This window comes from Clarias gariepinus, chromosome 10 (genome assembly GCF_024256425.1).
Source record: "Clarias gariepinus isolate MV-2021 ecotype Netherlands chromosome 10, CGAR_prim_01v2, whole genome shotgun sequence".
NCBI lineage: Eukaryota > Metazoa > Chordata > Actinopteri > Siluriformes > Clariidae > Clarias > Clarias gariepinus.
In genome coordinates this window covers 27,108,629-27,346,514 of record NC_071109.1, presented here as the reverse complement: position 1 = coordinate 27,346,514, position 237,886 = coordinate 27,108,629, and the positions used below count along the sequence as shown (strand labels likewise).

General features: G+C 38.5%; 11 protein-coding genes, 1 long non-coding RNA gene and 4 other non-coding genes across 23 annotated transcripts; 7 read left to right on the top strand and 9 right to left on the bottom strand.

Annotated features, from left to right (window-relative positions):
- Positions 1 to 5,193: 5,193 nt before the first annotated feature.
- On the bottom strand, positions 5,194 to 7,986 carry LOC128532128 (uncharacterized). Its single transcript, XR_008361271.1, has 3 exons — positions 6,284 to 7,986; positions 6,129 to 6,193; positions 5,194 to 6,025 (listed from the first exon to the last, which is right to left on the bottom strand). It is a non-coding gene; the product is annotated as an uncharacterized LOC128532128 (long non-coding RNA).
- Positions 7,375 to 7,539, bottom strand: LOC128532382 (U1 spliceosomal RNA). The gene has a single exon (XR_008361291.1). It is a non-coding gene; the product is annotated as a U1 spliceosomal RNA (small nuclear RNA).
- Positions 7,987 to 8,270: 284 nt separating the features above from the next.
- On the bottom strand, positions 8,271 to 8,461 carry LOC128532392 (U2 spliceosomal RNA). The gene has a single exon (XR_008361299.1). It is a non-coding gene; the product is annotated as a U2 spliceosomal RNA (small nuclear RNA).
- A 7,808-nt stretch (positions 8,462 to 16,269) lies between these two features.
- LOC128532378 (U1 spliceosomal RNA) lies at positions 16,270 to 16,434 on the bottom strand. The gene has a single exon (XR_008361287.1). It is a non-coding gene; the product is annotated as a U1 spliceosomal RNA (small nuclear RNA).
- A 1,362-nt stretch (positions 16,435 to 17,796) lies between these two features.
- Positions 17,797 to 17,987, bottom strand: LOC128532391 (U2 spliceosomal RNA). The gene has a single exon (XR_008361298.1). It is a non-coding gene; the product is annotated as a U2 spliceosomal RNA (small nuclear RNA).
- A 3,386-nt stretch (positions 17,988 to 21,373) lies between these two features.
- LOC128531938 (plasma membrane calcium-transporting ATPase 1-like) lies at positions 21,374 to 33,254 on the bottom strand. 3 transcript variants are annotated; one of them, XM_053506130.1, is made up of 20 exons: positions 32,916 to 33,254; positions 30,756 to 30,953; positions 29,606 to 29,863; positions 29,259 to 29,384; positions 28,778 to 28,990; positions 27,740 to 27,775; positions 26,907 to 27,056; positions 26,596 to 26,810; positions 25,872 to 26,114; positions 25,397 to 25,638; positions 24,918 to 25,155; positions 24,595 to 24,774; positions 24,250 to 24,337; positions 24,057 to 24,163; positions 23,678 to 23,869; positions 23,359 to 23,572; positions 22,949 to 23,160; positions 22,704 to 22,811; positions 22,434 to 22,622; positions 21,374 to 22,238 (listed from the first exon to the last, which is right to left on the bottom strand). In XM_053506130.1, exons 1-20 carry the CDS (start codon positions 33,103 to 33,105, stop codon positions 21,912 to 21,914), a joined length of 3,726 nt encoding a protein of 1,241 aa, XP_053362105.1. In that variant the 5' UTR covers positions 33,106 to 33,254; the 3' UTR covers positions 21,374 to 21,911. The 3 variants fall into 3 exon arrangements, with proteins under 3 accessions (XP_053362105.1, XP_053362107.1, XP_053362106.1); XM_053506132.1 differs by having other exon boundaries at positions 25,872 to 25,991; XM_053506131.1 differs by having other exon boundaries at positions 27,740 to 27,772.
- A 10,834-nt stretch (positions 33,255 to 44,088) lies between these two features.
- On the top strand, positions 44,089 to 46,235 carry zgc:171459 (uncharacterized protein LOC562056 homolog). The gene is made up of 4 exons (XM_053506203.1): positions 44,089 to 44,220; positions 44,352 to 44,445; positions 44,538 to 44,625; positions 44,928 to 46,235. Exons 1-4 carry the CDS (start codon positions 44,193 to 44,195, stop codon positions 45,624 to 45,626), a joined length of 909 nt encoding a protein of 302 aa, XP_053362178.1. The 5' UTR covers positions 44,089 to 44,192; the 3' UTR covers positions 45,627 to 46,235.
- A 1,938-nt stretch (positions 46,236 to 48,173) lies between these two features.
- On the top strand, positions 48,174 to 55,222 carry LOC128531299 (E3 ubiquitin-protein ligase Hakai). Of its 3 annotated transcripts, none has more exons than XM_053505095.1 (6): positions 48,174 to 48,220; positions 50,062 to 50,229; positions 50,359 to 50,459; positions 50,583 to 50,666; positions 53,299 to 53,372; positions 53,955 to 55,222. In XM_053505095.1, exons 1-6 carry the CDS (start codon positions 48,208 to 48,210, stop codon positions 54,919 to 54,921), a joined length of 1,407 nt encoding a protein of 468 aa, XP_053361070.1. In that variant the 5' UTR covers positions 48,174 to 48,207; the 3' UTR covers positions 54,922 to 55,222. The 3 variants fall into 3 exon arrangements, with proteins under 3 accessions (XP_053361070.1, XP_053361069.1, XP_053361071.1); XM_053505094.1 differs by having other exon boundaries at positions 53,940 to 55,222; XM_053505096.1 differs by lacking the exon at positions 48,174 to 48,220 and having other exon boundaries at positions 50,052 to 50,229.
- A 1,077-nt stretch (positions 55,223 to 56,299) lies between these two features.
- celsr1b (cadherin EGF LAG seven-pass G-type receptor 1b) lies at positions 56,300 to 105,989 on the top strand. Its single transcript, XM_053505742.1, has 35 exons — positions 56,300 to 60,017; positions 67,995 to 68,633; positions 71,109 to 71,331; positions 72,752 to 72,867; positions 74,728 to 74,816; positions 81,140 to 81,297; positions 83,367 to 83,530; positions 83,633 to 83,761; positions 87,650 to 87,816; positions 88,947 to 89,132; positions 89,360 to 89,473; positions 89,710 to 89,884; positions 90,218 to 90,359; positions 90,870 to 90,990; positions 91,976 to 92,159; positions 92,703 to 92,804; positions 93,543 to 93,637; positions 93,909 to 94,118; positions 94,307 to 94,490; positions 94,648 to 94,791; positions 95,886 to 96,105; positions 96,993 to 97,160; positions 97,563 to 97,689; positions 97,779 to 97,979; positions 98,552 to 98,726; positions 99,923 to 100,035; positions 100,865 to 100,941; positions 101,291 to 101,417; positions 101,676 to 101,801; positions 102,237 to 102,373; positions 102,653 to 102,747; positions 102,978 to 103,121; positions 103,646 to 103,852; positions 104,973 to 105,240; positions 105,776 to 105,989. The coding sequence occupies exons 1-35, from the start codon at positions 56,414 to 56,416 to the stop codon at positions 105,798 to 105,800; spliced, it is 9,156 nt and encodes a 3,051-aa protein (XP_053361717.1). The 5' UTR covers positions 56,300 to 56,413; the 3' UTR covers positions 105,801 to 105,989.
- A 3,898-nt stretch (positions 105,990 to 109,887) lies between these two features.
- Positions 109,888 to 144,133, top strand: gramd4b (GRAM domain containing 4b). Of its 2 annotated transcripts, none has more exons than XM_053506479.1 (19): positions 109,888 to 110,124; positions 117,335 to 117,542; positions 122,073 to 122,193; positions 130,796 to 130,916; positions 131,001 to 131,059; positions 132,266 to 132,401; positions 132,853 to 132,878; positions 132,978 to 133,069; positions 134,640 to 134,731; positions 135,449 to 135,497; positions 135,634 to 135,705; positions 135,813 to 135,856; positions 136,001 to 136,110; positions 136,206 to 136,360; positions 138,359 to 138,506; positions 138,871 to 138,964; positions 140,446 to 140,536; positions 140,645 to 140,713; positions 140,818 to 144,133. In XM_053506479.1, exons 1-19 carry the CDS (start codon positions 110,096 to 110,098, stop codon positions 140,932 to 140,934), a joined length of 1,833 nt encoding a protein of 610 aa, XP_053362454.1. In that variant the 5' UTR covers positions 109,888 to 110,095; the 3' UTR covers positions 140,935 to 144,133. The 2 variants fall into 2 exon arrangements, with proteins under 2 accessions (XP_053362454.1, XP_053362453.1); XM_053506478.1 differs by having other exon boundaries at positions 138,356 to 138,506.
- Positions 144,134 to 152,787: 8,654 nt separating this feature from the next.
- kcna6a (potassium voltage-gated channel, shaker-related, subfamily, member 6 a) lies at positions 152,788 to 154,403 on the top strand. Its single transcript, XM_053505873.1, has one exon. It carries the CDS (start codon positions 152,907 to 152,909, stop codon positions 154,314 to 154,316), a length of 1,410 nt encoding a protein of 469 aa, XP_053361848.1. The 5' UTR covers positions 152,788 to 152,906; the 3' UTR covers positions 154,317 to 154,403.
- A 7,504-nt stretch (positions 154,404 to 161,907) lies between these two features.
- kcna1a (potassium voltage-gated channel, shaker-related subfamily, member 1a) lies at positions 161,908 to 164,427 on the top strand. Its single transcript, XM_053505841.1, has 2 exons — positions 161,908 to 162,175; positions 162,580 to 164,427. The coding sequence occupies exon 2, from the start codon at positions 162,824 to 162,826 to the stop codon at positions 164,300 to 164,302; it is 1,479 nt and encodes a 492-aa protein (XP_053361816.1). The 5' UTR covers positions 161,908 to 162,175; positions 162,580 to 162,823; the 3' UTR covers positions 164,303 to 164,427.
- Positions 164,428 to 180,584: 16,157 nt separating this feature from the next.
- tmem178ba (transmembrane protein 178Ba) lies at positions 180,585 to 183,893 on the top strand. 2 transcript variants are annotated; one of them, XM_053505730.1, is made up of 5 exons: positions 180,585 to 181,203; positions 181,294 to 181,827; positions 182,627 to 182,743; positions 183,307 to 183,444; positions 183,547 to 183,893. In XM_053505730.1, the coding sequence occupies exons 2-5, from the start codon at positions 181,455 to 181,457 to the stop codon at positions 183,804 to 183,806; spliced, it is 888 nt and encodes a 295-aa protein (XP_053361705.1). In that variant the 5' UTR covers positions 180,585 to 181,203; positions 181,294 to 181,454; the 3' UTR covers positions 183,807 to 183,893. The 2 variants fall into 2 exon arrangements, with proteins under 2 accessions (XP_053361705.1, XP_053361706.1); XM_053505731.1 differs by having other exon boundaries at positions 180,585 to 181,357; positions 181,440 to 181,827.
- A 364-nt stretch (positions 183,894 to 184,257) lies between these two features.
- Positions 184,258 to 201,403, bottom strand: cnot4a (CCR4-NOT transcription complex, subunit 4a). Its single transcript, XM_053505728.1, has 13 exons — positions 201,201 to 201,403; positions 197,861 to 198,081; positions 195,433 to 195,630; positions 192,784 to 192,870; positions 192,592 to 192,693; positions 192,041 to 192,166; positions 191,747 to 191,871; positions 191,445 to 191,654; positions 189,271 to 189,328; positions 188,922 to 189,177; positions 187,543 to 187,956; positions 187,058 to 187,297; positions 184,258 to 185,697 (listed from the first exon to the last, which is right to left on the bottom strand). The coding sequence occupies exons 2-13, from the start codon at positions 198,032 to 198,034 to the stop codon at positions 185,387 to 185,389; spliced, it is 2,301 nt and encodes a 766-aa protein (XP_053361703.1). The 5' UTR covers positions 198,035 to 198,081; positions 201,201 to 201,403; the 3' UTR covers positions 184,258 to 185,386.
- Positions 201,404 to 203,770: 2,367 nt separating this feature from the next.
- Positions 203,771 to 219,661, bottom strand: zgc:136858 (uncharacterized protein LOC678543 homolog). 2 transcript variants are annotated; one of them, XM_053506319.1, is made up of 19 exons: positions 219,512 to 219,661; positions 219,247 to 219,339; positions 218,512 to 218,626; positions 218,171 to 218,345; positions 217,964 to 218,075; positions 216,679 to 216,785; positions 216,448 to 216,574; positions 216,230 to 216,350; positions 215,432 to 215,517; positions 215,161 to 215,291; positions 214,997 to 215,056; positions 214,853 to 214,916; positions 214,633 to 214,727; positions 214,222 to 214,350; positions 212,834 to 212,948; positions 212,598 to 212,735; positions 212,040 to 212,206; positions 204,173 to 204,255; positions 203,771 to 204,093 (listed from the first exon to the last, which is right to left on the bottom strand). In XM_053506319.1, the coding sequence occupies exons 2-19, from the start codon at positions 219,332 to 219,334 to the stop codon at positions 203,895 to 203,897; spliced, it is 2,112 nt and encodes a 703-aa protein (XP_053362294.1). In that variant the 5' UTR covers positions 219,335 to 219,339; positions 219,512 to 219,661; the 3' UTR covers positions 203,771 to 203,894. The 2 variants fall into 2 exon arrangements, with proteins under 2 accessions (XP_053362294.1, XP_053362295.1); XM_053506320.1 differs by lacking the exons at positions 203,771 to 204,093; positions 204,173 to 204,255 and adding an exon at positions 204,266 to 204,374.
- A 1,984-nt stretch (positions 219,662 to 221,645) lies between these two features.
- LOC128531390 (interleukin-17 receptor A) lies at positions 221,646 to 226,266 on the bottom strand. Its single transcript, XM_053505204.1, has 11 exons — positions 226,159 to 226,266; positions 226,011 to 226,035; positions 225,204 to 225,359; positions 224,973 to 225,097; positions 224,746 to 224,866; positions 223,535 to 223,582; positions 223,274 to 223,434; positions 223,085 to 223,159; positions 222,918 to 222,987; positions 222,696 to 222,818; positions 221,646 to 222,550 (listed from the first exon to the last, which is right to left on the bottom strand). The coding sequence occupies exons 1-11, from the start codon at positions 226,249 to 226,251 to the stop codon at positions 221,646 to 221,648; spliced, it is 1,902 nt and encodes a 633-aa protein (XP_053361179.1). The 5' UTR covers positions 226,252 to 226,266.
- Positions 226,267 to 237,886: the final 11,620 nt, after the last annotated feature.

Sequence of the window (237,886 nt, the reverse complement as noted above, 5' to 3'; positions counted from 1 at the left end):
CGCTGTGGGAAGCAGCAGAAGATTGCAATTTTTCGATAAACGACTACATTTTGCTAGACATAGCGTGAATAAAGCATAAGTTTTACATGCTTTTTGGAGTTAACGAACCTGCACACATATTATCCTTGGAGCCCACTGAGAGGCAATGTGACCATTTATGTAATGTTTAATATCATCTTCTTTTTCTTTTTCTCTTTCCTCTCTCCCCCCGTCTCCCCCTTTCACTCTTTCTCTGTCGAGCTACACATGTTGTTTCTGAGCTGCCAGTGATCCAGACTCCTTGATCCTGACCCATCCTGGTGCCCTGCTTCTGATTGGAGATCTCATCACATGGATGCCCCGTGTGTCTCTTTGGGATGCGTCTGGTGTCTGGGGATGAGTCTCTCTACCTAGAAGATGGTTCTGGCCTCGACTGGTGTTGGCAACTCTTTCTCTGGGGACTTCGATAGTTCGATAGTTTAGGACTGGAACTTCCTACAAGTCTACCCGAGTCATCAATAACTACCTGGACTCCATATTAACATCAATTAACATCAGCTATTATAGCTGAACTGCCTGCCACCTAACACACTGTATAAATGCAGATCATTTACTGCTTTGTTTCACCCAAATAAGGATGGGTTCCCTGTTGAGTGTGTTTCTTCCTATTACCATCTCAGGGAGTTTTTCCTTGCCACTGTCGCCCTCGGTTTGTTTACCTGGGACAAACTGACCATTTTGATTCATACACATTCACATTTCATACAAACTTAAATAATTCTTTTGATTGTGTAAAGCTGCTAAATTTATGCTAAATATAACAATTGCTAAAAGCGCTATACAAATAAAATTTATTTGAAATTGAATTGAATCTTAAATCCCTTACATCTGAGTATTTCACAATCTAGTCAGTTACCGACACGGTTAATTAACCAGTGGTACAGTTTGTTAATGACGATGTCATGTACTTGAAAAACCTTTTCAAGTACATGGAGTAAGTTCAAATGGATAAGCCCCTAGTGGACATTGAGTCTATGAGCTATTACCAAATGTTGATGTACTGCTGTAGGTCTTAAAGTATGGGGCGGCCCCACTAGTGGGGAATACAGACATGACAGGTGGGGCGCAATGAACGGGAGGGAATTAGTGGAAAATAATAGGAAAGTACTTATTCTAATTCATGCTTTTCTTTATTGACAAAAAAAATCGGACACTCGAAACTAAACAATCACACGCCAAGAAATGGATCATTAATACAAGTAAATTAAAATAACATCAGAGAAAAAGTGGAACCATAGTGCAACAATAACAGTTTAACGTTGGCATGTTAATTGCAGATATATAAGGAAACATTTGGTATTACAGTACTGTATATATGTAATTTAATTTATTCCAATGTGTAGGCAGTACTAGTCTGGCATTTCTAGTTTCCAGTGTGGCAACAAAGTTGCTTTTTGATCCTTAAGGCGCTGAACAAAAGGGAAGATCAATATCGTTGATCCCTAAATCATTTGTTGCGCCGTAGAGAATAAGGGTGTTTATGCTTTTAAACATGTATAATTTAAGGCGGATGTAGCTTAAAGAAAATGTAGAGAGAAAAATATATGTGGGTATCTTATTTGCGGGTTTATTTACGCAGCTATTAAATTCGGAGATGCGAATATCAAACTAACTTTACCATGGACACAAACCAGGTCAGTAGCGTACTGTATGTAGTGGCATAATAACGTCAATGGATACATTTGTTACGTGGACCACAAAAAAGCAGCAATTCAGCACTATCAGCCTAATCAACCAAAAAGCCAGCCGAAAAGAAAATTTGATGAAGCCTACTGTATGTTGCGCTTGAATTCATGGTGGGGGCGGTGGGGGCAGAGGAGAGACCCGTGTGTTTTTTGTGTCTTAAACCGCTGGCAGCAGACAGTATGAGACCCAACAAAGTAGGAAGACACTTGGAGACAACACACCCCAGTCACGTTAATAAGCTACTCGACTTCTTTAAATGTAAGCTCTAGATAAGTGACGAAGTAAGCCTGTTATAACAATTGCACGTGTATTTTATCTGTTTTAAACTTGGTGTTATTTGATCTTATTGGTTTAGAAATTGACATTTTAATAAATAGTAAACCTGGCCGATTTCGTTATCATTTTGTTGACAAGTGGGGAATGACAGAAAATGTTTGAGAACCACTGATGTACTGTATCAAGAACATTTTGACTATTTGAACATTTATATACGTAAAAAATAAGTGTTTACTACTGCACAAGTGTAAATGTCTGGAAAAGATTACATAAACTCCAAACTAATAAAGTGATTGTACAGGTGCATTTCAATAAATTGGAATATCATCCTCCTCTTTTCAGATGAAAGTAAAATTTCCATTTCATTTGGAAATCAAGGTCCCTGTGTCTGGAGGTAGAGAGTAGAGCCACAGAATCCAAGTTGCTTGAAGTCCAGTGTAAAGTTTGCAATCAGTGGTGGTTTAGGTGGTGGACATTCCTGTCATCTGCTAGTGTTGGCCCTGTGTGTTTTATTAGGTCCAAAGTCAGCGCAGCCGTCTACCAGGAAGTTTGCTGATCAGCAAAGTTCTCTTTGCTAATCAACTTTATGGAGATGCTGATTTCGTTTTCCAGCAGGACTTAGTACCTGCCCATACTGCCAAAATTATTGATACCTTGTTTAAGTATCATGGTATCCCTTTGCTTGATGCACCAGCTGTCAAAGAGCTAAAGGCCGCTTCCAGAGCAACCTGGGCTCCCATAACATGTCAGCAGTGGCACAGACTGATGGCCTCCATGCCACGCCGAATTGTTGCAGTAATTCATGCAAAGTAACCCCCGACCAAATATTGAGAGCTGTACATGTTCATCTTTTTTTCGGTTTGAGTAATATTCTAATTTCTGAGATACCGTTTTTTGAGTTTTGGTTAGTTGTAAGCCATAATCATCAAAATTTAGGGTAACACTTGAAATAAATCAGTCTGTGTCTAATGAATCTGTATAATGAGTTTCACTTTTTGAATTAAATTACAGAAATAAATCAACTTTTTGATGATATTCTAATTTACTGAGATGCACCTGTTTATTTTATTGAAGTCATGCAGTGCTTCAGTGGATAGTTGCCTTAATTTTTGCAAACCACTAGATGTCGCTGTGCCTCTGGAGATAAACGCTTCGAATGATTTTGACACAAATTTTAAAAAAAGGCCCAGCAATTTCCAAGGCTTCATTCTCCCATCACTGGGTTATTTCAAACAGGAACATGGAAATCTTTTGGTTAACAAAGGAGTTAATAGAGTTGTTTCTGACTATCTGTCCCTTTAGTGGCACAATGACTTAGTGCTTAGCACTGTCACCTTGCACCTTCAGGGTTTTTATTAATTTCCCACCTCAGGGTCTGTGTGCACAGAGTTTTCATGTTCTCCATGCTTGATGGGTTTCCTTTCACAGTCAGACAAGCCGATTAGGCTAATTGGCGTTCCCAAATTGCGTGCATGTGAACATTGACCAGAGGTCATACCAGGTAGTAAAATAGGAATAAATACTATAGTAATCACCACTGAAATAGTATGCAAACCATAGTCTGTTTTGTTGTTGTTGTTTTTGTGCTGTGGCCACTAATTTTACTGTGGATGTCGATACTTTTGTACCTGTTTTCTCCAGTGTTTTCTGAAGGTTCTTTGCTGGTGTTCTGGGATTGATTTATTATTTTCTCAAAAGTACGCTCATCCCTAGGAGAACGAATATGTCTCTTTCCTGATGAAATTCCAAGTTTGGACTTTGGTGTAATTATTTCATTGCAAAAGGCTGCAATTGATTACAGGTAATATGCATAATTGAGAATTCACAGGTTGTCAATAATTTTAATATTTTTCTAGTTTTTAAGTAATAAAAGTGGATAAATAAATATTGATAATCTCTTAATGAGATTTGCGTCTTTATGCTTTCAGCACTAGGCTGTGATGGTCAGGTTCACAAACTCTTGGCCATGTAGGTTAAGAGTCAACCGCATGCTAAAAGTTTTTAGCAAACATTTTTTGTTAGAAAAAAGTCATGGCATTTTTATTGCAGTTTTTCTATCAGTTGTATTTATTGTTGGGTAACTTGCAGAACAAGTAGGTTTGGAGACATTTGTTCAATACTGCTGTATTTAATAATTAAAATGTAAAACCTTTGTCATCAAGCAAGAAGTTAGTTTCTAAAAACATACCTGATATAGATCACAGTTTAATCGTTGTCTGAGTGTCAGAGCAAAACATCCCAAGCCCCCCACAATGCTGCATTGAAGTAACAACGTAATCTTTAACATTATGTTTAATAAATCAAACAAATTTATTAATGTATCAGTACTTCAAAGGATGTGTGATGATCTATTAGCCAGTGTCCAAAGAAAATCTGCTTTATTTATCTGCAGTTGTTTTGTTCCTGCTTTAAATAAATGTTGTATGAAAATCTTGCTCAAAAGATCATATGTGGAATTGCTTATTATTATGTTTTTGCTCTTAAATCATAATTTTTAACGTGCAACAATTAATTTGCTCAAGCTTTCAGTGTTTTGACAGTAAAACAAAGCAAGTTATTGAAGAAATTCTTTTTTTTTGGTACATTTTACAGCTTGTAATGTGATTTAGTTCTAGTTCTGTCCAGCCCTAACAGTCTGCCACCCCTCCACAGCAGCACCCTAAACCCTCTGTGTGCCCAAGTACGTGGGTCGACCAGCCAGCCCACTGTATTCCTATTCACATGTCTGGACAGTGTAAGCACCTCATCTGTAAGTAATGGCATATTTTATGGAGTAAAAATAAATAAATAAAAGCAGAAAAGCATTTGAACATTGTTTAATAACTCTTATTGTTTTAAACTTTTATTATTCCCATATTCAAACACTGGAATGTCCTCATTCATGTAACTCATAAAAGTGCACAAGGAACAGTTCTGAGTAGCCATATTGAACAAACAATGCATGTATACATTATGTATAATAAACTCTTATTTATAGTGAATATTTTAATACTGATGGCAGTAATACATTTACATTTACATTTGGGCATTTGGCAGACGCTCTTATCCAGAGCGACTTACATTTTTATCTCATTACACAACAGTGGCAACTTGGTGGTTATGGGGTTTGAACCTGGGATCTTCCGAACCGTAGTCCAATGCCTTAACCACTGAGCTACCCCTGGCCCCTAATAGTAATATGAACAATGCCAGTTGAATGACTTTCATCTTTCAAGTATTTTGAAAACAACAATGAGAAACTATAAAATATAATATAAATAAATAACTTAAAGTACTTGAGGTACTTCTTTTGAATGGCAATAAAAATGTTCTAATTATGGAGATTTTTCTATAACACCACTTTGAAACAAGTCAAGTAGTTACAGCAATATGTGCAGTGGTATATACAATTGAAGATATCTGCTTATACAAAGTTACAGGGATTGAGGGTCCGGGCAATGTCTACTGCTTTTTTATAGTCCACATAAGTCTCACATTTCTGTCCAGCAAGGTCTTTGATTGTGGACAACTTCAAATGTTCACAGCAGGTATTTTTTCTGTTCTTTTTGTGGCCTTGAGTGGGTTGGCCACACAGTGCTCTGATGTAAACTTTAAATGTAGCCGGATGTCCAGTGCCACTGTGCTCTGCTTTTTCCACAGTAGAGTTGACTTCACTGGTGAAAGTGGAGGAACAGATACCTGCTGCTTCTGATAAACTCAGTAACGCACTAGGAGTTTATTTTCAGGATCGGAATACCAAGTTTGCTGAGTTCAGCATCATCCACCATCACTCTATGCTGCACATGCTGAAACATTTCCTCCACAATTAGGATGAAGCTGTTTAATGATGCCATACATCAGCCAGTTCTTTCAGGAGTCTATCGAGTGGGCAGCTAAGTAGCGTTTGCTGAACTTCAGCTTTTGCACCAACAATGACTCAGATGAATCTCTGTTTGTACGGCCAAACAGAGCATTACCCTAGAGCGCTGAGTAAATTCTGACAATCTCAACAAGGATCTTGCTAAGCTCCTCTATGTGTGTGTACCTAGGGAGATGATTTGGACCACATACTGATACAGATTATGCATTAATACTTAGTTTAGTAATGTTTTGAATTATTAAAATGTTACATATATTAACTGACATACCTTGTCTTTCTAAGGTGCTGTGAGCTATCAATAGCAGAGCATCACACAGGAGCTGAAGCAGGAGCCTTAAAAATAAATGTATTTATATTAAATATATATAGATATAAAGTTTCAGTAATCAAAATCGATTTTTACTATGGGCACTTTTAACCTACCTCTTTGTTGAATGTATGGAAGTGTTTCAGTGACTTGGTGGCGATGTCATCTTCCTTCATCACTTCAATTGCACAGGAGCAGTACGTCTCCTGTGCGATTTTCCTCTCCTGGTCAGGCCCAGCTTGCGGATCAGCCTGAAGTGTGGCCCAGTCTCCATTGGTGGCAGAAGGCCTGTGGAAACAGCTGCACATACCTCAGCAGGAGATCTTTCACCTCGCTTTACTGTCAGGATGGCTACTTTGTTTAATGTGACGGTCAAGCAGACTAAAATATAATAATTAATTTATTGAAAGAAAAATTATAAAAAATTAATTGTTTAGTGCAGCATACTTACTACTCGATGTAGCCAACGTCATTCTTCACCAGTCATTTAAAACTTTAGCCATTGTATTTGCCAAAGGTCAGATTAAGCAGGTACTGCATCCAAGGTACTGTATCTGTGATGGAGTTGAGGTAAATGGCTGACATTTTCTTTTAGCCAAGAAAGAAAAATTGTATAATACACATAATCTACGACTATATAACTAAGTTGCATCATATTGTAATTCAAAAGTGTTTGAGATGTCTGTAAAATAAAACGCTGCTCTGGCAATAGTTGCTAAGACTTCTGGGTCCCTTGACCCTTTCACACATTTAAAAATGTGCAGCATTAAAATACAGTGTATCTCAATTATATTGTCAATTATACTGCAAAAAGATACATTTTCTTACATAATAACCTCATTCTAGATTTAGAATGCCACAGGCTGATTACCTCCATGCCATGCCACATTGACGCAGTAATTCGTGCTAAAGGAGCGCTGACCAAGTACTGAGTGCATCCTTTTTTAATATACAGTAGAATAGAAAAGAAAATAAATTCATCATAATTTAACTGTATGACATTTTTAAATGAAATCATGTGTGTTTTCAGAGAAGAAATGCTTGTCATATTCATTATGATTGACCCATGCAAGTACATTACAGCAGATTCCTCACTTCTCTCTTAGGAAAAAGCAGTGTACTGCACCTATTACTACAGAAGGTATTAAAAAATAAAACATTATTTACCTGAAATAACTGAAAACTCTGACTTTAGTACACTGAATATCAGGGGAGAGCGCGAACGCAGTCCCCCACTACCAGAAATTATGCAGTCGAGATTCCCACATTTGGGGAATTCGCAGAGGTCAACACAACCGAGAGTGCAATGGTTGAGCCTCACCCTGGGTGAACCACCTTCTTGATCATGGTATCTCCCCTGCCAGGTAAGTATGAATTGTTACACCATCGCACAACGACTGCACCACCACACACACCGTTTACCATCATGGTGATTAAATCTACCACTAACCGTCACATAAACATCCTAGTGTAAAACACCCCAATATAAAAGGACCGCTAAAGCATTACTAATATTATTACCCGTAAAACCGTGCTGCCGTCTATATTCTTAACAACGAAACAGTTCCCATGATGCATTGCTTCTGGATCTACGAGAGCTACCAAGTCCAGGAAACTGCTTCAGAAATCGTAGTATGTCCTCGAACATCACAACAGACAAGCCAAGACAGTCAAAAGGGAAGACGCGTGTTGCTTCGCTGTAGCAATAAGAATCAGGAAAAATATTTCAACTAGAGTGTTTTATTAGAACCGTTTTAAAGCCTCGCAACAGTTAGCCCCGCCCCTCGGTGTGAAATACAGTTTCAGCCAAAATGAAACTTCTCTACATTTTACAGACCTCACTTTAATAACAAATAAATTAAATGTATACAATTAGTTATATAACCAGTTCACATAAACAAAATGAACAAGGAGTCGTTTAAAAATAACGCGATCGCGAAAATTTCTGTTTAGCCAAACTAATAATAAAATGCGCAAAGTTTGGTTAAAAGGGGTAGCGACTATACACTCACATCATCCCCAAATAAGCATCGCTATAACAGTTAGCTCTAATGCAGGACGCCACACAAATTCACTATAATAATCTTTTTTTGACAGAGAGAGAGGGGGTGCACCGTTCCCGGAAGTACTGCAATACCGGGTCGATGCGTGGAGTGGACGGAGCAAGCCCCTATTCCATCTCCCTGTTCCAAAAATCAATTTAATATATGGTCCCCGGGTAGGGGACGTATCAGATATTAAACTGATAAGAACAGATACTACACTTGATCTTAGCCAAAAGGCCGAGAAGCGATACCGAAAACAGCGAACAACGAACGGAGTCATTCTACAGATCGGTAATCCTGAGGAAGGCAGGTGCTCATTTCTCTCAATACTGTATAAAACATGCCGTATAAATTATGAAAAATACATAAGGTACACTAAAGGTACATAATTAGTGGGCGAAAAGGTCTATTTTAAGCGAAGAGAAGAGAAATTAATAATAAATGCGCAGACCAGCCAATCGGCGGCCAGAGTACAAAATCCCATCCAGTACAAAGTCAGATTGTTTTAAAACATACATTCTAAACCAAACATTTAAAAGTGGAGTAAAATAATTCGATCGATAACAACCAACACTGCAAACTAAATACGGGGAAATTAAAAAGATGTTAAACTTAAGCTGAATTATAGAACATTGCCCCTTAGTGGCCAAATGTGGTATTGCGTGAGAAAATCAGGAAAAAAATGTTAAAGGTTAATCGTTTACTGCTGCTCCATGTAAAAACCTTTTTACGAGGATTTCTTGTTGAAAATAAAAAAATATTTTAATTGTTTTAATTAATATGAATATATTTTAAGGTACATTTTTATTATATTTTAATATGTGAAAATTACTTGTCAACCATGACCTAATTATCAGTAATAAAAATGCTTCCTGGGCAGTGGTGGCTTAGTGGTAGGTTTTCTTCGCCCACCATGTGGAAGGCCCAGGTTTAATTCCCACACCCCATCCCCTGATTGCAGTGGCCCAGATGAAATGGGAGGGCATTTGATGAGTGGACTGAAGGGTCTACTGTAGCAACCCCTCAATCTAAAATAAATATTTTAATATAATAGATTATATAAGTGTTTAAGTCACTGAATTATTTATATTCCCTTATATTAACACATGCATTACAAAACATTTACGTCCCATTACGGGTCATGTTTTTAAATGCCCTTCAGTTGTTGAGGTCAAATTATGATTGACGGAGAGATGGTTTAGCAATAACCTTACATTATGTAAACAGGGGCAGGAAGAATTCCCATAAGACCATTACTTTTAATTAGATTTCGGTTAAAGCTAGAAAAAAATATTGTGATAAAGTAAATTTGCCTTCGTTATACATAATTCTCTCTTCTTCATTTCATTCCAATATTTATTAATTTATTTAATAAAAAGTCAGAATGGCCATCGAGCAAAGAAAACGAAATACGGTCAGAAAAAAAAGGAAATATATCAATGGGAAACTGTGAAGGTAGATAATTTAAACACAATTTATTGGTTGTATCAATAAAAATTGACAGTGGCTATCTTAGTTAAGCTTAATAGTGAAAATAAGAGCATTTCTAAACAGACTGTCAGATAAACTCTCAGGATTGGGAGTAAAACTTTGTGTGGCCATAAGAAAAGCATTTGTTAGTGAGGCTAATTGTAAAGAAACAAACACAAAAAACACTTTAATTTTCTAGGGAGCAATGGAAAAGGGTAATGTGGTCTGATAAGTTTTGACCGAGTGCCCACTGTACAAGCCTCTGGAGGCAGTGTTATGATCTGTGATTGCTTCAGTTGGTCAGGTCTAGACTCAGCAACGTTGTGGGGCAAATAAATAAACAAAATAAAAAAAAAATAGTCAGTTTAAGCTAAACAAGTTCCGTTTTCAGGTTGGGTAGGTTAAGCTTGGTGTGTGTGTATACTGTATATATACACACACACACACACACACACACACACACACATTATATATATATATATATATAAATATAAAAATTAGGACCGATCATAGAGTTAGAAAGTGACCCAAACTTTTAAACGGTAGTATATATATTATTAATATAAAATTAAAAGATGCCCTTTATTATTTTTGTACAACTGTCTCAACAGGGTAGATGGGGACCATAGTTTTGTAACATGACATTATTTCATCTTTTTTTCTTTTAAAATAAGCCTACAAAACAGAACCAGACATCAGTAATCAGTAGCTACGTTTACATCAGAAATATTTCTTCAATCCAAATAAAATCATTTCGATTCAAATTTCTAATTGAACTGTTTGTGTGTCTGCTGATCTGTAAAGGTGTTTTTACATGCTGAACATTTACTCAGAAAATAATTGTACTTTTTTTGGGGTCACAAACTGGCTTTACCTGCAGTGAAGTGTTAAAAACTGCTAGATTTCTCCCATATTATTATTTTTTTTAATGATAACTCCTGCCATCTTCGTTATGAATGATATTATACAGTCTTTTATTAGCAATTCTCTCTCTCTCACACACACACACACACATACACACACACACACGTGACCTCCAACCTAGCAAGGATAAAGTTCTGCACAAAACTCATAGTCTACTATTACATGTTTTTAAGTCTGACTGCAATAATTTGAGCATTTGCACAGTGTTAGCCTACAAATCCTCCAGATAGCTTACTATTCAGTGAAGATATAGGCAACTTAACATTTTCATTATTAATTCCATGGGATATCATCATTCTGCGTGTGTGTAGGCCTACGTGTGTCTACCTGGAAATCCGATGTCATTTATATAACTCTGTGGGTTTATTTGTTGTACTGCGTGAAGATTGACAACAATTTCGACCAATTGTGACAGACGTAAGACCACTCGTTAATTTGATGTGGATGGCACTGTAGCTGAGCCTAATTGGCAGACGGTTCATTTGCGAGTAGCAGCTAGGTAGGCTAGTGGTGCAGGTTGTCAACAAACACTCAAATGCACGAGTGACACACACACACACACACACACACACACACACACACACACACACACACACACACACACAACAAAAAAGCCCTCCGTCTTCCCTTCATAAATGTTCCTCCCTTCACTCTGCCAACATTTCGGCTACTTTTTACCGAACTCGTAGCTATTCTGAAGCCTTCCTCAATCTGTCCCTGCTGGGTCACGTCTCTCACCACCTCGTCCTCCTCCGAAACAATTTTAATAGCTACTCCTTCTTCATCTGTGTAACTAACATTGACATTAATCTGTTCTACACTCCCTTGTGCCGCGCCGGCAGCCTGAGCACTCTGGACTGCCTCTGCACTGTTGCTAGTTGTTGATGGCCCTACACCAGCAGATGCAATTGAACGTGTGGTGGTGGCAAACATTTTTGTGATTTTCGCACATTTTGCTGCTTCCACTTGTAGGCTTTTGCGTCTTTTCTCCCACAGCTTTTCTGCATCCCCTTGCTTTTTTCTCTCTTTTTCTTGTTTATCTATTGTTATAGACGGACTCATCTCAAACTCTGGTCAAACGCTAAATAGCAGATTTTGTCAAGGGGAGATGCGGGCTGGCCAGGAGGGAGGCAGGGCGTGGCCTGAGATTTCATTGGACTAGCTCAATGTCCTTTAAGACAGTCAACCAATAAGCCGCGATTCGTGTCTCAGATACTCTACCGTTGCGGTAATAAATAAATTGGCCTAATAAACTTTTTTTTAAATATTAAATTATGACTGACAGCCCCAGCCCAAAAATGTGCATCAGCCCGGCGGGCATTGCCCGGTCTGCCCTATGGTCAGTCCAGGCCTGTGGTGAGCCAATCAAGCCTCCTTCCTCAGCCCTTCCTTTATCCCCTCAGCGATAAAAGTCCACTTTTATAGAGACAGGTGTTGAGTTGTTCTCAGGTACAGAGGTTACCAATCAGCAATGTAAGCAAAGCTTTCCTTCCCAAAAACTCAACATTACTTAATTAAATATATATTTATTACAAGAGATTAACTGTTTACATGGCTAATATTAACCTACTGGATAGGTTATCAAATGGTTTACACCACCCCTCTCAAATTAATCCCGATCAGGCCGGATTGGCTCAGACTGTTATGACGGACTTGTTTACATGATGCAGCTTTATTACGATTGAGGCATTATTAGTGGAATATCAGGCTCCATGTAAACCCAGCTACTGTAAGCTAGCACTTAGCTGCAACAAAGTGATGCTGAATAGACATTTTTTCCCTAAAACAGAGACCTCCTGAGCCTGCAGCATGGCATGCAAAGATTTATAATCACTTCACAGTTGTGACTCTTCTTATCTGAGGCGTTTGCTGCACTGATAGAACGGTTTGTTAAAGTGAAGTCAAAAATCACAAATTAACAGCACCTCAGATTAGAGCTATTATGAAGGCTTTACAGAGCACAAGTACTGTAGCAGATACAACTGTTCAAGGGAGATTATTTAATATTGAGACCATCAGTATTGTTTTATAGCAATGGCCAAAAGTTTTGAAAATGACAAATAATAATTTACACAAGTCTGCTGTCTCAGTATTTTTAATTCTTTTTTTGTCAGATGTTACTACGGTATATGAAAGTATAATTACAAGCATTCTCTAAGTGTTGAAGGCTTTAATTGACAATTACAGTAGGTTTATGCAAATATTTAGTATTTGCAGTATTGACTCTTGTTTTTCAAGACCTCTGCAATTCCCCTTTTCTCAAAACTTCTGGCCACAGGTGTACAATGTAGAAAAAAATAAAAATCAGGAAAGTCCATGGAATTTGAAGGCATGTTCAAAACTTTGACTGGTAGTGTATGTATGGGTTTGTGTATTGTAATAAAAGTATTGTTGGAATTTCTTTAACACAATATAGGAATAAAATAATTAATAAAATTAAGTGATCTTCCAGTATCTACTTTATAATTAAGTGAGAGAATCTGCTGTTTATGCACAGAAAAAGTACTTTACAAGAGACACAAGCCAAACAAAATAAACCGTATCTAGATCCTTTACAGATACAATATCCTGCTCTTTATTCAGACTTACCCAAATACACTCATTTGTTTATTAATTAATTAATTCCTTCCTTTGCCTAATCATAGGGACAAGAAAAAGATTTTGAAAACTAATACTAAGAACGCAAAGGCATATTCATTAGTACTAAGCATTTCTTCCCTGCATTAGATCTGTAGATGAACAGCAACCTTACACGTGTAAAAAAAATAATATAATAATAATCACAGTGGACATTCAACTAATTACATAAATATTATAATTAGTGATGGGACATACTGTGCCGATGCTATGAGGCGTGTGTCCAGATATTCAGGAACTATTTAGTGAAGCGCGTTTCAAGGCTTGTATTGTTTACGGCAACCGAATCATGAATGACTTTGAAACCTCGCTGCAATTGGGAATTCAGGAAGTGGTTTGAATCTTGCCGCCATGTATTGACGGATATAAAGCCCAAGCACGTTATTTTTGTTTGTTTGTTTTTTTCCTAGGTCCTTGGAATGTAATTCCCAATGTATATTTTCTTTAGTATTGTAGCTCTTGGCGGAACGGTGTAGCGGTTAGCACTGTCGCCTTGCACCTCCAGGGTCCGGGTTCGATTCCCTGCCAGGCCCGATTCCTGTCTCTGTGTGCATGGAGTTTGCATGTTCTTCCCATACTCTGGTTTCCTTCCACAGTCCAAAGATATGCAGATTAGGCTAACTGGCGTTCCCTAATTGCCCGTAGTGTGTGTATGTGTCTGCGCCTGCAATGGAATGTCACCCTGGCCAGGATGTACCCTGCCTCGTGCCCTAAGTCTCCTGGGATAGGCTCCAGGGGCCTCATGTATCAACGCTGCTTACGCACAAAAACTTTGCTTACGCCAGTTTTCACGCTCACAGTCGGATTTACTAACAGTGAAATTAACGTAACAATGTGCATTCTTCCACGCCAACTTCATGTCTGGCGTACGTGTATTTCTTGTGTGCGTTTGTGTGCGTTGATATTAATATTTTTCTACCAATTATGTGATTTAGAACATATAAAAGCATTTGCAAATGTATACAACCCTTAGTCTATGGCAATGGCAGTGTTGGCCTTATTAGAGGACATTGTCAATGGCCGAATCCGAAGGGACGCGTTTTTAGGGATCACAGTAATTTTCTGGCCCACGATGATGACTGGCTTATTAGCTGTTTCAGATTTTCAAGAGCTATCCTCTTGGAGCTCTGTGCTGAGTTGGGTCCAAATTTGGAAAGAGAGACAGGAAGGAGCCCCGCATTACCCGTTCCCTTACAGGTGCTGACAACGATTGGTTTCCTGGCAACTGGTTCTTTCCAAAGGGAACTGGCAGACTGCTCGGGGTTAAACCAACCGTTTTTGAGCCATGCAATGCCAGCTGTATAGGACGGGATCATCCGCATGTCTAGCAGGTAGCTTATATAAGGTTTCCATACCATGCAGTTGACCAGCTAAACATTAAAGCGCAATTTGCAGCGATCGGCGGTTTTCCTAATTTAATCGGAGCGATCAACTGCACGCACACTGCTATAAAGGCGCCATCTGAAGAGAAATTTGCATACGTGAATCAGAAACATTTCCAATTAATAAATGTGCAAATAATATGTGATGCTCAAATGCGCCTAAAAAATATTGTGGCAAGGTGGCCTGGGACAACCCATGATTCATTCATCCTCACAAACAGCATGGTTGGGATGAGGCTCCAGGGTGGCAGGGTGCGCGATGGGTGGCTTCTTGGTGAGTGATGTATTTAAAGATATTATTCCAGCTAAGTTTTTTATTTTTTTATTTTGTTATTAATTCCGGAGGACAAACTTGCAAATAACACAGTTTTTCTCCGGTCTACCTCCGATAGGAGCACCTCCAATTCACATTCTGTGAAGTTTCTCTTCTTGTTTGGTTTTGCCAAAGTGAAGTCATTAACATATTTATACGGAGGAGGAGGCAGGAAGGAGTTTTGCGCTCATGCGCTCAATTTCACGTTAATTCAGATGTACAAAGAGAACATGCGTGGGATTCCGCGTACGCAGTGTTTTATACATCAGATTTTTTTACTGCGTACACACATTTACAGCTTTGTCCGTACGCAAGTCTTTGTACATGAAGCCCCAGGTCCCCGTGACCCTGAAGACAGGATAAAGCGTACAGATAATGAGTGAGTATACTGTAGGTCTTTTGCTGTGTTTTTTTGTGCTCCCTGTCTTGTTTTATAAATATCTGTGCCAAAACAAAAAATTATTTTATTTAAATTATTTTTTTTTGGGCTTATATATACACAGTATATATTAATATTAATATCATATATAAAGCCCAAGGAATCACATATTATATTTAAATATAAATGAATAGAGAGTATTGCCCGCCTCCCTATCCCATAACCACCAGTTGCCCTTCTCTTCTTTCCTTTTTTCAGTGTGAAAGTTATCACATCCTGCCAGACTCACAGCCAGTAAGCACCTATGCCTTATAATTATTATTTCATCTTCTTAGTAACATTGCCAGAAGTTATGTAATGTAAAGGAGGAGGGTCACTTTGATATGTGTGCTACTACCATGGAGCATTGATCAAAATGTAACAGGCACGAAAATCTAATACACACTATTTACAAACAAACACAAGCATGTTGATAGAAGGAGACAACAACAGATGGTTTAAATGGGCTTTTAACTTGTGCTCACAATAGAAAAATACATAGTTTAGTGAAAATCATATATAATTCCCATGCCCAACCTACAGTAGGTCAAGACAGTTGAGAGGATCACATTCCGTACTAGTAAAATAACTACTAACACATCTGCTCGTCTTACATTCTTTGGCCAGTAGAGGGGTTTGTGTGCAAATGAAGCCTCGAGAAATGAACCCTTTTCTGAAACAACCGGCTGGAGGGCTTCATCTCGTCATTACTAGTTATAATAATCTGTCAGCACAGCTATTTGCAAACATTATGCACTGCATAACATGCAGCTTATACATTGTACATCCACAAACCTTGCTAATAAACAACCACACAATAATATAAACTACTGTAATCTAACTGTAAGCACTGTTTTGCTTCTTCTACATTTGAAGATGGAATAATAAGCTCTAACTTTAGTACAATGAATATCAGGGGAGAGCGCGAACGCAGTCCCCCACTACCAGAAATTATGCAGTCGAGATTCCCACATTTGGGGAATTCGCAGGGGTCAGCACAACCGAGAGTGCAATGGTTGAGCCTCACCCTGGGTGAACCACCTTCTTGATCATGGTATCTCCCCTGCCAGGTAAGTATGAATTGCTGCACTATCGCTTAGCGACTGCACCACCACACACACTGTTTACCATCATGGTGTTAAATTTACCACAAACCGTTAAACAAACATTCTAGGGTAAAAAAACAACAATATAAGAGGACCGCTAAAGCATTACTAACTTAATTACACTAAAACCCGTGCTGTCGGCTATTTTCTTAAAAAAGTAAAACAGTTCCCATGATGCATTGCTTATGAATCTGCATCTGAAGTCCTCGAACATTACAACAGTCAGTCCAAAGGAAGCAGTGTATTGCTCCGCTGTAAGCAATAAAAGTCAGGATTTAACTACTCTATTATTGCTTCACTTCATTCGAAATATTTTAAATACTTTATTAGAATTGTTTTAAAGCCTCGCTACAATTAGCCCCGCCCTTTGGCGAGCAGTTCAGTGACAACCAAAATAAACCGACTTATCTACAAAACATTTTACAGACATTCACTTCATTAATAAAAATTTTTGAATGTAAATGTATATAATTATAAAGTTCTATAAACAATGTGTTGAAATAACAATAAATAAATAAAAACAAGCGCGGAAATTTCTGTCCGACTGGTTACAAGAGGCGGGTATATAGTTCCGGGAGTAATAGTTCCGCCAGCAATAAAATATGGTTGTTCTATTAATTTACTATCCTTCAGTCTTCGTAATCTTTATTATTATGTGCTAGTACGTTAAATTATTATTATACGTATAATTACTAAGCCACATCGTCACCGAAAAAGCAACGTTATAACCGTTAGTCCTGATGAGCTACGAAAACAGACATTAGAAGACTACAAAGGACGGTTCGGACTGCTGAAAGAATTATTGGCACTGCCCTGCCCACGCCACAAGAACTGTATACATCCAGAGTAAGGAAAAGGGCTCGAAATATCACTTTGGACCCCTCACATCCAGGCCACCTTTTATTTGAACTTTTGCCGTCGGGTCGACGCTATAGAGCACCTAACACTAGGACAGTCAGGCACAAAAACAGTTTTTTCCCCAGGCAATCTTCCTCATGAACAGTTAAACATCAACTGTCAATAAATATATGTGCAATATTGTGTACACTACCACAGTGCAATATACTGTATAATACCACAGATTTCAGATATTTATATAACTTTATATAAAAAAAAAGTATCTCACACCCTACTCCATTTGATGTCAAACTTTTTTTGTGTGTGTGTCGTGCTGTTTTGTCTTGTTATTTGTTTTCTGTCCTGGAAGCTTTGTCACTAAAACAAATTCCTTGTACGTGCAAGCGTACTTGGCAATAAAACTCTGTCTGATTCCTGATGAAGAACTCAACACACTCAGACAGATTCACTGTTGGGATCTTTCTTAACGAAGAGAGAGGGGGTGCACCGTTCCCGGAAGTACTGCAATACCGGGTCGATGCGTGGAGTGGACGGAGCAAGCCCCTATTCCATCTCCCTGTTCCAAAAATCAATTTAATATATGGTCCCCGGGTAGGGGACGTATCAGATATTAAACTGATAAGAACAGATACTACACTTGATCTTAGCCAAAAGGCCGAGAAGCGATGCCGACAGTAACGAACAACAAGTAGGGTAATTCTACAGATCGGTAATTCCGAGGAAGGAAAATGTTATTTTTTCTCAATACTGAATAATAAACCAGTATAAAATATATTTTAAAAAACGCTTATACTTAAAGAAAAAAAAATAGAAAAAAGAAAATAAACGTTGACAAATGTTAATTCACACAAAATGAAACGGTAATGAATGCATGAACTGACCAATCACAATCAATCCCTCACACTTTATATTTGATTAAAATCCTTCGATTGTAACAACTAACACGACAAAGCAAATGTATAAAATATAAAAAGAAGACATAAAAATGGAGGTATATTATATAACAATTTAACAGTGTAACAACTAACACACAACAAAGCGAATGTATAGAATATAAAAAGTAAACGTTAAAATTATATAACACTGCCTCTCAGTGGCCAACTGTGGTATTGCAGGAGAAATTAGTTTAACCCGTATGTGTTCGTTTTTGGCTCAATGTTCCCGCTTTCTTTTGACTGGTATCATTTTATTCCATTATAAATCCACAATAATACATATATAATCACCTAGTTTATTAACTTTAGCTTTTGTAAGCCTTACAAGTTTTGAACTTGTATTTCTTCTGTATGCTTTGCAGGCCTCATTTACCTAAGCTCATACCACTATTTTTTAAATAGACAATAACATTATATAAGTAATAATTTATAACAAACACTTAAACATATTGTACTACTACTTACAGAGTAATTCACTGAAATGTTTACCAATGTTATTTATCTTTTTTTAAGCTAGTTAAATTTCCTAAACTTTGGCACAAAATAACTTTTGTGTTCCCAGTCAAAACTGATCAGTAGAATTTATTTATTGAAATCAAAGGCTCAAATATACACATGGAAAACGTAATTCTTACAAGCTTTACTTAAAAATATATATAAACTCTAGTGTCATCCCAATATACCCAAGTTTTGTCCTCTCACGAGCATGTTGGGTATATACTAAGGTAATTGCATGTTCTTTGCAAATATATACATCACATTTGGCACACAAAGCTTGTTTTATTATGTTGATGCACAAAGTTGGCACCTCTTTCTTTTGCCACCTTCTTCTTTGTTTGTTGTGGCAGGGGGGCATTTTAAATCATAACACCGGAACACAACATGCCAGTTAACTAGAGAAACTTTCATTTGTTTTTTATATATAGTATTTCTGTTAAATTTGGACAAAAATACTATATTTAGCAAGTCGAATAATTTTTTTAAGTTCTTCTTCTTAAAATAAATATATATTTAAAAAAAAATCACATTTTACAAACTTGACATAGGCTAAAATAACTAAACAGAAGAGTTATCAAAAAAAAGTTTAGAAGTTTAGAATAATAAAAAAAAAATGTCAGAGCGAATTACACCTAAAACTGATTTTTAGTAATTAAGTAATTAAAGATAAATGTTTTTTGGCTGCACAAGGAGTGAACATTTGTAACAATAAAACAATGACCCTTACTACAAACAAGCCCCAAATTTACTAAAATGCAAAAGAAGTTTCTTTACAAATGCGTCACTTCTCCGCCATTTTCATTTTTCTACAGGCCAGCACTGCCTACACTTTTATTTCAGTTAATCTGAACGTGCAGTTATTTCACACTACAATATAGTACAACATAATAGTGTCTCCAAAACTAATCATTAAAACAGGCTTATTGTGTTACTTACACGTGAATCTAAATGGCAGTCTTGAACCAGCAATCCAAACTCGACTGAAGGTAAAAACAAATAAAACAAATGTTTCATGGCTTACAACTCTTACTAAACACAAATTTAAGCTATTTAAATCTAAAACTTATTTAAACATATACATAAATAAGATTTATTTATTCTATTGGTTAGTCGTAATATACTAAATTTATAAGGGGGGAAAAGGTCACTGCAAATAATCACCTGCTGCTACCAAATTCAGATCGGCTCCACAGCAGCGCCGCCTAGTGGTCTGTGATCGAGTATGTCCATGCCGTGATGACGGTGTTGAAGACGATAAGGATTTTTTTTTTATTATTATTATTATTACTGCACAATATAATACACAGGCTTATATCCCTGATCTAAAGTATTCCCTGTCCACAACGTTTTAATGTGTTTCCTGCCCTGAACAACACAAACTGCTCTTAATTAGTAATTTCTCAAATTTGTTGGATTGTCATCAGAGAAACCACTAAACCAGGGCCTGTATTCACAAAGCTTCTTAAGCCTAAAAGTTGTTCCTAGTGATGAAATTCTAAGAAATTTCTTAGAATTATGACATTCTCTTAAATTTTCACTTAAATTTAGGATTCAATCTTAGTTAAGATAAAAATGATTCACGAAACATCTTAGCCCTAAAAACAGCTCCTAAGGTAAAAATTGTTAAGAGTAGAGAGGGGGACTTTTAAGATGCTTAAGAGTTCCTATAGCAGAGGACAAAATGGTGGAAAGAAGAAATATTCTCCAAATACTGAACATAAAGATAAAAGAAAACACTGCTTTTCTGTCCAATTTGGTTTTCTTGTTGTTTTACTTCCTTACATCTCTCTTGGATTGAGACATAATCTCCTTAAAACATGCAATTACATAAATTGGTAAAAGGTCAGCCATTTTGCTCCCATCAATCTGAAATGGTATAATAAAAGTAATAATAAAATCAGTATGGTAAATAAATGTAAGAACTTTAATATAGTAACGACTGTGTGGAAATTGGTTGCTTCTAAAGTAGACATATTTTCAACATTTGGCTGTTTTAATTAACTTTAATATATTTAGTCTATACAAACAAAATATGTATTCTACTTTCACAAATAGTGTATTTCAAGACCTTTGCAGAGGTCAGAGGTTATTTTTTTATCAACCAATCACAGTTCTTGAATTGCTGCATCATCCTTAGCAACGGGGTCAACCACACCCCCTCACTAAGATAAAGGTTTTTGTACTTTCCTTACCCAAAGTTGCTCTAAGAAGTTTTCTAAATCACTTTTAGTCTAAGACTCCCAGCTAGGACATTTTAGGCTAAGATAGGAGCTCTATGAAAGAATTCTAAGAAGCTTTGTGAATACGGGCCCAAGTGTATTTTAGGGTCTCCTCTGGGAAGGTAAATGTAGTCCCAGGGTTTTTTGGATCTCTCTGTGCTCCTCTGGACAAGTCATTTATTGTTTATGTTTTATGATTTTCATAGATACCCTGGAAACAAAGTATTTAAAAACCAAACAAATTATAAAGTCCGGTCTCCGATGAAATACACAGACAGAAAATGCTCCATTTCACAAAAACGCCCAGTATCCTTTTCTGTGGACCCAGATTCGTTCAAATATGATGTTGACTTCTTGTTTTTTTTACATTTTCTTTTACAAAATCACATAAAACTCACACCCACATTTGATTTTTTTTAATCCACATGAAAATGACATCCAGACACATTGGTCAGTTTTCTGACAAGTAGATTAACAGGCCAACTCCTTACTAAATAAATATAATCAAATTGTTTAGATGGTTTTAAAAAATTGACAATATTCACCGAAACCCTAAATAAGCATTCAATAGTTTTGTTAAATATGGGTTAAACAAGCACTGCACTATTAATTTACTTAATAGACTACATATGCACCAGAACACTATATAATACAAGCATTGCAGCTTCAGGCTTCATTATGGGTTTCTGTACAATTTTATGAACTGGAATGCAGAGCTGCTATATATCTGGGGAAAATGTTCAACTGAGGAGTAAAAGGCACACCCCAATTACACCAGGCAGTGATTAGGTAAATGAAAGTTTCTAGGGATTTGAATCCTGGAATGTGTTACTTGAAGAAATCACTGTCACTTGACCTCCTGGTTGTGCTCAATGTCAACATGGCCATAGTATGTTTGGTATAGATGTGATCTTAGCAGGGTTTCTAGATGGAGCGAAATCACAGTGATGTCTCCAGACTGTGCATAGGACTACCAGGAGTTTGAGGAGTATAGTCCTTGTAGTGATGATTTGTTCTGGTGTTGGCAGAATGATTGTTCTGGTTAGGTGAAGATGCACCAGAAGGAATGCCTGAAGGTACAAAACTGCGTTTTGCTGATCTGTCTTCCTCAGACTCTGTTTCATCAATCAGGGGGATGGCCAGATCAGAGTCTTCAATGCGGAACTCTGGGTGGGTCATGAAGTTGTGGATGGAGCTTCGTGATTCTGGAGTCTCCAAGCCTTCATATGGGGACAAGGCTTCCCGGAAAGCATTCACCACACGGATCTGTTTTATTATCATCATTATTATTTTTAAATAATAAAAAAAGAAGAATGCAGATTTTAATAATCTATGTAACACATACTGCAGAAATAAACTGCTAAAAAATGAAGGGACACATACGAAGAAGTGCATTTTATCTTGATTAGAAAAGAAAAATAATTATCACTATGTTGTTTTGGTGGCACAGCTGTCACTTACTTGTGTCTGGATTCTGTTGAGACCCCTGCACCAGAGGACCTGCCCTCTTCTCAATTCCATCTCAGCATGGTCAATTTCATCCAAGGATTCCATGTCCTCCAGTTCCTCCTCTGGAATCTCCTCCTTCTGGGTACCATGTCCAGCAGTCTTCAGGAACTTAAGCCGACTTGTGGGAATGGTAGTTATCAGCTGTGTAGTGGTATCACAAAGAATGATAAAACCCTCCAAAAAACAACAACAAAGAAGCAAAGAAAGTGTCTTTAAGCTCACCTGCCCCCATATAAGGCATCCAAAGCCAAGAAAGACACACCAAAGCCACTGCTCAATACTAAGACCTACACAGCTGAAGGGCTTTCCACCAAATTGCACAATCACAATCTAAATAAACAAAAAAACATGAAATGTAGGATGAATAATGATTTATTGAAAAATATAGGAAAAAGTAACTATATTCCCTAGCCCAAGTGTGGTCACTCTAAATAAACTATATTTCTACAATATTACTCTTACTTTACCTGTATAACAAATGTGCCAAGAACAATAGAACAGAAGATCAGGTTATTAAAGATGCCATCAAACACATTCCTCTCGCCATGGATCTTGCGAGCGTTGAACTCATTGAACAGTTGCATCATGACAAAGGTGTTAAAGACAATTGTATAATGTTCTGAAGGAGGGGCGTGTAAAGGAGCATTCCTGCCGCTGTCAATGTCAAAGATCTTCTCACCTGTTAAATAAACAAGTTACTGATAAATTGTAACCCAAAATATCTACATTTGTATAAAAAAAAAATCCTTTTAGGCCTTCATTTTATTTCATGTTGCAGTTTTTACATTAAGAGGTTCAGTTCATTCTTGCTTATTAATATAGGCTTTTAACACTGTTAAAACAGCTACTACCAAACTAATACAAATGCACTTCTCACCAGCAAACAATAGAGTAAAGATGATAGTGAGCTGGTATACAGCATGACCCAAAATGTTTTTCATCATTGTTCTAGAGATAAGGGGCTTGTTGCGACCGTAGGGTTTCCTCAGCAGTAAAGCCTCAGTGGGCGGTTCGGTAGCCAGAGCTAGCGATGCAAATGTGTCCATGATCAGATTTACCCACAACATCTGGACTGCCTTTAGTGGAGAGTCCTGTGAGGTGGAGCAGAAACTTTAAACTCTGCCATCTTCATAAAAATGACATCTAAAAGAAGATATAGATATATTCTAATAGATCAGTTTTGAGGAAACACTGACCTGTGTGATACAGGCACCAGTGAATGCCACGATTACGGCCACTACATTGACTGTCAGTTGAAATTGCAGGAATTTTGAGATGCTGTCATAGACATTTCGCCCCCACATCACAGCTTTCACTATGCTGGTGAAGTTGTCGTCTGTCAAGATAATATCCGAGGCCTCTTTGGCCACATCTGTTCCAGCAATGCCCTAAAGAAATGTAACAAAACAACATGACAAATAACTCACATTAGTCCTGTCTCAACATCCATCACAGATTGTACAGCGTTCTGTTTATTTGTAATGATTAATTGTTATATTTATTTAAGTAATTTCTTTTTTTTTCTATCCCTTATTTAAATTTTTTATAGTTGTTTAACAGTTTTAAAACACAAACCATAGCAAAGCCAACATCAGCTTTCTTCAAGGCAGGGCCATCATTTGTTCCATCTCCCGTTACGGCTACTACTTGTCTTTGCTCTATAGCTGTGCTATCGATTATACCTGAGATGATAAATTACAGAGAAGAGTTACATCTATATGTATAAATGGGATAGAGCTTGCCGTATCAAACCCCACTGGTTTCTCACCTTTTACTAATGTATGCTTATCAGTTGGAGAGGATCTTGCCAGCACACGCAATTTAGGCCAAATCTTGTCAAGACGCTCTTGCTCAATCTGAATGAAGGACAGATAGTATAATATCACAACAGACGGACAACAAAACCATACTTTTTTTCGGAGCTGCTTATTTTATATACGTCACAGTTTATTGGGATAAATATGCAAATAACTTCTTAGATTTCTTAGGCATCTTAGCGTCAACTCATTTATACACATTGTTAAAGGTATACATTATAATAGAATTTAATGGATGCTAAAGTAATTTCAACCATTTGTTTTTCAAATATGTATGTACATTGTAAAGAACTTGCCTCTCCTAGTTCATTGCGTATTCGCCTGTTAAATTCTTTGCCTTCAAGGCACAGGAAATCATCTCCAGGATGAAGGATGCCACATTTATTGGCAATAGCACGAGCAGTGTTAATGTTGTCCCCAGTGACCATACGTACTGTGATTCCTGCCCGCTGACATTTCTTTATGGAATCAGGGACCTAAGGCAGTAAAAGCATTTAGGTTAATAACTAAAAACATATAATTATATACATACATAGTAACAAGAATTTAAAATTGGATCCATTTAAAATGGTAGAAATGTATCATTTTAAATGGTAAAGAGACTCAGGTAAGTGCTCACTTCTGGCCGTACAGGATCTTCAATGCCAACGACACAGATACAAGTGAGCCCTGTAAGGATGTCAGCCTCATTGTCCCAGTCTGGCTCCCCTTCTGAAGTAGGAAAGTCCCTGTAGGCCAGACAAATTGTCCTCAAACCCTCTAAAGCCATGGGCTCAATCACCTGTTTCAGCAGGTCGTCTCGATCTCTAGATTTAAAGATCTTGGAATCCCCTCTAGCCGTTAGAATTTTACAACATCTGCAAACAAGCAGCAAATCCTAGGTGAAGTGATCATATACATACAGTATTTATTTCCTTGTGCGCTGTATGTCATGTTTTTTTTACAGTATATAAAGTCACTGTTATGAGAGGAAATAATGATATACTAGCCCTCTAAGAAGTTGTTTAAGATGTAACAATAAATGTTTTGATTTACATTTGTATTCATCCATAGTACTGGCACCACATTTGTTTTCCAAAATGTTAAGTGAAAACCTACTTCTTCAGGAGAATTTCAGAGGCTCCTTTGCTGAACATTCGGTAACTTCCATCAAAATGTTTCAGCACTGTGCTCATGGATTTTCTCACAGAGTTGAAGGTGTATACTTTAAAAAGCCTTTCTTCTGGATATTCTTTGCGGATGATTTGGTAGTCTCTGCCCAGGTCAAGTGTAAACCCCAGCAAGGCACATTCAGTTTTGTTCCCCACCTGACGAGGTTGGCCACCTTCCTTCTCAGGTGGCTAAAATGTATACGAACAGAAGCAAAAATGTAAAGGAGGCCCAAGTTAACACATACTTGAAGCAGATTGCAGATTTCACAATATAATAGATTGTGAAGATTTAATTGAAGTTTATTTATTAGAATGGAAATTAAACAAATAAAACATCAAACTCACTGATCAACTTTTAGGTTAAACTTTAATACTTTTCAAGAGAACATTGTATGCAGTCTGTACAAGCCATGATTACTCACCATGATCTTAGTAGTATATGCACAGTTAACACTAATGCCAATGATCAGCAGATCCAAGATCTTGCTGTGAATAAGATCAGCTTCAGGTACCCTCCTGTAGTGTCTGTCTCCCACATAAACCTGCACCACAGTCATTCTGTTCATGGTTAATGTGCCCGTCTTATCTGAGCAGATGGCAGTGGCATTGCCCATAGTTTCACACGCATCCAAGTGTCTGACCAAGTTGTTATCATTCATCATTTTCTAAAAGACCAAATTAGACCAAACAGTTACAATAAGAAGACCGACCACAATAACCAAATAAATGGACAATCATAGTACAAGTTCATATTTGTGGCCTTTTACAAGTAAATGCATAATAATCATACACTATTTGGGTGAAATGCAATGGATACCTGACCATCACACCCATTTGTAGGAATTTTTAATCTGTTGCCAGAATGTTAGAATCACACAATTGTATAGGATGTAGATTTGTGCTGTAGCATTACAATTTCCCTTCTTTTAATGCCACTCAACAGCAGTGCTTCACCTCGTCAATGCTCATGGCAAATCTACAGAGCCATGCCTCAAAATCTAATTGAAAGCTTTCCCAGTGAAGTGGAAATTGTTACAAAGAAAGGGATACATGTGGAATGGGATGTTCAAAAATTGCTAAGTGTTATGGTCGGGTATCCATAAATCTTTGGTCATATCTATATTTGCTCTCTTTTCTGAATCCTACTTTGACAGAGTATGCTAATGCAATGGTGACAGCGAGAGGAAGTCCCTCTGGCACAGCAACAACCAACACAGTGACGCCAATGATGAAAAACTTGACAAAAAACTGGATATAGACGGGGGTGCAGTCTTTAATCCATGGCAGCCCTTGGATACAGAAAGTGTCCACCAAAAAGAGCACCACCAAGATGATTACTGTGATGGCGGACATGAAAAGCCCTGGTAAATAAAACAAGTGAACTTTTTAAAACACAAACGTACAATTCAAGTGTATAAAGTATAATTCAACTATCTACAGCACCAGGTATTTCTAACCTGCTTTTCCAATTTGCACAGCTAGTTTAGTGAGCTTTCCTTGAAGTACAGATTTTTCTTTCTTCGGCAGACTAGATTTCTTTTTGTTCTCAACCACTGTCCCATCCTCACTGCTGAGAAGCTGACCTTCAGCACCTACTCCATCTTTATCTGCACAGCCAAAAGAAGCAGCAGTGATGATATCGGTTAGTACCATCAAACACAGTTTCTGACAAGATGTGTGTTTTGTTTTTGGGTTTTTTTTTGGCCAATAGAGTTGCTTGAGGGGACACCATGTTTGCCTTGCTCCCACTTAGTTTAACATACTACAAATAACTGAAGCAAGTTCACATCTGCTTTATTTCACCATCAAGCTCATATTTGTAAAATGATTACTCAAACCTGGGCACAGTTTATGAAGAGAATTCAAACTATCATTTGAGTTTTAAGCACATATAACCACATCTTACCAGCTATGGGGTTTTTGCATTTGTAATTCAATAAGTCAAATCAATAATTCAGCATATACTGCATGTGCGTGTTTATACTGCTATACAATAAGTGGGGTTAAAACAACAACAAATAAATAATAATAAAAATGTGTTGTACCATAAATGGTCGCAGTAAGCTACTTGTTATGATCACTATAAAAAGGTAAGTTCCATGTGGCCCAAAGGTCACTGATGCATTATGTGTCTAGGGCAAGAAATAGACACAAACACTCAAATGGCACAGTACAGCATAGGTAACCATGCAGCCAAGGCAGCTTTTGCAACTGGCTTTTAGGTTTATGCATGCAGGTATAGGAGGATTTCCTTTATCATTAGATGTTTTTGTAAAAGTAAAGTACTTACCCTTGCATTTATCGGACGCATCTTGATGGTTGTCTGCTGGAGAAAAGCAAGAGATTTACAAGAGATTTTTTTAATGAAAGTCTAGATTTTGTTAAGTAACTTTTAATTGCTTTTCTGTATTGCATTGTATTATTGTTATTTATGATTACTTGTAAAATTCGGCTGCACATTGAACCATTAATTTTATACAATATCAAACCCTTAAAGACAGCAAGCAGATGTGTGGTGGGCATTTTGACACACTAGAAAGAGCTGTTACCCATGTTGGTAAAAATGAACATTATCTTGTGTGACTTCCGTTCACAGTTTGTAGACCTGGCAATTACATCCATATGTGAGCTTTCCACAAACTGCGGTCACAATGTTTAAAGAATACAATTGTATGGGATGTGTAGGCATGCTGTAGTACAGTCTTATAAATTCCCTTTCACTAAAACTGAAGGGACCAGCCCAAACCAGTTCCAGCATGACAATGCCCCTGTGCACAAAGTAAAGTCCATGAGAACATAGCTTGCCAAGGTTGGTGTACAAAAAAGAGTTTCCTGCACAGAATCCTGAGCTTAACCCCATACATCATACATCTTTGCCTGGCATCGCTAACGCTCTTGCAGCTAAATGGGCAAATTATCACACCCATGCTTTATTGGAATACATTTGCAAAAGAGTTATAACAGCAAACCATTAAAAGGAGAATGAATAAAGAATGGGATGTTCATTAAGTACTTATTTATGGTAAGGGGTCTACAGATTTTAGCAATATAGTATGTTTATCACTTGTTTATATATTATTTACAGTACTAACATCCCAGAGATAAATAGTGTTTGGAGATGTACACGCAAGTGTATAAAGTGCATACAATGTAAGCACAGGTAATGAACTAAATTAGATAGTGTACATGGGGCAATCTCTCTTCACACTAGATCATGCAATAAGTCATTCAGGGATTTGATAAGCAGACAAGCATTACATATCTTAGCAGCCTCCTTAATATAGTCATTGAAGAAAGTGAAAGTTTAAGCTTCTGTCTAAATTCATACTTTTTTTGCCCTTCTTTCCTCTCTTCTCCTTTTTTTGCCTTTCCTTTTCTTTCTTCTTTTCCTCCTTCTCCCTTTTCTTTCTCTCCTTTTCATCTTTTTCATCATGTCCTTCATCATCTCCTGTACCAAGGAGAGTGAAGATGATACCAGTCTGGGAATTCAAGCCAACTGCGGTGACCAACATCCTTCCAGAGCCTTCCATAACATGAGTACCTGAAGCAATAAGACAGCAGATGTAAGCCATTGAATACAACACTTATTTAATGGTTTGGAATACCCTCTTTTACATTATCAGATAATAATGTAATGCCACATAAAATATTAATATATTCTGATATTTATATGCATCTGTCCATCCATTCATTCAGGTATTTGTTCTTAACAAAGAGCTACTGTTTTCCGGTTGTACTACTGGGTCTCATGCAACGCTATTTTTTTCAAAGCAAATATTGAAAATGGCTACATTCCAAGCATTCAAAACCTGAGAGTAGCATGGGATCCTTGTCCAGAGCCTTTCTGACATGGTCCGATTCTCCTGTGAGAGAGCTCTCGTCAACTTTAAGATCATTTCCTTGGATTAGAACGCCGTCAGCAGGAAGGAGGTCACCTGAAAGCATACAGCACAGGCCAGATGGCCAGGCGTCAGACAAAACATACAAAAACATTACTTTATTAACCAAAATAAAATCTTTTAATCTGCCAAAATAGAACAAGGGGCATGAGAGGCAAGACAAACTGCCCAGGCTTTGATAAGGAAATAGCAAAAACATAATTTTTCACTTGCTGTCACTTTGAAAACATCATTGAGGTGCAGGTGAGGGATTTTACCATATTTTACTTGAATGATGTCTCCAACAACAATCTCGACCACAGGAATCTGAATAACTTGACCTCCTCGCACCACTGTGAACTTTTGCTCCTGTTCGATGCGATTCTGCAAGCCACGGAACTGCTTTTCTTTGCTCCAGTCATTAAAGGCTGTGACGACCACCACGCAGACGACTGATAAAAGGATGGCGGCACCCTCTATCCATCCTGTCTCTGCCTCACTTTCATCCTCTACTCCTCCTGCAATTCTTCCACATGCTACCACAGAAAACAAGATTGAAAGCATTGCTGCAGAGCATGCAAACTTCTGTTTAACAAGTATCATTACAGTGGACTTTTATGCCACCATATATGAAAATTCACGTTTTCATGAGTGTCTAAAAAATATACACTTGTTTCAGATATGGACTGGAAAAATTAATACACAATATATGGTCTGAAAAGGATACGATTTGCCCAAGGTTAATATAATACAAGGTTTGGATAATTTTTTCTACATTTTAGAACAATACTAGGGATTTAAAACTATGAAATAATTTGTATGGCATTAGGTAATTAAGTAACAACAACAATATTCAGTCATTATTTTAAGCCACAACAGTCAGCTGTTGCCCTGCGATGGATTGGCACCCTATACAGGGTGTACTCCGCCTCATGCCCTAAGCCTCCTGGGATAGGCTCCAGGTCCCCGCGACCCTGAATAAAGGATAAAGCGGTATAGAAGATGAGTGAGTAAGTGAGTCAGCTGTTCTGGAACAGTTCTGGCAAAAACAGAATTGTAAAGTGCTTTTGCAAAACCCATCAAGCACCATGATGAAACTGGCTCTTATGAAGACCATTCCAGGAGAGCAAAACCACTTGCTCCAAAATTCAAAAAGGAAGAAAAACGTACCATTGCTGCAGAGGGGAAGTTCATTTAGAGTTACCAGCCTCAGAAATAGCCAATTAACAAATAGCACTTAAGATTAGAGCTGTTATGAAGGTTTTTACAGAGCATGAGTAGCTTCTGTATTATTTTGGATGCATTCAGCATTGTTTTTGCAATGTAGAAATAAAAATAATAAATCTAGTAAAACCATGGGATTAGAAGGTGTGTCCAAACTTTTGACTGATTGTGTAGTTCTGATGTGCTTAAAATGCCTGTGCTCACTTTCTCTTTCAGCATCTGGAGGTCTGTAGAAGGAAAGGCCTAAGGATATCATGGCTGCAACTTCCAAAATAATTAGTGTCACATCTTGCAGTGCTTCCCACACTAACTGAAGAAATGTTTTGGGCTTTTTCGGAGGTATGAAATTTTTTCCAAAATTTTCTTTTCGTCTGGCAAGGTCATCAGCATTTATGCTCAGCCCTAAAAATGAAAAGAAGAAATGGCATTCAATCACAAATTTTCATAATCGATTCTTGAAATATAATTTTATATACACAAGAAACATTAGTTGATAACAGTCTGTGGAATCCCAAATTATAAGTGATGCATAACAACAGGCCAATCTGTTCTCTATATTAGACAAACTATTTCCTATTAAGTACAGTTTATTTCCTTCCATGATTAGTATAATCAAAGGAAGATATTTTCACTCATGTTCTGGCAAGAAATAACCGACATATTTTAACACAAATATTGAAAATGATTAGCAAGTAAAACTTGCTAAAAGCTAAAAAATTTTGAAAAGTTTAATATGACATGCAACTACACAATGCTCTTTGCAATTTCTTTAAATGCTCACACGACATTTAACTAATTAAAATGTTTGTATTTTTTTTTTTGCACGACACAGATCTGGTCACTCTCGCCATACGCCCCCCCTGAGATGCCTTAAAAACCTGGCAGGAGAATTTACAATTGACTGTCTGGCCCCTGGGGATGCAAAAGTCGAGCATGCATTTAGACGAGCTATTGACCTTCGTCTATACTGCTTAATCCTGTATACAGGGTCGCAGGGGGCTTGGAGCCAATAAGACTTGAGGCAGGGTACATCCTGAACAGGGTGCCAATCCATCGCAGGGCACATACATACTCATTTACATACTACAGGGAAAATTGGGAATGCCAATTAGCCTAATTTGCATGTCTTTGGATTATGGGAGGAAACCAGAGTACCTGGAGAAAACCCACCAAGCACGGGGAAAACATGCAAACTCCGTACATACTGTACAAAAGGCGGGAATTGAATCTGGCCAGAATCGAACCCAGACATTAGAGGTGCAAGCCTCCATGCCACCTTAAACCTAAATATTTTATTATAATTACTCTATTCTTAAAAATTTTAATGTTTGGAGTTATATTTGTTTTAATTAATACAAGTGAATGTAATTAAATTTATTTTAGTTTGCAAAATGAAAGAGTATTAATGTGAGCAATTTAAGCTTTGAAGTAGAGGGTTTTAAGAAAGGCCGTCATCCATGTTCTCTTTTGTGTACCCTGAGAAAACCATTAAAATGTAAACAGCATTTCCAGCATAGTGACAGTTCATTGTCGCATGAAGCTGAATTAGGAAACTGCTCCAGAATTCCCCTTTAAAGGCAAGAGTGCATAACTGAAACTAAACCAAATTTCCCAGGGTTTGTCTTGCATATTGTTTCTACAAGCCACTGTACAAGACTAAAATAGTTTTTTTTTTTTACATCTACTGTAGCAATGCTACCAGGACACAAATAACATTTTCAGGCTAAGCTTTTCTTCCATGTGACTACATAAACAGCAGTGATTGCTAACGCCACACATCACCAAGCAAGGATATAAACTGCTGAATTAAATTCGCATGAAATAGCAGCCTTGGGTAGTACATGGCAGAAATCAGTAGATCCTAGGGAGTATTTTAGGAGTTGCTACATTACAGACACCAAGTTAGTCAAATTTAAGAAAAATCTAAAAGCAAAAATCTAAATAACTTTATAAGTCGAATGCTTTTAAATTATGAAGTTATTTTATAAGAAAAATAACTTAAGGACTCATGTTGAGGAAACAGTTGTTATACTTAATGGCTTCCTAGTTTAATCAGTGATACAGAAAACCACAAGTAAGTTTTCGATATGATCTTAATTAAAAGTGGTAAGCCTGCTGCTTGTTTTTGTGTACCATCCAGAAACAGACTTTACAGAAATAGTGCAGTGCTACAAAGGACCTCCCCGTAGCTGCTCAAACATCAGATTCACCAAAAATCAGAGGGGAACATGTGACCTAAACCTCCCACTGCAATTAAATCCATGACGAACACTTTCCGGTGCATTGAAAAGTAGTGTAGCACCAATAGAAACCAATGCTTTAGCACGCCTGAAAAACTTGAATACAAAAGTAGCTCATAGTTACCATCTGTGGGTGACGATTTTAATTGGGAGCACAGTCCTTGGACATCGCCATAACTCTCCTGGATTCTTTGTAATCCTTCGGTCCCTCTGAGTTCCATGAGCGATCGAAGCTCTTGAAGTGTGCAACCAAAATCAGCATCGTGGTTGGCATCTGCCTTGTACTTGGAACCACGGCGAGTGTTTTGGGCCATTTCTTCTCTGAAGAAGTAGAGTATTCAGCAAAAACCCTCAAAATTACCCATAAACCACTAATAAATTAGGTGAGCAGCATAAAAACAGCTACTGTATGTCCTTTGGATGCAACTGTCTATGTTTTCTCATCTTGGATTAATAAGGTCGATTGAAGATACAGGTTGATTCAAGCCACTTTGAGCTACATCTGAAAAAGAGAATAAAAACTGTTATTGGCATGTTAGGGTTATGACTTCTGTATCAGAACTATATCAGAGATCAGGCCAAGATCTAAACTAACTCGGTGTCATTTTAAATTCTACTACACATCTGTTACAAATCAAATAATGATTTCTGACTGCTGGTAAACTTCCTTGAGCACTGTTAAAAGCCAGTGACAGGTCACAGTTCTGTCACAAATGCCAACAGAGATGACTCTATGATTACTCAAAGAGGGGAATCATACCAACTGTATGTCCCCTATCTTTATAGGCGACATGAACAAGTGTGTGAAGTGACAGTTGGCTTTTCCGGCAGTGCTTCAGAGATGAGATCTGCCAAGACCATTTAAGACTGAAGGGATAAATTCGGTTCTGTTATGTAAAACAAGACTTTGTCCTATAAATTATTGCCTATAGGCAATACATGCAAAACAGATCAAAAGGCAAAGTTCTATTTTAAAGTAAATACATGAACAAAACAGGCATCAATGTGTTGCAGTAATGTGTAGATAAATATGATATGAAGAGAAGCTAGTTTATAATAACGCTGAGGTTAAGAAGGGCACTATTCCTACAGAACAACATTACCTATTGCTCATCATAACATTCATACATTTGACTCCTAACATAAATTAAAAATCAAAAAACCCACATAATCCATACTCACCAAATAAACCGAACACTTGTCTCTAGAGACAAAAAGGATAATGTCCAGTGTACTTACATAGTAGCTTCACTTCCATTTCTGAAGCAACACTACGGAAAGATTACCGCTAAGCTGTGAGCAGCTTCGAACACCTACGTAGACAAGGCTTTTCCTCGAAAACTCATGACTGATCAGCTTTGCACATTTGAACAGTGAAACACCATTCATACACCCAATATATAGTCCATTGCCTTGATGAAAATCATTTGACCTTCATCATGCCAGCTTGAATAGCACAGCTCTCATCAAAGGAACAGGCTTGCTAAATGATTACCACAGGAAAGCCTCTTGGTTAATCTAATTAGGCAATCTGTGGCTGTAGTGAGTTGCGGAACTACAGTCAACACGGCAGGTGAGATGCAGAGTATAACAAGGAATTCATAATTTACACTCTTTTACTTGCATGCACACACTTGGACATAATGACTGTTCATTTGTTCATGGACGAGTTACACTGGAGTAGCCAGGCAACTGCTTACAGCACAAGAGTTTACAGTCCTTTTTTTTTTTTTTTTTTGCTTGATGCATTAAAGTGAAATGTAAATGGACATTTTGTATTATTTTAGGGGTTACTTATTATTCAATTCTACACTCTCTTTGTAATTAAAGAAATGTAAAAATACCTTAATTAATTAATTAAAAGTGTTGTAATTAGATAACAGTTATAAAATGTATATATAAACTAAAACTACAGTATTACTATATTATTTTTATTACTACTGTAAATAAGAATTGGCGTAAAAAGAGAGTTTTATACACTTTATAATAAAACCAGAAACATTTCCCCATACAAATGAAGACAATATTAACTTAGTGTTATATAATTTTTATTTTGATATTTTTAAAATATCAGACATATGACACAGAACTCTCCATAAATTTATTCCTGTAAACACGCGGTTTGTTCCCTTACTCTGAGCAGATAATTTAAATGTCAAAAGTGGCAAAATTTACAACAGAGTGACAGCTCTGGGTAAGCACGTCTCTTGGGACAGAATGGACAAACTGATTTCAATGAATGAACTCAGCTCAAAGGCAAGAGGGCATAAAATAGAGCTGAGATCAGTGATGGTGATTAGTAAGAGTCATGAAGTACTCACCATACTTACTGACCTCTATAGCTGTTGAAATTAGACACTGTATTACATTTTTCATTCATTCATTAACTCATTTTCTGTACTGCTTATTGCAGACAACAGGCAATTTGGGAAGGCCAATTAACATAACTCCTCACATTTTATTCCTTTGATAATTGTTCCATAACGTGGACTGAAATCATTTTAACACATTTAGGCACATTTCTAGATGAAACACTCTTTCACTCTTTGTCTATACCACTTTATCCCAAATACAGGGTCATGGGGGGCCTGGAGCCTATACCAGGAGACTAAGAACATGACACGGTACACCCTCGACAGGGCGAAATCCATTGCAGGGCACTCGCACATACACCCATTCACACACCATGTTAAATTTGAAAACGCCTAATTAGCTTTATCTGCACGTCTTTAGGCGGTGGGAGGAAACCCACCATGCAAGCACATACAAACTCCATGCACACAGACCCGAGTAATCAAACACACAGCCTGGAGGTGCAAGGCGACAGCGCTAACCACTAAGCCACCATGCCGCCCTAGATGAAATAAATACAATAAAAAAATCACAAAATTAGCAGGGTATTTTGTTACATTGAGCCAAATAATTTAGAAATATTTTGGCTTATTCGTTTCATTCATTCATTCACCCCTTCACCACAGTAAGAGGCATGCAATTCATATAGTTAGCTAAAGCAAAAACAAAAAAATATATATATTTTTTAAAACAAACATTCTGTATACTTATTGTATCCTGCACAATATATTTTATGCATGTACACTTTATGGCCAAAATGTTCCTCAACAAAGTTGAAAGCATAGTTTATCTCATCACGAATGTCTTTGTATGCTGTAGCATTAAAATGTCCTCCACTGAAATAATGCGGCCCAAACCTGTTCCAGCCTGGCAATAGCCCTGTACACAAAGCATGCTATATGAACACTTTATCTGAAGTAGAACAGTGTGGCCTGCATAAAGCCCTGACCTCAACCACACTGAACACCCTTAAGATGAACCAGGTCTCGTCAGTTGACTTCAATGCCAATCTTACCATTGGCTCTTGTGACTGACAAATCCCAAAATATTACAATATTTCCTGAGATAAGTCAGAAAACAATACAAAGAAATTTATAAACTATTCCCATTTATCCACTCAGGGCTCCTTTAGCATAAAAAACTGTGTCAATGCAGCATAGCATGGACGCAATCAGCCTGTGGCACTACTGAGGCGTTACTGAACATGAGTTAGCTCTAAAAGAGTTAAGTTTATCTGGATGAGGGTTGGTTGGGTGGAGTGGTCCTCATCTTCATCTTGACAATACCCCATGGATCATCTATGGAGTTCAGGTCGGGTGAGTTAAATAAACATCATGGTCAGCAAACCAGTTAGTGGTAGTTTGGGCACTCTGAGCAGATGCAAAGTGCTGCTGTAAAGAAAAATCTGCATCTCCATAAAGACTGTCAGTAGACGGAAACATCACTCACTGATCTTCTATATAGCTTTAGCCTGTATACAGGGTCGCAGGAAGCCTGTAAACTTACAGCACGAGGCAGGGTACACCCTGGTTCTTTTCCTCCTAACCCAGGTAAAACGAATCTGATTTTTTTTCTTTGGTTCAGGAGGAGGTTTAATACTAGGAAAGCAACAGTAGTAGCCCAATTCCTGAAGACATCTGTGCATGGTGGCTCTTGATGCACTGACACCAGCCTCACTCCAATCCGTGTGAAACTCTCCCAGGATTTTGAGTTAAATTTCCTTGATAATTTTCTTAGGGATGCAGTAATCCCTGTTGCTTGTACACCTTTCCACAGTTTTCCCTTCTAGACAACTTTCCATGCTCCAATATTTACCTTCATTCTGGACGGTATCGAAGATCAATTTCTGGACAACTGTCAAGTCAGCAGTCTTACCAATGCATGTACGGACGTAGATTGAGAACATTCAATTTATACTGTAAGAATTGTATTTTACTCAAATATAAATATAAAATTTAAAATTATATATTAAAACATTTTGAAGTATTTGATGATTGCTTTAAGCTTAAGCCCTAATCATTAAAATGAAAACAAAATAGGGTTAAAAGTTTTTACTTCACATTTAATGAATATTTTCATATATAGAACATATGGGTTTCACTTGAAATGGATTTATGAAAGAAAATTATATATTTATATATATTATATATATTTCCTAAAATATTTTTTGCGATGTACTCTGGTAATCTTACAGTTAAAACTAACTATAATCATGCTAATCTGTTTTCTTTCTATTCATGTCAAATCCTTGACATCAGTAGTTTCCTGATATAGTATCTCAGTTTTGAATCTAAATTTTCTACAGAAACCCTACTGACTAAAGTGAAAACACATGAAAGCCACCATTTTTTTGTTGTAGATAATCAGCATTTATGAAAAGTGACATTCATTTTTATCCTTACTTAGGGATAGTGCAGAGAAATAAATCAAAAAGTTTTTTTTTTCAAGTCTAAAAGACAATAGTAGGAATAGGGATTGGACTAAAAATAAGAGACAAAAACTGGCCAAAAACTTGCTCTTGTTATGTATGCATAGTGTGGTTTTCACAAATAAATGTTTCAATGCAAATATAAATACCCAACAGCATCAGTATTTGACAACCAAAGATTAATTGTGTATACATTTATGTGTGTGTGTTTCTATTTCACCTGTAGTGTCTAGTACAGTAGTATACACATACACACATTTTTACACACTCTCTCTCTTTCTTGCTCTCTTTCTCTCTTTTTTCAGTCCTAATTCTGTTAATACACAATTAAAATAAACATTATTAGGCAAAACAGTTATTTGTGTAATGAAATAAATAAATAAATAAATAAATATTATAGCTATGAATATAAAATATCTTTGTTTTTGGACTCCATGCAGTTAATAATGTACATTTCAAGAACAAATGATGGGGCTAATGATATAAATATCTCCCTGGAGCTTTAAGCTGAGGACAGGTGCGCCATCAAATCAGGATACCTGGTTAAAGCTGGTGTAAATCGCTTTCTCTGGTATCTTAACAACAGCTGCATCCAGCACCCCACTACACAATGCAACGGACGTTTTTTTTTTCTCTCCTGTATCTAGTACTAACATAATCCGAATTTATGAACCAGGCTAAATAAGGTAATGCAACAATAATTTTATTCTGCAAAGCACGCAGGTAAATAATTATTACTTTAAGGACAAACATGATGCCCACACCGTTTTTATAGTCGGACAAACATGTACCACTGCTTTTAGACGAAATGATGAAACAATGCCTGTCTATGTGTTTTTATTATTAATAATAATTATTCTCAAAAAGACATTTGTACTTACTTTCAGCAGTAAAGGGTCTGCCACATCTTGTCGAACTAAAGGCGCTACAACTCCATCTGGAAAGCCCCGCCCACCGCTCTCTGCTCCGCGGTGCTTGCGTCATGAGGAATTGAACTCGCATTCTGATTGGCTGACATGCTCTTTACAGGTACAGGTGTCTCCCACAGCTACAGCTAATTGCACCAACGATTGCACATAAAGCATGATAGATACCAAAGTTAATTTGTATAATTTTGCACGAGTTAACACTCGCTGTGTTTTTGACCTTGGCACAAGGGCTCTGTTTAGGTTTAATGTTTAGTTTTTACTTTTATACTTATTAGAATTTGTAATCATTATCAAAACCAAGAGGCTAATTATGGAATTTTAACAGCAAAAGCTCATACTTTTTCCATTTTTAGGGATCATTTTAAACAATAGGGATGGCAAGTGTGCGCGTGAGCATAAAAATAAGGCATCAGCTAAAATGACCCTTTCATTCTAAATTAGAAATCACTATAATATATTATGGAGGCACAGTGGCTTAGTGGTGAGTGCCGTCCCCTTGCACTCCAGGGTCCAGGTTCAAGTGTGTTGTTTGCATGTTCTCCCCATGCTTGGTGTGTTTCCTCTTGGTTCTCTGGTTTCCTCCTGTGGGAACTTTGGGAACACCAGTTAATCTAAACTGCATGTGTTAAGCCTGTGGTGTATGTTTGTTTGTGCCCTGTGATGGATTGGCACCCCATTCAGAGTGTACCATGCCTTGTCTTGTCCTGAGTCCTCTGGGATAGTTTCAAAGTCTCCTGTGACCCTGAATAGGATAAGTGGTATAAAGAATGAGGTAGACTTAGAGTGAGTAAATTAAAATGTCTAGATATTATATTATATATTTGAATATTCTTTTAAAATGTAGATTGATTAAAATGATTGAGAAAAGCAAATTAATCATCAAATGATTTTTTTTAAACAAAAACAAAAAGCAAATAGGTAAAATTGCCTTGGCATAATGTATGTTAAGTGCCAAATAAGGACAACTGTAATATTAGCTATTTAAAAAAAAAAAAATTTGCCTCGTCAACCGTTTGATTTACCAATCAATCCCACAATACAATACTGTCCTCCCACAGAGAAGTATTAATGATCATTTTCATGATTATTATACAGAGGAACTTTAGGGCTTTATAGAGCGCTATAAAAGGAAATGTGGTGAATCATGATCACAGGAGTGTTTGTTTAGGACTCTTGCTATCAAAGTTCATGTCTGGTCTAACGCAGCAGAGTAATCCCAAAATCTTCTTATGTGCACATCATACAATACCATTAAGCCTAGGGGGTTGCATGCATCAAGAATTTGAAGTAATTATGTGGGTTACTTATTTATTTTAATATATGTAAATAACATTATTTTCTAATATTAACCCCATATGGATAGACTGTATAATGTCTGAAATATGCAAAGCTTTTTTTATGTAAAATTCTTCCTTGTTTGTTTTACAGCATTTTTTTTTTTTTTACTGTATCCATTCTGGAGTCATATTATGTAATGTCTACTGGCATTTTCATATTTACAGTATCATATTCTTTGCTTTATAATATGTAATACAAACAAGATTTTAATTTTATGTTTATGTAGTATGTGCTTATAAAAGCCACAGTAGTGCGTCTTTGATACACTTTGTATCCACATGTGTTCACATGTTCATGATCAGGAGTGGAAGCTAAAGCTGATGTGGTGTTCCACCGCTGTCCCTTGTCACACCCTGGTATGCAACACGCTTAACTCTACTGCTCTTCCTTAGTGATGGTAGAGAGCATGACCTCGTCTAAACAGGATTAGCTATAAATAGTGCTGCCGATCTGCTTGGCAGCAGCGTGGCTGCAGCTCATCTGATGACTGTGATCCTGGCCCTGTGTGCTATGGGGCTAAACCTCACCTACACCTTCAGAGCCAAGAGCTCATCATTCCATCTATAAGATTCAAACATATTCTTCTCTCTGTCACCCTCCACTGTTGGAACAAATAAAAAAATAAAATCTAATCTACAATTAGATACATTTTCATTACAAACGATGAAGAGATCTACAGTTGGAAAACTGACCCTAAAACAGTGCACAATTTTACTAAAAGTTTACTAAGGTTTTTCCAGTCTATTTATTTTCACCTTAACTCCTTTTCTCAAAGGTAGAACATAAAGGAGTGACTTCTCAGATTCAGACATCACCCTCCCATAGCTGCTTACCATAGCGACAACAGGTGATGTCAAGCAGAGTGACACCCATGAGTACGTACTTTGCTTCCAGGGAAACCATATGGCGTCAAATGGTATTAATACATTCGTAAGTGCTCACGTTTACAGGATTAGTAAAAACGAAAACACGTAAAAACACAAATAATGATGACACAATATACAGGCATAATTAAACACAGTCAGGTGAAGATAGGCTGTAAGAATAAATACAAAAACTCCACACACTTGCACAGAAAAAGACTACTTTGTGGGCCAAAGATACTACATCACTGCAAGACTATCTGCTAGATGCACACGATACTGTATGTTGCTCTTACTTGTCTGTAATTATGTGAAAGACAATAAACCATAAGATTATAATAATGCATTTTAACCAAGCTATTACAATGTAGAATCTATTGCTGATTTTTTAATTACTGAATATTTAGCCAAGATCAATGAGTTGTAGTGACACTGTATAACAATAATTTGTTTTTCCCATTTGGTTTTCTTGGACATATTGAGTTTATGGTTTCTCTATAGGTAATAGCTTCAGTTCATGTTCCTTACAAAAAATATTATTCTCTGTAATTGTTACAATAAACTTATTTTGTCTTTTATAAAGCTTTTCTTGGCAAACACTCAATGTTTGTCAATATGACAAACATGGAGCAGTAAATCAGACACACATATAATATTCACATATTGACACAAAATACAGTCAAAAATCTTTTTATTGGATTACATCATTTGTGATGGTGTGATAATTCAAAGAAAATTGACTTATAATTTTAGATAATGTATACTTAAATGGTAAGCCACAGTTGGGATCACATGCAGAAGTGGGGATAGGAATCTTGCATCTGGTATGTGTAGCTTTTCTGTATTCAGAGACAAATGAGCAGATTATTATTGGTTTTAGATTACATATCATTTATACATACATATTATTTTTTCAGGCTGGTAACGGAATGAACGTCTCCACTGCAGCAGAGGTAAGTTTTGACCTTATTGTCTTAAAAGAACAACAACACTGACTGTTGTTGTTACTTAATGAATTTAATTCCATATGAGATATTTTGGTGTTTTAAAATCTGCAGTATTGTTATAGAATATAAAAAATTAATTAAAAAAGCATTGAATTAGAAGGTGTCTCAAAACCTTTGACTTGTAGTGTATATTCTTAAGTCCTGCAGTTTTGCAATATGCCCCTTCTCCAATACACTAATCACTCACTCACTCATCACCTATACTTGTTTATCCAGTATACAGGGTCGCAGGGGGCCTGGAGCCTATTCCATGAGACTTAGGCAAGATACACCCTAAAAGAGGTGCCAATTCATTGCATGGTACACCCAGAGGTGGGTAGTAACGAACAACATTTGCTCCGTTACATTTAATTGAGTAACTTTTTTAAAAAATATTTACTTTTATGAGTAGTTTTACTGCACCAAACTTTTTACTTCTACTTGAGTAGATTTGTGAAGAAGAAACACTACTCTTACTCAGCTACATTCAGCTACATTTGACTTGTTACTTTTTCTAACCATTTTTTCTACACATGCAGCTGATGGATCTACCGCATGACTGTTTCACCTATCAGATGCAGCAACAATAATCACATGACTCTATTTGACCAATCAGCCAATCAGAAAAAAATCTTCTACAATTTCATCCGTATAATTCATTATAAATATAATGTCACTTTACCACACTATGACTATATAAAGTATATTTCAGTTCAGAATTAATCGCCAACACACGTGTTGTACATTTTTATGCATCCTAAAAAATATGATGCACCCCTGGCATCATATACTGTACAAATCATGTTCCGCTTGCATAAGAACAGCTTCATACTGCGGTGTCTTCTCTATCTGGCAAAACAGGCAAACACTTTAGCATATACAGTATATATATAATGTAATATATATAATATAATGTTACTGTAATTTCTAAAGAAAATATATCAGACATTGCGATTAAAACAGTTACTCAGTACTTGAGTATCTTTTCACCGAATACTTTTTTACTCAAACTTGAGTAAAATTTTGGATGACTACTTTTTACTTCTACTTAAGTAATATTATTTTAAAGTACAGCTACTCTTACTTGAGTAAATCTTTTGGCTACACACACACGCACACACACACATAGGCTATGTGCCACACACATACACACACTTACACGATCATTTACACTCTAGGTGCAATTTGGGAACAATGCTTTGGACTTTGAGTGGAAACCGGAGGAAACCCACGAAGCATGAGGGGGGAACATGAAAACTCCATGCACACAGACCCCAAGGGGGTAATTGAACCTGGACCTGGGAGATGCAAGGCCACAGCTACCACGCTAACTACTAAGCCAACGTTCCGCATCTTCATGCACAACTTGCTATTCAATTAAACAAAAAACAAAAGAATACAAAACTGTTATTGAATACAAATACATTAATACAGTATATTACATAATACGGTACAGTAATATCCTTATTATTGTCACTATACCTCTCTGCAACAACCATGTAAAAGTTTTTGTAAAAACATGATGACTTGCCTCATACGCTATATAGACAAAATAATATAAAAAACATAATGACTTTACTTTACCTCGTACACTATATGGACAAAAGTACGGTATTTGGCCAAACCTGTATCCAAATACATACACTTCAATACGGAGTCGGTTGCTCTTTTTTAGCTATAACAGCTTCCACTTTTCCTGGAAGGCTGTTCACAGGATTTTGGAGTGTCTTTGTGGTAACCCGTGCGCATTCATTTGTGTAGAGCATTTATGAGGTCAGGCATCAACGTAGGATGGAAGCCTGGCTTGCAATCGCCGTCCCAGTTAATCCCAAAGGTGCTCGATGGGGTTGAAGTCGGAGCTCTGTGCGGGCCAGTCAAGTTCTTCCACACCGAACTCATTTAACCATGTCTTTATAATCATTGCTTTGTGCAGTGGGGCATAGTCACGTTGGAATAGAAAATGGCTTTCCTCAAACTGTTGCCACAAAGTTGTAAGCAAAACATTCTCCAAAATGTCTTGGTATGCTGAAGCATAAAAATTGCCCTTAAATGGGGATAAGGGGCGTGACTGAAACACCTGAATTCAATATTGGAAAGGTTTGGACAAATACTTTTGTCAATATATTGTTTTTCTATTTTAAATATTCTGGGTGCACAATAATGCCTTAGTGAATAAACCTGTCACTGCATGAGTGTGTGGCTTTGATTAACACCAGACTCAGTGTATGAGGGGAAAAAAGAAAAATAAACATCATTCGAAATATGGTCGACGCCTCAGACAAAAAAAAACAACCCACCTAATTTATGTGTGTGTCTGTGTTTGTTTCACACTTGACTTCGTACCGCTAAGGCGCGAATGAGCTAGGGCACTTGCTCTGCTGAAGGCGGAGTTAGGGCTGGCGCCATTTTGTTTTACGGAAGGAACAGCGCGCCGAAGGACACTTCATTTCTAGAGCCCTAGCTCTAGTCTTCTTATCTGTTGAATTAAATATTATAAAATAAGCAATGGCCAGCTCTGAATTTACATATAAACGTAAGTGGATAAAAATGTGTATAGTTGTTATGCATTCGTTTTATATATTTCTGTTTTGGCTTAATTACAACCGCAGCATTCGAGTGTGTGATCTAGCTAGCTAACTAGCCTATTTCTTTTGTCCTATGTAGTGACCGACGAGGACATAAAAAATCTGATACGCCTGCGGACCACAAACTCGTTGCTGTTTACCAGGAAAAGAAATGCAGCCAAGGCAGCTTGGAGGTAATTTCAACAACATTAATGAAAATTTGTTATTATTTTAGATAACCTTAATGTTAAAATAAAACTTGTTTTTTTGTGTGTATTCCCTTCAGTGCAATAATTAGGGAGTTGGGTTTGGACGACAAGGTGACAGTTGAGCAGATTGCCAAGAAATGGGAAAACCTAAAGCTAAAATACAAGGTTGGTGTACTGCAAATTTAACTGAGAGTTTTTAGACATTCCAAAGACATGCAAGGACAAGGCTGATTGGCCTTCCCAAATTGCCCATAGTGTGTGAATGATGGTGTGTGTCCTGTGATGGATTGGCATTCTGTCTAGTGTGTACCCTGCCATGTGCCCTAACTCTCCAGGGATAGGCCCCAGGCCCCCTTAAACCCTGTATACATGGCAAAGCAGTATAGACGATGAATGAGTGAGTATGTTTTTAAACATTTGCTTTGTCATGTGACAAAAAGACAAGATTATTCTTACTATTGTTTCAGGAAATAAAATATCCTCCCCCTGGAATGGAGGCAGTTGCGAGGTCCTCTCAGTGGAGATGGTTTAAACTCCTGGATGAAGCTTTAAAGGATGAATTCACTCCTGATGGCAGCTTTCACTCAATGACCTCATCAACAGGTGATGAAGACTGCGGTCCACAGGCCAGCAAGAGAATATGTCAGGTGAAAGTAGGAAGTGATGTGTTAGAACTTTTGGTGGATGATGAGAGTATAACACGAGTCGGAGACACGGGATCAACTGTGCTTAGCCAGGAGAGGCTGCTGGGAGAGGAGAACTCCACAATGCTATCAGGGCTAGACATCGAACGGGCTAGACTAGGCCAAGAACGCCAGATTCTCGAGAAGGAGCTTGAAGAGTTGGACAGAGAAAGACTGGTATTAGATAGAGAGAAGGATCTGGCTGATCGTGAGAAGCTGGCCCTCCAAAGAGACCGGGCACAGTTGGAGAAGGACAGATCTGCTGTGGACCGAGACCGAGCGTCTCTGGAACAAGACAGAGCCCGGCTGGAGAAGGACAGGGCAGCGTTGGAAAGGGACAAGGCAGCACTTGTGAGAGACAGAGAGACTCTAAAAGCTGAGAACCAAGGGAAAAACTCAGCAGAATGCAGTCTAGACACTCCACATGAGAAGAACAGAGAGAAATTAATTGTCTTGTTTGAAAGACTAATTGAAAAGTTTTGAGACTACAGTTCAAGTGTTATTAGACGTTACATTTGTTTGATTGTTTTTTCCAAGGTAGTTTCAATTATTTGTATTTTTGTAAAGTTTATTTTTCCCCATATAAACAGGAAAGAAAGTTTGGAGAAGAACAGAAAAAAAATATGGTTTGAAACTGATTAACAAGTTTCGAGGACATCTTTTAAATAAGCAGGAAAGAAACCTAAACTTTTTAGGTTTAAAATCTGTCATTTGTAAATATTCTAAACCTATTTTGGGTTAAGGTCCTAAGCAAAAATCAAGTCTAGTATTTTACTATGAAATAATATTCAAACAAAAAAGATTTACAACTTAATCCTCTTTGAGGACTGCTTCATTTGTAATATGTCCTACATGAATCACTGTCCTGTTTGCATTGTGTTGATTCTTCATTTCAGGGATACTGGCTTTGTCAGATTACATACATACATACATACATACATACATACATACATACATACATACATACATGAATATAACTATTTCTTGCTAGTTTGCTTTTTTTCCCCCCATACTTTGTTAAAGAAAAAATACCAAAAGCTTTATTGTAAATATAGAAGAAAATACAGTGTTTTGAATAAATCTGTTGTATGTTCTTAAATAATGAATCAGTGTGACTTCTGTTTTAATGACAAGAGCTGCATAATTATGAAAGAGGTTTAGTGCCAACAAGCAGAAGATGCAAACTGCGGATGGGATAAAATCTTTTCCTGGAAAATCAGTGGTATTTTGTAGCATACTGGTAAATCAAATAAGGAGTTTTCAAAGCCAGACCTGAAGAGCATGATAGTCAACACACATTATAGCTTTTACACACATTATTTAGATCATGATCAGGGAGTAAGGAATAGTTTTATAAACAGTAATCTTTACGGGACATCATTAAGCCACCATTTTTGTGACTGAGACTTCCAAATAGGGAACTTTTTTGTCCTGTGGCAGAAAGCACAGGGGATAGTTTCCAGTAAGATATACAACGATTACCCATAACATTAATACATTATATCTATGAGTGTTAAGGCTGCCCCTATGCATGAGACTGGAGGTGGGGTCGGCGACCTTGAGCTCTTTGCCTGCTGCTCTGTAGGGTATGATGCACAGGGTATTCTGGTGCCTTTCTATTGCAGCCAGCATGGACTTTTTTGTTGGGTGTGCTGTATTGGCTCTTCTGTGAGATTGGACCAGACGGGCTAGCCTTTTCTTCCCACAGACATAAATGAGCACAACTCTTACCAGTTTACCGATATAGCATGGATAATGTTAATGTGATATGTGGTGTTAATGGAATGGCTGACAGGTGTATATTTTTATTTGTTATACAGTGAAGTATCACGGTCGACATTATTAAAGTTATATTTGCTGTTGTGCTCTTGTAGTTAATAGATTATGACTGGTTTGACACTTGTTTATATAAGTCAGTTCTTTTCAGTAATAAATAAGACAACTAAGATAAATTAATTTATATAAATAACAGTAGAAATTAGTCAAAAAAAAAATATATATATATATATATATATATATACATATACAAAACTAAATACCAGTCTTTAATCAACAGTCCCTCTATCTTTGTTCTAAAATGTATGGACTTGACTGTATGTGGAAGATAAATATCAAGGATTAAAACTAGATTATTAATTGCAGAGTGTGTTACATTTTGTCTAGTGCCATTGCTCATCATCTATACCGCTTTATTCTGAATAAAGGAATACATATTCCGAATACAGCCTGAAGTCTATTCCAGGAGACATAAAGCGACATAAAGCACCCTCAAAAGCCAATCTATTGCAGGGCAAATACACATTCATTCTCACACTACAGGCACTTTGGGAAATCCAGTTAGCCTAATCTGTGTGTCTTTGGAAGGTAGATGAAAACCAGAATACCCAGAGAAAACCCAACAAGCACGAAAACATGCAAACTCCGCGCACACGGACCCAAGGCGGGAATAGAACCCTCAACCCAAGGAGCAAGGCGACAGTACTAACCATAAAGCCCACTTCCCCTCCCTTCTAGTGCCATTAGGATTGGATTAATTCCATTTTTTCAACCTTTGGGTCAAAAACTATTATTTCACTTACTCATCGTCCATACTACTTTATCCTGTATACAGAGTCACAGGAGGCCTGAAGCCTATCCCAGGAGACTTACAGAATACGACGTGGTAAAACTTTGAAGGGGTGAAAAATTATCACAGGGCACACACATACACATATACGCTCATACTGCGGGCAATTTGTGAATTACAGTTAGTATAATCTGCACATGTTTGGACTGTGGGAGGAAACCGGAGTACCCTGGAGAAAACTCATCAAACACTGGGAGAACATGCAAACCTTATGCACACAGGTGTTATATTATATTATATTATATAAGAGATGTAAAAGAAAAAAATTCTACTACTATTAATAATAATATGTTTTATAAAATTAATAATAATAATAATAAAAACTTACATTAAAATATTGCGCAATCTGTGCGCAATAATGATCTGATTCAAAGCCAGAGCGGAAGCCCCGCCCACTCGGAGCGACCAGAGGGCGTCCCAGAATGCAGAGCGCGAGACATGGACCAAAATGGTGAGCACCAAGCTGCCCAATTAAATCAAATGTTTTTAATCGGTTGTGTGTGAAATCTATTTCTGAATGCGCTTTTTATTTGTTGCTGTATTCACTTATAGAGACAGTCTGAAGATGACGGAGTTTGGTTTTGATTCGGTAGTTTAGTTGTGTACAGTTGTGTAGAGCTCGTTTAGCAGAGCGGCGCAGTTAGAGCTGCAGCTAACTGCTTAGCGAGCTAATGTAACTCAAATATCATACTGTTGTCGCAGAGTAAACTTACAGCCGTTCAGTTTCTTTTCAGACAGCTCAGGTTTACTGCTAATTGCTGAGCTGAATTGTGCTAAGCACGACTGGTGTGGTTGGTTGCAGCCAGGCTGGAAGGATCAGAGATCTGTTGGATAACTGGGCGAGCCCCTTATTGTGTTCATCGACTTGAACATTTCATTTGAATCACGAATAAAACATAATAAATAAATAAGACTGCATATTTATAAAGTTTATAAAACGAAAAAAGCACCCGGGTTTATTGAAGGAGATGTACGAGGTGGGTGTTCAAGTCAAACCGGGACTTTTGATTGTGCAGAATAAGAGAACAGTTATGAGAGTAAAATCTCTTTGGATACCATTAAGGTAGGGCATATTTTCAGTATGTCTGCTCTGCGTCTAAAAAACTGGCCTCCCAGGAACTCCATCTGAAAATCGCTTGGAGCAAGATCAGGAATGTACAGAGGATATGGAAATAACTCCCAGTCCAGTTCCTGTAATGTGTTTATGAATGACTGTATGTACAGTCTCCACAGACTGATGCGTCTCTTTCGCAATCTGGCGACAAGTTAACTGTCAGTTTTCAAGGATTAGGTGTTCCACTTGCTGAATGATCACGTAGGACGACATGGCCTGGATTGTTGTTCACAGAAGTCTTCTTTAAACTGTTTAATCAGTTTTATGTCTAAACCCCCCCCCCCCCCCCCCCCCGCCTTTTTGAATTTAACTTAAATTAACAACCTTTTAAATGAAAAAGATTCATATACACATTAGTTCAAAATATACAAACATACAGTGTAAAGCATTTTTAAAAGTATTAATTTGCATGTAAAGGTGATTTAAATTATTCTATATTCACTACATTTTTGGGTTTAAATGTCAGCAGTATGTATATTTACTTTCCTAGATGTATGTATTGGTTTTGTTGGTTCTCACTGTTATTACATTTACAGTTAAAATAGCAAAGAAGAGTAGCTTTATTTTCCACTTTAAAGCTTTTTAACATGGTTTTATAAAAGCCCTAATACTTTAAACTCATAACAGACACACACACACTGCTTCACTGGATTTTAAACAAACAGGCACAACATAGTTATCATGCAATGACCTTTCCTCTAACAATGCATTTAAGTTATTTTATAAATGACATTTTACTGGTATGTTATTTACACAGATATCAGGGGAATTAAGCATCAAGTATACTATGTATATCCAGTTTTAAAAATATGCACTTAAATTTAGGCCACTTTATGTTTCGATTGTCCGATTGTTAAAGGTTGTTTAGTTAAACTAACTGTATTGTTGCAGCAGATTGTTAAAAAGTGCATTGGCTAAATTTTCCAGTTTCCTATATCTATGGTCATTTCAACCTGTTGGAATCATAATGTTGTCCTGCTTTGCAAAAAACCAAGCTAAGCATCTACATTAGACTGAGTCTTTGGTCGTTTTAGTAGCTCTAGGCATAGCTACCGAGTGGGGCACAATTTTTACCCTAACTTGTAGAACAGAAATGGAGGGATATTAGCCCTGCTTGTCTAATTAAGTTGGCTTATTAAACTCATCTTTGTTTGCGAATATTTGCCTGATGTGTGTAGTAGACAATGACCTTCAAGGAACTGATGGTTCAGGGGCTTTGGGAGGGCCTGATGTTCGCAGACGGATACCCATCAAGTTACTGTCCAAACAGACTCTCAGAAGCAAGCCCCCTGCCCGGCCTCAGCGGCCCACCACGAGACTGCCCTCCAGTGGACAAAATGATGAAGGTGCGTGTTTATAAGAATGAATAAATATGGATTTATTTGTTGATAGTTAATGGTCAGTGAAAGGTTTTCTGTTTGAGGTTCCAATCGAAAATTGGTTTCAGTCTCAGAATCATATTCTTCTGTTTTTAGAAACATTTACCTGTAAGCAGGAGGAGAGGTTTGAGTGCAAATCTGGAGATGCTTATGGGAAACAGCGGAGATTCCCCCACCCATTTTTCTGGGACTTTAAGGTAACTAATCTGTCAGATGGAACGGTAATGTACAAGTTCTTTCTGCTTAATGCTTCTAGATCTTCTAGAATCTTCTAGAGAAGATCTGATGTTGGGTTTATGGAGCTGTTTTTTTTTCTTCAGCTGAACTTGGTCGGAGAGAAAGATGACACTCCAGTGCACTTCTGTGATAAATGTGGCCTGCCCATAAAGATATATGGACGAATGGTAAGAACGATCCTGGTGATTGATTGGGCAAACAATATTTATAAATATTCTTACTGTATGATAAAAAAAAAATCTCCTTTTTGCTGGATATGACACTGCATACAGTGGTGTGAAAAACTATTTGCCCCCTTCCTGATTTCTTATTCTTTTGCATGTTTGTCACACTTAAATGTTTCTGCTCATCAAAAACCGTTAACTATTAGTCAAAGATAACATAATTGAACACAAAATGCAGTTTTTAAATGAAGATTATGTTATTAAGGGAGAAAAAAAACTCCAAATCTACATGGCCCTGTGTGAAAAAGTAATTGCCCCCCCTTGTTAAAAAATAACTTAACTGTGGTTTATCACAGTTAAAAGTTCAATTTCTGTAGTCACCCCCAGGCCTGATTACTGCCACACCTGTTTCAATCAAAAAATCACTTAAATAGGAGCTACCTGACACAGAGAAGTAGACCAAAAGCACCTCAAAAGCTAGACATTATGCCAAGATCCAAAGAAATTCAGAAAAAAATTAGAACAAAAGTAATTGAGATCTATCAGGCTGGTAAAGGTTATAAAGCCATTTCCAAAGCCTTGGGACTCCAGCGAACCACAGTGAGAGCCATCATCCACAAATGGCAAAAACATGGAACAGTGGTGAACCTTCCCAGGAGTGGCCAGCCGACCAAAATTACCCCAAGAGCGCAGAGACAACTCATCCGAGAGGCCACAAAAGACCCCAGGACAACAACTAAAGAACTGCAGGCCTCACTTGCCTCAATTAAGGTCAGTGTTCACGACTCCACCAAAAGAAAGAGACTGGGCAAAAACGGCCTGCATGGCAGATTTCCAAGGCGCAAACCACTTAAGCAAAAAGAACATCAAGGCTCGTCTCAATTTTGCTAAAAAACATCTCAATGATTGCCAAGACTTTTGGGAAAATACCTTGTGTACCGACGAGACAAAAGTTTAACTTTTTGGAAGGTGCGTGTCCCTTTACATCTGGCGTAAAAGTAACACAGCATTTCAGAAAAAGAACACCATACCAACAGTAAAATATGGGGGTGGTAGTGTGATGGTCTGGGGTTGTTTTGCTGCTTCAGGATCTGGATGGCTTGCTGTGATAGATGGAACCATGAATTCTACTGTCTACCAAAAAATCCTGAAGGAGAATGTCCAGCCATCTGTTCGTCAACTCAAGCTGAAGCGATCTTGGGTGCTGCAGCAGGACATTGACCCAAAACACACCAGCAAATCCACCTCTGAATGGCTGAAGAAAAACAAAATGAAGACTTTGGAGTGGCCCAGTCAAAGTCCTGACCTGAATCCTATTGAGATGTTGTGGCAAGGCGGTTCATGCTAGAAAACTCTCAAATAAAGCTGAATTACAACAATTCTGCAAAGATGAGTGGGCCAAAATTCCTCCAGAGCTCTGTAAAAGACTCGTTGCAAGTTATCGCAAACGCTTGATTGCAGTTATTGCTGCTAAGGGTGGCCCAATCAGTTATTAGGTTCAGGGGGCAATTACTTTTTCACACAGGGCCATGTAAGTTTGGATTTTTTTTCACCCTAAATAATAAAAACCATCATTTAAAAACTGCATTTTGTGTTTACTTGTGTTATCTTTGACTAATAGTTAAATGTGTTTGATGATCAGAAACATTTAAGTGTGACAAACATGCAAAAGAATAAGAAATCAGGAAGGGGGCAAATAGTTTTTCACACCACTGTATGTTTACTTGCATTTCCTCTCACTGCTGCCTGTAATTGTAATTTCATATACAAATTAATATGTTTTTTTTTTTTTCTTTTGGAGAGTTTTTTTTAATTGACTTTATTAGGACCATTTTAGCATTTGTTCTTATAAATGTGCTAGTTTTGTTAAAATTCATTTAATATATGATTTTTATATACGAGGGGGAGTCAAAAATTATCTGCACCCAGGATAATTGATGCTTACAGTTTTTTGAAATTCTCAATGGCCAGTATTGGAAAAAGGTTCAACAATCAACAGTTTGTTACAGTGAGATGCTTATTGAAGAGCTGTAGTCTAATCTTCGGATTAAATGCAAAGGACTTCTATTTAAGAGTGTTGTGATCTTGCACATTTGCACACCAAATTAACACAGTTAACAATCGTTAACCGTTAACATCCACCCTATAGTCCTGATCTTGCTCCATCAGACTTTTACCTGTTGGTTTCCCTAAAAGCAGCACTACAAGGATGAAGATTCACTTCTAATGAAAAAGTAAAGACAGCAGTACATTCATAGCTCACAGCTCAGCATAAAACATTTTTAGTGAGGGAATATGAAAGCTTGTTGACAGATGGACAAATTTCATGGAAAAGCAAGCAGATTATGTTGAAAAATGATGCATTTGTTTTTTCAAAAGGTTACTTAAAATGAATTCTACTGCCAGAATGCAGATAATTTTTGACTCACCCACATACATTCTTGATCATATAACTGATCCAGATTACTTTGGCTAGAGAATTGTCCTAAACACATAATAATTGCCTTTTATTTTTAACAATGTTAATTTAGCTTAATCAGTGGCAGCACTTCCTTATGTGGTATAAACGCAAACTGAAATCATACTGGTGTCATCATTATGGTATTTAAGTGGTTTCTTTGTAATGTTTAAACAGATTCCCTGTAAGCACGTATTCTGCTATGACTGTGCGGTTCTCTACGAGAAGAAAAGTGATAAGACCTGTCCAGGGTAAGTTCATTTACAGATTTCAAACTTAATCTACAGATTATTTAGTTTTCTATGCTTGCTGCCACTAACAGTTTGTATGTTGGAGAAATCCTGTTGTTTAGGGCTGCATGGTGATCCGCAAAATAGGATTATCAGGATTATTTATGATTATTAATTCAGTTTAATATTTTATCATATGAACATTTACTTTTACAGTGTGCAATATCAGGCCTGTATTTTCTCAAACATATAAATTATAGTTAAATCATGGAAGTAAAAAAAAATTTACTCTAAAATTTACTGTAAGAATGCTACCAGCTCCCTACTCGTTAAGCTAATAGCTTCATTGTTGGTGCACCTCATTACAAAATGTTGCAAATATTATTTATTGACCTTAATGTCTTCGCCAAACATTGCTAATATGAGTGTATATTTTCTCCTGTTAAGTCTATGCTTTTGTTTCTGATATTGCTAATTAGTATATTTTTATGTTTAAATATTTCAAAATGTGAGTAATGTTAAGTTTAAACTTTATGAACTACATAACTGTGTGCTGTCTCCACTTCCTATACTAAATTATAAGTTTAGTTTGTCCCTATATAGCTGCACCGAGCCAGTCCAGCGCATCGAACAGTGCCAACGTGGATCCCTCTACATGTGCAGCATTGTGCAGGGTTGCAAGCGCACCTACCTCTCTCAGCGGGACCTGCAGGCCCACATCAACCACCGGCACATTAGAGCGGGCAAACCTGGAGCCTCGCGGGCCGAGCCAACTCACCCAACCCCAGCTCCGACTCCGACCTTAACCTCAGAACCACCTGACCGTTTCCGCCTGCCCCCACCCCCTCACCTGCCCAAGTCCCACCCCCTGATCCCACCGCCGCTGCAGGGTCATGACCCCTATGGGCAACCACCCCCCGCATCACCTTCTCCCTCTGACCTAGGTCCGTCATCCCGAGCCTTGCCACCGGAGACATTTCGCATAGCCACTGTGACCACACGCAAACACAGCAACCTCATCACCGTGCCCATCCAGGATGACTCGGGCACCTCCATTCCCTCTCCACGTGAACCCATCCCACAGACTCCCCCAGGTCTACCCCCTCATCACCACCCAGGACAGGTGGTGGCCCACCCTCACCACATCATGCCTCCACCTCAGCAGCAACATTACGGGCCTCCACCACCACCACCCCCACTTGGCCACCCCATGCAGGCCACAGGGGCTCCCCATATGGTCTACAACCAGGCACCTCCAATGTCCACTGCGCCACCTCCCATCACCCCTCCGCCTGGACATATTATAAACCAGATGCCCCCGTTTCTGAACCACCCGCTGTCTGCTGCTCTTCCTCAGCACGGTGCCCCTCCTGTTAATGCCCCTCCACCTCATCACTTTAACACTCTGCCCCAGGACCAGGGCACCTTGAGCCCGCCCTTTAACCAACCTGGCGCCCTGAGCCCAGGTTTGTGGCCCGCACCACGTGTCCCTCGCATTCAGGGGCCCCCTCAGGGCCAGATGCCTGGACACCACCCAGAACAGGCTCGATATAGACCATACTACCAATAGCACCTGGCCAGGAACAATTATATCAGACAGTTTGAAAATTAACAATATAATCAGAAGTTCAAGTAATTTTAAGTAAACTGTGCATACACTCTGTGATGACTTATGTGATGTTTTGTATTCTGGTATTTAATGGTTTAACTGATCTGGAATCAAGTAAACGTTATCTATTGTATGGTGGCTAAAAAAATAGAAACAGTGAAACCTGTTAGAAGACATTTTACGTATTTGAACACTTTTCATAACACGACAATACTTTAATCTTGTACCCACTGACTGCAATAAAATGCACAAACCGAAGAAATTCCTTCTTTTCTTTCTACATTTTATTGTTGTGTTTATTTAATACTTTTTCCAGTTGTGAAGCAATAAACAAGTTAAAAAAGTGAGTAAAAAAATACATTGCATTATAAATTTTACTCCTTTGTAGACACCAATATCTGGAAACTCGCATATGATTCATATAATGATAAATTTAATTTTTGACCTTTTGATTTGATTAACTAAATGTATTTTAGTAGGAAGAATGAAATGTAAGTGCTGTAATTCGCTTTGGAAAAGAGTGTCTGCCAAATGCCTAAATGTATTACTTTTGTTTATGCGATTGATCCACAAGGGGACACTGTTCACAACTTAATAGAGTGGCATGAGCAACGAACTGTACAGCCTGTGGTTAAACTGGGGGGTTCATGAATCACATGATCCGTGATGGAGAGCACTAATAATCACTATTAGAGTTCGTACATTATAATCATTAGCGCTAAACCTAATTAAAACTGGTCACTTAACTTGATCCGATCCTATTTTCAGTAATCACATATAATTTGTTTCATCACCTGCTGAGATGAATGATAAAAAAAATCCCTAGTGTCTATAGTGTCCTTAACATTTCTACCTGAATTTAACATGTTTTTCTTTAGGGGTTTTCTGAACTGATTGATTGGCAAAAAAAAAAAAAAAGATATTTAGAATATGTAGACTATATAACGATAAAGTGAAGTAGAAAGATATCAGAAAAAGTGCATTATAAGTAGACTACAGGCAGGAAGGTCTGAATCTATGATATGAATATATCTTCTAATGGACTTTACTATGAACCACTTTGCTGATTCTTTTGGTGCGTTTGATTCGACGTAATCACAACTGATTAACTGCAGTTATTCTAATTTCAAATGTGGCATATCTTACACACATGTACAAACATTCTGTTAATAGGGCATACTTGGTTTTGTTTATAATGTCATTTCCATTTATTCTAAAACAAAAAAAAATCGTGATGGTCAACCGATTCGGCTGATTCACTTCGTTTAGAGGAGTCGTTTAGGAAGAAAGCAATGATTCACTCACGGATCATCCATCAGTGAGCGGCAGCATGGTGCGATCCGCCGGCGACTTTTGGAGTACAGATAGCTATTTCTCTATAATGTTTAACAATTCGGGGATTAATCGCTTAACTTGTTTGAGTTAATCCTTCCTTGATGAGGAGTTATGAGTCATGGAAGAGTTAATGAAATGGATTTGGTTTGGGATACTTGTTCGCGTCCCGTTGTACGGATGCTTCGATCTTCACATTCCGGAGTCTCTTCACCCTGGATCGGTGCTGGTAAACGCCTCTCTCGGACCGGGCTGGGTTTACAAAATAGACAGGAGTTTAACGCAAAGATCCCTCGGAGCCTGTGTGAAGGTTGGGAGAAGGGATGGAGTCGTAACCCTGGCGTGTAAACTTCACTGCTCGCTCTTCGCGAGACGCGCGAGCCCGCTGTTCCTACGCGTCACTTCGGTAACGTCGGAAAACTTTGTCTTGATTCATTTCAACACGTTTGTTCACGGTCAGAACTGCTTTATTAAATACAGAAGGAAAGGTCCGAGGCGTAAACCTGACGTATGTATTTATTTCCATTCTGTAAACGGGCAGTGCTTGAACTCAGGTGCTTTGCCCGGAATCATACATGAACATGTGCCTAAGTTTACGCGAGACTCACAGATGCTTCGAGCTGCTTGTGAGGAGAAACTGAGCAAGGATACAAACACTGGAAGTACAAACTTGACCGCTGCGTTTTGTCCACCTCATGACGCCAGTTTTCTCTGCACAGTGCCCAGTTTACGTTGGGAAGTACATTTTCAGTTTGGCATACAGGGGCATCACACTATGGGAAGAGCGTACCCAGGATCGCTTGGTAGATCAAGACATGGCATGAAAATCCACAACGAACACATTTACACTGAGTACAGAACTTTTCAAAACTCAAATTTGAGTTTGTTCAAGAGTGTCGAGCCTTATTACCAGGACCCATGGGCTAGACGTAAAAAACGAAACACCAACTCAGCTCCGCAGTTTCAGCTGCCCAATTACCTGGTTTCCATACCTGAGAACGAGCCGCCTGGAACCCGAGTAATTACTCTCAAAGCCTTTGACTCTGATGACGGAGACGCAGGAGTACTTGAATATGACATGGAAGCTTTGTTTGACAGCAGATCTAATGATTACTTCCAAATACATCCAGAGACGGGTGGCATTACAACTCTACAATCTTTAGACAGGGAAGTTAAAGACACCCATGTGTTTAAAGTCGTGGCAAGCGACAAGGGGACCCCGAAGAGATCAGGAACCGCTTATCTCACAATCACAGTCAGTGACACAAATGACCACAAGCCAGTGTTCGAGCAGAATGAGTATAGGGTCAGCATCCGAGAAAATGTAGAGGTGGGTTTTGAGGTGATGACGATCCGAGCCACCGACGGAGATGCCCCATCCAATGCCAATATGATATACAAGATTTTAAATGACGCTAAGGTGAACGAGGTCTTTGAAATTGATCCAAGGAACGGTTTGGTAAAAACCAGGATTCGTCCTGACAGAGAGGTCCTCTCACACTATCAGCTTATAGTGGAAGCCAATGACCAAGGTAGAGATCCTGCGCCATGCAGTGCTACCGCCACTGTTCATATCACTGTGGAGGATGAGAATGATAACTTCCCTCAGTTCAGTGAGAAAAGATATGTTGTCCAAGTTCTCGAAAACGTGCCTGTCAATTCTGAAGTAGTTCAGGTTAAAGCCACAGACAGAGATGCTGGAAATAATGGTAAAGTGCATTACAGCATAATCAGTGGGAATGTAAAGGGACAGTTCTACATTCATTCACCCACTGGCATCATTGATGTCATTAATCCTCTTGATTATGAGAATATCAGGGAGTATAATTTGCGGATAAAAGCTCAAGATGGTGGTCGACCACCTCTCATTAACAGCACAGGTATGGTTGTGGTGCAGGTCGTGGATGTTAATGATAATGCTCCGATTTTTGTCAGCACACCGTTTCAAGCTTCAGTGCTGGAAAATGTTCCCATTGGTTACTCTGTGATGCACATTCAAGCTATCGATGCAGATTCAGGGAACAATTCTCATTTAGAGTACCAACTCACAGACACATCACCTAGCTTTCCCTTTATTATTAACAACAGCACAGGGTGGATTACAGTCAGTATAGAGCTGGACAGAGAGACCACTGAGTTTTATAAGTTTGGTGTGGAGGCAAGGGATCATGGAGTTCCTGTGATGTTATCCTCAGCCAGTGTAAGTGTAACAGTGTTGGATGTGAATGACAATGTTCCCACCTTCATACAGAAATTGTATAATCTAAAGATTAATGAGGATGCTCCAGTAGGGGCAAGTGTGCTCACTGTCATGGCCATCGACAGGGATGTAAACAGTGTGGTAACCTACCAGATATCTAGTGGGAACACGCGGAATCGGTTTGCCATCACCAGTCAGAGTGGTGGTGGGCTTATTACTTTAGCCTTGCCGCTGGACTACAAACAGGAACGGCAGTATATTCTCATTGTAACGGCTTCAGATGGAACACGCTCTGACACAGCACAGATTGTCATCAACGTTACTGATGCTAACACTCATCGGCCTGTATTTCAGAGTGCCAACTACCAAGTGTTACTGAGTGAGGATAGGCCCGTGGGTTCCACAGTTGTGGTTATTAGTGCAACAGATGAAGACACTGGTGAGAATGCACGCATTACTTATCTGATGGAGGACAATGTGCCTCAGTTTAAAATTAACCCTGACACTGGTGCCATTACAACTCAGATTGAGATTGACTATGAACATCAAGCCTCATACACTTTGGCCATCATCGCTCGAGACAATGGCATTCCCCAAAAGTCTGACACCACCTATGTAGAGATCATAGTGCTTGATGCCAATGACAATGCACCCCGGTTTCTGAGTGCTGTCTACCAAGGCACTGTGTTTGAGGATGCACCTGTGTACACAAGTGTACTTCAAGTCTTTGCATCTGACAGAGATTCAGGATCAAATGGCAGAGTGACCTTTACATTTCAAGGAGGGGATGATGGTGATGGTGATTTCTTTATTGAGACATACTCAGGGATAATTAGAACAGCCAGGAAGCTGGACAGGGAAAACGTAGCCACCTATAATCTCAAGGCTTTTGCAGTGGACAAAGGAGTCCCCCCGCTGAAAGGAGCAGTGGATATTCAGGTCTCAGTGCTGGATATCAACGACAATGCCCCTGTGTTTGAAAAGGATGAAATACATATTTATGTGGAAGAAAACAGCTCTGTGGGTTCCACCCTGGCACGTGTCATTGCCACAGATCCTGATGAGGGAACAAATGCTCAAATCCTTTATCAGATCATCGAGGGTAATGTTCCTGAAATTTTCCAGCTGGACATCTTTAATGGGGATCTAATTGCTCTCACTGATCTGGACTACGAGACGAAGATGGAGTACTTAATTGTAGTTCAGGCCACATCTGCACCACTGGTTAGCAGGGCCATTGTACACATTCACCTTGTGGATGTTAATGACAACTATCCCATTTTGCAGGATTTTAAGATAATTTTTAACAACTACATCACCAATAAATCCAACAGCTTTCCTGGAGGGGTGATTGGGAAGGTTCCTGCACATGACCCAGACGTGTCTGATAAGCTCCTCTTTAACTTTGTGGAGGGGAATGAACTCAATTTGCTTAATCTAAACCAAGACACAGGAGAGCTAAAGCTAAGCAAAGACTTGGACAACAACAGACCCTTGGAGGCCACTATGAGAGTAACAGTGTCAGGTAAGATACTTAAACCTTATGTGTTTATAATGCCTGTGATTGTAAACAGAAGGGGCACATTTATATCACTTTGTATCTCACATGATGTCAGTTAATTAAGAGGTCAGTTAGGTGATAAGAGCAATTAGGTTCTAATCAGCTGAGTTAAATATTCTATCTATTTGTTATAAACAACAGTTAAAAGTACTACAAATATACAATATATGTACTTAATATTTATAATATATACAACTGTCTGCGGCGGCACAGTGGTGTAGAGGTTAGCACTGTCGTCTTACACCTCCAGGGTCCAGGTTCGATTCCTGTCTCTGTTTGCATGGAATTTGCATGTTTTTCCCATGCTTGATGGTTTCCTCCCACAGTCCAAAGACATGCAGATTAGGCTAATTGCTGTTCCCAAATTGCCCGTAGTGTGTGTATGTGTGTGCCCTGCGATGGATTAGCACCCTGCCTTGTGCCCTAAGTCTCCTGGGATAGGCTCCAGGCCCCCCGCGACCCTGTATACAGGATAAAGCAATATAGACGACGAGTGAGTGAGTGAGTGAGTGATAACTGCTGTGTGATAAAAATTCTGTAAAAGGTTATGGAATGTTATTTGTATTAAAAATTTCTACTTTACACTGTGATAACTGGTCTCCTTAAAGAAAAAGTCCATCTTGAATTACCTATATATTAATATTTATATTTTACATGTTATCTTCAGAAGTGTCCAAGTTTTATTTTGTAATGAAAGTCAGAATTCTGTTTTGTATCTTTAAACTTAAATTGACCATTTTCACTTGGTTTCCTAAATTATCCACAAACAACTGTATATATACTTCTAATATAAGGATTTAACCTTATATATTGCCATCAGTCTATTACAAATCAGCACAACTGTGTTTGCAGTTATTATAACACTAAATGCAGTAATAAGATTGTAGGATACAAAATCTTGAAGAAACTTTCTTACTTACTTTCTTACGTTTGGCTGTCTGACTCTCTCAGAGCTGAACTTTTGTTTAATATTTGTATAATATGTTGATATGTACTCTGACCTCTATCAGTAATTTGCTGCAGCGCAGCTTAGTCTGTCAGCTGAGATTAGAAAAATATGCCTAAAATCTTCCAAGGAATAGCATGCCTTTTTGGGCCTTTACTTTTCCCCATGTCTGCTTTCGAGAGATTTGTAAGGAGTGCTCCCATGCAGACAAAGAGCACAAAGAGAAGAGTGGGAAGTGTTGATCAATAAGATGGTCTGGATGCAGATGAGTAGTTTCTCTGATCTCTCACCTGGTGTGTGCTTCACTTCCCACAGTCCGGTCTTTAATGCTGCTTTGTATTGCAGTGGCCTTCTCAAACTGAAAATCAATCAATTGGGTGAAAAAAAAAGGAACATTGGAATTCCAGTTACAAGAGTTTCCATAACACCAGGAATGTTAATTTAGTTTGTTCTTGTGGGCTTTTGCTTAGTTTTCTTTAGTTTTCCTTGCATTATAAAAAAATCATGCCTATTGGTGAAATGCTGACTGGCAATAGACTGGCCTTCTATCCAGGTATCATCCTTTTTTTAACTGGGACTCTGAAGCCACTGCAGGATAACACAGTTATTCGCTATCATTCTACTATGTTACTTCTATGTTCCTTCTCACAGGCCACATACCTGTGAGAAGGAACTTCATAAATCTTGGGTTTTGACCTTTTAGATATGGTTTAAATCTTAGCCTTTAAATCTTTGAATCTTAAGCCTTTTCATCCTTATCTGTAGGGGGTTTGATATATTTCAGTCATCTGCTCTTTCTCCAAAGTAAGGCAGATTTGCTAAACATGTTGCTGATGTAAAACATGTGCCCTCATGTATCTATTTTTATACCAATTTCCTTGCTAATGATGATCTCTTTGAATTGTTATCTTTTGTTGGCAGTTGTTTGGAAATTCTAAACAAATCATATGCGATTAATTTAGCTGAACAACTCAGAATTAAATGCTGTTAGCACCTGGCCGGTTTATATATTCCATTAACCTCTAATTGCTCCCAATCACGGTTCTTAGCTAAACAAGCTGATCTTCTGTCCGACTCCTAAAGAACCAGAGCATCCTTCATGGCCGTTCCACCATCTTCTGAGGAAGGTCATAGAAGGAGAGTCTGAGGAGTTTTGGCTCTCGTTTGTTGTTGGCATGGAGACCATGCGCTTTATAAGACTCTCAGGCATTCTGGGGGTCTTGAGCATGGGCCCCTTTTGTGAAAAAGGATGAGAAGGAGGGGGTTGTGATAGGAGCAAGAGGGGGTTTCTTACACAAGGAGGGGGGAGCCATTGTCCCCATGCAGATTTCTGTCTCTGAAGACAAAGCTGTTTGTGTGTTGAGAACTTGAAGAAAGGGAGTTTGTTGAATGAGGCGAGTGTTTCCATATCACTTGCTGTCTCAGAGATTAGACTATTATGAGGAGCTCATCCTCCCAATACCAGATAGCACTGAGCATCATGTGTGCACATTTGGTCTGGGTACACAGTAAAATCCTCAGTGTTGATTTAATACTTTCAAAGTTTATTTGAGGTGCTAGGTGTTAATTCAACATTCTAAATGTCAATTCAGTTGGGACATTTGCCCTGTTTGCATTCATATACAAGCAATGAAAATGACTTCTACTATTCTACTATTCCTCTATACTAACCTACTATCTAAAAACTATTTATTTTGTGTGCAACACCAAGCTAGAGTTGAGCCAAATGACAAAGTGTGGCCCTGAATGCAGTGGTGGATTGCCATTGTTCTCTCTGAGCTTCTCTTTAATGCAGCTTAGTTACACTCATGTTCAATGGCTATGCTTCATTTTCACATAAAAATCAAATGGTTGCCAGGGGATACCATGCAATATTTGACAGAGAGTCCAGAAAGGGACTTTGGAGGATTTCTCTCAAGGCCAAAGGGTTTTATAGTTTCTGTTATTCGGTTATAAGTCTAAACTCTACATTTACCCATAAGAAGAAACCGGTGTATCCTTGAAAAATACCGGTGTCTTTTGAAAAATGCACATTTGGCCTGGTGTGTGGGATTTGTTGACAAAGTAATGAAGTGTAATTCCTAGTTAAGTTTTTCTTTCTGTAGTTATTTTATGAGTGTGCTTAAGGGTATACAAAATGTGTTTAGTGTTGCAGAATAACTAACAATGGATGATTTAGAAGAGCGTCGCACTATTCAGGCTAAGGCAGGAATTTGTCTTTATGTACTGCAATGTTTTTTTTGGCTCATGATAATGATTTGGCTTCTGGGCTGTTTTCGGTTTCTGAGATGCATGCTCCAAGAATTGTGTTCTGTATTGCAACCAGGATCATTGGATCATTGAAAGACATCATTCAAGAATTCAACTCATAGGAAAGTTAGTTTAGGGTGAGGCCTCAAGCTTGTCCATGCTCTGACAGGCTTTTAGCACTTTGTACAATGACTAATTCCAATTCTTGCTTAAGTAAAACAGGAATATTCTTTTAAGAGGGAAGACCAGAATCATGTTTGTGTATTGAGCTGCATGTACTGTAGTAAAATATGCCTGGTTGGCCATTTTTCCCCAGTTTTATTTATAAGGCAGGAATCTAAACTTATAGACACCTATTCCTTAATGTCACTACTTATAAACACTTACAGTATGCATCTATACCTACCTATACCTACCACCTTTTAACTCCTGCTCATTAGCCCATCTTTGAACATCTGATTTGCAGCAGTTCCCATAAACTCAGAAATTCCCATAAACAGGGCTCCTTATCGCTGTAAAGGCAGAAATTTGTGGCATGCCGCTGCTCCTCTTGCATGCCGTGCCAGAATCAGGCGTGCCACTGCTGACGTTAACAAGATCCATAACAGATTCACAAGGGCGGTCTGGAGAAGTGCGGCCTCCGGTACAAAGCACTTAGAGTGTGCACTCGGTGGAAAGCACTTTTGTTCATTACGTTTTTCTGAGTGCACCTTTACTGCATTCCACAGAAGCCATGGGGTTTTAATATGTCTAAAAAATGTATAAAGCCTGTACATCTAAAAGACACATTAGAGAACTGAAAGGCTTTCAGTACATATTGAGACAAAGAAAATGTTTGCAATGGCACAATCTTGATGAGGTAAAAATATTTGGACTGGGTCAATGCTTTTTTGGGGGGTTGTATTTCAGTATTCAAAATCTAGACAGTTTTTATGTGGGATAATTGCAAGAATCTGCGGCACTAGGAATTTAAACAACTTTTAAGGAACCTTATCTGGCATTTTATCTTGGCCGCTTTTCCAACTTTCCTATCCATCCCAAGTTTTGATTGCTAGTTTTAAATTTGGCATTGTGTTTTTGACAGCTTTGCCCACCCACGCAGCATGCAGTCTTTGGCACCACTGTTAGCTGTGCTCATTGTATTATGAAGGGCAGCTGGCACAGCACCAAACATATTTAGGCCAGGCTTCAGTACGAATCATGCCCTGAAAGAAGGGTATTTGTTGGCATTAATCAACTTGTGTTTTTGAATGGGAGGCTTTTAAGTTAATTTCCCACCAGGATGTAAAATCTAAATTCTCTCCCTATATATTTGTCTAATTTAGGAATTTAATTTAACCCTTCAAACTGGCGAATTATGTTAGTCTGTGTGGGGGTTGGAGTTGGGGTTGAGACTGGGAGGAGGGGTTTGAGGGGTGCCATGGTCACTCCTACAAGAATAGATCTTCACAGTCCTTACAATGTCGACATTAATCATTTAAAATGCCAAAAAGGAAGCCTGTAATCATTTGTGTTTTTTGTTGTTTAAATTGTGTTAGGGTACATAAAAGGAAAAATTTCAGGATGCAGTTTTTGATTTTTTTTTTTTTCTTTTCACCTCATAGTTCTTAGGGATGTGGGTTGATTAATATTCATTGGATGCACAGGGTGTGTGGCACACTTGTCTTCTTCTTGTAGTGTGGGGATGTTTCAAAGTATAGAATGCGCTTTGGGGATGGTTTGTCTATACAGAAAAAAAAACTGTGATGTACTATTTCATTTTGTATTTTTGAGGAATTTAAAAGTAAATAGATTACAAATAGATTTTTGCAGTGTCTAAACACTTTGTTTATGCATTTCTATAGTATAAAATGTGCAAAATCTTAAACATCAACCTCTTCATATTCACCTAATCTCTGTATGTGTCAACTCATACATTTTTTGTGGTAAATTAAATAACAACGATTCCAATTAGCTGATTTGTTAATTTGATGCAGACAGTGCCACTCAAATCAGTCATGAGCCAGCTCCCAGTGGACGTTCGAGGAACTGCATGTTTTGGCACTGCCTTGTTAGCTTTATTTTTCAGAACCAGATGCTTGTTGCTGATGCCTGTAAATGTCATAAAGAGACAAAAAGGGTGCATTCTGCTAAAACCCCAAAGCTAAGACTTGTAAATAAGGTAAAGAGTGGCCTTTTACATAACATGACTCCATTGGACACTGGTTATGTATTGGGATTTCTCATTATATCTGGCGTGATGGTTTGCAAATTGTCTGACTTGCATCTTACAGAAGTAGGGCTATTTAAAGCTGTATGTTTGTAGTTGTTTTGACATTACCGGCTGACAAATTAACGATATTATCAGCATCAAACGGCTCCTTAATTGGAGAAGTGCCAGGACCACACTTGTTTTAAATGTGTGCATGGCCTTTGCCTAATTGGAAAGAATAAAAGTGGAATTTACAGAAATTTGCCTGCATAGTACTTATCCTGCAGCATTTCTATAAGCTTTGTCCTCTTAAAACTGTACAACCCTATACAGGAAGAAATAATTTATGTCTCAGCATCCTATCATCAAAATGTAATTATATATTTTGTGATCTTGTGTTTTGTATTGGATCATTTGTTCTTTTCTCTGTGCAATTAGCTGATATCTGACCCGAAGATAACTCTATTCATGGTAATAAAATCTGCTTGTGAAAACCATTCATTTTCATGTTATTGGCAAGTGGATGGAACAATGAAGGAGAGAGAGAGAAACACACTTTACTTAGTGCAGTAGAGAATGATTGAGGATTGGACTTTAATGCACATGCCATTAAAATCCAGCAAATTAGCACTTACTTTGGTGCTGTGTAACAGAGATACACTTCGCTGATGGTGCTATTGCAACTGCAGAGACCACAATGATTGTAATTTATGCCATTTTAAAGTGTTTTTCTAGTCACAAAAGCATTTTAGTTTATCAGTGCTGTAGAAAATGCTAGAATCTTCACACCTAGAGAAAATCTATTGCATCCACTTCACCTACAGGCTTGTTTTTGGGAGGTTGGAAGAAAAAAAACCCTGAACAGTAATCACCATGGACATTTGAAGACCATATAAACACTCCACAAAGACTGTAAACTAAGCTCAGGATTGAACCAGAGATACTATCTACCTGATGTGTCTCAGTGTATTGCTAATATTTCGTGAGGTTAGTGAGACTGACTAAACGTTGAGACACTTTTTTGTTATTGTGTATTCTGATAATATGGGTCATAATATATTTGTGTGTTTTCATGTGTCTATGTGTGTAAGCTAAAGTAAGTGAAAGTATGTGTTTTATCGCTGTGCAGCTGTCTGAGCTCACAATATATGAGAGGATGGCGTGATAAAATGGAAATGTCTCCTCATTGTCTCGCAATTATAACTCACTCTATTCGAACCAGTAGTGGAGCCCTTAACACAGGGACAAACTGGAGAGATGAAAGAAAACAAGAGATCTGAACAAAGCTTTAACAACAGGCACACAATACAGCACAAGTGTTGTGGTGCTGTTAGTAGATGTAACGCACGGCTCTTCCACTCTCACAGCCTAATGGACATGCTGAAGTGCTGCTTGAGGATTTACTGTTGCTGTTTACTGTTTCATTTTCGTTTAAGAGCATCAGATGGGTTTTTGTAGCAGTTTTAAAACCGAAGATTTGTTTAGTGTTTAGTTATATTTTTCTGCCATGATTTATCCTTTTTTTTATTTGTTTTGTTTTGATATTGGAAAAAGTACAGGGATTCCTTAGAGGTTACTTAAATGACTTGATTAGATTTTTTATGGTTAATTGGGCAAATGACCACATTTATTAATGCCTGTTTTAGTACCTCAAGGAAAAAAACTAATATTTGTAGAAAATAAATATTTTTAAAGTTTTATATTTTTCTATGTTTAAATTAATAAATATGCCTTTAAATTTATCTATATACACCTTATTAAAAAAAGGCAACTAAAGACGCATAACGGACTTTAGACTAATCTTTATTTGCAATTTTTTTTTAAAATAATATTTACAGACGTAAGAAGTCTTGTAAAGAAAAAAAAAATTAATAAGTTTTTTTTTATTTCTACTTACTGTATTTCAATAAGTGCTACTAAGGATTAGTCTTTAACCACAACATAAATATGTAATACTAGTTTTCCTTTCTTTGTAAATGGAATTTGCTAAGAGTTACACACATCATTAGGGACTTCAGTCCTCTTGAGCAAGTCATTTTTTTTTTTATAATTAGTACTCACACAATGAGTAGTTTCCTTAGTTAGAGATTAGGAGAAGGATTTAGGAAATATTCTTGTTTTAAAAGCTAGTTAGCTTTGTAGCTAAATAAAACAAAAACACAAATGATTTAGAGGGGGTTCAGAACAACTTAGCAGTTGTTAAGTAGACAAAGTGTTGTTTAAGTTGACATATCGTTATCAGATGTTTTTTGTGTTTTTGTTTTTGTTTTTTTGTGCCCAAAGTGCATCTGTGACAGATTTTGGCAGGTAGCTGCTCCCTCCTCAGTTCTGTAGACCAAACTTACTTACTTTCACTAATGCTGCGACTGACAATTATTGTAACACCTGTGATGCATACATACATACCTCTCATCCCATCAGATCACTTGGTTGGAACCAACTATTGTATAACAGTTTTTCGTAGTCATTATTTTGAATCATACATAATGTCATTTTATATTTCCTTTATTTTCCTATTAGTCTCAGAATTGTGCGATACTTTCTTTGTTCCCAGATGGCCTACACCATGTTTCTGCTATTTGCACTCTCCACGTTGCCATCATAACAGATGACATGTTGACGAACAGTATCACAGTGCGACTCGAGAACATGTCGCAGGAGCGCTTTCTCTCAACACTGCTCAGCCTATTCGCAGAGAGCGTAGCTGCCGTGCTGTCCACCAGTCGCGATGGCGTCTTCATCTTCAATGTACAGAACGACACTGATGTGGACACTCGTGTCCTCAATGTTACTTTCTCAGCCCTGCTCCCTGGTGGTACTCCTGGTCGCTTCTACCCCACTGAGGAGCTCCAGGAACAGCTGTACCTGAAACGCACGCTGCTGACACTTATTTCTTCACAACACGTCCTCCCTTTTGACGACAATATTTGCCTGCGTGAACCCTGTCAGAATTATATGAAGTGTGTGTCAGTGCTGAAGTTTGACAGCTCAGCTCCTTTTGTGGCCTCCGACACAGTCCTCTTCAGGCCCATCCATCCTTTAAACGGCCTGCGCTGCCGCTGTCCAGATGGTTTCACTGGAGATTACTGCGAGACAGAGATAGACCTGTGCTACTCTGCACCGTGTAAAAACAACGGGAGGTGCCACAGCCGTGAAGGGGGATACACCTGCGAGTGTCCTGAGGATTTTACAGGTGAGTGATCATTTTTTTTAACTCCTGATACGGACTTTCACGTTACAATGCTTTTTTTCCGGTTTTGTGTTTTCACTCACTATATTAATATTGCTTGAATAAACCAGCTCAACTTGTAGCAACAACGGATTAGAGGATTATTATTTGCTAACAGTAAGTGCAGCTGTTTTTTCAGCAAATCGTGAGTTCCTCTAATTGTCATTAAGTCTGCTAATGTAGAAACGTGACCCATCAGGACCCCTCCCATAGGATGAAATGTTTAAGGAGATTCTTCGGCATACCTTTAACATGAGTAGTGGAGATTCCTCTGGATCTTTCACCCACTTTGACAACTGTTTTCTGAATGGATTCGTATTTCTTGTTCATGCTAAAGAACAGTGAGGCCGTGTTCTTCTTATAGCCCGTGGTCTTATTCTGAGGTGTTGACAGTGGCTTCAGTAGTTCCTGCAGTCTGTTTTTCTCATTACCGTGTAATATATCCCTGTAATTCCTTTGAAATACGGGATTATCCAGCAGGCATTTGGGTCATTACATCCCTGAAGCCTTCCTTGTGCATCCTAACACATATTTGCTCAGGGCCCAAATCTTATCAGCGTAAGGTGGCAGGTGCACAATAGCCAGTGTTCAGAGACCTGTATCTGAAACACAGGCTCACAGGATGATTGCACTGTAATAGATCCGTCGGTTCCATTACATGTTGTCCTTGTACTTATTCGTGTGCTAACATACTGCTGAGGTTTAAGATAGATCTGCCTGCTAGATTACAGCTATGTAATGTGCAGACACTGAATTGTTAAAGCTTATTGATACACACACACATGTATATAACCAGTATTCACAGATAAAATGACTGGATAAAGTTTTCTATAACTTGGGAAAATCAAATAGTGATTTTTATTTCAGCCTCACTTTAGTTTCTATTTTTGTCCGATATATTTATGATGTGTTTTTCATTTATTAGGAGAAATAGTTAAGACAGGAGTCTTCCTGGAGACGTTAGGGAGGTAACCTCACCAAATTCTAAAAAGTGTTGTTAGTGGCTCATTTTTTTTTTGATTTACAGGGTTGAGTTGCAAGTTCGATGCCCAATTGTATCTGAGTGGTTGAAGGTGAAGGAACTTGCTCTGCATAAGCAGCTTGATGGGGATGAAATAACACTGAGTATTTACTTTAAACATGATCCGCAAAATTATCAAAAATGATCCGCACGCTGACTGTAGAATTTATTTTAGATTCTTTAACACCTCTAAATTAAGTGTTTGCATAGTGTTGACAGTGTGGGCAAAATTGTGCATATTGTCATGCAAGATTGGAACGTCCTTGGATAGCAGCCGAAGTTTAGGCTTCAGCTCTACAAAAAGCATCTCACTGTAACGAGCACTGTTGATTGTTGAACCTTTTTTCTGATAATGTTCCAATACTGGCCTCTTGAGAATCCCAGAAAACTGTAAGCGTTAAATTTTCCAGCTGATGGTTGACTTTTGAACTTTTTCCTCGGTCGACAGTTGAGGATGTTTCCGTTCCATACTCTGTTCTGTTCGCTCTCAGGCTTGTAGTGATTATTCCATGTCTCATCATCAGTAATGATTCTTTTTAAGAAACTTTCACCTCCCTTATATTATCGGTCCAAATTTTGTTTGCAGAAATCCAAACGTTCCTGTTTATGCTTTTCTGTGAGTTGTTTTGGCACCAGGTAGGTTAATATAACCGGAGTGTGGATAATTTTTGACCCTTATATTTATTAATGACAGTAAAATAAAAAGAATTTTGTTAGTGCATGGAATGTAAATCCATCTCTAGTGGAGCTCCATTAAACCATGAAAGATTTTTCTTCTTGCACCTGGATTTTCTTTGACATCTCATTACCAGTCCCGTACACAGCATTCATATAGCACATGACAAAACCTCAAAGAATGCCCAAAGAAACTCCTTCATTCATAAGAGAACAAAAAACTGCAAATGATGTCATCTTTGTCTATTAGCGAGCTGTCGTCACTTCTTCAGAGATTTCAGTTTCCAGAATGGTGGTGTTGTAGCCTGGCAGGTGTCTTCCAGACCACCAAGTTTCTCCTATTATCACTCTGCCTTTGGGCTGAAGGACGGTTGTGAGCAGAGATCAGCCTTGGTCACTAAATACCGTGTTGAGTGTTTAGACAGAGGCAGCGCAGAAAAACATGACGCAAGTTCAAGGCGGAACTCGAGTAAAGCCTGTACAATAGATTTTCCGATTTTATTTAGAGCTGTGTGACAGCGCTATTTGCTTTTAATTCTGTAATTTGTAGAGACCTGTATGAACAAACAGATGCTGATATAAAGATGTTTTTACAGGCTGATTTATTACATCTGTTGCAAGCGCTTGCCAAGATCATCACTATTAATGTGGAAATGTGATGCCTCACATAGTTGTGTCTTATTTTGGCTTCAACTCCAAAGTGAAGTTGTGTCATCTCACTTCATGCTGTATATCTATTCCAGGTGAGAACTGTGAAGTGAGCTCTCGATTGGGCCGCTGTGTATCGGGTGTGTGTAAGAATGGAGGTCGCTGCGTGGACCTGCTGGTTGGGGGGTTTATGTGCCAGTGTCCAGACGGAGACTTTGAGAAGCCCTACTGTCGGATGAGCACACGCAGCTTTCCTGGGAATGCATTCGTCACTTTCAGGGGCTTGAAGCAGAGGTTTCACTTCACACTGTCCTTCATGTGAGTAACTCCATGCCATTTTCTTTGCCAAATTATTTGTCATGTTGGTCCTGTTCAACGATGGCTGGATGTGATATCGAATAGGATTGTAGTAAAAATGTACTACTGGTCCATCGTGCTTCCTTACTACATTACCTTAAGCCTGATACACAACATATTTATTCTTTTTTTTTTTTTTCAAGGGCGTTCTGATTCATTTTCTTATTATGAAATAGTGTGACTTATCCATATAGCATGGGGAAACGTTATCATGCATTACCATCGGAAAACACATTCACTGAAAGAAACATTTGTGCTTCCTATTTATTTTAAGAGGGGTCTTTATTCATGCCAGTTTTTTTTTCAGTGGGGAATGAAGGTAGCTGAGCCAGTTTAAAAAAAAAAAATCATCAATATTAAAAAAGTAATTCACCACGTTTGTGTTCATTATATCTAGTTTTATATTTTACATGTGCCTTCTTAGTCACCACCAATGATGTGTGCTGTTGATGTCAGCAATGACACCTCATGGTATGATGCTGAATGATGAATCTACAGTCTGGGCTAGAAAGACAAATATTCAGTCTTACTAATTATAATGCTTTTCTTGGTTCCACAAAAGGGACAAGCCATCCATTCAAGCCATAAAAAAAAATTCAATTTAAGCCACTTTACTGCATGGGTGTATGCAGTAAAGTGAGTCTTAATGGGCTAATAAACTTTATATAAACATTTGCAATATACATAAAAAAAAAAAAAATATGATAATAAAATAAATCTTAAAATTTTCTGGCAGTCAATACATATATGCATACATAGCAATTAATGCTTCGTATTTCACCGGTGTGACGCTTATGAATCACATATACTATGGAGTGAATTAAAACCCATTAAGCACTTGCTGAATTGCCGCTGCAGCTAAACGAGCTTTCAATTGTCCCTCGGATATAAATTCGCATTAAAACTCTGTCCAATCAGATCTCCATGGCTAGCGTGCAAACAGGATGTAGTGTGTGGCGCAGATCCTAGTTCCTGCTTCCTGTGAGTGTGCCCTTGTGCCAGGTGCTCTCTGACACCTCTCTCCATCCACCTCCCATGTGACCTCTAAAACTGCCACAAATTTGCAAACACCTGCAGGTCAACTTTCCCCCCGGTGACTTCTCCGTCAGTAACGTCATCACCACTACAATTAGTGCACGCTTTGTTCACGCGTTTTATCTTTCTCTTACTTCCTTTTCTATCTTTCCTGTCTCGTTCCCTGTGCCCATTCTATTTTTTTTTAAATAATGCATGATCCTGTGTGGAGTGTTCATAAAACTGACCCTGGACTTTTATTGTATGAGTAAAAGTATATTAAGAGACTGTTATCCAGTCAATTTAGGATGCTTTGAATAAAACTTATTTTAATAAATGAATAGACATTTATAGTTTTGTTCCACAGGTTTGCCACTAGAGAGAGAAACGCACTGTTACTCTATAATGGAAGGTTTAACGAAAAGCATGACTTTATCGCTGTGGAGATTGTGGATGAGCAAATCCAACTCACTTTCTCTGCCGGTAAGTTTGTGCATGTGCGTACGTATATGTGTGTATATGTGTGTATATGGTTATGCATTAACCATAGTGCAGAGTAATGCAGGAACCGTTCAATAATGAGAGATGTATTATCTAGCAGTAGCTATTTATATATGTTAATGTACTATGAATTGACAGACAGATAAGCTACTCTTAAATTCACTTCACTTAAGGTGTTGCCTAAGGCCAGGTATATTCAATATAGGAAAGTGAAACAAATTGAACGCATACAAGGTGTTTCTCATATGAAGCAACTGAGTACAAAATTACATGTTTTATTCAAAATTTTAAAAAGTAAATAAAAAACTCCTATAATTGCCCCCTTCCTGATTTATTTTATTATTATTATTTATTTATTATTTTTTTACATATTTTGCAGTTATTGCAAACTCTTGATTGCACGTATTGCAAGAGTGGCACAACCAGCTATTAGGTTTAGATGGCAATTACTTTTTCACATAGGGCCAGATAAGTTTGCACAGCTTTTTTACCTAAATAAATTAAATCATCATTTGAATTTTTTTTTACTATTATCTTTGTGTATGATCTGAATCATTTAAGTGTGACAAATATGCAAAAAACTATACACAGTACTGTATGTTTATAATAGGGAACCATGGCAATTATGGTATGGATTATACAAGGGTTGTTCATGTCAAACTGGGACTTTTGATTGTGCAGAATAAGGGAAAACAGTTATAAGAGTAAAAAACTCCCATTATTTCTCTATATAATCCCCTTCTATACTATTGCACTTATCCCAGTGTTTTACTAGTGCTTGGATACCATCGAGATAAATAGTTTTCTGAGCTTTTATTCACATATATTGCATTAAGTAAGCTGATTTGCAATATGTACTTTTGGATTGGTTTATTTGATTAAATCCAAAAACTATTAGTGTAGTCAACTGTCCCTAAAAAAAAGAGAGAGTACTTTCTCTTTTTTTTTTTTTTTTTTTGCTCACATAAGAGTGTGTATGGAGGCTTTCTGCCAAAGGAAGCAGCTGGCCAAAGTGCATAGAAACACACATCCTCTATTTACCTGTGCCTTTGTTTTTCTATCTCATTCACTCCAGCCCTCCTGGGTGGCACATATTTAACATGCCCTAGAACCTTGTGCTGTCTCTTTAACATTTGGACTTGTTTCCAGAGCATAAGGTTTAGTGGAATGTGTTGTCCTACTGTCCATGAGTGTGCGAAGCTGAATTCCATTTATGTCAGAGAGTTAAAGGTTGGCTATGGACAGTAGTAAAGAGCAAAGGCTTTGAAAGGCATTTCCTCAAAAAACAACATCTCACAGTCTAAGAATGAAGGAATTTCAATAACAGTTTAATTTTGGTAAATGTTCAACCCAGCAGGGATCAAGGGTCAAGTCCCTTCTCTACCACAATTGCTCAAGATAATGAAAAAAAGGATAGTGTAATAAACAATTCCCAACAGACTTTACAGGGTTTTGATGGAAATTAGTTAAGTTGTTCTCAAGGTGGTCCGGGACTTTCATTATATCCTCTATAATGATTTACTCATTGCCTCCAATGAGCTGGAAGAGCTCCATCTATATCAGCATACTCCTTGTGAACTTGTGTTATTGTTGGCTAGAAATATCTTTAGCAACTTAACAAGATTTCCTGCAATAAATATACTGTATTTATAGAAACAGCTGTCATTAAAGCACTCTGTTTTATAATATTTCAGTGCACAATTCATTTATTTTTATTGGCGTTGGTTTTCGTTCAACCCATTTCATGTCTAAATGCACACAGTTTTACACACTTTTAAGTGTTCAGGATATGCACATTCTGCTTTTTATGAACTTTATTCTCTGTCCTGCGTCCTGTCTTAGGAGAAAGTAAGACCACAGTGGCGCCTTTTATACCTGCTGGAGTGAGCGATGGACAGTGGCACACAGTGTGGCTGCATTACTACAACAAGGTAAACCAATTATTTAAAAAAATATATTGGGGCCTCCGAGTGGCGCAGTGGTAAAGTGCTCGCCCTATCACCAGGGGACCGCTGGTTCGATCCCCGGGTGATGCTGTTTCCTCTCACAGCCGGAGGTCTAGAGAGAGCTAATTGGCCGAGCTCTCTCAGGGGAGAGGGATAAGAGGTACTTAGTGCTCCCACATTAATCACGGCTCTACAGCCAATCAGGGGCTCACGCACACGGAAGAGCGGCTAGCGCTTTCCTCCGAGTGTGTTACTCCGCCCCTTCCTGGCTAAATGGTAGTAGTAGCCTTAATGTGGGAGCCCCCTAGTGACCGGGAGGAATTGGCCAAATCGGGAAAAAATTCACAAATAATCACAATAATAAATATATACATATACAGACTTAGGGTATGAGGCAGGGTGTACCTTGGAAGAGGTGGCAATCTATTTCAGGGACAGAATACAACTAATTTGAAATCCAAACACTCCATCCTGCTAACAACAATCCCTGTAATTTAATGTGTGTGTGTTTTCTGCATGTGCATTTACATAGGTTTATTGTGCTACATGCCTGGTATTAAAAATAAATGAAAATAAATGTGAAAAAATGTATTTTAGCAAAAAGAACAAATTGCATCTGTTTAGTTAAAAATTATGTTACTCATGCAATATTATAATAATAGTAATAATAATATTACAGCCATGATGGCTTAGTGGTTAGCAATGTCACCTTGCCACCTCCAGGATCAAGTGTTTGATTCCCGCCTCGGGTCTGTGTTTATGGAGTAACCTTACACAGGATAAGTGTTATAGATGATGGTTGGATGGATTAATAATAATAATAATAATATGTCTATATATAATCAGATATAATCATCATCATAAATGATATAGGTAATTAAAATTTTGAGTTCAAACAATGCAAAAGTGCTTTAGGTACAGTAGATTTCATATACATTGTAGCAAGATTCCAAGACTAAATACATTCTTGGACAAGCCGAATAATGAAATGATTTATGACTGTAAAAGGAAATAGATATAAATAGGATAAATTCCTATTTGTAGGAAACCTACTTGTTAAACCTATTTGTTACACCACTGTGTAAAGGAAAAGAAATCAGAAAATGTGAATATGGCATGATAAACAATAAATTAAAAATTATTTAATAAAAACATTTTGTTTAAGTGTAGGCATGTTCCTAATGTTGCAATAAATAAATAAATAAATAAATAAACAATATACCCGAGCTGAGACCAACAGTATTGATGCCCCAGGTGAGCAAAGAGCTCTTAATGAGTTCTACTGTTTTAGGAGCTCAGCAAGAGAGTCTGTAACTGAACCACTTAGGACGTACAATTCCAACAAGCATGACTAATTTACCCAGATTCAATAGGACTGGGGTCGTATTCTCTCACTACTTTTTCTTCCTGATAAGGAAACAGACTGCTGGCCAGAGTTTACAAAAACAACAGGGAAGCCAGCCAACAATGCCATGCCATGTACAAATCTAGCGTTTATGAAAGTATGCATGTTTTTCCCCCAACTTCAACTATTAGCTATAATATCCATTTTGTAAATAATAAATAAATAAATAAAACTTTTCAGAATTAGCTTGTTTCATTTCCCGCTTCTTTTCTCTTAAGACCCTCTCATAACACACCCAGAAACATAATATCCTACTATACACATCAACACTTTGTGAAATACATAGAGGGTCATGTTTCATAGCTGTGAGCTATTAGAAGTTCTTTAGTTTCACCGCGGTCTTGTTTTGCCTTTTGTGATGTAAAGGCACATCTGTTAAACATGTGTCTGCTTTTCATCATTATTATGGCTCTCATTTACTGTGTGATTTAGAAGCATCTTTTAGTGTCTTGACAAGTGAAAATATTTTATTAAAGCAAATTATTAAAATATATTAAATTCAACTTTATTGTCACTTCACATGTATAGTACAAAGAAACGAAATACAGTAGCATCTGACCAGAAGTGCATTTGTTGCAGTGCAAAATCATTTTTTGTAATTTCAATTATGTAACATTTACCACAAAAATATAAAATAAATAAAATTATAAAAATTTTATTTATAAATAAAATTTTTATTATAATATAAATAATAATATAAATAATATATAATTAAAATAATATAAATAAAAAGTAAATTGTTTTGAGAAATTTCATTTTAGGCTTAAAAGTACATTTAAGCTTTTTATTAAGTAAGAACTAAAATACTTTTAGGAGCTCAGCAAGAGGGACTGTAACTAACCCACTATAGATTTATTTTAAAACTCTAACGGGAAGCCAAGCAATGCTACAGTATAACTCAGAGGCTCTGCGCTGTCTGGCAGTGTTTTATTTCTCTCAGTTATTGTGCGTTCCTGTAAATAAATATCATTCTTTTATTTTAATGCATTATTCATTAATATATCGGAGAGTTCTCATTAGTAACCATTAGCAACCTAGCTGAAAATGAGACAGAGTTTGGCTTATTTTCTTATCGTTAGTTAGATATTAAAAAAACATACACATGACCGTCGTCCAAAAGCCACTACTTACTTAGAGTATATTGCAAATAGACGACCATTATTTGCATGCTAAAGGCATGTCTTTTTGCTCTGTTGTGGCAGAATAAAATCATGACCTTTCTTTTAACCCTTTTTATTTACGTTCGGTTAAAATCCCTAACAAGTAGAGACAAAAGCGACTCCCTTATTCAGTTAATCTGAGCTGCAATGAGGTGCTTGGACTCTATGCCAAACTTCTTTTGTCCCACTCGGATATAAAGCAACGTACAGCTGTTATTCACACAATAGTTGTAAGATATGTTTTATGTTTGTGCTTATTTGCTGTGATATATACTTATGGTGTTAATGTATAATATAGTAACACTGAGATTTAGCAGTACTATATGTAAGAAAGGGGATTAATTACAGTCAGTAAATAACAGCACAGGATCATTTTTGAGACTGTCGTGTCTAGAAAGCTAGTTATAAATGTTTGGGCCTTAACTAATTGCAGATTCAGTTTGAGTACTTAAATAAATCCTTGCTTCAAGCACTAAGAACGTTAATCGTTTAAGCAGAAGAAAAGCTTTTTTGTTGTCTCATCTGTTTTCAGTTTCATAGTTACCAAACAGCCCTCCTATGTGAGCACGCACACACACACACACACACACACACACACACACACACACACACACACACACACACACACACACACACACACACACACAGACACACACACACAAATTACAGTGAAGGTTGTTAGAAGGATGGAGTGTCTGGATTTTGATTAGTTGGACTCTGTCCATGGTGCATGTATCAGACTGCAGGAATGCTCTCAATCACTGTGTTTCTTCGGACCGATGAGCCTGGGTTGCTTCTCCCCTCACTGTGCATTCTTTTTTTCTGGGTGGTGGGATTTCATTCATCAGAAGTGATACCAGGAGAAACACTTTAGCACAGGTTATTTAGGGACCGATAAAAGGCCTAGAATCGTCTTGTCTCGAGGTAGAAGACATTGGTGCAATATTTTAGAGACAACGTGTTTTATTCTTGAAGAAAAACAGGCGTATGAAAACGTCAGTGCCAAAATCTTTTAAATGTCCGTTTATGCTGGAATGAGAATAAAACTCTTTAAAAAAGAGCAGCAGTGGAAATCCTGCAAATCTCATGCAACTCCAACAGCAGAAACAGTTGTACAACATGAGAACTCACTCCATTACGATTACGGGGCAGTACATTTTGGAGAAAGTCGAAGTGATGGATTGACAGTTTGTCAAAACACAATCTCAAAAACGAGCCACTTGCTGTCACTAAGGAATGTCATTAGATTTTTTTACTTATCTGAAATGTCGGAACTGTTTCAGAGTCCTGTTTGGAATGAGAACATTTATCAGTCTCTATTTGGCACTTATGGACGATTTGACATTCACCAGGATTCCTCCATTGTGACAGTTAAGCCATCAGTTTCTCATTAGGATCTGATCTGATGTGGTGAAACACTTAGAGGGTTTAGCATGCCTGGTTGAGGGTTTAACGATCAAATTTCACTTTTAGTCATTAGCGAATAGAGATGTGAAACCACATCCCCAGGGCCATGCAATCAGTAGAAGGTTGACAGGCAGACAGACAGAAAGCAGAGGAATTGGTACACAGTGTCCATTATTTGGAGTGGTATATACCACAGTAACAAGGGTTGTCAAGAGCATTCCCTTATTTAATGCCTTATTCGGGCTCACTAACTCTCATATCTTTTATGTAAAATCGATATTGTATGTGTGTATGTATGTATGTATTTGTTGGGTCCTTGACCTTGCCATTCAAGCCTATATAGGAGCTCGGCAGCACCAGCACAAAAAGAGGACAATATGGTTTATATGTATAGAAAAGACCCTTTTGGTCTCTAAGACTTTTTCAATTGCTGTGTAAAGAGACGCTGTAAATACTGTTTGTTTTAACTAAACTTTATAACTTTAACTGATATTTATAATGATGGCAGCATAGCGGTGTAGTGATTAGCACTGTGGCTTTCCATCTTCAGGGTTTAGGGTTTGATTCTCGGTCTTTGCATGGAGTATGCATGTTCTCCCTGTGCTTGGTTGGGTTTCCTCTGGGTACTCCAGGTTCTTTCCCACCGTCCAAATACATGCAGATTATGTTAATTGGCGTTTCCAAATTGCCTGTAGTGTGTGTGTGCCCTGCGAAGTGTGATGGAAAGGGCACCACGGTTCAAGTTGATACTAAAAATTGCAAACCTCTGTCGAAATATTCTTCTGTCTCAGCAAAGGTTCAAAATCATCTGCTTATTTACGTGTAGCTGGACAGCAACAGCTTAACTTGTTAAAACAGAGTCTCTGCCCTCAGGTGGAGCTTTGTGTGTGAGGTTAGGCGCCTTTCAGCTTCTGCTATTAGTGCGTTGGCTTATCCTGAACTAAAAGCAACAATGCTGTACCGAATAGAGAATGAACTTTGTATGTTCCTTCTATCTTACAATCTTTACAGAAAGTGTCACTTTAGAAACATGCTATAGGAGTTAATCAGTTACATATGTCATTCACCCAGGTAACAGTTAAAGGACCTGCTGTCTGATTTTCTTGTTTTAGCTAGCTCACTTTGGCAGTGAAGATTTTGTACGTTTCATTGCAGAATCTTTGAGAAAACTTTTTAAAAAATTGTTAATGTTGTGTACAGTTCCGGCGGGACGGTGGCTTAGTGGTTAGCATTGTCGCCTTGCACCTCTAGGGTCAGTATTCGACTCCCGTCCAGGTTTGATCCAACCTCTGTCTGAATGGAGTTTGCATGTTCTCCCCATGCTTGGTGGGTTTCCCCCGGGTACTCTGGTTTCCTCCCTCAATCCAAAGACATGCACATTAGGCTAATTGGCATTCGCAAATTGCCCATAGTGTGTAAAGAAGTGTGTGAGTGTGTGTACAGTATGTGTGTGCGCCCTGCGATGGATTGGCACTCCCGTCCAAGGTGTACCCCCCCTTGTGCCCTAAGTCTCTGGCTTCAGGTATCCCACGATCCTGTGTGGAGAATAAAGTGGTATTGTTAGTGAGTGAGTGCAGTTTCTCTTAGAAATCCTGGCTTAGGGTTATCATAGAATATTATAAAAATAAATATGACTTCCCTTATTGGATTAGTTTACTTCAGCTGTTATTTCACAATCTTATGCAATTCCTTATGCATGTGTTCTGTAATACTCTTTAGTCCATTTTCACACTATGCATGGTATCTGACATATACAGTATTATACATCAGCTAACTTACTAAATAAATTAAGAAAATTAAATACTGCCGAAGCAAAAGAAGCAGAAAAGGCACAAACTGGCTTTTGTTACTGTATAATAATGCACTAATAAAGTCTGCAGAGGTTTATCAGACACTGAATGCCACTTTGACTTACATTTTGACTTGCATAGTATCTCATTTTCACCAGTGTTTTACTGGCTTAATCCAATTGAATGTTGAGCTCTTACGGGCACAGTTCCACAGGCTGGCGCACAGACACTTCACGCTATGTCTGACTGATTACAGCTACACAGTAGCTAGATCTTTTTTAAGACCAAGCTGTTATAAAATAGTGGCTCAATAGAACATTTTATTTGGAACAATTACCACAACACAAAGATATTTAAAACGTAAATGGTTTTGTTTTGTGATTCATTCAGTTCAGTTATCACAATAATAAAAGTATGTGGCATAAGCGGGCACTGAAAACTCATTTGTTCCTAGCATTTTAAAGTGTCTGTTTCTTGAAAAATCCCTAGAAGTAAAATACTTTCTAGGTTACCTAGCGGTTTGTTTTAATCATACATGTTTTTTAGCCTAACATTGGGCGTACCGGCCTCCCTCATGGCCCCTCTGAAGAGAAAGTAGCCGTGGTTGCTGTGGACGATTGCGATGTGTCCATGGCTGTACGTTTTGGTGATCAGATTGGGAACTACACATGTGCAGCCCAGGGCACGCAGAAAGGCCAGAAGAAGTGAGTATAAGCCAGTTTTCCTTTTTATAGTCGTGCTTGTTTTCTTTAAAGGTATTTATGATCATTTATTGTTTTATATATACAATAGGAGCAAAATATAACCTAGAATATTATATGGTTATACTGTATACAGTACATTATATGCAAACAGCCACCCTAACCTTGTACATTCACAGACAGGTGTAAAAACCTACTTAACAGGACATCAATGTAATAAGAGCTGAGTAAAGCATGTTAACCGCATACAAGTGTTGAATAGCTCATCATTATAGGAGATTAGAGCACATTCTCATACCTTGCTTTCACTCTATGCTTGACTCTCTTCAAATCTTGTTTTGTCCTCATGCCAAACCTGTCTTATAGGCTTTACAATTCAAACATACTTGTAGCTCATCTTGACATTGGCATTAACCACTCTTAAATAATCTAATCTCTGTTTAAGTTAGAGACCACAACCCTTTACACTCTACAGGTGAGGTAATAGCTTTAAAATGCAGCTATAAGTGGTGGGTCATAATGAGGAGACACCCAAATGTTTTTTAGCTTAGTAAAGGCTGTAATGCTGCATGTAGGACATGGGAAAATTCTCTGAACTTAGAAATCTGGTGTTAATTTGCAAGTGTCGGCTTATGTACTTATTTGTTGCACAAGTATTTGACATTAAGTCTGTCATTGCAAAGTTCAATGTGGTTTCTATTCAACTAGGATTGGAGTTTATTTATTCTTTTTCTTTTGAATAATAACCAAGAAAAAAAATCTGTTTTAAACTCTATATGATTTTATGGTGCGTCTTTTGCTCATAAAACATTCTCCTGGAATTTTCAAGGTCCCTTTTTAGTGTGCATTAAAAAAAAAGCTTGCTTACAACGAGTGGCCTTGGCTTTTTTGCAGTAAATAAATTAATAATTATGGTTAAAACATAGCATGAGAACTGGAAGATAGGATACTATAATAACATCCTAAAGTTCAATACCTCTCCGGTTGAGATTAAGTAAATATTCTTAACTGCATCATAATTAAAATGCATTATGGAGATATGCTGTTTTATTTTAAGGCTTGTAAATAGTATGGCACACGCTATACTGTATAGTGTATCTTAATACAGCTAAACACGGTCTGTTAAGCTATGGAATGTTTTGTCGAAAAGTTAAGCTGTTTACACTGAGATCTTCCTTTTTTTTCCCTTTTTTTTGAAATAGCCCTGGGGTCATGAGGTTCATAAAGAAGAACTGTAGTCATTCTGTAATTATACAAAGCCAAGCAAGCAGAGCGAAATAGGGTAGAAGGTCATAAACAGAAAAGCTTTTATCATTTTTAAAAAACAAATTCAATTGCTTCTTATGTTGTATTTGATTAAGCTTTCCTTTGATGCAAATCAGACCTTTGAAAGCCACCAAAGTGCCATTACTTTAAAGAGACATATTTTATCTTTTATGTCCTTTTGCTTGGATTAATATGCCCTGAAAAGTAACATAAAATTGTAAAAAACGAATTCTACAGTAGATTTAAAATTCAAGATTCAATATACAAAGAACTTTATTTATCCCAGAGGGAAATTGCTTTGTCTTGGTTACAGTTGCTTTCTAGGAAACGGTAGGAAGCATCTTGTGTGTTCTCTTGGTTTAAAGCTTGTTAGACTGATGGATGAAGAGAGCACTAGAATGGAGAAGCACTCTTTTTGTCTGACAAATTGTAGAAAATGAATTGACATACCTAAATACTTTGTATTAGCTCCATCCATTTCATATGCATTTCAAAAATTAGCAAAGTATATAATAAAGGTTCTTTTTTCTAAACAATTACTTGTACTTTGTTTTACATGACACAGAGTATGTCATAATAAAATATATTAAATTTTAAAATAAGAAGTATGTAAGAAATTTTACTTAAAGTCAGAGAATCATAAGATTAAACATAATGTCAAGGTCTTGATTTCTACAATTATATATAGTTTGTATTTTTTAAATATTATTTGTGAATATAATATGTAGAAGCTCGTCTTCTAGATGATCTCTAGCTGCAGGTCATTTGGAAGATTGTGACCTCACGTGTTTTGTTTGTATGTCCAGGTCCTTGGATCTCACAGGTCCTTTGCTCCTGGGTGGAGTTCCTGACCTCCCTGAGGATTTCCCAGTAAGAAACCGAGATTTTGTGGGCTGCTTAAGGAACCTCATGATCGACAACAAACCAGTTGACATGGCAAGCTTCATTGCTAACAACGGCACTGCTGCAGGTTAGACGTGGTGTACACAGATTAAATACTACATCCTCTATAGAATGTAGGAAAGACTTTCGATTTATTTAGCCTTTATGAACTTGATGCATGCTTTTTCAGGTTGTCTAGCTAAGAGTAATTTCTGCAGCAGCAGCAGCGTGTGCCACAATGGAGGGCTCTGTGTGAACAATTGGAACACATACTCCTGTAAATGTCCGCTGGGATATGGAGGAAAGAACTGTGAACACGGTAGGGGAAACCTCTGTTAAGCAGGCAAACACATACAGATTATGCAAAACAGCAAGTGAGTTTAATTTAATGTTGAATTTGTCGCTTTATGTTGTGTTCTGGATGATTAGAAAAAGTTTTCTAATAAGTGTATTTTGGAAATATCTGAAAAGTCTGAAGAGAATCAGTGGTATCCCATTACACTCAGCGTGATGTTAAACAAAAATGACCCGGCAGTTTCTTGTCCTCATAGTTGACAACTTTGTACTGTAAACATGTTCAACTACGAGAGTGAGTGAAAAATGATCCGCGCTCTTTATAATGCACTTTGTACATTTGCCAACAAGCTCTCGTATTCCCTTATTAAAAAAATGTTTTAGAGCCCCCCAGTGGTAAAGTGCTCGCCCTATCATCCAAAGAGCGCAAGTTCGATTCCCGTGTGATGCTGTAACCTCTCGCGGCCAGAGGTCTACTGTAGAGAGAGCTGATTGGCCGAGCTCTCTCACAGGGGAGGGATGAGAGGTACTTGGTGCTCCCACATTAATGACGGCTCTACAGCCAATGAGGGGTGTCTGTGAGCTCACGCAGGCGGAAGGAGCGGATAGCGCTGTCCTCCGAGTGTGTTACGCCACCCCTAATGGTGTGTGAGCAAGCAGTTCGAAAAGATGCAGTCGGTGACGTCATGTGGGTCGAAAAAAACACGTTAAAGTCTGCGACCCACCCGACTGAGTGGTAGTAGAAGCTTAATGTGGGAGCCCCCTAGTAACTGGGAGGAATTGGACACGATTAAAAATTGGGGAGAAAATCGGGGCCCCCCCCCCAAAAAAAATGTTTTAGGTTGAACTGCGAGCAACGAATGCATCGCTGTCAGAAGTGAATTTTTGTCCTCATAGGGCTGTTTTCAGGGAACTAAACAGGAGAAAGTCAGATGGAGCAAGATCAGGCCTATAGGGAGGATGTTTTAACATCTCAAAACAAAGTTTTTGCAAAGGGTCAACAGTGTGGGCAAAACTGTGCAGAAGTTTGTTCTCAGTGGATGTGGACGTGGAAGCTTGGACAAAGTGTATTATAAAGAGGGCGCATAATTTTTGACTCATCTTTATAGTTGAGCATATTTACCATTCCGCCAATCTTACACCACCTGATGCCTACTTGTGGGAATGTTAAAGTTCAACTGTGAAGATCTGCCAAGAGCTGTGCATGCATTACATGGGAAAATGGTCTCCTTTTGCAGGAGTCTGCAGTAACCTAAAAACGTATTAACAGAATAATAATTTTAAAAAAAGACTAGCCGAAATTAGCAAGATTACATCTGTCTAGCTATACATACTAGATCTGGCTGAGCCAGTTTCTGCTTTTTTGACTAAGAACCAAATACACAAACTGTGGGTGAAGAAGGTGTAAGGAAATAAGTAAACATTACTGCCACCACATGCCCCATTTTTTTTTCTCTTACGTTTGTTACTGCTATTTTCTGCCTGTCACGTTATGTCATTGTTTTTTAATAAATTCCAGACATTTTTATAAAGGAAACATTTCAATTTAGAAACATTTGACACATAAAAACCCAGTGATGATACAGGATTAGTCACATAAGCTAGCGACGTTTGTTAAACTAAAGCTGACATACTGTAAGCTACTTGAAAAAGCTTGAATTTCTGAATTCAGAAAATAGTCGTACAGGTTAAAACCTGTATCCATCAGCAACCTGGGGATCTAGAACTAAGGCCGTTGAAAGATCTTTAATGATCTTGGCAATTAAAGCAAACTCTTAAACAGGGGACAGGCAAAGGTCAAAATACTGCAGAATTGGTTTTAAATTATATACTACTAAATTGTAAAATTAGTGTTCATAGTATTTTTATTACACCACAGCGTTGACAGTAATTTGTTAATAATGCAAACTTTAATGTTTCTGTAGTAACAGCAAATTTACAGAGCCTGAGACGGTAGATGCAGAAGATAAAGATAAAAAGAAATAGAAGTGCTGTACTTAAACAAATAAAAAGAAAAAAATATTATTTGCTACGGCAAAGATTTCTATATAAAGACGTTTAAACTTTGTGTTAAAATATGGGAATGGTATTGCAAAATGTCAAACTTTTAAAATTTATATATTTATTATTGTTATTATTATTATTATTATTATTATTATTTAATAAAACAGCAATAAAACACATTATTATATGTGTTTGATATTTCTTTGTCTTTGGAATCTTTTTTCTTTTTTTTTCCACACTCATGTTTGTGTTGAAAGGCTTTGACTTTCTATGTTGTACAATCCTGAAAGCTGTATATACAGTATTCATTATAACACAGTAACACAAAAAAATGCTAAAAAAAAAAAAAAGCTCTGGCTTTTAAAGATTAAAATTTATGGGAATATATATTTCGAGAAAGTTTTCAGAACTTTATAAGTCATACCAGGAACGACTTGCTTCCACAGATATTCCTCAATATTAAGTATAACTGTAAACTGAAAAATACTTTTTTGTAACTAAAAAAAAGTGTTTAATTTGTTTCCAATTACAGAAAACTCGACTTTTATTATTATTATTATTTTATTATTTCGCACTGGGACACATCAGTATAAATATATATCCCTTTATCGCTAATCCTCACCCGTTTTATAGAAATTCCTACTTTATTTCAGCCACGCCAGAGATCGTTTTCGCGTCAGGTCAATCCATTTATTGCTGGCTGTGTGACATCTCTCAGCACCTCAACCGTTATGAATGCAAGCATGCCACGTGCAGTGTGACAGGCTGGATGTGATGAGTTGTGATCTGAGATTTAGAGCAAGAAATGTGATCATAAGTGGCTTAACATTTTCAGAGAGCTTAATGGCCTAATTCTTCCAGATCCTGCTGGTGGATTTGGCTTTCTTATGCCACTCATTATAAACCAAGGTTGTTTTAAAGTCTTAACACAGAGGAGACGTAGGAGGATAAAACGGCCTCCCTGCCTTTTTAAAGTTTCAAAATGGTATTGTGCGGAGAGAAAAAAAAAATTAAAAAAGGGTTCTTGTGGGTTTTTTTAATTGTTGTGTCTTTTAGTTTAGGGATTAATGTGTGACATTTTCTAACTAGAAAAACCCTCTGTTTTGGGGGTCCATCTAAAAGCAATATTGGCTATTTTTGTATGATTGATATTAGATTAAGTACTAAGAGCTATCCGTATAGCTAATAGCTTTATAGTTAAAGCGTAGAACTAAAGAACTACCATGTTTTGGCTGATGAGTTACATAAAAAAAAGTGTAAGCAGCAAATCGTGTGGATTTTTATAATGTTTTCTTCACATCAATAACTTGATTTAAAAAGAAAGACTTTTATTCTGACTGACTTACAGAAAATCTCTTTTTCTTTAGTATATATACATATGCATATATAAAAAGCAGTTTTTATGTTCGTAAAGAGGCAGTTGTATCATTATTAGTCACAGCATGTCAGCAGAGAGAAAGACTCCATAATCCCCAGAGTCACACATGTATCTAATATATAGCCTCTCTAAGTGCAAGGTCTCCCTGAAAGAAAGTGCGTCAGCACTGAGCTTTACTGATTTTAGACCAGCTCATCTGGCCCTGACATGAAGTAAAATATTTCACCTCAAGCAGTCAGCAAGTAATCATACAGCATGGTCCTCATTAGGAGGCTCCCTCTTGGTTGACTGGAAAATATTTGACCGCACACAAACATTTAGGACTTTTTTTTTTGGAAAAAAGTCAGTAACATCAAAAACCTTTTTTTGCTGCATCTATGCCTACTCTCCCACAGAGCAGCGATCAAAGGAGGCATGCTTCCTTAAGGGTAATAGGATAATTGAGTAGGATTATTGTTCTGTCTAAGTTAAGAGCGAGAAAACTATTTTCTCCTCTATTGCTGAATGCTGAACGCTTTTTTCTGTCTGCAGTGATGCTCTCACCGCTGCACTTTGATGGTTCTGCCCTGGCTTCATGGAGTGACCCTGACATCACTGTCACGATCCCGTGGTACATCGGCCTGATGTTTCGTACCCGTAAAAGTGCTGGCACTCTGCTCCAGGCCAGTGCTGGGGAGAAGTCTAAATTCAGCTTACTTGTGAGTACATGAAGGTTTTTTTCACGCAACACAATATTGTTCATGAGTACCCAATGAAGCATTTTACTCCTGATTGACGCAGACAAATAAACTTTTTAAGCACACACCAAAACACACCAAACTACTGAACTGTATAGGTTAAGTGATTTATTTGTAATATTACAGCAGTATTTTAAAAGGTTGCAGTTTATCAGGACATTTGGTTACAATCAATAAATTGTATTTAAGGAATAATCCACAAATGACTGTGTTATAATACAAGAATATTATCCATTCCAGGGAAGAGTGATGTGGCCCACACAATGTCGATGTGGATTATTTTCATATGACAGCCCAGAATGAAATTAACAGTTAATATTATTATTATTTACTTTTTGTCCCATTCACGTGCCTTCAGGCACAGGTACAGGTACTTTCTATCCATAAAACATATTCATAGTTTCTGTGGCAGTTTCTTAAGGGGCCAGGTGGGCATCTCGACGCCGATTGTCATTCGCACACTAAGGGCTACTTTGGAAATGCCAATTAGCCTAAGCTGCCTGTCTGTAGATTGTGTAAGGAAACTGGAGGACCCGGAGGAAACCTACCAAGCGTTGGGAGAACATTAAAACTCCATGCAATGCACACATACCCGAGGCGAGAATCAAAGCACAAGGCAACAGTGCTAAACAAAAACCACCTGTGCCACCTATATTATGGGTTATATTATAGTAAGGATAAAACAGTTGCCACCAGGGTCACCTGTTTAAACTACCCAACTTTTCTTGTTAAAGAGAAACCCCTTTGTCTTAATTACTCTGAGAGAAGACTTTTTTAAAGCAGAGACAGCTCTGACACTGGAGACTCCTTCCATTGGTATTATCAAAAAGCAGCATAAATGGGATATCAAGGCAAATGTAAAAGAGAATGAGGGCTTACTTGGGATCACTTTCTAACTCCATGGTCGTTTCTCTGATTTTTATTTCTTTCTACAATATAAGGCTGGAGGCGTCCAAAATATGCAATAATCTCCTCTGAACAGTTGATATTGATATGTGTCTGCTACTTATGCTTTGTAAAGCCTTTATAACGGCTCTGATCTGAGGTGCTCTGATCAAAAATAATCTTCTCTGTGCATTTTTGTCTTGCAGGTCAGTAACATGCACGTGCGGTTCCAGGTGTTTGTGGCCACACGGCGTGTGGCTCTGCTGGATTTTCCACAGGTACGGGTCAGTGATGGTGAATGGCATCACATCCTGGTGGAGCTGAAGAGTGGAAAAGATGGGAAGGACATTAAGTATATGGCCCTGGTCTCTCTGGACTACGGAATGTTCCAGGTGTGTACTGAGCAAATCAATGGGGCATGGAGGAGTGTGTCATGTGTCTCCACCTGAGAACATTGCATATTGCTTAGTAAACTTGGTAACACATATGTGAACACTTTTAAACTAATTTCATTTCTTGCTCATGTATATGAGCAGAGTATGCGACTATCATTACTTCTTGTATATGGTAGTATGAGTGATGTTTATTTGGGTTTCCCTGGTTTGTCCTGGATGTGTAGAGGACAGTGGAAATTGGAAATGAGTTACCAGGACTGAAGCTGAAAAGTCTATATGTTGGAGGCCTGATGAAAAATGATGGCTCTGTGCTAAATGGCTTTAATGGCTGCATGCAAGTGAGTAACATCTCGAGAACACACGCACACCCACACACACTCAATCTTAAAAAGCACGCTCATATGAAGAGTTATAAGGAATATACTAATATGCTGAATGTACAGAAATTAAAGCACACTTGTCATTTTGGATAGATATTCAGATATTTCTCCACATACACATACTGTATAATCACAAACACACACACACTGTTATTTTCTTATTACTATTGGTACCTCTGTTGGTATTTATGTAGGGCTTACGAATGGGAGAGACCTCCTCCAACACGGCGAACATTAACATGCACAAGGCTCTGAGGGTGCGAGTGAACGACGGATGTGAAGTACTTGATGCGTGTGTGTCCAGTGTGTGTCCCGCACACAGCCGCTGCACAGACAACTGGGCCTCACATTCCTGTGTGTGTGAGTCAGGTACGATTCATGTAAGGTCTTGAAATCATTACTGCACATTAAGTTTGAATGCAAGATCTGGAGAAGGCTTAGCGGGTGTGTTGTTCACGTGCATAGCAGCGCATAATAGGCGAAGACTGAAATTGGGGTAAATATGGCTTAAGAATTAGGAAGAATCAGATTATTGCTATTCACAGAAAGCTGTTAATGTATCATATTACATTCCAAACTGAGTATATGTGTGCATGTGCAATGCAAAGGAGTGAGCAAAATTGCCAACGTGGCCGGGTGTGTGTGTTTGTGCGTACTCATGTGTAAAATGTGTTAATTGTCTGCCTTGTGGCTGTGTGCCAGGTTACTTTGGGAGCGACTGCGTGGATGCGTGCTTGCTCAATCCGTGTGAACACACGTCCAGCTGTGTGCGCAAACCTCTCAGCAAACATGGTTACTCTTGTGAGTGTGGACACAACTACTACGGGCAGTACTGCCAGCACAGGTAGCTTTCATTTCCCCTGACCTTTTCCACACATTCTTTCATTTCTCATGTCATGGCTTAAACAAAATGAACAGAAACCTGAAATGTCTCAGGAGCATAGGGTGTATGGAAAAAAATAAAATAAAATACAGCAAGATCAACTTCAGGATAAACTTTTTAAAACTCCCCTAAAATATGAAAACAAAGAAATGCACATTATGAGCATATTAAAAGAGCGTTTGCACACCATATATGTAAAATCAAATGAAAAAAATGTTTGTTGTTGTCCAGCTTATTTTTTAATACTTAATAGCTGCTTATTTTTTATACCTCGTTTGTATACTCATACATATCTGTCACGCGGGAGACCCGGGTTTGATTCCCTGATGGAGAGGCTTTTACTGGCATGTGAAAGAAAATTCTTTAAACGTCTTACAGTAGGTCTCTGAAGGCAGTGTTGTTTGTTTGACTGATTTCAGCAGTTATTGTTTCCTGTGTTTCTGTCTCTGTCTCACACGCACATGCACACAGAGGAAACCAGCCGTGTCCTCGAGGGTGGTGGGGTTACCCAAGCTGTGGCCCGTGCAACTGTGATGTGAACAAAGGCTTCAAAAGAGACTGCAACAAGACAACGGGAGAGTGCAGCTGCAAGGTACAAACAGCACGCTCCAATGTAAACAAGCTTTCAGCATTTAAATCAAGCATATAAATTTGTGCATACCGGGGGAAAAAGGTCTTTTGGAATTTGAACAAATACATTTGCTCTTAAAAGCTATGGTAATAGAGACCTTGGGATTTTAAGACTGAATCGGCTTAGTGGAGATGCGTGCAGGTTAAAAGCTCGGTAGTTAAGAGAACTGTCTAATATGCCATGTAAAAGATTAGCCCAGGACAATGGGTCGAAGGTTTCAAACACTAACAGGTGACAGAATAATAGCAAATGTTAGCTTGAGATGGTCAGGCCTCTTTTTTTTTTTCTCCATGAAATGCCATGACGAGCATATTCACTATCAAAGCCCTAATACATCAACCAACATACTGTAATAACATTGTAATAAAATTCCCACAAACATCATAACACATGGACCGCAAACATATTGTAATAAAGAGCTACAGGTTTTAGTGTAATAACCACACAAATATAATACATTTCCCACAAATGTAATAGCAGCGGTGGGTAATTAGTTATGTTTGTGGGATTATTACATTAAAAGCTGCAGATTTGTATTACGTTTCTGATTTATTATGTTTGTTGGCTGTTGAAAGTTCATTCAAGGCAATTTAAATAAAATAATGAAATTAAACTAATACCACTAAGCTGCACCTAATAGCGTTGACAACAGACATAAAAATTTCTCTGCCTGCACACAGTGTTTATAGGTCATGTTAAGGCTTTGATATAATTGTAACTTAAAAAAAAATTGGCCTGGCTTAAATTCATTAGCTTATTAGTTTTTAGAATCTACACTCAGGCCTTTGCCATGTGCCGATGTTTGTGCTAACCTCTTAAACACAGGGGTCATTATTTGGTTTATTTAAGTCAGATGAATTTATTTTGATGCATTTATTTTGATATATTCAGTACCTACAATGCATTAAAAGGAGGATTGAGGTATATGATTACATTTTTTTCTCAGGATAATTACTACCGTCTAGAAGGAAGTGACACCTGTTCCCCCTGTGAGTGTTTCCACCTGGGATCAAACTCTCGTACGTGTGACCCTGTGACTGGACAGTGTCCGTGTAAAATCGGAGTGGTGGGGCGTCAGTGTAATCGCTGTGACAATCCCTTTGCTGAAGTGACCGCCAGCGGCTGTGTAGGTATGTAACCTGTAAGTCAGTAAAATCCTGAAGCTAACTGGAACGAGTGACATTTACATCAGTTACAGTATATACAGTATACAGATCTGTGCAAAGGTCTTAATCCATCCCTGTATTTCTTCATGATTTGCTTCCAAAGAGTCAAACTTAAATAATAATAATAATAATAATTATGTAGTCTTAAGGTATCATTCTCCGGGCTGCTTAAATAACTTTGTGTTTCCTGAAGAAAGACTATGGCTCTTATATTTGGCAAGTCTTTGTCTCTTATTATTTACAGTCCAGTCCCTATACCTGACCGGGTACAGAGGAAGGTTTTTTTGTTTGTTAAGTTAAAGCCTGCTGCAGTAAAACTTTAGACCTAACAGCCCGCGTAGGGTTAGTGGTGCTTTGAGCATGGCTGTGAGTTTTGTCACTTTTTTTAATGATTAATAAAATCTCAATGTCTCCAGAAGCCTCATTAGTAAAAATGAATGACAAAGGTTTCTTTCTCTCTCTCTCTTTCTCTCTCTCTCTCTCTCACTCCCTCACTCACTTTCTCAGTTGTTTATGACAGTTGCCCTAAAGCCTTTGATGCAGGCATCTGGTGGCCCAGGACAATGTTTGGGGGTCCTGCAGCAGCAAACTGTCCCAAAGGTTCTGGTGGTAAGTTAAACTAAAGTAAAAATATCTTATGTTATTTTATTCAAATAATAGTTTATGTCGGGGTAAATAATAGAACATATAGTTATATAATATATAGTATAATGAAACTATAGTTTATGAACATTTATTCAAACCTTATAGTTTTTATCATGGTGTAAAAAATTATAGGTATAATATATTAAATTAAAATAAAATATAATTAAATCTGGGTATTGCAGTGTTTATGTGCAGTATATCAATTAGGCTGCACTCTTTTACACTCTTTTTCATTCTTTTACTCTTTTTTTTATGGTGATATTTTTTTTAAGTCACATTTGAAAAAGGCATATCTAGCGTTTATGCTTTGGATCAGTCAGATGTAAAGCAGTTCTTTGTATTTTACTGTCACCGGACAGTCTTCGGCAGGACAGTGTGTTAGTGGTTAGTTAGGGTTAGTTACCCTAACACTGTCGCCTTGCACATCCAGGGTCCGGGTTCGATTCCCGGGCAGGTTTGATTCCCACCTCTGTGTGTATGGAGTTTGCATGCTTGGGGGTTTTGTCAGGGTACTCTGGTATCCTCTCACAGTCCAATTCGCCCATCGTGTGTAAATAAGTATGTGTGTGTGCCCTAAATTTCCTGGAATAGACTCCAGGCTCTTGTGATCCTGTATACATGATAAAGTGGTATAGACAATGGGATAGAGATGAGGATGACAGTCTTTTGAATTTTGCTCTGATTGCCTTATGATTCTTGCAGGAACAGCTGTTCGGCACTGCAGTGAAAAAGAGGGATGGCTTTCCCCAGAGCTCTTCAACTGTACCTCTTATACCTTCACCAAGCTCAGAAAAGAGGTCAGGGTTCCTTACAGTATAAGCGTTGGTATTCCACCCAGTGCTTGGTATTATGATTTTTAATTATCTACAGTTGAGGAACATAATGTTTTTTTTTTTCTGATCAAAGGTTCATGTTCTGATATTATGTATTATGTATCTGTTTTGTATTTATTTTGCCTCAGCACACAGTAAATGGCTGCTTATCCTTGTTGCGTTTTCGAATATTTAAATAAAGCGTATTATTAATTAAATGTAGCTCACTCTTGTGCGAACATGGCTGCTGTTTCAGAGCGAGGAGCTTCACACCAACTCCTCTAGACTGGATGTTGGGAGGACTAAAAGCCTGGCGGCCATGTTGCGCAGTGCCACAGAGAGCACAAAGCGACTGTATGGGAGTGACGTCAGGACAGTGTATCAGCTAATGAGCAGCATCCTGCAGCGTGAAAGTCTACAGCAGGGGTTCAACCTGTCTGCCACACATCATTCCACCTTTAATGAGGTATATATGTGTGTGTGTGTGAGGCCTGAGTAAAACCAACAAACTAAGCAGTACTTGGAAGAGACACCCAGTGTGGGTGCATGACTGAATTATAAACATGACTCAACATATCGCATTTTGCATGTTAGTACTGTAATAATATGGCATAAGATTATTATTGAGGTTACTGTATTTTGTAATTATTTTAGGACATGGTAAGAGCAGGCAGTGCTATCCTGGACCCGGATAATAAAGGTCACTGGGAGCAAATTCATCACTCAGATGGAGGTTGTGCTGACCTGCTGCATCATTTTGAGGATTACGGCATCACTTTGGTCCAGAACATGAGGAAGACTTACCTGAAACCCTTCACCATTGTCACACATAACATGAGTGAGTGCTGCAACAAGTCCCACCTTCAGGCAGTGTCACACACTGCTCTTGACATTTAAATGTGTTTAATTAGTCTTATATATAAAAAAATGATTTATAGCAATAAACAGATGCTGCATTTACAAAAGTATTCATACAATTTTCTTCTCTTGGTCAGTTTTTACGATGGACTTTATGGATGCTTCCTCTGTGAGCCAGGCTGAGCTCCCTCGTTTTCAGGAGATAAAAGAGGCTTATTCCAAAGAGCTGGAGGCCTCAGTGATTTTCCCAGACTTGGTTATGAGGACAGCAGGAAGCCGAGGTACTGTAGATGTTACACCCATTCACTTTACTTGGAAAAAAAATCTCATTCCATAAAAGCTACACTCCAGTCTTTTTAACTTGATATACTGCACTGCATCTGTAGTACAGACCAGACACAAAACTCACTTATAGTGCAGGTATTACGGCTGTTGTTGGGACACAAATGAAGTCTTTTCAGAGATGTGACTTTCAGTGGGGAAATGAGCTTTAGCTAAGTAATCAAAATTACATTATATTGTAGTGCTCCAGTGTTCTAACACTAAATAAATTACCCTAAGAACTTTCATTATATTATCTTTATCATGGCAGGGGGGGGCTTTAAGTCAACCCGGGACGGCAGCAGACTTCAAGAACAGCATATTTGAATGATGCAAACATTTGGTCTGATGGAATGATGCCGGAGGTCTAGAGATAGATGAGCTCTCTTAGAGGGGAGGAATGAGAAGTACTCAGTGCTCCCACATTAATCACGGCTCTACAGCCAATCAGGGGCATCGTGAGCTCATGCAAGCGAAAGGAGCAGATAGCGTTGTCCTCCGAGTGTGTTACCCCAACGAGTAAGCAGTTATAAAAGATGCGGTCGGCTGGGGTCACATGGTTCGGAGGGAACCATCACTTAGACACATGGACCTCAGCTGGGAGTTGCTGCCACATTCCCTGCACAGTCCTGACCTCGCCAAGACATTTCCACATATTTGGGCCAGTAGAGGACTTCCTGGGAGGCCAGCTTTTAAGATGTAAAGCAGGCAGTCCGATTATGGCTCCAGTGTACAAAACTTTTTACCTTAATTCTAGTGTAAGAGCGTTAATTTAGCAGGGCATAGAGAAATAAAGGCAGTTTTCCTCTTACAGCTGTATTTTCTTATTCTGCACACTCAAAAGTCCCGGTTTGACTTGAACACCCATTGTATATTATCTATAATTATATATTATATTATTTAATTATCTTTCTCATGTCCCACTGTAAGACACTTATTGTTTGAAGATTTGGTTCAAAAGATTGCTTTTATTGATAACATTATTATTTAAAGGTACTTTTTTAAAGGAATCTTTTGAAAAACATTTACATAAAATTTTTATTATGCAACACAGACAGTGTTACCACAGAACCTCCTGTACAGAGTGATCCATCCATTCCAAATGTTGGTCCTGAAGGAACAGAAACTCCGTCTCTGGTTACTCCTGGGCCATCAGCAAAAAAACAGCGACGTACTGAGATTGCTGAGTCTCCAAGTGTTGCATTGGTCATCGTCTACAGGTCTTTAGGTCAGCTTTTACCTAAAAACTACGACCTGGACCGCCGCACTGTCAGGTAAGGTATTCAGTTGAAATCTAATGCAAGGAACATAATAAACTATGAGGAGGTATGATGGATAACCGTTATTTTTATTATTTTTTAGTTAGTATATGGCACAAGGTTTTTATTCCTCTTATACCACAGAAGTTTTTTCCCCTGTAATTATCATTTTTATTTATTAAAAAAACAACATTAAACTACATGTCACATCTGTAATACCAGCTACTATATAAACAGTTCCTACCTCACAAGCATCTACTGTACTGTACTTTTCTCTCTTTTATAAAGCTAATAGTAATAAAAAATACAGTTAATCAAATTACTTAAAATCATTTCTCTCAAAATAACCATAAAGGAAATGCGGAGATCCATCAAGAGTTGAGTATTGCACAGCACATTTGCAGAATATTAGTCACTTTATTTGCTTGGGTGTTTAAAAGTAGACACAGAGTAGAATTAAAAACCATCCTTGAATAAATGAATAAAGACAAATTGTATTATCCTACTCTACACTCTAATATATATGGAAAAAAAGCTGAGCAGGCTTCACGGACCTCAGTTTTGGTTTAAGATGGCAAGAGAATAACAAGAGGTGACCTTCAAAGTGGGTTTATTATTATGATGGGCGGTTCGGTCAAAGGCTGTCCAATTACCAATTACCTGTTTTTTTTTTTTTTTTTTAACATTGATGGTTACCATACATCCATGCAAAAGTCATCAGGAAATAGGTTTTAAAATTGCTGTCAAATGCACATCCCTTGAAAAAGAAAGGAAAAAAAAACAAGCATGACAGTGACAGTACCTCCATACAATATATATTTTCTTTTAAATGTGTTGTATGTCTTTATGCTGTTTGTTTAAAAAGCCCCTTATATATTTGCCTGTGCATCCAAAATCTCCAGACTGCCCACTCGTCCAGTTATTAACAGTCCGGTAGTGAGTGTGATCACACACCAAGAGGGAGAGACTGCCTCTGCTCAACTCCACACACCCATCACACTGATGTTCCGTCTGCTGGAGACACAAGAGAGGACTAAACCTGTGTGTGTCTTCTGGAACCATTCTTTTCCGTGAGTGCATGCTCTTCTCTTAGCAGTTTTTGACTGATCTTCATACTGAGGGTTTATTAGTCTTTATTCATGATCTTTATTCAAATGAATATTTTAAAATGATGCATGATGACAATATGTGAAAATTAAACAAATCCACAAAATGTAATACAAGTTAACCATATCAGACTAATCATAATAAGTATGTTGAAGAATCATCAAAGGCGTTTGGTCAAAGCAGTGTAAACATGTGGTATGGATGCAACCACATGATGGGTGAAATTTTTTGTTCCCCTTGTTAAGCATCAAATAATATGATAAGTAATTGTAGCAATCTTAAAAGCGACCAACAGTAATACAGGGCAGACCCAGAGCGAGACAAAAATGCAAGCTTTTGTTAATTAAAGCTTATGTCCCATGCAGGGTCGGCCGCTCCGGCTCTTGGTCGTCTAAAGGCTGTGAACTGGTCTTCAGGAACACCACACACATCAGCTGCCAGTGTAACCATATGACCAGCTTCGCTGTCCTTATGGACATCTCCAAAAGAGAAGTAAATAAGAATATACAGTGAAAAACTGTTCCTGTTTCCATCTGTATGGAGCCAAATACATGTAACAATTCAACCCTTGTGTTTTTAAGCATGGGGATGTCCTGCCTCTGAAGGTGGTGACCTACACCACTGTTTCCTCCTCCCTGGTGGCCCTCCTCGTCACCTTCCTTTTATTGGCTATTCTGCGTAAACTGCGCTCCAACCTGCACAGCATTCACAAAAACCTGGTGGCAGCCATCTTCCTCTGTGAGCTCATCTTCCTTACCGGCATCAATCAGACTGACAACCCGGTAAGTGACCAATTACAGCCCTTGAAATAACAGATTATTTATTAGGCGGTTGAATAAAAGTTCTGGATGTTTGCAATGGGACATTTTTGGGATTAAAGTTCAAATTTCAAAGAAACCTTAATTACGTTTTTTTTATTATTATGACTGAAACCTTTTGGGTTGCGTGCTGAAAAATATATATTAACGTTTTAACCTATTCTAATTAAGGGCAGAATTTCCAATCAAGTAAACTATGTAACTTGAACACTAATAAATAATGGTAAATATTTGTAAGTTTATGTTAAACTAAAATGATTTTCTGTATATTTACAACATTAATTTATTGCATAAAATACACAATATACTGTACATACAGTCTATATAATAGTTAGAAAATAATTAAAAACACATTTTTGAGTGTGTATATATCTTGGTGGGCAGATGGGATTTTCTAAAGTTTTTGTTCTAATTATTGAGTAAATAATATTGTCGATAATTAAATATCAGGTATTTTGAATAATATCCAATATTTTAAATTGATTTATGTGATTTATGAAAACAATCGTGCTAATCCACTTGGCCTGCATGTGTAGTTTGTGTGCACAGTGGTGGCCATTTTGCTGCACTACTCCTATATGTGTACATTCGCCTGGATGTTCGTGGAAGGGCTGCATATTTACCGGATGCTGACAGAGATGCGCAATGTTAACCAGGGCCAAATGAGATTCTACTACGCCATTGGCTGGGGCATTCCTGCCATCATTACAGGTAAGGCTGATATCAGTGTGGACATGATACATACGTATTTCTCATTGTTTACTTGTTGACCATAATCAAGACCTTCTCAGATAAACAAAATAATATAAGCGATTATATATATATATATATATATATATATATATATATATATATATATATATATTTTACTTTAAGGTTAAGTGCAGGTTAATTTGTTTTATTTTTACTTTATATTTTGTGTTAATTTTTTTAATGTATCTATTTTTTGCTGCTGTGAAATGAATAATTTGATTTTCCATTATTTCTTATGGGGAAATTCAATTTGGTTTACGAGTGTTTTGAAATACACTTCTGGAACAACTTATGCTCATAATCCAAGGTTCCACCGTGTGTGTGTGTGTATATATCATTATTTATCTGTGTTCAAGTTTGACGTGCACATAACTACATGGCAGTAAGTCTTGGTTGTTATGTATGGTTCCTGCAAATGTACTGTTTTGTCAAGTGCATTTGCCAAACCCATCAAGCACCATGATAAATCTGGCTTTCATGTTCTCATGAACACCTTCCCAGGAAAGCAAGACCAAGACTTACCTCTCCTGCAGAGAAGAAGTTCATTTAGAGTTACCAGCTTCAGAAATCACCAATTAACCAACAGCACCTCAGATTAGAGCCGTTATGAAGGGTTTACAGAGCATAAGTAGCAGATACATCTCAATATTAACTGTTCAAAGGAGATTACTGATTTTTTTGGATTCCTTTAGCATTGTTTTATAATGTAGAAGGAAATAATAATTAGGAAAGACCATGCAATTAGAAGATGTGTTCAAACTTTTGACTGGTAGTCAAGAAATGGTTCCTGTTAACCGTATGGCTAGTTCCAGGAAAAGAAAAGAGTAAACTTTGGAATAAATACAGAGTGACTTTGAAGGATATCAAATATGTTTAGCTTGATGGGACTGCGAAAGCTTCATATGAGCTTCAGCTGAACTTTGGAATGCAAAGTTTGTCTGGGTGACAAATTTCTCGGTTAGTGTGCAGAGCAGGAAAATTCACAACAAGCAAGACCTATTGTACTTTGATGCATCCCTAATTTTGATTTAAAACAGATAAAAAAATCTGAACTATCCCATTAATCTCACTCTCCCTCACTCTCTCTCTCTCTCACTCTCGCTGTCTTTCTCTCTCACGCACACACACCATCTCTTTCTCTCTCTGTCCCTTAGGTCTGGCTGTGGGATTAGATCCTCAGGGTTATGGGAATCCAGACTTCTGCTGGCTTTCTGTTCATGACACTCTGATCTGGAGCATCACAGGACCCATTTCCTTTGTAGTGCTGGTTAGTGTCTCTGTCTGTGTGTTTGAGTAGGTCTGCATTTTTCCTTTCTCTCTTTCATTTACAGAAGAAATGTGGTATCCATAAATATGGGGTAGGAATAGTTTAGGGAAAGAAAAAAAATCTATTCTGATTTACCTCCTGAAAATCTTTTTTTAAAAATGGATTAATTACTCACACATTCATTGTCTATATTGCTTTATTATGTATTCATGTGAATACTCCCTGGAAAGGGTCAATTTGGGACGGCCAATTTTCCTAATCAGCATGTCTTTGGACTGGGGAAGAACCAAGCATGGGGAGAACATGCAAACTCTATGCACACAGACCCTGGAGGTGCAAGGCGACAGTGCTAACCACTATGCCACCATGATGCTGGGGATTCATTAATTATGGAAAAAATATATATTGTTTGGCTTTAAATCTTATAATTTACGTGAGCTGCTACAAATACTAGTGATACAATGGAAAAGCAACATTTGTGGACAGTTGTGACGGTGGACAGTTTGTGTTTCATATTAATGATCTACGGTAAGCAATCAAAAAAAAACAAAACTTGAATTTGGACAAAAGAAACCCTGCCATGTAACAGGAGGAAGAGTCAGAACTGCCTTTGGTGAATTGCTGTTAATCTGGCATTGTGTCTTTTTAGCTCTCTCTAAGCTTTTTGTCTTCAATAGATATTTATAGGCATAACTTAATGTAAGTCTGCTGTGCTGCGAACACACTTTGCACTTTATAGTTGATTGGGATTTTGTGCACCCTTACACACACGTTGACTAAAAGATTAATAAAATAGTCCCAATGATGTAATTTTTGTTTTACTTTTCAGATTAACATTGTAATATTTGTGCTGGCAGCGAAGGCTTCTTGTGGACAGAGAAGTCAGAGTGAGACATCAGGAGCAATGTAAGAGCTGAATTGTCATCCGTACTCCTCTTTCTATATCTCACTTACATCAATAAAATGCTTAAAGAACGTCCCAGTGGGCATGCAGACTAGTCTCTGGCAATCTGTACAAGGTGTTAAAAGAGGTCTTTAGGTCTTCTTTAAGACACCATCAGTATTATGAGTTTAAGAAATTAATCCTCTGCGATGCTAACATTTGTCGAGGTTTAATGGGTCCTAAAGACATCTTTAATAGGTTTTAGTTCTGCAGACATTCTGTAGTCCTACCTGTGTCCACTGGGTTATGCTTTTTCACTGTCCTCATTACCTAGATGTACTTTTTAAACCTACACAACTTTTATGCTGGTAGCTCTGCTCTGCGTATGGCAGTCCTGCTCCTGCTGCTCATCAGCGCCACCTGGCTGCTCGGTCTGATGGCTGTTAACAGTGACGTGCTCACCTTCCACTACCTGTTCGCCATCCTTAGCTGCCTGCAGGTAATATACAGTATACAACTTCTGAGGTCTGTTCCAGAAAAAGGATTTCACAATTATGTGGATTGTTCCAACTTTAGATACCCTAAACTGACTTGGCTTTATCTTGAGTAGTTGGTCTTATGTGGATTAGTTTCCCGCCATAATGTAAAAATTGTTTAGATGTTTAAATTGTTCTCCTGCATGTGAAAGAGTCTAAAATGATTTTATGATGTCGGACGTAGCCATTTTTTTTATTCTTTTTTTTTTTTTTTCTTGCAGGGTATTTGTATATTTTTCTTTCACTGTATCCTCAACAAAGATGTGAGGACGAACCTGAAGAGTGTTTTTGGTGGGAAGAAGGTACCATTGGATGAGACCACTACCACCCATGCCACTCAGCTCACTGTAAGTGTGGTTAACAGTCAGCACCACATGCATCTCTTGCAGCCTACAGTGGTAGCCAAAAGTGTTAAGACAACATACTGTATGTCATGATTTAGTTTTCTCTCTATCTGGCCAAAAAGTTGGCCCCCAAGCAGGCCCCCTGAGACCCTGTCCACAGGATAAAGCAGTATAGACAATGAGTGAGTGAGTGAGTAAGTGTGTGAGTAATGATATTAAATATTGATTGTAATTGTAATTTCTTTGCAAAAAAAATTATATTATTATTATTTTGCAATCAATTAAAAATTGTATGAATGGCACCACTGTATGCAGCCCCACTTATTATCTCCACTTATCCCTTATCCCTTTTGCATGGTGTTAACAGACAGATGTGGACCTAAGCTACATTTATAAAACCACACCTGGTTAAACTCTGATCATTTGATTTCTGTCCAGCGCACTTTTAACGGGAATGCATACACAGAGGATGGCTGCATCTACCGCACACCGATCGGAGAGTCTATAGTGTCCTTGGAGAACTCGGCCCGATCAGGCAAAAGCCATGGGAGCAGCTACATCTCCTATACACTCAGGTGCCTCTGAAGCAAGCATGACGGAAACATTATCACAAAATGCATTTTGTTCAGATTTTTTATTAAGTGATTGAAATTGTAATAGTGATAGAATGTCTGAATTATTGTATTTGTAGCAAATAACGTTAACTCATGCCAACATCACCCATCATTGCAGTGTTTGTGTCACTTCAACAAATCTGGCTTTCCAGTATACCAATATGAATTTTTTGGGAATGTTATGTAAAGCAAATTATTATGTATGTAAGCATGTTTCTTCATGATCTGTGTTCTCTTTAGGGGTGAGCAGAAGTGCAGTGTGACCCAGGGCAGCAGAAAATCACAGTGTGATGGTGAATCTTCTTTGATCTTCAAAAAGAGCAAGAGAAAAAAAGGTATGGATAAACTAATATATATATCCTAGGTGGTCTATTTGTGTTTTAAATTTATTGTCACTTACAATAATTCACTGTAGAATACTAGGGCTTTATTGCGATCTTTAATTGTAATTATGGTGATCAAACTCTAAAGTATTATACTGTTCATTCAAGTTAGGATATTTGTATTATTTCCATGAATCCTGATGCATTGTGTTGTGTTATGTGTATTTCCACCATTTGCTCAGACTCAGATTCAGACAGTGAAGTTTCAGTGGATGAGCACAGCAGCTCATATGCTTCATCCCACTCATCTGACAGTGAGGAAGAGAAGAAGAGATCCAAGCATAAGTGGAATAATGAGAGAAGTCCAGTTCACAGCACTCCTAAAGGTACCTAAAATCTATTTGCCATTTCAAAATAGCCCAGAGTGTATGATTGATTGCTGAGATGGATTGGCCATCTTGGGTGTGCCCCGAGTCCCCTAGGATTGGGTTCAGGCTTCCCTCCACCCTGTACACGGTAATCTGTATTATTACTTATTGTTGTTGGTTTTTCGGCTGCTCCTTCCAAGGAATAACCCTCTCATTTTATCTGGGCTTCAGACCGGCATTGCATCCAGTGGCCGTGGTTTGGGCATTGGGTGGGAATCGAACCTGGGCCTTCCACATGGCAGGCGAGAAACCTACCACTGAACCACCAATGCCCAACTGTTAACCTACTACCTACAACTCTACAGCCTTAATGCCTCTATAGCCAAATTAATTTCAATACATTTATTAATATACATTCTATTTTGTACAGTGCTTTTTCGGTAGCCATTGGAGTTAAGATCCACTACATGCAAAAGACAAGAAAAGAAAACAACATTTGTAATCAGTTGACTGTATTCTTTCTATGTTTTTTGTTCTTTTAGTTGATACTGTGGCAAATCATGTGAAGCCTTCCTGGTCAGTAGAGTACCCCAGTGAAAGAGAGGGGACTGGTGGTTCGGATACACTGCGGGTGCAGACCAAAGCCAGTGTGGAGCTCCAGCAGTTCAATAAGCTCAATCCGAATGGAGATCTTTCACCTAGCGAAGGCCCTCCTAGCCAACCAAGCAGCACTCAGCTGCCCAGGAAAGGTGAGACACGCGCACACACACACACACACACACACACACACATACACACACACACACACACACACACACACACACACACGAACACGCACACACTGTACACATGGTGGCATTAGGTACTTCTGCGAAATTACATTATTATTGATTTTGGATAGATTAGTTGGCTAAGGAGTTGGTAGCAAGAGTGCATGAAAGAAATTTGAGGAGACAAATTTTCTTGAGCTCCTGCCTCTCCTACTTTCATTAGCTGGATATTTTTTCCTTAATTTTGAAAAGAAACCATCCATCCACCCATTGTCTAAACCATTTATCCTGTGTAGGGTTCTTGTGGGACCCGGAGTCACAGGGCACTAGGCAGGGTACAGTACACTGAGGATGGGGTGCCAACCCATCACAGGGCACAAGCAGTCATCATTCCAATTAATCTGAAAAGTCAAGGCTCTGTCCAGGCCAGTTTGTGTTCTTCCACACTAACCTTGTTTTTATGGACCTAGCTTTGTGCATAGGTGCACTGTCATGCTGAAATAGGTTTAGGATCATTCCAGTGGCAGGAAACCATAAAGCTATAGTCTGTGCACTGTGTTATAACTTATCCACATAGGGCCAGGTTTTAATTCCGCTCAGGTTGAAGGTACATTTGATAACTGATTGAAGATCAAGATGAACAAGTGGAATGAGGTGTTTTATTGGAATGAAAACCAGCCAGTAAGGCTCTTAACTGTGAGCAAGATGTTTCTTGTTGTATGTGGAAACACTTTGGGGAAGGTAAGAAAATGATTGTCATTAGGTAGTAAGGCCACCTTACAGTTCCAGGATTCTTGGTCTTGATCGGGGGCTTGGTCTCAAACCTTTCTAACCTCCCAGAAACATAGGCAGACTGGCCACATGAAATGATCTCTAGGTGTGAAAGAATATACAATATATGATAAGAGTTTATATACTAATATCTCATTCATGGTTTATTTTGGTATTGCAGGTTTAGTTCAGGATTCCAGCCCAACATTTTATTAAAAACTCGAATTACCTTGAATTAATTTCAGCCATGCATGTACTGTATACAGTAACTATTTTCTCTCTTCTTTCCCCACTGTCCTTATTCCCATTTCCTTCTCCCCCACGTTAGGCATTTTAAAGAACAAAATCACGTACCCTCCTCCACTGACTGACAAGAACCTCAAGAACCGTTTTCGGGAGAAGCTGGGTGACTACAACTCCCCCACCATTTCATATAAAACTACATCATTAGGGTCAAATAATGGCCTGCGCCATGGCACTGAGACTGGCAGTATTATCATTGAAGCCCCAGCTCTTCCACTCACCAACACTCTGAACACGATCACAGTGGAGCCCAGAACGAGTCCTACGTTTGCGGAGGAAGACACAAACTCAGAGTCAGTAATGCCATGAACCCTCTATTTTATCATATTTTTTTATTTTAAGGTGTTTCAGTCAGAATGAACCTTTCTGCAGCAGCATGCCAGTATCATAACCCATAGTCTATTAGAGTATAAATGACCTTGCTGTCTGGGGGGAAAGGATGGCATTATCCTTATTCCTTTCCATCAGGTGTCTCTGAGCTTTTGCAGGTACAATAGCATCTCCTGCAAATCCATTAAGCTGCCCTGTGAGACTGCATGAGCAGAAGTAAGACTAGAGAGGTGGTGGCTGAATCTCATGCTAGCTGTATTTAAACCTTTTTGTTTGGAGCACAAGTTGTAATATAATTATATAATATAGTGCAGTGAAACAAAGTATGGTGGATTTTTGTCCACCATGTGACCCTCATTTTTGTATTTTATACCTGCTATGGGAAATAGTTATGTACATTTTTGTAAAAAAAAAAAAAAAGTTTGTGATGCAATTCTTCTTGTGTTAGCAATTCTTACCTGACACCCTCCCTTCCTTATGTTTTGTTATCTCTCTTAGTGCAAGCAATGAGACCTCGATCTGAAGATGGAATTTTCAGTTTAGAAAGTTTACCCAACTGTTCAGGAAGAGCACCCATTAGCACCGGATCACGATACTCCTATGGAGAACATTATTATTCCAGAACATTATTCTGTTTGCAAGAGAAAAGAAGGTCAAAAATGGATCGGGGAACTATACATCCCATCACCACACCCTACAGAGCCGAGCCCAATGTGTATTTATGTAAAGAAAAAAATAATAATGTTGGTAATGTTTGGGAGCCAGCATAGTACAACCCAGCATAGTATTGTCCATACTTGGCCTCGGTCTAAACTGCCATAAATACATAACCAGGTTGCAACTGTACCTGTAAAGACCTGCTTTCATTGACTTGGTCTACAATTGTAAGTGATATGTACAGTCTTTGTTTATAGGAATTTGTATATTTGGTTATAATTTCCCATTTGCCAATACTGAATGTGTACTTTTCTTTGCATGTACTTGTTTTTTTTTTTTTTTTTTTTTAATTGAACATTTGACCATCTATATGACTGTGGAGTGTTCCAGTGTTTACCTGAGTTTTAGTCCAATGAAGGAGTCCAACACTGGTTCAAACATACTGTGATTCTTTAAGGAACAGACATTTGTTATATCAGAGGCTGGTTTTCTACTATAACACTATTTTTTGATAATGCACACCACACAGTGTTTTGAATAAATTTGAATGTTTAGAGCAGGCCTTAATGTTCTAACATAAGACAGAAGATGGGATAAATGACCTCTCCTCCTTCATTTACTTCTTCAGGGAGTATTTTATGTTTTTTCATCTCTTACTTTGTTTTTGTGGTTATTGTGGATGTAATAGCCGAGACATAAATTCGAATTAGCTCCAGGCAAAGCGAATTGACAGAGATTAACTTTCTTTTTTGTAAATTATGGCCAAGCTTGTTAGTATACAGGAGAAGAAAAATGACCGAGAAACGGCATTTATCCTCTATGGCATAAAGGAGTAGTAACTGAAACAGAACTTCTTTTAAGCAGAAGTGATTAAGAGACTTACGAGAAGGACTGTTATCTGAATAAAAAATCAGTCGTATGTTTCCAAAAACAGTTTCATTTTGTTTGTTAAAAGAATTTGCTTATAGCCAGTCAGACACTGGATACAGATGTGAAAGTTGTAAGTTGATATGTTTGCACTGAAATCATAGTCTGTAAATAAACATCATGAACGTTTTTTATATACGTGCTTGGGATTTGTCTTTATTCGAGCAAAAGCCTGATCTTGCTTCAGTAGAAGGGTGGTCAGTTTTAAATACTACTTTTCCTCCATGCCATGTTGAGTATAACATTAATATTTATTATGTATTATGTAATTTTACATTGTATCCTCACTAATCAGAAATTGATCAGGGAAACCTAATGCACCGTACATTGCGTTTTTGTTTATGCAGCCATTAATCGTTAAATTTTTTTATTGTGTAAGTAAAGTTATAAGATAATATTAGGACCATTCTTAATGCTGTGCAGTAATGTATATGTGACGAATCAAGGATGAACTTAAGTTTATCAGTTGAAGTAGCAATAGTATGCAATAAATACTGAGTTTAATAAAAGAGTTGTTTTGAATTTAAAATGAAAATCTAAAAATACTGTTATTAGAGAAGAATTATACAACCTGGTTATCTTTGGAAAACGATTTTGACATAAAAATAATGAAATTAGCTAATTTTATTTTCTGAGGTTTAATTTTCTTTGCCGCTAGATGGCGCTCAACTGCAATTCCTTCTGAGATTAATGACCACAGACAAAAAATGTTTCTGCAGAGCATTAAATAATTATTTAATATTAAACTAGAGGTTTAATTCTGCCTGCGTACATCCACCTAATAATGATCCAGTAATCAGATGAAGATATTTTATTACCTCATGGTATGAAACAGGGTGAGGTAATAAATGACGCTGCCTCCTGTTACATTTGGTGAGGAATGTGATGTCAAAAACGTCTTTACCTAAATTAAATAGGATTACACCAATTCCCATTACGTGTATTTTGATTCTGAGGTAGTATCGCAGAAAGCGTGCGCGCTCAGATTGGTCAACAGTGTTTTTGTCTAGACGTATTTCCAAAAACTGGATGCTTTGAGGCAAGTATTGAGGTTCTGCTGGTGTTCATCATTGGGGAATAACAGGAAGAGTTTGATAAAACTTGCCTTCAAGGAACAATTACTCATCCAATTATTCTTTCAGCATCTCTGTGTTCATGCATTGTTTGGTGAGTCCCATTTTCTACCATACCCTGTCTTCACTCCTTTGAGCCTATCTTCACCTAAATAGTTCTTTTGTTGAAAATGGCTTTAACCCAATTAAAATGTTTTCCTGTAATTCCAATCTTGTGCATTTTGATTAGCAATCCTTCTTTACACTTAACTCATGACTCATCGTCTCACTCAGTCATCACGTATACCTCTATATACAGGGCCACAGGGGCCTGAAACCTGTTCCAGGAGACTTAGGGTATGATGTGGGGTACACACTGAATGGGGTGCCAATCCATCAAAGAGCACACCTATACTGTATACACTATGGGGAATTTGGAAATGCCAGTTAGCCTTATCTGCATGTCACAGGAGCGCCCAAAGGAAACCCACCAGGGACGGGGAGAACATGCTAATTTTATGCAGACAGAATAAAACCCAGATCCTGGAGGTGCCATGCTGCCCCAATAATGACCTGGTAATCAAATGCAGATATATTATTACTTCACAATATAAAATAAAATTTGATTTGATATAAGTCAGCCAACAAATGTATACACACTTCAGTTGGACTTCAGAACACTGTTGGACCCTTGAGCAAGGTCCTTTACCCCAAGTGCTCAGATACAATTGGGCACCAAGCTGGCAACACAAACCTGTAAATAACTGCCACAGAAATTACGAATATACTGTACACTACCATTCAAAACTTTGGTGTCAATTTCTAACTCCTTGATGGTTCCTGATTTTTATTTCTTTCTACATTGTAAAGGAATGCTGAAGGCATCCAAAAATGCATTAATCTCCTTTGAACAGTTGATATTAAGATGTTTCTGCTACTTATGCTCTGTAAAGACTTCATAACGCCTCTTCTGAGGTGCTGTTAATTGGTCATTTTTCAGGCTGATAACTCTAAATGAACTTCTGGTCTGCGGCAGAGGTAGGTTTTGGTCTCGCCCTCCTGGGATGGCCTTCATGAGAGCCAGTTTCATTATGGTGCTTGACGGATTTTGCAAATGCACTTGACAATACTGTTACATGTCAGGAACTATTACAGAAAGGCTGACCACTTCGTCTTAAATTAACAACTAACTGTTGTTTTTGTTGTTGTTATGTAATTACCTAATTCCATATGTGTTATTTTATAGTTTTGAAATCCCCAGTATTGTTGTTGAATGTAGAAAATAAATCACTAAACAAAAACAAAGACATTTGCAAGTGACCCCAAACTATTGAACGGTCGTTTATATAATGTAACTGTCACATTTTGTTGCTTTGATTGAGTTCACAAGTCATTTTAAGGATGGGGGCTGGCGGGGGGGTGATCCATTTCAAAAATCCATGGTTTTTTTTTTTTTACTATTTTCCTCTGACATGTTGGTGCTATATCTTTCACTTGGATGTTAAGGTTGCACTGAATAAATACAGCTGGATAAAATAAAAACCTGTCAGGCAGCAAAGCAACAAAATCTGATTCTTTTCTACCCACTGTAGATAGATGGATAGATAGATAGATAGATACTTTATTGATCCCAAAGGAAATTTAATCATTGATCCATTGCTTGTAACGATCCCTATCACGTGACTAAATACGGCTATGGGAAAGGTTCGTTAAAATGTTTTTGGGCGGAGGGTGTCATGTTATACAAATTGTTTTAACTAAATAAATATATATTTTAATAACAATCTAAAAATCACTACCACTGACTATAACGCTACCTCCCATGGTTTAATGTTTAATTACAGCAGGTGCTTCAGCAGCGTTGCCGTTACAACTTCATGAGAAACGCTGTGAGGTTACGAGAAAATCTATAAGCGCTTCCGCCTTAGTGACGACATTTCCGGTGACGTTATCACGCCAGAAATCAGCAACAGACTGACACCGATCATCGGCGGGCCTTTGCTCCGGGGAACGCCGTCTTTCCTCATGTATTACCGGAAGAGCCGAAGCCTGCAGTCTTTGGTTGGATTTTCCTTTTGAGATTAGGCGTTTGTCTCTAACATTAATCGTGCAGAAGGAGGATTTTTTTGGCAGGTTGTTGGACGGAAAGAGACAAAGCGCGGATATTCTGACGTTCCTGTTGATGCAACTTTGTTGCAGGTTCCGTGCAGGGTGAGTGTGGAGCACTGCCGCGCTTCTGGTCGTGTCTCTCAGCCCGGTGCTGATGTCTGGCTGACCGTAAAGCTTTGCATTAGTCTTGTCTGACCTCTACACTTGTGTATTCTGTGTTTTTCTGATCAGTGCATGATTTGGTGTAAGGCGTCCTGTTGCACTTGACTAATTAATAACCCCGTGCATATTGCTTCAGCTTCAAACGGAATAACTGTTGGGGGTAATGCATTAGTGTGTTAGAGTAGTTTTTACATAAATAAAAAAAAGTAAAAAATAGAAACAATAAATTAAATGATTGAGGTGGTTCTATAATAGGCTATCATTTGATCAACACTTTAGCCTGTTGATTATTTCAGGATTGTTTGCGTATATATGTGTCTATTTAAGTAATTTCTGGTGACATCGTGGTGCATCCAGATGCTGAGCGCAACGTTTCCGTGCAAGTTTTCACGGCTGCTTGTAACATCTGTATCCACCATGAGGAGAACAAAGAGATGTTGTTGCACACAGACTATAATGTATCCCGCTGCTGAAGGGCGATGATCAGACTTTCTCGCATTAAAAGGTCCGACATAATCGGGAATAAACTGCCGGCTTTTATTGGAAATGCAGTATTTACCCAGAGAGTGCATTAGACATGAATTCAGAAATGTGAGAAACTGAGTGAGCCCAGTGACCCCGCCCATATCCGGGCACCTGTACTGTAAAGGCAGAAGGGAGACTCCGAAAATAATAATAATCATCATCATCATCATCATCTATATTATTGTTTTTGTTGCTCTTTTTTTTTTAAGTCCAAGTAGATCCAATCTATTATAATTGAGTTTTTTATTATACAATTTTTTATCAGTATGATACTGATGGTGATTCATTTTTTCCGTAAACGGAATCGATTTCTTTGAACTCCCATCAAAGTTTCGACATCCTGGTTGCGCACATGCGGTCTATAAGGTGTCTATAAACTAACATTATGCCAAAAATGTCCCAATCTTATGTTATTCAATGACTTCTGCTGTGCCCCGTCCTTAAGATGATGCATCATTACATATGAGGTGTTGATTTTACGGTTTCATGTTCTGTCGGGACGTTTAAGAAGAACATCTATAATCTATACATAATCGTTAAGAATGTATACACATGATTCAACTTCTTTTTACTTGGACAGTCTGTTTATTAAAAAGAATTATTATTACATTACAGTATTACAATGCTACATAAGGTGGAGCAATGCTGCCACGTTATTAAGCTGAGAAGGTTTGTCACAAATGTCATACTTTACCCCAGACTGAGTGAATGATGGAATATGCTGTTGATCAGCTGAATGTCTTAGTTTTTCACATCTAAGTGCCAATGTCTTATGTTTTCCTGCCAACACTAAAGAAAATCAATAGTCTAATTATCTGTAGGTCGTTCCTCAAACAGTCTGGGATCAATACACAAACCATGAGTAAAAACAGGGGTCATAGTCCCAAATAACTAACCAATAAATGTCTTACACACCCACAAACACACTCATAAAGCACACACACCCACAAACACACGTTTTAAAATCTCTCCATCAAAAACTTAGTTAGATAGAAGTGAAATATTTGGGATAGTACCATTACTAATAAATGATATAAAGCATGTTAGGAAACAGTGTACAGTCAATACTGAATTGACTATAAATCTATGAGAATTAATACAAAAGCATAAAGTATGTTTAATATTTAATCATGTATTCATCAAAGAGTTTAGTAACACTTTACTAAATGTAAAAAACATGTGAAAATAAAAGATAAAGATATGAGGAATATAAAGATGCTGCTTATGCCTGGTTCTATTCTTAGTTAAAATCTGACATGCAAATAATGAGATTTTTCAGCTGGACCAGTGTGTGTCAAGTGTCTTTCATTCTCCTAATGCTCACGTAGCTACTTAAACAAGTACAAGTAAATATTTAGTGGTGTAACATTTAACCAATAAAGATGGATTAATCTGTTTGTGTGTGTGTGTGTATATGTATATATATATATATATATATATATATATATATATATATATATATATAATGTATATGTGTATGTACATGTGTGTGTGTGTGTGTGTGTGTGTGTGTATATATATATATATATATGTATATATATATATGTATATATATATATATATATATATATATATATATATATATATATATATATAATACTGTATGCAGGTGTTTTTTGTTGTCAAGCAGCCTAAAAGCTTTCAGTATGTAGGAAGCGTGATGATTACGAGATAACGCTGATAGTAGACATGGGTGCGTGTCTCATAAAGATTGGATTTTAGACCCAAACCTTTTTGGACTCCTCAGTGGTTGGGAGTGGAACTGATTTATAACGAGAGTATAAACGGGAAGCTTTTATTGCCATTTGATATATTAGTAGTAATTTGCTTTCAGTGAGCACATCAATAAATTACAGCTCTGCCTGTAAAACACAACATAATGTTCACACCTACCATCATTGTAATATAAAGGTTTACAGAACATACACATTTCCACTGCGGGTATGTGTGTGTATGTATGTATGTATGTGTATATATTATTATTATTGTTATTATTATTATTATTATTATTTTCATATGTATAGTAGACAATCACACCTGCATCTCAGAACATGGGAATAGTTTGTTAGTTCTGCTTTATATTGCAAAACATGTCCAGAGAATACTGTACATTGGTCGGCCAAAACAAGTAATAACACTAAGGTTTATTCAACTGTCAAACAGGATGTTGGCCAATTCATGTGCGAAAGTGATTTTTCATGGTCCCAGAACAACTCTTTCACAATACGAGTCCAAAAATGTTCCATCAGGCCATCCAAAATGTGCATAGATGAGATAACCTAGTGGTCATTCAGTACATTCAGGTCATCAGTTGACCTTATTTTATTGCCACATAACATTGTTGAGTCTAGACCTGACCAACCTGAAGCAACCCCAGATCATAACACTGTCTCCAGAGGCTTGTATAGCAGACACCATGCATGATGGGTGCATCACTTCATGCGCTTCCTTTCTTACCCTGATGCACCCTAACAGATCTGGAATGGGGTCTAGTCTGAACTCATCAGACCACACAACTATTTCTCATTGCTCCAACATCCAATCTTTATGATCCCTACCAAGCCTGAAGCCTTTTTTCTCATTGGTTCCACTAACATGTGGGTTTCTTATGGCCACACAGCTGTTTAGTCCCAATCATGTGAGCTCTTATCAAATTGTGTGTGTGGAAATCCTCTTACTTTCACTATTGAGTAAACCTGTGATTTTTTTTTTTTTTTTTTTTTTTTTTACCAAGCGTTTAGGTGATTTCCATTCATGAATCTTTTTGCACAACATTTCCTCCACAATGTATATTGGACCTCTCTAAACCCGAACTCAGTATTTTCAAATTTCCTTAGCTGTTTTTTTTACTCCATGCAGGACGATAATTTCACCCTTCTGAAACTGTGACTTATTTTTTTACCAGGCAGTGTATATGACTTTAAGATTTTCATAACCTATACGTTGATCTACTAATCTAACTATTTATAATTCTAGGTATAGAGTTTTAGACTCTTCAGGCTGTGGTTACATGGTTACAGGGCACGGCAGGTCAAAAGAGTGACATTCATCAATAATCCATGGGAATTCAACACTGTTTCCATCTGAGCAAACAGTACACAAAGTAAAGATTAAGCTGTTCTCATAAATTCTGTGTGAAAGAATATCCAACTTTATCTCAGTATTTGTACACACTGTTATTTGCAGAGTAATCGAACATGTTAAAGAGAGGAAAACTTTGCTCAGAAATCTCTAAAGCCAGGTCATGTGGAGTGCTTCATCCAAAGGCTGCTATTAGCGAGACCATCCTTTAAAAAAAAAAAAAAAATTATTTAACATTTGTTGCTTAACAAAATTCTTCTGTTTGGAGGCAATTTATTTGACTGTTTCTGCACTTCCGTATTGCCTCGTTAGACGGATGTGTATATAGATAGATGGAGAGAGGGAAGTAACGGGAGGATTTTATTGATCAATGAGGGATATTGTTTCGTCATAGGTGTACTGAGGCCACCAAGTCATGACTACATACAACAAATTACAATATACAGAAGGCACTTATTTAGTATATGAAATATTAAGTAATAAAATAATTAATAAGTACTGTAAGGAAAAACAAAATACTAAATGTTAATGTGTCATAGCATTGGTCATGTAATCAAATATTTTCAAGCGAAGACTAAGCCTGTTTATTAATATTGTATTATTACACGTGTGTTAAGTATATGTGACTGGTTTTGGTGGCGTAATACAAGCAGTGTTCAATTTAAACTGGGATTTTATTTTATTATTTTAGTAATTGCTACACTGATGCACTCATTCCAGCATTTCATATACACCATCAATGTAGAGAGTATGTCAGAGCCATGACCGGACTGCCTGCTTCTTGTCTAAAACTCTGGCCTCACTAGAACAATGTCAGGACTGTATGGTGGATGTGCCAGTAATGTACCAGCTGAGCTTCTGCAATGTGTTGATAAATGATTGTGTGTATAGTTTTGACAGACAGATGTGTCGCTTTTGTAAGTTGGTGGCAAGTTATCCATTGATTTTTAAGGATCACCAGTTTGACTCGCTGAATGCCCACTGCAGCAGGCTCTGAGGATCAGATGATACGGCCTTTGCACCATTCAGATTAGCACCATTACTGCGGCTAAGCTCAAGGGCTCAACTGTGGCGACCTGGCGGAGCTGGGGCTCGAGCCGCCGATCCGTAACTCAGAGCCAACTAAGAGTCTCATCACCGTACTATGCTTCAAGTCTTCTGTAAATGTCAATTGGGCTTCCACCTTCATTCATAAGAATTCTTACAAGTGCTGGTTTGACTTGAGCAGTGGAAATATATTGGAAAGAGTCTTTTCCCATCCAGGAAATTCCAAGATTGACTCCAAGATGAGTAGGCTGGTACGTTATCTTGTTTATCATGAGAATCACGTATTCCTGCTTGAGGTAGAAAAAAGGAGCAGGACTGGAGCTTTAGAAAGTTTCAGCTCAGGCCCACATGCTTTGTTCCCAGGCTGGGTGTTTTTTTGGCTCCGAGGTCAAACCACTGTGCTGAATACTGAGTTGGCACACCACACCGAGTTTTTTTGCTCAGTGTAGGCTCCTGGCTTCAAGATGAGTTTCAAGGTTTTTCTGTTCTTGTGCTGCCTCGGTCATCATTAGTCGTGGAAAAAAAAAAGTTTTTTTCCATATGGTGCAGCTCAGAGCAAAAAAATGTCAAGAAAGTGTTGAGAGGGAACCTGGATAATTCAACTCCTGCTATAGTACTGATATTGAATGAATACCGCTGCAGAGTCAGTAAAAAGTCTGAGTGTGAATAAATATACTATAAAACCCAGAATCATGTGGATAATAGTTGATAATGAGCCTCAATAAATAAGGACAATTAATTACAAACTGTAGCTTGGACGAGGAGTATTTATATGTTGCAGACCACACTTTGAGAGCCATGTGTAATATTTGGAGAAGCGGAAATCCTGTGTGCATAATTCATGTAGCTGCACTTATTATCCCAGCCGGGGGGGTTTACATGGTATTAAGCAAAAGTGTTTTCTCCCATACACACTGACTCATTCGGAAAGGATAAGCATGGTGTTTTATTTTTACATGGTGGTGGAATGAAGTGTGTGGGTGTTCGACGCCCAGCCCATGTCTCTTGTACAACTGTCTATTTCCCCTCCAGTTCAGAGATTTTCCTTTCCTTCTCCGCAGCTCTCATTATAATAATAAGGCTGTCTGTAAGCCCCGGATTCCTCTTCTGCTTCCTGCCAATGGAGAATGTCTTTGTCACATTTTGCTAATGAGCTCTTTTATTAACTTCTTTTTATTTTTTTTTCTCAGAGCTTGGTATTTTTAATCCTCTTTTCATGTGTTTGTCCTCGTCTAATTTATGAGATTTTAGAAAGGTTAAAAAAGGACAATTTTAGACTGAACACTATGCCTGGTAATTGACATTAACATAAAATGACTTAAATGGCAAATATTACAGTACATGACTGTATATCTTGTTGAGTGTTTGACATTTCACATTTACACTTGTGACTTGTCACGCTTGTGTATTTCTTGGCACTGTGCCTGGAATCACATTCCTTCCATTCCTCCCCGTGATTGTAGGATTAGATTTTTTTATTATTATAATGTAACAAAATATAAAAGTAATAGAAACGAGTTTGTACAAGTCGAACCAGGACGTGTAAGGAAATGTCTCGTACATGTGTAAAAACCGACACTTGCAGAAGACTTCATGCACAGTACAGTAAAAAGACTCTTAGCCGCATTAAATCATTTGAATGGTGCAAAAGTTTTAATGCAGGTTTTATGTCCATGAATGATGATTCCAGCCAAGGTGGTTCAAAGACCGCTGCAGTTCGGCAGGAGATGTCTCTAAACTGTGCACACAATCATTCACAAACACGATTTGCACATTACAGGAACTTAAATGGGAGTTACCTTATCACCTATGCATTCCTGACCTCGATTCAAGCAATTTCAACATGTTTGGGCCATAATAGGAGTTCCTGGGAGGCCAGCGTTTCAGATGTAAAGCAGGCAGTCTGATCATGGCTCCGGTGTACTAAGAAAACATTCTAGCTTAATGGTATCCAAATGTTAATGAAACACTGAGATAAGTGCATTAGTGTACTGTAGCTGGGTATTTATTTAGAGTTCTATTCATTTAGCGAATGCCTTTAATACATTTTAAGGACCTGAATAATGATTTAAATACAGTATTTAAAAAAAAAAAGACATAATTTCTTTAGTAAACAGGGTATATGCATGACTGTTAAAGCTCATTTGCGGGCCCTAAAATATAATAACTGCTAACAGATTTATATTGATGGCTTTTTTTTTTTTTTTTTTTATTATGCCTGTCCCTATATCTTCAAACCATGGCATTAATTTGACAAAATCTTGGTGATTTAGTCAACATTTTGATTCAATAAAGAACAGCTCAGTCTGATGTATATAAAATATATATTTAGTAGAAGGTTATTTATTACATTCACACCTTTTTTTTTTATTTCAAGGTTTTTACAGTATTATGCATGATGTCATTCAGTCCCACTTTTCATAAGTCACAGTCATACATTGTAGATGTAGGACCCTGCATCTATATCTCAGGCTTTTCTTGTTTTGTGTCCCTGCAGAGTTGCCATCCACCATGCTAAGATAAAGGCACAGAGCCGTGTTCTGAAGATGCTAAAGCGACTGGACAAGATAAGGTTCAGAGGACAGAAGCGTGATGAGTTCCTGGACATCGCAGAGTCGCCCAACGCCTCGGACAGTGAATGCAACGATGATCTCTTGACGAAACCTCCAGCCCCTGTCAAAGATGGAGAGGAGATGCGGGACCCTGTGAGTGCTATTTTAAAACATTGTGGCTCCTAATCAGAGTAATTAGCTTCTTCTCATCTCCCAGCGTAATAGTAATCCAGGAGACATTGTCCTGCTGTGCAGCGTGGTGTTTAATGTGCTCTTCCTGAATCGCTGACTGCTGTCGGGGTTAAGTCACTATCTCTTTATGGGGTTGACCACTGGGCTTTAAATACCTCCTGGCTTCATCAAAGTCTATTGCCTTAATAAAATTGAAGTGTCTGTGTACTTATTACTGTAGTTATATGGTAACCGGGGGATAATGTGATTTAATCCATTTTAATATTATATTATTTCTAAACAGATTAGACTTCTTAGCCCGGTTTCCTGTTGACACAGAACATACACGTGTGACGTACAATATATACGCTTCATGACCTCCTATTAACAGCAATTATAGCACAGTTCATTACGATTCTATCTAAGATTGTTCTAGTTTTAAAGACGTGAGTCACTACCTCAGCGTTAAGTGGACAGTAAAAGGATGGGAACAATTCATGGTTAGCCAACTCCCATGCCTGTCAATTGCAGTTGATTCATAAATATTGGCGAACATCCTCTTAATGAGGCGATTTGTCCAATTATTTAGTCATAGCCTAGATATGTTTGTTTGAATAGAAAAATGGTTAAATAGTGCAGTTTAAATTAAAATAATTGTAGTGTCATTCTTTTTTATCATATCGTTCAGCCCTCTATGTTTGATACACGCATAAGGTGGGATACACTCTGGACGTGGTGCCAATCAATCAATCAGGGCACATACACACATATACGCACTCATTCACGCACTACGGGCAATTTGGGGGACGGCAGTTAGCCTAACCTGTTGGACTGAGGGAGGAAACCGGAGCACCTGGAGGAAACCCACCAAGCACAAGGAAAACAGGAATCGAACCTGGCCAGGAATCGAACCCAGACCCTGGAGGTGCAAGGTGACAGTGCTAACCGCTAAGCCACCGTGTCTGTCATATTATTATCGGATTTAAAATTTTCTACATGACACAATGAAACATTTTTTTTTTTAAATTGCCACACCCTATCATGATACTCAGAAAGGTGTGTCTACGCAGTTAATGTTTATGCCCATTCACCATCCCATAATTAACTGGCAGTCGTGCCTATGCTATTCTAACTATTGAACATGCATTAATATGCAACATCTGTTGAAATCCAGTATTTAGCTTCAAACTGAAAGCAGGCTGTCTTGACTCCACCCAGAGTGGCTTTTCAGGTTGTGAACAGGCTTAACGGGGGGAAGGCAGGTTCCTTGGAGACTTTAGAACTTCTTGTTCACTCCTGTAGCTTTGCTTAGTCTCATTACATCGCAAAACATTGCAATGTACAAAGTGTCCTTTTGAGAGTGTTTTTGTGTATACTGCTTCTTCCTGTTGTTGGGATTACAGTTGTAGGGTAAGAGATTAATCTAATGTTTCTATAACATATTGCGTTTTGGATTTATACTAGACAAAGTTTCTTACTCTTCTTTCCATTTTGCATGAATGCTTTTTAACTCTAAATGCTTGCGAGCAACTTTCTTTCACTTATTTGTACCATTCAAGGTGTAAAATGAATAAATGTGCTTAGTGCAGAATTGTTTAAGCTGTGGTTGAAACCTGTTTTAGAAATGATATCAGCTGGCAGATATGTTGTGTCTCGACAAGCTCCTGAAAAACATCTGCGCTGGCTCCAGTTGGATTGTGTACGCCTCCCATGGGGGCCTTTGATTGTTGACTTCAGCCTCGTTCTGTGCCTAGCAATGGGATACTTCCAGGAAGATGCTGCATTAATGTCCTGTTCAGGCTAGAGTAATGGGAGCTGGAGAAGTTACAGCTGAGTCTGAGTCGTAAATTAGAATGACTCAATAATTTCTCAGTACCTGGGTAGAGATGATGTCACTATTAAAACTGGATTGTTTTATGTGAACATGTGCACTGTAGTATTATATTACAACCTTAATGACTGTATTTGTTTTTCTGTTAACTGTTTTAAGATGTGCTTTCCAATGAAGCTGCACGATTAAGTGGGGGAAAAAGAATATCACGGTTTCCTCTTTTTATGTATCTTTTTTTCATGTAAAAGCATAATAAATATGATCTGATCAGATCGGATCTTAGGCGGTATTACGACCTCAGACAACTACATATAACTTTTTTTCACCGTACCATTATTTATTTATTTAACGAAAGGAAGCCAAAAAGAAAAAAAACATGTGTGCAATATCAAGTTCCCCTTCCCACTTTTACAGCATTTAAGAAAGAAAGAGGATAAAGGCTAATCATCAGTGCAGCTACTCAATGCCAAGAGTGGACCACATAAGCAATGGTTCCAGAGAAGCAATTTTTTGCTGCACATCAATTTGGAAAGGGTTGTAAAATAAATTTCAAACAATTTGGATTTCAATATTCTACAGTAAAAAAAATCTTCTTAGGAAGGGACGTTCCAGCACATTCACCCCAATGTTAGACCGTGCAATGCTCTGAGAAGTACAAAACCCCAAGAGCTACATCTCAGACCCTACAGGGCTCACTGAGCATGTTAAATGTTAAAATCCATAAAAGCACAATTAGAAGAAGACTGAACATCATGGGTCGCCAGGAGAAACCTCTTCTTTCAAAAAAACAACATGGAAGCACGACTGAGGTTTACCTGCATCTGAACAAACCACAAGACTTCTGGAACAATGTCCTATGTTCAGATGACTCCAAAGTCGAAGTGTGTGGCCGTAATGCTCAGCGCTATGTTTTGCTGAAATGCTATTTGGTTTTTCGCTAAACATGATTTGGGCGTGTTTTGCAGCCACCGTACCTGGGCACCTTGCAGTCATTGAGACAACCAGGAACTCAGTAAACCAGAGTGGACAATGATCTAAAGCATTCCAGTAAATCTACATTAGAATGGCTGAAAAATAAATGAATCAAGGTTTTAGAATGGCCTGATCAAAAATATCAATGGACTGAAGCAATGTTGTAAAGAAAAGTCTGCCAGAATGATGTAAGAGAAAGTTACACAGGACACTATTGCTTAATTACTACTTAGTTACTGCTGCTAAAGTTGGATCTACAAGCTATTGAATCATGGGGAGTACTTAATATTGACCATATGATTTATTTTTTGTTTTTAGCTTCATTTTTTCGCCTAATACTAAGACCTGTTACAATCAGATGATTTTTACACCAGATTTTACACATGACTGTACACACAATATCATTTGTCACTTGCGTGTATTAACCTGCATTAGATCATGCTCAGATCATGTTCGCTTATTACCTTGACAACAACCTCAGATTGCTATATCAGTCTCACACACACACACACACAATTAATTAACCAATTAGGAACTAAGAGTCACTCATACAACTCAATCACTTCTCTCATCTCACATCCTTACTTATGGAATTCTCTAACGAGGAGGTAGACCTAAGCAAGCTTATCAGTGTGCTTTGCGGACTTGGAGTAGTATCGTGTTATTTTTGTGCCAGATACCTGAGCGTAACTGTTTAGTACTCAGATTTTATTTTTCGCTGACTCAATCTCTCATTCGCACCTTCTCAAATTATATTTCCATTCCCTCATCTGTGTGCGCTCAACATCACGACTATTTGCCCGCTTAATTCAAGCCAGTCAGAGGCTAAAGGATGGACAATATCGGCCAATCAGAATCTGAATGGGGCGTACATTCTAGACCTGTTTCTGATTGGCTCCTTCCCGAGACGCGCATTTAGCAGCTAGCATATACTATGATATTGTATACATTATTTTATATCGGTATTATTTTAATCAGATAGGTAAATCTCTCCCTTTCTCCCTCCCCCACACATAGAGACAAGCATGTACAATTGTAATCAGGATATATATTGTATTAGTTAATTCTACAAGAGTTAGTTCCAGCCAAGCAATCTGATGGGCTCTGAACATGTGATGGTCTTGGTCAATCATTCACCAAATACATGGTAACCTAATGTCTGTTAACAGTACTTCTGTACTTCCACTGTTATGATTGGCATCATGGTAGCCTTGTGTCTGCAAAAAATATCAGTAAGTTTAAATGCCTAAATTATTTGCACTCTGTTTGATTTTCACACATTTTACAGATCTCTATAAATTTGAAAAAGTATGAAAATACATGTAAAAATCCAAAATATTGTACAAAATAATACAAAAGCAAAAGTCTCAGTTTACTGTAAAGTTGCAATGCTTTGGGTCTAATGGAAAAGTGAGCTGCAGCCAGGGAGACAATTGATTTGGCTTCAGATTTTTACATCGAAAAGGTGAAAGGAGTGCACTACAGATGTTAAGTAGAGGAGTTTAACTGTATGATAGTACCGTTATCGACAGCTTTGAATAACCTCGCCCACCACCCAGGCCCACCACCCAGGCCCACCTGAGTGACCACTGTACCGTGGTGGTTTCCCCACTGTATGGTCCATTTTTAAATTCAGTTTTCATCGTGTTTCATTTCTCTGCCTATTCTCACTCTCTTCTGCTTTTTTTTATCTGTTCTTGTCTGTCCAGGCTGGTTCAGGGTCCATGGTTATGGCTGCTACTATCCAGGACTACCAGAGGACCGAGGCGGATAGGCTCAATGAGGTCAAGGGTCACCTTGAGATCGCCTTGTTGGAGAAACATTTCCTTCGTAAGTAAAGCTTGTGCATTACCGGAGATCCTGAAGTTGAGGAGTTGCTTCTAGTTGTGAATTGTCAGTACATTGAGACAGACTCTCCAGACATTTCCTGTTATTATCAGGTAATACTAACAAAGGCTTCAACGACCTCAAGAGCAAATGTCAATAGGAGTAATTGAGACAGGATGTCACCTCGGCCATTCCGCAGTTGTGCTCGTGAACATTGACCTGAGCAGTAAATCGGTGCTTGTTTCCTCTACCAGTCTAATCATGCTGAGCTGAACAGACGTCTTTCTCTGGTTCAGTGTGTTTCAGTGAGCTGTGTCCTGTACCACTGTCCAGTTAACAGGAAAACAGGGTGTGCTAATTAAAGTTAATCCGGATGCATAAAAATTCTATATATTTATGTAAAGTCTGATAAATCATAAAAGTGCCTTCTATAGCACATGACCAGTTAATTTGTCTGAAGCCTAGTCATACATCAGAGGGATCAAGAGGCACTCACTCTCTCACTCAAACCTGTATTCAGGGTCACGGGGGCCTGGAGCCTATCCCATGAGACTTGGGGCACGAGGCAGGGTACACCCTGTACAGGTCACCAATCCATCGCAGGGCTCACACATGCACACACTACGGGCAATTTAAGAATACCAATTAACCTAACCTACATGTCTTTGGACTGTGGGAGGAAAGCGGAGAACCCGGAGGTAACCCACCAAGCATGGGGAGAACATGCAAACTCCATGCACACAGAGACGGGAATCGAGCCTGGCCCGGGAATCGAACCCACACCCCGGAGGTGCAAGGCAACAGTGCTAACCATTACACCACTGTGTGAAGCCGCCACATATCAATAGGCAGATGGTTCTAATTTTAGACTGTGCGTGTGGCTCATGGGTGCTGTTGTACAGAAAAGCAACAAAGGCTAATCGAGGGCTTTCATGTTGCTGTCTGTAAATATAGGTATGATTTGTTAAAGGGCAGTTGCATAACACAAAAAAAGCCGGAGTCTTTAATTGTTTGACAAGTAACCTCAAAGCTACAGATAATATCAGTGATTTTCTTTTCTTTTTGTTCCTTTTTTTGGTGACGGTACAATGCGGTTGCTGTGCAGCTGACCTTTGTTTCAGACATGCAGTGCTGATAATGGGGTTGTGTAAATAAAAGGACTCTGGGTAAACCAGCAAGAGTAATAAACAGGCTTGTGGGACATGAGATGTAGCTTGTTGAAGCTGTCCATAATTTAGGTTATAGCTGTATGATTATGAGCTGAATTATTATTGATGCTGTCATTTGATTTATTAATAATGATATTTTGATAATATTTTTTGAAATGCTGACAATTTAGTATCTCTGGAGGGTTTTTTGCAGCTGTTTGTCTTATACACTCAAGCAGTTATTTTAGCACTTGAAGCACACACATGGAAAGAAGTAGAAGAAGAAGAAATGTATACATATACACTCACCTAAAGGATTATTAGGAACACCATACTAATACGGTGTTTGACCCCCTTTCGCCTTCAGAACTGCCTTAATTCTACGTGGCATTGATTCAACAAAGTGCTAAAAGCATTCTTTGGTGGCCCATATTGATAGGATAGCATCTTGCAGTTGATGGAGATTTGTGGGATGCACATCCAGGGCACGAAGCTCCCGTTCCACCACATCCCAAAGATGCTCTATTGAGTTGAGATCTGGTGACTGTGGGGGCCATTTTAGTACAGTGAACTCATTGTCATGTTCAAGAAACCAATTTGAAATGATTCGAGCTTTGTGACATGGTGCATTATCCTCCTGGAAGTAGCCATCAGAGGATGGGTACATGGTGGTCATAAAGGGATGGACATGGTCAGAAACAATGCTCAGGTAGCCCGTGGCATTTAAACGATGCCCAGTTGGCACTAAGGGGGCTAAAGTGTGCCAAGAAAACATCCCCCACACCATTACACCACCACCACCAGCCTGCACAGTGGTAACAAGGCATGATGGATCTATGTTCTCATTCTGTTCACGCCAAATTCTGACTCTACCATTTGAATGTCTCAACAGAAATCGAGACTCATCAGACCAGGCAACATTTTTCCAGTCTTCAACTGTCCAATTTTGGTGAGCTCGTGCAAATTGTAGCCTCTTTTTCCTATTTGTAGTGGAGATGAGTGGTACCCGGTCGGGTCTTCTGCTGTTGTAGCTCATCCGCCTTAAGTTTGTGCGTGTTGTGGCTTCACAAATGCTTTGCTGCATACCTCGGTTGTAACGAGTGGTTATTTCAGTCAAAGTTGCTCTTCTATCAGCTTGAATCAGTCGGCCCATTTTTCTCTGACCTCTAGCATCAACCAAGGCATTTTCGCCTACAGGACTGCCGCATACTGGATGTTTTTCCCTTTTCACACCATTCTTTGTAAACCCTAGAAATAGTTGTGCGTGAAAATTCCAGTAACTGAGCAGATTGTGAAACAGTCAGACCGGCCCGTCTGGCACCAACAACCATACCACGCTCAAAATTGCTTAAATCACCTTTCTTTCCCATTCTGACATTCAGTTTGGAGTTCAGGAGATTGTCTTGACCAGGACCACACCCCTAAATGCATTGAAGCAACTGCCATGTGATTGGTTGATTAGATAATTGCATTAATGAGAAATTGAACAGGTGTTCCTAATAATCCTTTAGGTGAGTGTATATTACAACACTATGATCCATGATCATGTATGATCCATGAGCTTTGAACCTTGAGCCAGCACTGCCCTTATGGGTAAGAATTTAAAGGAAAAAACATTGACTTAGTTGCACTACACCTTTGCTGCTATGATTTAGGTCCAGTTTTTACCTTGAAGGAAAGTACTCCAGATCAATGCAACTTCCCTCTGACTAATCTTTACACTGCGATGAAACATTTGTAATCTGGAGTTCCAGGATATCAATGAACTCATGGATGCTTAGGGATGTCTTAGATTGCATGCCTTACCACCACCATCATCTAAACACCAATGACATATACAGTTTAAGAGAAGGAGCATTGAAGTCATGCTTGCTGTGAAATATTACTTTGTTTTTTATTTTGTCTTATGATTCTAATGTATATTTGACCTGTTTGAGAGTAGGGCTGGATAGACAGTATTGCTTTTTTCGCGGAAGGGTGTTCTCCTCTCCTGTCAATTTCCAGAGACTTATGGAATCTGTGAAGTTGTATTGCTTGTTTTGGACCGGCATTTTATTAACACTTTTTTTTTTTTTTCCACTTTTATTTGTAATTCATCAGCAGTAGTTATCTTTTGTGTTCTTTGGGGGTAGGACTGGAGAGTCAGGATCTGTAATGGATGGGCATTGGTAGGTTGCTCTAGACCTGGGTTTAATTCCCAGGCAATGTGCAAACCCAGCCACTGGACGGCAAAGAGCCCAGACCCCAGCCACTGGACGGCAAAGAGCCCAGACCCCAGCCACTGGACGGCAAAGAGCCCAGACCCCAGCCACTGGACGGCAAAGAGCCCAGACCCCAGGCACTGGGCGGCAAAGAGCCCAGACCCCAGCCACTGGGCGGCAAAGAGCCCAGACCCCAGCCACTGGGCGGCAAAGAGCCCAGACCCCAGCCACTGGGCGGCAAAGAGCCCAGACCCCAGCCACTGGGCGGCAAAGAGCCCAGACCCCAGCCACTGGGCGGCAAAGAGCCCAGACCCCAGCCACTGGGCGGCAAAGAGCCCAGACCCCAGCCACTGGGCGGCAAAGAGCCCAGACCCCAGCCACTGGGCGGCAAAGAGCCCAGACCCCAGCCACTGGGCGGCAAAGAGCCCAGACCCCAGCCACTGGGCGGCAAAGAGCCCAGACCCCAGCCACTGGGCGGCAAAGAGCCCAGACCCCAGCCACTGGGCGGCAAAGAGCCCAGACCCCAGCCACTGGGCGGCAAAGAGCCCAGACCCCAGCCACTGGGCGGCAAAGAGCATAAAAAATGTTGTGCCAGCAAGGGCATCCTTTGCAGTTGTGCGCGGTTCAGTTCGTTTGCCGACCCCTTGGCAGAAGCAGTATAACAATGTGTTTTGTAATGGATATAAACTGTACAGCATATGCCTTTTTTTTATTTATTTTTTTTACAGTTCTGCAGTTATGAATACAGAAAGATAAGCAGCTAAAACATGGTACTATATCCTCCAGATATGAATGTGTAGATCAGAAATCTGGTGTAATTTTTTGACAAGCCAGCAATGTGTTGGACCTGCTTTGCTGCAGATCTGAATTATACAGCTCTTTCTTCCTCAGATGAGAGAAGTTATTGCTCCCTTCTCAGGCCCTTGGTGTTGCAATTGCAAGCCAGGTAGTTAATTGGTGCTGTGTTCTTTATCGCCTGCAACATTTCATTGACTTAAACAACCTACCTAGACAAGTAAAATAAATGTACCTAGACATTTCCTCTTACCATAATCTGGAATATACAGTATATCGGTAATGAGCTGTTTGAATTTATTGTCACTCCCAATAATATTCACTACAGATCTGACACCTCATCATTCCAAGAAAGGTTTACAGCAAGGTCTGCAGTAGTGGTTTAACCATCAAGGGAGCATGCAGGACGAGTCCTGACATGACGAATAAGCCTCAGTTAATGAGAACAGAACAGAGCAGAGCAGATTATATTCTTCTGCCTAAAAAGTCTGCAATCAGATCTCTCTCTGTGCAGTCTTCTGATCATGAGCATAGAACCACTGTTCTTTTGATATGTTAAACTGCTTGGCTTTAATTAGATCTGGATGTTCATGTTCTCATAACTTTCAACAGACACAATTTTTGATGATTTATACCCTTAAACTATAAACTGGGCTCCATATAACGCTCCAAATAAGCTTTTTCTCCAAGTAATTAAAAAAAAGCATGAGTCATGTAATTACAGAGCAGCGAATGTTAGAGATGTACATAATGTTCAAGTCAGGCTTAAACCATTATCAAAAATAGTATGTACATAAGAGGCGGTACAGTACAGTAACTAAGAGTCGTCATGCATAGTCAACAAATAGCATGCAAATATAAAAGTAGGAGCGTAAATACTGTACAATAATAACATCTCAGGCAGAGATAAAATATCTGAACTGGTTTTAGCTCCTCTGTGCCAAATTAACAAAAGATATTCTAATGAAGGGGTTGGAATGCTGCACTTCATTACAAGCCCTGTACTTTTAATTAAAGGGATTTTCGATCGGGGTTCTCTTACTCCGATCTATTCTTTGTACTAACTGTATATGGTTGTGACAATATAGTGACAATAGTGACAATAAAGTTGACTTGACTTAAGTTGTAGTGTGTACTTAAAGAAATAATTACCAGGTTTTGAAGTTATTAAGTTCTGGATTGTCTGTCCATTCATCCATCTTTGAAAACACACCCTGGATGAGATGCTTGTTCAGCGCAGAGCATCATGCACATTCGCAAGGTGCAATTTTTTTTGTAAATATTTTTTTGGGTTTTTTCCAACTTTCTCCCTAATTTAGTCGTAGCCAATTCCTCCCCGTCACTAGGGGGCTCCCACATTAAGGCTACTACTACCACTCAGTCGGGAGGGCGAAGACTATCATGTGTTTCCTCCGAACCGCGTGACGTCAGCCGACCGCATCTTTTCTAACTGCTCGCTCACGCACCATTAGGGGCGGAGTAGCACACTCGGAGGAAAGCGCTAGCCGCTCCTTCCGCGTGCGCGAGCTCACAGACGCCCCTGATTGGCTGTAGAGCCGTGATTAATGTGGGAGCGCGAGCACCTCTCATCCCTCCCCCCTGAGAAAGCTCGGCCAATCAGCTTTCTTTGTGCCTCCGGCTGTGAGAGGAAAACAGCATCACCCGGGGTTCGAACCAGCGATCTCCGGATGATAGAGCAAGCACTTTACCACTGCGCCACTCGGAGGCCCCTGCAAGGTGCAATTTTATATAGAAAATACAGCAATACTATTGGAACGTTTTTGGGAGGTGAAAGAAAAAATGGGGATTATGGAGGAAACCCACATCAGCATGTGGAGACAGTAATACCTCTTTAATATGTAATATGCTCTTTATTTATGTAAGACAGCATGTGATCCCAGGATACTCAGGACACATGGCAGGGTACACCCGGGTCGAGGTGCCAATCCATTGCAGGGTACAAGCTCACACAGACTCGCACACTATGAGCATTTTGGAAACTCAGGTTAGCCCAGTTTGCGTGTCTGTGGAAGGAAACTGGAGTACCCGGAGGAAACCGAACTACCTGCTCACAGACTTGAGGCGGGAATCACATCATTTTAAAGTGAGCATGTTTTCCTAGTGTAAAAAAAAAAACGACAACAACAAAATTGTTGTCTATTGATTTTACACAGATGCTAAAGATACTGCCAGTAAAGATTTAAAAGTTCTTGAATGTTCCTGTTGAGTATTCCTTTCAGATTGAGCACGAGCCTCAAGAACAGACCAGTATTTGTGGGAGAAATCCAGTCTTCTGTCTCTGGCACTTGGTTTGGATGGCGAGTTAACACTGTGACATAAGTCACTAATGGTTTCCTGCAACCTCATTTAGAACAAAAGAATCTAATGTGCCATTCCAGTCGGGAACACACACTCCTGAATGACCTGCTCAATATTTACAAGCTGTTACTGATTCAAGCTCGTGTCACAGGTTGTGTTGCAGTGCTGCCACTCGGGTCTGCTGGGGTGAACTGTTCCCTGTCCTCGGAAACACAAGCCTGTGTGGGTCAAATCAAGTCTGGCTGGTGTACAGGTTAACAGGCAAGATAGCAGTCCTAGCGTTATGCTAAATCACTGAAACATTGTGTATTATGTTGGTTTTAAAATTATTTACGTCTATACTGTATGAGCATTATTTAACGTTTTATAGTAACTTAAAGCTTATACATGGTTCCATAAGGTTGTACATGCGAGGACCAAAACCTGCAGACATTTGACGTTCCCCTAGACGCACGATGGTGTTCAGACAGTCTAGTTGGCAAATACCAGCAATGCTCATGTCCAGGAGTCCTAACCAGAAAGGCATGTTGAAACATGAGGCTCGTGTTTTTAACTGTAATCTGATGCTGGCTTATTTAACAAGTGCAGAGAAGTGTCGAGTGTTGAACCAGGCTAAGTGGTTAGTTATACTAATATATTAGTGTTACACATTAGTGTTTTATTTGATCTAAAACCTTCTATAAACACACAGAAATGAATATGTTGAATCGTTGGTGTTAAAGCAGCGCCAGTTACCTCCATAATGTACCTTAATGTTCCTACAACAGACAATCAGAACCATACAGAGCAACTCCTGATATACAATAAGCATCAAAATATACAGTACTGAACTGAATAGATAAACAATATTACCTTGTTGTCATCTGTGAGTTTATTTCTCCTGAAAGAACGAACACTATTAACGTTTTGCCATGTAAGCGGAAATAATACGTTTCAATTCGATTTTATTTATATAGCACTTTTAACAATGGTCATTGTCTTGAAGCAGCTTCTCAAAAGTGAAAGAAGATTATGGAAATATGTAGGAGGAAGTAAAAATGTGTATAGATCATAATGATTAGATTGTCCCTGATGAGCAAGCCAAGGGCGACGGTGGCAAGGAAAAACTCCCTGGGATGGAAATAAGAAGAAACCTTAAGAGGAACCAGACTCAACAGGGAACCCATCCTCATTCGGGTCATAACAGATAGCAGGGATTGATCTCAAATATGAATACTTTTTCCTCTGTCGAGTTTCAGTACTGTATATTTTGGTGCATCACGTATTTATGAGTTAAATGGATGCAAGAAACAGGGATGAAAACGACCATGGAGTATTCGATACGATATTATCACGATACTTTGATTTGTATAGTGATTAATTTACCGTCACAGTTTTATAAATATCCTAATTCAATGCTAAATAAATTTCTAAATAGATTTAGCAAATAATTCTCTCCTAACGCACAGGATGCTGTTCTGCCTGCCACCATGTGAATAGTTTAGAGGGCACCACCTGTATGATTATAGACGAAGAGCAAGATTTTACAATCCAAATGGAAACGCGTAAATTTAACAATTAATTTTTTTAAAAATCGATTTTTGGAATCAGCATGATGAAAATTCAATTGCCACACAAAAGAATTGCGGTATGTCCGGTAACTGATATGCTTTATCTTCCCTTACCTTTGATCTGCATTAAAGGGTCTTCATGACTAGGATAAAGGCATTGCAAGAGTCTAAACCGGATCTGAATTATACATGAGGATAATTTAGTGTTCCAGGTAACCTTGGATGTTGGAGCGGTGACCTGATTGCACTCGTGTTCAGACACAGTCAAATTGAGTCCCTGTGAATTAGTTTTTTTTTTCCCCCTGATGAAGGATGTCATTAGTATTTATAATATAAATGAGAACTGATTGTTTGTCTTTATCCTAAACGCACCCTAGAGTTTCAATGTCACAACTATAAAACCTTTTTAATGAAGATTTGGCGGGACTTTTGGATCTTCCAGTGTTTGCTTTTCTGTATGTTGTGTGTAACTCCAAACAGAGTTAATTTTTACATTATGAACTTATTCATACAGCTTCTAAACTGTGGCAGTAACTCTCTCATTTGTCCTCAGCTATAGTCTTACTGTACCGTGTTGTTCTGTCTCCTTTAGAGGAAGAGTTGAGGAAACTTCGAGAGGAAATGAACGTAGAGAACCTGAAGCAGGAGCTGGAGAAAGAGAGGCTGAAAAGACTTGACCTTGAACAGAAAATGAATGAAGTCCTAAAAGCCAGGTAGGACAAAATAATATATTTTTTCGCTGTTTATACTTTCAGACTGTTGAAGTAACTTCTGCCAAAAATGTCTTTTTCTCTCAGACCTGAGGACTCGCCACCGCCTCCTTCCAAAGCTCACGGTTCTGCTGTGAATGGAACAGGTGAGCTGTGAAGCATTGTCACTTAACTTGGGTGGTTTGGCTTGAAGACATTGAACATAACTTACGAGGGTGGTCATAACATTGTATAACAAATCTGAAAATATTGTAATAATGTCTCTAAGTACGTTCCTGAACATCTCTACTTGTTTTACAAAAAAAAACACAGTATAGTTCTGCACGATGTCGCTAGAGAGTCAAAACCAAAATGTAGCACCCGAAATCGAAGTGCGTGCAGATTGCCATGTATGGAGACGATGCTCCGGCGTATAACACAATTGTAAAGTGGCACTCAGTGACTTCTTCATCGTCCATCACTTAAAGAAACCACTTCATGGCAGACGTTTCAAAGATGACAACAGGGTGATTAGCGCAGTGTAACTTTTCCTCAAGAGACAAAAAGAAGGATTCTTCCAAGATTGTTTCCGCAAGTTCATCCATCTTTTGAAGAAGTGTGTTGCCTTAGGTGGAGGATATGTCCAGTAGAGAAGTACTAGGCTTACGACCAACACTCGTTTTCATTACGTTCTTTTTTTTTTTTTTGGCAATAATGGCAATTTTATGATCGCCCTTCATACGCCAAGCCAGCTACAGTACTGTACATTTACACATTTTCTTCTGTATTTGATGGAGAGCTGCTATTATTTATTATACATGGATACAAACTGTTAAAGACTCTATGAATGCTGCTAAGAAGAAGTTTTCATTTTCTGCACTGGAAAGGTCCTCGAACTAGTTACCTTTATCAGAAAGTAACGCTGTAATGGAACTGATTACTTTTTAAAGGCAGTCATTTTGTAATGTAATTAGTTACTTTAAAAAGTAACCTCCCCCAACACTGCAGGCGACACGTATGAATAAGGTTAAAAAATTCACCAAAACAATTTCAACACATTAACTATCACAAAGATTTTTTTTTTATTTGGTTTTCAGTATAAACCACACCAGTGCTTGTGTCAGTTGTTCCTTAGAAATAACAAAATATACAAGTGAGTGCATTAACACGAGCCTGTGGTTTACATTCTAAACCATCAGAGCTGCTGTTATTGTATATAAAATGAATGAACACCTTCTGACAAATCATAATCCAGTGGTATATTTTTCATTAATTAATTAATTAATTAAGTGAGCAACCACAAAAAAAAAAAAAGCTTTAAACTGAACTAATTACATTTCCGAACTCGACTGTGCTTTTCTGCTTTATGATAGGAGAAAAGCAGAAGGAGTCTGTGAGCTCAAAGCTGTGGAAGTGGCTGTATGAGCGCTTGGGCGTGTACATAGAGGACTTCCGCTTCCAGCCTGAGGAGAACATGGTGGAGACGGAGGAGCCACTCAGTGCTAAAAGGTGAAGAAAGCCTCTCATTCTCACGCTTTTAGAAAGATTTTCCCCTGGCTCCAGAGACCGTCAACACAGTGGGACAGCTGTGAATGTCTTTGGCACTGATTGTGATATAAACCTTTTTGCGCCTTGTCTGATGTAAGCGCGGTGCCCTGTTCCAGTGGTTTCACAACATGGCACGTCCTATAATTCCCACTAGTCTGTGTAGTAATGAAAAAGTGTGATTGATTGATTTATTGTCTTTGCATGATCCAAATCATGTCCACATGGTAGGCCATAAGCACGTTAATCCCACTAAAAGCAGTTTCTATTCTGCCTAGACTGATTGCATTCACACGAGACAAAGAATGTCTTTATTTTATTAGGATTAGGTGTTTTTTTTTTTGTTTGTTTTTTTTAACCTTCCTGTTTGGCACACTTGCAAATAATTAACCGTGACCTTCTGCTCTCATTACAGATTAACTGAAAACATGAGACGACTCAGTAAGTATTGTTCTGACAGTAATAATGTGGAACATTACATTTCTGCTGGATATCCCTATGATATTAATATAATGTTGCCGTGTGTTAATGTTTTCCCAGAACGAGGGGCTAAGCCTGTCACTAACTTCATGAGGAACCTTTCTGCCTTATCCAGCTGGCACTCTGTCTACACATCAGCCATCGCCTTCATTGTGAGCACACAGCTATTTTCAGGAAACAAAAAGCAGTACTTTCATCACTGATAAGTCACACATTAAACATCTCTCTCTCTCTTTCTCTCTCGGTCTCTTGCTCTCGCTCACACGTTTGTGCACGCACACACATATACACACACGCACGTAGATATTCACAATGGTCAGCTTACGTACACAAATTCACAAAGCAGCTTAACAGAATTACAAAATTACAAATATGGAAAGTAATGAACGGAGAAGGAGTTACAGTAAGTACAGGAAATGTAAGGAAATCTGTTTGAATTATAATGACCAGATTGTCCCTGATGAGCAAGCCCAAGGTGACAGTGGTAAGGAAAAACTCGAAACCTTGAGATGAACCAGACTTAACTGTGAAACCCATCCTCATTTGAGTGATGTGATCTCTATGACCGTAAATCTGTGTGCTGTGAGATTGAAAGTTCAATATAATGGGAAAGGTGTTCAAGTTAATAAAAAGTCCATGTTTGTTGATGGAGACTCGGGTACATACAGTAACTGTCTGTGGGTCCAGTCCAAGGCCATCTTCATGGTCAAGTCGTACCGTCCCCAGTCCCCACACACCTCCTAAGCAGACCACATGGATGATCTTCAGATGCAGATAAAGACATCCGTGCGACAAGAACAACAACCAGAAGCAGGACACCGGAAGACGGGCCTGGATAGCTGGAAACTCAGGAGTGCCAGGTTTAGCTCGACAAAAAGAAAGAAAGGGGGAGAAGGAAAGATGGAATCCAAATGTACCAGTTCGCCATAAAACTCAGTAAAAATGCTGTTCTCAGAGGGTCTTCTGGATTTTTGTAATGAAAATTAAACTGTCCAGAGATTAAAGGTTTGTCTACAGAGATGACCAGGTTTCAGAGGAAATCTCCAAATTCACTAAAAAATAAGTTCAGAGTACGTCCCTTTATGTATTTGGCTTTTATACGAGTATAGACAGCTCACGGTAAGCAATTTAAAAACAGGAACCATGTTCCAGATCAGTTATTAAAATGCACCCTAAAATAGATTGAATGCTTGAGTGAATGCACAAATAAAGTCAGAATAAAAGAAGTCACAAAAAAGCCACAGTCAAAGTTAGTGGAGAAAGTTGAAAGCTTCTAAAATAGGATTATAAAGCGTTTTTTAAATTTAACTTTTTGTTATAGACAACCCTGTGTGTCAAAATAATAATTTGCCAAAAGGAGTAAAAATCTAAAATTGTTGTTTCTCATGTTCTGCTATCAGACTGTTCATAAACACAGAGACATCGTTCTTAAATTATGGAAGAGTAGGAAAGGAACCTGTGATTTGTATTTTAGTTAAAATTATTTTAAGCCTAACATTCTGAATCACAACATCTCAACATTTCCTCTTTAAAATGTTTAGAATGTACATTCTATTTCTGTGTAACTGGATTGAGTCGTATGAGGTGGACATTATACATAGGAAATAAATATCTCTTACAAAAAAGTACACATTTGCCTATTGTTCATGAACCTGAAATATACCTAATCAGTTAGCCCAGTTGTATCAGGTACATTAATGCAATAATTTCCTTCATCCACAGATCTATATGAATGCTGTGTGGCATGGCTGGGCAATTCCCATGTTTCTCTTCTTAGCTATCCTCCGCCTGTCTTTAAATTACCTCATCGCGAAGTAAGTCCAATACCAAAATATCATGTCTGTTTAGTACTTACTAAATCATTTTTGCTTTATATTTATACTTATATAAATTTTTTGGGTTGTGGAACGAATCATCGAAGTTTTTATCATTTCTTATGGGGGGAGATTAGCTTCCAGAGTGAATTATGCTCGCAATCCAAGGTTCCACTGTGTATATATTTTTCCATAAGAAACAGATATTGTTCCATAAGATATTATATGTATATACAAATATTTCCCTATATATAATATCTTATGAAAAAATATCTCTAGGCCCGAAAAGAGAGTAGCATTTAGTGTAGTAAAAAAAAAAAAAAAAAAAACACTTATAAAAAAAAAAAAAAAAAAAAAAAAAGAAGGCTTCTTGTTTTTGTATGCATGAAAAAGAAGCACGGACTGTAGCATGTTCGTCGAGATGTTGGATAAAACTAATCAACTTTCCTTACAAAACTTCACAAATTATACTTGCATTTTAAGCAAAGAATCATAACCGCGGTTATTAAATTGTTCATTAATTATTGCTTTTTATATAATTCTTGGAATGTATGCACTTTTTCAGCAGTTATTTGACATGATGTTTGAACCGTACTGTATATAGACCTATATAGCAGATAACGTCATTCCTATGTAAAAGTTTTTTTTGGCTTACACATATGAAGATTTTAAGCCGCCTAACACTGAATGCACATTAAAGCCGTGTTGTCGTCACAGAGGCTGGAGGATACAGTGGAGTATCGTGCCTGAGGTGTCTGAGCCAATGGTAAATATAAACATGCAGTGGAACTCTTTAGTGCTGCTGATTAGCTATAAACTTAAAAAAGGTTGTTTTAGCAGAAGATACAGTACAGTAGTCAAAATGAGAAGACTTTATTTAGCATCTCTCCTTTTTCTAACAGGAGCCTCCAAAAGAAGACTTGACCGTCTCAGAGAAATTCCAGTTAGTGCTGGATGTGGCACAGAAAGCTCAGGTAAGTTATGAAATGTGAAATTATGGGATCGGAGCTTTCATCGAAGAGAGCAGGCAAATGCATTTCAGGTGTTGAGAACTCTCTATTCACAAGCTGTCTTTTTACAGAATCTGTTTGGAAAGATGTCAGATGTTTTGGAGAAAATTAAAAAGTTAGTACTTCAAAAGTTATTATTATTATTATTATTTTTATTATGTTTTTTATAAAAAAAAAACAAAAAAAACTATCGACTAGATTAGTGTTTTGTGTTGAAATAGATTTTTGCTCACTGTGTTTTTCTATCTGTATTTTTCAGCCTGTTCATGTGGGTACAGCCCGCAATCACTCAGAAGTTGTACATCGGCCTGTGGGTGGCGTTCATCACTTCCTGCCTGCTGCCATACAAACTCCTGGGCTTCATCATCGGTAAGACAGAGTAAAACACAGCCAATATTAATGTCCGTGCAACCAGTTCTTTTGTAGCTTCGCCACATTTACACCTGCAATATTTCGATCAATAGGGCTCTACGCTGGAATCAAGTTCTTCATCATTGACTTTATGTTCAAGAGTTGCCCCAAACTCAGGGACAAATATGACACACCGTACATTGTATGGAAAAGTCTGCCAACTGACCCTCAACTCAAAGAAAGGCACAGCGGCAACATCAGCAGACGGGTGAGTGCCACCCGCCAGTTCATCCAGAGTAAACCCTCAAACTAGTTTTCTAACAATAATTAGTTCAGAGTTTTCATCCAGAATATGCTCTGGATTGATATATATATGGATTATTGGATTTAATCTGTAGTACACTCAGTGGTTTGTGTGTGTGTGTCCAAAGCGTGTGTGTCCCATCATCCCACGCCCCCATGCATGTCAAAACCCAACCCGCCCACACCTTCTTGTGCGTGTGTGTGTTTTTATTTTCATTTATTATTATTATTTTTTGTCATGTAATAGTTCGTCACACTTGTGTTCTGTTATTTTTTTTTCTCAGCTGTCTGGGTTTGAAAAGGTAGGAATCTAGCGGCATCTGGTTGCACAGCTGTGTGCGTGTGTGTGTGCGCAGATAGTGTTTTTAAGCAGAACCTACATTTCTGCTGGCAAATGGATCAAAAAACTACAAAGCTTAATTTCTCTTTCAAATAAATGCTGTAGCTTCAAGTACTTAGTGGCGTTTATTTAACAATAGAGCTGTTCAATTTGAATACCGTTATTTTGACGCAATTTTGTCTGCCAAATCTACCATTGTTAATTATTAGGCTAACAGCAAATAATGGCACAAATGATCTCATGAAGAGGATGTTTGCCAATATAGATTAATCACCTCAAACTTGAAACTGGAATTTGCAGCCTTCTGTGATTAGACATTTGCGCAGGTCTATTTTTTATGTGATAAATTATGCAACACTATAAAAAAAAAAAGTCTCAAACATTTAAAGACGAGGCTTTTTATATATAGATTACATAACACTTGATTAAAACAAAATCAAACTACAGGCGAACGGAAAAAGCATAGAAACATGCCAATACTTAATAATAATAACTGAATCTGCACCTACAGTATGTATCGTGATAATATTGTACCCGGTGATGACTGGAGATTCCTATTCCTTAGTAACTCCTGCGTCATTATTTATCCATAATGAGCTTTCATAGGTTCTTAAAACGTTTTAGACAATAACCTTCGTCTCTTAAATATCCAATAGTTTAGTTTTTAAGTAGGAATTTAATTAATTTTTTTTTTTCAACCACTGCTGTATCAGTTTTTACATTTTGACTAGTCTTCTTTTAAAACACGTGGTCATGACGGCATACTGTATTTTAATTTCTAAACATTTAGGGTGACGTTATAATTGGTATCTTTTGATCCACAGCCATTAGCACGGTACTAGTTTCTACCCCTGTGATTGTGTGTGTGTGTGTGTGTGGGTGAGGGTGAGGATTCCAGTTAAATAAAGTGTATTAGTACTCATTAGTGGAGCCAAAAATAATATGACATCAGAACAGCCAAGCTGTGAGCCTTAGTAAGACATGCTTTTTTTTTTTTTTTTTGTATATGTTTATTTCGATCTACATTCTTATACTCACGGGCGAACTTGGCTTTTCTCTTGTCACTGTTTGGCAGTTCATGTATTCCCATGATGCATTAGGCAAGTGGGTTATATGACTGTTGTGTGTTATGGATCAGAATATTTCTTTAACTGTTTGCTGTGTCAAAAGTCTGTCAGTTAATCAAGATCCATCAGGGTGGAAAAGTGTGGAGAGATTTGGGCCAAAAATCAGACTTGATTGTTCAGTTGAGCAGATCAGATCTAGTGTTGTATAAAGCAACATGCAGGTCAACCAGATTGTCAAGAAACCTTGTGATTTTACACTTGACATAAATCAGTGCCTGTTTTACCCCGTGCATTTGTTCTTTACTGTACTTTCTCTCGTTAATTCCTGACGGCCAGAGTGAAAAGAAAGCTCGCCTCATCTCAGCATTTGCAGAAGTGCTCTACACTGGTTTGATGAAGAAGGTCTCTTGTCTTTTAGTGTCAGTCAGACTTTTAGTTTTTTAGGGAAAGATCACTAAAGATGACTGATCCTGCTTCAGCACTGTGGTGCTTACAGTCCTGCGCCTCACCGTGTCTTTGTCACTCATTTAACCGATGTGTCTCACCCTTGCAGCAGATCCAGCCTGTGGTCTCACGTGGCAGCCTCGGAGCCGGAGTGCCATGTGGAGTTGGGCGCGATGAGGAGAGTGGCCGTGCCTACAGCACCAAGAGAGGTCCCTTCCATGAAGTCTTCAACCTGTCTGAGAATGAGCGCCCCCTAGCAGGTAGAGAGCATGCAGCTCAACCGCTGTCATGAGGGCAAGCTTGGATTGTTTTTATTGTTGTAACATCCACAGACGTGGTAGGTTTGTGTCAGGAGTACGAAGCGAAAACTTGCATGAAACTAAAAAATAATTGATTAGTGAAAGAAAAATTGAAAATATTGTTATTATTGCATTTAGGGTTAGTTTATTGGTTTGCAACAATTTTTTATGCACTTTCAATTTATTTATTTTTCTTCAATCTTTTTTTATTCCAGTAGCTGCTCAGACTTTATAATTTGCTGTGTAATTTACAGAGTTGATTCCATAAAATACTGATTGTATTTCATGTTTCTGCATGACATCAATCTTTTTGTATTATGCCCAGTGTGCGAGCACGGATGGCGTTGCTGTTTAATCAACCGGGACAGGAAAATGCCTACTGACTACATACGGAATGGCTACCTCTATGTGACCGAAAAGTATGTCTAAATCTTTCCCTGCACAAACTTTATTTTTGCTAATAAGTTAATATTACTATTCATCCTGTAGTCACAAATAGTACAGTAAAGCCTGAGTCAGTCAGGGATTTCTTATTAAAATCTGTTAGCCAGTGGATTGGCAGCTATAAAGTGACCATTGGTTCATACTGTAGCTACTGGGTTACTGATCGGAAGATCGGGGGTTCGAGCCTGAGCGCCGCAAAGTTGCCAGTGTTAAGGCCTTGAGCAAGGCCCTAAACCCTGTCCTGCCTAACCCTGTGCTCTGACCCCAGCTTCCTACCTTGGATATATAAAAAATATATTTTCCTGTGCTGTAAAGTGACAAGTAACTAAATATATATTAAAAAAAAATTATAACTAATTATTATTATTATTATTATTATTATATACAGATTTTTATCTTTCACATTTGAAAAGAGACTAATTAAGCTTAAATGAAGTTAGTTTCCATATGTTACATAAATGCTTTAGTTGACAAGGATACTTCTATTTCTGATTAGTCCCCTGCTTACTGAAGAGATTCCTAATTGATCTGCAAAAAATTTATAAAAATAATAAAGTCGCCAAAGAAGCTCTAGCATATAATAACAAGTAGTGATGTAATGTACTAAAAGTGGTACAGGATCTGAACAGAAACATCATAGTGTAAATAAAAGTGTTGTGTGGTATTGCATTTAAACCTATTTGTCACTGAAAGATATATTTATTATTCTCACCAGGGTTGCCAGATCACATAAACAAGATTCCCCCCATGCAGTGCATTCTGATTAAAACCAGGCCAAATAATCTCTATATTGGAACTGATACTTTATCCAAATTATATATGGACAATTTAAAATTTTCATACATTTTCACAAAAATTTGAACACATATGGGGCCTCCGAGTGGCGCAGTGGTAAAGCGCTCGCCCTATCATCCGGGGAGCGCTGGTTCGAACCCTGGGTGATGCTGTTTTCCTCTCACAGCCGAAGGCACAGAGAGAGCTGATTGGCCGAGCTCTCTCAGGGGGGAGGAATGAGTAGTAGTAGCCTTAATGTGGAAGCCCCCTAGTGACGGGGAGGAATTGGCTATGACTAATATTGGGGAGAAAATTGGAAAATATATATATATATTTAAAAGAAAAAAAAAAAAACATCAATCGCACCTTGCACTTACCTTGCACTTTAATTATAATTATAAGTATTTTATGTGTAAGTGTTTCTTCCTTAAAGTGTTCTTTAAGTTCTGCAAGTAATAAATGAAAAGCAAGATAGATATATATATATATATATATATATATATATATATATATATATATATATATTGTTTTTTTTTTACGTCTGTAAAATGATCTGATCCAGTCTTGTGATCTTTTAGTAACAAGGTAGTTTTGACTGGGGCTTTAATCTTTACTGTTTTGATTATTTTGTTTACAAACTAATTATCTTCAGAGTTTACAAAGTGTTTCTTCTGTCCTGTAGCTACTTATGCTTTGAGAGCTCCAGCTCCCGTTCCACATCCTCTAAGAAGAATAAAGTCATCAAACTCCAAGATATTACAGACATACAGAAGGTATTGATGTACCTTAGTGCAAGGCTATTTATTATTCAGTGATTTCTATCTGGTTAAGGGAAGCTATTCTTTACCATTTATTTGACTATTCTTTTTTTATCGTATCAGTATAAGGTTTTGTCAGTATTGCCTGGATCTGGGATGGGAATCTCAATAGCCACACCATCTACACAAAAGGTAAATCCAACGCTCCACCATGGGAAATAATCAGATTTTCAGACTGCTTTTAGTGTGTCTGTGTTAATGTATCTGTGCTTCTCTTCTCCTCTATGATCCTCCAGCCTCTGGTGTTTGGTGCCATGATTCACCGAGACGAAGCCTTTGAGGCCATCATCAGCCAGTACACAAAGATCATCGGTGCCACTCCCCCTGTCACGGTGACAAACCCGGAAACGTAGAACACGTGCTGAAGCGTTTCGCTGGAGCTCCAGTTTAACAGGGAGTCTTCAGCCGAGGAGCAGCTATTTCCACTCCTCCTTCTTCTCCTCCTCCTCGAAGAGGTGCAGGGAAACTAAGAAAGATATTAAAAAGAGGAATCAGTGTTTTAAACATGGCTCCTTGATGAGATGAGACATTTGCACCAGTGTTAATCGTGTCTCTCGTGAAGATTCACTGCGTACCACTGCAATGCTCTTATGGAACCCGGAGCTGGTTCTCCTCACAATTTCCTGTCAGGATTCTAGTCGTTCTTCATCATTTCGATGTCTTATGTGTCACTCTTCTCACCTAACTTTTAATCATGGAGCTGGTTCTCCTTGCTGTTTCTGAGACTGTTCTCACCTGTGTTTCTCTGTGTTCTTCCCTCTTTGCTTTCTACCTTTTTTTTTTTTTTTTTTTTTTAAATAGTATTGCTCCTAGCCTTGCACATAGAGACACGCTGCGGTTCTGGTGCTGAGATTTAGGGAATGCCAGGGGCTGAAGCATCAACTCTAATGAAGTGTAGGTGCTGCTGCTCTTACAGAAGTGCTCAAACACACACACACACACACACACACACATACCATGGCCTTTTGTTTTAAATCTTTATGCTGCAAGCTTAGAATTTTACTTAAAATTTATGCTGGAAACTACAAAACAGTACAAACCACGCCCTGTTAAAAACCATAATACGCCCTGTATACAATCCATAATAATTTAGTGGCAAATTAGAATTTTCATTATCAGTAAATGTGAGAAAATAGACATTAAACAGACAGAAAGCAACCAGCATGATTATCCTTCTTGGCTGTCCTGCAGCTATAACATTCATAAATGAAGTTTTTAATTTTAATTCATGTGCATTTGAATGCATCAGTGCAGTATTTTTATTTTATTTTATTTAATCAAGCCACAGAAGAAAAGTGCATTATGGAAGACTTAAAACGATTTTAAGAATGTATAAATTGAAAACATACAGTACTGTGCAAAGAATCTTAAAACCTCCTCTCATTTCTTCATATTTTGCTTGCAAAGAGGCAGACTTTCTTGTTTATTTGTTTTTTTTAAGTAATTTTGAGAAATCGTTTTCAAGGCTTCGTGGAGAATTTTTATTTTATTTTTATTTTTTAAATTCGGCTCTCCTATTTGGCCAGTTTTTGGCTCTCATTTTTTGTACCATGAGCAGTATCTGAGAGATGCTATTTGTTTGTTAAGCCACACAGTGATCTATGAATTATTCATGCATAACACAACCTCTAACGGCAGGCATGAAGCAGTAAAAAACAGGTGCAGACGATGACAGGTGATCAGGCTGGTGTTTAGTATCCTGGTGATGCTGAATGCATCTGGGTTCGATTCTCGCCATGGGGTTTGTGTATGTTCTAGGGTACTCCGGTTTCCTCCCACAGTTCAACGACATGCAGATTAGGCCAAATTGCCTGTAGTGTGTGTGTGTGTGTGTGTGTGTGTGTGTGTGTGTGTGTGTGTGTGTGTATGGACGACCCAGAATGTACACAGGATAAAGCCGTATAGACGGTGAATGAATCGGGCACATAGCAGCCTGTCATGGTGAAACATTTGTTTCCATTTCTTTAATTTAATCTACATAATTTACAATGAAGAAATGAGAGGTAGCTCAAGACAGCACAGTCCATCAAAAGGACAAGTGAAAAAAAAAATGACCTCTGAGACATTTCCAGTATAAACTGGGCTTAAAATCACATTGTAATCTGATTTCATTTCACTCTTTGCAGTATTGGGGGATAAAATTCCTCTTCTATAAAACTGCATGTGCTGACGCTGTCGCTTCCCAACAAGGTTCCATTAAATAAAGAGGTTTCTTTTTCCCTGATTTAAAAACTGCACTCAAATAAATGTACTAATATATAAGGATCTAATTTACCTTATTGCTGTAACAATGCGTGCCACATACTGTAAACCGATCTTTATTCCTCTAGTCACTGTGGGAATACCCACTGTTTTGTCTCTGTCCCCATCCCATGCAGCTCTCCAGTGTGTAACTGATGCACCTTAAATGGTAGCGGCCTCTCCTGCTCGACATCTGATGATAGGGTTAGGATGAAGAGGGTTCGTTTTCAAAGTAATCTGTGTTCGCTCTACATCACCCGTTTTTATTCATTAGATAAGCTCATACAATAAGCACAACGGCACTATAATGTCTTATCTCAAACTGAATGTGTAGGAAGGGTGAAGGAATATTCTGCCCGCATATAATTGTTACCAAACTTAAACTACAGCGTGCCCAGTGCTGCATATTAGCCGACCTAAACCCTTTGCACAAACAACTGTTCATCTAAATGTGTAAGCCGTGGAAAGAAATACTCCTACTTTTTCTACTATCTCTGTTCATTGTGTGTGTACCATGTTTTTTAGTTTTAAAGACAAAAATGCCACGTTTTAACAAAACATATTTTACGTCAGGTGTCTAACGGCAGTCGTGAACTCCTGTCAAGTCTTTTTTTTTTTTTCCCTTTCTTTCAAATGTACATCTATGGCTTTCCACCAGCAACAATTAGTTCATTTTATTTTTCTTCAATTGACCTGGCCCTAAAGCAGACTTACAATGCACATTAAATGGAATGAGCACAAAAAACATTTTTTTGCAATTACTAAAGTAGTGCTTAAGTGCAGTATCCAGATGCGATTATTCCCTTAAGCTAGGGTATACTCCTGGATGTAATCCTGGGTACGAACTGTTTTATGAGAATTGTGAATGGAAAAAAAATGGTTTTAGTATGAGAGAGATTTAAAAAATCTTTAAAAAAAAGTTTCCCATTTTTGAACTATGTAGCATTAGACTAAAACCGAAAATTAAATTTATTTCCACTTTCAGGTTACTTTTTGTAATAAGCCACATCTGTTAAAGTATCTGGGAACATCTGGGAACAAATATTAATCCCATGTCAAGTGTGAATAATAATACAAAAATCTTTAACTATAGAATTTGTTAGTATGCTGGAGAAATATGAGTTTAACAAGATTTTCAAGTAAACAGTTTGTTTTTTTTTTTTTTTTTGCATTCTGATTGATGTTGAAGTTCTTGTTGAGGTAATCGCCCAAGTGCTGCTACAGACACTGTAACAAAAAAATGGAGGCAAACCTTTTTATGGTCCTATTTTTACAATTTCTGCATCCCAGTTAATTTACTCGTAGCCTTTTCACAATTAATCGCTAAATCTAAACAAGAATTTTTCTTTTTTTTTCTTACGCTTTCTTGTTGTGGAAAAAGTCCCCTCCTAAAGCCTACAGTATGTAGTCGACTAATCACATGACACTGTTCCCAGCACTTTTTACAAGTAGCATTCGTGTGTGTTTGTGTGTCGCTTATCTTCCTACTTCTATGGCTCATTATTCTTACCTGTCAGTCTCACTTTGTACTTTTCCTTTTCATCTTGTTGAATGGACTCACCTCTGATTTAACTCTAAATGTTCAGTGCTGTAATTAAAAGTTTAGAGTTCATATTGAGTGTAAAAGCAATCAGCTAATACGACGTTGAATCGTTTACAGTTTTCCGTTGCGGTTTGAAACTCTCAGTAATTAATGTAGCTCGCAATTAATCGCAGGAATCATAGGACCTCAGTGAAAAGTCGGATGGCACATTAGAGCAAGAAGCACAGAATTTACTGGAAACTATTTGCCAAATATGATGTCTGTATTACTGTTTGTTGTTTGCTATGCCCTTTACCTGCTCTGGTTACAGAGTTAAATAGCTGTCGTGGCCTAGTTTGATCCCAGAGAGATCTAGGGGCATGAGGATGGGCCCACTGTTTTTGTGCTATGTGTCTGTGGTACTGTAAGGTACTGAGGGTTTACATTAATGAATGAAAACTGGCCTATATGACAAAGAGGTTTGATTTTTGATGGGTAGCAATTGTTTTTTTTTTTTCTGTCTTGTTTTTCATCATTCGAGGTGTAGTACATGTAAGAAAACAGATTTATATAAGGGACCTTTCACCCTTTTTGCTATTTTGTTGGACAGTTTTTTTGTTTATCTGTGTTTATATGGTTAGCCAAAGACTAACAGTGTTTTTTCTTTTTCTTTTTTTTTAATACGACCGTTTAGTGTAATCAGTATATGTGAACACCATGTATAGGACGACAATTCAATTCATCCAATTCATCATTAACCTCAGATCGATTCATTGATGCTGTTTTTAAATCTACTGTAGGTACGCATGCTGTTTAATGTCCATTATGAGTATTTTCTTTAATTTGGTTACTAATTCTCAGTCAGTCAGTAAGAGCTGTAGACCTGCCCTTTTGATCAATAAAAATTCAGAATTCTTACACACACAAAAAAAAAACCATCATATTAATCAAGCCTCTGAACAGTTTTTAAAGAACTTGTCTAATATAAATGTGTTGTACCTTTTTTCTATTTAAGTAAAAAATAATTTACCATATGTCCTGTCTTATGCTTTCGTTCTCTGTTTTATTCTAAAAGCTTATATATGCTTTGGTTTCTCAGCGTCTGAACAGGTCAAGAAGTCATCTATTGTTTCCTTGTCTTGCATAAGGATGTCTGAACTCATAGGAAACGTTTAGGCCAACTATCGGTCTTTTAAAAAGACTCCTATTCAAGGCTGATCTGACCCTGTGTCAGCCAGAACTTTATTTAATGAGGGTAGCATTTTTGTGTTTAATTGTGTGTTTAGGATTTGGAAACTGAATGTGGTCCCTTGATCTTGCAAAGACATTTCATTACACTAGAGGGCAACATTGCTATAAATTTTAGATAAGTAGTTCACTCACTCTCAGTCATTCTCTATACTGCTTATTATATACAGGTTGGGGGGGGGGGGGGGGGTTCATAGGAGGGGTTGACTTTGGACAGGGTGTCAATCCATCACAGGGCACACAAGCACACACCCATTCACACACTACAAGCATGTCTTTGGATTGGGGACAGATCAAAACCATGACCCAGTGTGTGACCCAGGCCACAGTGCTAACCTCAATGCCACCATACTGCTTTAGATAAGCAGTTTTTTCCTTGAGTTCCTGCTCACATTCATACAGTACATTCAAATCATATGAAGCAAAATTTATACAAAGTCATATGAAGCAATTGTTGTTCAAATACATAAACCGTTATAAAATAAATACCGAAATTGTGCAAAATGAGACTTTCCCATTGCACATTTTGTTTTAAATGTATTGATGATGTGTAGGTGCAGGAGCAGGATGACTGACACCACTACAGCCATAACAACTTGTTCATTTTGCAGTGAACATATATAGAAACATTAGTTTCCAGCAGTGCAGCTAGAGGATCCTGTCCCAGATACAGTTACAACTGGCCTGTAGTGTGGTGTATCTGTCCTCTGAGCCCATGTAATATGTGTAGACATACACACCGTTCATAGGTGCATGAAGACCACTGAATGTTACTGTTTGTATACACAGACATCTATCCTGGTTGCACATGTTCCTATTTTTGTTCTCTGCCCAATGCAATATCACTCGAGTGCTTCTTTTGCATATAGTCACAGCAAATGTGCACATATAACTATAAAATTTTATATAATAATATATGCTATTTTTGTTTTGGATCAAAATGGTACAGTTTTGAACTTTTAAGGTTGTGCTTTTAGCTGAATAAAGCGCTAAATATTCTTCACTGGGACATTCTTAGAAATGTCTTCCAAATGTATTTCTAGTGAAGATGTGCCATAGTGTATAATTATATCCAACTGTATTTGAGTTCTTGTAAATTTAAAAACAGGACGCAGAGAAGAGCTTCATTATAATAAGAACTCTTTGTGTGGATCTTGAATTTCAGCTGATGATAACTGTGAGACAGTCCTAAAAAAAGAAAAATAGCTAATTATAACAAAATCTTCAAGTAAATCATTTGCTAGTTGCACGCATACATTGTCATGTATTTCGGCTTTTAGAATCATTTAAAAGAATAAGGGCAGTTTATTAATCCTGGTTGTGACAGGACTGAAGAATATCTTAGGAACCCCTGGTGTGAAGTAAGATCATGCCCTGAATGGGACACCAGTCTATTGAACACTCATTTACGCAATAAGCATAGATAATCCATCTACTGGAAACCAGACGACCCAAAAAAAAAAAAAAAACTTTAGACATGAGGTGTACCAGCCAAACTCTCCATAGACAGTAACCCTAGCTCAGGTATGAACCGAGGAACTGAGGAGCCAGACAGTATAAGGTGGCAAGACTACCCAGTCTAGGTTCAGTCTGGAGCTCATGAGCGTTTTATTCAAGTCTTTTTCCTAAAATAGTACAAACCTGATTGTTAAAATCCTGAATGTTGCTAAGAAAATAAATAATTGAAGGACCCCTCCAATTGACTTTTGCTTAGACATGAGAAAAATCCTGCTTTAAGGACAATAAAAAAGTCCATGTCCATGTTGACCATGATGACCCGTGAAGTGTCTCTGCAGACATTCCACAACTGGAGGCTGAGTGCATCTACTAAAAAAGACGAAGCCTAATCAAGGAGTGTAATCATAGTCCGGAAAGGAGCAGTGGGTGAGTGGAGTATTCAGAGGGGTCCAGCCTTCCGGATCTACGAGCTTAGGTTTCATTCCCCCACTTCATGCCTTACTTACCTATCAGCAAAAACATGTCCAGCAACTCAGATGTCAACATGCTAAAACTGGTGGCAATCAAATGCCAGGAACTGGCATGATGCCTGGCTGCTATATCAGCTTTCTTGGGAGGATGCCTTGATCTGCAACACCTTTGAAGAAATTGATCTGTGTAGGATCTCAAGGTATGAACCCCCTGAGCTGTAACAGCAGGTGCTTGAAGGTTTGCTCAGTCGGAATAAACATTTCTGTTTGTAGAAATTTCGTCACTTGCCCTGAACAAACGCTGCCTTCGTTGAGATGCATGCAGTTCAGCAATTCAAGTAAGCAAACTTCCTCAGGTCTTAAAGATGTTGGCTTAGCACCTGTTAACTGGAAAGAAAACCTGCTTCTGTTAACATCTTATCACATCAACAGATCCCGCTAAATTGATGTTTTAAGTTTGGGTGTGTGATCCTCAAGCCAAACCAAACCAAAGCAACATTCTGTATATACCTGGCACGGTGACAGCATGCTCCGGAAGCTGACTCTAGGAGCTAATGACTTCTTATATTTCACCTGCTAAAAGTTATCCATACTTCAATTAACACTCCTGCCCTTGTGCACATTATTTCCTGTATATTTCACCAAGCAGTGTCGTCCACTTTATGAATGAATCGACCCTCTGTTTATGTATATTAACTTTACACACTCACAGGGTGTGATAGTGACACGATCAAGTGTTTGTGAGCTCATAAACTAAATGCAGAACCAGGTTCAATTCAAGATCGTTCAAGCTACGTTTAGACGACGATCAACTGTACCATGAAGATTTATTCAGAAACGCAAAGTTCATAATATCATATTGGGCATCCATGATGGAATTAGGAAGTTATTAGTAAGTTTCCATACATGAAGTTACACTAGCGAAACCATGCTGAACCTTAGGAGGTGCCGATTCATCTTCTTTATAGGACTGGCATTAACACATTATGTGTGTTGAAGGGCATGCAAGTATCCTGTTTCTGCAGGGATGTCCTCCGTTTACATGGGTGAGGCCGCTGTAATTTATTACAATTGTATATTGCTCACTGTCAGAGATTTATACTCCTAGGAATCCCTGCCATCCCTTCCTTGGCAAAGTTCTGTTTCCTGTTGGCAGAGACAAAATCTAATAATTGCGGTGTAGTTCTATTAACTGCCTGACTATCAGTTTTAATTTTTCCATGTCTTGGTGTAGTTAATCAAACTATAGCCTATGTCTTTTTTCTTTCTTGAAGTGAAAAAGACAAATTTACTACTTGTTACCAACCAACCATCCATCCATTCATCCATCCATTCAACCTAAAATGCATTATAATTGCTACAATGATGTCACACTAGGCTGGTCATTGTTGTAGAGCAGGTTACACAGCTAAGGATTACAAACTTTAGCAACTTACAAGCATGCATACACCCACATACAGCATATCATACACCGCAGATACAATTTCGTGATGGTGAGTCAGCCCATAAGGCATGTCTTCGAACTATGAGGGGAAACTAGAGTCTCTGGAGGCGAGCAAAGCCACAGACCAGAGGTGACATGCATGTTTGTTTATTTGTTGTGTTACCAAATAAACAAACATGTTAAAGGGCTGTGACCAGAAAAAAAATGGGGCTGACCCTTAAGACTCCTTATATATAATATATGGGAAAATTAATTTAAGTTAACTAGATACAATAGAATCAGTATGAGTTATCTATTGAGTGTGGCTTTTTTGGAATCCATTTATTTTTACAAAAATAACATATATAAAAAAATTTATTTATTTATTTATTTATTTATTCATAAAAATTATACCTATCTATGACAACTGGAATACCCAGAGTACCCGTGAATTCACCAAGCATGGGGAGAACATGCAAACTCCACTCACACAGACCCAACAGAGAAATCAAACCCTCGACCCTGGAGGTGCAAGACAACGGTTTTAAGCCACCGTGACAATTTATTATGCTAATTTACTATTAGATCTAAATATTATTATATAATCTTATACTATTATTTTAGAGTATTCACCATATAGGTCCATGTGAATTTGTTATTACTACAGAAATTATAACATAGTGTAATAATTTATACCTGTGATTTAAACTGCAGCAGGTTTCACTGTCAGAGCTGCTTTTATAGAGGTTAAATCAACACTATTTATCTATCAGATTTAGGAATTTCATACCACTACGGGATATGGTAATTTATATAATTTCATTAAAATAAAATAAGAATGCTGAATCATCTACACAGGCAAATAGAAAACACAGTGAACTCGTGGAATCAAACCTGTGACATACTTCTTACATCATTGTGTATATATAAAGAGCAAGTCAGAAGTTTGGATTTTTTTTTTCATATATATTTTTTTACCTCAAACTAAGATATTACACATATGGCATAGGTAATATCTAACAGCTACATATAAGTAGCAGACACATCTCAATATCAACTGTTTAAAGGAGAGTATTGCATATTTTGGTTAGTTTTAAGTTAAAATTTTAAATCAATGAATACAAACTTTGTTATAGAGTATTGTTTTACAATGTAAAAAGAAATAAAAATCAGGAAAGACCATGGAATAGAAGGTATGTCCAGACTTTTGACTGGTAGTGTGGCAGTGACCATCATGAAGGTATTATGACTAATGTGATGAGTGCTGACCCCTTTCACCTGATGTAGACAGGCTGTCAGTGAACACAGCAGGGTCACAAATTATCAGCAGGAAGCACATGTATGTCACTTGATGCTGTAGCCTAAACTAGGATCCAGACTATCTACGACATCTACGGAAGGTTCTCACATAGGTTGTAGTTCACTGACTTGTCCTCAAGTAAACAACAGATAGCTAAATGTTATACAGATAGCTCAAATTATTTCCAATGTATCAAGTTAACATTATTTTGCTTAACACTTTAAAATATTGTAAAGTTTAAAATAAAGCCAGTTTCTAGGAAACATTGCTAAAGATTGTTTTGCACAAATTATAGCAATCATGATACAATATAAAATGAATACATACTGTATATTGCATAAATCTTTACATGCACACAAACAAAGCAAGGCAAAATCGTCTCTTATTTGCCAAATGCCTTTCTAATGTTTTTGCTGGTATCTATGTTTTTATCCTAGCATTATTATTCAGACAGTAGGCTCTCTTTTAACTCATCGGCCTTGCAACTTGTTTCTCATATTCATAGCTGTAAAACCAGAGCCTGGAAGTGCTTGGAGTGTTATTTTGGCTTCCTTAACATCTTGTCCTCAAATGGTGCTCAGATGCCACTCAAGCTTGAAGTTTCCATTGCCTTGGTTTTATGAGGATCTTGCTTCAGTGTATGGAACAAAATTGGTCTCAGTATGCCCTTTGCATGTTTCTTCATTTTTATTATCCATGTCAGATATTAGGCTAATCATAAAATGGATTGGAGCATTCCTAAGTATACCTAAGAACACTCATTGATTTATCTGACTAACCTTCCGTGTAAAATTTTGGAAATTAACTCCATATCTCACAACCAAAGCTTAGCTTTGAAGAGACCACACTAATAGAGAAGTTCTCTGCCAAGTTTTTGGTTAATTTGATTTCGGGTTTAGTTTATTTCAAAAACCATTGAATACATTGCTGCTTACAACTGGGCTACTTTTGCTTCACTATGCACTTGTGATTGTCCTAAGTGTAAAAAAAAAAAAAAAATCCAAGAAGTATCTAAATCCAAACAAGTTTAGTCTGGAATATTGTGGGTGAATGAACTGCTGTTAGACACATGCAGTAGCTGGCATGCAGCAGGTTAAAATAGATAAAGTATAGGTAAAGGTTCCACGATGCTAATATTTTGTCATATGGAAATGTGAATGTATGTGAAACAAACTGAGAACTTCAGAACTTCGGTGCTTGTAAATGTCACTCATCACTTAAAGAGCACTTGGACAATATGTCAAAATTAATCTTTCACAGTTGTATTATCTAATGTCTTTCAAATAAAAATGTGCTCATGATACTCAGCACTACCTGCACTTCCTCCAAAAGATGTCTTGGTCTTACTTTTTTTTTTTTTTTAGCTTGGCTTTAAAATATCTTTAACATGTGTCATTAGTGACGCAGAAAGTGGCATCAAGCTTAATTAAATATCACTAGCATAAATTTTGCCAGTCTTACAAACTCAAAAAGGAACAAGGAACTTGAAAAACTTATCAGAACACAATTTCAGGTCATGAGAATTATCACCCTTCCTGATTAACCCAGTTTAACCTGACCAGTCATAAGCACAACCTGGCAGTTATAGCAATTATATATACACATGGGCCAAGTCTAGATCCATAGGCATTTTTTCTTATATAAAATTTGAGATTTATTTGAGAACCAAGATGGTATTGAATCTAACAACAGAAGATCGAATAGAACCAGATATAACACCACTTAACCATTTTCTTTAGTCAGTAGTCAGAATCGTGTCGTGTCGTGTCTCGCTGCTTGCTGATGGTTAGCTTACCATCTTGTACTATTCAACCATGTATTGTATGATCATAACTATTATGACATGGATAGACTTCTGTTAAGAGTGTGCACATTGCACTCTTTAACTATCTAACATTTCTTCTGGTGGTTCAGGTTCAGTTAGATGGTTAAGATGGTTCTGCACTCTTTCTGTTAATGACTGTTCATATTCATGAATTAGATAACCTGCGTCAGCTCTCAATCACTTTAGATAAAGTCTGTCAACAATTCACTGCAAATGAACTGTAGCTCAAAAAAGACAGTCACAGAAAACACACTGTTACTCTTTTTAAATAAAATGATAACATAAAAAGATACATACATTTTCATTAATTGCATTAGAAGATACCACTTAACACTGTTATATCTGTTTTGGAACAGTTCTGTTTTTCATTTACAAAAATAAAGGAGCTTCTTCATGAATTCATTCTCCAGAACTGGCCAGTTAAATCTGAATTAACACCCCATAAACAGTGTAAGAAGACGCCCAGAAGTTTTACCAAAACATTTTATTAATGATATCGAGTTTCGAATGTCTTTGCTCACTGACAGGAGCATTAGTTTTCCTAAAGAGCCCGGCACCAGCCTGCAGTCAGTTTGCCAATCATACTCAGGGTGGGCTCTGCTGTTTAAAGAGCTCGAGATTACCGACCCGTGAGTATTGCCCCATGCGCGCGCTGTCCAGTAACACATATCCAACAATTCGGTGAAGTTTGCGACGTTCATTCTACATAAAATCTGCCACTTAATTACTCCGCAAGTTTGTGCCTTAAATCGTCAGGCTGGATTTGCCCGACCCTAGAAACTGGTGGAGCGGGAGGAAATCGTGGAGGAACGAGAACCGGCACGCCCGAAGGGGCAGCATGACGGCGGATACGGCTGAGGATCCCGTGCACACGTCGCGCTCCAGCGCACTCCTGGGCGACGCAGAACTGGACGAGCGTGTCTTCATTAACGTGTCCGGGCTGCGCTTCGAGACGCAGCTGAAGACGCTCTCCCGCTTCCCGAACACGCTGCTCGGAGACCCGTACAAACGCACCCGCTTCTTTGACCCGCTCCGGAACGAGTACTACTTCGACCGGAACCGGACCAGCTTTGACGCCATCCTGTACTACTACCAATCCGGTGGGAGGCTCCGCCGACCCCTAAACGTACCTGTAGAGATTTTCATGGAAGAGATCAAGTTTTACGAGATCGAGGAGACCGTGATACGGGGCTTCATCGAGGACGAAGGACTTAATAAGGAAGAGGAGCGGCCGATGCCCGCCAACGCGTTCCAGCGGCAGGTCTGGCTCCTGTTCGAGTACCCCGACAGCTCACTAGCGGCCCGAGGGATCGCCATCGTGTCTGTGATGGTCATCTTGATATCAATCATCATCTTCTGCTTGGAGACCTTGCCAGAATTCAGAAGTTCGGATGCAGCAGTTAACAGGACGACTGAAGAGCCCTGGAGTCCAGGCAACCCGTTCACGGACCCGTTCTTTCTGCTCGAGACGGTCTGCATTGCGTGGTTTTGCTTCGAGATGTTCGTGAGGTTCGTGTCGTGTCCGAGCAAACCGGTGTTCTACAAGGACATCATGAACATCATCGACATCATCGCAATCGTGCCGTATTTTATAACTCTGGCTTTGGAGCTTGCGGAGAACGGCGAGAACGCGCAACAGGCGGAATCCCTGACCGTGCTCAGAGTGGTGCGTCTGGTGCGCGTCTTCCGCATTTTCAAACTCTCGCGCCACTCGAAGGGACTGCAGATCCTGGGCCGGACGCTGCACGCCAGCATGCGCGAACTGGGACTGCTCATCTTTTTCCTCATCATCGGCATCGTCCTGTTCTCCAGCGCGGTCTTCTTCGCTGAGGTCGACGACCCCGATTCGGGCTTCACCAGCATCCCGAAGTCGTTTTGGTGGGCTGTGGTTACCATGACAACAGTAGGATACGGGGACATGAGTCCTGTGACGGTCGGAGGTAAAATCGTCGGTTCGATGTGTGCAGTGGCTGGTGTGCTCACCATTGCTTTGCCCGTTCCCGTCATCGTGTCCAACTTCAGCTATTTCTACCACCGCGAAAACAACCAGGAGGATGACAACACCTACACGCATGTGACCTGCGGGCGGCCGGTGGCGTCGTTTGATGAAAACAACACCAAAATCACACTGATTAAATCAGAGTGCTCGGAAAGTGATAATGATGATGATGATAAAGATGGCTTGAATTTCTCCATGTACAGTAATTTAAATCTTGATGAATACACAGGGAAGCTGACAGATGTGTGAACATCCAAAAAACACACATAACCAAACAGAATTTTAGGTGTGGCATTAGAACCGTGGTTCTTTTACTGGGGTCAGAGTTCCCCAGGGGTCAGTAAAACACAGCTTTAAAGCTTTATTATTTTTCTTTGGTTGTTTATTTTTATTCTTAGTGGTAGAAGTTTCTCAATTATCACACTTTCTGATTAACCCAGTTTAGTCTGACCAGTCATAAGCACAATCTGGCAGTTAGAGCATTTATATAGGCTAGAGATTTTTTTTTCTTATATACACATGGGCCAAGTCTAGATCCATAGGCATTTTTTATATAAAATTTGAGATTTATTTGAGACCCAAGATGGCATTTAAACTTACAACAGAAGATCGAAAAGAACCAGATATAACACCACTTAACCATTTTCTTAAGTCAATCAGAATCCAAATGAGGCCAAAATGATTGTTGTTGCATGTGAAGCGAAAGCCAACCGGTCATGCAGAAGAATTACTGTAGCCCAAAATGCTGGGAAAAAAGGATAGAAAGGGATCAGAACAAACTGTACAGCACAGCTTGTTGTATTTGGGGTTGTATAGCTGCAGACCGGTCAGAATCCTCATGCTGACTCCTGTCCAGTGCCCAAAGTGCCTACAATGGGCACATACTGTAAGCGTTAGCACTGAATCAAGTCTCAATGAAAAATGGTTTGATCAATCACATTTTCTTTTACGTCAAGTGTGTGTGTGTGTTTGTGATTTTTCCGGTACCATAGGAGGAAGACAATGAAAGTAGAAAGCAGTGTAATACACTGGGACATGTTATGTTGGGAAACCCTGAGTCCTAACGTTTATGTGCAGGATAATACATTCTGCCATGCTCCAAAAATTTCAGGAATGGATTGAGGGACATAGATAGATAGATAGAAAGATAGATAGATAGATAGATAGATAGATAGATAGATAGATACTTTATTGATAACAAAGAGTTCAAGGTACTTGGACAAACAATTGAGCAGCACGCAACAACTTAAAGGATACTTTAGGGATTTTACTGCATAATTACAGAGGGCATGTGGGAAGTCCATGTCTCAAAGGGTCAGAGTGGTTATGACAGCAGAAGGAATATACACTATATAGCTTAACATTTGGTATTGCTGGTCAGACTAAACTGGATTTTTCATCAGGGAAAGTTATTATACATGATTTATTATGTTTTTATAGTTAACTTTAACCGGACCCTTGCATTAAAGGTATTAAACATTCAACAGCTCAAAAACAACCAGGAATATACTGTAAATGATGTCACTTTGGATATAATCCATTTTCTGAATGGAAAGGTGACGAATGAAAGCTCTATGATTACATCAAATAGGCAAAGTACTTTGTTATTAACTTTCCTGGAATCTATTCTATAGTTAAAGGGTGCTTACATTAATTGAATTGTTTATGCATAAAGTTTAATAATCCTTAACTCTCAGGAAAAAGGACTGTACTAATCTTTATCTGGTAATTTTAAGCATACAACTTTACTATGATTTTTTAACCTAGTATGTTGTGCTTTTTAAGCTTCACTTTTAAAATAATTACCGAAGGCACTTCCACATTTCCAAAATGTACCTTTGAGACTACCAACCAAATGACAGGAAAATGTGTAGTTTCATACTACATGTTCTGATAATTACTATTTTAATAGCTTTTAATATAATTTACTATTTGAATAGCTTAATTATGTTCTCAAATGAATATGTGCTGATATAGTTTGTGGAAATTATTTTACAATTAAATGAGTCGCTGGCTTTATTATATGATTAATTTAATGAGGCCAGTCTAGGGTTAAAATAATGAATGCTATTGAATTTGAGAACAATGAAGTCTCATAAAAACCCTGGATTTTGTAGCAAATTAAACACCCTTGCTTCAAGCTCATGCTTAAAATATGTGTTATATGAAATCTATGTGATAAACTCCAAGTAAAAGATGGTGAAATGTGAGAATTTCATGAGAAACCTAGAGAAATTAGATGTTTACATGAAATAAGTGAATGATATAACAAATGTGCCTTATGTGTAATTGCTGTAAAGAAAATATTGTAAACGCGTTTGAAACATATTCTTTACATTATTTTGGGCATTGTTTATATGAAATGTAATACATGCACCCATTGGTCTACTTTATTAGGAGCACCAGTATATCGGCTTGTTTATGCCCTGATCCAATCAGTGAACAGAAATAATCTAAGAACACACAATAAGTTGAACCTTGAGTTGGATGAGCTAGTAGAAGACCAAATTGGGTTTCACACCCATCAGCCAAGATCGGGAAAATTAGGTTTACCAAAATGCGACATTTGTAGATTAGGAATATGAAAAAGGGTAGAAAAAGAAAATATTTGTGTCTTAAAGATTTGAGACTATTTATCAGATCCTACATAGTATTTGAATTGTTCCTAATAAAACGACCGGTAAATGTGTGTTATGAACAGGCCAAAAACATCCAGAAGACTGCAGTACATTATTGTGCCATCTTGTGTCCATGTGTGGCGCTGCAGGTTGTGTTCATTTAATATTCTTATTTTATTTGAAATTATATTGGTAATTTAACCTATTTAGTGTATAGAGGAGGTAAAATAGACTAAGGATTTAAAAGTTAAGACTTTTAAAAAATATTATTATTGTATATTAAATTAATATTATCATCAATATGTATTATTATTATTATTATTATTATTATTATTATTATTCAGTGACTTATTTCTGAACTGAAAAACTAAAGAACTCAGTTTGTTTACTCAGGACTGTTTTTACATGCAAAAATTATAAATAATTAGTGTAGTTGTAGATGATTTTCTGTCATGCCAGTAAATGTGGTAGCGAATACTAATACCTTTCCCCAATAAATATTAACATTTGTATCCAAATTATTATGGCATTAAAAAAAACTTAATACAAATATTATAAACTGTATAAAAATATCAGGTCAACTGAACATTACAACATGAGGTTTGTGCACTGTGTTTTAATTTTGAAAAAAAATAATAAATGTATTTTTGATAAAGATTTGCCAGCATTTTATTCCACATTCAGTTTCCCAGTCATAAGTGAACATACATAGAAATAACTAATTTGATATCCGTGTTTTATATGTGATATCCTCTTTGACCGAGTGGTCACAGGTTCTCAATGAGGTCTTTATTGTTTGTGTTCCTAAAATTCCTTAGTTGGATCCTTTTTAGATTGGGAAATACTTTGTTGTAAAATTCTTCATAGAGTGATGAAAAATAAACCTGGTTATTAGTATTATTACTCAGCCATGACCTACTTAGTCAGGCTAAAGCAGTATGATATGAAATCAAATTAATTAATGATTCCCAATATCTCATCATAATATGTAGCATTCTTGTAATGAATAAGGCTCTCTTCACTAAAAATGTAAAAACCTTTTATTAATGATATATGTCAGGTGAGATCGGTGACACTGTCATAGATAAATGACTGTGTAGCCATTTGGTGTAAAAGGAGTAAAGGAAAGGAAGTGATTGTGATGCAAAGTGCAGAGTGGAAAAGCCCTACCTATTTCTTATTTATAACATTTTGCAGTTAAGCACTCACTCCTAGTGATGCTGACCAAACAGCATCTCATGCTGAAAACTGTTAAGCCTTAAAACATATGCTGGCTGAAAGATCAACATTGTTATGTTCCACGGTTTCACCAACTACTATGTCTTACTTACTCTTATGTTGTTATCTAATATTTAGAAGTCACAAATATTCTCTGACTGGTATTGAGCTAAGCAGTTTATATACAGGTGGTTTGATGGTGTAATGGTTAGCACTGTGGGCTCGCACCTTCAGGGTTGAGGGATTTATTTTTTCTGCCTTGGTCAATGTGTGTGGAGTTTGCATGTTCTCCAGATGCTTGGTGAGGTTCCTGCAGGTACTCCGGTTTCCTTCCACAGTTCAAAGCTAAGCAGAGGTGGCTAATTGGTGTTTCCAAATTGCACGTAGTGTGTAAGTATATGAGAGAGTGTGTGCTTGTACCCTGCAATGGATAGGCTAAACCTATCACTGTGACCCTGTAAAGGACAAGTAACAAAGAGTATGAGTGAGTAAGTATATACTGTATATATGACTAAGTATATACTGTATATATACAATGTTCTTTAATAAGTAAAAGTAAAAATATACTACTGAATAGAAATCTAAAATTTTATAATTACTGTATTATAAATGCCTTTCCAAACAAACATTTGTTTGTATAATATAATATAATATAATATAATATAATATAATATAATATAATATAATATAATATAATATAATAATATATTATATTATATTATATTATATTATATTATATTATATTATATTATATTATATTATATATATAATATAATATAATATAATATAATATAATATAATATAATATAATAATATATTATATTATATTATATTATATTATATTATATTATATTATATTATATTATATTAATGTATTATACAAACAAATGTTTGTTTGGAAAGGCATTTATAATACAGTAATTATAAAATTTTAGATTTCTATTCAGTATTCACTATTATATTATATTATATTATATTATATTATATTATAATTAAGTTGTAATATATATATATATATATATATATATATATATATATATATATATATATATATATATATTGCTTGAACAAGCCATAAATAATCCATATACTACTATTATACTTAATATTAATTTGGAGTATAAAATTAAGCATATTATTATTGTTAGTAGTAGTAGTAGAAGTATTTGTCAAACATCAATGTACTTTGTAAATCATAACAGGAACTCAAATGTCCTTAGTTAAAATCAATTTTGAAGTAGACTAATAAGCCAATATTAGCAGTTACAATATAGCCTACCAGTTTAAGTGTTGCCGTGTAGGTAAAGTGCAGACAAAACCAAGGTTTTCTGAAGTCAGCACAAATCTATAATTCTCAGTACACACTAACAGTGTAGAGTGGAATTATTTTCATTTGGTGGCAAGTCAGTTGCTCAGTTGCTACACTGCTAAAAAATTAGGCTTTATGTTGCTAGGTTAATATTAATCATATAGTTTATTATGTTTTTTGGATGTGTGTTTGAAATTTTCATTTTAATTGTAAATTACACCACACAAGGCAAGAGGTTAAAAAAAAATCCAGGAAAACAGCATAGATACCGCTTAGCAATAAACATTAGACCTTCATTAGGGTAACTGGATGGAGACACTCACCTGACTTGACACTTGCCACCCCAATTCTGACCTCATATTTCCCAACTTAAAGGAGTTTTGCTGCTATAAGATCAATCCAGGTTTAATGAATAATTTTAGCTTATAATCTATTAGTTCATATTTGTTTGTTGGTATTTTTATCAAATCTCTTGAGAACTAGGAACTGCAGATACATGATGCAGCAAGCCATTGTGTGTTTATTTTGCACCAAGGCATGAGTCATATGTTCTCAAATACTTTTGAACATAATACAATACTGTGCAGAAGTCTTGAGTCTAAGTCTGTTATCTGTAGTTTGAATGCTGTTATATGTTTATCGTGTTGTTATGGTACAAAACCATTCACTATTTCTGGACATAACTTAAAAATTATAAATAAATAACATACAGAAGAATATTTGTATGGATTTAAAGAAAGCAACATATTACATGACAGACCAGTTTTCAGATGGAAACACAGTATAATATTAATATAGACTCCAGAAAGCCTACATTAAAGCCTCATGAAAATAGAAATAGAGCAAAGCTACCAGAACTTTATATTATATATTTTCCAGCATTCAGTAAAACCCAACAGCTGCTTTACTTATAAAACTGCCCAAATCTGTATCTAACACAAATGATTATTTTAAGCAAAACGTTTCCACACAAAATATTGACTGCTTTATCTTATTACTTTATAGTGCTCTTTATATAAGTTTCTTTTATTTAGATGTTTTCAAACACATCTTCTCTTATTGCATTTCTTTGTATGTTTTCCAGACGTTTGCACAGCACTCTTAGTGAAACAGATGTTAATTTTTACTGAACGTGCTGGAGAATATACGTTCTTATGGTAACTTTGTCACACTTGCTCTTTTTTTATTTTCATGCAAACCCCATGAGCCTACATTATTATTATTATTATTATTATTATTATTATTATTATTTCTATCTAAAACTGGTCTGTCATATAATATTTCCTTATTCTTCTGTAATATTCTTCTATAATGTTATTTATTTAATAACTAATTTTAAGGTATATTTAGAAAAGGTTAATGATTTTGGACATAATATTACATACAGTACCAGATGAAATAAAAGTGCATACAGTACCAGATGAAATAAAAGTAGGATTTATTTTCTACTTCCTATAACAAAACTGGATTTTTTTTCTTCTAAATTATGCAATAACACACATAGAGCCACTATGAAGGTTTACAGAGCATAAATAGCAGATATATCTCAATACCAACTGTTCATAGGAGAATATTGTATATTTTGAATGCCTTCAGCATTGTTTTACAATGTAGAAAAAAATAAAATCTGCGAAGATCATGACTTTTCTCTGTGCTTGGTGGGTTTCCTCTGGGTACTCTGGTTTCCTCCAACAGTCCAAAGACATGTAGATTAGGCTAATTCTTAAATTGGCCATAGTGTGTGAATGCGTGTGTAAGTATGTGTACTGTATGTGCCCAGGGTGTACCCTGCCTCGTGCCCTAAGTCTCATGGGATAGGCTCCAGGCCCCCCTATGACTCTGTATACAGGAAGAAGCAATATAGACGATGTGTGAGTGAGGGAGTGAGTGTGTGAGTATATGTCTTATATAATGTCTTATATATTAATTTGTGTTTATAATGTCGGAAGTAGAAAGATCAACAATTAATTCAATTAATTATGGTGGGAAACATTTAACTGCTTAATCTCAGCTGGGCTATAAGTCATATGTCGTGTTCATTACCGGGGACTTAATAACACTTTGTCCTGTGTATTGTCTTACGTCAATGACCCGCTGTCCCAGGGGCGTAACTGTCCCATAGGCGGCGTGATATACTATTTCGTTAGTAAAGTATGATCCTATGCGGTTCAGACCTATAGCTGCATGCTCTCGTGGTGTGTGTGTGTGTGTGTGTGGCGGAGCGCGCGCGCCGCGGCAGGCTGCGTTGTAGAGCCGGTCTGCATTGCGTCGAACTCCCTCCCTCCCTCCTCCCCACCCCCGCGCGCCCCTGCTTCCCCATGTGCACCAGCGGTACTGTATATACCGCCTGCCTAGTATTAAGGACTTACTCTCTATCCCCTCATTGATCCCTCACCCACACCCCCCTTTAAGCACTCTCCTGCCTCCATCCCCATCTCGCTCAGGCGGACTGATAAAGCAGACCTCTTGTCTACGCGGAAGAGGGGAAATTTCTGCTGATTCAGTGATGTCTGGAAATGGCATGAGCTTTGCGTTTGCCCCTCGATCCCTCCCCCCACCACCACCACCACCTCCCTTCATCCATCCACCCACCCAACTTTAATGCATCCCCCCCCCCCCCCACACCCTTCCTCCGAGCTGCAGCAGTAGAGTCTCTCCTGCGGTAGTGGAAACCTTATTCACGCGCCGAGGTGCCGCCGCGCGAGCACCGCACCGCACCGCATCACGAGCAGGGAGGCTGCGGCTCTAATTCATTGCAGCACTTTGTTTCGTGTGTGTTTATTTAAAGTTTAACACCTCAGCAGCGGCGATCTAAGATGCCCAGGTGTCAGACGGCCAAGGATGAAACATCTGCAGCTTCTGAGGACTGCGAGCACACGAATAAACATGTGAAGCGCTAAAGAATAAACACATCATGCAAGAAGATCTTTACTGTTAGATGACAAGAGGCATTCCGTCGAGAGGTAAGTACCATACCAGTACCTGGTGGATGCGAAGATCTTTTGCTTTACTCTGCATTGCCTTTCATTATTTACTTCCAAAAAGTGCAGTTGGTGTTTTTTTTTGTTTGTTTTTGGAGGTAATGAGATTTAGTGTTTCAATACTAAGAAGTAGTCTAGCCTGCATGTGAGCTAAGAATAAAATTGACGTGTTCATATTCGATCAGTTGGAGTAGAGCAATGGTTTGGAATATTCACACTTAATCTGAGAAACATGTGATTAATAGAGAGCATATTAGTACATGCACTGATGGACAGACATACAAATAGATAGATAGATAGATAGATAGATAGATAGATAGATAGAATTGCTGAGCTGGCAAATATCTCCACTGTTCGATCCATTTTTTTCTCTGACTGGGTGGCAGAGGCAGCAGTAGCGGATGCAGTGGAAAGGAGCGATGTTGGAGTCAGCGCGAGCTGCAGTGGGTCCACGCTGAAGAAAACTGGTCTAGGTCATAGCTGCACAACCGTGCCAGCTCTGTGGGCACATAATCAAAACAGGACACGAAAGAGAGCTGTGGAGGAATTCAGGACGAGAAATACATGTCTGTTCCATTACACTAACCTCAGTACCATATCCCCTGCAGTGCTTCATCTTGGGCTTGCAGGATGACCGTAGTGGCCGGAGATAACATGGATGAAACATCAGCTGTCCCAGGGCATCCTCAGGACACATATGCCCCTGACCATGATGACCATGAATGCTGTGAAAGGGTGGTCATTAACATTGCTGGGCTGCGCTTTGAAACACAACTCAAAACGCTCGCTCAGTTTCCAGAGACGCTGCTTGGGAACCCAAAGAAGAGAATGCGGTATTTTGATCCTTTGAGAAATGAGTATTTCTTTGACCGGAATCGTCCTAGTTTTGACGCAATCCTCTACTACTATCAGTCTGGAGGGCGGTTGAGGAGGCCAGTAAATGTCCCATTGGATATGTTCTCGGAAGAGATTAAGTTCTATGAACTTGGAGCTGAGGCAATGGAGAAGTTCCGTGAGGATGAGGGATTCATCCGAGAGGAGGAAAGACCCCTGCCAGAAAAGGAGTTCCAACGCCAAATCTGGCTTTTGTTTGAGCACCCTGAAAGCTCAGGGCCAGCCAGAGGAATTGCCATAGTGTCTGTCATGGTCATTTTAATTTCCATTGTCATTTTCTGTTTGGAGACTTTGCCAGAACTGAAGGAGGACCCTGCAGGGAGAATACAGACAATAGGCAACACCACCTATTACTACAAACCAAACATCCTTACAGACCCCTTCTTCATTGTAGAGACCCTCTGCATAATCTGGTTCTCATTTGAACTTATAGTTCGATTTCTTGCATGTCCCAGCAAGGCAGCCTTCTTTAAGAACATGATGAACACCATAGATGTTGTAGCCATCATCCCCTACTTCATTACACTGGGCACAGAGTTGGCAGAAGAACAAGATGGTAAGGAGGGCAAGGGGGAACAGGCAACATCACTGGCCATTCTCAGGGTGATTCGTCTGGTCAGGGTGTTTAGGATCTTCAAGCTGTCCAGACATTCCAAAGGCCTACAGATTTTAGGGCAGACCCTAAAAGCTAGTATGCGGGAGCTTGGATTGCTTATCTTCTTCCTCTTCATCGGTGTCATCTTGTTTTCGAGTGCCGTGTACTTTGCAGAAGCTGAAGAGGCAGAATCATATTTCAGCAGTATACCTGATGCTTTCTGGTGGGCTGTTGTATCAATGACCACAGTTGGCTATGGAGATATGGTCCCTGTCACTATTGGGGGCAAAATTGTAGGCTCTCTGTGTGCGATTGCCGGTGTGCTGACCATTGCCCTACCAGTGCCTGTCATCGTATCCAACTTCAACTACTTCTACCACAGGGAAACTGAGGGTGAGGAGCAAGCCCAACTTCTGAACGTGAGTAACCCCAACATTGCTTCTGACTCAGATTCCAGTCGCCGCAGCTCCTCAGTTGTGAGCAAGTCTGAGTACATGGAGATCGACGGAGACATGAACAACAGCATGGACAATTTCAGAGATGCCAACCTTAGAACTGGCAACTGCACAACAGCTAATCAAAATTGTGTTAACAAAAGTAAGCTGCTAACTGATGTTTAGAGTCCAGAAATGTACTACAGGACTGTCACGATTCAGTAGTCGAATACTTTATTTAACTCTCTAGTGCCCTCCTGCATTACTATTATTCTCTGCAGATGAAAAGAGAACAGATAAAAACATACAATCTGCTGTTAGAATATTGCATAAATACATATATATACATATATATATATATATATATATATATATATATAAAGAGAGAGAGAGAGAGAGTTTAACAAATTTATGACAGGGCAATGCACATACGCTACGCATAGGAAAATCATCCCTCCCTAGAATGTATAAGAACATACATATGTAACCAAAAGGCCATGGAGAGGACTCTCGGTCACTGTTCTGAGCTGACAGTGAAGTGATGTTGAAACATTATGCATGGATTATGGATAACATATCAGCAAGTTGCACAGTGCATCCAAAAGAAAAAGCATAAAAAATTACTCAGTTTCACAAGGACAAGCCAAGCCATCTGCAGTGTTTGGCCTATATTTGGTCCTCCAGTATTCCAGACCTACTGACCAGCAAAGCACCTTATACAAACAAAACTGATCTGCTGGGATGCTGTGAGGGAAAGTCATCTCCTCATGGACATCCGCAATGCTGCTATTCTCCAGCAGAAGCTGTAATAGATATCACCAAGTGATTTGATGCCATGCCCTTTAGATGCAAGACAGCACAATGATGGGAAAAATAGCTTATTAATAAGCATGTTTAGACTATTCTCATTTTGATATCAGCATGTTTGAGAAGTTACCTCATTCTATATGATATCTTTTTTCTTTGCCATTTATTCCCTATACTTCGTTTCCATGAAAAGTGCACTGGTTTGATATGATTTGAAATGCTTTTCATTTAAGCATATCTTTAAGGACTGAATGTTATAAAAAATAAGGGAAACAGGATCTTGAAGGGATCATAGCATGTTAGAATAACTTGCATTATGGCCTATTCAAACTAAGGTACTGTGTATCCTAGTATATTTAATGCATGACAGCAGTATTATAGAGCTTGTTGCTATTTAGACACTCTTCAGGGGTGTAATTGTTACTATCAGGGAAACTGTGGACACGAGTCCTGACATTTTCTGAAATGTGACAAAAAAAGAAAAAGAAAACCCGAAAAAAAAAACAACATAGGCAAGCCCCAGCACAGGGACGCAAACTTTCTAATATTAAAAGTAGTAAAAGAAGCAGAGAAAAACAAAACAAATAATACTACAAAATTGCATATACTCATACTAATTACCTGTTAAGATCAATATAAATGAAATAATGCTGTGCATGGGCCTTTGATCAAAAGAAAACAAAAACAGCGAGCAAAATATAATTCATGCTTCCATTTTTTTTCCGGTTGAAAATATGGATTTCATTTAGTGGGTGCAACAGAAAATATGGCAGAATTATTTTTATTAGTTTTATAGTGCCTTTTGACCCTCTAAACTACAGGATAGGTGAAAGTGCCTCGGTAAAACAGATTTCATGAAATTAGTGGAGCCCCCTGCCAGAGCCTGTGTGTTATGGTTGAGCACTGAAGTGTGTATGTGTAGTACTAAAAAAAAAAGGGTACAAAAAGATAACTAACGACACATGGTTGTTAGGCACAACTTAACCATTTCTGTTCATGAAAGGCCCTTAAGGCCCTTATGCACTTAAGGCCCTGACTGCATTATTAAAATCGGGCCACATCCGAAGGGCAGGGAGGTGCGTGGAATTTCTTAGAGCTTCATATCTGCCTTGCATTGTAGTTTTCACTTGTGATGTGCCATATTGAGTCTACCTCAGTGAGGTGATCACTGTGGGTCCAGCCATTGGGCGAAACAGCTCCTTGGTGTTGAACCTGTTCATGTGGAAAAGGATGGCCAGTGATACTCCAATAAAGGCCAGTGATACTCCAGTAAACAAGTTCTAGAGTTCCCCAACAAATTGCCTTTAGAGACGCACTTAAAACAAATGCAACCACTCCCTGTTCCTTCTAGCTACGCACAATCAAGACTCAGTCATTATTGTTTTACATCTTCATTCAGTTTTTATCCTTATAGCTATGTTGGAGGAAAAAAAAAAATCTGCAGCCTGACCTGCAAAGCATAATGTACAGAGCAGTGTCTTAAACTACAGGGTTAAAATTAGAATCAGGTTACATCCTTTTAAACTGGGATTCAGATCTAATATATGTCTTCCATGTGCTATTAATAAAATCAAATGATCCCAGATTGTCCATCACTTCTGTAGGTTATTTCTTTCTAAATGGGAAGGTTACTGTATGTAGAAAAGACTAACTCTAAGTTGGGTATAGCCAAGTTAATTAATTAACACAATTTAATGAATAAATAAGAAACAATAACATAAATTATAGATATAAATGTATTAAGATTTAAATTAATCGAAAAACATTGAGGCTTATTAGGGCCCCACTATATCTTATCTTTGTCTGTTGACAATAAAAAAAAAGGTCTGTTAGTCTGTTAGGCTAACAGACACAGGGTTTATTAACCGACCGTATCAATACGGTACCCCAGAAAGCATTTTAATGTTACATTAGGAAACAAATAGGACGAACCTACAAACAATCAGCATGTTGAAATGCACATGTTGGAGGGAATCAGCTAACAGTGGTACATCAACAGCGATTGAGCCATATGGTGCTATGCAGATATTATACACCAACATTACATAACACTATGACAGCAATAGAGATTAGAGATCCATATTACATGTTAATATTTATAACGGATCTCTTAGGAATGCAACATTTAAGGGCTGTGGGTATTTTAGCTGTTAAAGGCTAAGCGCTTTCTTTTTTTAAGTTATAACCATGATGCCAGAGAAAAAGTCGCAATACTAGTTTCTGTTCATGTGCAATTTGAAATGTTAAGGAAAGAGCTTTTTTTTATGGAACAGGAAAGTTAAATGAATAGCTGCTACTCATTATTTATTTTTTGGATTCCATGCTGTTGTGCTGTTTGTACATTACTTGTAATTATTGACCTAAATTCTGTGGTTAAGTTCAGAGCCCAAAATAATAGGACATTTTGTGTGAAGTGATTCTGCTCAGTGTGTAATCCAGAGTAAAAGGCACTGTGTTCATTATTATTATTATTATTATTATTATTATTAATGTTATTATTACTATTATTATTATTATTATTATTTTCATATGGAAAAAAGTGATCTAACCTAACTTCTTGAGATTTCTTTACAGAGTGAAAAATGACACACTATCCTGTAAGTGCAGTTTTTATTAACGCTCTAAAAGAATTCCTATACGGCAAGGTGTCAGATTCTTGACTTAAGTCAGAGTTTTCTGTTTTTAACTTCCTTTAACACATTCAGACCATGAGGGCCTTTATAATTTGCGCATGACCTGAACAGCTGTGTTCAAAAGTGAGAATGCTTAACTCTGGAGTCTGACACTCTTGTTATAAAGCCAAAGTAAATGGCGCAGTCAATAGACAGGACATGACTATTCAGGGGATGTGTCTAAAGGATGGGATACAGATAGGATTTGTTTCTTCTCCTGTGTGGCCTGATGTTGCTATTAGCCATATAAGCTTTGAGGCACTATGATTTGAATTTTTTTTTATATATATAAATATATATATATATATTTGATTGTATGTCCATTGGAAGAGACTGATATATTGGCAGGTTCTAGCCAATATAATGTCTACCACCAAATGGAATTGTAAAATGGCATCAGCATCCAAAATGTACTGTCAGCTCTTTTTGTTTTATTACTTCGTTGACATCATGCAACTGTACCAAACTCCAATCCCATTTTGAAAATGTACTGTAAAGATTCATATTCCAAATGCAATGGTTCGCCCAAAAAAATGCATGGTTTATGAGTGCATGAGCTTAAGCCTATCAAAACGGATCGACTATATTCTAGTTGCACCATATTTAAAGCCCTTGCTCTGGTGTACACTCGAGCCTGTCTAAGTCTTTTACCTTCCATTTTGGGGAATTCTTTTCTGTTCACATTAAATCCAGTTCAACTCCACACACCATGTGTTTTTTCTCAGATAGTACAGATTATTGTGTGAGGATGCTCGATACTAGTTTAATCTGAAATAGTAGGACGTCTGCTCGAAACACCTACAGAAGTCACTGACTTTTGACTTTATCAAGTTCAAAAATTATGGTTCAGGTTCCATGTTTGTCCCATTTAAAACAATTTCATGCTTGTTCTAGAAACACTCATGTAGTTGTTTTTTTGGGGGGGATTTTTAAATTATTTTTATTTTCAGATCTTGTTATAAAGGATTGCGCTACAATGCTTTTATTTGTCAGATTCTGACAAAGGCATGGTCTGTGATCTATGCAAGGGTATTTTCTGTTTCTTCCTGTCATTTATAATTTAACCATATATTTAAATCAATAAATTTTTAAGGATCAGTTCTCTGGTTTATGTGTACTAATCGTTTTCTTATACTGTTTATCGATGCCGGACACATTTTGTGTTTTGGCTGTTATATGTTGAAGGACAGTGGAAAATCTAGACTGAACCTGGCTACCCTGTTACGGTAAAAAAGAAAAAGAAAAAAAAACTGCCATGGGTAATTAGAGTAGCAGAACACAAAATAAAAGGAAATAATGAATGAAATAAGCAGAGGGGAAGGTACCAGATCATGTGTGATTAGAAAGCCTTTACTCTTGAATGTCCTCTTATTGTTTTAGCGTAATCAAAAATGCGAATTCGAATTTGAATTGTTATTGCTTGCTTTAAACAAAATTACAGAATAAATTCATACTATTACAGATATTAGGATAATTACATCATATATTTCATAAATCACAGAAGGTGAAATTACAATAAGCAGAGAAGATCACAGGGAGGTGATATCATAAATTTTGCTTAATCTTCAATTTTTTGGATGCATTTGTGTTTACCGTTTTCAATTTCCCCCCCCCCCGAATACGCTGCCTTTTTCTCACCATGTCTTAAATATTTATACCCCCAGGAAATATATTCTTTTAAAAAAACAAGGAATCTTATTAAACATAGACAAGACAAGACATTTTTGTGTTAAAATATTAATAGTGAGAAAGTAAATTGAGTTATGAATTTTGCATCTCCCTCTCTGCATATCATATAGGTAAGGTAATACAAATAAATGCCGGGGGAGATCAGTGGTTAAGGTGTTTGACTACTGATCAGAAGGGCACAGGTTTAAACCTCAGCACCACCAGGTTCCCCTTAAGCAAGGCCCTAAACCCTCAACCGCTCTGAATAAGGGCTTCTGCCAAATACTGTAAATGTAATAGCCTTCACTTTTTTTTCATATCCCCTCAGAAATATTCATATTTTTTATTAGATCTCTTCAAATCTCATCAGTCACTTGACTGAATAGTTTTACTTTAATTTATATTTAAATTTCCGACTTAAATTAGGTGCCACGTCGGCCTAGCTCCACGTCAGCACCTCCAGTGTTCTATTCCCGCCTCGGGTCTGTTGGTGTGGAGTTCGCATGTTCTCCCTGTGCTTGTCGGGTTTCCTCCGGGTACTCTGTACGGTTTTTGCCCACACTCCATAGACATGCAGAGTAGACTAATTGGCGTTTCCAGAATTGCCAGTGTGTGTGCTTGTCACCCTGCGATGGATTGGCACCCCGTTCAGGGTTTACTTTGCCTCGTGCCCTAAGTCAGTACAGGAAAAGTGGTTTGAATGACTAAAATTAGGAATCTTGATAATTTAATGCATATTTTACTCTCATTTGAAAGATTTTTTTTTACCGCAGTCACATTCATTCATTTATTCATTCGTTTGTTCATTTGTTGTGACAGCTAGTGATTCCGGGCCTGTTGGTGATGGAGAGTATTACTGGTGCAGCTCTGCTCGACATTTCCTCTCTATAAACATTCACTGCACTCTTCTTCTCTTTCACAGCTCTGCAGCTTGTCTCTTCTCTCCTCTCTGCTGCAGCCTTGGGTGTGGGTTGAGCTGGAATCAGGCCGAGTGCATCTTCCTCAGGAAAAGACACAGTGAGCGAGAGAGAGAGAGAGAGAAAGGGAGAAAGAGAGAATTTGACAGTAAGCAGACAGAGTAATGTATCCTATCTCACTTCTGTCTTGGGTTGACATACCCAGAAGTGTGAGCTATTGTGATCTTTCTGCTTGCCTGCTTAGTCTCTGGCAACTTTCGAGTGACATATAGCCCTGGGTTACTGCCAGGCAGGCCGCATAGGCCAGCAACTTTAACTGCACCTTTTTACTGAACTACAGAACATTACAGAAGCAGTCATACAAACAGTAAATGCTCTTCAAGAAAGTGTTGGTGCTTCTGAAACAGTCGCATATTTCAATTTACTGGACTGCGACAGTTTTTTTTTTTTTACTTCTTTTGGACCTAATTTAAAAGTCTAATCAGTGATTTTGGCAGATGTAAGGTGCTCATTGTTCTCACACCCCATTTAAAACACCCTCACATGCGTTGGCTAGCCGGTCTGCATTGTAGTCCATTCTGAAGCAATGCAGCCCAATAGGGGACAGTAAAGTAAATGCAAGTAACCATAGTCCAAGTCATTGGCTCCAATAAATAGTTACTTCAACTGGCTGTCCATAAGAATCTTTACTGGAGTGATCTGTTGATGGATAGTTTACCCCTGAGAATCATTGTGTTGTTGGTCGGATCAATCAGTAATTTAGCTGCTGTTAAAGTTGCATGCAATGAATAAATTGACGGGTGGATGTATTTATTTATTCATTTATTCATTCATCCAGTCAGTCAGTCAGTGAGTCAGTCAGTCATGTCATTTTATGTTTTCATCCTGGAAAAAATTGGGAATCCAACTCGGATGGGTGCCAGTCCTTTGAGGAAAACATTTAAATACAAATTTTACACACTGAGGTCTGATGGCATTCCAAGATATACGCTATGATTTTGGTAAAGTTAGCTAAAGCTAACACAGTGCCTGACTTCAGTGTTCATAAGTTGCCTATACGAGAAGAACTGTAATGTGGCCCATGTTCAAGTCCATGTAGGATATTGCACTATATTGTAGAACATCAACCCTATTCTTAAGATTCTGTGAAAGATTATTATTCAGAATGTAAGCATTGGAACAGCAACATACTGTATAATTTTTTACAAATGATTTTACCGCTTAGCCCAGTTTTAAATGAAAATTCATTCTTATGCATTTTACAAATGTTTAGCTCCTACTACTGGTGGAGTTACCATTCCCATTAAAATAAATAAATAAATAAATAAGAAGAACTTCAGACTATATAAACACATAAGCTTGCAATAAACTAATTATAATTTGTTGGAATGAAACGTCCAGCACCGAATGACCGACACCATGTAAATATATAATATATTAGAATTATATAAATATATAATTCTTTATATACAAGTATTACATCATATTTCTCATAATGCAGTACCAACAAAGCAAATTTATCTTGCATATCCAAAATCACATATTAATGCATCCCTCCCATCATCGACATCATCTATTTTTTCTGTATTGTCTTTTGGTCCACTTTATGGCCTTCTTCCTCTTTACATTATCTTCATAATGCTGCTGTCAGCCATGGTTAATAATTAAGACCGTGGCCATCATTTCATCCATCCTGAGTAAATGTACAGGGCTTGTCGTCAGATGAAGACCAGTAAATGTCAGTGTTTGTGTACGGATAGCTAAAGTCACTGACCGTGCATGGCCCATTTGTGAAATAATTCAGACAAGATGAGATTTTATCCGTAATCTGCTTAGTTGTGCACAAAAAAAGTCCAAACAGACCTTGGTTTGACTTTGTCATGTGAAGATCTACAGGGATTTACATGCTATGCCTATGTTTTCAGTGCTGAAACAGGCATCCATTGCAGTGGAATATAACCTGAATACCCTGATCAAAACGGAAATACACAACCAGTCAATGTGTCATTGTGTCTATCCATGCATCTGCAATTTCATTTCATTTTGCCCCGTCTGTTCATCCATCTGTTTGTCCTTTCCCTACCTCCCATCCACCCCGACTGTATACCTGAGCTGGGCTTGACCTTGCTGATTGCGGGGATATGATCTCACCTTACAGACTCTCTCTCTCTCCTCTCCGCACTGCTGCATCAGCCTGCGGCACTGAAGAAGAACACACACTTTCACTCATTACACACCACAGCGCCATGCCGTGCAGTTCACACTAAAACGATCGATGTTACTTGGGTTAATATATATATATGGCTCATCAATCATGGATGGACAATCATGCTTGTGAGTTGAGAGACATAGAAATGCTCATAGGTGCACTGGGAAACTTTTCTGTTTACCTTATGAGACTACAATCTTTCTGTTTACTCAGTGTTTACAATGATTTCACTAGTCAGAGTAAAGAATTGTGCAGATCTGGGAGCACATAAAGAGAATCCAGTATTTAGTGCTTGTAGTGTGGAGTAGCCAGGGTAATAATACAAGCACTCAAATTATGATAATTAACATGATTTCGCCACAATGTCAGAAAAGTTGAAGAATATTTTTTACTGCCAATATTTTGGCATTGGATTGGCACCCTGTCCAAAGTGTACCGTGAATGAGTCCCCTGGGAAAGTCTCCAGGACTCCCGTGACTCTGTACAGGACAATCAGTGTAGAGAATGAAAAAATAACAGTGAGATCAAGAATTTACCTTTCCGACTACAATGAATCGTTTGATTTTTCCAAACAATCTGTTGCAGTTCTAGTCTCTGGTTGTACATAAACACGTCAAATCTATTTTATTCTAATTAATATCTGATTAAATTCCCCGGAAACATGAGATCGTCCTCACTCTGAGCTGTGTTTACTGTCTTTCATGTCAAATTTGCCTTGTCGCCCTCTGGCCTATCCGCGCCTGACTCCTCCCTCTGGATCACATGCTACCCAGGGGCATCAACAGGGAATTGTTGGTGCTGTTGTGAAAGTCACGCTTCTAAGTGCTCTTATCTTATATTGATTGATTGTAAGCTGAGCCGGCAGTGACAAGTAAATGGTAAATGTAATTTAATGCATGCACTGCACCAGCATCAGACTGCAGCAGAGGAATCATTGAAATGCTCTTCAACGTTTGGAAAAACGACAAAATTAAACGAGAGGATTTGTGCAGAGATTATTATCTCTCTTGAGTCGCAGTGTATTCTATCAATTGATATATCTGCAAACCATCTTTCTCTCTCTCTCTGCTGAGAGCGGTCAAGGTCAGAAGGCACTGCCTCCCCTCAGGCTCCTGCAGTCTTCCATGAAACACAGAATTCAGCAGTTTAGGGTGCCTGCATGAGTGAGTGAGGGAGGGAAAGATGCCTACAGCAGAGACAAGTGGACTCATTACTCATTCAGCATGAACTGTAGTGTTACATTGTGCCATCACTGAGATAAGCACACGAAACAATGCAAACAGCTGAGTATATTGTGTTAGCACCGTCGGATGGAAAAGCCATTTAAATAATATGCTTAATAAACGGTTTAATAGTCTTGAAAAAGACTTAGGATTGGAATTAGGGACTATGGTAATAGATATTTTTGCAGTTATGTGTCAGGGATACTCATTTGAAGAATGCAATCTGAAATACACACATTTGTGTGTCTGGATATATACCCTGAACAGCTTGGACAGTGAATGTACTACAGCTGCAGCAGTCTACACCAATGTCCTCAGCTTTGCTGCAGAATTTGCTGCAGGATGCACTGGGATGCACAGGTGCGGCATTGATGTGTGTGCGTGTATACGCAGAAAATCTGCTGTATACTCCATAAAAAAATTAAAAAAAAAAAAAACTTTTAGGGTAACAATATAGCCACCTTTGAGCCTAGCTGTGAGCAATGCCCCCCCCCATCTCTCTCTCTCTCTCTCTCTCTTTCTCACCTCAGCTGCTGACTCACTGCCACTGGCCCGGAATATGCTGCCTTCCTGCATTACACACATGCTCACCTTCCCCCATTAGTGCCAGATCAGCATTCATTTAGAAGTCATTGGAGAGGAGCTGTTCAGCAGAGATTGATATATCGTGATCATACCATATCACCTTATATAAAATACCATATCTTAACATATATCATACAAAAGAAATAATCAAGAAATCAGATTATGAAACGACATGACAATTCATCATGTTTACATATGGATGTAGACTAATGCAGATACTGCTATCTTTAGCCAATGTACTTTATACAAGTGTGTGAAATTTGTGCTACACCAATATAAGTCACCAATGCGAATTAATCGCTGATATGCTGTTTATTCAAAGCACCTGCTTGTCTTTTTTTTTTTAAAGCCTACAGCTGGGGAAGTTAGAAGCTCATTTATCTCATCTCATCTCATTTATGTCCTCAAAATATAACATTTTCAATCTGTTCAGCTCTTTTACCCCCTTTTCTGTACACATTTCTTAAACACATAAAGTTCTACAACCTTCAACTTACACTAATTAGCCAAGCCCGGTGTCTGGTGTCATATAATGTGGCATACTAACTGCACCAGCAATGTCATGCTATGACATCAACGTAAAAAAGGACCGCTAATGTCTTACAGGAATCATGGAAAATCATCAGCCGTCAAAATAACACCAGGAACGCTCACCACAAAATATCATAATACTGTATAAACATATTCAGTATGGTTAAACATTCAAATTAACATATTTCTTACTTCACCCTAAGTATAACCTTGATTTTTTAACCTCTTTCTTTTCTAAAGGTATTTATTTGCAGTCACCGTGACTTGACTCTGCAGTGATGTACAAGCAGATGGACAACATTGCAGGGATGAGCTCACCACATGCCCTATTACACACACTATCAGCAGTGTACATCATCCACACCACACTGGTGGAGCTACAGAGAAACCACTAGAACAGGTCAGGATAGTTCACAAAGTAAAAACACTTTCTGTCACCAGTTTACCACCAGACGTTTCTGAGACAGTGAATTTTATTTCCACAGAGAGTGTGTTCAATGACACGTACTTTGCGTAGCAAATCAGAAGGGATACATGGATCTAAGATGTTTGTGTAGCTGTATTCTATATAACGCTTTCCTGGACAGGGTCGTGTGAGGCCTGGAGTCTATCCCAGGGGACTTGGGGCACTATGTAGGGTGCAAATCCATCTTAGGGCACAAGCACACACACAGACACAAACACTATGGGCAAATTGAAAATTAGCCTAATCTTCATCACTGTGCTGCCGTACAAAGATAATTTTATACAAATACAGTATAAATATATATTGATTATTTTATGTTTTGCTTGTTCAGTTTCACTAATGTTTACTGTACTACATAAACTTCTTCCTGGGTGTACTATGGAGCTATGGGTAAGTGCTTTGCTGCCATCTTGTGGACACAAGTGGAACACCACGCCTGTGCAAAAACAAACAAAAAATATATGTATAAGAATTTTTTTTAATATATTTCAGTTTTACAGCATAAATTTAGAAGGGTCAATTATTGTTAAATTTACTACCAATTTAAATTATAAAATACTATTTGAATCAGTTTCGAAGGTCAATTCCAAAGACATTTGTTTATGTTGACACCCATATCCATTTCCAGTAGTGCTTTTCAAGGAATTTTAAAATATTATAATAATAATAATAATAATAATAATAATAATAGATAGTTAAATAGATATTTATGTATGTATGTATGTATGTATGTATGTATGTATGTATGTATGTATGTATGTATGTATGCATAGACCGAATGACAAAGCAATTTGATAAAAATTGACATGTATGATATTGGTTACAACAATTCTTAATTGGTGGGACGGTGACTTAGTGGTTAGCACTGTCGCCTCCAGGGTCTGGGTTTGATTCCCGCCAAGGGACCTGTGTGCATGGAGCTTGTTCTCACAAAGCTTTGTGGGTGTTCTCCAAGTACTCCAGGTCCCTCCAACAGTCCAAAGACATGCAGATTAGGACAATTGGTGTTACCAAATTGCCTGTAGTGTGTGAATGTGCGTGTGAATGTTGACCGGAGGTCCTACCACTTTCATTAAATAGGAATAAAAACAATGGTCACCACTGGCCTCCACAGTGACTACAGAGGTTCCTCGATGGATGAGATAAAATTGTTTATTTATTATATTGTTAATTATCTATATACTGTAATTCGTAAAGCAAGATCTAGGCAAATGTTGTCATTATTTTATTGTCAAAACCATGGAGTTGACAATGAATCGTTTGACAGAGTATTATGGCCAAAATGAGGGGGGGTTTGATCAGTGAAGGAAAATGCCTGATGTTAAAGATCGAATCAAACGTTTCCCTTGGATTTACCAACAAGGGAACACTTGTTATTTTAGCCCAGAATGACCAGATCATCAAAAGAATCCTATAAGCTGAGCCTATTTAGAAGAAAACACCATATTGACTTAGATGAGGTGATTTCCTTTGTTTATTAGGAACTACAACGCCATGGACAGGTACAAGGTTATCATGACGGAGTATTCGGGCCAATAGTAATTAGCCACAAACTTGGGGTCATTGTTTGTTGTATAAGGTTCCATCCATTCAAAAAAAAAAAACAAAAAAAAAAAGAATGAATGAAACCATCGATACATCCATTTATCTCTATACCATATGGCTTCAATTTGTCATAGGGTTACTTATGCCGAAGAGTATTAGGCCCTTTTGTATTGTAGTGCCGGCGCCTAAGACGCTCTACGAAGGTCCACACCATGAGGATTGATTAATTTAATGACCTGTTGTATTGTTTCCTGTTGTACCACAAATCCCTTTGTATCGCGTGTTAATGTAACCAGTGATAACCTTGCATCTGTCATCTAAGTAAATAAGGTGTTTTCTTCTAAACACTTGCAAAGTGTGTATGCGGTTTCCTTCCATGATAGAAAAAAACAACAGATTTTTTAGTTTTAAACACAATTTTATTTTCCGAACCTTTCGACTTTTTTTTTTCACAAAACTTTTGACTTTTTTCCCTAAACTTTTAACTTTTTTTCTCTAAACTTTTAATTTTTTTCTCAAAATTTTTAATTAACAACTTGAAATTTTTAAACTCAGAAATTTCCTTATATATATATATATATATATATATATATATATATATATATATATATATATATATATATATAATATTGGCCCTAATATTCGTCGTAAGTTTGGTACAAAAAAGAACAATCACAATTTTTTATATTATTGTTTTTATTTTATTTATTTATTTATTATTATTATTATTTATTTATTTATTTATTTAATGGTTAAATGATAGCACAATGATCATGGCATGAGAAATATCCTGAAGTCCTTTGTCACGTTAAATATAACGATTTTCCAATGCAGCTAGTTCAAACCATTTTGGCGCGGAAAGTAACCAATCAGAAGCAAGCACGAGTCAGCGGATATGACGTACACTGATCTATATAAGGGCGTGCAGGGGCTGGTTGTGGTCAGAGAGCACACCTCCTAACCCTAGGTAATACTTCGCTTCCTGTCCGGTGCGGTTACTGTTTTTCCTCCAGCTTTCAGTAAGTAACAGGAAGTTTTTTGTGGCGTTTTGGTTCCGTGACAAAAAAAAAAAGCTCGGAGCGTGCTCTCTGAAGCTCAGTGTCTCCGGTGTGCGCGTGCCGTGTTGTGGACAGCCAGGCTGCCGCTAAGAGATCTCCCTCTCTGCCGCAGTGCGCTCCATCCCGGAGAATCCGCTTTCTCACACTGAGCAGATCAAACTGAGCACGGCTCCAATCTGCACATCCTCCCAGTGATCATGCAGAAGCAGCCCTCGCTCAAACACGTGCTTTCATCATAAGCGCCTGGATTCTGTTTCACAGCTCGATTAATGGTTTAATGTTCAGGGATTTAAAAGCGTGCTTTAGGTATGCATGCTCGGCAAATCACAAACTGGGTGTATTTGGATCAACACAGTGCTTTGTGAACCAATAAGTTATCTGTTGCTCTGGATGACAAAATCAGCCCTTTTCCAATATTAAAACCTTTGGAGACTTAAAGCCAGAAATTTTTATGGTTTAAGAATGCATTAATAATTTTCTCTTTTTTTTTTTTTTTAACCATATGAACATACCACAAGAGCAGGTTTTTTTCCTTTCTTTCTTTTTTTTTTGGAACCAAAAAGGCACTTGTTCAGCACCTAGTTTAGTTTAATGTGTTTCTGCTCTAGTTGGAAGTTTAAATGAACGTCTGGATGTAATATGATTCACATCAATTTAGATTTCCAGAGAGACAAACCACTCTTCTAAGTCACACCGGTTTGAATGTTTGTTGCAAAAAATATAGTGGGTGAAAATGGATTAGGTGCCTGTTTTAAATGCAATTCTGGGAAATTTTTTTTTTTTTTTTTTTCCTTTTCTTTTTTTTTTCTTTTTTTTTTTCCCTGTTTTATGTTGACGTCTGAACAAAGGACCTTAGTCCTAGTGAACTAGCTGTGCATTCTATTATGAAATTTATTCTGCAGTGATTTGTTGCTATTCATTTTCAGTTTTCCCCCCACTAAAATGCTACACTACTTTGCTTGTAGTTTTTCTTCCATTTTATTATGAAGGATGCTCCACTAAGAGGGTCACTAACTTAACATAAATTTCCTTTTCTATAAATTAAAAGCAAACAAAAAAAAAAAAAAGTCTGAGTGTTTTTCTTTTGTAAGGATTAAAAGCTCATTACATCTTAATTTTGATGTGCAATAACTACGCTCTAAGAACATTTAGTCATTTGGCAGATGCTCTTATCCAGAGCGACTTATATTTTTATCTCATTACACATCTTAGCAGTTGAGGATTAAGGGCCTTGCTCGAGGGCCCAACAGTGGTAACTTGGTGGTTGTGGGGTTTGAACCTGGGATCTTCCGAACCGTAGTCCAATGCCTTAACCACTGAGCTACCCCTGACCAGTAGTGCAACAGCTATTTTATTAGCTGGTATGCCTGAGTATTTCTCTCATTTTTTTTTGTGATTGTTTAAATGTTTAATCCTCAGGGCTGGATACTTAATGAATTTATTACCTAGTCAATCAAAGCAAGTAATTAACAGTAATTTATAAAGTTTGAAATTAACTGGCTGGAACAGCTGGAGCAGATCTGTTGGAAATTTGGATAGTTCCACTATGTAGGGTAATATAATTAATTAGCATAACAAATGTTTATATCTGAGTGTTTTATAAATGGGTTTAATTAATTAGGATTTAACATGCTTTTAAATATATAGCATACATACCTATTATACAATATGGTTATATACTATTTCCTGCTATAATAAAATGATTCTGTTTTGCCCAATTGCTGGAAGTCAGTTATTGCTGTTTGAGGAAGAGCGGATGTAATTCACCAGAGTCTTGTGCACCCAATCCTGTTGGTAAAGGGGGATAAACCAACTAGCCCTTCTCTGGTTACAAGTATTTAATAGTTGGAATTTGGATATTCAACAGAAATTCAGCTTTAAAAAAAGCTTCAGGTACAGATCTGTGGTAGGAGCATCACCTCACCTATCACGCAGATTATAACACTGACTTGGGGACCATCTCTAAATTACTGTCCTACAGAAAAAAACATGAAATAAACTTAATTCTGAGCAGGTTACAGTCCTTTGCAGATAATCCATAGTGTGGTGCTGTTTCTACAATTTTGGAGAAATGAACTTAGTTTGCAAGTGTTAAGGATAATCTGTAAAAAAATTTAAAGCAATTGAGAAAAACATAACACGATTGAGAAAAGAATATTTTGCATCAATATCTTACACGACTTAGGTGTTACTGGACTTATTTTTCTATTAAGTATACAAAGCCATAATATCTAACATCATCTAATACAAACAGGTGTGCTTTCTCCAGGATATAAATCCACCACGTGTTTTAGAACAGGTTTTAAATCAATAGGTCCCATGATCAGGAACACATCTATATAAATAAAAGATGCTTTGTCTGTGCTCTGGTGAGAACTCCCACTTTCGATTGTATCTTTACATTTCATACATTGGAGGACCCAAAACCAGTTTCAGACAATTTTCTGTGTGTCTCACTGTTTATACGTCTGTTAGATTTGTAGATATTGTAGCCAGATATTGTCACAGGATCACACACAAACTGCTGACCAGATTTTAATGAAACTTTGGCAGTACTTAAAGATATTTGCCTGAAGTTTAACTTGTGCCACAAATGGCATCAAAATGTTAAGTAAAAGTGAAGTTATGAACAGTTATGTGCCAGGTTATGCCACAGCATCTAGCAGTTTATTATAATTTTTTACTTATTAAGCTTTTGCCTTGAGTTGGGCGTGGCAATACACCTCACTCAACAGAGCCAATTAATACATTAGTTTAACGAGTATACACAGAGTATGTGGAAGATACAGAAATGTCAGTAATGCACCAAGCAGGCAAAATCCTCAATACAAATATGACAGCAAGACTCATCATGGCTTACCCCAAATAAATGGTACGTACACTATGAAAACTGAACTTTGCGCCATAAATAAAGTTTATGAGCAGTTATGTGCCAGATACCGATCAGCTTTTTTTTTTTAGCCTATTTTACCATTTCTACAAATTCTTTAAAAAATAACATTGGGTGCTTTTGCTAGTTAAAGAAATAAGTATCAGTTATTAATAAAGATGCAGTCATAATTACACCATCATTAAATATCCTGACAACAATAGCTTGTAAATTCACAGATCGACAAAATTAACATACAAACCCCAATTGTTAAAAAGTAAAGTACCCATCAAATTTAAAAGGAGTGAATGTTGGTGGTGTTTTTAATTGAATATGGGTCAGCAGGGAATTGCAGGTCATTGTATTTTGTTTTGATTTATGTTTTACACGTCCCAATTTAAATTCTCAGCACTGGTGGCTCAGTTGTAGGTGTTCCACCTGCCATGCGAAAGGCCCGGGTTCGGGTTCGAGTCCCAGCCAGTGTCCAAACCCTAGCCACTGGATGCAGTGCCTGTCCCACGCCCGGATACATCGCATGTAGGTTTTGCAAAGCAGGCTACACGGGCATTCGAGTCTGACAGTAATTTACAGACGGTCCCTAACTCGGTGTGATGATCTGCGCGGTAGGTGAGGTGATGCTGCCGGACTGATCGCCGCCTGAATATCCAGCATCCAGGCCAACTTCACCGCGGTGCGTATTTATTCGTATCTTAGCACATTATAGTATTAGCGGATGGTGTTGCGACCGTTCTGAGCGCATGGAGCTGGTGCAGGGCTGCTGATGCGGCATGAGCGGATCCGCTGCTGCCATGGCGATGGGGAAATGGCTGCTGTACGCCGGTCTCGCGCTCGCTCTTCTCGCTCTGTGCTTCCTGACGGTCGCCATATCCTCCGATCACTGGTACGAGACGGACGCCCGGAGGTACAAGGACCGCTGTCGGGCTTTCTCGAGCCGCCGCACCGACCCGGGCTTCATCTACATCCCGAGCCACAGCCTGCCGCTGCGCGAGCCGCGGCCACTGATGCGCGAGCGGCGGGAGCTGTTCGGCGCGAGCGCGGCGGACGAGTGCAAGCGCCGCTACAACTCCACCACCGTGGGGCTGTGGAGCAAATGCTACCGGCTCGGCTTCGACCGCAACATCGAGGAGCTCATCAAGAAAGGTGAGCACCTTCATTCTCTCATCACCATTCATTCATCACCTTCATTCTCTCTGTACAATTACAGTACACTAATGCACCCCCCCCCCCTTTATTTCCCAATACAACGCTTAGGCCACATCACTTCACAGATGAGCTATAACATCAAACTAAGATCAATCCCAGTCTGATGCATGCTATGTGACACTCTCAGACCTTGCCTGACCCAATAGCTAAGCCCTTGCACATCTCTGTTATTATTTACTCACCCACTCATCGTCTATACCGCTTTATCCTGTGTACAGGGTCACAGGGGGGCCTGGAGCCTATTTCAGGAGACATAGGGCACAGGGCGTGGTACACCCTAGACGGGGTCCCAATTAATCATGTGCACACACACACATTGCAGACAATTTGGGAACGGCGAATAGCCTAAGCTGCATGTCTTTGGACCGAGGGAGGAAACCGGAATACCTGGAGGAAACCCCATCATGCATTGGGAGAACATTCAAACCCCATGCACACAGACACGAGGAAGGAATCGAACCGTTGACCATTTATGTTTGAGGACAACAGTGCTAACCACTAAGCTACCGTGCCTTCCGCTACCATTTATAAAGTGCTTAATAACCATTACACTTCACGGCTTACAAAATATACCACTTGTGGAAAGTGTTTAAATATAATAGGCCTTTCCTTGAACGCCTCTTTTTCTCCTTGTTAGCTCTAGTCTTTCGCATCTCGAGTAGTAAATTGTAACATGCTCTTCGGTCACCTGATAACACTTGGCCTAAACTCAACCTTTCCTTTAAACTCCACTTAGGGACTATTGAGAGGTGCTCCTACATCAAGTACTACTACACTGCATCGACTTTGGTGCGAAAGGATATGTCTTACAATATCACCAAGACCATTCAGCAGGATGACTGGCATGCCTTGCGTAAGTAAGATGTGCTCTTTATCAAGAGAATAAACTCAACTTTTACTAATATGAGCATCCTATACTTTGACAATTGGATCAATAAAGGTTTGTGTCAGATCCCTTTAAAAATAAAATAAAGTCAATAGACACCATCAGTCATGTATATAGTCTAAATATTTAAATATTGGGTGCATTAGATTGTAGCAGCCATTATTATTATTATTATTGCCTACTTGTATTTGAGTAAGTAAAACAAACAGGGACCAAATCTTCTACCAAAGTGACCAAGGCAAGCAGAGTGCTAACTACGAATGATGGCCCACTAAGACTAAGACTCATCAGGTACTATAAATACTGTATATTCCACAACTCTAGCAAAGGCCTAGTAAAAATACTACTGCTATAGCAGATGCTTTGAAAGGCTTTAACATTGTATTAGCTAACCTATGGTGACTTCAAACTTTAAAAAGTAAAAAGGAATGATCATTAAATTTGGAGTTTTCTTTAAGAAAAGGATTGAAATATTTCTCTAAGAAAACTGGAAATATTGATGGACTTTTGATGCACAACTTGTTTCTCAGATCTGCGTCGGATGACAGCAGCCTTTATGGGCATGGCTCTGTCCATCATCCTGTTTGGCTGGACAGTAGGACTGCTGGGCTGCTGCTGGGATCAGGGCCTCATGCACTATGTGGCTGGCCTGCTTTTTCTTATGGGAGGTAAGATGTATAGTATTGTAACCACTGCCAATCTGATGATCTGTTCTTAAGCCATTTTCCATTTCAAGCTTTTCTTGCTTCAGCATTTTGTTTTATTTACAGGTACGTTTTGCATCATCGCCCTGTGTACTTGCGTGGCTGGCATCAACTTTGAACTTTCCCGCTACCCACGTTACATGTTCAGCCTCCCAGATGATATAAGCCATGGCTATGGCTGGTCCATGTTCAGCGCTTGGTGTGGTTTGGGTCTGACTCTTATTGCTGGTTTCTTCTGCACTCTGGCACCTTCTATTCAACCTCCACCACCACCTAGTCGTACCACCTACCCCAAATCCCGCATGGAGAATGGCACGGTGTGCTAAACTACTACAGGAGGCATGGTAGAATACATGCCTTAAATATAAGTGACATTTTGAACTTTTTAATGTAAGCGTGGACAGCCTGTGCGTGGACCGCCTGTGCGTGGACCTCTGCTGTAAAAGCAACTGTACAGATGTATAAAAGCGCTTGTCTTGATGTGGTCAGAATATCCTCGATGGAGCAGTTTGTGTTCAGTTTCATTGTGTGCGCATTTTCTTGATTTGGCAAAAGACTAACATTTCACAAGATACTTCACATTTCACAACAATGTCAAAGTTAAATATATAAATATCCATACATATATACATGTATATATATTTGATGAAAATAGCGTGTCAGTAACATTACTGTGCTGTTGTGCTGTGCTCATAGGATAATAAAAATATCTTATTTTAAAAGCAGTGTACGTAATTTCTTTACTTGGTGACTACAGAAATAAATGGGGGAAAATAATTAAAACAGAGGCACTGAGTATTCAATTTTATTTAGGATTCTGTTGTTCCAGATCTGCAGAAAAGTCAATTCTTTATTTTATTTTTTTAGCTCTTCATGTATTAAATGTTATCTCAGCAGCATGTTTAAAAACGAAGAGGTTGAACTATATTGGATTTTTCCTGAAGACATGAAGGAGTGTTTCTGATAAATACTGTTTAGTATGGGCCACACAGTAGAGACCAAAAAAAAAAAAAAAAAAAGAGAAATGATTAGAAGGGCCTGACCTGGCCAGGAGGTGTTACTTAAACATCAGTCATACCTAAAGCTTACATTATCAGCATTTTACCTGCCATTTTTGCCAGCCTCCCATAACTTTATCACAACATTGTGTTTCAGATAGTCATGCTCAATAACTATGCACTGCAGTCTTAATGCTTCTCACTAAGAGTGGAGTGACAAAGTGCCACATGGTGGCATCTTGCACCCACTATAGGTCATGTGATATAGTGAGAAAGGCCCCAAATCCCCAGGCATCAGCAGGGCAGCGCTCCATCCTCTGATACAGAGGTACAGCAGTGACTCCCCTCATGCTGTCTGGGGGCATCAGGGGTCTCTACGGATGCTTTGTGGCAGTAAGACTCGTATGTGCATACACCATGCTCACACAAGGGTAACAGACTCTGTTTTCATAACCTCCTCTTTCTGAGAGCCAATATAACTGTAAGACTGTCCAAACCTACTTGAAATTGACAAGTATTTCTGCTGAAATGACTGTCCAATTGACCTCACTGATAAACTAGTCATTAAGATCCCTGTCATTAAGTAACACATTCACAGTATTAGATCAAAATTTGAGCGTAGAATGGATGAGTACTGTATGAGTTTTTTAACCATTATTAATAGTGTGCGTATCAACTGTTTCTCAAAATCTCCTTGATTGTTTACATATTAATGATCCCCCCCATACACACCAAACTGTTAATGTGTGCCTCAAAATACATGAGAGAAAAAGGGGGGAATGGCGAGGGACGATTGGGGGGAGGGGGGGTGTCAGACAAATAAGAGCTTACGTTATTAATGATCAGGATATTCACGTGTCATTACAGTTAAGTTAACAGGGATGGAGAAAGAAAACACGGTTTAGTCCCTAGTGGCGTTCCATGGCGGCGCTCTGTAGAAGGTCTGTTGTCTGCGCGGGAGGTCTGAAGGCTGTCTGGAAACCTGGGGGAGGAGAGTGAAAGTGGCTGGGAGTGAGCGACGGGGGAGGGAGGTACGGCGCCCAGCCGCCTCTGTGCAGAGGAAGCCGAACCGTGGAGTCCAGGCCTGAGTGACGAGGCTGAGACACCACTGAACCGCTTGGCCCATCCATCTCAGTCAGAGCTTGTAGAGACTTGAGCCAGTGCGGAGGGTTTTCGTCCTGCACACAGTCCAAACTGTTGCCGGTGGATGATGGCATACCTGGAGCATCAAAGCAAAAGAAAATAAAAACTTTGTTGGTATTCTAGGAAAAAAAATCTGGCATTTGGATAATTTTTACAACCTCACCAAGCAAAAAACAGCAAATATTTTCAAAGGCATGAAGCATTTTGCTTCTAAAGACCTGATATAAATCAGAAAACTCTTGTGTAATTTTGAAACGGCCAAAATTTTACAGCATTTTGTTCCTGACAGTCAAATATCAGATATTTGGAAGCATTTTGGTAAAAGATGATTAAAAAAAATAATAATAATTGTTATTGCACTTATACCAATATATTGTGCACAATATTACCAGACACATAAAAAAGCTTAATTGCAATCAGTTCCAAAAATTTTAATGAAATATACATTTTCCTGGCATTTGGCCTTCGTATACCACCACGCAATATCATGATGTTTGGGCACTAAGACTTGATTAAAATGGTGATTCTTTAAGGAACGCGAATTTATAAATATCCCGATACGATATTACAATTTCACCTAATTTTATTACAATTTTTAACCCTTAAAGCACCCTTAAAGTTTAATTAATATAAGGAACTTAATTCGAATACAAGATTTTTGCATTTTAACATTTCAACATTTCTGAACAGCATGTATCTCTGTCATCCACCACAAATATTTTTGTATAATAATTCAAACTTGGCAAATAATTCACTTGTACTACACAAGATGAAATAGTTTACTTGTAGGATTATAAAGAAATGTTTTACCTCCTCAACAGCCCCCAAAGTCTCAAAAGTTCAGAGAAAAAGGCAGATTGTAAGCTTTTAACATGTAATTTTTGATAATGTAACGCCTCATAATGCATTCTGTTGCACCACTCGGAAGTTTCTGTGCTTGCTACAGAATTGTTTATATCTGAGACTGACCGGCCAGTCACGGCCAATCAAACTGAAAACCAGCCAATTCTGATCACTGACCGATGGGCTGCTTCATCTTTTTATAAACATAATAGGTTTAAAAAAATTCATTCTTGTTACATGTTTCTAAATATGTTACTTATTCACACTGCTTATCTTGTGCAGGGTCACAGGGGAACAAGGAACTTGAAGCACTAAGCAGATTTCTCCCTGAATGTGGTGCCAACCCATTGCAAAGCACAGGCACAAACAATCCAAGCTATTTGGAAATGCCAATCAACTTACATTGCATGTATTTAAACTGTGGAAGGACACCCCAGAAAAAAAACACCAAGTATTCTGAGAACATGTAAACTCCATACAGAAAGAACATAGGTCTAAATTTAAACCCTGAAGGTGTGAGGTGATTGTGCTAACCACTAATTCACTGTGAGGACTAATAGTGTACATATGTAATAATATATAATATAAAGTACCAGTGATGATGGCTGGGTCCATCCAACTTGTTACGCCGTCCCAGCTTAGGCTGTGCGAGAGTCCCACCGAACCTGTCGGGACCCCCATGTGGTTCATACTAGAAGAGGATGAAGAGGAGGAAGAGGAAGATGATGTGGAATTTGGGATGCCTCCGAAGTTGATGTTGATATTTGGAAGGAGTGCTCTCAGGCCGTCCTGCCATTCTTTCACATTTATGTTTTCCACGGAACCACTATTTTCTGTTGGAGATGGGAAAACAATAACCTTGATGTGAAGTAGGAGACAACCATAGTGCATCTAAAGAGATCATCCTAAGCACACTTTGAACTGGGAACACGTTCAAAAACATAGTATGTAGACCACTGGGTTACAACAGCTGTGATTAGCCCAGGTGCAACTATTTATCATCTAAAGACACAGTTATACATTTAGGACTTAAAAAGTGTTAAATCTCTTGTGTGTATGTGTGCGCGCGTGCATGCACCTGATATAGTTATTCCCCCAAGGCCTGTGCTGTGATGTTGTGGTGGGCAGTTTGGGTCGAGGAAGTGGCTGTGTGTGATATGGTTTAAGTGTGCAAGGTTGTTGCGGGTGGGCAGGCCCATCCATGGCTGGCGTCCAGGGGTGGCGTGGCCGTGTGTGGGCAGGCTGAAGGAGTTATAGAGACCACGGTGCTGTAGTGGCGGAAGGCGTGGCTGGCCGTTAGGGAGAAGTGATGGGGAACGTGGCGAGGCTTCCTGCACAGACAGCTCCTTCTCGATAAGGTCAGCTAGTGCTTTCCTCGTCACATCGAACGGGTCAAAGCCTAGATCATCCTCCTGCTGCTGCTGCTGCTTGGCCGAAGAGCCGAAGCCGAAAGCTGCTTGCCAGTCAGTGGATGAAGACACAGGGATGGTGTCTAGTAGAGACAGACATGGTATAAACTTTTTTGCTGAAGCACACAATCGCTTTGTTCCTCTAGTATGTCTTACAGTGCATGCTGCCATCTGGACAATTATTACAATTTTATGTTGGCAAAAGAAAAAGTGAATCTCAGTTTTTATCAGCTAGAGTCTGACAAATATGCAAGAGAGAGAGTTCTCTCAGAGAGAATTCTGAAAATGATCCAACTTAAGTCCTAATCTTGCAAATAAGTAAAAGCTAATTATCAAGTTTCCTATTACATAATAATATTAAGTTGTAAAAGTCAAAAGTCACCTCAAAAACAGAGAACTGTTCTGCAAAGCTTAGTAAAATAAGAGACAAAATAAAATAGGTGATAATATTTGGACTATTCACTGAAGATATTTACTCCTAGAAATTGCACTTATAGAACATACCGAAATTAAAATTTATATGTTTTGGATTAAACCCAGTCAACAACTTAAGATTTGATTTCCAGCTATGTTATCCTTTTCTAAATCACAGACCCCCTGCTATAAGTAACACTGTCCTAAATAATAATAATGAGCAGTAAATTATTTGCATTTCTTCCCAAACAGCCCATACGTGGGACACAACTTCTTCACCTACAACACAATATAATGTGCGGTTGATTGTATTTCCAGAATGTGGAACAATAGGTGAGAGACTGCATTTGAACTATTGCCCCAAGAAATAAGAAACAGGCTGGATACAGAACTCAGGCAGGGTAACAGCTTGTCAGGGTTTAACAGACAGAACCTAATATTAAAATTGTAGCGTCAGAGCTTGGAAAAGACTTTTAGCTAATCAGGGTGCAGGTGTAGCTCTAGTGGTTAAGGTTCTTTTCTCCTGAATAGACAGTCATATGGTAAAATCCCAGAAAACTTCTGTTGGTCTCAACTCTTTATGTCAAACAATCTCAGATGAATTTTAAATAAACACTGGGTTAAATAAATATACCTGAGGTAAAGAGGCTTTGGGGCTCAGGGGTCATGGGCCAGTCAGAGCCACCCTGTGGGGAGCTGGGGAAAGAGGGCAGGCTGCTGGGGATGGGGTTCGGATGTCTAAAGTTACTGTTGTCTGAGAAAAGCGACTGAGACTCAGCGGGCGCTCCCTCAAATGGCGAGCGAGCTGTGAGTTCTGCCACGCTAATGGGTACTGCCAGGCTTGGCTTTGAAAACCCAGGGGGAGGGGAGGGTGAGTCACTGCTCGGGACCTGAAAAAGCATAAAAACGTACAACATAAGAAACGTTTCCATAAAATAATGCTCTTCAAGCATATATACGATGAAGTTTAGAGTAGTTCTTACCTGTGCTATATTCTCTCCATTCCCTATAATTGCAGGTTCTGTTGGTTTATCAACAGGACTGAAAGAAATTGAAAATGTTTATCAGACCAATTCTTCGTATTAACATATCTATTGATATGCAACACTGCATTTTAATAGCAGCAACTAATTTTGATGAAAATTTGTTTACCAACAAAGAACAGATTTTCAAATAAATGGCACAATATCAAGTGTGCATCTCTCTTTTACTACATCTAAAAGTAAAGATTAAACCAGGGTGTCCAAAAAAAAGCCACAGAGGCAAATGTGGCCCCATGGATTCGGTGTTTTAATGGACTGTATAATGAGTGGCATGCAAGCTTTTCTTTCACATGACAGTGCCAGACGGTTATTACAATTAGTTATAAAACAACAGCCCATTTTCTCTAACTTCATCTAGAAAATAATTTACAGAACGGTTTATACTTATTGCTCCTCTTATATTAAACTACTCTAAGTTCATATTGAAGATTTTTTTTTCAACAACCATATACTGTACGTATTTATATCTACAGATCAGCCATGATGTTAAAACTACTGACAGGTGACATGGATACCATTGATTATCTGGTTACAACGACACCTGTCAATGGTGGGATATATTATGCAGCAAGTGAACAGTCCGTTTCTTGAAGTTGACATCCTGGAAGCAGAAAAATTGGCCAAGCGCATAAGAATCTGAGCAACTTTAACAAGTGTGAAATTAAGATAGCTAGACAACTGGCTCCGAGCACCTCCAATACAGCAGGTCTGGCAAGGTGTTCCAGGTATGCAGCAGTTAATACCTACCGAAAGTGGCCTGAGAAAGGACAACCAGTGAACCGGAGACAATGTAATGGGCACCCAAGACTCATTACTGCAGTTGGGGAATGAAGGCTAGCCTGTCTGGTCTGATTCCACAGAAGAGGTCATGTAGCACAAATCTCTGAAAAAGGTATTGCTGGCTAATATAGAAAGGTGTCAGAAGACATGGTGTAGCACATCTTGCTGAGTGTGTGGCTGTAAAGCCAGGGAGACCGGTCAGAGTGCCTATGCTGAGCTGTGTACATTGCTGAAAGTACCTACAATAGACTAGATAGAGCAATAAAACTTGACCACAATGGAAGGTGGACTGGTCTGATAATCATGTTTTCTTTTAAAACATGTGGATGTCACATACCTGGGGTGGGATTGTACCAAGATACACTATGGGATGAAGGCAAGTTTGTGGCAGTATTCTGCCCTGGGCAATGTTCTGCTGGGAAACCTTGGCTCCTGGCATTTATATGGATTTTACTTTGATTTGTACCACCTACCTAAGCATTGTTGCAGACCCCTTAATGGCAATGTATTGACTTAAGGCAGTTGCCTTTTTCAGCAGGACACTGTGCCCTGACACACTGCAAAAAGGGTCAGGAATGGTTTGGAAACACAACAGAAAATTCATGGGTACTTACTTTGTCTTCAAATTCCCCATATATCAATTTATTCAAACAATTGTGGGATGTACTGGAGAAACAATTCTGATCCATAGAGGTCCCGCCTTACAGGACTTAAGGGATCTGCTGCTAACTTTTTGGTGCCAGATACAACAACAATGTTTGTCTTTTACAGCTGATTAGTGTATATAAACACATAAGTACATGACTAGATCTTTTTGTAAAACAGTTTGGACACCCCTGCACTAATTGAAAAGAGGTTAATACTATTGAAAGTTCCTTACCAGCTATTTCTTCTCTAAGAAGGCCATATAAAGCAAATCTAACAGACAGTAAAAAATATTTTCTGGTCATGCCTAAAATTGCACATGCCTGTAATAAAGCAAATTCTCCAGTACTTGAATTAAGCACTTAGTTATTAACCTAGTTAACCCAGTGTAAGTATGTATCCAATGATGTAAACTTTAAAGCACTTGCCTAAAATGCCTAAATGTAAATGTAAAGCCTGTTCAAAAATAGTATTTTAACCAGCATATGTATGCTATTTGATGCCGTATTGATATGATCTGATCATGTAATTCTGTGACATTCCTTTCAATATTTGGATTAGAGCTGATTGGTTCAAATATAACATACGTGAATAATAAAAAAAATAATAATAATATTATATATATATATATATATATATATATATATATATATATATATGCATACATAAGGGTGTGTGCTGCTGCATACCTGGTAGGTTCTAAAACTGGGGCGAAGTGTGAGAGTCCTGTGTTTTGATCTGTCCCTAACTCAGTGTCTGGATCTTCTGGGGTCATGTGATCAGAGTCTGTCAAACAATCTAAAAGGGGCGGGGACTTCCGATATTCTGTAGGTAAACCATTCACTAGTTTACCGTAACCCTGTAATAAAGGCCAACCCTCTTTGCCGCCGCTGTTTTGTCTGTGGAGGAAAAAGATACACAGTTTGAAACAATCTTTAAAATGTAAGACAGTTTTGCTACAGTATGAAAACAGACTAGAAAAAAACCCCACCTTTGTGTAGCATTTGCTTTGTTTTTAGACTTTTCTCCTCCACACGTAGAAGTCTGTAGAAAGTTGGGATTTGCTTTGTAAAGGTCTTGAAGTAGTTTTTGTTCGTATTCCTGATGTTTCCCAGCCTACATAAACAAAATGCCGCATTAACAAGACAAAATTTGCAACATAATCATCTGCTTTTCTTGTGACCACAAACAATTTGCTTCAGTCTTATGTGTATCAAATTTTGATAAAACCTTTTACAGTGATGATAAAAAAATAAAATAAAAAAGTGCTGAGTTCTGCTCTCACCTGCATCTCCTCTTTTGTAAAACTAGCTGCTTCATCTCCTAGTTCATGCAGATACATGCAGTCCGGCTTAGGGCACTGCATGCTTTTGAGAAAATAGCTGCAGTACTTTGTCGTGCCTAAAGAAGCCTACAAGACAAACAACTCGCTCAATAAAAACAACTACCACCGAAGAATAAATTCATTTTAGATTTTGCCCTAATTAGGTGACGAAATCCCTTCATTTAACACATTCAGCATATTGATATCAGTATTGCATTATTAAGTAATATGGCAAAAAGCACAACTTTACTATTTCTTACTATAAGTTGTGGATGATCAAATGATAAAACATGTGTATGCAAATTCCACCATAATTTTCCTTATTTATCAACTACATGTTCTGACACAAGTGCATAATCAAAATGGATGATAAATAGTTGATCCCAAGTAATTTAAACACCATTGCAGCTTTCTATAATGTGATTAACTCACTTCAATACTAAAACATCTTTTATCTGAGTGAAAGAAAATAAACAATTGATAATATATAAGAACATCATATCAGGGCTCACCTTCAGTGTTCTACCATCAACTACCACATTATTAACACACTGTATTGCTCTTAGGGCATCTTCTGAGCGGATGTATGTAACATAGGCACTGGCACTAGGACCCTGTGGAGTAAATGAGCATACTGGTCATCTACAGCCAGACATTTCGGCTTCTGGGCCAAATCAAATCTGTGGTTCTGTGGCTGCACTCACCTGTGAGCCCGCATACGACGTACTGTTATTGATGACCACTTTATGTATTTTGCCAAACTTTCCAAAATACTCTGGCCTCTTGAGGACCTGAAAAATAAACAAACAACTAGCGTTTCGATCTAAGACAATCAAATAGTGCTGTACTTTTAGCTCCAGTTCGTCAACAGAAAAAGGGGAAACTACACTGAATCATTTCTGCATGGACTAGGTTCCCTTTTAGTCAAGTTCCACTCACTCTGTTATTAAACACAAAAAAAAAGCAAAACAAGGTACTCACTGCACCTGGAGCTTTTACAAACATTCGTAATATCCCGAAATGCCTTGACAATACAACGGTGGACCTTTTCAGGTTTCCTAAACTCATATATTTAATACCCATCTGATCTGAACAAACATAACAATTCAGGTTCTACTAAAACACAATCTTTTAACATTAATATAGTCAAATCATAGGCCAGACATGGCATGTTTTTTTTATTTATTTATTTATTTTTTATTTTTTTATTTAGTTCCACAATCTATATTGAAATCATCCAGCTATTTTTACTCATTCCTTTTTAATCACACTACCAGCCCATGAACGCCTGGAAAATCAAGGTACAGAGCATTAAAAAAAATAATAATTAAAAAAAGCAGGATGACTCAGCCAATCTGTTACTGATGGTACAGTACAACATGGCACATATAATATCCACACAATAGATTTTGGTCACCAAGACAATTTAGATTCATGAGTACAGTATACCAGACATTTCTTTCTAACCTTAATCCTTACATACATTAAATCCTGTCGGTGTGCAACGATGATCTACTGATAATTGTCAAAATAGATTTTTACTATGTTCGTTATATTACATTACTATTAATTTTAAATGATAATCTAGTCAGTATAAAGGATATAATGAATATTATGTGCAGTTCTACCAGTCAAAAGTTTGGACACATCTTCTAATTGCATGGTCACTCCTGATTTTCCATGCATTTTTCATTTTCTTACTACAATGTAAAACAATGCTAAAGGCATTTAAAATCTATAATAATCTCCTCCTCAGTTACTTGAGATGCATCTGCTACTTATGATCTGTAAACCCTTCATAACGGCTCTAATCTGAGGTGCTGTTTGTTAATTGGTGATTTTGGAGGCTGGTGACTCTAAATGAACTTCTCTGCAGCAGAGCTAAGTTTTGGTCTTGCTTTCCTGGGATAATCTTCATGAGAGCCAGTTTCATCATGGTGCTTGATGGGTTTTGCGAATGCACTCGACAATACTTTTGTTGCAAGAACACATTCAGAACAGCTGATCTTAATGTCTTAACTAGATAACAACTGACTGTTATTGTTACTTAGTTACCGAATGCCATATGTTATTTCATACTTTTGAAAAAATCCAGTATTGTTTTAAAATGTAGAAAATAAATACAAACGTGTGTTCAAATGTTTGACTGGTGTGTCCAAACTTTCAACTGGTACTGTAGGCTGCCACAGTTATAATGATAATGGTAACATAAAACTGGTTTTGTTTTAAAACATTAAACAAGATACAACACACCTGCCGTGACGTGTACACACAGAAATGTGTACAGTGATGTGTGTGTCCAAAACTAGACATCAATATCTAGATGATCATCAGCCCATGGATTTTACATCAACACGCTTGCTATAAATCGGGAAGCTGCGTTTTTTCTGAATAAATAATCTACTAAAAGTTACATTTTTAAAATTATTTAAATAGAGCATTTTTAAATTCAAGGGTTTTGATCTACATGTATTACAAATAGGTTTTGTCTAGATTTACTTGCACACTTGATAGTTAGGCTATAATCACTGTTGTATGCTCACAAAAGTAAGTGTGCATCAGCGTAAGGTAGGGCTAAATGATTTGATCAAAAAGTGACATTGTGATTATTTTGATACATATAAAACTGTGATATTGATTATCACTATTAAACATGAAGGCAATTTATATCTCTAGTCAAGTGCGTTCATTACTTTCTAAATCCTTTTTGGGCACCATATCCTTAACCATAAGCAAATTAACTTAACCTCAGTAATGCATGACAGCATCTATACATTTCTTCTCTCTTCAATCTTTTCTCATTCGGCTTTGATCATTTGAATTATTTATATCAGTATTTAATAATCAGTTTTTTTTTCTTTATCAGTATCTGTAATAAACTGCAGACTTTTGTGATAAGATATTTCCACTGTTAAAATTACATAACTGTAAGACAATATCATACTGCATTTGAATTTTTTATGCGATTAATTGTGCATTACTTGCATTAGGCTTACATAAACATAATTACTGCAGTAGATCATTCATTGTGCTAATGAATTGTACAGATTTACATCAGCTAGATGAGAAAAAGTTAGGGAAATAACTTAAAAAATGACCACTGAACTCAACATTAGGACAAAAGTTAAAGATTCATGTTAATTTTTCATGTTCATAAAATGGATGCAAACATCCTGCAGCATAATTAATAGCAAATGGTCATTAACAACAATTTCTCTTAAACACGTGTCATTAAAGCCACCTCTGGTTTACTTAGCATTAAGTGGTATTAGACAATGCCCGAGATACAGTACATTACTAACAGGGGCTGCTGTTTCATCAGAAACTTTCATGTGTTGTAAAGCTCCTCTTACCTCAGGGTCCGCGAGCCTCTGTGAGAGACCCACGACAAACACAAGGTTCCTCTGCACCACGCGCACGCTGGCCAGGTGCTTCCGGTTCTCCGTTACCTTCTGCTTCTTCTCATTCTGCTTTTGCTTCTTCTCATTCTTTATCCTCAAGATCTCCTCTTGTGAGAGGGGCTTGTATACGGCTGGGTCCTCCGGGTATGGCTGAAGGGCATACACACACGGGATGATAAGTTAGACACTGTGGCGCACTTTTATTCTATAAAATTCCGCATAAAGGCTTGGACAAACAGAATAACGGCATCATCATCTAATCAGTACAAATATACAAATCATTAATTACTGGAATTAAGTACTACATTAACCACTGGTCAAAAGAAATATTGCGTCCTCCATTTGCACACTCTAGCACAAAGTGAATGACAATATTATTACCGGAGACATGGTTAGGTAAAGAGATTGTACAATGTGCCTTGCGCTTTCGCTTATACATTACTAAAACAGTTTTCACTTCAGTTAAACTCTGACTGAGATGACTATTTGTGAACTGAAATAAAAATAAACTGTATAAACAGGGTCAAATCCTCAATAGCTTTCTACCACACTACATAACTACATTAGAACTAATTATACTGCTTATAAATATAATTGTGCAATAAAGTACATGTATGTAGGGAGCAGGAAGCCATTTGGGATTTGACCCACTCACTCAGGGTTGAAGAACACCGTTACCATAGAAACAGGCATAAATATGGCTGCCATTGTCATATTTGTTATGGGAAAAAAATTGCATGCACAGTATGCAATATGTTCTATATACGTTTCCTATGATACATTTTACACTGCAGGGTCGTGAAAAAAGTATTTGCTCCTTCATGGTATTTTTATTTTGGCTCATCAAACATATTTAAATGTTACATATAAAGAATCCAAGTAAATACAAAAGCATTTGCAGTTATATATGCCGTTTTTGAATGATAATTTCATTTATTCATAGAAAAAAAAGCTGTCCAAACCTGCCTGGTCCTGTGTGAAAAAGTAATTGCCCCTCCGCTAAATCTTGAATGAACTGTGATTAACCCTTTAAACTTAAAGTGGCTTAATCTGTGCGCTCAACACAGCACTGGTTAATGACCGATCTACAAAAACAACTGCTTATATGGTGCTTATTAGAAGAAGGAGGCTTTAGAAATGAAACTGTGCATTTGTGTCTTCTGATAGGTTATGTAGAGCCAAACACGTAAAACACGTAACTATTACTGCTATGGGAATATGAAAATACAAAAAACATGTATTATTATTAGTAGCAGTAGTAGTAGTATTACCATTATTATTATTGGTTACAGAAACACCCTAAAACTACCCCAAAAACACATGATCTTATCATGATTTTACCACAAAAACACATGATCTTTGTTTTGTTTTTTTGCTCAGTCATGTTTGGATAATTGGTTAAAATGAATTAAAATTAAGTTCACCAAATTGCCTAGGTTATGCTGGAAAAAAATAATGTCACTCCATATTGCACAATCCTGACCAGATATGTGTCTTAAAACACTTAAATATTAAATATAAGTAAAAAAAAAAAAAAAAAAAAAAAAAGAATTTAGGGAGGGGTGCGGTGGGTGCTTTAGGGATTTATAAGGAGGTTTTAAAATTCTGTATTGAAACATTACATGTCTACCCTGTAATATCCCTGTTGTTGGGAAAAAAAAAAAAAAAAAATTGCGGTAACACAGTAATGAAAAATAAAATGCCCTGGTTTTTAAGGGCTATCTACATTTGTTTTGGAAAGCTAAGTTACAAAAGGGACAAGAGGGGGGCAAAACAAATTCTGCAGCACTTTATGTTATATTAACCCCTTAACTGACTACTACTAAACAATGATGTAACCCTACTTAAAGAGTTAAGTTTAGAAGTATCATATATCTGACCTGCTGGAGGGTTTGTGACCCTTTAGCCCTTTCAGTAAAGAGAAGCTTGGTCTTGTGTATGACTGGAAATAACTACCAGGGAGTGCTGCCAAAATGGCCGCCTTTATGGTGGTCAGACTTTACCACAAGGCTTCGCATGTCGCTATGGTTACCGCATGAGAGATGTTAGCGTTTGTCATCTGCTGCATTAAGTGGAGTTGACTTGGACTCTAACTCATACAGGAAGTAGAGAAGGACAAAGAGAGAGGAAAAAGAGTTTTCTCATCTGCTGTCTCTAAATCTGTAGGTTTGCCGGTATTTACATATTTACGTTTACATTGTCCAACTTACTGAATATCTCGAGGAATAAAATCTATCAGTAATTGGCTCAGGGTGAGCCTGGATCAACATCACTCGTTTATCCATCTCTAAACTATGAATTGAGAGCAGTTAAAACACACTATTCTATAGGTGAAGAATTAAGTCCCTGAACATCAGCAGCACAAGCAGTAGCCCTGTACCTTTCTGCAGGCTGGGCAGAGACCGTTCTCGTCTGTGCGGATGCGATGCCAGCAGAAACGGCAGATCTGGTAGCCGCAGGTACATGGGAAGAAGTTGACGTCATCAATTTCCAAAGGCTCCATACACAGAGGGCACTCCATGGGGTCTTCCTTCAGTTCAGGGCTACGGGACATCTTATTGCACTGGTACCGAAGTGATCAAGGCAAAAGACACAGCAAAGCTGGAAGAAGACAAGAGACGCAAGAGAGGAGAGATTTTAGACATGACACCAGAAAGATGATGAGAGGAGCACTGAAGCAGGAACACACAGACTGTTTTTAATTGGAACTTCTTTAAATCATTACTGGTCGTCACCAGCTGTGATGCACACAGACAACTAATAGTAACATGATCACAGCGGAAATTACACAAAACTCAATGTACTTTCCAAACAAGAATAAAGATATTTAGTCACTTAATCAGATTTCCCATATCATCAAAATTAATATTACATCTAATCATCACTAAAACAACCATATTTCTGTGAATACAAATCAGGGATGAGGTTATAGTGAATTTTTACAGTTCAGATAGCAAAGCTCTGAATATTACCTCATACTTAAACCTAATTTAACATTAAATTATTTTAGTAACTGTATCTTTCAACCATGAGCATGCATTGAGAATTATTTAAGGAGTGAGAAAGACAATGAGAACACAGAAACCAGATGATGTTTATTAAAACTTTATAAATCACTAAGGTTTCTGATACAGGAAATTCTTAGAGAGAGGTCACTCCGCTTCAATGATTCTTTGTAACATGACAAGCTGCAATTTGTACAGAACAAGCACAAAACTACACTGCCTGGTCGAAAAAACAAAACTAAAAAAATCTCTTTAGATTTGATTACAGCACAAAACATGGTAGCCAGTTTATGTGTGAAAATTATTCATCACGCTACCAGGGCCACTCTTTAACAATCTGAGTCCTGGAATATGCCCATGCCATCATGCCATCTTATTGTTTAAGAATCTAGACCTGACCAACTGAATCAACCCCAGATCATAACACTACAGTGGGTACTGTGCATGATGGGTGCATCGCTTCATGCGTTTCCCTTCTTACCCTGAAACGCCCCTCACTCTGGTATAGGCTCAATCTGAACTCATCAGACCACATGACCTTTTTCCACTGCTTCAAAGTCCAATCTTCATTCTCCCTAGCAAAGTGAAGCCTTTTCCTGATTAGTCTCACTAACACGTGGGTTTCTTATGGCCACACAGCGGTTTAGCCCCAATCCTGTGAGCTCTTATCACATTAGGTGCTCATACTTTTACTAGTAAACATAGTTAGTTTTTATTGATGGCATGTGTTTAAGTGATCTCCATTTATGATTTCTTTTATATAACCACATTTCTTAAACAAAGTTTAAGTTAATGCAGTGAAGGGTTCTTAACCTAGTTCCAGTAATTCCAAATCACTTTAGTTGTTTTCTTTGCTTGGTGCAGAGCAATAATTTGACTGAAATGGTGACTTTTTTGACCAGGCAGTGTATAAAGAAGATAAATAAGGGAGTTAAGAACAATCCAATAGAGACAACAGAGTCAAGCTAGAACCTGAGTAAGCACATAGACAAAAAAAAAAAAAAAATCACAGGCATTAAACTGATGTGTATCCAGTACTGAGTACCAACAGCCTCAAGCCCTGGAAACGATTCGGAGTGGAGGTGACACATTTTCTGGTTTTCTGACGCTGACTTGCCGAGACAATACAGATCTTGCACTGAATGCATAACATTATTTGTCCAGCTCTAAGAAATGTGTGATAAGCTCTCTAAAACTAGCTCAGTTATAATATAGATGTCTGTATCAGATCAGTCAAAATTTGGAAAATCTGTCACAGAGTAACGTCAGCTAGATAATTTTTACGTGTTTGTCAGTTTCTGATATCAGCAGCATTTCTGTTACGATGCGTTTGTTTAACAGTTTAGAAGGAGATTTGTGTGTCAGTTTTTTGTAATGGTCAGGTTTATACTGTATCATGGAGAAGACTTCAGAACAGGGGACTTTGCATTTAGAGGATTCCCGGTATCACGGCAAGCTGCAGATTGTCTTGCAAAACCTCTTATTAACTTCAAGAGAAGTTAAAAAGAGAAGCACTGTCTGTAAGTGAGAATACAAACTCGTCCAGTACAACATTTAACCATATTAAACCATATTCTTTCTTAAATACAAAAAAATAAAACTAGATAGTTGGCGAACTGCTTCGGTGGGAAAAGAATTCATAAACTGCTGTTTTTATGTGGAAAATAAATCACTACGGTGACACTGTTGTCTTGCTTCTCCAGGGTTTAGGTTCGATTCCGGTCTATGCACGTGGAGTTTGAATATTCTCCCCGTGCTTGGTGGGTTTCCTCCGGGTACCCTGGTTTCCTCCCACATTGCACTTCACAGACATGCAGATTAGACTAAGTGGAGCTGCCAAATTGCCCAAAGTGTGTAAATAAGCATGTAAGTGTGTGTATGTGTGTGCCCTGCGATTGATTGGCATCCCATTCAGGGTCTCCTGGGATAGGCTCCATCACCTCGCGACCCAGGATATAGCAGTATAGAAGATGAGTGAGTGAGTGAGCGAGCGAATGAGTAATCGCTCGGGGTGAGGAAAAAGTATCTGTGCTTTTTGTTAGTGCCACATCACACCATGCTGTTGTTGATTACTTTCCTGTAAAGGTAAGCACTCAGATGCTCATCCCTTACACACGACCAGTTATTTTAAAGGCTAACTCAGCGTTGTGTTTTATGTAGTTAAAAACTATAAGAAGAACCTTTCAGAAGCTAGTGTTATACAGAAGTCTGTCACCTCTGTGAGTGTAACTCGTGTCTCAGGGTGATATGTTTCGGCGGTAACAGATTTCAGAGTGACACCGGTCAGGTGCTTCCACAGCTGGGACACAGCTCGAAGTGACGAGGGGCAAAACCCAAAACACACCATATAAACCTCCTCTGTACATTCAGACACAAACATGATGGAATATGCATCTTTATGGGTAATTTAAGATAAGTGACAATATGAAAGTCACAGTTTTCCCGAGATATTCGTGTGTTTTTGCGCGGCTGAGTGTGTTAGAGTCTGCGGCCTACACCGGCCCGAAGCCTGCGCCTCTCCCACTGCTCAGCCCGGCTCTGGTCACAGGGACGCCCGGTGTCAACCTTTGACTTTTCCCCTGTACTCCCATTTCGGCTTCGAGGTCCTACCACCAGGTGTGCGGTGTATAAATATCAAAATAAGCCTTTAAAAAAACCTCACCTTTTTAACACAGCTGTGGTGAGAACATTCACGGTTAGTTTTTGGATACTCACTTTAGCTGGGATTCCTCTCCGTGGATATTTTTGTAATATTTTTCTTGTACAAATATCTAAGCGGAAATGGTTTCCCCAAAACAGCTCGTGTTCCTCGACTCTCCTGTCTGCCTCCGTTTCGTTTTTTTAAGTGTTGGCTTTGAGATTTAGTCTAGTCTAACTATTTCTTTAGGCAGCACCGTCTTACTACCATCTTACATTAAAAGGAGGAGGAGGAGGGAATACTGTATCCGCTCACCGCGCACTGTGTTTGCGCACACAAGTGCGCAATGCATTGTGGGGGGTGGAGTTCTTTATAGTTAGCGGAACGCTATACCAAACAATACAGTAGTTAAATTCAGGAAACAGGGCTCGAGTTGTGAACTGAGCGTCATGTGTATTCAAGTATTTTCTTCTTTATTTGCCCTAATAGTTCTTCCTGTTGAATTCAAGGATCTGATTTGTCAGAAGGTGTTAATTAATTACAGCAGAACATCAGCATACAAATTTTATTTGTTTTGGAGGCAAGTTCTTAAGGCAAAGTATATTCTCTCACTGACGCATGGTCTATATCGCTTAATGCTGTTTACAGGGTCGTGGGGGGCCTGGATCCTATTCCAGGAGACATAGGGCATGAGGCGGGGTACACATACAAACTCCATGCGCACAGACCCATGGGAATCTAACCTGCACCCTGGAGGTGCAAAGCGACAGCATCTCGTGCCACCACAAATTTGTTTATTGCAATACAAATTTAATACGAATACAAATTTTCGCATAGGAAATAATGTAAATGCAAATAATCTGTTCCAGCAACCCCAAAATATTAGAAATATCCAATACTATAACCATATTTTTGCATTAAAAAAAATCAAAACATTTAGAAGAGACATGCAAATAAAGTAAAATATGAAATAGATAGACAGTGAACCTCACTTAACCATCACTGAAACTAAATGAGGTTCCCTCTGGACAATTATGGTTCATTAAACATCACAGAACTACACCAGACAGCGCATGATTAAATTATTTTATAATAGAGGACAAATAAAAGTGGACGAGTGCAAATAGTGCAAGACAGTACAATTAATATAAAAATATAGAGTAAGAGTATTAGATAGAGTGACTGAGCGTGGTGACCAGTGCACTAGTTATAGTTATCACAGTGAATGCTGTTGTGCTGGAATATCAGCACATCTGCAATGTGGTCGTATACACAACAGCATGACTTTGAGTGTGTTATTGCTTTTATACAACAGCATAAAAAAGCACCATTTATTATCCTTCCACGACTAGCGAACTAGCAACCGGCAGTGTAATTATCTGGGGTGAAGGTAGTTTTAAATTACTAATGGTACTACTGTATGTAGCCAATAGGTAAGGAGAATAAATTTACATTTACGTTTACATTTAGGCATTTGGCAGACGCTCTTATTCAGAGCGACTTACATTTTTATCTCATTATAACATCTGAGCAGTTGAGGTTTAAGGGCCTTGCTCAAGGGCCCAACAGTGGCACAAATCTGTATTGAATAAACAGTGGGAGTGGTGGACAGTGGACACTTTCTCTTTATATTCAATTTTAGAATGTAAGCTTCGTTAACATCTGGGTTTTGGGGTTAAAAATAGAAAGATAGTGTGCTAAGGTGTGCAATCCATCTGTCAGACCTGATTGTTGTATAATGTGAATTAAAGTGCAAATGCACTATTCTACTAATACTACTAGTACTACAAATAATAATAAAGCAAAAATAAACATCAGTGTATGAGTGACTATTTGGTGTGACATCTACTTAAATTGCACCTGAGGAATGAGGTAGTTTTGTAAAATATTTCTCTGTCTTCTAGGAATGGATATTGATGGCTCAGTAGTACGTTTCTCGTCTACCATGCAGGAGGCCTGGATTCAGTTCCCAGCCACGGGATGCAGTGCTGATTCCAAGCCCAGGTAAGATGAAAGTGTTGCATCAGGAAGAGCATCCGGCGTAAAACCAAGTTGTGCTCGATTCGGATGGTCTCTTGTGGCAACCCTTGTCTTTCCTGATTTTTATTTTTTTCTACATTGTAAAGCAATACCAAAGGAATGTAAAATATACAATAATCTCCTTTGAACATTATCAAAGAATGTATCAGTTACTTATACTCTGTAAAGCCTTCATAACGGCTCTAATCTGAGGTGCTGTTTGTTAATTAGTGATTTCTGAGGCTGGTGACTCTAAATGAACTTCTCCTCTGCAGATGAGGTATGTTTTGGTCTTGCTTTCCTGGGATGGTCTTCATGAGAGTCAGTTTCATCATGAAGCTTAATGGGCTTTACTTGACAAAACTATTCTTGCAAGACCTGTTCCAGAACATCTGACCTTCATGTCTTAAAATAACAACTGACTGTTGTGGTTGTTACTTAATTACTTAATGCCCTATGTGTTATTTCATAGTTTTGAAAAAATCCAGTATAGTTCTGAAACGTGGAAAAGAAATCCAAACTTGTGTACAAACTGTTGACTGGTACTGTACATATTTTATGCTAGAAAAGTAAACAAGCATCCAAATGTAGAGCGATACCTACTGTACGATGCTGTATCTGGTTCAGTTTTAAGAGAACATCATAAATAAAGACTGAAGTCATTCAGTATCATGGGATGCCAGCAAATGTAGGTATATTCATAAATGTAGGTATATTTAAACAATTATGATTTTATGAAAAAGCAAAGTTTATTATGACTCCATCCACATGCAGGTTGGTTTGGGCCAGGGTTGCGGGTGCACCCTGTCTGGGAGGATGGCATCTAGGGTCAGAGATGGGGTAATGGGGTGAGGGGAGAATAAAGAAAGACGTGCAGCGAGGAGGCCCATTCGCACACAGGTGTCTGTGTCTTTCCCCTGCAGGATCCCTGCCATCATCGCACCTGCAAGACTGAGAGAGAGAGAGAGAGAGAGAGTTAGATTGTAAAGTTTAATGTATATTATCAAAACAGACATAAGAAATTGTGTACCTGTCTCCTGCTCCAGAGACGTTAACTGTTTCCTCAGAACGTATTGACAACGCTGGGTAGTACACAGCACACAGTCTTCCTTTCTGCAGAAGAACATTCTGTTCAGTCCCAAAGCTCACAGCAAACACATCATGTCCAGCCACAACAGTGTGGAATACTTCTCCTAGCAGTGCCTTCTGGTACATTTGGTTGGGAACTATATCTATTGACATTAAATGGTTGTTTTATCAGGACACAGCTGGACATTAGAGGTGAACAGATCAGTTAAGTGTTTTTATTCTAACTTAATATATAAGAGTTTGAAATAAAATGAAATATTTTGTACTAATGAAAAAATAAGAAACTAATCAAAGACAATATTTGGTATGACAATTCATGACTTTTTAAACATCAGTAGTCTTCAAGAAAGTTAGCTGGGATGTTTTAGTAAGCATCTTATAGCACGTTCACACTGGGCACAATTGATTTGTATCCCAGAAACCATGGGCAGCGTTCACATAATTATTTTTCTCCGTACTCGGGTACGCTTGCGTATTTGGGCACGGTTCCTGAGCATGAAATGATTCTGTGTGTTCTCACTAATCAAAATGAACCAGAAACGACCCTGAGGCACAAATGTGAAAACGCCGTTAGGGAATCTTTCTGTACTGTTCTCCTTGCATCTACGCATGCAATTTAACAGCCAGCCAAACTCCATCCATAAAGTACAGACGAGTCAGGATTCATCTTAGTGTTTGACGTTTTAATAAGATGCCAGGTACCTTATGAATTAAGAGTAAAACTAAAAGAAATAGCAAATAAACAATAATCAGTAGGCAAAGAAAATAGCAAGAAATACTGATATAGTAGGCTAAGCTAATATCTAATGGCTATCCTCATATTACATAAAACTGAAGCTTTGAATAAATGTGATATTACAAATATATGCAAATATATATAATTAGATATTATAAAATAAAGAATTAACTTACAGATGATGCATTTATAAACCCAAAACAAAGGATGGCATCCAAACATTGGACTGAAACCGCATGTAGAACTTTACTCGTTTTTTTTTTTCTCTCTAAAGCAACTGCCACTAGGGGGCAGCAAAATCACATCAACACAACAACAATGCTGGAGCAGAACACTCCCCGCCGGACATCCTAAGGATGTCCTATCTAATTCCTACTGTCTTTAGACAACAGAAGAATAACCTCTGTAATAGGTCTGAGATACTTTATGTCCTTTCCAGATCCGCTTTTAGAAACCTTCAACTCCACTTTTCGCACTTTTCCATCAATACTTGGAAAGACTTTGGACACAAAAGCCATAGGCCACTTGTTTCGAGGGCTCTGATTATCTTTTAAGAGAACAAGATCTCCTTCTTGAATGTCAGGCCGAGTACTATTCCATTTGCGACGACTTTGTAGTGTTGGGAGATATTCACGTCTCCAGCGATACCAAAAGTTGTCGGCAAGACTCTGCACTTGCTTCCACTGTTGCCTGAACATGTCACTACTTGAGAAGTTCCCAGGAGATGGAGGAGCCCCGACCTTTTGAGTGAGGAGCATAGCCGGAGTTAGCATGAGAGGTGATTCGGGGTCTGATGAGATTGGAACTAAGGGCCTTGCATTAATTATTGCAGAAATTTCGGCCATGAATGTGCATAAGACCTCATGTGAAAGGGGACGAGATCCATGCTGCATCAACATTGAGTCCAGAATCCTCCTTACTACACCTATCAAACGTTCCCAAGCTCCCCCCATGTGTGAAGCGTGGGGTGGATTAAATTCCCATAAACAAGAGCAATTGGCGAGGTATTCTTGCATCTTTGGGTCATTCGCCATATTGGAGAATCCCAGTTCTTTGCTTGCCGCTACAAAGTTAGTTCCACGATCTGACCGAAATTGCTTTACAGGCCCTCTAATGGCAAAAAATCTACGTAGCGCATTTATGCAACTAGAGGCATCAAGTGATTCAATTACCTCTATGTGAACAGCTCGTGTTGACATGCAGGTGAAGAGGATGGCCCAACGTTTGCTCTCTGCATAACCTCCTCTTGTCCGACGAGCCAAGACCGAGAAAGGACCAAACACATCCAAACCGACATATGTAAAAGGTGGGGACGGACTGAGGCGCTCTACCGGAAGATCAGCCATTTTCTGACTTTCTGTATTTCCACGTAACTTTCTACATACAACACACTTATGTATGACACTACTAATCGATCTCTTTCCATTAATTAACCAGAATCCTGCACTGCGTATTGCCCCTTCAGTAAAGAGGCGGCCCTGATGCTTTACTTGCTCATGGTAGTGACGAATTAGTAAGGTGGAGATAACATGACGTCCAGGTAAGACAATGGGATTTCTCTCATCACTGACCACAGGTGCATGTGTTAGACGACCACCAATTCTGATTAGTCTGTCTTCACCAAGAACAGGATTCAACTTTAGTAGAGGACTGTTCTGAGTGATTTCAACATTTCTCGTGAGAGCACTATACTCTTCAGGAAAGACCGACTTCTGAACAGAAAGAAGGATGACCTTTTTGGCTTCAGCCAACTCACTTAGGCAGTAAGGTTTAAGACACTTATGCCAGCCCATATATTTGCATGTCTGACCTTTTGAATTACAGTGAAATGATCTAGCGACATGGATTAAGCACGTCACTGCTCTCAACAGGGACTTCCATGTGGAAAAGCATTCAAAGCGTTCCGGGGTAAGTGGTTTCTCGATTATGCCTGAGGCAGCACTGTTCACTTGAGGTAAAGGACGAACCTCTGAATCCGTCTCTGGATCTACTAGCTCAAACATTTCTTGCAAGGCTGGATTGCTTTCTGAGGCTACATGAAGAAAGTTCGGTCCTGTCAGCCACTTGGTACTTGTAAGAAGAAAGGCCGAAACAGACCTTGAAGCACAGTCAGCTGGATTATTCTCAGTAGGGACATAGTACCATTGCTCAGCCTTTGAAGATTGCCTGATTCTTTGAACCCGATTGTGTACATATACATAGAACCTCCTACTTTCATTGTGTATGTAACCTAATACGACCTTGCTATCACAGAAAAACTTAACAGAGTCTGGCTTAAAGTCAATCTCATCCAGGATTAGATCCGATATCTCAACGGCTAGCACAGCTGCACAAAGTTCTAACCTAGGGATGGTAGGTTCGTCTGGAGGTGTCAATTTAGCTTTACCTAAGACAAACCCAACATTAATCTGTCCATCCTCATGAATAGACTTCAGGTATGCTACTGCTCCAATGGCCTTGAAAGAGGCGTCCGAAAATATACAAAGCTCTGTATGTTTGGCCTTTGAGAGCGATTTCAAGCTATATGTCCTCTGAACATGAATCTTTTCTAGGTCTTGTAATGAATTTCTCCACGTTTCCCACTCCCTGCATTTCTCCTTGGGAAGAGGCTCATCCCAGTCATTTACTCCCTTTGACAACTCTCTTAACAGGAATCTCCCATGAATAGTGACAGGTGCCGCGAAACCCAAAGGATCATACAAGCTGTTGACTGTAGATAGAATTCCACGACGAGTGAGAGGTTTGCTATTATCTGGAGAGTGGAATGTAAAAGTGTCTGTCGATATTTCCCAGTTTAAGCCGAGACTACGTTGAGTAGGCACGATTTCATCTCCAAAATCCAGATCTTTGATGCCTTTAGCACAGTCTTCGGACGGAAAGGCTGCCAAAACTGATGGACTGTTTGACATTATTTTGTGAAGCCTTAAATTCGATTCCGCCAAGGACGCTTGTGTCCTCTGAAGTAAGTCAATAGCTTTAAAGGTGGTGGGAAATGACCTCAGACCATCGTCCATGTAAAAGTCCCTCTTCACAAAGTTATAAGTATCAGTTCCATATATAACCTCTCCCTCTTTGGCAGCCCGACGAAGACCATAAATTGCCACTGCTGGCGAGGGGCTATTTCCAAACACATGGACTTTCATCCTACATTCAATTACATCTTTGTTGAGATCATTGTCACGGAACCACAGGAACCTTAAATAATCTCTGTTGTCCTCCTTCACTGTGAAACAGTGGAACATTTGCTGTATATCAGCAGTCACAGCAACAGGCTCCTTCCTAAATCGAATCAGCACTCCTAACAGACTGTTATTCAAGTCTGGTCCTGTCAAAAGGACTCTATTCAGGGAGAGACCCTGATACTGGGAGCTGGAATCGAACACCACTCTAATTTGGTTGGGCTTTTTTGGATGATAAACCCCAAAGAATGGTAAATACCAGCGTTCCTGGTCATCACTTAGGGGAGCAGCATACTCAGCATGATCATTTTCAAAAAGCTTTTGCATGAAATCTATGAACTGCTCTTTCATTTCTGGTCTTTTTAACAAAGTGCGACGAAGAGAGCAGAGTCGAATAAGAGCATGCTCTCTGTTGTTGGGTAGAAAAGGCCTAGGGTGCCTAAAGGGAAGAGGACCTACCCAACTATTGTCACTGTCTCTGGAAAACATGCTGTCCATAATCTCCAGGAAAAGATGATCCTCAACAGATAGAGCAGCCTTGTTATCATCTCTTGTGCGCTTGAACACAGAACAGCCAAGGTGATTTTCTTTGCCTGTACAAACACCCCTATAGAGATGAGGGATACCTTGTTCTTCATGTCTTAGACTCAAGCTGTCCTTCAAATTGATGTGACTTTGGCATGGAGGAAAATATGACGTTCTACCATTGTCCAGCACATGTGTCTTGTAGCTCAACACACTTGGTTTGTGGGAATTACCTAAGCATACGTCTCCAACTATAGCCCAGCCTAAATCTGTCTTGATTGCAAACGGTGCATTATGAGGCCCATTTATTTGGCGTCTCACCTTATGGACTCTCAGAGCATCACGACCCAACAACATAAGGATCTGTGCATTATCATCCATTTCTGGAATTTCTGAGGCTATCTTTTTGAGATGGGGATGATTTTGAGCGACCTGCGGGGTAGGTATTTCTGCCCTGTTATTGGGAATGTCATTGCATTCAATTAAAGTAGGTAGTGTCAAGCTTATATCTCCACTAACTGGCTCTATCTGAAATCCATCGGCTCTCCTTCCAGAAGCTTCGATAGTTCCAGCACAAGTTTTCAGGAGGTAAGGAAACGCCTGACTCTTTATGCCGAATAGTCTAAAAAAACTCTGATCTTACCAATGACCTATTGCTCTGGTCATCCAGCATAACATACATCTTAACACAGACTTCCGGACTGCCTTTTGGATACACTCGAACCAAGCATATCTTGGAACAAGACTTAGCTGGTGAATCTTCTCCGCAGACTTTAGTACAGGCACTGTCCACAGAAGGCGATGAACCTTCCTTCTCCCCGCCGTGCTCCAAAGAGGTGATTGAGGGTTTGGGAATCCATGGAGCTGGTCCGGGGTGGAGAGCAGAGGTATGGACTTCACTGTCACATTCTATACACTTCACTGCAGCTTTGCAATTGCGTGCTATGTGAGAAGACGATGCACAACATCGAAAGCAGATACCATGTTCCTTTAAATAGGCCTTTCGCTCTTCCAATGGCTTCATCCGAAACCCACGACACTTTCTTAATGGATGCGGTTTATTATGTATTGGGCAGTTATTCAGATTTTCTTCTGTGGTGCATGATTCCTTACTAGGATGGGCCTTTTGGGAAACATCAACTTTTTGAACGGAAATGGGCATCCTCTGAGTTTGCTTACTCAGGAATTTCTCACTTTTAGGAGGACCAGCCATAGTGAAGCTTGGATCGTTTCTGGCTTTCGCCTCATAGCAGACAAAGCTGACAAAGTACCAGAAAGGAGGAAAGGAGGCATTATACTGTTCCTTGTATTTCATGCCATGAGTGGTAGCTTCTCCACAATGGGATTTATTCCTCTGGCAGTATCCAAATATGCTAGCCCAGGCAAATAACCATCTTGCTTAGCTGCCTGTAGTTCTGTCAGGAGATCACCTAATTCTCTTAACTTAATGAAGTCCTTACTAGGGACCCTGGAAAAGTTGTCAAGCCTTTGCAAGAGCGCATTTTCAATTATCTCAGGTGCACCATAACAATCTGTTAATCTTTGCCAGGCTGCATATAGGGCCGCCTTAGGATCACTGACATGAACTGATCGTAACCTTTTTACATGGTCAGATGATTCTTTGCCGAGCCACCTGATAAGCAGGTCTAGCTCCTCACCAGCTGTCAGGCCTAAACCATTTGTGGCTCCAACAAAGGCTGATTTCCAAGCTCTAAAACTTTCAGGTCTGTCGTCAAACTTAACAAGGCTTGTGTTTACAAGCTCACGACGTGCTAAATATTTGGCAAAGTCCATCATACCTGAGGCTCCTGGCTGGTGAGATGGCATTGAGTGCTGCTGTACTTGGACGGGTTCTCTCTGAAAAAGGTATGAAGCATGAGGATCGTAAGCTTCCTGCTTAACTCCAGATCTGAATGATGGTTTGAATGGCTGAGATGGGAGTTCAGTGAAGGCATCCTGGACATGATGCATGAGATTGGTAGCAGTATCATTAGAGTCTAAGGCATCTGGGTGCAGTATGTCACTGCAATTTGGATTCTGCATGTCTGATTCTTTTGGCTCCGTCCCATTTTGGGTTTCGACATAGTCTTGTATGCGCTTCACTTTACTGCGAGAAGACACTGAGAAACTAGCACTGGAAATATTATCCTCAATCGCTGCTACAGCTGCTTCTAGCACCTCTGCCTGGGCCAGAGCAGCCGCTTGTTCCCTTTCGTGTTGAAGCACCTCCAGATCTGCCTCTATTTTGGCTTTGTCCAATTTATGGGCCATTTCTAATTTAATTTTGTCCAGTTTAATCGCATTTTCTTTCTTTACAAATGAAATACGAGTTCGTGCTGCTTCTGCTTGAGCCCGTGCGGTGGCTGCTGCCATACTAGCTGACATCCTTGATGATCGCGATGAACGTGTTGAACGAGAAAGTTTTGAACCTGCCTCGGAAGCTCTGTCAACTGTGCTCATGGCTTTTTCTGTGATTTCCTCTGTAGAGGCTGTTGGCTTCTCATCTGAGTTCATAGTACTAATATGACTGTGTTCTTCCGCCATGTAACTTGATTTGCTTATAGTATCTTCATCTTTTTACTGTACTGTTCTCCTTGCATCTACGCATGCAATTTAACAGCCAGCCAAACTCCATCCATAAAGTACAGACGAGTCAGGATTCATCTTAGTGTTTGACGTTTTAATAAGATGCCAGGTACCTTATGAATTAAGAGTAAAACTAAAAGAAATAGCAAATAAACAATAATCAGTAGGCAAAGAAAATAGCAAGAAATACTGATATAGTAGGCTAAGCTAATATCTAATGGCTATCCTCATATTACATAAAACTGAAGCTTTGAATAAATGTGATATTACAAATATATGCAAATATATATAATTAGATATTATAAAATAAAGAATTAACTTACAGATGATGCATTTATAAACCCAAAACAAAGGATGGCATCCAAACATTGGACTGAAACCGCATGTAGAACTTTACTCGTTTTTTTTTTTCTCTCTAAAGCAACTGCCACTAGGGGGCAGCAAAATCACATCAACACAACAACAATGCTGGAGCAGAACACTTTCACAGTTCCTCTGGACACTTTGGCTGTCCCACTCGCTTTTGTTCCTACAGGTAAACCCCAACAGTCTTCATCTAAAAAATTGCAGGTGACTAAGACTTTTGAAGCGTGGTGTCTCATACGTATGTCATGCATCACACACCAGTATACACCCATATCCACAAATAATAGACAAAAATAAATGTCTATAAGTTATTAACAGCATATGTTAAACACATACGCTGTAAACATGTATATCATATTATCATATTGTGACAAATAAAACACTGCTAAGCCTAGTAAATAAGCACCGCTTCATACCCGTTTGTGCTTTCGGGGACGCAGGCTGACTGTTCCAGCCTCATGCTCTCCACAGACCAACACTCCCAGTGCACCCAGGGTCACGATCACACAATGCAGGTGCTCCAGCAGAGGGCGAGACAGAGTAGCTGCACACTCCAACACGTCTTCCAGAGAGCTTGGTAAAACTGAAAATGTCATACACAAGAAGGGACGTGGACATCATTTTGCTTTCCTGCCTTAAGCAAGGAAACACTTGCAGTTATAGAAAAATAATGCATGACAGGTAGATGTGAATCAAGTTCTGAAGTAGGTTATTTTCATAAATCAATATGTCCCAAAGTGGTTTATTCCTTAATGTTTACGACCTGCCATAAAAGCTTTGCCATATTAGTGATTACACATTTTTCTTAGTTGTAAATCCTATTTTTATTATTAGCTTTAGATCTGAGGTTCCTACCCCTAGTCCTGGAGAAAGACCTGCCTTGCACATTTTAGTGTTTTTCCTGCTCTATCACACAATTAGAAAAGGCTGTTTATTAGCTGATTAATTATTATATATATGACGGCAGGATGTACCTTGTGGAGTAGGTAGACAGAGAGTCTGGTTCATGGTGCACAGCTCTGCCAGATTGGGAGACGTGTAAGAGAGTGCCTTCCAGCTCTCGGAAACAAAGGGCTTACAGGCCTTATCAGCATCCGTGGGCTCATACCATACTGAAACACACACACACACACACACTCGCAGTAATGATAAACAGTTATGGCTTAAAGTATCTCAGTGGCTGAATCTGTTTTTAGAGATTTGCGTGTACCTGGAACTGAATGTTTCTTGGCAAGGCTGCATATGTAGTCAATACTAGAAACAGGAATGTTGCCATCAAGAACCACGAGAGACGCTGACGTCAGCTGGTCCTCATACTGCGAAACCTGCACGACATTTACAGTCAGCCATTATTTCCCCTGATTCTAGAACATCCTATCTATCCACTGATTTAACCCTTTATTGTGGTTGGGATTACCAACTGGACTGGAGCACAACCACTCTCACGCGCTCATCTTCTATACTGCTTTATCCTGTATTCAGGGGAGCCTGGAGTCTATCCTAGAAGACTTGGCGCACGAGACAGGGTACAACCTGAAGAGGATGCCAATCCATCGCAGGGCACACACATACATCCACTCATTCACACACCATGGGCAATTTGGGATCGCCAATTAGCTTAATCTGCATGTCCTTGGACTGTGAGAGGAAACTCGAGCACCCGGAGGAAACCCACCAAGCACGAAGAGAACATGCAAACTCCATGCAGACAGAGAAGGGAATCGAGCCTAGACCCTGTATTTTGCAGGTCACTGATTGTGTTTTATCGGTCTGTTGTGGTCAGTGTGATTTTTGTTTTAGTGCTATGGTGTGCTGGAGCAATGATGTGAGTGTAGGTGATGCCAACATGTTCAAGAAGCTGCTCAGGAAAGCAGGCTCGGTTGTAGGAACCAGATCGGACTGACTTGATGATGGTGATGATGGTGACTCACTTAATTATGGTAAAAAAAAAAGAGAGACCATATTAAACAATGACTTTCACCCACTCTGAGTTTCCTTAAATAAAACCACAGTAATAGACTGAGACACGTTTGCAGCTCTAAGGATCGTTATAGGAGATATCTGCAGCCATCAAGCTCTTTAATAAGGGGTATTGAGCAGTGAATTGCCGCTGTATACATGTTTATTCCTGCAGCTGCTGGACAGTGTCACACACAGTATGCATAATATTTACAGAAATGTCTTCCCAAGACATACTACTGCCATGTACAGGTGTATACGAGGTAGAATAAAAAAATGCAAGACTTATTTTGTAACACACAAACAGATGGCAGCAAGGCTGCACACACAGTCACATGGAGCGCTGACCTTCATAAGTCAGTGTGCTAAAAGCCATTGTCCTGTGTACGTCAGGAGCTATACAACTCGGGCTATTCTGACCATGTGCGTTTCCATGTCTGCGATTTCAAGAGCAGGAACATTGCATTATTTGCCAAGAGGGTGTATGGGCATGACCTTGAGACGAAGCAATGGTCTTCACAGTGGAAGAGCCCATCATCTTATCTTATCTTATCCTGTGTAATTTTTCATTTCTGTTTGTCTGTAATTTAAAGAAACCTCATACTTACATCCCCAATCAACATACTGAGTGGCACTCACATACTGCTTGTTGATTTCCTGGTGGATGTCCATGTCCCCAAGTCCTAGACTCAGCTCTCCACTCTCCGAGATGACAGCACAGTACGTGGCCGTTCGCTGACCCTGCATCCTCACAACAGCCCGAGTGTCCTGTGGAATGCATAGCAAACATCTGGGGTCTCATTTGTCAAAGTCTAAATTGAAGCGTGCATACTAGTTGACGTTGGAGTGAGAATACACGCTAGGAAACTGATAAAGCTTACATCTAAATTGCTCCGCATATATTTACACAAAGACATCACAGTGTATAGTAAACACCTTTGTGTGTGCTATTTATTGCTCACACTATTTTAAATCTTGAAACACTTGAAAGACATGGCAAGAATTTACATAATTTGTTGTATGAGAGGCACCGTACTGTATAGCGCTCACCATATGCCTACAGTGGTTGAGTACAGCATCACTATGAGAATCTGCTCCAACGGCTGAGATGAACAAAACTGTTTGACCCAGTCTACTCAAACAGTCTTTGGGGACAATTGTAAACAGAAAGGAAACAAGTTATAGATTACAGATGCGTATACATAAAACAATAACTACATAAACTAAATTTATTAATGAGCAATTCACATAAAAGAATGAGATGTTTTACCGGCAATATTCCTACCCACTCCACCAAAGGACTGACAGACACTTCCTGGGTTTGTCTGTCCAAGCTGACAAGAAAAGAAAGAGATGATGTATGAAAAAAAAACTTAACTCTATCATGATCCATAACCATGTTTCCATGTCATACCAATAATTTCTTGCTTTTCCCTTTAGCAATGAAGTCAACATTTATACCTCCAACAACAATCTGTAGAAGATCAGAAATTAAATCAGATATCCATTATTTTTATTTTATTATATTATTAAGCAAAAAAAATTTAGGGTTGATTTAAAGTTTTAAATATTACATACAGTTTGGGGTTTTGATGCCTGGTTCCTATTTACGTGGTTTCTACAGCCTCCTCGTGGATGATGCACGCGCTCAGCAAGGGTACGTGCTATCTGACTGCCCACCCTGGCATTATTATGAATAAGAGCTATGTCTAGGGGAAAGATGTAGTAAGGAATGAACTGAGAACTGAAACACAAATAAGAGTAAATAACCGAGGAAAGTATTGATTATTAATCTTTGTGAGACATCACAAAGCTGGATGGATGGATGGATGGATGGATGGATGGATACTGGCTTTGAGAGACTGCCCTGCAGTGAGCTCATTGACTCTATGTAGGATAAAGGGAGTCACATCTTTTCCTCTAATTCCCTTTAGCCTGTGGATAAACAGCACACGTTCACAGATGAAAATGGGATTATTTTTGCTTTGTGTAATGTTAATGTTCTGTTGAAAAGTCTAGACTAAAATGACCTAAACTTATTTCCTTACAAATAAAGTAATTCTTTAGATTTTTGTAGAGAATTTTAACAAGACAATTAAAAGGGGTTATGAAACACTTCCACGTTTACTCTTTATTTTATAAGGTTCAATCTAAATTGGGGGAGAGGTGTCTCAGCCGGCTAAAGGCTCTAGGTTGTTGACTTGGGGATCTGGGCATCTGAGGATCCGAGTTCAAGTCACATTCATGCTTCCCAGCCACTGGATGCAGAATCATGGTGACTTAGTACCAGTAGACCACCTCCAGGGTCGATGGTTCAATTCCCACCAAGGGTCTGTGCGCACACCTAGGGTTTGTGTGCATTCTCTCTGTGCCTGGGGGGCTTCGTACGGGTACTGAAGTTTCCTCCCACGGTCCAGACATGCCTATTACACTAATTGGAGTTCCCAAATTGCCCATGTACAGTACTATATGTGGGTGTACCCCACCTCATGCCCTAAGTCTCCTGGAAAAGGCTCCAGGCCCCCCGCAACCTTGTATACAGGATAAAGCGGTATAGACATTGAGTGAGTGAGTGAGTGAGTGGTCACCCTTGGTTAAGGACTGAAAGACAAAACACTATGAGTATTACCTATACTGTTTTTGTTACCTGGCTTCGGTGACAGCAGCTTGTATGGCCTCTTCTATCTGTTGTCCAGCAGCAGCATGTTCATCTGGAATAGGCACAGCAAGCAGCACTCCACTCTGAAGACCCAGAGAGAGTGTACTCGCTGAGGACAGAAATCCAGTATTACATCACATTGTTGACTTCATTTATTCCCTACAATAAAGACACTTGTTAATCAACTGTGATAATTTCAACATTACCAATAAGCTCAGCTGCTTCTTCGGCATTGAGGACATTGTAAGGTGATGTGCATTCACTTTTCTGTGAAAAGAAAGCTGGAAAAATCTTTGACTCTCCGTAAGTGGCTACACAGACTCCTTGAGTTTCCTAAGAATAAAACATAATAATAAATATATAAAGTTTATTTATGAGATCTTGCCACTGACTTAATAACCCTTTCTCAGTTTTTGTTATGGTCCTTGATCACTGACCAGGAACTCCAGGGTCCGTCCAATGTCCAGGATGGACTTTACTCCAGCAGATACCACAGCAATGGGAGTGCGGCCCAGTTCGGTCAGATCTGCGCTGATATCCAGGCCTGTAAGGAACATTCACTTGTTTTTCATTAAATTGATTATATTCATAATACCTTAAATTAAAACTCAATTTCATACAACACAATGATGCTTTAATCACTCTCATCTTCTTTTATCCTGGAGGAGGAGGCCTGGAGCCTATCCTAGGTGACTTAGGGCATACGTAGGCGGGGTACACCCTAAACAGGGTGCTAATCCTACAAGGGACTACACACATACACACACACACTACAGGTAATTTGGGAAACACCAATTAGCCTAATCAGCAGGTCTTTGGACTGTAGGAGGAAACCAGAGGACCCGGAGGAAACCCACCAAGCACGGGGAGAACATGCAAACTTAATGCACTCAAAGAAGAGAATCAAACCTGGCCAGTAATTGAAACCTGACCCGGGAGGTGCTAGACGACAGCCCTAATGACTACACGACTGTGCCGCCTTGCTTAAATCTTATATTAAATAACGATTAATTGAATAAATATTTGAGTGTGTGGATTGGTCAGTATATAAAAATGGACATGCATTTACAAAGCAAAGTTGGAAACAAGTACATTATATGCTATCATATGACCAAGTCTGACCAGGCATCTACAAATATCATTAATGCATTAATAAGAGCCTGCATATTATAAACCGATCAGCCATAACATTAAATCCATTAACATTAAAACCAATTAGGCTTTGTGATCCCATTGTGCCATTGGAGCTCTGCCCCATCATGGAATGGCTCCTTCGGCCTCTGGGAACGTGTTGTAGTATCTGATAGTAGTGGCAGATCCTTGACATGGGTACTGACACATCCCATAGCTGCTTGATCGTTTGGGATCTCGAGAGCTTGGATGCCGAGTCAGCAGAATTGGGCTCTTTTCCTGTTGGGCCTTGTGAGTTGTGGCGCATTGGTTGTTCTGGAGCCTTTCTGTTCTGGCCAGCATTGATAAAAGAGATCAAACAGGACAGGCTGGCCTTTGGTCCCGACTGCCATGGGTGAGCCCATGATCCTGTCACCAGTTTACTGATGTATAGTTGGTGATCAGTGTTATTCACCTGTCAGTGGTCTTAACGTTATTGCTAATCAGTGTACACTGCTGTTTAAAAGTATGCACCATGCAACACTAGGGAAAGGCACTGGTTAAGCCTATTCTATCGACTATTGTATTTTTGTAATTTTCAGTGTAACTTACTGTTTTCTCCATCTCTGTGCACTCCACCGATACCTCCAGTCACAAAAACTGGAATTCCCGCTTTGTGAGCTGCGATCATTGTACCCGAGACAGTAGTTCCTCCAAACAAACCCTACTAATACAATCACTCAATTAACATCCATACTTATAATTAATGATTTTTTTTTTCACTCTTAATGAGTAAAGAAGCACTATGAGTATTTCCACCTTGCTGAGAACATAAGGCAAGTCCCTCCTGGACACCTTGAAGGTCGTTTTACTGCGGGCCAAAAAATCCAGCTCATCCGAAGACAAGCCGACATGCACCTTTCCCTCCAGAACAGCCACCGTGGCTGGAGTCACACCCTCCGCTCTGACAATGTCCTCAACCTCTTTGGCCGTACTAGAAAAGAAGTATTTGTTCAAATCATGTGGGTAACATATGTGAAATGTGCCAGAAGCTTTAATGGTTTGTCATTAAGATGCTCATGCATACAGACCATAGCTTTTTATATGTGGCAAAATATTTAACTAGTAATACAAGAGCCAGCCAGATAGATGATGTCTACCTTAGGTTTTGAGGGTACGGCATTCCATGTGTGATGATGGTGCTCTCCAGAGCTACGACTGGCCGGTGCTCAGCTAGAGCCTCGCACACCGTGGGGTGAATTTTAAACAGCACATCTAGGGAAAACGTCCAACCACTTACACATCACTGGTTCAGGCTGATTTACAAGATAATACAGATAAGTGACAAATTAAAAGTTAAAACCATTTACAATGTTTTAAAAAGGTGTTGAGGCATTACAAGTGACCAAAACAGCTTCAGAGCATTTTGGCATAATCCTTACCAGTCTCTCTGTCAGTACTGGAGCAATGAATACTGTATTTATAACTGGGCATTTTTTTTCCCGTTGGATGTTAAGTGGTGAAATGGTGATAAGTATGGTGATAAGTAGAATTGTTTAAAATGGGATGGTATCTGGTGACCGTTGAGGTCATAACATGTGATTTAAATATACATTTAATCATCCGATCAAAAACTATTCATAAAGCCCTCATGTTCTGTGGATGTGGGTGGAGTCGTCCGACATATCTTATCAGGATGGAAATCTGAATTCATCATAGCATAACGGTGATAAGTCAGAAGAACGTGGTATTGATGTGCAGAAGACAAATGAAAGCAAACAATATCAACAAAATGCTTTTTACAGCACTACAAAGTTGGCGGTTTATCCTTTTATTTGTCACCTGTCTGTAGGTTTTTAGATACAGTTTACTAAAACATGCAGTAAAAGCTTTACCAGATCTGTAGGAAGTTGCTGACATGTAGCGATGCAGGGTGGATGACAGCTTCCCCAGCATTTTTACACCAAAGCAGTCAGCAATCATTTTGTCTAAAATAATATAGCACATTTTAAAAGATATTCTTGCTAAGCTGTGCAACCTTAGGAAAAGCAAACAGTATTGCAAAGTCAATAAACTACTGTATAGCAGCACAGAGCTGAATTCCTTGATCCAGGTACACTGGATCAGGATGCATGCATTAATCAACCTTTACGTCCTTACCTTATAGATCTACTGGTTAAACATGCACGAGTCCTCAAGTAAAATCCTCAGTTAGGTCACTTACACACAAGGTCTAACGGCTAGTGTTGCGGCAAGGCTTTGAAGTCTCAGCCACTAAAGAGACCCTAAACACACCGATTCAGCACTGACTTAACATATACATTAGCAACCATGATGAGGGGGAGGAAGTGAACTTTGACCAGAGTTGTAGTCTATTTGTTTGTGACCAAAGGCCACATGTCTTTTAGCTGTGTCCATTTTAGTTGACAAATTAGTGCAGAGTAATGATATTTGACTACTCAGACGGTGGCGTTGAATTGGATGAAATTAATCACTGAACTGGATCAAATCACCGAAATGTCATGTGGTGCAGTGTGTTTTAATATTTACACCAATTGTTAACGTTATTTTGTTGTTTATTTATTCATTATTTGTTTGTTTGTTTTTAATGATTTACATAAAGAAAAGAAATAAACATAATAATAAAAAAAGATCTGGTTGCTACTTTGTTACTTTAGTAAAACATACTTTTTTTTATTAAAATACTTTTTCTACTTTTACTAAAGCCATGAACATTAATGAAAAAAACATTTTTCTTAAAAATATGGAAAAAAAAGTACATACCTTTTAAGCACATTAAAATTATCAGCTCACTTACATTAGAAATAAAAAATCTAAAGCAAATATACAAAAATAATTCTCCAATACATTGCAAAAAATTCACTCAGTACCATATTTAATATTTGTTCATTTACTATTTGCATTTTTGCAAAGCATCACTTTGTGCCTAAATATTCCAGAGTCTATCTGTAACATGAGCAACCATATCATTAAAACTATTAACATTGAAATCAACTAGGTTTTGAGTTGTGCTTGCACCGAGGTGGCTGTGAGCCCTCAGGGCGTGGATCCACAGGGCCTCTAGGGGGGCTGTGGGTTCTGTCACCATGATGATGGCTGCACATCCTTTGAATGCTGTATTTTTTAAATGGGGCCTCCATAAATTGGATTTGTTTGTCCGGTACATCCCAGGGGTGTTTGATTGGATTGGGATGTGGGGAGTTTAGAAACTTGGGTCGGTGGCTTTGGGCTCTCTGCCTTCTGGGCCCCATGTGTGGTGGGCTGTGGTGCACTGTGAGTTCTGGTTCCTTTTTATTGTGGCTAACATAGACTTTTTTCTGTGATATTTTGCGCATTGGATTTTCTGTGGGATTGGGCTGGATGGGCTGGATTCTAGTTCTTGCAGGCGTGGGTGAGCCTTGGGTTACCAGTTTGCTGATCAGTTGGTGATCAGTTTTGTTTAGTTCACTGGGCAGTGGTCATACTGTTTGTTATACAGTAGCTGAGGTGTATCTCTATATTTTAATTGAAAATTGAACACATATTTTTACCTCTCTTCTCTCTAAGTTTCTCATTTTTTCCCCCAGTGTAGTGCTCACCTCCTCCATGGAAATATCATTTTTAGAGAAATGTTTGCACATAAAGTTTTTTTTAAACAAATAAAAATATATATAAAAAAATATGATTATCTTTTTTCTTAAAAGTAGAAGAAAGATAGTTAGATAGCTACGTAAATAGCTTAAAACCTCAAAACTTACATAACATAGCTAAAAACTCTAAAAAAACAACAACTTTTTATTTAGTTAAAGTTTTCATAATACACTAAATTCATTTAAATTGCAATTATTAAAACACAATAAAACAACAGTATGTAACAGGTAAAATGGTACCATGTTGAGGTATTTGAAAATATATACAGTATAGGGATTCTTATGACATGAATATAATGTTAACCACAGCATGATAAAATTTCCTCTGGAATTTAAATTAACACTTAAATATTGACTGCATCAAGATCATTTTATAGCTTGCTCCAAAGTCCCATTATCTAAATGTAAAACCCGAGCATCTGTCCCAGAACCGGTCATTTAATCACTGATTATACACCATAATGTACATAATCCTAATCTATTATCAATCATTTCACCTCCTTATAAGATTAACTGTGCTTCAGAGTGATTCATTTCCGGTTACACAGAAGGCACTTACTTTTCTTATCATGATCTGATTACTGATATGATTTTGCTAAAGAGTGCGAGTGCTCGGGTTTGAGCCTGGCACTTTGAGTGTATAGTCAGTAATCCAATGTCTTATCCACTGAGTTACCACCGTCCCCACTCAACCTAAGTGTAGTTGTTTTGACCTTTGACATGTCTGTAAATACAGGAGCTGAGATTCCTTTGATCTGCATTTCATTCTGAAGGATGTAATAACAATGATTTTCTGTACCATCCTTATTCTTAACGACGGAGTCCTCTACTTCTTCATGTACATCTACGAGCTCCATTTCAAACCAGTTTGGGTTTGTTAGCTGATATGACTGAAATGCCTTAATTGCGTCTCTTAAGTCTCTACCAGATGGACAACGGTGGTAGTCATCTCCTCCAAGGCCATGAACGTGTTTAATCCTTCCAGGTTCATACTTCTCTGTATTTAGTAGTCTGAAGAAAAGCTCTTCAAATTGCTTCATCAGCTGGTATTTCACAGCCACGTGAAACAGAGCGGGTACGTCCTTCTCGCTGCAGACGTCATCGAAGTAAGCTACAGCATACTTCCCAAAAGATGGAGCGTGCACAAATTCTGGTACGATTATGCTGAGAGCCGGGGTCAGCATATCACCCATGGGTGAGCGGAAGTCCTCCCTGGTCATCACCCTACGCCCTTCGCACATGGCATTCCACTTGGCAAACACCCCCGGAGAACACAGGATAAGAATTTTATCAGAAGCACTAACAAGTCTCGTCTTCTGCATGTCCAGCCACTGGATCCGGCCTATGGTGCTGAGGCATGTAGAGTCCAGAAGGTCGAGTGTGACTTCGGTTCCACATTTGGCTCTGAGGAAAGCACACAGCTTCAGGACGATCTCCGTGTACATGGGGTGATCCTGTGAGTAGATGATCAGAACTCTGCTGCGCTCCTGCACGGGTACGGTCTCCAGGTTGCCCTTATCAGCGGTGTTATGAGAAGTGGAGGAGGCATCTGTCATGCATGGAAGATCAGGACAAAATTAGCTGAATGCCACTACAATGAGAACAACACTTCAGAACATGCTGTTATTAGAAAATAATCAACATATTTGTAGTTGTCTTTCTTACAGTATATCAGTTTTATATTTAGTGCATACCTTTATGAATGTGTCTAATTCTCTTATGCAGCAAAACAACTGTTAAAACCAAAAGTAATAGGACTGCTTGGCAAAAAATGATCCAGATCACGTGCTGTCTCTTGGATGATGGAATAGTATAATCTGAAATAAACAGCAGGAGCATTGTTCACCCTGATATACGTCTTAGTCTTGTATTCATATGAATATGAAACTATTTTACAGTGTAATGAAAATACTTACAGGAGCAAATATTAACCTTTTGTTGGTAATGCGAACACTTCTCCATGCATCGTATAAAAAATGGTTTAATCTAAAATAAAAATAAAAACATTAATTAATTAAACAAACAATACATTGGAAAGAGATAAAATCTTTAAACTTGTCCATTTCGATTGTTTGAAACTCACTCCAAAGGTGACCTCACATTGTTTCAACTGCCAAGTATTCAGAGAGAAATTGGTGCTAATTGAAGTAAGATTGTTCTTTAAAAAAGAATTAATAGTTTTAATCAGAAGGTGACCTTTTGGCTTGGCAGAAGCAATAATAAGTAATAAAAAAATTAAAGTTTAAAGAAGAGGCCAGTTGCAACACAATACCTTTGAGACTTTGTGTGAAAGCTCGGTGTGGAAATCGGAAGAACGAATGTACACTTTGTACAAGTCTGAGAACTGTGCTGTATTAAATACGAGTTTTATCGAGATTCCATCCTCCCCGTCATCTCTCACTGACCACGTCATGTTGGGATCCCAGAGGCTCCCTGTTAATACAGAACATTTCCCGTTTGCACATAAGAATTATCTATAATCTTATTAATAGGACAATAAAAATTGCTAGAGCCAAGACTAAACACTGCTCACCGTTCTCCAAGCACGCACGGAAGGTTTGGAGTTTACGATGTTTACAACCTGTACAGATGTCAGACAGCTGTTATCATCTGTACCAACCAACGTACACTCACAATACACGACTATACATAGTATTTACTGTAGTAATTCATTACAAACTGTAGTAAACTATGGTATTTACTATAGTAATTGACTTCAGGCTTCAGTAAACTGTAGTATTTACTGTTGCATATGCTAGTAAACTGTAGTACAGTATTTACTATAGTAATTACTACACACTGTAGTAAAGTATAGCATTTACTATAGTAATTAAGGTCAAGCTGTAGTAAACTGTAGTATTTACTATAGTAATCACTACACAGTGTAATAAACAATAATATTTACTATAATAACCCACTACAAGCTGTAGTAAACTGTAGTATTTACTATATTACTATAGTCGTTACTATACACTGTAGCAAACTGTAGTATTTACTATGGTTATAAACTACAAGCTGTAGTAAAATGTAGTATTTACTGTATTAATTACTACATACTGTAATAAACAAATGTATTTACTATTGTAATTGACTACAAACTATAGTATTTATTGTATATGCTAGTCAACACTAGTAATTACTATACACGGTAGTAAAATATAGAAATTACTATAGTTATTGACATACACACTGCAGTAACCTGTAGTAGTTACTATAGTAATTGCTACACACAGTAGTAAACTATAGTATTTACTATAGTAATTAACTACAAGCTGAAGCAAAATGAAGTACTTACTATAATATACTGTAGTAAACTGTAATATTTACTATAGTAATTACCACACACTACTACTGACTACAGTAAATTACTAATTAGTATTAGTAGTAATACCCTACTAAACTGTAGTATTTACTATAGCGTACTACTGTATAATATTTTTGCTATAGAATTCTATGGTAATTTCACTACAGAAAAAAAACCAATATACTCTTTATTATAGTATTTTTTCTAATGGGAATGAGAACTCAAATAACAACTCTTTACAACTGTGATGAACAGAAAAGCATGAGCCTGCAGGAGTACAGGTGTTCCTTATAACATAGATAGTAAATGTATAAAACATCAATTTCTTTCCTATTTTACATTGTATATATCGTATAAAAATGGAATAAAAAATCTAAATAAAACATAAAGCATGAAACAGGTCTCATATGATATACTCCACAGTGTGTTACAGAACTTACCTGCAACTGTTATATTTTGCAAGTTTGCGTTCCCCCCCACATCTGGTTTTGGTAAATTATACACAGAAACCTGATACGTCATTCCTGGATCGACAATAATTTGATCAACCACAAACGACCACTGCAGATAAAATACAACGGGAATACAATGATCATTTAGATAAGTTAATTTAGATAAGTTATTAATTAGCTAAAACAGCAGGAACACACTACAGATATGATCTTACTGGCTGAAAATCTGGTCGTTGGACCCAGGAGAAATTGTTCATGAAAATATAGCAAATACACAGACTGTTGTTTGTGGTGAGTTCATGCACTCGCACCTTCATCCCTTTCAGGCTATATATGCTTCCTGCAGAAATATAATATTGGATATGTATCAAATATTTTTGCTTATACATGTCATATAAAGTTTCACTGTGACAATAATCATAAACTCCTTTTATGCCATTTCTTACCATCTGAAACCTGATTTATTGTAATGGACAACACAGGAATTGTTTCGTTCCTCTCATCTGTGTTGGAATTCACCTCGAGCTTTACATTAGACGGGTTTAGGCTTGGAGCCTCGTATCTTGGCTTCACCCAATCTTTCACTGAACAGTTAAGCCTGCCTGAGTTCAGTAAGGAAAGATCTGTGGTTATACAATGAATAACTGTAGTATATTGATGCATAGATGTTATAGACGTAGTAAAACATAACAAGATGTTTTAGACAGATGTTCTTCGTCTGAAATAAAGCATGCATGTGCAGTGGGATTAAATCCTCCACCGTCATTCATTCATTCATTAGCACTGTTGCCTTGCACCTCCAGGGTCCGAGTTAGATTTTGATCAAAGGTCTGTGTGCATTGTGTTTGTATGTTCTCCCATGTTCCCCAGGTTTCCTCCCACAGTCTAAAGACATGCAGATTAGGCTAATTGACGTTCCCAAATGTGAATAAGCATGTGAGTGTTTGTCTGTGTGTGTCCTCTGTGATGGATTGGCCAGGGTTTACCCTGCCTGGTTCCCCAATTGGGCTCCAGGCCCCCCACGACCCTGTGTAGTGGACAAAGCGGTATCGATGATGAGTGAGTGAGTGACTGTTGTTTACGCGAATATAAAAACAGGTCTAGGTCTAAAGTTTGTTTATACATATCTTCATGCATTTCCTGTTAATTTTGGTCGACTGAATAAAAAATCTCTTTCGGTAACTCTCTTGAATTTATTGAATTATTGAGAGTTTGAATAAATAAAATAGAATAACATGAAATTTGAAACTTACTTATATGGACACTGCAGGATAATCCCTAACCAAGAAAAAAGTAGTGCAATTACTCAAACAGATTAGTCAGATTATGATATCTTGCAGATTCTTAATTTTTTCTTGCATTTAAGTATTTAAGAATAAATGAAGAGAAATGTCCTCTTACTTCCTGGGAGCACTGCAGGGGAGGCTGCTCAATCAACCCAAGAGGAGAAATCAGCTGGAACATACCTGAGAACAACAAAAAGACAAAGAACATCCTTGTTTTAAATCTACGACTTAATGCAGCACAGACAGAACAAACCACCGTCAAGATGAAGACTGAAGAGTGAACAGCTTTTTCACGGAGTGAACAGGAAATGAGAAAATCTGATAAGTGCAGCAGTGAAGCCTTTAAAAGTTCACGTGATTAATGATTAGAGCATACTTAATTATTTTTAAACACACAATGAAATATGTACAGTAATAAACTCACAAGAGATATAACAATTGATTTATTTCAATGATATTTTACAATGCATTCAAATATGAAAAGAGACAATCACTAGATGGCAGTAGGTAGTAACATATCATAGCAATAAATCTGGCAACAAATGTTCTGAATGTGTAATGTACACAGTATATTCTTCTTCTGTCTATTGTGAAAGGAAAGATATGCTTCATTTACGGTTTTCTTTTTGGTTCATACCCAGATCAAATTTTATTTACATTAAAAAAATTTTTTTTTTATAGAATTAATCGCCGTAATACCTAATGTAGGTATGACAGGCATTGCAAATATAAAATAATCAATTCTGCACTATTATAAGAAGCTTTGGCAAGCTCCATCATCCCATTCAGACTGATACTCAAACTGATGCTCACCAAAGATTATTACACATTCCACTTCCTGTCTATCAGCTTGCTACCGATAAGGACTGCACAATGCATAGAGTGAGACACTTCTACACATATCTTTAGTTCTATTTAATTCTTGCTAGAAGTTTTTAACGATAATTCTAGATTTACGGAACACTTATACAATATACACATATGGATCATGCCATACCAAAAACAGACCGTTTGTAGGAAAAGGATTTTATTATAACATGAATTCAGTTGACTTTTATCTGTATAGCAGTTTTAAGCTAGATATCTACTGTAAGAGATGAAAGCTTAAGGGACGAAATTACCAATTTAATCAGAACAATAATAATGATGTTAAAGTGTGTTCCACTAAAGCAGTGTAAACTGAAACTGGTATGAACGGCATAATGAATGGTTTTGATGTGTGTAGATGATCACTAATAACTTGATGAGTCATCCAAACCTAAAACATTAGATTAGTAAATCATATTAGATTAGATTAGATTAGCTTTAACATTCCTTCCTTTTCTTCGCTGAACAATGCAATGCAGCTAAGCAGAGTGTAGAACTATTAAAGTACTGTACAGAGACAGCAAAGCATCTAAGAGTCATCTTAATGTTTTGTATTATTATAAATTTATCAGTCATTGCAATAGTAGGTTATGTTTAATCAACTTTAAATTTCACTATTTTTGCATTGGCTACCCAAATTGTTAATAGGTCATACATTACATATTATGTAAATTGTAAGCAGTTGCCTTAAATTACTTAATGACAAAGTCTGGGTTTACAGTCTTCTGATGTACATAAAAGCTGAAAGTGCAGCATTCCACTTTTAATCTGATCTAATCTAATATAATCCACTAATTTAATGTTACACTGTTTGGACTCACCAAACGCTATAAGTTAGTAGTGATCATGTACACACATCAAAACCCTTCATTATGCAGTTCATACCACTTCCAGTTTAGACTGCTTTTGTGCAATATGTTTATAAATATATATAATGTATAATAAATATTGTTTGGTCTGATTAAATTGGTAATTTCATCGCTCAAGCTTTCTTCTTCTAGGAACTTTAAAGATCTATAGCTGAAAAATGCTACACTGATAAAAGTACACTGGCTGTTACAATTTGGATACTCACTCACTTATCGCCTATACCGCTTTATCCTGTATTCAGGGTCGTGGGGGGCCTGGAGCCTATCTCAGGAGATTTAGGGCACGAGGCAGGGTACATCGAGGGTGCCAATCCATCGCAGTGCACACACAGACATTTTGGGAACACCAGTAAGCCTAATCTGCATGTTTTTGGACTGTGGGAGGAAACTGGAGCACCTGGAGTAAATCCACCAAGCACAGGGAGAACATGCATACTCCATGCACACAGAGACGGGATTTGAACCCGGACCCTGGGGATGCAAGGCGAGAGTGCTAATCACTACACTGTGCCGCCCATCATTTTGGATATAAATAAACAAATACTTAATAAAGAGGCATTGATTGGATAAACACTGCATTTCTAAACATATTTCAGCGGGAAAAAATTCTTTCAACCCTAAGTGATAAACTGATTATCTTCACATTTTCTAAACAACCATGTCTAAATATGCATCCTGTAGCTGTGGAAAAGGCTGTCTTTTAGAAAGGTCAAATGGTTGGCCTTTATCAAGCAAAGAAAGCAATTTAGAAACGGCCCCAGCTATGGTTTTGCTAGGGAGCAGAAGTGCTTCGTTTTAGCACTGTATAAAGGTCATGTATAAAGATGTTTTTGATGTTTTTATCAGATCATCCTGTTTTTGAGGCTTATCATGAGGTTTTCTCACTTTGTTTAAATTGTAGCTGTTAAGAGCACTTCACCTCACTGGAAAGTTCTGAAGCCAGTGAGTGACTGATTAAAAAATTCCAGTGTGTCAAAACTACACATTTACGGTATTTTGCTGAGTGTCTGACTGTGTTTGTAGATAGCTAAGCCTTTATAAGACGGTTTGATGAAATGCTCATTGGAAGTGCTATGAACTGTGGCTAATTTATTTATCCTGTATTGCAAACACATCCTGATTTATTTGAGCATTGGAAAAACATTTTTACAGTTTAATTGATAAATGTACTGTATGCTAACATAAGCATTACTTACCACCACATGAGTACTGAAACTACATTACAATTCACAAGTGGATTACCATAAGGGCCCTCGAGTGATTTCCTACCCTCACATCATTTCTGCAGCTTATAACAGCTGAACTCATTCTGCCCCGGACATTCAATTCAATTCAATTCAATTTTATTTGTATAGCGCTTTTAACAATTGACATTTTTGCAAAGCAGCTTTACACAATTAAAATAAAATTATTTTGTATGAAATGTGAATGTGTATGAATCAAAATGATAAGATTGTCCCTGATGAGCAAGCCGAAGACGACGGCGACAGTGGCAAGGAAAAACTCCCTGAGAGGGGAAGAAACTTCGAGAGGAACCAGACTCAACAGGGAACCCATCCTCATTTGGGTGAAACGGATAGCAGGGATTGATCTGCATCATACTGTGTGAGACTGGAAGTTCAGTATGGCAGGATTTGTTTAAGATAAAAGGGAGTCCAGTTCGTTCCTGGAGGCTCGGGTAGACTGTAGGAAACTCCAGTCCTGAACTATCAAGCGACTGAAGTCACAAGTCCTCAGAGAACAGCTGTCTGCATCAGCCGAGGACAGGACCGTCTCCGCGGAAAGTGGAATTGTCCCCAGTCACCACACGCATCCCAGGTAGACCACATGGTCTCCATGGTAGTCTCCATGGTAGTCCATGTGACGAGATCTCCAACCAGAAGCAGGACACCAGGACGAGTCAGACAGCTCCGGAGGACAGAGGGGGTCTGGATCACTGGCAGCTCAGGAGTGACATGTATAGCTCGACAGAGAGAGAGGTAGACGGGAAAAAAAAGAGGAGAAGAGAGAGGAGAAAAGGGAGAAGAGGAGAGAGCAAAAGAGAAGGAGAGATGGCAGTTAGGTATCGTCACAATCAAACATCTATAATGTGAATGTATATTTAGTGTAGAGTGCAAGCAGAGACTCCGGCAGGACTAACTATGACAGCATAACTAAAAGGGGAGAGCCAGAAGGAAACACAGACATGAGGGCTCCCTGATATGTAAAGCAACCAATCACTTTACCGTCAACAAACCTGAGTGATCAATGAGAGTGGGGAAGACAGCATCTAAACATGTCACCATAATAATCTACATCCATAAGTCCCCTAAATCTGCTCCTTTATCTAAGGCAAATCTATTTACAAAAATGCTTAGCTAAATAAATACATTTTTAGCCTAGACTTAAACACTGAGACTGTGTCTAAGTCCCGAACATTAATTGGAAGACTATTCCATAACTCAGGGGCTTTGTAAGAAAAAGCTCTGCCTCCTGCTGTAGTTTTCATAATACGCGGTACTTAGAAGCAGCCTGCATCCTTTTATTAAAGGTGGCGTGACCTAAAACTGAACCCTGTGGAACACCAAACTCCACTCCATGCAGAATAATCACCATTTAAATCTACAAACTAATACAGTCAGTCGAATAGGATCTGAGTCACAAGAGGGACGTTCCCTTAATTCCTACTACATTTTCTAATCTGTGAAGAAGAATACTACGTTCAATAGTTTTAAAAGCTGCACTCAGGTCGAGTAACACAAGTATAGTGACGCAACCCTGATCAGAGGCCAATAGGAGGTCATTTACTACTTTAACAAGTGCTGTCTCTGTGCTGTGATGACGCCTAAATCTTGTCTAATACTGTTCGTTTATGCTATTTCTATGTACAGTAGATATGCTTATGTAACATGGTTGCTGTGCTATCTTTCCCAGAATCTTAGAGATAAAGGGAAGGTTTGATATCGGCCTGTACTTGGAAAGCTGACAGAGGTCAAGGTCAGGTTTCTTAATTAGCGGTTTAATAACCGCTAATGTAAAGGATTTGGAAACATACCCACTGATGAGTGAACAGTTAATTATTTTCAACAGGGGTTCTGTTACTGCTGGAACTATCTGCTTGAGAAAATGTGTCAGTTTAGGATCTAATATACAGGTTGAAGATTTTAAAGAAGAGATGAGTAAAATTAGTTCACTTTCAAAGCTTGAATTTTTTACCTAATATTTATGATTTCGTTATTGAAAAAGTTCATGAAATCCTCACTACTGTATGTTGTTGTGGAGATTTCTGCAGTAGTGTTGTTTCTAGTTTATTTAGCTACGATATTAAATAAAAATCTAGGATTATTTTAGTTATTTTCTATAAGAGTGGAGAGATCCAATGATCTAGCATCACTGAGAGCTTTTCTATAGTTCAGGATGCTCTCCTTCCGTGCTATTTGGAATATTAACAATTTAGTTTGACGCCATTTGCGTTCTAATTTCCGAGCGGTTTGTTTTAAAGTGCGTGTGTAGTCATTATACTAAGGAGCGAGTTTCTTATCTCTAATCATTTTCCTTTTAACTGGAGCTACATTATCTAAGGTATAACGAAATGTTGACTCTAAATATTCAGTCGCCTGATCGAGTTCTGTGGAGTCAGATGGTGATCCAATCAAAGTTGATAACTCTGGGAGATTATTGATAACAGGCCAGCTTCCCCCTTAAAGGTCTTCCAACTGTCTATATGTGGTAGTTGATGTGAATGTACATTTAAAGCAGTAGCGCGGCGCTGTGCGTACATTATTACTATGAGACACTTTAATCGAGACAAGACCGTGATCTGAGATACAGTAGCTTCAGATGGTGGAATTGTAGTTATATTTCTTATACTTAATCCGAAGGATAATATTAAATCTAAAGTGTGACCTGCTTTATGAGTGGGTCCTACTACACACTGATTTACTCCTACCAGTATCGACATAAATTATGTTCTTAGAGGGTCTTCTGGATTCTCAAAATGAATATTAAAGTTTCCAGCAATTAACACTTTGTCTACAGAAATGACAAGGTTTGAGAGAAAATTTGAAAATTCACAGAGAAATTTAAAGTACAATTATCATTGTAAATAACTGCAACGGCTTCTCCTCTACCAGTTAGCCGATGCTGGTGTATGTAGCGGTATCCAGGGAGACCAACTTCATTTAGACCACTCGTTCTCTTTGATCTAGGTTTCTGTTAAACACAATACAGTGGAGCCTTGGATTACGAGCATAATTCATCTTGGAAGCTCGTATTCCAAAACACTCGTAAACCAAATTTTATTTTCCTATAAGAAATAATGGAAATTCTAATTATTAGTTCCACAGCCTAAAAAAATAAATACATAAGAATAATTATTACAAAATATAAAGTAAAAATAAAACAAATTAACCTGCACTTTACCTTTAAAAAAAAGCAAAAATAAATCCTGACAGATAAGTTTTTTCCGTTTATGCACGCAGGCGCTGTCTGTCTGTGTGTGTGTGTGTGTGTGTGTGTTTGGGTCTGTCGTTATGTGTGTGCGCGCATGTAATTTGACACTGTGGCGGTTCACAAACACACACACACACACACACACACACACATGGCGTGTGAAAGAGAGAGAAAGAGAGAGAGAGTGTGTGAACCGACACGGGGCGCTGTAAACACAAAATAAAATATGTTTTACATGTGTGCATGGATGTTAATTATACCAGTGAGAGACGCGCAGTAAGACCCAGCAAGGGAGACAATTACCCACAATTCCGCAGCGCAAGAGAGAGAAAAACCATTGGCTTAGTTGTGATCACGTGACGCTCTGTGTCAAAACAAGAAGCGCATGCGTGATACATGATACTCGGTACTTGTAAACCAAGACTTGTTCGTTTTCTACGTCAAAATGTATAAAAAATCTTCGTCTTGCAGAACACTCGCAAACCACGATACTTGCAATCCGAGGTTCCACAGTATATCAAACTCCTGATCCGTGATCATTTCATTAACAATAACTGCTTTAGATGCAAGAGATCTAATACTGAACATTCCTAGCTTCAAATCAGGACCCTTAGTTACGTTATAAGTAACTAGATACAAAAGTTTGTTTAGACAAACTTTAAGTTGGCTTGAGAAAGCCGGAGATAAAAGTTTAAAAGTGTGAAAAGTTTAAAATAGTTTAAGAAGTTAAAAAAGTTAAAACAGTTTAAGTTTAAAAGGTTTAAAAGACAGATAGATAGATAGTGTCAGACAGATAGACAGTTACAGATATATAGATTGATAGATAGATAGATAGATTCATGATTAAGTCTATAGATAGATAGAAATAGTCAGATTACAGATAGATAGAAAGATAGATAGAAAGATAGATAGATAGATAGATTAGTTAGAAATAGTCAGATGATAGATAGATAGATAGATAGATAGATAGATAGATGAGTTAGAAATAGTCAGATGATAGATACATAGATAGATAGATAGATAGATAGATAGATAGATAGATAGATTAGTTAGAAATAGTCAGATGATAGATAGATAGATAGATAGATAGATAGATAGATAGATAGATAGATTAGTTAAAATAGTCAGATGATAGATAGATTAGAAAAGTTAGATAAGTTTAAATGAGTTAAAATGTGTTAGAAATAGTACATAGAAGGGAAGTCTATAGATAGATAGAAATAATCAGATTACAGATAGATAGATAGATAGATAGATAGATAGATAGATAGATAGATTAGTTAGAAATAGTCAGATGATAGATAGATAGATAGATAGATAGATAGATAGATAGATAGATAGATAGATTAGTTATAAATAGTCAGATGATAGATAGATAGATAGATAGATAGATAGATGGATAGATAGATAGATAGATTAGTTAAAATAGTCAGATGATAGATAAATTAGAAAAGTTAGATAAGTTTGAATGAGTTAAAATGTGTTAGAAAAAGTACATAGAAGGGAAGTCTATAGATAGATAGAAATAATCAGATTATAGATAGATAGATAGATAGATAGATAGATTAGTTAGAAATAGTCAGATGATAGATAGATAGATAGATAGATAGATAGATAGATAGATAGATAGAAATAGTCAGATGATAGATAGATAGATAGATAGATAGATAGATAGATAGATAGATAGATAAATAGATAGATAAATTAGTTAAAATAGTCAGATGATAGATAGATTAGAAAAGTTAGATAAGTTTGAATGAGTTAAAATGTGTTAGAAATAGTACATAGAAGGGAAGTCTATAGATAGATAGAAATAATCAGATTATAGATGGATAGATAGATAGATAGATAGATAGATAGATGAGTTTGAATGAGTTTGAATGGGTTAGAAATAGTACATAGAAGAGAACTTTGATTGAGTCTAATTGGCATTAGCAAGTCGGTGGTGTGGGGGATGGGTCATGCATGCGCACGCACACTCTTCTGTGACAGACACAGAGAACCGCAAACTGTAATAATTAAGCTCTCAAACAAACTCTTCCCAACCGAGAACCGTAGGTCCGATCGCAAAAATTCTTTCACCGTGAGTGGCAGGAACTTCCTGACTACGACATATTGAATCCTTATGCCCGTAGACTGTATTATATTGACGTGGTGACAGTGTAAAGACACCCTCCGATTCACACTCTGTGAATATGGCAGTTGACAGTGGCACGCATGGTGAAAAATCAAAATTTTCATCAAACCTAAACTGCTCTCGTGAAGCAACCGTAAAAGTTATCAAAACATGGACCCAATCCGTGAAAGTTCAAAGTCTAGTGATCCGTTTAAACTTTGAATGATGTTTCTACGACAAATTATGGCCGAACGGTAAGCTTTCAAAGTGACCCATGTTTTCACCCTTTTTCGGGCCATTTCCCATTGAAATGAATAGGGGAAAATGGGGTGGTTATTTGGGAATTTCGGGAAAACCGTGCGACGGATCCCTACCAAAAGTCATAGCACACCATTCCCGAAAAAGGCGCACGGTTTGACACCTCACTCATGGCACTCGGGCAAAGTTAGTCTCAATGTTAAGTCTGTGGGGGTTTAATTGCCCCCTGCGAGGGCAATTGATCACCCACCCCTTAGAAAAGTCACAGCACCCCATTCCCGAATAAGGCGCACGGTTTGACACCTCACTCATGGGACTCGGTCAAAGTTGGTTTTAATGTTAAGTCTGTGGGTGGTTAATTGCCCCCTGCGGGGGCAATTAACCACCCACCCCTTAGAAGAGTTACGGCAACCCATTCCCGAACAGGGCGCACGGTTTGACACCTCACTCATGGGATTCGGTTAATGTTGGCCTCAATGTTAAGTCTGTGGGTGGTTAATTGCCCCCGGGGCAATTAACCACCCACCCCTTAGAAGAGTCACAGCACCCGATCCCCGAATAAGGCGCACGGTTTAACACCTCACTCATGGGACTCGGGCAATGTTGGTCTCAATGTTAAGTCTGTGGGTGTTTAATTGCCCCCTGCGGGGGAAATTAACCACCCACCCCTCAGAAGAGTCGATCCCCGAATAAGGCGCACGGTTTGACACCTCACTCATGGGACTCGGGCACTCATTGGACTAATTGCCCCCTGCGGGGGCAATTAACCACCCACCCCTTAGAGGAGTCACAGCACCCGATCCCCGAATAAGGCGCACGATTTAACACCTCACTCATGCGACTCGGGCAATGTTGGTCTCAATGTTAAGTCTGTGGGTGGTTAATTGCCCCCTGCGGGGGCAATTAACCACCCACCCCTTAGAAGAGTCACAGCACCCGATCCCCGAATAAGGCGCACGGTTTAACACCTCACTCATGGGACTCGGGCAATGTTGGTCTCAATGTTAAGTCTGTGGGTGGTTAATTGCCCCCTGCGGGGGCAATTAACCACCCACCCCTTAGAAGAGTCACGGCACCCCTTTCCCGAATAAGGCGCACGGTTTGACACCTCACTCATGGGACTCGGTCAAAGTTGTTCTCAGTGTTAAGTCTGTGGGTGGTTAATTGCCCCCTGCGGGGGAAATTAACCACCCACCCCTTAGAAGAGTCACAGCACTCGATCCCCGAATAAGGCGCACGGTTTGACACCTCACTCATGGGATTCGGTCAAAGTTGGTTTTAATGTTAAGTCTGTGGGTGGTTAATTGCCCCCTGCGGGGGCAATTAACCACCCACCCCTTAGAAGAGTCACAGCATCCGATCCCCGAATAAGGCGCACGATTTAACACCTCACTCATGGGACTCGGGCAATGTTGGTCTCAATGTTAAGTCTGTGGGTGGTTAATTGCCCCCTGCGGGGGCAATTAACCACCCATCCCTTAGAAGAGTCGATCCCCGAATAAGAGTCGATCCCCGAATAAGGCGCACGGTTTGACACCTCACTCATGGGACTCGGGCAATGTTGGTCTCAATGTTAAGTCTGTGGGTGGTTAATTGCCCCCTGCGGGGGCAATTAACCACCCACCCCTTAGAAGAGTCACAGCACTCGATCCCCGAATAAGGCGCACGGTTTGACACCTCACTCATGGGATTCGGTCAAAGTTGGTTTTAATGTTAAGTCTGTGGGTGGTTAATTGCCCCCTGCGGGGGCAATTAACCACCCACCCCTTAGAAAGGTCACGGCACCCCATTCCCGAATAAGGCGCACGGTTTGACACCTCATTTGTTGGTTTACGATGAACGGTGCGGGACCAGTTATAATTCGCTAAAATCCCCATTATAAGTCAATGGGACGGTTAATTGCCCCCTGCGGGGGCAATTAACCGCCCACCCCTTAGAAGAGTCATAGAAAAATTCTTCCCGAATATTCTGCACGCTTTGACACCTCACTCATGGGTCTACGATAAATGGTGCGAGACTAGTTCATCGCCAAAATCCCCATTATATGTCAATGGGGCAAATTGGGGACCTCTCTTGCCCCGGGGGTAAAACTTATACCCTTGTGCATGGTATCTTTTGACAAAGGCTGCAAACATCTTCAAATAGGGTTAATTTAACGTTTCTACAAAATTCCCTCTCTGCGCAACAAACCGTCAAAATTCGTCTCAATGTTAAGTCAATGGGATTTTTGGGCCGGTTAATTGCCCCTGCGGGGCAATTAGTAAGTCCGATCAGTTAAAAAAGATATAGCACACCCCGCGAGATCAGTCTGAAGGTCTGGGCCGAGTTTGGAGTTAGTGGATTTAAAGCTCTAGGAGGAGAAGCGTTTGATAATTTTAGTCTCGGAATAATAATAATAACTAGAGAGGTACATTTCCTGAAGAAAATGTGAGTGGTGCTTGCCGTGGCGAAACTCTGGCCCTCCATATCTCCACGACAATGGGATCTTGATAGCAACATGCTAATATAGCTAGCATCAAGCTAGCACCATGCTAATCAGCTAAACATCGTGCTAATTACACTAGCATGATGCTAGGAACATTCTATACATGTTATTAGCGAAAAGTTAGCATAATGCTAGCGACATGCTAATAGCATTAGCATCATGCTAGCGATGTGCTGATGAAATTAGCATAACGCTAGCAAGATGCTAATTTTGTTAGCATCATGCTAGCAAAATGCTAATCGCGTTAGCATCATGCTAACAGCATGCTAATGAGGGTGCTAGGGGGCGTGGCTTATGAGCATGATGATATATGCAAAAGTGTGTCTCTACGACAGTCGGTTCCACAGTTAAATCAATGTTAAGTGTGTGTGTGGTTAATTGCCCCCTGCGGGGGCAATTAACCAACCACCCCTTAGAAAAGTCACAGCACCCCGTTCCCGAAGATGGGCCGCACGGTTTGACACCTCACTCATGGGACTCAGTCAAAGTTGGTCTCAATGTTAAGTCTGTGGGTGTTTAATTGCCCCCTGGGGGGGCAATTAACCACCCACCCCTTCGAAGAGTCAAAGCAGCCTACTCCCGAATAAGCCGCACGGTTTGACACCTCATTCATGGGTCTACGACAAACGGTGCAAGACTCAGTCAAAGTTGTTCTCAGTGTTAAGTCTGTGGGCGGTTAATTGCCCCCTGCGGGGGCAATTAACCACCCACCCCTCAGAAAAGTCACAGCACCCTGTTCCCGAAAATGGGCCGCACAGTTTGACACCTCACTCATGGTACTCGGTCAAAGTTGGTCTCAATGTTAAGTCTGTGGGTG

Coding starts and splice junctions, on each gene's coding strand:
- cnot4a (XM_053505728.1), bottom strand. CDS start 198,034: ATGTCCCGTAGCCCTGAACTGAAGGAAGACCCCATGGAGTGCCCTCTG. Junction 195,631..197,860: donor TCTGCCCAGCCTGCAGAAAG/GTACAGGGCTAC, acceptor TATGCCCTTCAG/CCATACCCGGAGGACCCAGC. Junction 189,329..191,444: donor CCAGTTTTAGAACCTACCAG/GTATGCAGCAGC, acceptor AATTTCTTTCAG/TCCTGTTGATAAACCAACAG.
- kcna6a (XM_053505873.1), top strand. CDS start 152,907: ATGACGGCGGATACGGCTGAGGATCCCGTGCACACGTCGCGCTCCAGC.
- LOC128531390 (XM_053505204.1), bottom strand. CDS start 226,251: ATGTTCTTTGTCTTTTTGTTGTTCTCAGGTATGTTCCAGCTGATTTCT. Junction 222,988..223,084: donor AATGTGAGGTCACCTTTGGA/GTGAGTTTCAAA, acceptor TTTTTATTTTAG/ATTAAACCATTTTTTATACG. Junction 222,819..222,917: donor AAAGGTTAATATTTGCTCCT/GTAAGTATTTTC, acceptor TGTTTATTTCAG/ATTATACTATTCCATCATCC.
- zgc:171459 (XM_053506203.1), top strand. CDS start 44,193: ATGGCCAGCTCTGAATTTACATATAAAC. Junction 44,221..44,351: donor CTCTGAATTTACATATAAAC/GTAAGTGGATAA, acceptor TGTCCTATGTAG/TGACCGACGAGGACATAAAA. Junction 44,446..44,537: donor GCAGCCAAGGCAGCTTGGAG/GTAATTTCAACA, acceptor TATTCCCTTCAG/TGCAATAATTAGGGAGTTGG.
- gramd4b (XM_053506478.1), top strand. CDS start 110,096: ATGCAACTTTGTTGCAGGTTCCGTGCAGG. Junction 130,917..131,000: donor AATGAAGTCCTAAAAGCCAG/GTAGGACAAAAT, acceptor TTTTTCTCTCAG/ACCTGAGGACTCGCCACCGC. Junction 138,507..138,870: donor GAATGAGCGCCCCCTAGCAG/GTAGAGAGCATG, acceptor TATTATGCCCAG/TGTGCGAGCACGGATGGCGT.
- zgc:136858 (XM_053506319.1), bottom strand. CDS start 219,334: ATGATTGCTGACTGCTTTGGTGTAAAAATGCTGGGGAAGCTGTCATCC. Junction 218,346..218,511: donor CCGTACCCTCAAAACCTAAG/GTAGACATCATC, acceptor CTTCTTTTCTAG/TACGGCCAAAGAGGTTGAGG. Junction 204,094..204,172: donor GTCTCTGGAGCAGGAGACAG/GTACACAATTTC, acceptor TCTCTCTCTCAG/TCTTGCAGGTGCGATGATGG.
- tmem178ba (XM_053505730.1), top strand. CDS start 181,455: ATGAGCGGATCCGCTGCTGCCATGGCGATGGGGAAATGGCTGCTGTAC. Junction 181,828..182,626: donor CGAGGAGCTCATCAAGAAAG/GTGAGCACCTTC, acceptor AACTCCACTTAG/GGACTATTGAGAGGTGCTCC. Junction 183,445..183,546: donor CCTGCTTTTTCTTATGGGAG/GTAAGATGTATA, acceptor TTTTATTTACAG/GTACGTTTTGCATCATCGCC.
- LOC128531938 (XM_053506130.1), bottom strand. CDS start 33,105: ATGGCCCAAAACACTCGCCGTGGTTCCAAGTACAAGGCAGATGCCAAC. Junction 24,164..24,249: donor TAAGCATACATTAGTAAAAG/GTGAGAAACCAG, acceptor TTATCATCTCAG/GTATAATCGATAGCACAGCT. Junction 22,623..22,703: donor GATGCCTTATATGGGGGCAG/GTGAGCTTAAAG, acceptor ACCACTACACAG/CTGATAACTACCATTCCCAC.
- kcna1a (XM_053505841.1), top strand. CDS start 162,824: ATGACCGTAGTGGCCGGAGATAACATGGATGAAACATCAGCTGTCCCA.
- celsr1b (XM_053505742.1), top strand. CDS start 56,414: ATGGAAGAGTTAATGAAATGGATTTGGTTTGGGATACTTGTTCGCGTC. Junction 81,298..83,366: donor ACGCAGAAAGGCCAGAAGAA/GTGAGTATAAGC, acceptor TTGTATGTCCAG/GTCCTTGGATCTCACAGGTC. Junction 103,853..104,972: donor CACTCAGCTGCCCAGGAAAG/GTGAGACACGCG, acceptor CCCCCACGTTAG/GCATTTTAAAGAACAAAATC.
- LOC128531299 (XM_053505094.1), top strand. Junction 50,460..50,582: donor CATTTTTCTGGGACTTTAAG/GTAACTAATCTG, acceptor TTTTTTCTTCAG/CTGAACTTGGTCGGAGAGAA. Junction 50,667..53,298: donor TAAAGATATATGGACGAATG/GTAAGAACGATC, acceptor ATGTTTAAACAG/ATTCCCTGTAAGCACGTATT.